We start from the raw sequence: 288,358 nt of genomic DNA on the forward strand, positions 1-288,358 counted from the left end.
CACACACTAATGGGAATTTGGGTCTTGCTAAGAAATAAAGAGTAGGAACAGGACTACACTGATGGTAATAATGGTGTTTTCCATAGTTGGAGTTGACTTGTAATTTAAAAGCCAAATTTAAAATATGTTTTCTTTTCTTTCTTTTGAATTACAGGATTTTCTTAGTTTATCCTCCCTTCCCATGGGTGGTCAATCGGTAGGCACACTACAATGACTACATATGCAGACAAACGTCTCTCGGCTTGTCATTAAGGTACTGGCTCAGAAAAATTTCCAAGGTATTAATTATGGGGAAACAACACAAAAATCATAATTTTTTGAATTCTCTAAATTTTATTTTGTATCAAGTTTATCCTGAATAAAACCAATTTGAGTGTTGTGTTGCCCTTTTTAGATATTAAAAACAAAGGTTGCACAAATGAAGTGTGTATCAGGAGAAATTTTTTTTTCTCAAATTTCACAGTATGACATTTTCCTCACTACTTGTATCCCCCTCTTCACAGAAACCCAAGGGGGAAATTCTCCATTTCCCTTCAGTAAGGCAACATTTTTCCTTTCTGTCTTATGCATTCTATGAAATGGTTTTTAATATTTTTCAGGTTACTGACAAAGTCTTTTATTTCACCTGAATTTTTCATGTTTTACATTGACACCAAGCTCAAGAATAACATTGTGAGAAAGGTCCTTCCAGATCACTTGTAAAAAGCACTACATCCACCCTCTTGGACCTATAATCTCTTACCTTTTTATCCTTTTGCATTCCTTTTAGCAGTCTTCCAATGCACCAGTCCTTAACTATGTAAGTATTTTATTGTCTTTCTTCTACCTTTTTTTGTTTGTTTGGAGACAGGAGGTACAGTATCCACATAATTAAGGACTTTTTCAAATTGTTCATCTTTTTTTAATCTAATGATAAGCAGATCTCCTTGGAATTCATAAAAACATATTGAGTATATGAATGTGGAAACTGCTACTGTAACTATTTATGCCCTGATATAATCCTTCATTCAGCTGGGACTCCTCTTGCTGATGTACCATTGCCTTTTATCACAGAAGCTTTTATCTTCCTCTTCTGATGCTCAAAAGAAGAGACTATCCATAAATATATTAGAATTGTATAAAATCTTATAGTCAGATCTGATCCTGTGCTTTGTAGTTTTGCATATAAGTTTATTAAGGAATTTGCATTAAAGAGAAAAATATTCTTAACCAGAAAGAACTGAAAATCATTTATTTTTTATTCCAGTCATCATCACTCAGAGTTGTTTTTTTTTTTTCCTGCCTATTTCCAATCCTTTTTTCCCCCCATCTCCCATGAATATATGCTATGAAACTCTTTACAGTGCTTCTGGGTCAGTCATATGGGCTTTAGCTAGAATTTGTCTCATCAACACATTTATATTCTAAATTTTACCAGAAATTGAGACATAATTATGAAATTGTTTGTCCACATGGATGAACCCAATGTTTACATCAACTCAACTCCTGTCTATTTACACTCATATGAATATTTTGTGTTTTGCTTTTGTTTGAGTTTTTCAAGACAGGTTTTCTCTGTATGCCCCTGACTATCCTACAACTCGCTCTGTAGACCAGACTGGCCTTAAGCTCAGAGATCCTCCTGCCTCGGCCTCCCATGTGCCACCACCACCACCTAGCTTCTTACTTTTTAAGACTATAGCAATCGAAACCATTATATCTTGTCATCATTGTTTATGAGAGCATTTCAGCTGGGATCATGTTCTCCACCCTTGCTGGACAGTACAGTATTTGTTTTTGATTTTTTTTTGCTTGATTTCTATGATTTTAAAATGTTTTTGTTGTCTTTTTTTGTATTATAAACTATAAAGAATCAGAAACATCAATCACAAATCTTTACTCAGTGATTCCAATGTTCTGTATGAAGAAGCTATATTATAACAGAATAGAGATAAAAGACAAACTACCTACACTTAGAAATGAATTCCTATATTGCTTCAGTATTATAAAGGCTCTTCCTTAGAACACTAAATTTTCTTCTTGAATACTGTTTGAACCCACGTTTATCATCTAGTTTCATATTTAAGTAGTGACATATATGGAACTTTGATGTGGAAGTCACCTCTGTGTGCTGTGATTACCATTAATGAATAAAGAAGCTGCCTTGACCTGTTGATAGGGCAGAACTTAGGTAGGCAGGGAGGACTGGACTGAATGTTGGCAGAGTCTGAGAGAAACCATGGAGCCACCAGAGTCAGACATGCTGAATCTTTGCCGGTAAACCATTGCCACATGATGATATACAGACTAATATAAATGGGTTATATTAATATAAGAGTTAACCAATAAGAAGCTAGAGCTAATGGGCCAGGCTGTGTTTTAATTAATATAGTTTCTGTGTGGTTATTTTGGTTCTGGATGGCCAGAATGAACAAGCAGCCTTCCTCCTACAGCTTCAGTATTATAAACCTTTCCTCAAAATATTAAGTTCCCTTCTTGACTACTGTTTAATCCCACATTTATCATATAGCTTGGTATTGAAGTAGTGACATATATAGAATTTTTCTGGTCTAGGATTATAAACTGAGGCTTTCTGAGGCCTCACTGAGGCCCATATATATGGAGTTTTAAGAAGTGCTTAGCATTTTAAAAAGTGCTCCTCAACAGTAAAGAATTATAATATGAAATAAAGACAAATCCAGATGAGTTATAGGCTTGACAAATGTACATAGGCTTGGGAAAGAGAAGAAAAAGAGTATAGAGACTGAAAAAAGAAGTAAATCATTTTAAAAGAAAAGTCTTTAAAGAAGAAGAGTACAATCATACCTTAAAAAGAATAAAGAAAAATAAGTCACGTAAAGATGGACTATACAGAGAGGGTCTGGATTATGTATATTATTGTATTTTCTTTGAATTTTTGACTGTAAAGGAGCTAAGTATAAAGAGACTTTTCATTGAATGTGCTGCTAAGCTAAACCAGCATGCATATTATAAAGTTATCATGACTTCCAAATTTGGGTCTAAGGATATGTTGCTTTGCAAAAGAAGTACTTCTCTTTTTACCACAGAGGATGAGAACCTGTGGATTACTTCAGACTGGTATGGTTTGATAAAAAAAAAAAAAGTCCCCCTGAAAGGTCACCATGAACACTCCCAGAAAATGAAAGACCTGATTAACAGTGCCCCCCAAAAGCAGCAAGCATTTTGGAGAAACTATGGCCTAATTCTCAAATATTGTCCATAAATGTTTGTTTACATTTAAAGGAGAATATGCTATAGAGATTTGCACAAGTATGAATCTTGGTTTATTGATACAAATTTAAGCTCAATTTTGTTATACTGTATATATGTATTTTTGATCTTGTTTAAGGTATGTGTTTGTTCAATTCACTTAAAAATGTAATGTATAATTAAGATATATAAGTTAATAGATGATCATCTATAATAGTCAAGCTTGTAGTCATGTTAGATTTTCTAGATGTATAGAGATATATTTCAGTTAGGTATTCTTCAAATCTTTCAGAGACCTTAAGAATATGACATTTAAAATGTATAAAAACTTAAGACTTTCCATGACAATGAGAAGCATCTGCTCCTGGCAGCACAAGCTACTTCAAGAGAAAGATGGCATCAAAGAGGCTCCTTATAGAGTTGGTTAGCCATTTGGGCAAGAAACTGTTCTTGCATGGACTGCTGAACTGCATGCAGGACCCACAGAGAAATGATTGCTAAACTTGTCAAAGGGGAGGTGGTCCTTCAGGGTTTCTGCTGCATGAAAGAGTCTGCTAGACATTCTGCTGGACACAGAAAAAAATGGGATGGACAAACTACCAGTATAGGTGGAACTATCTTTAAAATTTCCTGCTTCGTGGAAAAGTCTGCTGGATACTATGGGCCTGTAGACTGAAGATGAATGCCCCAATGGCAGAGAAGAACTATGGGTGACTGTCACGGCAGCTAGATGTCTCTGTCAATTCTAGAGTTTTGAAAGTTGCTTACACTGTACTTCCTGTTTTGTTAAGTAATATTATAAATTTCTAAAGCATTTAATGGAGCTGAAGAAAAGATACATAATTACAGCTATATTTGGGTCTTTCCTTAGTTATGATAAAAGTTAAAGTAAATAGAAATATTATAACTGTAATTCTTGCTTGATACCTGTTTTGTTATATGTAATTTTACTATGTTAAAGTTAAAAGCTTCCTTTTTTATTTAAATAGAAAAGGGGAAATAGTATGGGAGATCCTTCTGTCTATGTGTTTCTTTTATTGGTTAATGAATAAAGAAACTGCCTTGGCCTGTTTATTGGGTAGAACTTAGGTAGGCAGTGAAAACTGGACTGAATGCTGGGAGAAAGAAGGCAGAGAAGGGAGAAACAATACTACCAGAAATAGACATACTGAAACTTTGCTGGTAGGCCACAAACTCATGGTGATGCACAGATTAATGGAGATGGGTTAAATTAAGATGTAAGGGTTAGCCACTGAGAAACTAGAGCTAATGAGCCAAACAATGTTTTAAATAATATAGTTTATGTGTGATTATTTCGGGTCTAAGCAAGCCAGCAACCAACAAGAGACCTTTCTTACTACAGAAAACTAATCAAACAATATTGCAAAGGGAAACACAGGGTAGCTAAAGAACATCATACACGAAATGCATAGCAGTCTTGAGACTGAAAACTATAGCTGCTTACAAAGGGAAAAGTTAGGTATACAAGATCAGAAGCCACAGCTCTCTCAAAGCTCTAGTCCCAGGCTATTACTGGCTTTGTCAAGTTTTTTTCTGGTTTTGAGAATGAACACAGTTCATTTTGTGCCATTGCTAGGGGGAAATACAGCAGTACCTTCTTACCCTGCCCAGTCCAGCATGGTAGAGCTGCTCATGCCTCTGAGCTGCATGCCCTGCCCCATTCTCATGCACACAGCCAGTCCATGACACCATCAAGTAAGCTGTAGCCTAATGCTTACAAAACCCAGTCAAATGTTCTGTAGCTGGTCATCCTGCCTGAAAGAGTCAGAGTTTGAGTTGACAAGATGGCCCAGAAAGCCAGCATTTCAAAATGGCACAGCTTTTTTCCTGCTACTGCTGAATCAGGGAAAACCTTTCTTAAAGGAGCTGCAACAAGCCACCAGCCAAAAATAAATGTGTCTAAACTTTGTAGTTTTTTGTGTCTAGAGTTCCTTTACAAGCTCTCTCAGGTATTACATGGATTTATCCATCACATTGGTGTGACAAATATACTAAGTAGGTTGCTTCTTTGGTTCCTGGCTACCTGGCTAGCTTAGACCCAAAATAATCACAAAGAAACTATATTATTTATAACACTGCTTGGTCCATTAGCTCTAGCTTCTTATTGGCTAACTCTTACATATTAATTTAACACATATCCATTGATCTCTGAATCACCACAGAGGTAACAAAACCTAAAGTAGTGGTATCTTTATGGCCTGTAGAATGTAGGAAATTTATAGAGACTTGCTACTATAGTCCTAATTTGGTGTCTATAATCAAAATACTTGTAAGAAGAACATTTAATGGAGTAATTAATATTTTATACCAAATTGATAAAATAGTTGATAAATTTAAGGTATAGTTTTGATACTTATTTGGTAGATGATCAAATTAAAAAGAGACAGATCCAGGCAGTGTTGGTACAAGTCTATAATCCCAGAACTTGGGAGGTAGATGCAGGAGAATCTCTGTGAGTTTAAGGCCAGCTTGATCTACAGAGCAAGTTCTAGGACAGCCAGGACTGTTACACAGAGAAAACCAATCTTGGAAAATTAAAAATAAGAAAAGAAAGAGACATAAAGAAAAAATGACATTTAAGATAGTTTAAGGAGACAATCTTTTATTGAGCTTAACTAGTGACTAAGATAAATAAGAGCCGTAAGGTATAGGAAAAATGATAAGAAAAGCAAAAGATAAAAATAGAAAACAGTGGACACTTAGTGTGTGTCTATAAACACAACATAGAAATTGAAAATGATAAAATTCTACTCTTTACATATTTTTGTTTGCTTGGGATCCCAAAGATCTTTCATTCTGTATATTTTGTAAGGATACTTTCCTTCATTTTGGGTACTAATAGTTTGTCTCCACTAACAACATGCATTTAAAGACTTGTGTCTATTTTCTCTATGTTAAGCATCAAATGGTTTGGAATAAAGAAGTTGTCTTTGTTGTAAAATTACACTAACTACACTACAGAACTGATGTCAAGACTGTGTTCTCTTGATTACAAAGGGTAAATGTGATGATTTCTACAGGAAAAAGAAAAATTGAATATTGATTCAAGAATATTAGAAACTGCTACAAAAAGTATTATTATAAAACTTATGTAAGGCAAAAATGTTTACTTTGTTAAATGATTACTCATTTATAATATGCACATTTTATCATTTTAAATAGGTGCATGTGATTGATTTAGTGATTCAGTTTTTGGGTGACCTAGGAATCCTTTGGAACAAGGTAGGAATTCAAGCTTCAGGAAAGACAAGCTTAATATTCACTCTCCATCCATACTCTACATTGTTTGCTTTCTTTGAATTGTCAGCATCAGCATTATTATCACTATGAATTTCCCTTAGTCCAATTATTGCTGACTAAATCTAAATGGATCTGGAGCTATCTTTTCAGACTTGACCATCCTACAAGTAACTATATTCCTAAATAAAACCTTTTTTTTTTTTTTTTTTTTTTTTTTTTTTTTTTTTTACCTCTAGCAGCCATTAGCTGTTAATGGTTCCTAGACAAAGAATGGTGATTTGGGAGCCCTCCCTATGAATACTGAAATGTATTCAAGCTTAGTATCAATTTTACAGTTTCTGGTAGGTGATTTTTGGATCAGCATGAAACATGGCATTTCACAGCTCTCCTCCCTTCTCCTCTGGTCCAACTGGCACTCGGAATCTTTTAGTCCTCTTTCACAATGTTCCCTGAGTCTTGGATGGGGTAAGGATAACTTTGTTTTTTATCTTTTTTTTTACAAAGTCATGTGACTATGTTGAGTGTCATGTGAACCCCAACAGTGCCTTTTGGTAAGCCAACTCTCTACTGTTTATATATTATAACATTTAAAGTCCAAACTTCTTTATTATTTAATTTTTTCATAATACTTTCACCAAGAAGATCTTATTCAATTCATAATGGATTCCCTGTTGTAAAAAAAAAAGATCAATGGTAGTCTTTCATACATTGTTTTACAGATTATGAGGGCAAGCAAATACATAATTCATTTTGGAATCATAAATTAAACCATTTGAAAGAAGTAAAGTTTGGAGAAGTTTAGTCAATTATCTATCTAAAACTTTATTAAGCTACAGCATAACACACAGAAACACTTCATTAAAATGTATAATTTATATTTTAATATAAATAATTATAATTTAAATATCATGTGACATGCAAAATCAACCATTTTATAGATTATATTGATGAGTAACCATTTGGTAATATAATTTAGAGAAAAACCTTATTCTTATTTGAAGTTGAAGTCTGTATGAAATATCTGATGAGAGTTAGAAAAGGACACAAAACACAAACAAACCCATTTAGGAGTTTATTAGAAGAGAGGCATGCTCATGGGCCCAAGGTCCATGTGCGAGGTCGGGGGGAGAGAGGGTAAAGATGGCATGTCCAGCTTTTAAAGGCTTCCTAGCACATGTGCACGGGGCAGGGGAAGACGTGCCTACATCAGATGCTGATGACGGGTGACCCTACACTTTGCACATGAGCACAGGGATTTTGCTGAGCACATCAGACACTGATGACTCAGGCTGTGGGTGACCCATGCATGCACACACAGGGGCAACATTGGAAAGTGAGTGTGGCATCTTCTACTAGTGCCATCTGGAGGGAAAGAACTTGGGAAGGGGGCAAGGTTTGTAAGCCTTTGTAAGTTAAGAGGTGGGACAGATTATGGTGGGAGAAGACAGTGGTGGGTGACCCAAAGGTTAGGTTTTTCTTTGTCTCACAAATAAGAAGCTCAGCAGCCACTAAGGCACATATACAGGGTGCCCATCCCTGAGGGGTGAGGTCCATCTTATTTGACAAGTATGCTACAGGTGCAAAAGAAGGTCCCAGTTGATGTCCTAAGACCCTAAGGGAATATCCCTCCTTCTCTTCTGCATAAAGAGAAAAGGGGCTAGTTAAATCTGGGAGATGGAGATCTGGAGCCTGGATAAGGGCTTTTTGGAGTCTCTGGCAGGGTTTAGTAACAGGATGGGGAAGGGGCTCATGAAGAGAGGCGAGAGTGGCCTCATATAAGGGGTGGGTGAGAAGAGAAAAAGAGGGGATCCAGGAACGCAGGAAGTCAGCTACTCCTAAGAATGATAAAAACCTCTTCTTCTGTGGAAGGAACTGCAAGAGACTGAATTAGTTTTTTTTTTTTTCTGTCTAGAGTAATAGCCTTTTGGATTGGGGTTATATTTAATACCAAATAAATGACCTGAAGGGCGGACAGTTGGGCCTTAGAATGTGAGACTCTATAGCCCCTTTTGGACAGGAAATTGAAAGAATGGGAGGTATCAGTTTGGCTGATCTCCAATGATGGGCTGCAAAGTAAAATGTCATTCATATACTGTATGAGCTTAGATTTATAGAGAGACAGTGAGAGCAGGTTAGAAGCTAAAGCCTGGCCAAGCAGGTGTGGGCTTTCCCGGAATCCCTGGGGAAGGACAGTCCATGTGAGCTGTGTGGAGAAGTGAGTGTCAGGATCAGTTCAGGTGAAGGCAAAGATGTTTTGAGATTGAGGGTTGAAAGGAATAGAGAAAAAAAAACATCCTTGAGGTCTATAACTGATAAGTGGGAGGTTCCTGGAGGAACACTGGATAGAAGGGTAAGAGGATTAGGGACTACTGGGTGGAGAGGGGCCACTGCAGAGTTAATGAGCTGGAGGTCTTGAATCAGACGATAGGTTCCATTAGATTTTTTAACAGCAAGTATAGGGGTATTAAAGGGAGAAGAAGTGGGAGGCAAAGTAACTTTTTCCTTAAAAGGTCAGAAATGATAGGCTTAAGTTCCTTAAGGCTCTGGAGAGAGAGGGGGTACTGAGAACAATATACTGCCCAATGACCTTCCCTATGACACCTCGGACAAGCTATCCTAGGACTAAGGTGAGGATTAGGGCATGCTCTGGCCCAGTGACCAGTTTTACCATATTGGAAATACAGACCTGGCAGTTCTCAAGCCCCAGGGGGCAGGGGAGCAGCATGGACAGCGCAGATAGTGTGGTCTGTCACCTCAGCTGGTCAGGAGGCCATAGTTAACACTGACTATGTGTTAACACTGACAGTGATTGCAGGCTTTGTCATTTCTCACATGGTACACCTTAAAAGCCAACTCTAGGACTTCTGCCTGTGGGGTCAAAGGGCCTGTCTTCAAATGTCTGAGCTTAGCCCTAATGTCAAAGTAGCACTGATTAAAAAAAATGGGTCATGAATAACAGTCTACCTTCCATAGTTTCTGGATCTAAGTAATTGTAACAGAGCTTTTGTGAGGCGTTCCAAAATGTGAAAGAATTTTCCTTTGTATCCTGAATGATTTTTGAGAGTTTAGCATAATTTACGAGCTTGAGGGCAGCCTTACAGAAACCTGCCAGGTGGCAAGTCAAAAACTGATCCCTAACTATGATCCCACCCTGAGTATTATAATCCAAGTGTGGCTCTTGCTCTCGGACTGCCTCTACTCCAGGAGGGAGGCAAGAGTTTGGTGAATCTTGTCTGCATGTTGCCTGGCCTGCTCCCAAACCCACCTGTGCTCTTCAAGAAGTAGGTTATTAGATAGGATCATATAGATGTCATGAAAGATGAGACTATAAAATTGGGTAAGATACTGGAATTGTTTTATGAAAGTGGTAGGATTAGACGTATAGGAACCCAGTAATTTTTCTGAGAGAGAAAAAGGAACATGTACCCTAATCAATCAATCCATCTATGCCAGCTACCTCTCGCAACGGGAGAACTGTAGCAGGCTCGGCTTGGTTAGGGTTAGGTTCCATGGCTGCACACAAACCTGTGAGAGAAGGGTTAAGGGTGGGTGCCAGAGCAGGGCAGCTACCAGGGCCAGGCACCGGAGGGAAAAATGATTTAGTGGGGCTGTTGGAGACTGACCAGGTTGGGAAGGGGGAGAGGGAACTGCAGAGCAAGTGGATAGAGGTGGTGAGGCAGCGGAAGGAACTAAAGAGGCGGGGGAGGTGAGAGGGAAGCTGAGGGTACAGGGGTAGCTTCCCATTGAGGCTGAAAAGGCGGAGATTTGTTAGCTGGGTCCAGAGCAGAAGTGGGGGTTTCTTCAGGAGCAGATGGCACAGCTAGAAACATGTGAGCAGGTGAACAGTTTGAAAAGACAGAGGGCTTAGACTTAGAGCTTAAGTAGAAAAAGTCTTGGATATAGAAAATCTCCTTCCATTTGCCTATGCGCTGACAATAATTAGAAAGCTCCCATAAAATATTGGAGTTAAAAGTGCCATTAGGCGGCCATTAGATTTCCCTCTAAATTGTAACAAGTACACTTTTTTGAACAAAGGTGGATAAATGTGGGAATCTGCAGGTAGGGCATTAGGGCCTGAGGTTTTAGGGCCTCTAAAAGGCACCCCAGCAGGGAGGCTGGATTGATAAGCTTGGAATATTTGCTTCCCGTGGTTAAAGCTGTGTGAACCCACAAAAACAGTGACACCTCAAGGCTCCACAGAAGATGTCTCTTTACTCTAGAGTGGAGTGTAAATCAGTGTAACCTTCAAAAGACTTGTGTGGGTGTCCCCTCAAGCAACAAGTGGCCTGGCTGGATCCAGTCAGTGACCCAAACCCAGAGAAGCCAGAGGTTGCTCCAAGCAGCCTCAGAAAAGAAAACAAACAAACAAAAAAAAAAAAACAAAACAAAAAAAAAAAAAGAAAGAAAGAAAAAAAGAGAAGAAAAGAAATGAAAAAAGAGAGAAAGAAGGATCTGAGGGACCTTGGGCCCTCAGTCATGGGTGGGTTGGCCCTGGTCCATCCCAAGCTAAACTAAGGGAAGCAAACCACAGATGAGATGAATGCCAGCTAAGGGAAAAATCGTGGCCTTGAAGACCGTGGTTGGGAGCAGTCCCCCCATCTCTAAAAACTCCAGAGGATTGGCAGGTGCTCAACAATAAATTCCTTTTGTTCAAAGAAATTGTTAAGCTGACCAGAATGGGAACACTCACCATTGGAAGCTAGTGTTGTTCGGAGGGGTCGTGCTCAGGCATATGGAACATTATTTTCAAGAAAATCTCTGGTTGCAATACTGGTCCCAGGATAGGGGCCTGGGGTGGGAGAATCTCACGGCTTTTGGCACCAAATGAAATGTTCTATGCAAGTGAGGACACGAGACACAAACAAACCCACTTAGGAGTTTATTAGAAGAGAGATATGCTCACGGACCTGAGGAAATGGTGTGTGTGTGTGTTTGTGTGTGTGTGTGTGTGTAGAGGGTAAAGATGGCGTATCCAGCTTTTAAAGGCTTCCTACCACATGCACATGGGTGGGGAGAGATGTACCTATGTCAGATGCTGATGACGGGTGACCCTACGTCTTACACATGAACACAGGGGTTTTGTATGAGCACGTCAGACGCTGATTATGCAGATGATTTGCGATCCATGCATGTGCACACAGGGGTTAGTTGAGTCACGGGTGGAGGTAACCACGCATGTGTGTGATGGAGGAAGGTCATTGGTTAAAAAATAAAGAAACTGCTTGGCCCTCATAGGTTAGAACATAGGTGGGTGGAGTAGGCAGAACAGAATGCTGGGAGGAAGAAGAAGTGAGCTCAGATGCAGGGCAGCTCCTCTGAGAGATGAACGCCATGCTCTCCTCTCCAGAGCAGATGCGATGAAGCTCCGAACGTAGGCTAGAATCTTCCCAGTAAGCGCACCTTGGGGTGCTACACACATGAATAGAAATAATCCCAGCACTCGGGAGGCAGAGACAGGCGGATCTCTGTGAGTTCGAGACCAGCCTGGTCTACAAGAGCTAGTTCCAGGACAGGCTCCAAAACCACAGAGAAACCCTGTCTCAAAAAAACCAAAAAAAAAAAAAAAAAAAAAAAAAAAGAATACAATTTGTGTGTTGTTATTTCGAAGCATAAGCTAGCCAGGCAACCAGGAGCTGGGGCGGCAGGAACACAGCCCACAGCTCTCCACTACATGTGTGCACATGGGTCAAGCAGGCCCTTTGTTCCCAAGGGTCCGCCCACACGTGCCTGCCTTAGGACTCAGAAGTGCAGCCTTATGGGTGGCTAAATAATTATACTGTCTTCATTACTATCTGGTTTTCAAACTCTATGAAAGCTTTAGCTCAATTGTGAATCACTTGTAGAAGTCTGGAATGTTTGATTCTTATAAAAGTCTTCTGTTGGGGCATTTAGGAAAGTAATTAAGAACTTGAAATTTGAAGAAATTTCTTGTTTTATGAGTCTCTTTAGTGTTTGCTCCATTCGCACATGGTCATGTAACGTAAATATAGTACTTGAGACTAATTTAACTTTAAGACCATAGTTTTGCTCTCCTGAAGGGATGATGATCTTGAAGTTCTCAATTGTCTGCTAAGAGATGGTTTTAAGAAACAAGAATATACAAAAGCATCAACTAAACAGGGATGTCAAGATGTAAACTTGTATTTGTGCCTCATAACTGCTGTTTTCCTTCCGTGAATTCCTAACACAAAGTTATAAAACTGCTTATTTATGTTGGAAACTGTTGCCTTTGTATAGGAGGCAGATGGCATTTTCTTGGCACAGCAAAGAGTAAATTTGCAGAATTAGCAAAGGGGAAAGGCAATAGAGATATAGACAAATCTGCCTTTTCATGACAGTTCTCTTAGCAACAGCTGCCACAAACTGCAGTTGCCCTGGCATGGCAGAACCTATTTCCAGGTGAAAGAAGTAAGGTTCTGGCGAGACTCCATGAAGGATGGCAAAAGGAGGCATCCGTTCTGACACATTGGTAAACAGTGACAATCAGAGGAAAGTCTCAATGAGATGACAGAGGGCAGTTCTGCCTGCTACCCTGCATTGAAGTAGGAATTTAGCAAGGCAAACTATAGTAGCCATGATATGAAATTCACCTATTTTGTACTTTATTCTCACTGCTTAAAATGCTCTTACCATGCATTTGTCACAGACTAGGCAGACCAAAATTATAGTTGTGGGCTGGATGTGTCCTGTTTGTCTAAATAGAGCTTGAATGATACTCTGCTATAAATGTTGAAAAGTAAGGAAGTTTCATAGAAATATGTCTTGAAACTGAGTCTTCATTGCAATCCAACACCAAAGTAGTGGAACTGAGGAGATGGAATTCAGACACACAGAAGTTCCACAATTGTTTTTCTCATTATTGTGTTCAGAGTACTTTTCTACCTTAAATCAAAATATGTGTGATCAACAATAATCATTTACTTGATGAGGAAAACAACAAAACAAACAAACTTGTGAGATGAGAGTGAAGTCAGCTATGTTTTAGAGTATACTTAGGTTTCCAGACTTCAGTAGGAGATTATGGACATGGTTTGTGTATTTCCTAGATTCAAAAATGACACTACGCATACAGTGACTTATAAAATTTGTCCCACAAAATCTAGGGTATTGACTGGAAAGACTTAAATGTGGCCTTCAGTACCTAAGTTCACAGGAGTTATTATATGGTAATATTATTAACCACCAAAAAATTAGATTCAGGTACTATTTTGAGGCTTTAACTGTCACAATAAAATAAAATAAAAAGAGAAGGCAGTAATGAGGAGAAAAAATGATTAAATATGAACGGGAAAGAGCTAAGAGGAAGTACAACCCAAAGACTTTCTATACAAGTGTGAAATAATCAAATATTTGAATTTAAAGTATTAAAAAATCCTTTTTTTGAAATTGGAACCTTGCAAATCTTTAGCTTCAGATAATAATTATCCAATATTTAGTACCTCTACTCTTTCATAAACATAATTAGTCTTTTTTTCTGTGTCTATGATGGTATGTGAGGCATATTCAAATCTGATTACAAGTTATCATAGGATTTTTTTCATTTTCCTCCCCCCAGCTACTTTTAAAAAACTAGGCGAGCCTGATCAGTAAAGCAATTGATATTTGTTTTTTTTTTTTTTTTTTTTTTTTTTTTTTTTTTTTTTTTTTTTTTTTTTTTTTTTTTTTTTTTTTTTTTTTTTATTCTTTTTTAATTAAAATTTCCACCTGCTCCCCGTTTCCCATTTCCCTCCCTTCCTCCCAAATATTGCCCCCTCCCCCCACTCCCCTCCCCCTATCCCCACTCCTCTTCTCCTCCCCCCACACCATTCCCCCTCCCTCTCGATACTGAAGAGCAGTCCAAATTCTCTGCCCTGCGGGAAGACGAAGGTCTTCTATCTACGTCCAGGAAGGTGAGCTTCTAAACAGGCTAAGCTCCCACAAAGCCAGTTCATGTATTAGGATTGAAACCTAGTGCCATTGTCCTTGGCTTCTCATCAGTCTTCGTTGACCGCCATGCTCAGAGAGTCCGGAATCAACCCATGCTTATTCAGTCCCAGACCAGCTGGCCTTGGTGGGCTCCTAATAAATCAGTTCCACTGTCACAGTGGGTGGGTGCATCCCTCGTGGTCCTGATTTTTTGCTCTTGTTCTCCCTCCTTCTGCTTCTCATTTGGACCTTAAGAGCTCAGACCGTTGCTCCAATTTGAGACTCTGTCTCTACCTTGATCCATCGCCAGATGAAGGTTCTAAGGTGATATGCAAGATATTCATCAGTATAGGATAGGGTCATTTCAGGTTCCCTCTCCTTAGTTGCCCAAGGTACCAGCTGGGGACATATTCCTGGACACCTGCGAACCCTTCTAGAGTCAATGACTTCTCGAATTTTGCGTGCAAATGGATGGAAATAGAAAACACTATCCTGAGTGAGGTATCCCAGACCCAAAAAGAGGAACATGGGATGTACTCACTCATAATCGGTTTCTAGCCATAAGTAAAAGACATTAAGCATATAATGTGCGATCCTATAGAAGTTAAATAAGAAAGTGAACCCAAAGAAAATCATATAGTCATCCGCATGGAGAGGGGGAAGTAGACAAGATTGCAGGGCAAAAAATGGGAACTTGCGGGTGAGGTGGCATGGGGCAAAGGGGAAATGGGATGAGAAATATGAGAAGGGGAGGATGGGAGGAGCTCGGGGGATTGGGATGGTTGGGATATAGGAAGGATGGATACGGGAGCAGCGAAGTATATATCCTATCTAAGGGAGCCATCTTAGGGTTGGCAAGAGCAATTGATATTTGGAAACAGTGTTTTTGTCTCTCTCTCTCTCTCTCTCTCTCTCTCTCTCTCTCTCTCTCTCTCTCTCTCTCCCTCTCTCTCTTTCAATTCAGTCTGACTCTAAGGGGAAACTGAAAGCTCTTTAGAGAGTCACTGGGTCTTCTTTCTACAAGGCTGTTGTGGAGGAATCCTGTATGGGGCTGCTAAAAAGACAAGTCCTGGAGAGTAAGTGGAAACTAAATGAAAACATAGCAGCAGGGCGTCAGGCTTCATTTGTGCTCCTTTGAAACATAAAAGAGACACCCAGAGTAGTTCTGAGTCCCTGAATCCCTGAATGCTGATCACAATGCAGAAAATGAAAGCCGCATCCTCATTCCCCAGGATCTCATTCTCACAGCTCTGCAATCTGAACAATCACTGAAGGCAGAAGGCCTCCCGCATCCTTTCTCCTCTGTCCTCCAGGTTAGTGAAGTTCTCTAAAGTCAACCTTAATTGGCCTGTTTTGGCTTAGTGGGGCCATCTGCTGTGACTTCTCAGACTGTCTCATGGGTCTCCTTTTTTTCTCTCAGCATATCTGGTATTCTTCATTCCACATTTTGTTGCATTATATGCATCCTAAATTTCTATATGTGTATACTCATTTAATTTTATAAATACATTTTCACTAATAGAATGGCTTTCCTAAAATCGAAGCATATATTCTTAAGTTTTCTATCAGTGAAGAACAAAATTACTTTTAAAAAGAAAACCACCACCATCAGGAAAAGCCAAAACCCCAGCAAACAACAAATAACAGAAACTGTCTAAACAAAAGATCTGGATGTTGGTCATTCAGAACTAAAAACTTAGCTCAGAATGTATTTTTTTCTTATTTATTGATTTTATTGAGCCATCCATTTTTATCTGCTTTCCTCCCTTCCTCTCCTCTTCATTCCTTTTCTCATGGTCCCCATGCTTTCAATTTACTCAGAAAATCTTGTCTTTTTCTATTTTCCATGTAGATCAGATCCATGTATATCTCTCTTCGGGTCCTCATTGTTATCTAGGATCTCTGGGATTGTGATTTGTAGGCTGGTTTTCTTTGCTTTATGTCTAAAAGCTATTTATGAATGAGTACATACGATATTTATATTTCTGGGTCTGGGTTACCTCACTCAATATGATGTTTTCTAGATCCATCCACTTTCCTACAAATTTCAAGATGCTATTATTTGTTTCTGCTGTGTATTACTCAATTGTGTAAATGGACCACATTTTTCTTAGCTATTCTTTGGTCTAGGGACATTTAATTGTTTCTAGGTTCTGGCTATAACAAACAATGCTGCTAAAAACATAGTTTAGCACATGTCCTTGTGGTACAATTGAGCATCCTTTGGGTATTTACCCAAAAGTGATATTGCTGAGTCTTGCAGACAGAAGGCTGATCTCAAAATATACAAATAACTCAAAACACTGGTCATTGAAAAATAAATAACCGAATAAAAAAATGGAGTACATACTGAGATAGAGAACTCTCAACAGAGAAATTTAAATGGCTGAAAGACTCTTAAGGAAATGCTCAACATTCTTAGCCATCAGAGAAATGCAAATCAAAACAAATTTGGGATTCCATCTTATACCTGTAAGAATGGCCAAGATCAAAAACATTGATGACAACTTATGCTGGAGAGGATGTGGGGTAAAAGGAACACTCCTGCATTGCTGATGGGAATGCAAATTGGTGCAGCCCCTTTGGATATCAGTATGGTTATTTCTCAGAAAGTTGGGAAACAACCTTCCTCAAGACTATAATTTGTACATCAGGAAACTAGTTTTAGGATGGGTTCCAACCCCCAGCAAACAACAACCTGTAGGTGGCATCCTCCACAACCTTTCCAACCTGTTTCCAACCTGTAAAACCTTCCCCTTTCCAACCCGCAAAAAGTTCATGCAGTCATGCTAGATGCTGACAGTCAGCCCTTCCATTTAGAGAGTGCAGCTCTCCAGTTGTTCAGATAATCAACGAACATCTCTTTTCTGGAGACAACAGTCTGCATTCTTTCATTCCCAGCTCCCTTCCCCCAATCCCAACCATCAGGCTCCTACAATATACAGTGGTATTTTGGAATAATTGATTTAGTGGTATTTTATTTTGACCAAATTACAGTTTCTAATTCTAGCCATACTAGCTGATAGTTATTGTAGAGTGGGCCTGCAAATATTTTCAGGGCCCAAGAGTTATTGTACATAAAGTCTCAGAAGACTGTATGGTATTGTCTCCTCCTAAGAAGATGGACAAACAATTAATTTCTGAGAAAATTAACTCTATGTGGTCTTTAAATAACTTGTCAGACACCTTTTAAATTTTCAGTGTTAATAATAATTAATATATGATATCCATGATTTTATAAATAGATAATTCACAAAATATTTAAAAGCTACTATAATGGCTTTAGATAATTGACCAATGGGATACCCTCTCATTGATATCTAATCAGCTTTTGATTATATAATTACAACATTATCATTACAAGAAATATATAATTATGTTATTTTTTTCCATTTTTACTTCCTAAAACACTTTGAAGTTCCCTAAATATAGGTATTCTTAATATCTAATAGTTAATCTTTGACCCAATTTCCTATTCCTTTGTAAGCTCCGAGTCATGATTCCTTTGTTTCTGCAAGGTCACTTTTTTGTCTACTATATTGGGCACTGGTTGAAGCAAAGTTTATCTATGAATAGAAGTTTAAGATTGTGCTGCATCTAGTATCCTCTAGAAGAAGCAGGAATGCTGAAGGAGTCAATAATCCACTATTTATATGCAGTGAGGTTTGGGTTTAGAGTTCTCAGTTTGTTGAACATGTGCTGTGCTGGGAGAAAGATCTGCGCTATCTCCACAGCAACTGTGGTTCTACTGCACAACACCTTACAGACCTTGCATTCCTTGTCTCTGAGGACTTCTCATTTTACCCTTTGAAATTCCCCCATACCATAGATTAGAAAAAGTAAAGATTTTTGTGGAATCTTTAAGTTGTTTTAGGAAATAATCTTGCAAAGCAGATCATGGGAACCTTTGATTTATAGTTTTAGCAGAAAGAAGCTATGGGCAATATGGGGGCATGCCACTTGTGACTGACATCTGAAGTGGTAGGAGCTTTGGTGAGCTTGAGCCCATATCTTATGAGGCATACACAGATGGAAGTCAGTGACAGAACGAATTAAACTGTAGGATTCCCTGCTTCTGATGGAAGTTTGATTATTGAGATGAAACCATGTACACATATTTTTATATGTTGAGGTGCTAGATGAGACTAATACAAAAAGAAAGCATTTTCCCCCTCTTTTATAGTGCTAATTGGTAACAAGGACTCAAATTGTACCTTCAATGTTTGAAAGAGGTAATAGAATAGTCAGGTTGTTTCATTTCATGAATCTAGAGTAGCATATTGAGAACAAGTTTTGTTTTCATGGTAATTTATAAAATGCAGAAATCAAGTTGTGGGATGTAGCATTAAGAAGATAGCTTGAAGCTGAGTATATTGAGGCTTTCTTCATTACTTTTATTTTTCTAAGAGAAAGTTGGTAAGCAATGCTTGTGTTTGATGCTAAACAATATCTACAGGGGTTTTCCCTGTAGCTTTGAAATTTATACTCTTCCAAAAGGAGAAAATAGCTCATTATATTCCACCTGTTCAGCCATATGCTAATATAATGTGTGAAAAAATGTTTGTGTTGATTTGATACTCTTCTAAAGAAATGATCATTTAGAGCTAGATGAATTGTTTGTGCTGCACATGGATAGAATCAGAAAACTAGATTCAAAAGTAATGGTTCTTCTTGAACAAGGACGGCTTCTTAGTAAGAGAAGAAACAATGATTGTCTCATTCACCAAAGCAAAGAATGTTAGAGAAGGGGCTAAATTCAAGACTTCAAATCTCTATTTTATCAAGAGTTCCACCAAACATGGCACAGAGTCATTCTCACAAACCCAAGAACTAATTAAGTGAGAATTATTAGTCTAATGAGGGAATGGGAATCTTTTCATTGGTGTTATTTTAATGGGCCTGACAAAATTCTCACTCTTAACAGTTATTTTAAAAGTAATCAAATTTCAGGTGTCCAGATGGATGGTAAAGAGCAATGGGTTCTATTTACTTTGTCTGTTGGAGATAGACATATGGAAATAATAGTAGTACAAAAGTAATTTGGAGAAATCCATCCCAGTGAAATTTAAAAATGGAAATTAAATGCTTTTCCATTAAAATTTACCACTGAATCTTCCATTTTATTTTTTATGAGATTAATTTAACTCACAGCAAAATTTTGTTCTTCATGGGACCATTGCTTATTTGCAGTTATTATTTATCATTTTTATCTGTGTAAGTATATTTAAAGAACTATTTCAAAAATGAGGGCTTTTACAATAATAAATTTGCTTCTGTACTAGATTGTGACTTTCTATTTGTTAACAACAAAATATTTTAAAGCCTATCTTAGAAGTACTTACTTAATTGGATAATTATTTTAAATCATTAATCAAATGCTACCTCATTCTTTAGTAGTTTATTAAATGTTTGCTCGTAAACAAAGGCTATAATGTATGACATCCCACAGACAAAGATGCAAACATGAGACTCTGTATTTATCATTTATTTTATTCTTACTTATTAGAAACAGCTCTTGAATTTATAACATTTTAAGAATATTAACTAATTTAAATTCTATTAAAAGCATATTATTGAAGTGTCATAGTATTTTCAAATTCTATTGTTAGCTATTTGAAATTATTCTAGATAATAACAAAAACTAAAATCTGTTTGATGGTACACTATTGTGAAATCAATGAAGCAAAATTTATACAGGAATATTTTAGTTACATATACCTGAATACATTTATAATGTAACAACTACAATTTCACAACTTCAAATATATCCATCTTGGGCCTGGAGAGATGGCTCAGTGGTAATAACACTGGATGTACTTTCAGAGACCCCAAGTTTCCTTCTCAGAATCCACATGAAAGTTTCCAAGCTTCTATAACCCTGGTTCCAACATATCTGATACCTTCTTCTGGTTTTGTCAACCACTAAGAACACATGTTGCAGAGATATGCAGTAATACCAAAGACCCATACGTATAAAATAAATGCAAAATTAAAACTTCCTTATGTTCAGTTGTTTAGGTTTTCTGTCTGCTTGGTTCCCACAGTCATTAAGTCCCAAAGAAATCATAAGGAGGTCTACATTAGTTATAAACTTATTGACCCATTAGCTGGTATTAACTCTTACAATGTATATTAGCCCATTATTCTTGTCTATGTTAGCCACATGGCTCAGTACCTTTTTCAGTGAGGCAGTCACATCTTGCTTCTTCTGTGGCTGGTCATGTAGTATGAGCTGCAGGCTGCTTTCCTGCCACCCAGCTTCTGGCCGCCTGGCTAGCTTATGTCCCGAAATAACAACACACAAATTGTATTCATTTAACACTGCTTGGCCCATTAACTCTAGTCTCTTACTGGCTAATTCTCACATCTTGATTACCCATTTCTATTAATGTGTATAGCACCATAAGGTGGTGGCTTACCAGAAAGATTCTAACCTAGATCCATCTTGGGCTGGAGCTCCATCGTGACTGAACCAGAGAGGAGAGGCATGGCATCTGGCTCACTTCCCTTCTTCCCAGCATTCTGTTCTGTCTACTCCACCCACCTAATTTTCTGACCTATCAGACCAAGAAGTTTTCTTTATGATTAACCAAGGAAACAACAGATTGACAAATGACCTTCCCACATCATGGTAAAGACTGCATCCTCTTTCCAGAATTTTCCTGTTCTCCTTGACCTGCCTCTACTTCCTGTCTGGTTGTCCTGGCTATACTTCCTGCCTGGCTACTGGCCATTCAGTGTTTATTTAAAACATAATTGACAGAATAGACCATGGTCCCATACCATTCAGTTAATGTTAAGTATTTCTAAAATAAATATTTTGGATGAAGGATGCCTTTTTTATAAACAAAGGGCCACGTGTTCTGTAAAAGTTTAAAAAATAATGACATTGATAGTCCCTTCAAATTTGTAACTTTCTCTGTCAAAGTTTATGCACAGTTCATATTGTCATGCTGGATGCTGTATAACTAATACAGTGATGTTTTTTAAATCTAACCAAGAATCTACACACAGGGAGATTTGAGTATTCACATAAAAGATGCCATTAAATGCAACCGGATATTTTTAAAATGAAAGGAATAAAATAGAATGGAAAATCTGAACTAAGAAAGAGGTGATTACAATGTGGCATTTGCATTGCTTTGTACATATCAATTATCATATTGATAAGTAGGTTTCAGGGATATTTAAAGTTAATTTTCAAAATTTGTTTTTTCTTCTCAGTGAAAATGGAGAAATTAAAACTTTATAGGAAGATAATATAATTATCCAAAATTTTCTGAGTACACATATCTTTATATCTATCTATCTGTCTATCTATCTATCTATCTATCTATCTATCTATCTATCTATCTATCATTTATCTATCTATTATCTATCTATCTATCTATCTATCTATCTATCTATCTATCTATCTATCATCATCATCTATCTATTATCTATCTACCTATCTATCTATCATCTATCTACCTACTTACCTATTATCTATCTATGTATCTATCACCTATCTATATATCTATTATCTATTAATATGTCATCTATCTCTCTATCTATCATCTGTCTATCTATCAATCATCTATCTCTATCTATCTATCTATCTATCTATCTATCTATCTATCTATCTATCTATCTATCTATCTATCTATCTGGTGTGGGGAGGTCCATGTGCAGCTTTCATTGGTTAAGGAATAAATAAACTGCCATAGCCTGTTGATACCCCACTTAGGTAGGTGGGGAAGATGAAACTGAATTTTGGGAAAAAGAAAGAAGAGTCAGGGACATGCTATGGATCCGCTGCCAGGGTAAGACATGCTGCTGAAACTTAGCCAGTAAGTCACTGCCATGTTGCAATACACAGCTTAATAGGAATGGGCTAAACTAAGATGTAAGAGTTAGCCAATAAGAAGTTAGAGCTAATGGGCCAAGCAGTGATTTAATTAATGCAGTTTCTGTGTGGTTATTTCAGGGCTAAGCTAGCTGGGTGGCTGGGATGAATAAATGGGCCCTACTCCTACATCTATCTACCTATGTAGCTATCATATATCAGTCTAAATAGATAGTTATCTAATAAGCCTAATAATCTGTCCTGTTATAATTCTTTATGATGGTTGACTTACTTAGCATGTTTTGCTACATTTCTGTGATATGGTACCAATGATCCTGATATTTCTTAGAAGATACCATGACTGTCAACATCAAATAAAATTCTTCCTAGCTGCCTTTAAGCCCCAGGCAATTAGTTTGTGTACAAGTATCTTACCTTTTGGGGGTATGTTTGACTTTTAAACTGTTTGACTTTCTAATAAACTAAATTTCTTCCTTTCTTTCTTTCCTTTGTTGCAAATAAATTTCATCATTAAATAAATTCCAACTTTAATGTTGAATTTATAGTATATTCAGTGTTGGTGTGAGATAATTAGCTAGATATAGTTAAGAGTGGATGTATGATATTTGGGCCCCAAAATCAAAAAGAACCAAGAAGAAGGAAATGATTAGAAAGAGAAGAGGGAGGGGAAGACAGAGGAAGAAGCAGAAGGAAACACATGAAGGAGTAGGAGAGAGGCATGTATGTGCTTGCCCCTTTCCTATTCACTGTCATGGCATGTACATATGGAGATCAGAGGGCAATTTTTAGAGACATGAGTTCTCTCCTTCCATAATGTGGTTTACAGGGGTGAAACTCAGAACTCTAGGCTCTAGCGTAAGTGCTTTGATTCACTGATCCATCAAACTTTCCCAGCTTTGTATGTTTCAGAACATTCCCCGCAGGAAGTTTCTCTGTATAGCCTTGATTATCCCAGATTAAGCTCTGTAGACCTGGTTGGCTTCAGACTCACAGAGAGCTACCTGTGTCTGCTTCCCAAATGGTGGTATTAAAGCTGTATACCAGCATACCACAGCCTGGCCAGCTTTATATGTTCTGTACCAGGCTTCCTAGACATCCCTCTTGTGCTTTGGCCAAAGCCCTCCCAGAATCTTTAGGATTTTTGCTTTCAATTTTATTTTATATTCCAACCATATTTATCCCTCTCACCCATTCTCCTGCACTCCACACTTACCCCACAGCCCAATCCCACCCACTCTACCCAAACAGTAAAGATGCCCATGTGGAGTCAACAAAGCCTAGCACATTAAGTTGAAGTAGGACCAATGCCCTTCCCCTTGCAAAATGACTAAACTTAGCATCCCAACATAGAAATGAGTTTTAAAAAGCTAACTCATGCTCTTGGGATACATCCTGGTCCCACTTCTTGGGGCCTCTCAAGTAGAACAAGATATACAGCTGTCTCCAACATGCAGAGGGCCCATTCAGGTTCCACAGTTGTCATGCCAGTCTAGAGGTTGTGAGTCCCACCAGATTGGTTCAGCTGTCTCTATAGATTTTTCCATCATGATCTTGACCTCCCTCATTTATAGAATCCCTCCTTCCTCTCTTCAACTGGATTCCCAGAGCTTGGTCTGGTGTTTGCCTGTAGATCTCCGCAACTCATTCTGTCAGTTAATGGATGAAGGTTCTATGATGACAATTGGGATATTCACCAATTTGATAACAGGGGAAGGCCAGTTCAGGAACCCTCTCCACTATTGCTAGGATATTTAACTGGGGCCATCCTTGTGTATTCCTGGGAATTTCCCTAGCACTAGTTTTCTCCCTAATCCCATAATGGCTCCTTCTATCAAGATCTCTCTTTCATTGATTTCTCACTCCATCCATCCTCCAATTTCACCATCCCATTCCCCCAATGTTCTCATTCCCAAACATATCCCCTCTATTAGCCCCTTTCATCCTCAGTTTGCCTAGGTGATCTCATCTAATTCCTTTTCTCAGGGCCATGCTGCTTCCTTTAGGGTCCTCTTTGTTACCTAGCTTCTCTGGAGCTGAGAATTGCAGTTTGATTATCCTTTGTTTTTAATATAGTATCCACTTATAAGTAAGTACATACTGTATTTGTCTTTCTGAGTCTCAGTTACCTCACTTCAGATTTTTTTCTAGTTTTATCCATTTGCCTACAAATTTCATGATGTCATTGTTTTTTAGAGTACAGTAATATTCCATTGTGTAAATGTACATTTTCTTTATCTACTCTTCTGTTGAGGAAAATTTAGCTTATTTCCAGGTTCTGGGTATTATAAATATAACTGTTATGAACATAGTTGAGTAATTGTCCTTGTGGTATGATTAAGCATCCTTTTGGTATATGGCCAAGAATTGTATCACTGAGTCTTGAAATAGATTGATTCCCAATTATCTGAGAAACTGCCATACTGATTTCCAAAGTGCAAGTACAAGTTTGCACTCCCACCAACAATGGAGGAGTATCTCCCTTATTCCATATGCTCTCCAGCATATCCTGTCCACAGTATTTTTGGTCTAAGCCATTTGGACAGTTGTGAGATGGTGTCTTGGAGTAATTTTGATTTGCATTTCCTTGATGATTCAGGATGTTGAGCAATTCCTGAAGTGTCCTTTGGCAATTTATGATTCTTCTGTTGAGAATTGTGTTTAGAACTATACCCCTTTTTTAAAAAATGAATTATTTGGTATTTTGATGTCTAATTTCTGGAATTCTTTATATATTTTGGAGATTATCCCTCTGCCATATTTGTGGTTGCTGAAAATCTTTTCCCATTCTGCAACTGTTATTTTGTCTTATTTATTTTGTCCTTTGTATTACAGAAGTTTTTCAGTTCCAGAAGATCCCATTTATTGATTGTTGTTCTCAGTGTCTGGGCTACTGTTGTTATATTTAGGAAGTGGTCTCCTGTGTCCAAACATTCAAACCTACTTCCTACTTTCTCTTTTATCAGGAACAGTTTATTTGGATTTATTCTGAGGTTTTTGTTTCACTTAGACTTGAGTTTTTTGCAAAGATATAGATATGGATCTATTTCTAAACTTCTAAATGTTGACACTCAGTTATGCCACTATCATCAATTGGAAATGCTTTATTTTTCCAGTGTACAATTTTGGCTCCTTCATTAAATATCAGATATTCATATGTGAGTGGATTAATGTCAGGATCTTTGATTTGATTCCATTCAACCACGTGTCTGTTTTAGGCCAATCTGTTATATATTACTATAGTTCTATAGTAGAGTTTGAAATCAGGGTTGGTGATACCTCCAGAAGTTCCTTTATTTAACAAGATTGTTTTATTTATTCTGGGTTTTTGGTTTTCCCAAATAAAGTTGATTGCTGTTCTTTCAAGGTCTGTGAAAAATTCTTTTGTATTTTCATGGGATTCTATTGAATCTGTAGATTGCTTTTGGTAAGATTGCCTGCCATTTTTATTATGTTGATCTTACCTATCCAAGAGCATGGGAGACCTTTCCATTTTCTGATATCTTTCTCAATTTCTTATTTCAAAGATTTAAAGTTCTTGACCTAGTGATGATTCAGCTGACCATTTTCTGTTTCATGAGTTTGTAGGCTTTCTGTCATTTCTGTTGCTGTTGAATTCTAACTTAAAGCCATGGTGATCTGATAAGACACAAGGTTTATTTCAATTTTTTTGTATCAGTTGAGATTTGCTTTGTGACAGGGTATATGTTTAATTTTAGAAAAGTTTTCATGAGGTGCTGAAAAGAAGACATTCTTTTGTGTTTGGGTGGAATGTTCTATAGAAGTCCATTTGAGTCATAACATCTGTTATTTCTTTTTAAGTGTCTGTCTGACAAACCTGTCCATTGGTGAGGGTGGGATGTTGAAGTCTCCCACTATTAGTGTGTGTGTGTGTGTTGTTTGATGTACGAGTTAAGTATTAGTAATGTTTTCTTTACATATGTGAAGGTCCTTGTATTTGGGGAAAAATGTTCAGAATTGAAAGTTCATCTTGATAGATTTTTCTTGTGATGAATATGAAATGTCCTTTCTTAGCTCTTTTGATTATCTTTAGTTTGAAGTCCATTTTGTTAGATATTGGGACAACTACATTAACTTGCTTCTTAGATCCATTTGATTGGAAAGTCTTTTCCCAACCATTTACTCTGAGGTAATGTCTGTCTTTGAAGTTGGGTTGTGTTTCTTGTATGCGCAGAAGTATGGATCCTGCCTTCATATCCATTCTGTTAGCCTGTGTCTTTTTTATAGGTGAATCGAGTAGAGTAGTATTAAGGGATATCAATGGCCAATGATTGCTATTTTCTGTTATTTTTGATAGTTGTGAGTTTACTTTCTGTTTTCTGGTTTGCAATTTTCTATTGCCTGTGTTTTCTTGGGTTGAGCTAACTTCCGAGGGTTAGAGTTTTCCTTCTAGTACTTTCTGTATGGATAGATTTATGGATAGGTAGTGTATAAATCTGGTTTTGTCATGGAATATCTTATTTTCTCCACTTATGGTGATTGAAAGTTTTGCTGGATATAGTAGTTTGGACTAGCATCCATCGAGTCTACAAAATTTCTGTTTAGAACATTCTGGTTTTCAGAGTCTCCATTAAGAATTTGGGTGTAATTATGTTAAGTCTGCCTTTATATGTTACTAGGCCTTTTCCCTTTGTAAGTCTTAATATTCTTTATTCTGTATATTTAGTGTTTTGTTTTGATTATTATGTAGTGAGGGCTTTTTTTTTCTGCTCCAGTCTATTTATGTTCAATAAGTTTCTTGTATATTATTAGGAATTTCCTTCTTTAGGTTGGGAAAGTTTTCTTCTATGATATTTTGAATACACTGTCTGTGCCTTTGATCTGGTATTCTTCTTCTATCCCTATTATTCTTAGGTTTGGTCTTTTCATGGTGTTTGAGATTTCCTGGATGTTTTGTGTTTTGACTTTCTTGGCTTTAATTTTTTTTTTGTCCGGCAAATCTATTTCCTCTATTGTGTCTTCAACCCTGAGGTTCTTTTCTGTCTCTTTCATTCTGTTGGTTATCCTTACACCTGTAGTTCCTAATTGTTTACCCAGTTTTAATATTACCCAAGTTCCCTTGTTTGTGTTTACTTTATTGTCTCTATTTCAGTTTTCAAGTCTTGAACTGTTTTCTTCATCTGTTTATTGTTTTTGTTTTCTTAGGCTTTCTTTATAGTTTCTTCCAATTTTTTGTTTCTCTTTTCCTTGACTTCTTTAAAGGAATCTTTCATTTCCTCTTTAAAGGTGTCTATCATCATAAAGCTCATTTTAAGGTTATGTTCTTCTGTGTTAGAATGTTCAGGACTTGCTGTTTTAAACCACTTGTTTATGGTGATACCATATTTCTCCTTAGGTTTTTGAATGTATTCTTGCACTAGTATCTGCCTATCTCTTTCTCCAATCATTGCAGGCAGTTTCTGTGCCTCTTGGTTTAATCAGTAAAGGTGGGGTCTGTATCTCAGGGAGCTACTGAGGCCATGAGGGATGAGTGAGTTTGGGGACATTGTGGAACTTGTAGTTACAGGGTCCAGTGTGGTGGTGTGTTGAAGGAGCTGCCTGGCTAGCTTATGCCCCAAAATAAGAACACACAAATTGTATTCTTTTAAACACTGCCTGGCCCATTATATCTAGCCTCTTCTTGGCTAATTCTCACGTATTAATTTAGCCCATTTCTAATAATCTGTGTAGCACCACGAGGTGCCCTTACCGGGAAAGATTCAGCATGTCTGACCTGGTGGCTGGCTGCATCACGTCCACCTAACTTCCCTTCTTCCTAGCATTCTGTTCTGTTTACTCCACCCACCTATGTTCTAACCTATCAGGGCCAAGGTAGTTTCTTTATTGGCCAAGGCCAATAAAATCACCTGCATCATTTCCCCTTTTTCTGTTTAAACAAAAAAGAAAGGCTTTCACTTTAACATAGTAAAATCACATATAACAAAACAATTATCAAGCTATATTTATAGTTATAATATTTATATCTACTTTATCATTTATCTTTCCATAACAATGGAAAACTATAACTATAACTATCTATCTGTTCTTCAACTCCATCAAAAACTCCAGAAGGATATAATATTACCTAAGTAAATGAGAACTAAGCAACTTACAAAACTCTAGAAGTGACACAGACATCTCGCTGCCTGGACAGTCTCCCAAAGTTCCTCTGTACCATTGGGGCATCCATCTTTGACCTACAGGCCCATAGTTTCCAGCAGACTTTTTCCACGAAGCAGGAAATTTCAAAGGCAGTCACTATCTGCTGTGTCCTGCAGAATGTCTTGCAGACCCTTTCATGAGTCAGGAACCCCAAAAGACCATCTCACCTTTAGGCAAGTTCAGCAGTCCTCTCTCTGTGGGTTCTTTGTGTCCAGTTTATGCAATAGTCCAGGCAAGAGCAGTTTCTTGCCCAAATGGCTATCAAACTCCATAAGGATCCTCTTCGATGCCCATCTTCTTCTTGAAGTAGATTGGTGCTGCCAGGAGCAGACGTGTCTCATTGTCATGAAAAACCCTAAGCTATTAAAACATTAAATGTCCTATTCTTTAGTCTTTGAAAGACATGAAGAATGTCTATCTAAAATATATCTATGTGCATCTAGAAAATCTAACTAACATGACAACAAGCTTGATTATTATTAATGATTATCCATTAAAAACCTATATATATATTACGTTTTTAAATGAACTACACAATCACAATACCCTAATCAATATCAGAAATATATATACACATATATACATATAACAAAATTGACCTTAAATTTATGTCAACAAAGCAAAACTTATACCAATGTAAATTATCCATATCTATATCATATCCCCCTTTAAATGTAAAAGAACATTTATAAACAATATTTGGGAATATGGGCATAGTTATTTCTCTCCAAACTGCTTCCTGATGTATGGGGGCGCTGTTATTTAGGTCTTTCATGGTATAACTTGTGTGCTAGATTCATCTCAGTCGGCATTGAGTGAAGTAATTTTTTGAGGGTGTTCACAGCAACCCTTCAGGACAGCGTGGTCCATCATACCATATTGGGATAGAAGCAATCCACAGGATCTCATCCTCTGTGAAAACAAAAGAAGAAACTCCTTTCCAAAGCATCATGTCCTTAGATCCAAGTTTTAAAATCAAGGTATTTTCAAAATATCTATGTTGGATTAGTTCAGCAGCATTAATAAATAAATATCTTTTAGCAGCTGTTGTTCTTTCCTCAGCATTCAAACAATTCAAAGAGAGCATAATAGAATACAGTATCAATATTCTCTGTGTATTTTCCATCTTTGTCCAGCTTTATTTTAACTCTATTTCATTTATTTTTACTTTTACTTTTCGAGACAGGTTCTCTGTATATCTTTGTCCTGGAATAACTCTGTAGACCAGGCTGTCCTTGAACTCTCAGAGATCCTTCTGTCTCTGCCTCATCAATGCTGGAATTAAAGGTGTATGCTACCACACCTTGAACTCACAGAGATCTGTCTGTCTCTGCCTCCCAGGCATTGGGATTAAAGGCCTGTGCTACCACACCTTGAAGTCACAGAGGTCAATTTACCTCTGCCTCCTACGTGTTGGGATTAAAGATGTGTACTACCACACCCAACTACTTTCTTTCTTTCTTTCTTTCTTTCTTTCTTTCTTTCTTTCTTTCTTTTTTCTTTCTTTCCTTTCTTCTTTCTTTCTTTTTTTTAACTTTAAAAACTTTAACTTTTAGCCTGCATATATTTTTAACAAACTGTAAATCATTTAAAGGTTTTCTTTGTTTTTGAATCTCTCTTTTACTGTATATGTCTCCTTTGTGACCACATGAGTCTTTAATTTATCAAGCAATATCAGTAGAACTAAAGCCGTGGCTTTGATGGCTAGATCCAGCCCATTCCTTAGCTTTCCAGCCTCATGGCAGAGGTACTGCTGGAGCCATTTTTTGCCACAACTCTGTGGCGTTTCAAGGTCCCTGCCAGCAAGCAAGCTTCAGCAGCATGTACTTGCAAACCACACAAACCGCTTGCATGAAAGAGTCAGAGTTTGCCCTGGCAGGACAGACCAAAACTCCAGCATTTTAAAACAGCACAACTTTTTTCCTGCTATGGCTGAAAACAAACAAGCATTCAGTCAGTTTATCAACACCATTTAAGTGTTTCATGGCAGGACCTCTTAAGAGCTGCAGGGTTTTGCAGCTAAAGCTGAGTCAGGAAGCCTCTCTTAAATGAGAGCTCTTGCTTGCCTCTAGCAAGCAGAGTAGACCCGAGAAATTGTTGCTACCAAGAAAGCATGCTTTACTCTATTCTTTCCAAAGCTTTCTCAGGCTTTCTGTGGATTCAGTTGTCCACATGTTGGGCAGCCATTCTGTTAAAGGAGCTGCGGGCTGTGTTCCTGCCACCCAGCTCCCGGCCACCTGGCTAGCTTATGTCCCAAAATAACAACACACAAATTGTATTCTTTAAAACACTGCCTGGCCCATTATATCTAGCTCTTCTTGGCTAATTCTCACATATTAATTTAGCCCATTTCTAATAATCTGTGTAGCACCACGAGGTGCCCTTACCGGGAAAGATTCAGCATGTCTGACCTGGTGACTGGCTGCATCGCGTCTGCCTAACTTCCCTTTTTCCTAGCATTCTGTTCTGTTTACTCCACCCACCTATGTTCTAACCTATCAGGGCTAAGGCATTTTCTTTATTAACCAATGAAATCACCTACATCAGTGGTGGTGAGTAACCTGCCCACAAGGGGCTTTCCTGCTCACCATACAATATAGTTACAATTGGTGGGGAGGGGCAATGGTTGTATTCCTGGAATAGGGCATAGAGAATTATTAGTCAAACTGCTGGGAGGCCAGTCACTCACCTCTTGGTCTGATCAATGCAAGTAGTTATGTGTGTCTCGGGGTGCTGCTGAGGTTGCAGGAGATAGGTGGATTTGAGGGTTGAGTAGGACTTGTAGATTACAGGGTCAATCGGGGTGTGGAGCAGTCTACCAACCAGAGCCTTGCCTGCTTAAGAACTAGCTGGGCTGATATGGGTAAGGCAGGAGTCTGAGGTTTGTCCTGGATTTAGAGCCTAGGGACTGGTCTGTCTAGCTGGGAGGCTAGTTACTCTCCTCTTGGTTTGATCTGTACAGGTGGTATTTGTCTTTGGGTATTTTTAGGAGCTAAAGTTAAGGTGTACATCATATAGCTGTTAATAATCATATTATTGTTTTTAATTGATATTTTCCTATTATTACAATTTTGCTTTTTTGTATTTTCAATGTGAAATGTTTCCTACAGGCCTATATGTTCAATAATATAATCCCTGAACTCTTGGTACTGTATAGTAAAGTTCTAGAGCCTTTAAGAGGTAGAATCTTGCTAGAAGAGTGAGTTTTTGGTGATAGATTGATAAATCGTGAATGTTTTAAAACTTGTCCCCACTCCATGTTGCCTCTGCTTCCCAATTAGAGCCATGATAGCATAGTGTGAACAACTGCCTCATGCCCTTACCTCCTTTCCTCCCTGTGCAAATGGATTGCACACCTTCCTAAGCTATGGCTGTCAACCATTTTCCCTCTAAGTTGTTTGTTATCATCTATTTGATTATGGCAACAAGGAAGTGGTACAGGCTTCTATAGCTTTCAGTCTAAGTATCTATGTGTATTTCTTACATATTTTATTACTTTTTCATATTGCATATAGAATGCTTATTTCTATTTTCTTCTGATTTAGATATTCAATATGCATGATTGCTACTCTATCTGCCACCTCTAATAGATGTTTTTACAGAAAATTTGATATTTTATTCTGACTTTCCTAATTAGATTATTAGATAATCTTAAAATAATGGTATACTTTGTCCTCTAAAACTATTCCTTCTTTAATATATGCATAATGGGCCCAAAGTTTCAGAATAATACTGAATGGCATTGTTGACACATTTTTGCTTTGTTTCTTACCTGGAATGAACACGATGTTTTAGCCCAAATACACATATATGCCATTAAATACATAAATAAAATTTCCTCGATGTGTAAAAATGGTACTTCTATGTATATTTTCAGGACTGACCAGTTGGAAGAACACACTGATTAGTTATCTAATTAATACATTGTTATGTGTGATTGTGCATATATATTTTTTCATAGAATTTAGTCATTCAGCTGCTATTAAATGTTACTCTTATTTGATAATATATTATATTTTATAGCACACAAGTGCTATAAATTTCTACATTCTTATCTTTTCAAATACAGGGGACAAACTTACTATATCTAATAGTTTTTCAATTCATTTCTAAAGCTTTGTCACCAAAAAATATCTTACAAGTGATGCTGTTTTGTAACATTATTTTTATGGCTTACTTAGTTACCTGTCACTATTTCTGTGTATTTATAATTAAATGTAAATCCTTCTAATGATATAATGATTAAGTAGCATTATATTATTTGTTCATTATGTTAATTATCTTATCTTTTAATATCCTTTCTAACTTATAAAATTAATATCACAATGTCCATTCAGTTGCTCTAATAATTTCTTTAAACTTTATTCTCAATATTCTATCATAATTTTGTTCCCAACATAGAATATTTTAATAATTAAATTAAAGTAGAAAAAATAAATAAAATAAAATTAATGATTTGTGTTGCTCTTGAAAAGTTCTGGCCTTCCATTTTTTGAAGTCTTCATGTAATATTTAGGGTAAAACTCCCTAGAGAGCTTCAGTATTTACAAATTTGAATTTAAAGCTTTTTGGATGCTTTAAAACATATTTCAAATGTAATTTAAAAGCCAGTGAGCTATGTTCCATCATTGTTAAAAAAAAGTACAAAACAAAACAAACGTTTGTTCATAGGGAAGGGAAGCAGGGAAATCAAATTTAAGCTATAATTCTTTTTATTTTACCTTCAGGTTTATTTTCCTGAAGATTAATTCTACTGTACCTTCTACTTAAAATTAACAATATTTTCATTTACTTTAACAGTATCATCTGTTGATTATCATACACTTTTGACAAATTCAAAGTCAAGACTCCACTTTTTATGAGTGAATTCTTGCTTGAGTTTATACCTATTGAAGATTTAGATGTAATGGGTTGATGGCCATTATATTTAAATAATATAGAAAACATTTGCCTTTACATGGGACTCACTTGTACAGCATACAATTTTTCTTTTTCTTTCCTTTTTATCCAGATTGAGACTCTTGCTTATAAAAATTTAAAATTAATTTTAAAAGCTGTCAATTGATTATAAAGTTCCATTTCAAGTTGACAGTGTAATATAACCCAGACATAAATTAAATTGTACTATTTTGCTTTGTTACTGAAGATGGCATGCCCTAAATCTTTCTGTTTGACCTTTGTACAATAATAAAATATTCCGTCTCCCTGGCACTTTTGATTTTATAGTTTTATCCTTTTTATGCTCCTTGGGACACTCTTCCAGACCACTTTAAGTTTTCAAATAGAATTGTCTGATTTGGGCATAATAGGATCTGACAGACATAGAGGAACAGTCTTTTCTGAGGAATTTATGGATTTTTCAAAATGTTATCTGGGAGGCCACCTCTGCACATATCACTGATGCATGAGTTCTTTGGCAAGACAGCCACAGAATTACTTTTCTACAGAGAACTGATAACTTCTTGGGGAAGAAGAGGGTCAACTTGCCACTATATGAATACCATGCAGTTTAAGCCCCAAATGCTATAAAACTGTAAAAAGTCAGCATGTATTTTAGAAAATGAGATTCTTGCTGCTTGCATTCCATCAGCCAGCAATTTTCTCTCTGATTACCTGACTCCACTTCACCTGTCTCTCCACATTCCCCTGCCTGGACCTTATCACTTTTTTCTCTAAAGGAGATTGGTTGTCATGTCAACTTCCCTATTGTTTCCAGAACTGTTTTGTCTGCATAGCATCTGAAAGTAAACACCAAAGAAAAGAATCTGAGGAGTACAAACTGCTCAAATTATGTTTGCCTCTGCCAAATTTCCTGAGGTGTAAACTCTTTCACCAGATGGTGATATTATTGCAGACTGAAGTCTCTGTTGTCTTCTGAAATGTATTTAAGCTCTTTTAAAGCAATATTTCTTTTTATTTAGAACTTAGGTCCCCAGTAGCAAAATTCTTTCTTCTGTTCTATTTTCACCCTAAGTTTGATTTTTGAAACATGTCCATTCTTTTGGGAGATCTAAACCACATCCAATCCACTCAAAAAGGATTAAAACTTGAAAGACATGACCTGAAACCATAAAACTCCTTGAAGACAACATACAGCAAAAGCCCCTTGACATTGGCCTTGGCTGTGATCTTCTGGCTATCATATCAAAGCCCCAGTCAATGAAAGCAAAACTCAAAAGCAAGATGACAGCAAACTAAAGTAATTTTTTTTTACAGCAAAGCAAAGCAAGTAAAAAAAAAATCAACAACAAAACATTCAATACAAACAGGTAACAAATCAATTTGAAAAAATATTTGCAAATTAGAAATCTCAGCATAGATTCACAAAGCAATATATGATGGGCTCAGATAATTTCACTGTAAAACAAATTAAGTACATAAATAATAATTTAATTGAACATTTTTCTATAGGATATATAAAAATTGGTCATCAGGCACATGGAAAGTAGTGTTATATTGCCAGTCATCATAATAATGCAAATAATAATGAAACATTATTTTCTACCTATTATAACTGTAATAGAAGTAAAAATGGGAGGAGGCTTCCTTCAAAATTAAAAATGATGTTATTAAGCATCTCTCTTATAAAATGTATTAATTATTCTTCATATATAAATGATGACATACTTGTAATGAGAAGCTAATGAGAGGGAAAATCTTTTTGAGTTGGTCTTGTGTATATGTTCACTTGCTATGTATGCATGGTGGCCTTTAAAGACACCTTTTCTGTAGCCATTCCAGCATGATGCAACTACAGGACATTATACCACACTCAACAGGTAAGACTAATTTTGACTTGGGAAGGTTGATTTAATTTTCATTTGATTGAATGTGCTGGCAAAGAACTATATGAGGATAAGAACACATGGAGAAGGAAAATCTTCATGTCATGGTGTTAAGGAAGAGAGGATATAAGGACAGTGCAACATACACGTCCTCTGAAGGCATTTTCTACCCAGCTGATTTCTCCAACTAGACCCATCTTCCATGTCTCCAGATATCTGAAATAATGTAATCAGCTGGAGAATAATCCTTCTAATGTTTTACTTTGTGAAGGGCATTTGCATCTTCAAAGCAGTAGCCACTCTTTGTACATAAAGACTTCTGGACATTTCAAAATGTAAAATGAATTTGATGCAGTTCCTCGAGACTTTAATGTCTTAACAACTTAAATAATTCTCTATAGTCAAAATTAAAAGTTGTCCCTGAGATTCAGGAAACCTCGTAACTATGATTCCCTGGAGAATAAAAACAACTCATTAATATATTTTGTATATAAAATATCACAGAATAAACTTTCCATCCCACCAGAGAAGAGAAGAATGGGAACATAAAAAGGGTGCAAGGATGAGGGAAAGAAAGACCAAACCTAACACTGAAAACATTAAGTCCTATGATTTCATCTCCGAACTTAGCTCAGTAGAGTGTCCTTCAAGAATAATTAAGGTCCTGTGTTTGTCAGCACGACATAATCTCTACAGCAGTTGGCTCTTGCAATCTCATCACATAGGGACTGGGGAAAGGAAGTCTGGAAGTTCAAAGCCAACTTGATCTAAGCAGTCAAAGGCTAGCCTGCACAATAAGAGACACTTTCCCAAAACAAACAATCAAACACAAATGGGGAGAAAAATCTTAAAATTCCAAGTACAGGATTTGGGATATACAATGCCCTGATACGAGCTCCAATTGGCTTGCTTTGATGACATGACTTCCTGTGTTTTATCTTCAAATGCCTGTGGATTTCTTCATCAGATATATCTATTTCTTGACGTCAACAGTACACTCTATATCACAATGCAGCTTCATCCTCTCTCCCAGACAACATCAAATCTCAGGGAATGTGTGTTATTATTTATATCCTGCTACAAATTATCTGGCCTCGAAGACCTTCATGAGAAATCTTGAATGAGGCCTCTTGAGTCCAAAACCTTTACATTCTATATGACTGCAATATAAGTATCACATGGATACTCCACAATCTGTCTTACTTTGTGTAGTACTCTGGCTTCTTGGGATATGACTACAGTGACATCTGAGATTCCAGATGACAATGGACCCACAGTAACCACCAGAGAATTACCACAATTTTGATCAAATTTTTCAAAGGAGTTAAAACTTCTTGCATGTGTTCCTGGACCAGTTTCTTAGATGCTCTGATGATATCTGTGATGGCTAATCCTCAATGGAAACTTCAATGGATTTAGAATCACCTAGAAGTTACATCTCAGGGCAGATCTGGTGCTCCCCTGTCTCTGCTTTCTGATCCTTCAAGATCTGAATAAGCAAAGACAGAATAACATTACTCAACTATGGTACAAAATAAGCCCATGCTCCCTTAAATGTTTTCTTATTAGACTTTGTGTTATCTCAATAAGGAAAGCAATTCTTTCCCAATGTCCTGATTCTGTAATCTACTCATCACTTACACCTTTCTTGAACACAATATTATGGCCTTTTTTCTGAATTAGTTGTGAGTTATACAAACTGTCCATCCTTCAGTTCCTTATATTTTCATTGTAGATTTAGTTAAAATCAGCCAGCACTGCTTATAGCACAGCCTGGATAATGTGCTGCACTGCTATATTTCCTAGTGCATTGATTAGACTGTCAACTTTAAACTCAATCTCATCCATGTTTCTCAAAGTGTGGACCAACAGTGTACAAATTCTTTAGCAGAATGTATTAATAGAGACTCTAATATCCTTCCCAATATGGTCCTTATTCTCCCCTGAAACTTCATTGCATAGACTTTTCTGTCTTTATTCCTATAGGCATTTCGTCTTTGAACTGACAGAATGAATTACTAATAAGCTTTGCATGCACCCTTTTCCAGTAACTGACAGAAGCAGATGCAGAGATCCACAGCTAAACACTGGGCAATGCTCCTGGAGGCCAGCTGTAGTGGTGGAGGAGAAATAATATGAGCGAAGGGGTCAAGATCATGATGGAGAGATTCTATTTCTCTTATACCAATTCATTGTTGTCATTGGATTTTTACATCAAAGTGATAGAATGCCTGCCATGAACTCTTAAAAAGGAAGAAAGATTTACTTTGGTCATAGTTTTATTAACCATGAAAGACAGGGTGTGGTAGAGTAGAGCTACTCAGTTCACCATGGACAAAGCAGCAACAAGAGAATGCTAAAGGATAGAATAACTATCAAGAATCTGTCTCCAATGATGTACTTCCTTCAATTAAGCCCAAACTCCTCAGGCCCTCCCACAATATCACCACAATCTGGGAACAAATGTTTCATGCAAAAACATGAGAATGAACCTGTTTATTCAAATTATTCAGAACATGTTCAAATTACTACATCCATATATATTCTTTAAAAAATGAAATCATTAGTTTAGAAACATGCATTTATTTCTATGTTTACTTTATCATTACTCACATGTCCAAGAGATAGACACAGTTAATGACCTGCTAATGTATGAATAAATAAAATACAGTATGTGCATGCTAACAGTAGAGTACCATTTAACCTCAAAAGAAGGATGCAGTGTTATTTTTAAGAACAAAAATTAATTTGCTAAGAAGTGAGTAATGGTTATTGAGCTGTATATTGAAAGAAAATATGTATAATCTCAATCATAGGCAGAATGTTAAGTAGCAAAATGGGGCTGCCCTTCAATATTCAAGAGTAATCTTTCTCTATACATGCCAAATCCACAGTAATTTAAATGCCATATATAAAATGGTATATTACTTTCATGTAGCTGACACCTGACATTCTGTGTAAAATTATTTCTAGTTTACTTACAATTGCTTGAACAACATAAATGCTGTGCAAAATTGTTGTATCTGAGGTTGGAGAGATGGTTCAGCCGATATGAATGCTTGCTGTTCTGGCAAAGCATTAGAGTTAAATTACCAGCGCCAATGTCACACAGTTCAAGAACACTTATTACACTTATAACTGTAGGTCCATGGGATAGAACTCCCATCTTTGGTCCTCTCTGAGTATACATATGAATGTTCACACACACACACACACACACACACACACACACACACACAGAGAGAGAGAGAGAGAGAGAGAGAGAGAGAGAGAAACACATACTCATGAGAGACATAAAATACATAGTTTAGAAAATTAATATATGTGTTATTTAGGAAATTCTAGCTTTGAAATCCAATGCTATGTGCATATTCTTTACAGTCATTTTATTTCAATTATTTTAGAACTAGGGTTTTTTGAAGACAAATTAGATTTGTATATATGGAGAGATAATTGTTTACATAAGCTCAGTATAGGATATAGTTACTAGACATATATATAGAAATGGAAAGAGATTGTGGGAAATAGATGAGAACTTGTAACCATGAAGATTAAGTATAATTTCCATATTTAAGATAGGCAAGATATTAACAGATAACTCTTCTGTATTAGATATATAAATATCCTAAAAGATACAGGGGACATTATCATATGCAGATAAAATATGTAACTATGCAAAGTAAAATATTTGTTTCCATTCTTAAGTATTCTTGTCATTTTCATGAACATACATATACAAACATCATATTGACAATTAGAAATATGTGAAATTTTATGAAAAATGTAAAGTTTAAAAGAAATTAATTATTGTTGAGGGAGAGAACCAACTTTAGCAGGTATTCATTTGACTTCTACATGTGTTCCATGGCATGTGCTCCTCCCTCATACATAAAACGAACAAAGAAATGTGATGCTTTTGAAAATGAATAAAGCAATTAAGTTGTTCTACTGAGAATAATGGGTTAATAAATAGACTTTCTTGCAAGATAGACTGATACAATAGTAGAACAAAAGTTATGGGTATCAAAATCACTTTTTAATTGAATTTAAGGCATGGCATGGAGCTCATGCATAAAACTGCTAAAGAGGTCAAGAAATTGAGACTAGATCACCCATGGGGCTATGTTGTAAACAGGGGCTGCTTATTCATTTGGCATATTCCTGGCTAACACTTACATTTAAATTAATGTTTCTATTATTCTGTGTATTACCACAAGGCTGTATCCCACCAGTAATGTTCTGGTGTCTGTTTTCTTTCACAGTTACTTGGTGTCTCCCTGACTCTATCTACTCTCTCAATATATCTCTGTTCAGATTTCCAACCTGGCTTTACTCTGCTAAGCCATTGTCTGAAACATCTTTATTCATTATCCAGGAAAAGCAACATATATACAGAAGAACATCTCACATCATCTTCCCGTTTTTGTCTAAATAAAAAGGGAAGCTTTAACTTTAACATAATTAAATTATATATACAAAACAGTTATCAAGCAGGAGTTACAGTTACAATATTTCTTTTTGAGTCTAAAGTTTCATATCTACTTTATTTTTTTTCACAACCAAGAAAAATTATAACTATTTGTCTTCAGCTCCATCAGAGACACTAGAAGCCTATAATATTACCTGGGTAAACAGGAAGTGCATTGTTAGCAACTTACAAAACTATAGTATTGGCAGAAACATTGCACAGCCTTGAGAGTCACCCAAAGTTCTTCTGTAATGTTGGAGCATTCATCTTTAGCCTACAAATCCATAGTATCTGGCAGATTATTTATGGACCAGGAAATCTGAAAGACTGTTTCTTCTATATTGGCAGTTTATCAGTCACTTTCTTTTGTGTCCTGCAGAATGTCTGTCAGACTCTTTCATGAAGCAGGAACACTGAAGAACACCCTGTCCTTTGGAAAATTCAGCAGTCATTTTTCTGTGGGTTCTGCATGTCCAGTTCATACAGCATCCCATCAAGCGGTCCAGGCAAGAACAATTTCTTGCCCAAATGGCTAGCCTTGTCACATTGAAGGCAAATTACATAACGGGTTTCTTCAATGCCCATCAACTTCTTTGAAGTAATTGGTGGTCAGGAGCAGATGTGTCTCACTATCAAGAAAAGTCTAAATTCTTAAAACCTTTAAATACCATATTCTGTAGGTATTTGAAGTGTTGAAGATTATCTATCTAAGTGAAATATACCTCTGTATATCTAGAAAATCTAACTAACATGACTACAAGTTTAACTATTATAAATGACTATCTATTAATCTGTAGTTTTTAATTATATATTGTATTTTTAAATGAGCTGCACAAACACAATACCTTAAACAAGAGCAGAAACACATAAACACAGTGTAACAAAATCAACCTTAAATTTGTATCAGTAGACCAAGATTCATACTAATGTCAAGCATTCATCTCTATATCATATCCCCACTTAAAGGAAAACAAACATTTATAAGCAATCATTTTGGAAAATTGAGTGTTGTTTTCTCCAATGTGCTTCCTGCTGTTTGTTGAGCAAAGTATTTTTAGGGTTCATGAAGACTTTTTTATCAAACAACATTAGTCTGAAAGGAATCCACAGGTTCTCACATTCTACAGAAATAAAAGTAGAAACTCTTTTCCAAAGTAACATTTCCTTAGACTTAAATTTTGAAATCAAGATACCTTTAAAATATGTTAGTTTAGCTTCAAGGCTTGTATAATGATATGTCTCTCTGCAATTAGCTTATTAATAGTCAAAAATTCAAAGAAACACAATAATATATATATATATATATAATACAGACTATGTATATTCCATCTTTATGTGACTTAACTCAATTGTTTTTAATAGTTATTTTCTTATCTTTACTCCTTTAATCTATGACTATCTGTACTCTTTTATATTACTTTTGCTGTCCTATAACTGTCTATATGCTTTTCCTTTCTGTCCCAAGCCTATGTATGTTTTTTTAAAACACTGTGTCTCATCTAGAGGTTTTTGGAGAAAAAGCTTCCATTATTATTTTATTAAAGAAACAAAGTGATAAAGTGACTCCTAATAATATATTACTATCACCAGAGGGCAGAAAATTGCTTAGTCCATATAAAAGATGATTCTTCTTGCAGAATATGCTAATTAATAAAGAGCAAAGCTGGACAATGGGCAGAGAGTGTGAAACTTTCAAAACTCAGTCCTAAGTAGGATGTCCTTATCAAATTTCTCTATTTGGAGCGCATGAATCTCTTTTGAAAAGGTAGTAGAAAGGTTGCTAACAGCCAGAGGTGGTGAATGGCTCCCAGGAAATAGATCTTCAAGGTATAATAAGACTGATACACACATGAACTTATAGAGACTATGATAACATTATCAAGACCTACCCATGTTTAAACCGGGTAATATTTTAACATTGAAGTGGGGAAAGTGATCTCAAATACCACCCCATAACCAAGAAGTTATTTGTGACTGAGAGCTGCTAAAATATTGAATATCAGTTTTCTCCAGTGGAGTTATACTGGTTTTATCAAATACACTGCAGGGTGTGATCCATAGCCAGGAGTAGTTGGCAAACAGAAAAGGGATTTACTTTGTGTATGGGGTGTGTGTGTGTGGGGGGGGGCTTTTGTTTTTGTATTTTTTTTTATTTTCTTCTTTTAAAGTTTGGCAATTTTCATTTTTGGTTTTTGGTACAGTGTTCACGGATTATTTTTTGAGAGAAGGAGAGATGAAGATCATGAAGCTGAGTGAATTTTGGGTGGGGAGCATCTTAGAGAATTGATGGGGAAAAATATAATCAAAATGCATTGTATGAAAAACTTTCCCTTTTATTAAACATAGATTTTTTTCATACAACACAATCTTAAAACAGTTTCTCCACCCTCTACTCCTGAAAAATAATTTTTACATGTAGAAGTTTATGATTTTTCTTCTATTTTAAAGGCAGAAAATAGTAAGTTTTGAGGAGTAGACTTGTTATTGAAAAACACCAATAGGCAGAGGTTAATATCAGGAAATCAAACAAAATTAGTACGCTCACAAGGTTATTCCCCAAAACAAAAAACAGGTGGCTACACAAATATTCAAAGAAATATAAAAGCTTGCTTATATGTTCTATTCTCAGGAGAAAACAGGGCTAATATTGACAACTTAGGAGCAGAGGAATGATTTGGGTGAGTGATAAATTGACTGCAAGAATAGATAGTGAAGCCGGGTGGTGGTGGCACACGCCTTTAATCCCAGCACTCGGGAGGCAGAGACAGGCGGATCTCTGTGAGTTCGAGACCAGCCTGGTCTACAAGAGCTAGTTCCAGGACAGGCTCCAAAACCACAGAGAAACCCTGTCTCAAAAAACCAAAAAAAAAAAAAAAAAAAAAAAAGAATAGATAGTGACCTATGAAAAAGATCTTGAGGAGTCCTTCCATTCTCTAGGTCCCTTCTTGTGATCTGATATCATCACTGGCCAATGTGATTTTTGAGAAGAGACTTCCTGACATTTAGATTCCATTTGTAGAATTTATCTTTTAGGAGACAATGGAAAATCAGCACAAAATCCAAACTACAAAAGTCTCCCCAGTTTCCAACAGTTTGAAATACTGAGCAGAGAAAAGTGGTATACTTTGAGATGATATTGTTTTTGAACTTTAGATAAAAATAGAACAGATCAGCTAGCCAAGAAATCAATAATTATAAACACAGGGTGGATACCACAAAAGGAGGATCCCTAGGACTTTGTAACCCAGAGGCAAATAATCGACAGCTGCTAAGAATACATACTCTTAGGTCCCACTCTGCATACATTGAGTTGCAGTACATCTTGTCCGATGCCTCAATTGTCTCTTAGATGTCTCTAACACACATTAATTCATTGCTATCGGCTCTTGGTTTTGGATATGATGTCACCAGCTGTTTTAACTTTGCACTGCCTCAGACAGTTTTGCAATGATGGTCTGTAACCTGAATTGTGAGTGAAAAATGATCTTCTCTTTAAAAAGATAATCCTCTGTAACTGAGTGTTTAAAAGGTTTGAGAAGTGCTGTTTCAGAAACATTGAACTTCAATAATTAAGTTTAAATACAATCCACGGAATAAAATTTACATTTAAATAAGCAGTATTAATCTAAATGTAAAGATAAGGAAATCCAGCTCAGAAAATTTAAACACCCTTTTCGCATTCTTACCCTAAATACATTTTTGGTGTAAGTTGTGAAATAATGCAAGATTTATGTAAATCATTTTTGTCTGAACCTAAACTTGTACAAAAGCCTGCCCATATTCTGATCCAGAAACTGAAACTTGTACAAAAGCCTGCCCATATTCTGATCCAGAAACTGTGTGAGTTCTCAGATTTTTGAATGCTTTAAAATATTGAATCTGGTGGTTCTATAACATATCTGAAAAAATAGATGAAATTTATGCTTCTTCCATTAGCCAAAACATTGATAAGTGTCAGTACCACTAAAACTAGTACTGTTTCTACAGAATTTATGACATTTATACTCTGTAACTTTCACTGTATAGATGTAAACAGGATTTGATGATTTTATGGTGTGCTATATTAAAAAAAGTACAATGGAAGATATTTTCTAAAATGCCATAGTAAGATCTATGATAGAAGAAATAAGGACTTCAATAGACTAATAAATAAGATAATGAGTAAAAGTGTTAAAGGATTAATATTGAGCAAACACATCTTTTATTTCTTTATAAAGAGTATAAATAATGATCCGACCATTTAGGGGTGTCAGAAACTTGATAAACTCTTTAAAAGGGACAAAATAATATAGCTTATATATTAAATACATATATTATATATATATATTATATATATATAAATTACTTAGACAAGAAAAATTATTTGCATGCCAATGTGCCTTATTGTTATGGCAGAAAGGCAAATGCATACACTGCAGGTGCCAGTCAACTCAAAATCCATTTATAAATGTAGGAGCTACATAGAAAAATGAAATGTCAGAGGTGGATTGACAAAGATTTTAGCAGAAGGAATAAGAAAAAAAAGTGTACTTTGAATGTAAAAGTGTTTTAATTTGCAAGACATTTTGGGGTAATTTGCTAGAGTAACAAAATAACTCTAAAATATAAGAGTCCTTATTTCCTCTACCTATAAATTATGCCTCATGAAAATGCCCTAGGCCTAGCTGTAAAGGTTGTGCATAAATAATAAGATAAGACACATCAGTACTGAGACAATTTTTATCTTCTTATACAAAGAAAAAAAGGGATGGATCTTCTCTTTTCGACAATTGTCTTTGAAACTGTTTGTATACAAAATTGAGCCAATGTTTTCAACCTTCATAAAATAGAAGAATGTTTTAATTTAAAATGCTATATAAAAATAAAAAGTTTTCATCTCCTTTCTTCTGATGATAAATGAAAGCTTTTCTTCTGATGAGCTGTTTTTATCACTGACTTCTGCTCCAAAATCATTTAAAAGAATTGACTGGAAGTTTTAAGGCATGTCTCTGAGAAGCTATCTTGAGTGCCATTAATGATATATGATTGCCACATAAACACTGGGATGAAACTCTTTTGATTACACAGTTAAGATGAAAATTGAGGTAATAAGCACAGGTAAGAATCAATAGCTTTTTATTTTAGAGAAGTGTTTGGTGATAAACACAGGACTTGCCATAAGATTGGCTTTCTGAACTTTTCTGTTATTATTCAGAAACAGTGAGACTGGGATGTCACTAAAGGTGAGCGAGAATTATGTTGAAAATTTATTGGGAGAATTATTGGTCTGTCATAATAGAGAGAGGAATAGTGTCTATCTTAATCTCAGGAAATTCTCATATGTTATTGGTAGTATTGAGAAGTAGAAAGTATCTAAAAATGGCATAGAAAGTCTCAAAGAGTTTGAAGCTCTTCAAGAAATGTCTTCTTTATACTGTCTTTTACTCCCAATAAAACTACCAATAAAATTGTAGTTTTGCAAAGGCCCTTTATGTTCATGCTGAACTCAGGTATTATTAGCTGAGCAAAGATGAGTGTTCATGCATGCACAGATTTCCATGTATGCATGTTGAATTTTAGAAAGTGCTAAAGGCAGATAACTGATTGAGACTCCACTTGTGTATCTACTGACAAAAGTGCTGAAATGTAAGTGCCTTCTGCCTGCAATGGACCTCAGGAAAACGGGAAAGATGTCAATAATTAAATAAGTAATTTTGCTTTTTCAATTCTCATCACTGCGTAGTAGCCAGCACCACCCTCTCATCTTCAGGTCTCTGACAATAGAAGAAATCATAGACTTTCTGTTCACAGTCCAGCAGAAGGATGCCAAATCTTTCAAGATGAAGAAGTGCAAAGGTAATGTGAAGCTAAAGGATTAGTAGTAAGGGAGCTGAAATGAGAGTTTTACTAAATAACCTGAAAAGTCAAAAAAACAAAAACATAAAAGACTTTCTAGTCTTTTTTTTTTTTTTTTGGCTGCAGGCCTTAAATTTAAAGAATATAAATTAAAATCAGCATGAATAATTATAACAGTAGATTCAAATTATATATTTTCCTGAGAGTTTGTTGACTTCCTTTTTAAACAGCCATTTATATAGAGTTTTTAGTGTAACTGGCAGTTAACTGATTATTTTATGAATGTTGGATTAATGGTTAATAATCCAAATAACATGTCAAAATCAAATTCCAAGGGAATTTTCCGGCATATGTCTCTCATTGTAATTTCCTGAAAATAAATCAGAATAAAAGATTATATTCAACACACATGCATGAAGAAGTATGAATGTTCACACCTTTGGTCAGCTAAATAATACCCGAATTCAGCAGGAACAAAAAGAGCCCTTCCAAGGCCACAACTTTATTTAGTTTGGAGTTAAAAACAATTTAGTGACAACTTATGAAAGTGTAAGTTATGAAAGGCATTGTGGTGCCTTTAATCCCACCTCTCAGGAAGCAGATGCAGGTGGATTTCTGAGTTAGAGGCCAGTCTGGTCTACAGGGAGTTCCAGGACAGCCAGAGCTATACAGAGAAATCTTGTCTAAAAATAAAAACCATGCAAACAAAAGAATATATAAATTATGACTGATATTCACATCTGTAAATAATCAGAAAATGCAATTAGCAATTTGTCAAAGATAAAATTATACTGGACACTCATTAGACTTCTGTAAAGAGCTTTCTAATATGCTAATCGATTCTATACATGGTTGATAACTGGTAAAATGTCAACAAATCTATACTTTTCACACTAAGATGATCTTCCTTGGGAAGAGCTTGTTTAAATTTATCAAAATCTGAATTCATTTGTCAAATTATATAACTTCTGAAAACAGCTTCAATCTAGGAGCTTGGCTGAAAATTCACTTTAAAAAGTGAATTAGAGATATGACCCCTTCTCCACTCACAAGGAAGTATGTACATCTAATGGTTCATTTCTGACAGTTGAACTTAGGTTCATTCACATCGCAAGATGTATAACAAAGCTTTCAATGAGATTTATCCAGGCAACATTGTTATGCACAATTTCTTTAAAATTATAATGAAGTAAACTTTTACAAATCATAAGGTATAATGACATAACAGATTATATGTGCATGTAGTTCACAATTTGGTTAGATCATATATGCAGCAAATAAACATATATAACTTAATTGAAATCATTTTTAACAGTGTGCAACCAAGATAATGAAGATATCTAGATTTGGTTAAGATTTTATTTTGTCATTTTATTAATTCTTCTCCATGTGTTCCTAAGTACAACATGCAGAGGAAGCTGAGCTTGCCTTGTGTCCTCTGGGAAATGTTTTTTGTTACTACTGATCAGACGGTTTGCTGTAGTTGTTGTTATTGCCTTACAATTTAATATAGATAGATTCACAAAATGGGCCTTATTCTCAGGCTGCTTTACCTCAGCATAAATTTTATTGTTTGAGATTCAGACATGCATTTACATTAACTAGAGGTTCATAGTTTCTTGTAACCAAATGATGTTCTGCACACTAAATTTGGTAACACCAAAGTTGTATTTTTGTTTTTCAGAAGGACTGCTTTGTTATTCAATGTCAGTTTTTTACACCAAAGGTTGACAGTAGCATTTACAAGCTTGGAGTTACATGAATATATGCACTTATTTTCCTTGTACAAATAACTAGAAGTTGGATATCTAGATAATACATTCAGTGCTTGTTTGGTTTTTAATTTTAAAACTTACAGAAGGTGAATTTTGTTGCTTGTTTTCCTGAACTCAGATGCTGAATTTTCTGGCATTGCATAGAATTGCTTGATTTTTATATCTCAGTTAATTTCTAACAGACAGACAATGATAGTTTGAAGAATTCAGACTTTATAGCATTTTTTCCTTAGTAGATATTATTTTTACTGCTTTTTAATCTTTCTATTTGCCAGGTTCTCTGGTAGAAAGAGCAACAGCAGAGATGGACTGCTGGACTTTCCCTGGGGCTGAAAGGGATAGTGAGTGTCAGATTACCCAGACCTCCGCACTGACCACCGGGAAGAAACAACCGCACTGAGTCGGGAGTCTGTCAAAGCAGGATCTCGTTTAATTGCTTCAGGTAGGAACGTATATGGGCTGAGACAGGGAGTGAGAATGCTAGGATGGGTTAAGATGAAACAAGGAACAAGGGCCAATAATTTTCTGCCACATGAGTGGTGGCTGAGCAAAGGAGGGCCCAGGTTGGGTAGCCAGAGACATTTCTCCAAACTCGAGCTAAGCTCAAGAAGTTACACTTGGCCTCACCAAATTCAAGTTAGGCTTAGGAAGTTACACTGGGCCTCATGCCCAGGTCTCATGAGACCCAACACTGTTGAAATTGCTTCTACAGATGTACCACCTTATTCTTCAGTTACAGGGCAATTAGTTTGTTTCCATCACTTGTTTTTTATTAATAAAACTACTCTGAATGTTTGTGAATACAATATCTACGTAACCTAGAAATAACTCTAGAAAATGTATTAAATTCATGGCAAAAAAAATCTTATATGTTTTTTTAAAATTTATTTCTTCTGTACTTTTAGTTATCTTTAATAAAATCATTATAAAATTATATTTTTAAATGAGAAAGTGATAATAGAAGGTATTTAATGCCCATTATTAACACGATGATAAAGTTGGCAATATCAACATAAACCATATCATTAAAATAATAAAACAGTGTGGTTCATCAGTAAGGAATAGCAATCTAGGATCTTCTCACCCAGTTATGATGACCCTTCACAGGGCCAACATTACACAGACCCATCACTACTCTGAGTTCAAGACTACGAGAGCTGTGTCGTGTCCAGAAAATAACGTCCTACGATCATCTCTTACACTTTCCCTTTGTGCATAATGCTGACCAAACCATACGGCTGAACATTCAATCATTTCTTTTCAGCATGTTAAACAGCTACGGGTATTTGAAATTACTGCCTGTGTCAGCAAAGAGAGTCTTTCTGATTCAGTCTGACACTGGACTCTGTCTAGAAAGGTATATACACAAACATTTAGTAGGTAGTTTAATATTACATCAACTTGACTAAATAACAGTAGTAATTTCTTGCCAATGCCCTATGAATTCCCCAGTCATGCATTTTTTCACCAGATTTACAGTACCAGGTATGTAGTCACTTCTGTGAAGCAGGCTTATATCTTAGGATGGTGGCTCTGAGCCCTCCCTGGCCAAATACTCCTACTGAGGCATCCTATAACAAGAACTAGAATTTCCATTTTGTTATCCACAGCTTTTAGGACCCACAATATCCAGCAATGAGGCTATGTCCCTTTTAAATCATTTTTGCAAAAATTCTATTTAACTGAATTACAAGATATAATATTTCACCATGACTTTGTTCATATACCATTCATTTTCATTAATAGTCCCCTTCTCCATCTCATTGTCTCATTGTTTCCATTCCCTCCTTATTTGTCATTTTTGTTCCTTGAATTTTCCTTACTAATTTAGTTTTACATGTATTCTACTTTACTCCTCCCTTGGCCCCTATGCAATGTCTTAGCTCACACAGATACTCCAGTAAAATATACAAGATGAAAGAATGGAAGCTAAAATCTATATATGAGGCAGAACGTTCAATATTTGTCTCCTAGGCTTGTATTACTTTTTTTTGAGTCTGGGTTCCCTCATATCTTATAGTTTTTCCTAGTCCTTTTCCATTTTTCATTAAAGTTGTATAAATTTCATTGTTTATAAGCACAACCGTTTTATTATTCATTCATATGTAACGTTAATCCATAAGAATTCACCATTTATTTTATAAAGCACCAAGAGAGTGAAGTTCAAATCTCCTAAGCACAAAAACACAATAAGTGTTTGAAGAAAGGAGAATGCTAAACAGAGCTTTTCATTGCACATTGTACACAGGAATTAAAGTGATGAGACCAGGTGATGGGAAGTGATGAAGTATAGCAAGGATACCCATGAATGGCTTCTAGATATTTCTTGCTGGTGGCAGGAGTTGCCAGAAATAGCTCTCTTTCCTGTTTCCTTGTTATAACCTAAATGATCACCTCTGGGACAGCTGAATCCACAAGTTTATCCTTTTCCCTAAGCCTCATCTGCCATAAGTTATTTTTAAAAAACCTAGAATAATATGTCATTGGTACCCTATTTCCTGTGTTCTCTTCTACAATATAAGTCTTTTTATTTTCTCTCTCCTTTCTCATCCTCCTATCCCTCTTAAGGTTCCACCTAAAATCTATGCTAAATTTCTTCTTAAATCGCACCCTCTGTCATTCATGAATTTTCTTCTTTAACTGATTGTGGTAACTCTAATGTCACCAGTTTGGGCAAACCTAGTTGCCTGAATTTTCTAGGCCCCTAGTACCTAATGGTAAAATAAATGAGAGACCTACACACATATAACTGTATATTATACCTACTATAAACAAAAGCATTAAAACACTTTAAATCACACAGTACAATGGGGTTTGTTTCAAGTTTCTGATACAACTATTAGTTAGGTCTTTAGCAACAATAGCAATTATATTAATATTTAAACTTCATAATGTCACAATTATTTCAGATATGCATATTCTCACACATATGCTAAAGAAATGAAATAAACCTCTGAATTTAATGCACAATGCTTTGATTTTATATATCATTTATTCTTTTTGTATAATCACTTAAGTTTATCTGGATGTGCACATTTGATATGTATGAAATTTTTTTATTTTGTGAAGTTAAAATAAGAGAATCTTTTTTCTGGCATTAAATCTTTTCAAGTCTCTAACAAATTTCAAATTCTGAAATTGAATATTCATTATAAATTGCTTGCAGAAAATCAAAAACCTTTTGCTTCTATTTGGAATATATTCAAAATAATGTCTTTTCAACAAAAAATCCTGTTCATATATTTTGTAAAATGTATTTTCCTAACATTTTTAAAGTTAAATTACAGTTCAAGAAAAAAAATAGGAACAGATAATTTATATGCATTTTATTTTTCTTAAAATGTTTCTCATTTGCTCAAGTTATAGAATTCAAGAGTTCAAGGGTTCCATAAGTATGTTTAATTCAATCCATTGACTTTACTGATCATAACAAAGATGTTCAGACATGGTAATTGACTAGATGACTGTAAACCCACCTGTGTCTAGCCTCATTCTTTAATGATGAAGGATCTACTGCTGGGTGCCTATAATATCAAGTCTCTCAATGAGGATGAGTAATAAGAATCAACTGATCCTGGGAATCTCTGTCCAGCCTGCGCAATGAAGCCGGTCATTGTCAAAGCAAAAGCAAAAGCAACAAAAAGCTCCACACAAGCAATGGGAAAGAAACAAGGAACTATCTTTCCTAAAGAACTAGGTACTGTCAATGTCCCTAGAAGATAAGTCCCTTTGTTTGTGGCATGTTATGTATTCACTGAATTTTTCTTAACAACAGCATCCAGGAACATTAATAAACTCAGCTACTTGGGATAGATCACATTTCCTAGTGAGTCTACCTTGTCTAGTATGGTCTGACACCAACAGTTACAATTCTCTGAAAATTTCTTCTTAAAGAGATCCATTCCTTTTCCATGCTAGTTGCTGGAGTCTTAACAAGGTAGATAAAGATGGAACATTCTAGACAGTATAGTTAAAAAACAATCTCAAGGTGAGATACATATACAGATAAAAGTCTATATAGCAAATGACCTTGAAGAACAATCATGGACCTTTGGTCTGCCTAACTCATCAAAACCATTCTCCAAAGATCAAACAGTACTGAAGAAGATAAGCCCTTTGATAACATAAGAGTTTATGTAACATCCTATAGTAAAGTTCTTTGCAGGCTAGTTGAATATATTTTAGCAATAATTGGGAGCATAGATTCTCAAGTGTATTAGTTAAAGTATTGATGAAAGATATACCCATTCCTTATATTACCTTAGGACACCATATGCAACATGAACACATATGCACACACACACACACACACACAAGAGAGAGAGAGAGAGAGAGAGAGAGCCCATTCACAAATAAATTCATATGAATGTTCATGCAAACCACACCACAAAACACACATTAGGGTAACATGTTATTCATTGTCTATTCCATGTTATTAAAATATATAGCCAAATTGTGCATTATATAGTCAGAATCTGTTATAAACTATTTGTTTCAAATGATGCCTCTTAATGAAGTAATGATAGACTCCCAGATAGTTAGAGGAGTTGTCCAAAGCCACATGTCTATTTGTGACTTTTTTTTAGAATCCAAACTCTCCTACCTTCAAACTTTCATCTAATACAATCTCCTTTTTTTTAAAAAAATGACATATTTGACTACAAAGATGGGAAATCACATAATATTTCAGGAAGACTAACAGTTTTTGAGTTATTGTGGTAGGCACATCTCCAAGAAATGATATAGTAAAAGTAATTTGAATGATGGGACATGCAGATTTAGATAGGTGATAAAAGGCATATGAATGATGAAAGAGGTAAAAATTAGCTTGAAAAATGGCCACAATTAACTTTTATCACCAGCAATAAACTAAGGTACATCCATAAACTGGAATAATATGCAACCATTAAAATGAATGATGTTGATATCATGTAACTACAAAACACATACCCTAAGAAAGATGATTAAATGGAAAAGAACTGTATACTTTCAGTCCATAATCACTTCCTGGCAATTCTGAAATACACAAAATTTCATATATCTTACCTATGTATGAAATTTTTTTGGCAAAAAATGTAGATTTGAAATGACATGAATTGATTTAGATTCATCATTCTTTTAATATTTTCAAACCTCTTTGTAGACTGCTAATAAAATATTGGACAATGGGCAATATCCAAGTTTATATGATACTTCATCAAGTAGAGTATCTTACAACTTATCTTTCAAAGACCTTGAGGATCTCAATTTACAACTATATTTGAACTCAAAGACTTTATATAAATATTAAGGAATTGTTTAATAGTGAATATATATTATGAGTAAAAAATTACTAGCAAAACCCCTTTGAGTAGAGGAATTTTTTAATGTCTGATGCATAAATACTACATTAATTATGCATTGACTTTAAAAGCAATAAATTTGAAAGTCAAAAAGAACAAATGGTTTGGAATATGTACATACTTCTAGTTAAATTCTAGGGTTGGGCATGATATTTTGTACCTTTCACTTATAGCACTCTCTTTTAAAAAACAGACTTCCATAAGGGACAGGATATGTCTTTACAATGCATGTGTAACAGATATAAATCACTCTAGAACTGAGAACGTCTGGTATAGGATTTTTGTTCTGCCTGTACCTGCCTCTTTACAAATGTATGATAGAGACAGATTTTACTAAGAAAACTGTTCTCATTTCACCCATTAGACAGGGAAAATGGACTTATATGTCTAATAGAGTAAAACTAAGATATTTTGGGTTTACCTGAATCCAGTGTCTACCAGCTGTAGTGCTCATTCTAACCATTGTCACATTTTTTCTTAAGGTATTATTTTTCCACTTGATACTTAATTCATGTGTGTAAATGAATGCTAATGATGTCTGAGCCATTACCTCTCTTTCATACCCACATAGACCACACTTGCTTCTATAAAGTATGTTTCAAATTCCAAGATGGCAGTAGATGAAACAAATGAGAGTTGAAATCAAGCCTTGGTTATTTTCCTTTCTTTAAGTCTCTCAAAGAACTAATATCATTCAGAAACAATCCTTTCAACTTGTTTAAGTGGGATTATCTAGACTTAGTTAGCCTCTGGGCATGACTTTGAGGGGTTTTGTAGATTAAGTTAATAAAATTAAGGAAATATCATCTTATGAGTTGAAATTCTGAACTGAATGAAAGAAGACAGTTGCCTAAAGGACCAGAATTCATCTCTCTGTTTCACGACTGGGGCTGCAGTGTAACTACCTGCTGAATTTTCTGCCTCCTGTTTTCCCCACATTGAAGACTGCAATCAAAGTCAACCCTTCTTTTCTTAAATTGCCTCTGTTATTTGTTGTATCATTACAGGTGTATACAGCAATTTTGCAGATAAAAGACTTTGAATATTTATTAGTTACCTGAACATGTTCTTAGAATCAATACTTTTAGAGCAGCTAACACTTCACATTTTCACAAAATATAGTCATGTGATATGAATAGTATTGACTTATTTTATATAATATCATATCATTAGAAATGATGAAAATTTCAGTAAAGTGAAAGTAACCTGTTTTATACTTTCATTGCTTAAATAATTTAAATAATTTAAAATTAAATATTTTTTCCTTCATTTGTTTCTTTGTTCATTTCTTCCTTTCTTCTTTCTTTCCTTTCTTTATTTCTTAAATAACATAATAAAATATAGTAAGATAAAACTATAAAAAACTATCACATCAAAATTAAATAGCCTAAACTTAGGTACTGGCAATTCTGTCCTGAATGACCATTCTTTCCAAAACCTGATTGACCATTCTCTAGAACAATATCATTAATTCTGGTTTCTGTTACATAACTCAGTGTTAGAAGGTAATGTAATGTCCACATTTTCCTATTCCTTAAGAAATGCTACAGGTAAATATAAAACAATGGTCTTAGTCATTGTCATATTCAAACAAAAGAAAAAGTCATTAAATAACAATAAAAAATACAAATAAATTTTAGTGAGAGAGGACAAGGGAGGTTTGACCTATCAGAATAAAATTTAGTGAGAACTATCTATATTCTGGAGGGCTAAACAGATAGCTACTCTTAAAACAAGAAAGAATGATGCCTGCGATGTTTGGCCGATGTGCAAATGGAGCTGGGGTGTGATTGTGAGCAGAGAGGATGAGAGATAAAAGTTACTGTGAAAGAAATAAAATTTTAGTACAACATAAAGTGAATTATAAATTATATGTAAAAGCGGAATGAAATATGGATTCTAGTGTTTGGAAAGATTATTTATTCATCAAAGTTTCTTAGGTAAGGCACAATTAAATTTTTTCAGCACATGAACACACATTAATGACTCAGCTTTCCAAGTTCCCTCCATATCAGGTTCCATCTTCATCAGGGGGTCAAAATCTATGTGACCTACACTATTGCTGACCAAAAGAATGAGTTGACAGAGGCTTCATAGATTATTAACAAGGGATATTAAAATGACTTTGGGGTACATTTAAAGTACATGCTACATGAAAATGACTCAGAATTTGTAGTGTGAAGTCAAATTAGGTAAATACTAAAAGCAATATTTTTCTCAGTTTTCACTTTCTCTGTCCACTGTTAGGCACTATTAACATTTTTGACTATTTTATGTTTATTACCTATAAGTACTATTTTATAGTAATAAGCCATAATTCTTTTAATCAAGATTAGAAAGATTTTCCTAGTTGTCTCATGCTTGTGTTGCATAAAACCTCTAATAAATCAACAAAAAGTTGCAAGATTATTTTGTATAAGCATTCTGATTCAAGTAGTAATGTTCAATGTTTACTGATCAATATGTTCTTTGGTGTAGGAGGGTCTTCTGTCTATGTGTTTCTTTCATTGGTTAAATAAATAGACTGCCTTGGCTTTTTGAAAGGGCAGAAAATTAGGTGGGCAGAGTAGACAGAACAGAATTCAGAGAAAGAAAGCAGAATCAGAAAGAGCCGCCATGGAGCCAGCCACAAGGTCAGACATGCTGAATCTTTCCCCATAAGCCATGGCATTGTGAGGTCCCTGGCCAGCAAGTGGCCCTTATCCTCTACCAGGAGATCCATGCAGAGGGATAAGTGTGTGCCCGGCCAGCCGGCTGAATGCCCTGGAAATGGAGCACAGGCACCGTCCAATCCCCTAAACTTTCTGGCAATTAAGCAAAGCTTCTTCCTGAATATTGTCTTTCCCTATTTATCCCATCCCAGCTTGCCCCCCCCAAAGCATTTCTTTCCATCTGCAGGGCCCTTAGATCGACCACCACAGCCTACTTCAGGATAGAGAGGATCTGAGAGCCAACTCCAGTACTGAGGGGACCTAAGAGAGGGCAGACCAAGAAAACCCCCCAAGTACACAGCCACAGCAAAGATCGAACCAAGCCACCAAGTCTCTCCTAATAGCATTTGAAGGAAGAGATGGGCAGGCGCCAATGCAAGTGTTGAGAGGAGCTGCGGGCTGTGTTCCTGCCGCCCCAGCTCCTAGTCGCCTAGCTAGCTTATGCCCCAAAATAACAACACACAAACTGTATTCTTTTAAACACTGCTTGGCCCATTAGCTCTAGCCCTTACTGGCTAATTCTCATATCCTGATCAACCCATCTCTAATAATCTGTGTAGCATCAGTCTTACCAGGAAAGATTCAGCATGTCCGACCTGGCAGCTTGCTTCATTGCATTTGCTCTGGAGAGGAGCGGCATCGCGTCTGCCCCAGAGAGGAGAGGAAATGGCATCTGAGCTCACTTCCTCTTCCTCCTCGCATTCTGTTCTGTTTTTTTCCACCCACCTATGTTCTAACCTATGAGGGCCAAGCAGTTTCTTTATTATTTAACCAATGACCTTCCTCCATCATGCAAGAATTTCTTCAACAATTTGAAAAACAACATGATAATACCAGAATTCAATGAACATACAACAGGAAGACTTGAACACCCTAATCCAGAAGCAGTAGAAGGAATATACTTTAAACATAACATTATGAAAGTGTTAGAGACCATTAAAAGGATGTGAAAAACTCCTTTAAAGAAATGAATGAGAAGACTAACAAAAAATTAGAAGAAATGAATAAATCCCTCAAAGATACCCAAGAAAAACAAGAAAAAGCAGTCAAACAGGTAATAGAAAAAGTTCAATACTTGAAAACTGAAATGGAGGCAATGAAGAAAACACAAACTGAGAGATGGCAGGATATGGAAAATCTGGGTAAATGAACAGAAACTACAGAGACAAGTATAACCAACTGAATACAAGAGATAGAAGAAACAATCTCAGATACTGAAGATACTATACAGGAAATAAATGCACTGGTCAAAGAAAATAGCAAATCCAACATATCCTAGTGAATGGGAGAAGATCCTCACCAACCCCGCATCAGACAAAGATCTGATCTCCAAAATATATAAAGAACTCAAGAAACTAGACATTCAAACTCTAATTAACCCAATTTAAAAATGGGGTACTTAACTGAACAGAGAATTCTCAGCAGAAGTTCAAATGGCCAAAAGATACTTAAGGTCATGTTCAACTTCCTTAGTGATCAGGGAAATGCAAATCAAAACAAACATTGAGATACCATCTTACATCTGTCAGAATGGCTAAAATCAAAAACACCAATGATAGCCTTTGCTGGAGAGGATGTGGAATAAGGGGAACACTCATCCATTGCTGGTGGGAATGCAAACTTGTGCAACCATTTTGGACATCAATGTGGCAGTTTCTTAGGAAATTGGAAATCAACTTACCTCAGGATCCAGCAACACCATTCTTGGGAATATACCCAAGAGATGCCCATTCATACTACAAAAGCATTTGTTCAACTATGTTCATAGCAGCATTATTTGTAATAGCCAGAACCTGGAAACAAACTACATGCCTCTCAATAGAAGAATGGATAATGAAAGTGTGGAATATATAGACATTAGAGTACTACTCAGCGGTAAAAAACAATGACATCTTAAAGTTTGCATGCAAATGGATGGAAATAGAAAACACCATCATGAGTGAGATAACCCAGACCCCAAAAGATGAATATGGTATGTACTCACTCATTAGTGGACTCTTGCCATAAACAAAGGACATTAAGCCTATATATAGTTCACAAGCCTAGAGAAAACAAATAACAAGGTGAACCCAAAGAAAAACATATATAGATCCTCCTGGAAATTGGAAGAAATCAAGATCACTGGGCAAAAGTTGGGAGCATGAGGTTAGGATAGGAGTGGAGGTGGGGTTGGGTGAAGGGGAGAGGGGGAGAGAGAAGGGAGAAAGGAAAGACTGGAGAGAGATTGGGGGAGTGGGAGGGTGGAGATGGAGGAAGAGTGGATATAGGAGCAGGGAAGAAGATATCTTCATTAAGGGAGATATTCTAGGGTGGCAAGAGACTTGGCTCTAGAGGGGATCCCAGGTGTCCATGGGGATGTCCCCAGCTAGGTCCTTGGGCAGCAGAGGAGTGGGTGCCTGAACTGGCCTTTCCCCTCTATCACACTGATGACTATCTCAAATATCACCACAGAATCTTCATCCAGTGATGGATGGAGATAGAGGCAGAGACCTTCATCAGAACAATGGACTGAGCTCCCAAGGTCCAGTTGAAAAGCAGGAGGAAGAAGATGAGCAAGGATGTCAGAACCCTGAGCCTGGACTGGACCTGGAATGAGCATGTGATCAAACCGGACTCTCTGAATGTGACTGTCAATGGGGGCAGACTGAGAAGCCATTGATAATGGCACTGGGACCTGTTTCTACTGCATGTACTGGCTTTTTGGAACCCTAGTCTATTTGGATGCACACCTTCCTAGACCTTAATGGAGGGCGGAGGTCTTTGGACTTCCCACAGGGCAGGGTACCCTGACTCCCTTAAGGAAGGAGTGGGAGGGAAGAGGGAGAGTGGGGGAGCTGGAGGGAAATAGGAGGAGAGGAGGAAGTGTAAATTTTAAAATGGAAAAAATAACAATAACAACACAACAGCAAAAGTATAATGTAAAAAATCAGATATGTAGATTTTGTCTTTTTTTTTAAATAAAAGCAGTCTGGGTATAAAACAAAAGGAGGTATAGAGAAATGGGAGGGGGAGTGATGTCATAACAGAATGGAGTAGGGCCTACTAGATAAGAAGAAAGGTATTAGGGTGAATGGGAAAGACGTGTATAATATGATATGGAAATAAAGAATATAACATGATTTATGCATAGACAAAAATAAATTTCATTTTTGTTAAAAGTTAAAAAATAAACCGTGTAAGACTTTATTGGTAAGAACTACACTGTAGATAACAGAAAAATAGGGTAGAATAATTTATTCAGTGTTCCACCCTGCGGGAACACCTTGATATATTCTTTAGACCAATATAGAAATAATCTATCTTAATTTCTTGGCGATTTTCATAGAGTTCCTAACTGTTATTCATGTTGGTGTATACAATAATTATTTTAATTCTTATATGAAAAAAATGTATTGTCTTTAACTTGCTCAAGACATTGCAACTAATACAAAAAAAACCTATGTTTTTTATTAACTGCACAGATCAAACAAGAAAAAGTCTAGTTTTCAAAAATGAATACAATATATAATATTGGGAGTGAAAATTCTGATAAATAAAATTCTTAAAAGTAGAATTGAAACACTTTTAGAGCCATAGAAGAAGAAATAGAAATAATGATTAGTATGTCCTGGTATCTTATAAGCAGCAGCTTAAATTCAAAATGCTTCACACATCTCTGATCATCTTCATGATATTTTCATGAGGAAATGATGTCAGAAAGACATATTGAGTACCATGAGACAGTTATTGTACTAACTGCTTCATGTGTTATGAATAATTCTCACTGTATTAGTAAGATTTATTTTGCTGTCATAAACTACCATAAACAAAGAAAAAATTAAAAGAAAATATTTACTTAGGCTTAAAATTAGAGCATTAGAGACTACAATGGTGGAGGAAAGACATAGTAGCAGGAACAAAAGAGAGCTCAGCTCTTGAATGGCAAGCTCACTTGAAATGGCAGTGGCATTTTGAAACTTCAAAGTCAGCCCTCAGTGACACACTTTCTCCTACAGACCATACCTCCTAATCCTTTCCAAATAATTCTCCTAAATGGGAACCAAGTATTCAAATATATGAGAGTCTATTCAAAGTAGCACACCTATATTAATATCTTTGGTAATTGAACTGGTGTTCTGATCGGTATTATGAGGAAACCAAGGCAAATACAAATTTAGAAGTATATTTACTTGTATGTATCAAGTAATATTGGACAGTATAGAAAATAGCTAGAATGTAATCTCAATTCAAGTTCTTCATCACCCATTTCAAGAACTACCTGGAATTTGAAAATAATTTTATTTCCATTTCACTCATTTAAAGTTATTTTAACAAGTTATAGTGTAATCTACCACATGAGATGTTTAACTTTTGTTTTACCCAATGTTTTAATGTGTAGTTATCCAATGATATAACTGTATTATCAGTGTATTTTCAAATAAAATGTAGAAAGGATTTATAATTTTACTGTTGTTTTGATAAGACTCAGTAGTGGTACCATCAGATCAGAACCATAGGCACTCAAACCATGTATTGCTGATTCATAGGAAGGTCTCCTCTGAAAATATTTATGTCCTTTCTGTTGCTATGACTGATATATTGCCTGTCAAAGTCAGCACTTCTATGGATTCTACTTAGTATTTACCCTATCCAATCATTTTTCTTTATTCCTTTTTATGTATGTCATAAAAAGTTAGCTTGATCAGATGACTGCACAGCTATCTGACTTTTGCTAAGAATGACCCAGGGTTGAATGGATGGATCACAATCCAGTTTTTCTGTCCTGTGGTCTGATGTTTCTGTATGATCTGGGTATCAATTTTTACTTGTTTGTTTTAAGACCATAAATCCTATCTAGTTTACAACACTTAAAGATGGTGAAAGTAGTGTCAAATGTCAATACATTATACTAAGCCAGGGAAATCTATCTAATCTCTTGAAAAGTTACCATAGATGAGAGCCCTGTGATATTGCTATTGGTCCTTCACAGGGGTCCTTTAAGAACTGTATTTTTCCTTGTGTCTGGTCAATGTAAGGGTTTATTCATGTAGTTTAATGTTACTCCAGGGCAGAAATGTTGAGGCCCAAATTTTGTATTTAGAACTGCTCTTCTTGTTTTGACTAAAGTAACCTCTACAGAGTTTTCTGCTTATGGTCAATTGAATAAAGTATTTGATCTTTTTTATTATACAATAATGTTGTAGGGCTATTAACGATGGCCTAACAAGTTGAGGTTGGGATACTGATGATGTTCCAATGTACTACAAATTTCCAGACAGTACATTTGACACCATTGGAAAATGGATTTTTGTTCTCAGTTTCCTGAATTATCTAGGTGAAAAGTGTTTGTGTTCAGTAACTATTTATCACTATAACAAACCCTGAGGGCATTATCAGAGATTGCAATTCAGAAACAAATGATGTAGGTAATGAGAATTACATGCTTTTTCCAGAAAATGATTCGTATTGTATCTTACCTATGAGTAGAGTTATCCAGGAAGTGCCAATATGTGATCGCTGGGACATAAACACCATTTTCACCTGCCTGATGGTGACTTCATCTGTAAATATCTGGAAACAGAGGCAACAGCTGTCTTTATGCTCTACTCTGTGCTATATGAGCAAAGGAATTTTGAAAGCTGGAGAAATGGACTTCCCCAGGGAAGGGCACATCAGTTGGTTTTTATTTTTCACTTCATAACAAACAGATTTGTGGGAAATAAATGTATGTTTTTTAAGACATCAATTCTTGAGGCTAGTCTTGGTTTAATACTGATTTCATCAATAAAATTTTAGAGTCATAGTAGTTCAGATGATCTGTCATGGGTCTAAAACACTGGGTTTCCTGTACAGAATCTCAACTCTTTTATTTGTGAACTTCATAAATGCTTAAAATCTTTCTGAATCTTTTTTTTACCATTATGATGAGGAATACATTACATTCTTCCTAAGTCTTCAATGACAGTCAAGTGAGATCTAACATGGAATAGTTCTGCAAACTTTTAGAGCACTTCACAGACTATGATGCTGCCATTACTATCACTTGAAGCTCCCTTGAGGCACCCACAGTTTTCTGAAGGAAGTTTATGCTCATTACATTCATATTCTGTTAGTCAGCTTCTAGAAAAAAAACTGTAATATTCTCTATGTTGGATTTTTTTAAGCAGCAAATAATTTTGCAAAATAAGAATGCAGCAACCTCATTAACTCCTGTGTTAGTAACTTGTTGTCTTTTAGTCTTGCATAATATAGTCACATACATAAGTTCAAAATAATTAACAAAATCTTAAAAGTTGAGAGCAAGTTAATAGTTAAAAATATTTTAATATTGATGTGAAATTTTTAGCAAAAATCAATTATAAACTGCTACTCTCTTCAATCTTAGAAAAAGTTTGAAAATTCCCTTGAAAAAAGAAATACGCTTTTAAATATTCAATTCTGTACACACCAAAATATTCTGTGATTGTCTTTAAAAATGATAATATCTGTAATTCAGAGAAAATTAATGTTACATAGAATGATGTCTGATTCTGCTTTTGAATTTATTATCTCAATGAATTTTTATAGTAACTCTTCAAAATCAACATTTTGATTCTGATTTCAGTAATTAACCAGCAGAAGGAAAAAAATTACAAGACATTTTCAAGCTTATGGTACCATTAATATTACATATTTCATACCCAGTATTTATTTGAAAAGCAGCATTGCTTGGTTTATCAAGTTAATCTTTTGTAGAATACTGTTATAACATAGATAAATAATTTAAAAGCAGCTTGTTTTCCTTTTTTATATTTAACATGACTTCTTTATTGAATCGTTTGGAATTTCACATCTGTACCTCAGTTCTGTTGACCTCCCAGTCCTTCCATATTCTGCCATCCCAACTGTAGCAGCCTCCAAAGTGAAAATTAAATAAATAAATAAACAAACTGAACCAAAACAAGGAAACAACCAAAATGAAATAAAACAAAGAACCAAAAAAAGACAAAAAAATCAGAATGTCAGCACTACGTGACTATAATGATTAAAATTGCATAACTATTGAGAGAGCAGAAGATTTTGCTCTTGTACAGCCTTGGAAAATTGAAAAGAGGGGTACGGTGATGATTTAGAAAACTTATTTTTTCTTAGATTCAAGGTGTACAACTAGTTTTCACTTATGGTCACAATGTTTTAAATTCCATATGCTAAATTAAGTAAACAAAATATCCTAATTTTGATCTAACATAATAGCTAATTTATATCCACTATGTTAGTAATTCCCCACAAAAATAACCATACATTTTAAAACCCATGGAACAGAGAGACTCCAAGAAGATATAAGATATGTTATGTGTGCAAAATACAGCAAGTGGACTGTGAGCTTAGAAGGAAAACTAATCAGCTAATCAGCTACAGAATGTAAGGTTTAACCTTTGCATATGCTTCAAGAGGATATATAGTTAGGTGAGGCATCTTCCCACCACTGCTGTGGCAAGGGAGAAGAAGAGAGTAAGAGGGAGAGAGGAGAGGAGAGGAGGGGAGTGGAGAGGAGAGGAGGGGGGGAGAGAGAACAAGAGAACAACAACAACAAAAAAAAAAAAAAACAGGAGGTAATGAAGGATGGAGAGGTCTTTCCCAAGAAGGGAATGCCTTGTGAGCTTCAGCAGCAAAGGCTCTGTGGAGAGAGTAAGAGGACATTGAAGGTGAATTAGTGCTGTGTTTCTACAGTAGAAAAATGAGGAGGAGAAAACAGTGCTGAGGGTGGATCAAATATGCAACCTTGACCCTCCTGAGCATCTAGTGAGCCTGAAGTGCACCATATCTGAAGGGCTAATTCAAATCTCTGTCCTGTTAGATTTGACCACTTAGGACTATTGTGATAGCATGAGAGCAAGGGAGCTGCCAGCTAGAGGAGCCAAGGTGAAGGGGTCTTTTGAGGCAATGTGAGAAATGCTGATGAATCCGTTTGATGGAGGAAGGTCATTGGTTAAAAAATAAAGAAACTTCTTGGTCCTCATAGGTTAGAACATAGGTGGGTAGAGTAAACAGAACAGAATGCTGGGAGGAAAAGGAAGTGAGCTCAGACTCAATAGCTCCTCTCAGAGGCAGATGCAATGAAGCTCTGACCCAGGATGGACATAGGCTAGAATCTTCCCGGTAAATGCACCTTGGGGTGCTATACATATTATTAGAAATGGGCTAGTCCAGGTGCGAGAGTTAGCCGAAAAGAGGCTAGATATAATGGGCCAAGCAGTGTTTAAAATAATACAGTTTGTGTGTTGTTATTTGGGGACATAAGCTAGCCAGGAGACCAGAAGCTGGGGCAGCAGGAACACAGCCCGCAGCTCCCTACTACAAAATGGCACCCGATGTGGTAGCAGCAATTTCTTGGGTCTGCTCTGCTTGCTAAAGGCAAGCAAGTGCTCTCATCTAAGAGAGGCTTCCTGACTCAGCTTTAGCTGCTAAGCTTGCAGCTCTTTTAAGAGGACCTGCCACGAAACACTTAAATGGTGTTGATAAACTGACTGAATGCTTGTTTGTTTTCAGCCGTAGCAGGAAAAAAGTTGTGTTGTTTTAAAAATGTCGGCTTTCTGGTCTATCCTGCCAGGGCAAACTCTGACTGTTTGAGGCAGGAGGGCCGACTACAGAGAGAGGACTTGAGTGTTGTCTGTGGATATAGTGTTGCAGCTTGCTTGCTGGCAGGGACCTTGAAATGCCGTAGAGTTGTGGCAATAAAAATGGCTACAGCCTGTACCTCAGTCATGAGGCTGGAAAGCTAAGGAATGGGCTGGATTCAGCCGTCAAAGCCACGGCTTTAGTCCTACTGAGATTGCTTGGTAAATTAAAGACTCATATGGTCAGAAAAACAGAGAGAGATACAGTAAAGAGAGCGTCAAAACAAAGAAAGCTTCTAAATGATTTACAGTGTGTTAAAAATATATGCAGGCTAAAAGTTAAAGTTCTTAAAGTAAAAAAAAAAACCAAAAATAAGGAAGAAAGAGAGTAGTTGGGTGTGGTAGTAAACACCTTTAATACCAACACTTGGGAGGCAGAGGGAGATTGACCTCTGTGACTTCAAGGTGTGGTAGCACACGCCTTTAATCCCAGTGCCTAAAAGGCAGAGACAAACAGATCTCTGTGAGTTCAAGGTATAGTAGAATACACCTTTAATCCCAATGCCTGGGTGGCAGAGACAGGTGGATCTCTAAGAGGTCAAGGACAGCCTGGTCTACAGAGTTATTCCAGGTCAAAGATACAGAGAACCTGTTTCAAAAACAAAACCTAAAAGTAAAAATAAACGAAATAGAGGTTAAAATAAAGCACACAAAGATGGAAAATACACAGAGAATTTTGATATTGTATGTTATTATGCTCTGTTTGAATTGTTTGAATGCTGAGGAAGGAGCAACATCTGCTAAAAGATATTTGTTTATAAATGCTACTGAACTAATCCAACATAGATATTTTGAAAATACTTTGACTTCAGAATTTGGATCTAAGGATATGATACTTTGGAAAAGAGATTCTTCTTTTGTTTTCACAGAATCCCTGCGGATTGCTTCCATCCCAATATGGTATGATAGACCACACCCTCCTGAAAGGTTGCGTGAACACCTTCAAAGATGATCCCAGCACACAGGTTATACCCTGAAATATCTGATAAACAATGCCCCCATTCAGCAGGAAGCAGTTTGGAGAGAAATAACTACGTCCATATTCCCAAATATTGTTTATAAATGTTCTTTTTCATTTAAAGGGGGATATGATATAGGTATGAATAATTTGCATTGATATGGATTTTGCTTTAGTGATTTAAATTTAAGGTCAATTTTGTTATATGTATATGTATTTCTGATATTGATTAAGGTATTGTGATTGCGTAGCTCATGTAAAAATGTTATGTATATAAGTTGTTAATGAATAGTTATCTATAATAGTCAAGTTTGTAGTCATGTTAGATTTTCTAGATGTACATAGATATATTTTAGATAGACATTCCTCATATCTTTCAAAGACTACAGAATATGATATTTAATGTTTTAATAACTTAGGACTTTTCATGACAATTAGACACTCTGCTCCTGGCAGCACCAATCTACTTCAAGAAGAAGATGGGCATCGAAGAGGATCCTTATGGAATTTGATAGCCATTTGGGCAAGAAACTGCTCTTGCCTGGACTGTTGCATAAACTGGACACAAAGAACCCGCAGAGAGAGGACTACTGAAATTGCCTAAAGGTGAGATGATCTTTCGGGGTTCCTGATTCAGGAAAGAGTCTGCGAGACATTCTGCAGGACACAGCAGATAGTGACTGAACTGACTTTGAAATTTCCTGCTTCATGGAAATGTCTGCTGGAAACTATGAGCCTGTAGGCCGAAGATGGATGCCCCAACGGCTGTCAAGGCAGCGAGATGTCTCTGTCATTTCTAGAGTTTGAAAGTTGTTTATTTCTTGTTTTCTTAGGTAATATTGTATCTTTCTGGAAACTTTGATGGAGTTGAAGAATAGTTAGTTATAGTTTTCTTTAGTTATGATAAAGATAAAATAGATGTAAATATTGTAGTTTTTACTTGAGTTCTGTTTTGTTATATAATTTTGCTATGTTAAAGTTAAAGCCTTCCCCCCCCTTTTTTTTTTGGTTTAAACAGAAAAAGGGGAAATGATGGAAGAAGGTCATTGGTTAAAAAATAAAGAAATTGCTTGGCCCTCATAGGTTATAACATAGGTGGGTGGAGTAAACAGAACAGAATGCTGGGAGGAAAAGGAAGTGAGCTCAGACTCGATAGCTCCTCTTAGAGGCAGATGCGATGAAGCTCCAACCCAGAATGGAAGTAGGCTAGAATCTTTCCGGTATGGGCACCTTGGGGTGCTACACATATTATTAGAAATGGGCTAGTCCAGGTGCGAGAGTTAGCTGAGAAGAGGCTAGATATAATGGGCCAAGCAGTGTTTAAAAGAATACAGTTTGCGTGTTGTTATTTTGAGGCATAAACTAGCCACACGATTAGGAGCTGGGGCAGCAGGAACACAGCCCATTGTTCCCTACTACATCTGTTGGCCTCCTTCTCTTTAGGTCAGTATTGACTATTTTTGTTTGCTTATTCTGCCATATATAACTACTTGACTGTTGTCTTATTTAGGGTCACTATTGGAATGATAAACCCCATGACCTAAAACAACTTAGGGAGGAAAGGGTTTGTTTCACCTGATAGCTTACATCATGAAGGAAAGTCAGAGGATGAACTCAAGCCAGTATCCCAGAGGCAGAAGCTGAATTAGAGATGATGGAGGAGCCATGAACCATGCTTCCCAGCTTGCTCTCTTTTTTCCTCAACGTTCTTTCCTATAGCACTGCAGACACCTACTTAGGGAGGGCACTGCTCACAGTACCCTGGTCTTCTCACATCAACCATCACTCAAGAAAAATCTCACAGATTTACCTACAGGCCAATCTAAAAGATACTTTTTTTATTTGCTCAATGGAAATTCTCTCTTCCCAGATGATACTAGTTTGCATCGAGTTGACAAAAACACCAACCACAGCAGCTGCCAAGGCTAAATCTTGTTCTAACTCTTACACAGTCTTTTCCCTATAACTACCTTTCCCAGCAGAGTCTCCTTGAAGACCTGACCTTGGCTTTTGAAGCTACTGAGGCTGCAAAAAAAAAAAAAAGAAAGAAAAAAGAAATCTGGACCAAGTGCAACTCTGCCTCCTCCTGCTCCAGGTCCATGTATTCAGCAATTTGATGGGTTCTCTTTCTGCCTGCTTATGCATCTGACCTACTTCTCCACATACACACCCGAAACTGTACCCCTCACACCACCCCTCCAGTGTGATACAGCCCAAGGTCTGGCATCGCCATCCTTCCAAATGTGCTTCTATCTCTCCCTTTAATTCTCTGAGCTCTTAAGCTTCAGAAAATGAGTCCTACCTGGTAGGTGTCTCTGTGTCCACAGACCTTTCACTGGCTCACTGCTTCCCTTTTCCTGCTCTGAAGGAGAGGTCCATAGAACCTGATCAGTAACCCACACAATTGATGAATAATTTCCCCTAGATGCTATGTACTGTATTTTTATTTTATCTACGTGCAGGTGTGTGCATGCAACATGGGTGGAGGTGCCCATGGAGAACAGAAGAGCATGGTAGCTGCCCTGGTGCCTGAGTCAGGTGGTGGTGAGACACTCAATGTGGAACCAAACTCTGTTTCTCCAGAAGTGGAGCAAATCCTCTTACCTGCAACCCATCTCTCTTGCTCTGCGTTTTGTATATATCATCATCAAGTTTAAGTATTGTTTCTGATTTCTAAGTCAACTCAGTAGAACCAACCATATTGGTTAAGTTGGACACGAGAATGGAGCAAATAACCACCAATGGACTTAATATGAGCACTTCTCTCTGTTTCAAACTTGAACCTTCCTTTCATTTTTCTTTTTCTCCTTGGCTTTAAAATGTTACAAAAAAACCATAACAAACCATTTTAATCTGAAAGCGAATAAAATTGTGTCAAAAACAAGAGCACATCCTGAATATTTAATCCCAGGAACTAAACAGGGTGAATACCATGGAAAAGCTGTTATCATGAAAGATCTGCTAATATTTGGATTAATGTCAAAGCATAATGGTGAATATTTAAGTAAACAATTTTAATGTTTTACTTCATGAAACACCATCTTCCTGATTCATTGACTCAATTAGACAGTATTAATCAATTTTGGTCTAATTATCATGCCAGGTTAGTATTTTTTTAGTGAGACACATTAGAAAGGACCATTTGGTAAGAAGTTAGGCACTCTGCAATACTAATGTTATCCCGTCATTACAATCCATAAATAGGAGTTGTAGAGATGGCTTGGTGGTTAAGATCACTGCTGCACTTCCAAAGGACCTGGGTTTGGTGCTCAGCACCCACACACTGACTCACAACCACCTATAATTCCAGTTCCAGGTGATCCAAAGCCCTCTTCTGGCCTCCACAGGTACTGCACACATGTTGCACACACATACACACACACACACAGGCAAAACATCCAGGCACATAAAACAAAAATAAATTCTAAAAGATACACAAAAAAGAACCAAAACAAAACAAAACAAAATAACAACAATAACAAATATTTCTTCGATCTTCCATTCTTTCCAGGTCTCCAATGCCTCTACATTAATCCTGGTGGCATTGAGAGTCAACGTATGTCACACAATATAACCTATTTTCTAATCAGCTTTACTCTCAAATATTCATTGCAATGAGTCACTGGTCTGGTTCAAGGGCTCTGGTTTCTGGTACACCCTCATCAATAGATCATTACCAGAACTTTTCTTGGCTTTCCCAAGGATACTCTGAGACATGGAGATTCTATCTATTCCCTAGGAATAGGTCCTTCACAAACTCCAGCAGGTCCTAGATGGGGTAGATGGCAGAGTAGAACAAACCCAGGCCCACAGCTGGTCCTGGGTGGTAGTTGAGCTGGTCAGACCAGGCAACTAGGGCTGCCCCCTTTAGGCAAGGGGAGAAGACAATATCCCTATACCCATGCCATCAGGGTCAGCTATCCAACACCATTGTGGTGAGGGGTGGGGCCATCTATCCCAACTGAGAGGAGGGGCAGCTCTCCCATGAGAGGTCAGCTTTCTTGCTGTAGCATTCAATTGCAGGCAGGGTCTGTAACATGTCTTTCTCTGTCCTGCCAGTCAGTTATTAAATAACAACACATAGACTTACTAATTATGATGACTTGGCCTTAGCTTAGGCTTGATTCTAATTAGCTTTTATAACAAATTAATCAGTTTCTATTAATCTACATGCTGCCAGGTGGCCTGTGACTTTTATCTCTCCTCCTGCATGTCCTGCTTTCCCCGCATCAGGCTGGTGACTTCCCCTTTCTTCTTCCTAGAGCTCTCTCTGTCAAGAAGTCCCAGCTAACTCAGTGACACTTGACTGATAGCATGGGGAGGGGGGCATACATAGGACCAAACTAGGCTGATTGAATATGGGGAAGAGTTGTGAGGCTTGAACAGTCTGTGAGACCACTGGAAGTGGGACCAGGATTTATTCCTAGTGCTTAAACTGGTGTCTTGGAGCACATTCTATTTGGAGGGATACCTTGCTCAACCCAGATATAAGGGAGAGTGCCTTGGTCTTACCTGGAAATAAAGTGGATAAGGGTGGTGTGGGGATAAGGGTGGGGCTGAGAAGCGGAGGGATTGGATAGCTATAGAAAATGAGAATAGACTGTAATAAAATTCATAATAAAAACAATTAAAAATAAAATTAAAATTAAAAAGAAAGAAGTCCCAACTATACCTCCTGTGTAGCTATTGGTCATTTAGCTTTTCATTAATCCAATCACAGTGACATATCTTTACACAGTATAATTAAATACCTCACAACAAGGACTCAGCTAAGGATAGGGCCAGAAAGGGCAGGGTCAGCTCAGCATGGCCCTCTGATTCTATCATTCATGGTTCCCATGGTTCACTGAGGTGACAGGGACCACAGACATCAACCCAGACCCCAACTGCAGCAAGATCACAGACACTGACATGGCCCTCATAACATTCTGGCTTTGACTGGAAGCACAGGCTGTTCAGATCAGAATGTCTCTTGTGATAGCTCTATCCCCAGACACCAACAAGGCCACAGGCTTCAACCCCAACCAGGCTTCCATGTAACTATCACTTGAAGTTCCCTTGAAGCACCCACATTTTTCTGAAGGAATTTTATATCCATTACATTCATATTCTGTTAGTCATCTTATAGAAAAAAAAACTATGATATTCTCTATGTTGGAATTTTTTAAGCAGCAAATAATTTTGCAAAATAAGACAGCAACCTCATTTACTCCTGTGTTAGTAACTTGTTGTCTTTTAGCCTAGAGTAATGTTTTGCATAATATAGCCCATGATCTAGAGTCATACTAGTGGTCAAGGGTCATGCTGCCATTGGAGTTATGCCTATCTGAGTGGCCTGCACAACCACTAATGACAACCAGTCCCAGCTGCTGCTAAGGACCATGTCTTGGTCTATAGTACCGCAGCAGCCACGGTCTGGTGTTACCATGAGCCCTGATGGCTGCACATGCCAGCCATACTGGCATGACCCTGGTGGGAGCACAGTACTCACACACCAACATGGCTCCAGGTGGTGACCCAGACCATCTCCACTCCTGGGAATCTGCAAGGCCCTTGTGGCAAAAGGAGCCACAGACATCAATCCAAGTCCTGGCTTCTCTATAATGGCAGAACCAGACATGGCCCTTGGCAGCGTCCTAGACACAGATGACACCATGGCCATGGGCAGTAGCAAAAGCCACTCTGATATATACGGCCCCAGTTGCAATTTGGCCTCTAGACTCCAATAAGGACACAGGCTGTTTCCTAGACCCTGGGCCTCCACACATCTACTGGTGGCCACATGGACGATGAACTTCAACAGAACTTGGCTGTGGGAGGATTATGGACTCAGATATGGTCCCCAGTTATATCCCTGGCCTGCATGTCACCATGTCACCAGGTAGCAGTATATGCCACTTAGATCTCTATGGTTATGGAGGCATCATGACCCCTGGGAGCCAACAAGTTCCAGATGGCCTATCAGACCCTGGACAACCACATGGCCCCCAGTTGCAGCAAGAGACATAGTCATTGACTCACACCCTGGGTGCTATAGTGCCACAGACACAGAGATAGTCCCTAGCAGCAGCTCGGGTCTAGATGACAGCATGGCCCCAGGTGCAAGATCAGCATGACTGTAGCGGCAGCATGGCTTTTGGACACTTACATGACCACAGAAGGTAGTCCAAGACACTGGGCATCCTTTTGGCCTTTGGTAGCGACATGAGCCATAGATGGCTAACACAGATCCTGACTAAGGTAGGACCACAGACATTGGCATGGCCTTTGACAGCAGCCCAGGCCCTGGACATCACCATGGCCCCAGGTCGCAAAATGATCTCCCATCTCAATCTACCCCTCATTTCCCTCACTTCTTCTATCCTGTTTCTTTCCACAACACATGAAACATTCTGATTCTTTTTCTCTGCAATTTCTCCACCACATAGTTGCGCATCATAATGGCACACACCCAACCAGCTCTGCAAAACACTATGCAGGCCCTTGTATATATTCTGGTTATACCCAGGCTGGTTTTAGGTGACTTGCAAACCCTTATGTTGGATGGCATCAGATGGACTATGGATGTCTTCCTAACAGTGTTGGCAGAGGTCACTAGTTCATTTCTCGACCACCCTGACTCGAAATAATCACACAAAAATCTGTTTTATATACAACACTGCTTTGCCAATGACTCTAGCATACTACTAGAAAGCTATTACATCTTAAATTAACCCATTCCTATTATTTTACCCTACCGGCAAATTTTTAGTGTGCTCCAGTAGATGTCTCTGTCTCTTGTGGGTGGCTACATGGCATCTCACTGACTCTACCTATTCTCTCTATATATCTGTTTCAGTCTGCCTATATTGTTAATATCATTGACCAAAAACAGCTTCTTTATTAACCAAAGGCAATAAAACATATTCATAGCATACATTACCTCCCTTATCATAACCCCTTTTCTGTCTAAATAAAAAAAAAGATTTTAATTTTAACATTGCAATATTATATATAACAAAACAGGTATCAAGCAAGAATTACAGTTACAATATTTATATCAACTTTTTCTTTTATCATAAATAAGGAAAATTATAACTATAGCTATCTATTCTTCAACTCCACCAAAGACCCCAGAAGGATATACTATTAGCTATGTAAACAGGAAGTGCATTGTAAGCAACTTCCAAAACTCTAGAATTGACAGAGACATCTCACTTCCTGGAGAGTCACACAAAGTTCTTCTGTAATGTTGTGGGTACCCATCTTCAGCCTACTGCTCCATGGTATCTGGCAGACTTTTCCATGGATCATGAAATTTCAAAGACAGTTCTGCCTATATTGGCAGTTTGTCAATCACTTTCTTCTGTATACTGCAGAGTGTCTGGAAGACTCTTTCATGAAGCAGGAACCCTGAAGTATTGTCTCACATTATTTAGACAGCTTTCAGCAGTCATTTTTCTGTGGGTTCCGCAAGTTCAGTCAAGCAGTTCAGGCAAGAACAGTTTCTTGCCCAGATGGCTAACAAACTCCATGAGGTGCCTCTTCGATGCCCATCATCCTCTTGAAGTACACTGGTGCCACCAGGAGTAGATGTGTCTCATTGTCACAAAAAGTCCTAAGTTCTTAAAACATTTTAAATGACATATTCTGTAGTCTTTGAAAGATCTGAAAAATATCTATTCATCTGAAATATATATTTGTATATTTAGAAAACCTAATAAACATGACTACATGCTTGACTATTATAGATTAGTATCTATTAACCTGTATTTCTTAATTATACATACAGTTTTAAGTGATCTGCAAAAATATAATACCTTAATCAAGATTAGAAATGTATATATAACAAAATTGATCTTAAATTTGTATCAATAAACCAAGATCCATACCAATGCAAATCTCTATAGCATATACCCCCTTAAATGTAAACAAACATTTATAAACAATATTTGGGAATTTGGGTATAGTTTTCCCCAAACCTCTTCCTGCTTTTTGTTGGGCAAAATAACATTTGAAGGTGTTCACAGCAACCTTTCAGGGGATTTTGGTCCATCAAACAACATTAGTCTGGAAGGAATCCACAGGTTCTCATCTGCTGTGGAAATAAAAGAAGAACTTCTTTTCCAAAGCAGCAAATCCTTAGACCCAAATTTTGAAGTGACAATAAGTTTGAAATATATATGCTGGTTTATCCTTGCAGCCCATACAATAAAATGTCTCTCTGTACTTAGCTCCTTCACAGTCAAATAATTTTAAGAAAACATGTACTACAATTAATCCAGACTCTCTGTCTATAATCCATATTTATGTGGCTTATTTTTTCATACCCTTAATCTATGACTGTCTGTACTGTCTCTTTAAAGACTTTGTTTTATTTTTTTAAAACCATTTACTTTCTCTTATAACTGTCTATATTTTTTCTTTTCTCTCCCAAAGTCTACATACATTTTTGCAATACTGTGAACCATTTAGAGGTTTTTTTAAATCTGATTCTGTCTTTATTGTGTATCTGTAATTATTTTCTGACCAAAAGTGCCCTTTTCTAATCTGAAACAGGTGTGGCTAAAACCAACTTGGCCTTGCCTGTTGGCTTCACCTAATCCAATATGGCAGAGGCATGTTCCCTGCCTCTGAGACTGCTGTCTGGGAACCATCCTCACCACCTCAACTCTGAGGAGCACCATGCAGCATATAAACCCTTTTTATCTGAGGAAAATCTATGTCTGCCATGAAGCACACTGCTTGGCCTGGAATATCTCTGTGTATGGCAGTGGAATCTGCCATACTCTCCTTCCTGTGCACTCCTAGCAGACCTGATTCTGCCACCTGGCAAGCCAGGGAGTTCTGAGCCACGAGTATAGTCTCAACTACTTTTCTCCTGACCATGAGTGTGCACCAAAGCATCCAGACTCTAAGTGGGTGGCAGGCATCAACCCGAACCATATTAGACCACATTTTTGTGCCAAACTGTTTGTTCCTTCCCGCATGCCCCAACCATAACATAACTGCTCAGAAATTAAATTATTTGCAATACTTTTTGGCAAATTCTGACAAACTTTTACATCCTAAACTAACATCTCCACTAATCTGTGCATCACCATGAGGTCATGGCCTACTGACCAACATCCCAGCTGGCAGCTCGTGTCTTTCTTCTCTGGCAGCTATATGGCTTCTCACTGACTCTGCCCACTCTCTTTCTATTTATCTTTTCCAGCTTGGCTATATTCTATTTAGCCATTGGCTGAATGCAGATTCTTTATTAAGCAATGGTAATAAAACATATTCACAGCATACATCACCTCCCACTTCATACCTTCCTGGGGCTTGGGAACCCAGACAAACCTTTTAATGACTTGCAGATACCTGTGATGGATGGCATCAGATGGACAGGACCATGGATGTCTTCCTGCCAGTATGGGTGTTGAGGATCCAGACTGACTTTTGGGTGGTTTGTACCTGCCTCATCAGAATGGCATCAGAAAGGCATTTGTTATCTTTCCATTAATATCTTCTTGATGACACAGGATTCCTTTTCTTAAAAATAGATTTTTTTAAATATAATATGTCCTTATTAGTTTCCCTTCCCTCTGCTCCTCATAGCCTCCTTCTTGGATTCACCCTTTCTGTCTCTCAATAGAAAGCAAACAGATACCTAAGGAATAATAATAATTAAAAGATAAGGTATAACTAACTAATATATTATAGTAGGATAAAGCAAACATACAGAAAGAAAAGTACCCAAAAAAAGGCACATGAAAGAGAGACTCACTGTTTATACACATAGGAATACAATAAAAACAGTAAACTGGAAGTGATAATAGACATACAAAGGGCCCATAGGGTAAAAGTCAAGAAGAAAAATGTATTCATAAAATAATATAATTAAAAATATAAACAATAACATACAATTTAAAAAAGACCCAATACAGTACCTTGAGACAAGGAACCTCCAAAAATGACACTGAGTTTATTTTCTATTGGCTGTCTACTTCTGGGTATGTAACCTAATCTAAAGAGTACTTTATTTCCCTGATGAGAATATTTTGGAGGAAAATAATTTTAATTTTCAAGTGATTATTAATTAGAAGTTGCTTTGGATTTAAGGATGAGGACAAATGTGCACTTTCTTTTTCAGCTCTTGGATACCATTTGATCAAGATCTGTTGCAAGGGATGGAGCTGCTTGTTTGTCGCAGCTGCTCAGCCCTGAAATAATCACACAGGAACTGTATTAATTAAATTACTGCTTTGCCTGTTAGTTCTAACTTCTTATTGACTAACTCTTACAAATTAATTTAGCTCATTTCTATTAATATGTGTATCACCACATTGCAGTGGCTTACTGGCTAAGTTTCAGCAGTATGTCTTACTCTGGTGGTGGATCCATGACATCTCTCCAACTCTGCTTTTTTCCTCCCAGAATTCAGTTCCATCTTCCCTGCCTACCTAAGTTCTGCCAAGTATCAGGCCAAGGCAGTTTCTTCATTCATTAAGCAATATAAGCAACACATAGAAAGAAAGACCTCCTACACCACAGATCAGTGTAGGCCCTGCAAATGTTGCCTCTGTCTCTGTGAGTTCATATGTATGTATTTTACTGATTAAGAACACCTTGTTTTCTCACTGTCCTCCACCCCTTTTGGATCTCTTACACTCTTTCTGCATCTTTTAATTTTACCAATAAAGACTCAGGAGCCAGATGCTGGGGTGAAAGTCTGCTAGCTCAGAGAGGCAGAGAAAGGATCTAACTAAACTTCCTCCTCAACAGACAACCCATAAGTCTCTCTCCTTTTCTTACAGCATCTCAAATCAAACTCCCTAAACTCACAGTCTTTCCCTTTTTCTTTACTCCCTGTTCCTTTAACTATGTTTTTTCCTTAATAATTCTATGTTTACTCCCTGTCAACTGGTTGCTTGCTCCACCTCATAACCTATGGCTGACTTTATTATTCTGTTTACAATATTTAAGCAGAAAGCTCTTGGATTAAAGATGTGTGCTAGAACTGAGCCACACCACAGTAGAAACAGATTTTTTTCTGGCAATCAGTACAATGTTGGGGTCACAGTATATTCAAATATCCAGCAACACCGTGGCTAACTAAAAAGGAAAGGCTTTATGTCTAGCACAGTAAAACAATTTACATTAGTGGAGCTATTTCTGACAAGTTTATATAATGTCCAGATTGGTTGTATTTGACAGTATTAGGAATAAGTATTTTGAGTACTACATTCTGTAAAACATTCATGTCAGTTTCATGAACTCAGCAATTTCAATGTCGTGAGCAGTTTGTAGTCTGAAGCTGATCTTTGGGTGATATTTGTCAGCCAAGCTTAGTGGCAAACTTGACTAGGAAGAACACAGCTGTCAACCCACATATGTTCACTGTTTTCTCAGAACTGGCTGAAGAGGCACAGGGCAGTTTCATCTAGTGGTTAGTGTTACTACAATCCAGGTGGATGGGTTGTTAGAGGGCCCAATCATCCTCTTGCAGACCTCAAGTAATATTGTTAAGAATGGACATGGTTTACTGTAGAAAACTTAAGCATTTTTCAATGCCATATTCAGCAGATCTCCAAAAGGTTTGAAGACCACGATATATTAAGTACATCCTAGGTATACAAACTTAGATCTGCTTACTTACTTCAGACTCAAACCTGAAAATACATACAAGAAACCAGATGAAGTTTATCTCTAGAATTAGTACCTAGGGAATTCTATTCTGTGATTATATTTGGAAATGTGCTCACTGAAACTAAAGATATGTTTATGTGATGTGTGTAAGTACTGAAGATGCCATGCCTTGGGAATTCTATTCTATAGTCAACATTACAGTATTTATTACATGAAGGGATTGGAAACTGTGCTCTGTGAAATATTGATCAGACAAATGCTCTCTACCATTGTTAGCAGAGTTTTATGTCCCACCTGGTCCTGCAATAAACACACAGGAACTATATTATTTGTAATATGTTTGACCAATATTTTAAGTGCATTTCTGACTAACTCTCATATCTTAAATTAACGCATTTCTATTAATCTGTGTATTGTCATGTGGCTGTGGCTTACCAACAAGTTTCCAGTGTGTCTGTCTTCAGCAGGTAGCTGGCTGCATGGCTTCTTGATTCTGACTACTCTCTCCTCCTCTATCTGATTGGAAATCCCTCATTGCCCTATTCTTAAGCCACTGGCCAAAACATTTTTATTATTAGCTAATGGTTTACAGAGGGGAATCCATATTATACCATATGCTGTCTCCAATTAGGTCCCTGTCTCAATCTTCCTATCATCATTCCCCTGAAGGAATTCATACTGCAGATAGAGTGATATCCTTGAACCTTGGTTCTTGCTTTTGTCTTTTTACATCCTTTTGCCAATCTGAGTTTATAAATTTGGTACAAACAAGTGAATATTTTAAAACAATAATATCAGCTATCCTGACCTTTTGACTTCATTTAATAAATCCTCTGTTTCAAAGATATAATGGAAGTATATATAGCAGATGTATCCTGAATAAGCATAATCAACAATTCCAGGATCAATTAAGTATCTGATATGTTGTTGTTTGAATACACTATTAAGTTATAGATATGGGCAATAGGAGTTGACTTGTATTGTTTTCCTCTGTGTCCACACAGTTTGACATTTGCTACCAATAATGTATTATTCATTTTATACACACACACACATATATATATACATATTTATATGTATATATACAATATATTCATTATATTTAATCCTCTTCAATTTAATGATAAATTCATCAATTTGATTATCAACATTCACAAAATACTTCAAATTAATTGAGTATTATTTAGTAATTACTATTAACAATAAATTTGTCTTACACATAAACTCAGTTCTGAGAATTCAATGTTAATGCTTATTTCAAGAACCAAGTACTTTGAGTATTTTAGTTAACATAAGTTGAAGCATTTTCTTTCTTACATAAATCATTTTGAATGATGCTACTGTTGTTTGATATAAGTATAAAGGATATATGTATATACTTCAATATTAACTATAAAGTGAAATGAAATACTCTACAAGAAATATAAAAAGTATATCTAAAAAAATGATTCCAAGGTGGTTGACATTAAGAGAGGTCATTAAATAATCATAGAATTTTGAACACTGGAAGGTAGGAAAGAGTATATATCAATTAGAAAAAATTAAAGTCTCAGTTCAAAATATACAACATAGCATAGGAAACCAACTGATTTGATTAAATTATATGAGCTTATGATGGACAAAAGCAAAATACAAGTATATTACTTATGATCAAAGTCTTGAAAGCTCTCAAATGTAGTTTTATTTTATATTGTATATATATATTCAATATATATATTGAATATAAATTGTAGTTTTATTTTTTATTGAAGGATTTCTGCCTTGTGGGTGACACAGGAATGTAGCCCTCCATACTTAGACAGTTGAGGCAGGATGATCTTAAGTTCAAGTCCTACCTTCAAAAAATGCAGCAAAAATATTAAAAGCCACCTGGGATTGTAGATCAATGGTCAAACTGTTGCTTATGACATGTAAAACTCAAGCTCCAATCTTTAGTAATGCAAAACAGTAATGATTTCAAAGTGTTTTTTAATAATAAGTCACAAGAGTGACTTGTTGACTGTCTGAAAAACATTATTCATTTGCTAGAATTCACTGAAAGGTAAAAACAAATATAGGTGAGGGTTGGGAGTTTTAAGAAATGCTTTGCTTGCCTGTTAATTCATAGAATGTTAGATACAGAGTAGATACTTAAATATTTTGGTTACTGTGTTATTAGAAGTTATTAAGCATTGTAAAAGACAGATTTTTTTTTTTTTTTTTTGATTTTCGAGACAGGGTTTCTCCGTAGCTTTTTGGTTCCTGTCCTGGAACTAGCTCTTGTAGACCAGGCTGGCCTCAAACTCACAGAGATCCACCTGCCTCTGACTCCCGAGTGCTGGGATTAAAGGAGTGCACCACCACCGCCCGGCTTGTAAAAGACAGTTGAACAAGCTGAAAATATAGTAAAATTCAAAAGGGATGAAATTTTCTACTACATATTACAATGCTGGGTAGCTGAACAAATAACACATATGGAAAGCTAGGTTTAGTTACATGCTATGAGAAACTTCTACTTTGTAATTTCAGGTTTTGTAATGTAAGAAAAAAATGTATGGTCAAAATTGCTAAGGATAATCCAGTGTGACAGAAGTGATTTTTCTCCTCAGATGAATTGTGTTTTCTTTATATAGATAATGATTTCTTCTTTTGTGGCCAAATTTGAAATTTTTCTGGAACAAAGTAGTTATATTTTTTTCATTCTAAATAACTATAAAATTATTATGAGGGATTCATTTTTTTTTTGAGTTGCTCTAGTTGGGGATATTGCATAAATTCTGTAATAATGTAAGCTGGAAATATTTTAAGATGTTAAACTAAATGTTTCAGAATGCCATGTTCTGCTGTAGCTTTGATTAACAGCCTAATAATGGAAGATTTGTATCAGAAAACCAAGCAATTGTGCTTCCTTATTTTAAGATTTATTTTTATTTATGTGTATGATTCTGTGTGGATATTTGCCCTTTAGTGTGCATACCCAAGGAAGCCAGAAGACAGTGTCATATGCCCTAGAGTCGGAGTGACAGGTGTGTTACCTGATGCGTGTGCTATGAATTAAACACATGTTCTGTGTAAAAGCAGCAAACACTCTCATCTACCTCCATGCAGGTCTCCTTTGAAGCAATAAAAGTATACTTTCTGTGAACCAAATGACATTATAGCTCCTACAGTTGGCATAAAAACAGAGGGTTTGAAGATTGTACAATAATTATCAAGCCAATAGACAGTGTTTTATTCTGTAACAAGGCAGCAGATAGTGTTTCATTCCCCATAAAGCCAGTAGGCAGTGTTTCATTCTCTGTCTGACATTTACAGAGTGCCTTTGTTTTAATCCTTAAACAGAAAACAAATCTACTTTATGACATTTATTCTTCCTTTAAATGTATGTGCAAAGTATATCATATTATCTGCAATATGGAGTGTACTAATTCAGGGACGTCTAAACACCCTCTTCTGTATATGATAATCAACATTCATTGAGATATGATATCATCAATATTCTGGGAATTTACTTTAAAATACATAAGCAGAGTTATAGTAGGAATTTTAAATGCTAATTTCCTACCTATTAAATTTTGATTTTTAGACATATAGAAATATCAGATAAAATACTAAGTACTATACTAATATTTCTATTAGTGATAGTCCATATAGTAGTATTATATGCAGACATATTGTGTAGTGTATTTATATATAGATGATATATATATATATAAATATAAATATATAAATCACTTTTCTGAGCACAGAAACCTATCTTATAAGTTTCTCCTTGTAATCTTTATTGAGTGTTCTATACTAGAAACTGAAAATCACTTTTTAGGATGATTCCTTTTTATCTGAATTAGGATCTCTTGATCTATGAGCCAGAAAATCACATTAGTAATAATTAATCCGATCACTTACATCTAAACAAATGTTACTTGGTTAATTGCAAGTACTTTTTAGTAGTTTTAAAGAACGAGAAACAATGGAGGAACATTGAAACCACTACACTTCAAAGAAAGGAGCATGACAGCAGACTTTTGATTCCAAGAAAGACTGCTCTCACCACTTTTTGGTGTAGGAGATCCTTCTGTATTTGTGTTGCTTTCATTGGTTGAATAAAGAAATTGCCTTGGTCTTTTGATAGGGAAGAGCTTAAAAAGGCATGGAAAAGAGAAATGAATTCTGGGAGGAAGAAGGCAGTGTGGCAGATGCCATGGTTCTCCTGCCTGAGACGGACACTGGCTAGACTAATGCCAGTAAGCCACAGTAAAATGGTGATACACATTAATGGATTAATGGATTAATGGGTGAAACTAATATGTGAGTGTTAGCCAATAAGAGGCTAGACATAATGGGCCAGGCAGTGATTTAATTAATATAATTTCTGTGTGGTTATTTCAGGTCTAAACTGGTTGGGCAGGACAGAACAAGGGTCCCACTCCCTTCAACAAATTTTAATATTACATTTTATTTTATATTGATTTTATTGAACTGTTCATCTTTTCTCTTCTTCCCTCTCTTCATCTCCACTCCCCTTCCACCCTCTCCCATGCTACCCATGCTCTCAATTTACTCAGTAGTTCTTATCTTTTACTACCTCCCATGTATATTAGATCTGTGTATGTCTCTCTTAGTGTCCTCATTGTTTTCTAGGTTCTATGGAATTGTGAATTTCAGGCTGGTTTTCTTTGCTTTAAGTATAAAAGCCACTTATGTGTGAGTAAATATGATATTTGTCTTTCTGGGTCTGGGTTACCTCACTCAATATGATGTTTTCTAGATCCATCCATTTTCCTGCAAATTTCAAGATGTCATTAATTTTTCCTGCTGTGTAGTAATCCATTGTGTAAATGTACCACATTTTCCTTAACCATTCCTAAGTGTCAAGAGACATTTAGGTTGTTCCCAGGTTCTGGCTATGACAAACAATGATGCTATGGAGAGAAACTCACAGCAATCCCACTCTTTGTACTCTGTTAGCACCACATGAATCATAGGATTCAGTAGCAGATTCTGGTACACTGGGAGATGTATGGTCCCTTGATATCCCAGACGTGTTTCCTACATAGTAAGTCATTGCTGGGGAGTTTTGCTCAAGAGTCAGCTTGACCCTGTTTGGGCTTCCAGAACTTTTAACTATCACTGCTTCTCTACCACTAGCTCTTTTTTGTTGACCTGAATGAATGAATGAGAACATAGCTACTAGAGTAATGGGTAACAAGTGAATTGTTACTTATGTCAGCTGGGAGAAGGAAACTCCACTAGCTTTTATTTATTTATTTATTTATTTATTTATTTATTTATTATTTTTTTGTGTGTGTTTTCTTTTATCTGGTTACAGTTTTGGTGGGGTTGTTTGTTTTTTCTGTTTTTTGTTTTCTTCTTTTGTGATTTGTATTTTGTTTTCTTGGTTTTGGGGAGTTGCTGTTTTATTGGTTATTGTTTTGAGAAAGAACAAATTTGAGTGGGATAAGAAGTGAAAAGATCTGGAAGATTTTGGGGGATGGGAAGAATATATTTAAAAAATATTTGAAAGAACAAAAATATTTTTAGGAAGAAGAGAAAAATATAAACAATAGTAAGCCACCTATGCTTCAATAGAGCTAAGAGTATAAGATTAACACCCATTTCTATCAGTAACGGATCACTGATAAATATGAAACTTTGTCTTAAAACAAATGAGACAAAGTATTTTTTGCCTTTAAAAGGCTTGCTCAGAAATGAAGGGTGTCTCCTAAGAAGTATTTGGCTCAGAAATGAAGGGTGTCTCCTAGGAAGTTTGTAATGGCAATCTTTGAAATGCTGAAATAAAGTTTCCAGAATTTATTTTATTTCCTTTTTTAGCATATTCTCAATTTTATAGGCATATCTCTTCAGATAAATTCCCAAATGAACTAGCAATAAAAGGAAAAGGAAAAATTCATCTTCTTGAAACAAGAATGGGTTATTTTACATCTACTTTAAGTCATATTATTTACTATTCTGAAATGCATCTTACCTTTTCATATACCTAATCAGATTGTTAAGAGAAAGCCAGAAGAACAAAGGATAAGATGGTACATTTGTGGATAGAAGTCAACATAAATTTAAGATAAATAGAGAGCTTCTTAACTAAATTTTCTGGATGTATCTTGGGAATACTCTCAGGAGATAAAAGGGCCTTTGAAGAATGCTGTATTCAGAGTGAAATGCAGTTTTGTGGCAGAAGACAATTGGCACAGGAAAAAACCAAATTCCCATGACTTATGCAGAAAATGGAAGATTGACAAGTCAAAGATTCATACAGAAAACACTTATTGGAAGATGAACTGATGTTTATCTTCTGAGTTGGGTTTTGAAATATACTTATGTTAATTTAGAACAATAGCATGTAGATGAAATTATACTACATCATGACTAAGAAGATTTTACCTTTTCCAGTTGATTCATCCATTATTTACTCAATTAATTTCAAGTATTCAAATATGTTAATCAGCATTAAGTGAATGAAAAACAAGATGAATAAAATTAAACTAATTTTTATCCATAATGTACCTGCATTTAAAAGTTATAGAGTTAGTAAATGCATGAAGAGAGCCTGTATACAATTATAAAAAGGAAAACTTTCCCAGAAAACAATCATCTAATTATCTGTCAGGTACTTTTCTGAGTATGCATTCAATTAAGTTGAAAATATAACAGTAGAGAAAACACACATATTTATGCCTTATTGGTTTTGCTCATGATTTCCAAAAGCTAAAAACTGGTAAAATAACATTTATAAATGAATGGACAGTGTGTGATGGCCAGCATCAAAAGAAAACTTGGCAGAGCAACAATATCATTTTGTCATTCATAATTCTAACAAAGATTGTTTCATAAATGAATCATTAAACAGACTCTGATCCAGAACATGGATAATCAATGTATCTTCCAGAGGCTTCCACAGAAACCATATGGTATTTCTGGAGAATAAGGAAATTGATACCAAAATATATGTAGATTCTAAGTTTGGTGCTTTCCTGAGGCTTCAATCTGACAGAATCTATGGATATTTTGAACATATCCATCTTCAAAATCATATGAGCTTATTCTTTAAGTACTAACTTCTCTAATTTTAGCTGCATCTATATTCTTCTGTCTTCCCTTTTTCTGGCAATTTGTCCTCTCCCAACCAAAATTCATGCCTTATTGGTTCTGTTAGTCTAAAATAAATTCATTCACATTGATGTATTCAGATATCAAATATTATTCACGATAAACAAGTGATAAATCTACAGTAAAACACAAACAATAAGAATAGAAAGTTGAAAATGTATGAAATACACATAGTATATGATTCTACCTAGATGGTTTTGCTGTAAGAAATGCAGAAATATGAAGGCAGTGAATGGTTAATATGTTTAGGTACTCTAGGAGAGAGAAGGCACAGGATTAGAAAAGCGTGGAATTTTATTGTAGTGAACACAGAATCTATTAACATATATAATAGTGCATAAGAAAGATTGCACATGTGCAAAAAATCACAGGCCCTCAAGAATTAACCTTAATGTGAACAGTGATATACTATACTAATACAACATGCCAATAACAAAGGAACATATCTTCGGGGTGGAAGTGAAGTTGTTACATAATAACTCCTTGTACCTTATTTCCTACAAATAGAAACCATAAAAAGAAAAGTTATTAAACTTAGCTGGCAGATGCATACCATGATCAAGAGGGCACGTTTTTCCAGGTGAGGCTTCTATATTTTACTTGGGATATTATAGATTTGTACAAATTCTAAAAATGCAGTAAAATTAACTCCATAATTTGTTGGCAGGATGGGAAGAAGATAAAAGAATAACAGATTGAGAAAAGAAGCCAGGATGTGGATTAATGAAAAAGTTCAGGGGAAGAAGACATTTTTATGTCATTGAGGTAAATTATGAAGTATTTTACCAAGAATAAATTCAGTCCTCAATGAGAACTATAGAATTCTGTGCAATTTGCATTTCTACCTGTAGCTAGTTCTCCAACAGAAAAGTGGGCAAACTCTAATATCAGAATTATAAATGAAGTGCTGGTTGCAAAACTGAATTCTTCTTACCTCTACTGTCTGGTCATGCTTCTTACAAAGTTGTTTATTTTCATGATCTTCAGTGTATTCATTTCTAAGATAAAGATATAAGTGTTTCCTTCCTTAGTCAGAATGATATTATATAATATAATTTTGTCAATATCTTTTAGAATTCCACATAATATTAGAATAATTATGTATCAAATCTTAGGGTTATCAGCCTTGATATTTTAAATTTCCTAATGTTACTCTCCTAATATCTGAATTTCAAATAAGTTCATGGCATTGAGAATAATGACTTATAACTAGAAGAAACCTACCAACTTGATTTGTCATTTTTCCTGTATCATAAAATTAGATCCTTTGTTTTACATAGCTATTTGGTACAGAAGAAAATAATACAGTGATCATGATGTGGCTAAGGCCCAAATCTAATTATGCTGAATATATTTGTTGCCGTGGACTGACTCTCTTGGAGATCGAAGACCGAGGGAGAACATGGGTGAAGGCTTAGGAGAACCCAAGATTCGACGAATGACAGACAGACACAACTCTAATGAGATTTGAATCTGCTGCAACTTTGCTAAAATTCAAGCATCACTTTTAAGAGATTACAGAAGGAAATTGGCAGACATAAAAGTTTCCATAGAAAAATGATTACAAACAATTAATTATTCTCAGCAAGTCTTGTGGTCAGGGCCAGGTGGGCAGAGCTTTTCTTTGAAATTCGTCTCACACCACTAACTAACTGTGCTTTCTCATGGCCCTAAATCATATCTGCCCTCAAGGTAACCAAGGTAACTCAAACACCATTCTTCAACTGTGCTTCCTCATGGCCCTAAATCATATCTGCCCTCAAGGTAACTGAGGTAACCCAAACACCATTCTTCAGGATTCCACCCACAGGGTTTGTTCCAATATTGAATGACTGACTTCATGTTATCAAGAATAGCCTGCCTTTCTTTCCTATCTAAAATGCACCAGGGGTTTCTCATTCTGGCTAGCCTCTCCATAAATGGTAACTCATGCCATTCCATACATTTTCCTTCATAATTTACCCATTTTCTACCAAATATCCTATCATGAGCTCTTTCTGTTCTAGGGTATCTATAAATTCACCCAGAGAGAGAGCTGGAGTTTTAATCATAACATTAATGGCCTGAATCAAGGGAGGGAACTGACACATCAGTTCCACCGTATTCAAGGAGCTGTTGGAAATGCTTCCTGGTTCCTTGAACAGATTAAGTTTTTGTCAAGAGAAAAATAGAACAGAAGCAGAGTCAATGCAAGAAACCATCGCCAGGAACAAAGTGAACGTGATCGTTGAGGCTAATCAGGCACCTCAACTCAAGCAGACTGCCAGGGAACCACCAGGGGCAAAGCTCCGGGAAGCACGAGCCCCTCATTTTGAGATGGCCACCACCTGAGAGGCATTTTGTCACACAGGCGGAACAGCCGTGGATGTGGCAATTTGTATTCATCACAAGTATTGGGACAATTGACTAAATTGCAGTGAATTTTCTGTATGCAATGAGTTAACAACTTTGATTAATGTTTGGCTCATGGATCACTTCAGAACTGGAGGCAGCATGGCATGGATGTGCAAGTTTAGAAACTATCATCCAGTTTGTAGTTTAGATGTGATCTGACCCATTCTGGCTCCATAGATCCAGATAATTGTTTACCAGCCTATAAATCTAACTTGCCTCATTTATACATAAGTGGCAGCCCCTAACTTAGTTGCTGTGATATTAGCATGAACAAACACAGATGAGACAGTTAGCTCAAACATGAGCACATAGAAAATGTTCACTGGACATTATTGCAATAATCATAATTGTTATCCTTAATAATGAAGCCACTAAAGACTATTTGTCATTCCCCCAACACACAGCTTAAAGTGGAAATGTTACAAAAATACAATATTGGATTATATGCACCTCATAAAACTTTACAGAGCTGATTTCTTCAGCCTACAGTTACTGAATTCAAGGTGGTAACTATTTATGAATCATTTGCCAGAGTTGGACTTTACCCTGGACTTTGTTGAGTGCAAATAGAGGAGAGAAAAGATAAAATTCTCCTTTCTTTGTGTTACAAAGAAGCCATTCTATTGTTAGAATATGCCCCATCCCCTTTATCTCTTCTCCTATTAACTTTATTGCACCATCATCACCCTGAGTCTACTCTCCACTCATCTGGTAAACAGATATTAAAAAGCTAATTAGATGACCATCTCATTAATGTCCAAAACCAGCTTCATTAGCTCAATAATGGTTTGAATTATCAATTAGCTGCAGGACTTATAGTTTTAAAAGTATGGTGCAGGGCAACATGTCAAAATGTAATTACAGCACAGGCTATAAAAAGCCTTTAGAAAATGCTTCATGGCTAAATTATAATAAAATATCTTGAAAATGTAACTACTAAGAAGTCTTTAGCTTTAACTTTTAATAAAGCCTCCACAGCAGAATTGCTAACAGTAGATACATTGATCTAATTGATACTACATAGTCTCCCAGACTTGCAATAATAATTAATTCTGTCAAAATTGTTTAGCATTTTTGTGTTGCTTTTTAAAGACACAAACAGAAAATAGCCAAACAAATATCAATTCTTTCTGAAGTGTTCTGAGCTACTATTATACCTCAAAGCCCTCCACAAGATGTTTAATTTAACTTGGAAAAATATTTCTAACAATTAAAGAAAAACCTGCATTTCAGAAAGCAAGGGCTTGGTCTCTGCATTGATATGCCAATTAACAAGATTTATTGTTACAGCAGGATGGTGTGATCACTTCATGTCACCTGACCTGGAAGAAATGAGGTATCTTGGCTATTAATTACTACAAAGAGTTGTGAGATCTATGTACACAAAGCAGGAGATAGAGCTGGGGCTCTAGTTAAACCTACTGACCTCTTTGAATGTCCTGGGGGGCTAACATAGGGAAAGTAGTTTGAGCATAACTCGGCACTGTCTGTTTGCCTGATCAAGGAATTTTATTGCAAATGGGCATGTATATTTTGATGCCAGTACTAGGAAAAGCTGGTGTGGATTATCCTCTTATAATTCTTATCAAGTGACAGTTAGCAACACACTTGTAAGCAATTTCTCCTCAGCCAATAATCTTAAAAATTATAGAATGCCAAATGCAATTTTCACGAATAAGGCATTTCATCAGTCTGCCTGAGAGGTGTAGGTGGTAAATAACCATTTTCTCCTAGAGGAGATACATAACAAACCTGAAGATCTCCCTTGTATCATTCATTCTTTGACTTTTTAAAAATGCATCAAAATAAAATATAATAAGACAAAATAAAAACTATCACATCAAAGTTGGATGAAATAAACCAAGAAAAAGAAAGTTTCCAAGAGAAGCACAAGTACAAGAGACTCACTCATTGGCACACAGAAAAACTCAGGGAAACAACATCTTTCCCAATAACCTCAAAAAATAGAAAATATTTTGGGATTTATATAACCAAGCAGACAAAATTCTTGTATGATAAAAATTCTGAGTCACTAAAGAAAGAAATTGAAAAAGATATTAGAAGATGGAAAGATCTGTCATGATCATGGATCAGAAGAATCAACAGAGTAAAAATGATGATCCAACAAAAAGCCATCTAGTTATTCAGTGAATCCCATCAAAATCTCAACACAAGTCCTCAAAAATCTTAAAAGGACAATTTTCAGTTTCATATATAAACACAAAGACCCACATAAGCAAAAACAATCATGAATAATTTGAAAAATTCTCAAGGTGTTACCATCCTCAATTCAAGTTATATTATAATATTAATGTATATCAGAGCATGATATAAAAACATAAATGTTGATCAATGAAATTGAGCTGAAAATCCAATATTAAATGTACAAACCTATGCACTTCTGATTTTTGATAAAGAAGCCAGAATTACACACTGGAAATAAGACAGCTTCTTCAAAAAGCATTCCTGATCAAACTAGATGGTTGCATGTTAAAGAGTTCAAAATAATCAATAGCTATTACCCTATACTAAACTTATCTACAAATGGGTCAAACATTTTCACCTTAGCCAGATACACTGAACATGATAGAATTATAGGAAGGATTACCAAGACACGAACAAAAATAATAAAACGCAGAAACACATAGGACAGTACCGGGAGGGAATTTCAGTGAGTACTGAATATTCATCCCATTTTTAATTTCTAACAGCTTTGATTTCAAAAGGTAGGAGTAGAACAAAGGACTGCATTAACATACAAATTGAAAGTCTTGGAGAACATTCACACTCATGCCCTAGACCAAATACTCTGTAGACAAACCACTCCCCAGGTGGGATCCCACGTTATTTCCATAAGGGAAACAAGAACCTAGTTGGTTCCTTAAACTTTTGTTTTAGGAAGGAACCAACTACTTCCCTATTTCTGGAGCACCAAGGCAACTAGCCACACCTGATAACAGTAGACTTGAGAGAGCAGAACTCTGGTTTACAACTAGGTGAGACCTTTGAGTTAGAAGCAAAATAATCTCGAACAAGTCCCAAAACTCTCTGACCTTTGGCCTCTTTGGGCCTCCACAAAAAGGGGGACATAAAAACAGACATGAAAGAAATCCAGAGAATCATTAGGTCATATTTTGAAAACCTATACTCCACAAAATGGAAAACTTAAAGAAAATGGACAACTTTCTGGATAAATATCACTTACCAAAATTAAATCAAGACCAGATAAGCAAATTAAATAGACTGATAACTGCTAAAGAAGTAGAAATAGTCATCAAAAGTCTTCTGACCAAAAGGAAAAAATTCCAGGACCAGATGGTTTCAGTGCAAAATTCTACAAGGTTTTGAAAAAACTAATACCAATACTACTCAAATTGTTTCACACAACAGAAACAGAAGGAACATTGCCGAACTCCTTTTATGAGACTACAATTACCCTGATACACAAAACACATAAAGACATTACAAAGAAAGTAAATTATAAACCTATTTCACTCATGAACTTTTATGTAAAAATATTCAATAAAATACCGGCGAATTGAATCTAAGAACACATCAGAAAAATCATCCACCATGAACAAGTCAGATTCATCCCAGAAATGCAGGGATTTCATATGGTTCAACATAAGAAAATGTGTGAATGTCATTGTAATCGACCATATAAACAAACTGAAAAAAACCACATAAATATCTCATTAAATGCTGAAAAAGTCTTTGACAAAATACAAAATACCTTCATGATAAAGGTCTTGGAGAGAGCAGGAATACAATGAACATACCTAAACTTTATAAAGGCAAGCCAACAGCCAACATCAAGCTAAACGGAAAGAAACCCAGAGCAATCCCACTGAAATAAGGAACAAGACAAGTTTTGTCCACTCTCTCCATATTTATTTATTTATTTATTTATTTATTTATTTATTTAATATATTTTTTATTTTATTTTTTTTCTTTTTATTGTTTATTTATTTGTTAAAGATTTCTGCCTTCTCCCCACCACCACCTCCCATTTCCCTCCCCCTCCCCCATCAAGTCCCCCTCCCTCATCATCCCTAAGAGTAATCCGGGTTCCCTGCCCTGTGGGAAGTCCAAGGACCACCCACCTCTATCCAGGTTTAGTAAGGTGAGCATCCAAGCTGCCTAGGCTCCCACAAAGCCAGTACATGCAGTAGGATCAAAAACCCATTGCAGGGCGGTGGTGGCGCACGCCTTTAATCCCAGGCCTTGGGAGGTAGAGGCAGGCGGATCTCTGTGAGTTCAAGACCAGCCTGGTCTACAAGAGCTAGTTCCAGGACAGGCTCCAAAACCACAGGGAAACCCTGTCTCGAGAAACCAAACCAAACAAAACAAAACAAAAAAAAAAACCCATTGCCATTGTTCTTGAGTTCTCAGTAGTCCTCATTGTCCATTATGTTCAGCAAGTCCGGTTTTATCCCATGCTTTTTCAGACCCAGGCCAGCTGGCCTTGGTGATTTCCTGATAGAACATCCATTTTGCAGGCAAATGGACGGAAATAGAAAACACTATCCTGAGTGAGGTGAGCCAGACCCAAAAAGAGGAACATGGGATGTACTCACTCATATTTGGTTTCTAGCCATGAATAGGGGACATTGAGCCTATTATGCGTGGTCCTAGAGAAGCTAATTAAGAAGGTGAACCCAAAGAAAAACATTTAGGCGATGAAAGGAGACAGAGACAAAGACCCACATTGGAGCACCGGACTGAAATCTCAAGGTCCAAATCATGAGCAGGAGACAGAGCACGAGCAAGGAACTTAGGACCATGAGGGGTGCACCCACACACTGAGACAATGGGGATGTTCTATTTATTTATTTATTTATTTATTAAAGATTTCTGCCTTCTCCCCACCACCACCTCCCATTTCCCTCCCCCTCCCCCATCAAGTCTCCCTCCCTCATCATCCCTAAGAGTAATCCGGGTTCCCTGCCCTGTGGGAAGTCCAAGGGCCACCCAGCTCCATCCAGGTCTAGTAAGGTGAGCATCCAAACTGCCTAGGCTCCCACAAAGCCAGTACGTGCAGTAGGATCAAAAACCCATTGCCATTGTACAGGAGAACACTTCCTACGTACAACCCCAGCAGCACAGACATTAAGGGCATCATTGAATAAATGGGACCTCCTGAGACTGAGAAGCTTCTGTAAAGCAAAGGACACTGTCACTAAGACAAAAAGGCAACCCACTCACTGGGAGAAGATCTTCACCAACCCCGCAACAGACAGAGGTCTGATCTCCAAAATATATAGAGAACTCAAGAAAGTAGACTGTAAAGGGCTAATCAACCCAATTAAAAAATGGGGCACTGCGCTGAACAGAGAATTCTCAACAGAAGAAGTTCAAATGGCCAAAAGACATTTAAGGTCATGCTCAACTTCCTTAGCGATCAGGGAAATGCAAATCAAGACAACTTTAAGATACCATCTTACACCTGTCAGAATGGCTAAAATAAAAAATCTCCATATTTATTCAAACTAGTTCTTGAGTTCCTATTTAGAGCAATAAGACAACAAAAGGATATCAAGGGGATACAGTCGGAAAAGAAGAAGTCAAACTCTCACTATTTGCTGATGATATGATAGTTTACATAAGCAACCCCAAAAACTCTACCAAGGAACTTCTACAACTTATAAACACCTTCAGTAATGTAGCAGGATAAAAGATTAACTCAAAACAATCAGTAGCTCTCCTTTACACAGATGATAAATGGGCTGAGAAAGAAATTAGAGAAACAGAATCTTTCACAGTAGCCACAAATGTCTCAGAGTAACTCTAACCTAACAAGTGAAAGACCCCTATGACAAGAACTATAAATCTTTGAGGAAAGAAATTGAAGAAGACATCAGAAAATGGAAAGATCTCTCATGCTCTTGGATAGGTAGATTTAACACAGTAAAGATGGCAATCATACCAAAATTAATCTACAGATTCAATGCAATGTCCATCAAAATCCCAGCAAAATTCTTCACATACCTCAAAGGAACAATACTCAACTTCATATGGAAAAGCAAAAAAACTCAGGATAGCCAAAACAATACTATACAATAAAGGAACTTCTAGAGCTATCACAATCCCTGACTTCAAACTCTACAATAGAGCTACAGTACTAAAAACAGCTTAGTATTGGCATAAAAACACATAGGATAACCAATGGCACTGAGTCAGAGACCCAAATATCAATCCACATACCTACAAACACCTGATTTTTGACAAGTTAAAAATATAAAATGGAAAAACAGAAAGCATATTCAACAAATGGTACTGGCATCTAGATATCAACATGAAGAAGAATAAAAATAGATCCATATCTATCACCATGCACAAAACTCAAAACCAAATGGATCAAAAACCTCACCATAAAGTAAACACACCGAACCTCATAAGAAAGAAAGTGGGAAATATACTTGAATGTATTGGCACAGGAGACCACTTACTGAATTAAACCCCAGTAACACAGACACTGAGAAATAATTGATATTGGGGTTCTCCTGAATCTGAGAAACTTCTGTAAAGCAAAGGACATGGTCAACAAGTCAAAACAGCAACCTACAAAATGGAAAAATATCTTCACCAACCCCAGATCAGAAAGAGTGTGGATCTCCCAAATATATAAACAATTCAAAAAATTGGTCATCAAAAGAACAAATAATTCAATAAAAATGGGGTAAAGACCTAAACAGAGAACTCTCAACCGAGGAATCTAAAATGGCTTAGGAAATGCTTATCATCCTTAACCATCAGAGAAATGCAAATCACAACAACTCTGAGTTTCCATCTTATACCTGTAAGAGTGGCCAAGATAAAAAACATTGATGTCAACTTATGCTGGACAGGTTGTGGGGAAAAGGGAACACTCTTGCATTGCTGGTGAGAGTGCAAACTGGTACACCCCCTTTGAATATCAGTATGGTGATTTCTCAGAAAATTAGGAAACAACCTACCTCAAGACCGAGCAATAGCACTTTTGGGTATATACCCAAAGGATGCTCAATAGTACTAAAAGGACATATGTTCAACTTTGTTCATAGCAGAATTATTTGTCATAGTCAGAACCTGGAAACAACCTAAATGCTACTCAACCAGAAAATGGGTAAGAAAATGTGGTACATTTACTCAATGAAGTACTGCCCAGAAGAAAAAAGTAATGACATCTTGAAATTTGTGGCAAATGGATAGATCTAAAAAATATCAAATTTAGTGTGGTAACATAGACCCAGAAAGACAAATATCATATGTACTCACTCATAAGTGGCTTTTGGACATAAATCAAAGAAAACAAACCTACAGTTCACAATCCCAAAAAACCTAGACAACAATGAAGACTATAAGAGAGAGACATACATGGATCCAAACTACATGAGAAGTAGAAAAAGGTAAGACCGCCTGAGGCCTGGGGCCCATGGGAGAGGGTAGAAGGATGGGGAGAGGTAGGGAGCAAAGCAGAGAAAAATATATAGCTCAATAAAAATTGAAATAAAAATTTAAAAAGAATATCTCACTAAAAGTGGAAGGGGTAGTGTAGTGAGGATTTTCTTTGGGAAGCTTAAAAGCTGTATTCCTAAGACAAGGCATAACTGATTAATAAGAAAATTTCCACCAATTCAATATCCGCAAATAGTAAATATTAAAAATTCCACAAGTCTGCAACTAGTGGAGATCAAAACCAAAACTGGCATGGTGGCTATTATATGGTTCCATTTTGCTGGATCTTTGTCAAGCAGCTGTGCTGGCTTTATTACTTTTACCATTCCTATTGGATATGGCTGTACCAGTTTGTACGTTCCTGATATGCTGTACATGAAGGTATTAATTTTTTTTCAAAAATATATTTACTTATTTATTATATATTTATTTATTAAAAATTTCCATCTCTTCCCCTCCTCCCATTTCCCTCCCACTCCCTCCACCCCATCTCCCCATCCCTCTCCAGGCCTAAGAGCAGTCAGAGTTTCCTGCCCTGTGGGAAGTCCAAGGTCCTCCCCCTTCATACAGGTCTAGAAAGGTGAGCATCCAAACAGACTAGTCTTCCACAAGGCCAGTCCACAAAATAGAATCAAAACTCAGTGTCATTGTCCTTGGCTTCTCAGTCATTTCTCATTGTCAGTCACATTCAGAGAGTCCGGTTTGATCACATGCTCCATCAGCCCCAGTCCAAATGGCCTTGGTGAGCTCCCATTAGATCAGTACCATTGTCTCAGTGGGTGGACGCACCCCTTGGGTCCTGACTTCCTTGTTCATGTTCTCCATCCTTCTGCTCCTCATTTGGACCTTGGCAGCTCAGTCCAATGCTCTAATGTGGGTCTCTGTCTCTGTCTCTATCTCCATCCATTGCCGGAAGAAGGTTCTATGGTGATATGCAAGATATTCATCAGTGTGGCTATAGGATAATGCCAGTACAGGCACCCTCTCCTCTACTGCCCATGGAACTAGTTGGGGAAATCCCCTTGGACACCTGGGAACCCCTCTAGAGTCAAGACTCTAGCCAACACTAAAATGGCTCCCTTGGTTAGGATAACTTCTTCCCTGCTCCCATATCCACCCTTCCTCCACCTCAATTATCCTATTCCCCAAGCTCTCCCCAATCCTCCCCTTCTCCCTTCTCTCTCCCCATCTCCCCTTCCCCCCAATCCACCCCTCCCTTTCCTGCTCCCAACTTTTGCCCAACAATCTTGTCAACTTCCAATATCCAGGAGGATAAATATATGTTTTTATTTGGGTTCAACTTCTTATTTAGCTTCTTTAGGATCAGGAGCTATAGGCTCAATGTCCTTTGTTTATGTCTAGAATCTGCTTATGAGTGAGTACATACCATATTCCTCTTTTTGAGTCTGGGTTATCTAACTCAGTAAAGTGTTTTCTATTTCCATCCATTTGCATGCAAAATTCAAGATGTTATTGTTTCTTATCGCTGAGTAGAACTCTAAAGTGTATATTGCCACACCTTCTTTATCCATTCTTCTATTGAGGGGCACCTAGGTTGTTTCTAGGTTCTGGCTATTACAAATAGTGCTGCTATGAACATAGTTGAACAAATGCTTTTGAAGTATGATTGGGCATCTCTTGGGTATATTCCCAAGAGTGGAACTGCTGGATCCTGAGGTAGGTTGACTCCCAGTTTTCTGAGAAAGTGCCACACTGATTCCCAAAGTGGTTGCACAAGTTTGCATTCCCAACAAAAATGGATGAGTGTTCCCCTTTCTCCACAACCTCTCCAGCATAGGCTATCATTGGTGTTTTTGACAGGTGTAAGATGATATCTCAAAGTTGTTTTGATTTGCATTTGCCTTATCACTAAGGAGGCTGAGCATGACCTTAAGTGTCTTTTGGCCATTGGCATAAAAACAGAGATGTTGACCAATGGAATCTAATCAAAGACCCGGATATTAATCCACAAACCTATGAACACCTGATTTTCGACAAAGGAGCTAAAATTATACAATGGAAGAAAGAAAGCATCTTTAACAAATGGTGCTGGCATACCTTTATGTCAACCTGTAGAAGAATGAAAATAGATCCATATCTATTACCATGCACAAAACTCAAGTCCAAATGGATTAAAGACCTCAATATAAATTTGAACACACTGAACCTGACAGAAGAGAAAGTGGGAAGTAGTCTTCAACACATGGGCACAGGAGACCAATTCCTACATATAACCCCAGTAGCACAGAAAATAAGAACAACAATGAATAAATGGGGCCTCCTGAAACTGAGAAGTTTCTGTAATGCAAAGGACACTGTCATTAAGACAAAAAGGCAACCTACTGAATGGGAGAAGATCTTCACCAACCCCACATCAGATTAATTTTTCTCTGAATTCTTATGGTCTGGACAATCTTATATCTATGTCCATGGAATTTATGCATAGGTTTACACTACAACTGATCAGATCAAATGAGTTGTTGATATACACATATCCTCTTTTTCCATATTTAGATATTTGAGAAAATGGGCTCTAACAACAAAGAACTACAATAATAAAAACTTTGTAATTTGCTACATTTAGAGCTTATCATAAAAATATTAATAAGAGTAAATAGTAGTGGTAGAAGTAGACATGTGCTATATGAAGAACTTGAGGAACTCATGGCTGAATGGACAAATGATTTTTTGTAGTATATTAAAATGAGTGTGGCCAGAAAAAGTGGAAAAATGGTTAAATCTTGCATTAAATAGCTTCAACACATTGGAAAAGCTCAAGATCTTTTTGCTCCTATAGTTTCCCATTTATTTCTCATAACTATCAGTTGTTTTCTTATAATATCTCTGAGAGTTTACTCTCTTTATTGTACATATAAGACTTCTTCTATAGCATCATATTCCTATACACGTTTTGATTTAATGACTGTATCTTTGGATGATTAATAGTCATTAGACCAGGTGGAAAATTTAAAAGTTAAATTTTAGCATAGTCATTACAGATGAAACCTGAACAAAGAATTCCATGCAAGTTATCAGCAAAGACGATGCAAGTGAGTGTTAATCAAGCTCTGTTTCTATTTTAAACACCTGGAACCTTTAAATAGCTTATGCCCAGATGCATAGCATAGTAATTAAATCCGAAGTTCAGGGGTGTGACTCAGTCATCACTATTTTAATATGCACCCAAGATTAAGAACCACTCACAGAAATAACAAAATGAAAGATCATAAGATAATAGCCAAATATAAGTGTCTAAAGAGCCATAGAAAGGGAACAAGTAACAAAGGTGATTGAACTAATTCATGGGGATGGGACTTTCAGTCTTGCAGAAGGGAGAATTAAAGTCTTTACTTTGTCATCCCTTCATTCAAACACAGGGGAAAAAAATCAGGCAGGATGGCACATTTTAGTCTTCATATATGTATGTCTTATATTGCCAGACTTCCACATTTACAGATCCAACCAATAACAGCATCAAATTACTTTTAAAAATGAGTCTAACTGAATATGTAAAGACTTTTTCTTGTGATCTTTCCTTAAATAATGTACTGCAAAAACTCTTTACATAGAATTTACATGACAAAGTGTTGCAAATAGCCTAGACATAATTTAAAGTTTAAAGGATGTGGGTAAGTTTAATCTCATACCATACCATTTTATATAAGGAAATAGAATTCTCAGATTTTGGCAACAAGACTGGGGAATCCTTGAACTACTTTCCATGAACACATATTATTTGGGATTCTCACAAATTGGACAGAATGATTACATACAATAAAATTGCATTGTTACTTTGGCTTACACAGTTGTGGCTGAGCAACTGAACAATAGCTGTATGCATGCTAAAGAAGCTGAGAACTTTGTAGTTATTCCTTTTACAAGACTGTATACCTCAGAAGCCCCAGTGTTGAGTATAAGGACTGAAGGGTACCTGGTGTGCTGTTGGTCTTCATCCCATGGTGCAAGGCCAAAGAAGCTGAGTTTTGACGGCAATGAAGGATGACAGTAGTACCAATAACATCAGGATAGAGTCACTAGCAAGAAGGGGGTAGGAAATCAGAACTGCTCTGCTTGAACCACTGACAGAAATTGTTACCCATTCACAGAGAGGCTTCCCCTATCAGTTTATCCTTCATAAACTCATCCTTACATTCCTTTCTCCAAAAAATTTCTCAGTAATACTGAGATCCAGACAAGTTACAAGATCAAACATCTCAGCTTCTATAAAATGACTCTGTGTTTTTATAAGGGTCAAGTAAGAATACTGAGTATCTGTGGAAGTGAAGAGTCTAATAACATCCTTTACAAACAACCAAATGAAGCATCCGTAATATCTCTCCTGGAGTTGCTGTCATTGTAGAAATAAAAATGACACCCAACATCTTAACATTTAGTGAATGAAGTCCTGAGAGCTGTGCTGAGAATGTAAGCATATCTCAATATAAAATGCTTTTAGTGATTTTTTTCGTCCACTCACATTATCCATTTACTTTTTAAAATAGGGAAATATCGTGAATAGATGAATATTTTCTGGGTCCAAAAATATGAAAAATTTAAAATTTGGATGCGACTTCATTTTCTACTACTCTGAGCAAGCTATGGCTTAAGTCTCAGATACTATGATTCACTAGGCTTGAAATCTTTGAGCCTCAGATAATAATCTGCTTCTTGCATTCACAGTTGTCTTACAGGAGAACTTCATGCAGAATTCTCTCCCTAGATTCTTATTCTTCATTCATTAATGAGTAAGGTAGTTTTGATTTACTCTTTCAGAAAGGTTAAATAAGTAAGAAGTTTATAATTTATAAATGTCTATTTATCCCAAGTGAGGACAGAGTCATCATTCTACTAAGCATCACTTCTTAGTTTCCTCCTGATGCCTCTTGAAATATCAGTTTGTAAGAGAACAATCTACAGAAACTGTACTCACAATTGTATGTCAAGAATTAAATATGGTGCGCTACTTATGCTTAACCTTTTCTGGAGGGGTTGCCTTTGTCGTCTGTCTCAGACTGTTCAGGCCAATAAAGCAAACCATTATCCATCAGGAAGATCATTACAACAGAAATTTATCCCTCAGTACTGGGGACCCAAGAGTCAAAGAACATCAAGATACAACCAAATTTTGTACCTGATAAAACTGGCTGCATGGCTCAAAGAAAGCATGGCAATCAATTTCCTCAGGTGTGTGTGATAAAGGGGACTCATGAACTCTCTGGTTTCTCTTTTACAGTGTCATTTCACCCTGTATGTTGGCAGAATCTCAATCTTGTCACCCTGCCAAGTGTGCATTTTGCACACTCACCACAAATTTTCTTCATATTGTCAATCTAAATTCATAATTTTTATTACCATTTCTTCCAGATTGTCACATTCTGCTTGAACTCTGTTAGCTCCGTTAGGCCCCATTCCTTTCTGGTTGCTGAGATCCTTGGTGTTTCCTAAGCTGAATAATCAAGACTTAATTTAACTTAACCAGCACTGATCAGAGGTAGATCCCTGGGAGGATTATTGATGCCCTTTGAGGAAGTTTAAGTAAATGGCTAGTCAATTATCTGGTCTTCAGAAATGAAAGAAATGATTAAATTCAGCCTCAGAGAAAACTAATGTTAAATTCAAAGAGAGAAGGGATCCATCTTTCTATTTCCTTCTGTGAGTGAGATGTCAAACGGATTAATCATAAATTATTAATTCCAGTGAGACTGAAGTATATTCCATCTCTTTTTATTGAAATATGACTCCCAGACCTTCTGTGGTGGGTGTGACTGATAAGTTACATCATTTGCATAAATATGCTGGCACCTTTTTCCAGCTTCTTACTGTGGTGTGGACAGAGTGACATTTGATATATTTCCACTTGGGTTAATCTTGATGGTCCAATCAGCATCTTTGTTTAGGAAACATATAAATAGTTTATAAGAAGTGATTTTTCATTTGATTAATGAATATGTTTAAGGACAGTTTGAAGGAATAGTAATCCATCTTTGTTTAGGTGAAAATAAAGTCTAAATGAAGCCTGCTAAAAGATGGAAAGAGAATGAAATATGGCATTTCCTAAAAATGGAAGTTTTTCTAAATAACCTGGGAATTCACTGAAAGTGACTCTTTTTAATTCTAATAAACACCTTCATTTTTTCCAATAAACATCTTCTGTAAATAAAATGAGTACTACAGAATACTTAGACACAATTCTATGTTTAATACATGCAAAGGTAATCACTAAGTCGATAAGGAATATAAATGAATAGAAAAAGGTCAGGCTTTCTCTGGGTCAAAGCAGCCAAGAAATTCTAGGGCAAAAGAATATTTGCCTTTCCTTGGTATTTGAGGGTTATTGTGACATAACATAACCTGAACATTTAAGGTTGGCTTGTTAATGGGCTGTAGACTTAAGTGAACTCTCTAAAGGTCTATTGATATTAATGTTCTAAAGATCTACAAGTAATAATGGAAGTAAACTGAGAGATTTAATATCTTACTTCACTGTTAGAATACTAATTTTGTGACATATATCTGAAGTGGTTTATTTGAACCCATTATTTGTATTAAGAAATTGAATTTCAAAATGATTGTGATTGGTTGTTGCTGGACTTTTCTTGAGTTATTTTGGTTAGGATTTTGTTAAGATTTGATCCAACTTAAACCTTTTTCTTTCATTTAACTAAAATGGCATCATATAAGTTTCTTTATCTAAGGGTTTAATTTTTTATAAAATTTAAGTAACAACATTTTGTATTTTTGCTTTTATTTATTTTTTGCTTCTCAAACTATGCAGGTAGAATCATATTTTTACTTTACAAGATTTACATTATTTAGGATTGAAACTGATACTCGTCAAGTGTTCAATAACTAATTCTTAAAGCAAATGCAAAATAAATAAATAAATGGATAATGAAATAGCATATCACTAAATGAATGTTCTTCCAATGTATTTTACCAATCATCTTCATAAAGACATCATTCTTTGCCATAATAATAATAATCCCAAATTATTATTGCCTAATTATTTAAAGCTTATAAAATACATACTTTGAATATATTAATTAACAAATCCTCATATTAGAGCCTTTTATTATAGCTGTCTCTTTTTCGCTTAGAGCTCAGCTTGAATGTTATCTTCTCAGGAAAATATTCCTTGGCTATATTTTGTGAAGTATGTGTTTCAACATTATAATATCTTTCTCAGCCATGTTGAAATTTGAATTTTCTTTTTCATATTATCATTTACCCAAATTCCATACCCTTTTCTCTTTTTCTGGCCCCGTCTCTTATCCCTAAAGTCTTGAATTTGGGTTGTCTTAATCACAACTTGTTATTCAGTGTGTCATTAACTCAGGATATGGTGGTAGATTTAGAAAATTTACATATGAAACAGTTTAATGAACAGGCTCTCAACAAATAAGTGCATCAGTGAAAGTCATAATAACCTGAGTAAGATTATAAGTTCTACAGTTGAGAAAATGCTTAAACTGTTGCAAATTAATTTAGATTACTCATTTCAGTTCTTTTTAGAAAAAATACAGTGGGAAACCATATTTATAAAAATGTTTTATGATTGATACAAGTATAATAACAAGCTGGAATAATGGCTTACTGTCTAGATATGGGAAAGCAGATACAAAATTACTTAATACAAAAACTTTTAAAAAGTTCTTAAATGTTCCTTGTAACCTTTGACAATAACATAAGCATCTAGACTGCCCAGGATAGCAACAACTGAAGAACTACCACAAACAGACTGTTCATGCATGCTTAAGCATTGCTGGGGCATAAATGATGATGATGATGATGTAATCTATTACCATAAGTTATCTAAGTGTAACCCTATATACATGGAGTTGCATAGCCCATTAAAAATTATTCAAGGAACATATCAATTGACTTATCCTTCTCTATCTTATCACTAGGATTTCATAATGTAGAGATATTGTCTCTGTTTAATGGGTGCTTTAAAACTTGTTTCCTGATGCAAAATGTCAGGTATTGTGGTACTCAGGCTTCAATATTTGGATCACAAGGTATTAGAAATATTCATGGCTGTGCTTGAACTCCTGTGGTTCTGAAGCTTAGGAAAAGACCTTCTGCAGAATTAGAAGATTCCCATAGTCAACCTATGGGAAGATTATCTGGATATTTTGTCAGGCAAAGTTGGTTATTTTTTACATGAAGAGAGAGAGATTTGTGCTGGAAGGAAAGGGAAGGAGCAGAAGGCAGGCAGAGAGGAATGAGTGAAGTAAGTATGGATCTGGTTCCCCTCCTCGCAGAGGCACAAGAGGGGTAGTCTTCAAGTGTCTATCTAGAGAAGGGGTTGGGTGTTTGCAGCAGTGTTGGGTAGAGTGGGAGAGGTTGAATAGAGCAGAGAGACAGAGTTGAATTTCCAGGACAGTTTAGCAGAGTTAGGGAATTAACAAAGAAAGAATTACAGATACCATGAAGTCCAACTTGAAGCACTAATAACTTTTATTTGAATTATTTATAGAAATATAAGTGAAAATAGTTATTTATAAGAGCAAAAGTGACTCAAAGACAGCCTCATCACCAAAATCCCAGTAAAGTATGGAAAATTCCTTCGAGAAGTTGGAAAATAAGGAAACTGAAGTTACTGCACAACTTTCAAGCAGCTCAATGGGTTAAAAAGTATTCTTTCTGGGTATCTGAGTTGATTTTCTTGGCAACTTGCCTGATCTCTGCTTTTTCAAGGATGTTTGACTGATGTGGGATTCCCCTCTGCATGCTATGAATATGTTTCATTATCATTGGTTAATAAAGAAGCAACTTCAGCTTATGGCAGGGCACAATATAGCCAGGCAGGAAATATGAGCAGAGATATATAGAGAGGAGGTGGAGTTAAAGAGAAACCATGTAGCTGCCAAAGGATAAAGACACAGGCTGACAGCCAGAACCTTAATGGTAGGTCACAACTTTGTGATGATTTACAGATTAGTAAAAATTAGTTAATTTAAGGTGTAAGAGCTAGCTAAGAACACAATAAAGTCATTGGCCTAACAGTGTTTTAATTAATATAGTTTCTATGTGATTATTAAGGTCTGGGCAGCTGGGAAATAACAGAGTATCAGCCCACAAAATGGTGCCCAAATGACTGGGGCTGACATGCATGGTCTGCTACCCACTTGTACACCCGCTAATGGTTAGGAGGAAAGTAGTTGAGAGCATGCAGGCAGTTCAGCACTTTACCTGGGAAACCAGCTAGATCCAGTCTACTAGGTGTGCACAGGCAGGACAGAATGGCAGATTCCTTTTGCCATACACAGAGATATTTCCAGGTTGTGGAGTGTGCTGCATGTTAGACTTAGCTTTTACTCAGATGAAAAGGTTTTATGTGTTGCATGTTGCTTCCTAGAGTTGAAGTGGTGACTGTGGTTCCTACCCAGAGGTCCCAGATTTGTTGGTAAAGGTATCTCTGCCATACTGAAAGGCTGAGAGAGGCAGAAACAACATCCAGGGCTACTGTGAACACAATGCTTACATTTTAAAATGCTCCTATTTTAAAAAGGACTTCAGATATTCAATAATGACAGATTCAGACAAAAATAAACCTCTGAATGGGTCACAATATGTTTTAAAAATGTATGTAGGCTTGGGAGAAATAGGAAAAATAGTATAGACAATTATAAAAATAACTGTATATCAACATGTAGAAAAATGAAAATAGACCCATATCTATCACCATGCACAAAACTCAGGTCCAAATGAATCAAAGAACTCAACAAAAAGCCAGCCACATTGAACCATATAGAAGAGAAAGTGGGAAGTACAATTGAACACATTGGCACAGGAAACCACTTCCTAAATATAACCCCAGCAGGCCAGACACTGAGAGAAACGATTAATAAATGGGACCTCTTAAAACTGAAAAGCTTCTGTAAAGCAAAGGCTATGACCAACAAGACAAAATGATAGCCTACAGAATAGGTAAAGATCTTCATTAGCCCTACATCAGACAGAGGTCTGATCTCCAAAATATACAAAGAACTCAAGAAATTGGTCCTCAAAAGAACAAATAATCCAATAAAAAATGGAGTACAGACATACACAGAGAACTCTCAACAAAGGAATCTAAAATGGCTGAGAGACACTTAAGGAAATGTTCACTATCCTTAGTCATCAAAGAAATGCAAATCAAAACAACTCTGAGATTTCATCTTACACCTGTAAGAATGGCCAAGATCAAAAACACTGATGACAACTTATGCTGGAGAGGTTGTAGGGTAAAGCAAATACTCTTGCATTGTTGGTGGGAATGCAAGCTGGTACAGCCCTTTGGGTGTCATGTGACAATTTTTCAGAAAATTAGGAAACAACATTTCTCAAGACCACTTTTGGCTATTTATCCAAAGGATGTTCAATCGTGTCACAAAGACGTGCTCAACTGTGCTCATAGCAGCACTGTTTGTCATAGCCAACAACTGGAAACAACCTAAATACCCCTCGACCAAATAATGGATAAGGAAAATGTGGTACATTTACACAATGGAGTACTAGACAGCAGAAAAAAATAACATCTTAAATTTTGCAGGCAGGCAAATGGATGGAGCTAGAAATCATCATTTTCAGTGAGGTAATCCAAACCCATAAAGAGAAATATCACATGTACTCACTCATATGTGGTTTTTAAGCATAAATCAAAGGAAACCAGCCCACAAATTACAATCCCAGAAAACCTAGACATCAATGAGGACACTAAGAGAGACATACATGGATCTAATCTACCTGGGAATTAGAAAAAGACAAGATCTCCTGAGTAAATTGGGAGAATGGGGACCTTTGGAGAGGGTTGAAAGTGGCGGGGGGGGGACGGGAGGTGAGCAGAGAAAAATGTAGAGCTCAATAAAAATAATTTAAAAAATGACAAAAAACAAAGTATTTAAAGAAACAGTAAAGGTAATATAAAAGAGTGCTGACAGTCACAGATTAAAGGAGTAGAGAAAAATAAGACATGGAAAATACACATAGAGTATAGATTATTATATTATTGTGTTTTCTTTAAATTTTTTGACTGCAGAGAGATGTTTGATTCTGGGACCTGCTAAGCTAAATATATATAAAATTTTAAAGTTAACTAGACTTCAAAATTTGAGTTATGTTACTATGGAAAAGATGTTCTGCTTTTGTTTTCACAGAAGAGGTAAATCTGTCGATTCCTTCCAGACTAATGTTGTTTGACAAAACAAGACTCCCTGAAAGGTCTCCATTAACCCCAATACTTAGCCCAAAAAAGTAGCAGGAAGCAGTCCAAATTCGAAAATATTATTTTTGAATGTTTATTTTTCTTTAAAGGGTGATATGATATAGAGATGAATACTTTGTATTGTTATCGATCGTGGTTTATTAATACTAATTTAAGATCAATTTTGTAATATGTACATTTCTGCTCTTGATTATATATCCCAAAGAATAAGGTCACACGAATAGATAAAGAGACTCATCTTATTTACCTCATATGTGTGGTTTAAATTTTATTCATAAAATTTCATTTGTATATCTATGTTTTCTATTTATATGTCAAATATATTTTATGTATAATCTATCAATCCATCATCATCATCAACATAAAATATCTGTTTATATTGTGAATTTAAGGAATTATTAATTCTTCAAATTATGAATAATAAAATGATTGTAACTGGGCATGTGGACATCTTCAAAAAAATTAAAAAGTCACCTGTATTTGTTAAACAAACTAAGAGGGATAGGCCAGGTAATGTGCTGACCAAATGAGATTTTAAATGTCCCAAAACAATATCACTCTAATAGAAGTTTTGAAGTTCAAGGTAAGTTAAATTAGATGGAAATGTGACTCAGTAGGAAGCCATTTGAATGATATACATGAGAGATAATTTTAGCTTTCAGAAATGTAGGAATTGTACTATTAGCAAAGTGTAATCAGAAACTGTTATATGTTTGAAAATAGAATATAAATTTATTATTAACTACAAAATAATTAAAATAGAAAGAGAAGAAAATAAAAAAATTAGCTGAACAATTGAAAGGAAAGAAAGTACAACTTCAAGTTAGAAGAACTGACTTATCCAAGAACCCTGCATTATGATGTAGTATATATAGGATAAAACATTTTTAGTTTTATATAATTGCTATATTTCTTCCTTTATGAATGACATTCATAAACAAAAACAATTCCCAATAATTCCTTTACTATGAACAACTCCTTTCAGGTATTATTGTCATTAAAACAGATTTATAGGGGACTGGAGAGACACCTGTTGACCATGAACATCGTCTATTGAATTGGAAAATCCAGGTATGATTCTCAGCACCCCTTTGGCAGTTTACCACAGTGTGTAACCTCAGTACCAGTTGATATGATGCTTTCTCAAATACCAGTTATGCAAATGGTACAAAGACATACCTGCTGACCAATAACCTACACACACAAAATATGCTTTTAAAAGACAGATGAATGCAGAAACTAAATTAGAATTGAATGGTTTCTAAGGAAAAGAATAAATTCCTGCATATACAATCTTCAACAATAATTTAGACTTTTCAGTTTCATTTTCATTCCTAATTCCTTATTATTCTTGTTGTATATGTGAAAGTTGAATAATTGAAGAACTTCTTGTAACAGCATATTGAATTGTTAAGAAAATTCACTTTAAAGGTTAATTGGTGATCAATTTTCTCAGTCTATTTTTATTCTTCTTATCTCAAAATTTCTCAATACTATGATAAATCTGTATCCTTATGTTTATATGTATGGACTAAAAGTGTTTGGAGTAGTATATTCTTCTGGAGATTTCAGAGTGAGAATAATGATTCTCATAACACAGCATACACTGCAAGAGTAAGAGGGCTTTCTAATGTTCAAGTTACTAACCTTTCTCCGTAGAGTGTACAGTTTGCTAAGTATGTGTTTGTTTGTGTGTGTATGTGTCTGTTATGTGTATGTGCATATTTGTGTTAAAATATGTATAAAGGTGTATTTGTAGCTGAAGGGCTCAGATGTGTCTTGTACAGCTTTGCAAATTTCATATGAGACAAGGTCTCTGATTGTCTTGGGAGTTCTCTGAGAAGCTAGACTAGCAAGTTAGCAAACATTAAGGCTTCAGCCTATATTTGTCTCCCATCTCTTCATGATTAGAAGGTTGAGACAGGGGAATCAGATGTTCAATGACATCCTTCAGTACATGAGGATTTTTAAGGTCAGCATGACCAACATAAGGCCTTGTCTAAGCTCAGAAAAAAGAATACTTACTATAAACTACAAATGAGCAAAATACCATACACTTTTATGATAGAATTAAAAATTGTGGAAAAACTGGGTTTTCAAATTAACATTAAAAACAGATGAATTATCAAGAAAAAAAGGTAAAAATAAGAGAAACTTCACATAAATATAAAAAGTACATTCAACTTAATAATCAGATAAGTGCAAATTAAAAGTCATGAGATATTTTTATAATCACTGTGTTTACAAAATGCCAAAGAATATTGGTAGAAAAAAACTTGTTTATTAGGGTATCTCTTGACAAATGATGAATACCCATGAATTTTAAGTCAATTAACTCCTCAGTTAGTTTTAAAAATTGATAGGAATAGGACTATTCATACTGAATCAAAAAAATGAGAGAATAAATGACCTAAAAACTAACTTAAATAAATCCAGTTATAAGGACAGACATGTAAGTGAACAGGCTTAAAAATCTTTGAAAATACAAGTAAAATTATTGAAATATATACCATCTAAAGATAATTTATTTTATTGATAACAAAATATAAATCAGTGCCATAAATGATTGAATCAAATGCATCAATTTGAATAATGTATCTTCAATATATACTGTTTTATAGATTAGGGTATGGAGTCACTTGCCTAGCAAGTGTGAGCACATGTTAGACAGAGAGAAAGATGAAAACAGAGAGAGAGAGATGAAAATGTTATAATATAATTTACAGTTTACTGCTATCTGAAGTTTGTAGGCAATACAAATCCAGTATTTTTGTTCCAATGATAGGTTTACAAATAGTATAAAGAAAAGAAAAGCATTTTTAATAAAATAAGTTAGTTATACTGTGAGACAAGAATAATAGATTTAATCTAGGAAGAGTACTTAGGCTTTGCTTAAAGAAATTGTGAACAAAGAGACTTTCAATTATATATTATTTAGTATTTCATTTATATATATTCTATTGGGTTTTAAAATTATATTAAAGTGATATAGTTTTACATTCAGTAACTGATATTAATATTTCTCATTTTAATATTCTACAATAGAACTCAAGCCATGGGTTTCCATACACAATGGCCAAGAATTATAAGAGATGTATTTCCTATTATTGTTGAGCCTGCAGATAAAAAAAGTATGCTCAGTTGACCGGGTCCTTTGCTTTAGAGAAGCTTTCCAGTTTCAGGAGGTCCCATTTACTGATCATTTCTCTCAGTATCTGTGCTACCTATTTGGAAAGTGGTCTCCTGTGCCAATGATTTCAAGTGTACTTCCCACTTTCTCTTCTTTAAAGTTCAGTGTGGCTGGCATTATGTTGAGGTCTTTGATCCATTCGTGCTTGAGATTTGTTCATGGTTATAGATATGGATCTATTTTCATTCTTCTACATCTTGATATCCAGTTATGCCAGCATTATTTGTTAAATATGCTTTTTTTCTATTTGATATTTTTTGCTTCTTCATCAAAAATTAGGTGTTTGAAGGTGTGTGGATTAATATTTAGGTCTTCAATTTGGTTCCATTGGTCTCCTGTCTGTTTTTATGCCAATACCAGGTTGTTTTAGTACTGTAGGCTTGTAGTAGAGTTTTAAGACAGGGATTGTGATGCCTCCAGAAGTTCTTTTGTTGTACAGAATTATTTTGGCTATCTTGGGCATTTTGCATTTCCATATAAAATTTAGTACTGCTCTTTCACGATTTTTAAAGAATTTTGCTGAGAATTTGATTGGCATTGCATTGAATCTGTAGATATCTTGTGGTAAGAAAAGCTTCTATAAAGCAAAGGACATGGTCAACAAGAAAAAATGCCAGCCTACAAATAGGAGAAGATCTTCACTAACCCCACATTATACAGGGGTCTGATCTCCAAAATATACAAAGGACTTAAAAATATTGGTCATCAAAAGAACAAATAATCAAGTAAAAAATGGAGTACAGACCTACACAGAGAACTCTCAAAAGAGGAATCTAAAATGACTGAAAGACACTTAAGGAAATGTTCAACATCCTTAGTCATCAGAGAAATGCAAATCAAAACTCTGAGATTCCATCTTATGCCTGTAAGAATGGCCAAGATCAAAAACACTGATGAAAACTTATGCTGGAGATGTTGTGGGATAAAGGGAACATTCCTGCATTGCTGGTGGGAATGCAAGCTGGTACAGCCCCTTTACATGCCATGTGGCAGTTTTTCAGAAAATTAGGAAACAAGACCCTCAAGACCTCATGAACCAGTAATATCACTTTTGCGTATATATTCAAAGGATGCTCAATCGTTTCACAAGTTCATGTGTTCATCTATGTTCATAGCAGCATTGTTTGTCATAGCAGAACCTGGAAACAGCCAAAATGGCCCTCAACCAATGATTGGATAAGGAAAATGTGGTACATTTACACAATGGAGTACTACACTGCAGAAAAAATAGTGACATCTTGAATTTTGCAAGCAAATGGATAGAGCTAGAAAACATCATTTTGAGTGCAGTAACCCAGACCCAGAAAGACAATTATCCCATTCACTCACTCATAAGTGGTTTTTAAACATAAAGCAAAGAAAACCAGCTCACAAGTCACAATCTCAGAGAAGCTAGGCAACAATGAGAACCCTAAGAGAGACATACATAGATCTAATCTACATGGGTAGTAGAAAAAGACAAGATCTCTTGAATAAATTGGGAGCATGGGGATGTTGGGAGAGGGTTGAAAGGGAGGGGAGCAGCAGAGAAAAATGTAGAACTCAACAGAAATCAATTTTAAAAAGTATGCCCTGATGTTTCATTACCTGGGTTACATTTTATGCATGTTACGTGATTTTGCTTTGTTGCTCATTTCAAGTTTTCAATTTTCTTATGCACATATTATTAAAGGCAAAACCCTATGGATATACTTTATACAAAAGTCCAATATTTTGTGCTTGCCTGATTCTTATTTCATTTTAAAAATATACATTTTTTACTTTCTTAGAAATTTGTTCATATAGGTCAATATCCTCTGGAATCAATAAAGATACAACTATTGTTTCCAGAAATATTTTAAGAAATTTTAATTCCCAGCATTCAGGGAGGCAAAGGCAGGTGGATCTCTCTGAATCTGAGGTCACCCTGGTCTACAAGAACTAATTCCAAGACAGGTACCACAGCTACACAGAGAAAACCCTATCTCAAAAACAAACAAACAAACAAAAACAAGAAGGTAATTGGGATTTCCTGCATTATAGGAGTTGTCTGGATCAACAATAACAGTTTCATATCTCAAATGAAAAATTTTAAGCTCATGACAACTCTACTGGAGACTGACCATTTAAGTTTTAAATTCTTGAAGTTAAAGTTTTTTTCTGGATATTTTCTGAAACCTAAATGCCTACTCACAAGAAATACACACACACATACACAGGTGAGCACAGATGAGAATATATTCATATAAAAAAACAGAGTGGGTATTTATAAAAGGCAATAAAATAATGCCTATCACATTGTGTATGTGCTGTGAGTACTTGCTCAATAAATAAATATTTATATGGGAAAGATACAACCAATGATGTAAACTGCAAAGATCATCGAGTACAGTACGTCGACAGCTTGTACTTCAAAGAGAATAAAACTTTGAGAAGCTATATAGCTTGCTTTTACCATTGCTTTTTGCTCACAGTCAGAAAACACGAAGGTTAATATTTTACTGCTTTACAATAAACCAAGGCAAAAGAAAACAAGACAAATGACTAAAGCAAGAATAAACAGAGCACTTGTATAATAAATTGTCAGACTATTGCATAGAGATATGTTTAAGTTTAGTGAAAACTTCTTATGGCATAACTAATTTAATGCACGAAACAATCCCACACCAGCTTAGATTCAAAAGGGATATTTATTTTAGGGGTAAGACTTACAGAACACTGTCAGTCAGGAGAGGAGTCTAGTTGCTGTAGCAAGAGCTGGAACCAAGAGATCGAGCAGAGGGTTGCTGCTCTTTTTAAAAGAGAAATAAACCACATCCCAGTGGGCTGGTATTTCAGAGGCTATTGGCTGAAGGAGCAGAAGGCGCTCCGCAGCACTAATTACTCCAACAGCATTTAACATTATGAAATATCTGGTAAGGACTGCGTGTGCCAAATTGCAGGCTTTGTTTTATAAAGATTAGTGAAATTACATGTGATATCCATCAAGGTTCTCATAAAAATGAGAAAGTTCGGGTTCAATCCAAATCTTCCATGCCTTGCATATCCTCACCATTGACTTTCATTGCCAAAAGAAACACAAATAAAGGATGCATACATTTAGGCTAGTTATAGGTATTGGATATCTGCTTCAAAAACAGATCATTGTTTGGAAAATAAACATGACTAAATGAATCCAGCACTTGACTCTTATTACTAAATTACCAAATGAGACTAAAGCCTCAATTAATGCTGTGTTCTGGTGTGGACACTTTAGATATGTTAAATTGTATCTTTCTTAAATGCATATAACTGAAAAATAATATATGTAATAACAAATGAAAATATATATTTAATTCTGGTATTGTCAAATTATAGTAACTCATTTTGGAAATCATTTATTATTTACATTTCACAATGCTAAAGTTGCTATGCTTGACACTGGATTAGAAAAATGACCAGTAGTCTTACAATGAAATGCAGTCTGTGAGTTAGAATAAATACCAGCATAACAAAATACACCACTGATGCAAAGGTAGCACGAAAATCACAGGGGTGAAAACTCACCTTCAGATTTGATCTAAGGCCTTCCTGGATGAGATGAAATCTAAACCCTGCAACTCCTAAAGTGCCAAACATCTGTATAAAAAAAATTATAGGCCCCAGAGGAGAATCTGCTACTATTATTCTTTAAAATGGAACATATTTAACCAACTCCTAATGCCTTATCACCATATCTTTAGATTTAGACATCTCTCTACCCTTTTTAGAAATGGTTCTATCTGTAGTAGATAGCTATTAATATAGAGACATACAACTGACAAAAGTGTGGAGAATAAGAGATTTCAACCTAAGAGTGCTCATCCATAAATGGAGCATCTGTATCACTACCCTTACTCCCATGTCTTTAGAATGAGTGGTAGCAGAAAGAATTAAAGAGTCAAAAGCATCAGATGAGTTCAAAGACAGTTCTCGTAAGTCAACCACACTCCAGTGGAATACCACACATCAAGAAAATTGGGTTGCTTGTATCTGTTGTAAAGAGAAGTTTCCTTGTTGAGGATTGAGGACTACCCTTATTTAAGAATATAAGGACAGATATTTAGAACATAATGAGGGATTTGGTGGTTTAGTAGAGTAGTATTTAGATGTTATTTTCCAAGATCCTTGGCTATACTGACCCTGGTCTGCTGTCTAGGTTTCCAAACCAGCATGATTTCCCTCTTCTTAAGCTGCCTCATATCTAACTAGAGAGCACAGGTCATATGTACCACTACTGAACCTGTGGGGTTAACTTGTGATGCTGGTTATTATTGTGGTTTATAGACACCATAGATGAGAATTTAAAAAGGAAAAGGAAGGACTGAAATTTGGGTAAGTGGAAATGGTGGATCTTGGAAGATTTGGAGGAAGGAGAAAAAGTGATCTTAATAGATTGGATAAAATATTCAAAGAATTAAAAGACATATATTGTTTTTTAGCTGACATATGATAAAATATCCTTAAAGCACATTAAATATTTTGTTTAAAAAGGGAATTAAAGTCACTTGTGTAGGATAGAGATATGGTTCACCAATTTAAAGCACTGGCTGTTCCTCCAAGTTATCAGTATTTTATTCCCAGAAGTCACAAAGTTGTTAACAAGAGTGTATAAATCTAGCTACAGGTGATCCTCTGACCCTTCTGACATGCACATACATTGTACACTTGTGGGACACAGACACACATAGAGATAAGACATAAAAAAGTTTTGATATTAGAAACAACAAAAGAACACTCATAGTTGTTGATATATGAATATATGAATAGCATCAAAATAATTCAAAGTTAAGCTGAAAGCTACAATGGTTTAAATGAATGCCACAGGAGTTTTGGTACTTCCTCTTTTCCCAGAGGTATAGTTCAATACAAGTCTCTGGCAAATAAAAACAAATGAAAAATACATTTACATGGTGAAAACTGATAAATATAGTTTCTGGTTTTAGTCATGGTTAACACTATGGAATCATCTTGATGTTACTTAGCCCTTTGAGCTCAGCATCAGGTAAGATTTATTACTTGTACAGAACACTTCCTTATCTCTCAAATCCCTAATGTACTTCTGACTACAGAAAGAAATAATTTTATATTGAGAAATACTCTGTGAAGCCCAACCACCATCCTGCAAAGTATCTATATGCAAAATGTTACTGACTGAAAGAAAATAAGGAGTTCTGAGGATGATCCATCAGATTATGGTCATTCTAGCATAAATAAATTGATATCACAATAAAAAACTTATAAAAGTAGAATTAATTTTATTAATTTATTTATTATTAATTTAGTAATAAGTTTTTTGGTAAAAATTTTTAGTTCTAAGATAATTATATAAGAAAATAATTTAGGGGGTAAATTATTTAAGAGTATGTCAGACATTCTTATTAAATATTCTAAAATCTAAATTAGAATATTATAAAACCATTATTTCTTCCAAATAATCAAAACTACAATATGGGAATTCCTTTATCTGAAAGTAAGAACTACATACCGAGAAATGATGTGCTCATATCTATTAAAGTTCTCAAAAAAAAAGAAGAAGAAGAAGAAGAAGAAGAAGAAGAAGAAGAAGAAGAAGAAGAAGAAGAAGAAGAAGAAGAAGAAGAAGAAGAGAGGCTAGAGATAATGGGCCAATCAGCTTATAATTTATGGAGACCTATGTGTGATTTTCTTTGGGGCTAAACAGCTGGGGGTACCAGGCAGGACAGAAAACCCCAACAACAACACGCTGCCCCCTCCATGTTACAGATTGGTGCCCAACGTGGATAACTGCATCCACAGAAAGCCTGAGAAAGCTTGGAAAAGACTAGAGTAAAACTTTTTGGTTTTCAGCCATAGCAGAAAAAACAAAACAAAACAAAACAAAAACAAAACAAAACTGTATTGTTTTAAAATGCAGGCTTTCTGGGCCATCCTGCCAGGGAAACCTCTGACTCTTTCAAGCAGGTGGTGCAGACTATGGAGCTATAGACACAATGTTGCAGCTTGCTTCCTGACAAGGACCTTGAAATGCCATAGGAGCTTTTCATTGTTGTTTACAAGCTGTTGCAACTTGCTTCCTGGCAAGGACCTTGAAAGGCCATAGAGTTGTGGCAAAAAATTTCTCCATATTCCTTAGCAAATTAAAGACCCATGTGGTCAAAATAAGAGAGAGATATACAGTAATGAGATATTCAAAGACAAAGAAAACCTCTAAATGATTTACAATGTGTTAAAAATATTTACAGGCTAAAGGTTAAAGTTCTCAGAGTAAACAAAAGAAAAAAAGAAAAAAAAAAGAGAGTAGCCTGTTCAAAAATAGCCTGGTTTACAGAGGAAGTTACAGGACAAAGATATACAGAGAACCTGTCTCAAAAAGCCAATAGTTAAAAGTAAAAATAAAAAGAAATAAAGGTTAAAATAAAGCCACATAAAGATGGAAAATACACAGAGAATCTTGATATTATATGCTCTTATGCTCTCTTTAAATTGTTTAAGTGCTGAGGAAGGAGCAACAGCTGCCAAAAGATATTTGCTTATATATGCTACAGAATTAATCCAGGTATTTTGAAAATACCTTGGCTTCACAGTTGAAGTCAAAAGGTATGTTCCTATGGAGAAGAGATTTTGCTTTTGTTTCCACAGAAACTGAGAGGCTGGGGATTTATTCAGGGTTAAGAAAAATCCAGTTTGTTCAAGGAAGACCACCTGAGAAATCTACGAGAGAAATAGATGGCCCAGATGTCTGAGTTCTTCATCCAGAACAAGTTCAAGACTGCTGCCTGAGATGATCAAGACTCACAGGATACTTCAGTCAGGACTTGATCATAACTCTAAATTTTCTTTAGGTCCCCATAAGATTATCAGCGCCCCCAAGCAGCTGGAAGTAGCCTGGAATATTACACCCACATTCCCAAAAAAAGGACTATGGATATTTTCCCTTTTTTTTTAAAAAAAAAAAAAGAGGGGGAAGTGGTGTTGGAGAATTGTCTGTAGTCTGTCAATCATGTTATAAATAAACGCTGATTGGCCAGGCAGGAAATGTAGGTGGGAAAACCAGACAGGAAATAGAAATGATGTAATAAGATCAGGAGAATTCTGGGAAGGAGGAAGTTGATTCTTCCCTCTCCTGCCCAGATCACCAAAGCAGCAGGATGTGTTCTGCCCCACTGAAAAAAGGTACTGAGCCACATGGCTAACATAGATCAGAAAAATGTGTTAATCAAGATGTGAGAGCCAGTGAGAGGCTAGAGCTAATGGGTCAATCAGCTTATAATTTATGGAGACCTATGTGTGATTTTCTTTGGGGCTAAACAGTTGTGGGATACTGGGCAGGAGAGGAAACCCAAACAAGCATACCGTTCATGTTACATTGAGTAAATGAGTGTATGGGGGGTGTTTATCTATGATAGGTTTCATTTCTTTTCCCTAAACTTTGCCTCTTCTAGATTTCTTTCTCATTATTACTTTAAAATTCCATTCCTTAATCTTGTTGTTTAAGTGGAGTTCCTAAGAGCAGTAAGATCCTGTGGTTAAGTCATTAGAGACATGGCCATATGACCACACCTCTCAACACTACCCCAAGAACCAACCTGGTGAGATATCTGTCCACTGAAACTTCTGCTTGGAGCTGTTTCCTTCAAAGACAATATTTTACAGTTTATAAGAAAACACTGTAGGTGTCATGAAGAAAGACAAAGTGAGAAATTTACCTAGTGTTACTTTATGTTGGATAACTTGTATTTTTCCTTCACTCTGTGCTTGAATGCTTTAGTTGCATTATCTAAATAAGTTTCTTTTTAGCTTAAATCATACTACTACAGTTTCGTGACTCAGTCAATTCAATATATTAATACTTACTTATTAAATAAAATTAATATAAATACATATTCTCAAGATAGTTATGGTTGTTTGACCAAAAGGGGAATAGTACCCTAGGTTCAAAGAATTTGAGAACATAGGTATATAGATTTTACCTTAATAAATACTCTTAAATGATATGTGTTATCATAATAACAAACAACATACACCTGATTACATCATACTTTGAGATTTAGAAATCTGTATTTTTTTATTATTATGTGTTTTATGTCTGTAAATGTGTCAATAGCATATTGTGTAAGTGCAAATATATGTGTCAGTGAATATATCCATAAGCAGTAGCTAAACAATCAATCACATCTATTACTCTACTTCATTTTGATACTCTAATTTTCTTCCCATTCAGAAGAATGCTTTCAGTTTTAACCTTTCCAAATGATGACCTTTTAAAAGTTAGCTAAATTTCAATGAGGAACATAAAAATATGTTTACGAATGAACCTGTTTCAAGTTCTTCTTACTACATGAACAGCCACACAAATTAAATGCATGCATGTATTGGCTGTTGTGGGTATTATAAATTGTACTACTACTAGTATGTGAATATTTACATTATGAATAAATTGCACGGTATTAAATAAAAAATCCATTATTTGCCTGTAATTCAAATGCCTTATATGATCATCACCCAACACATTTGTTAAGCCAGGTAAATATTCTGTAATGTAGAAAGTTCTGCAATAAAAATATATGTTAGGGTGACAAAAAAGGATAGGAGGAGAAAAACTATCTTCAAAGATAAAAATATAATAAAAATAATTCTTTTATAATAAATGATGCCACAATGACAGAAAATGAATTTAATCATGTAGGAGCCTCTCCAAAGTTAATTTCCTTTATACTTCCCCCATAAAATATGGAGTTGAGAAGAGTTGCCCTCCAGGGAATTATTATCTAATCATCAAATTCTGATAAAATCTGTGCTGTGAATATCACATTCATTGTCCACTGAAGGTCATTTCTCTGTCTTATTCATTTGCAAATAATATGTATTAGCTAATGATTAAATTTTATAGTTGTCAAATATTAAATTATTTCTTTGGTGTTACCTTGCTCCAGTTTGCTTCTAGTTATGGCAGAAATATCTTTGTATTCTGATGACAACATTGTCTCCTTGTTAATAATGGCTGATCATGTTTGTTTCCTAGAAAACCCATTTATTTCATCAGGGCTTGAAAAGACTTTCTCAGTATTAACCTAACCTGCTGTTTAGCCTCATTTTACCCCTCCTGTTCTTAATTTCAGTTTCTTTATATATTCCTCTAGCAACATCAACATTCTTTACCTTGCACTGAATTTGTTCAACTCCTTAATAACTTCCAGAACTGGATTTTTTCTCCTCTTCACCCATGATATTTTCTTTATATCTAGATGTAGCTTCAGTATCCCACTTTTTTCCTATTCCTTGGATCTAGGAATTACTTTTCATCATGGTACTAAGATTGTTACACACCTCAAAAGAAAACGAGATGCTATTCACCTAAACACTTTAATGTGCCTCCCTGCATCTTTTCATAGATTTTGAGTCTTTAGAGGATGGGTATCACATATCATACAAAAATCTCCCTTGTTCACAACACGTACAGCACAGAAGTAATTTAACTTGTACTCACTAACTTTTAACAAATAAAGACTTGTTTCTTCAAATGGGATAGTTTATTATTTTAACTTGAGTATTTTACATAAAATGAAACTTTTCCTGAACAGCTAAATTTATACTCCCAATGGATATTAGATAGCTAACAAATTGAAACCAGGTTTGATTATTATTAAATATTCAATAAAGATTATGCCTCACTAATTCTAAATATGATAATGTTAAAAAATAAGAAGGTAATTTCCAGTGTATCAAAGGTAATGAAACGGAAGAGAGATATTGGGTTGGATTTTGATGAAGGTATCCAAAATTTTTAGTATAAGAGTTAAAATACTGCTGGTGCTTTTTCATTTCCATGGTTTGCATAAAAGGGTGATCATAGGAAGAAAAGTGCTTGAACATAGACTAATGAAGGAATGGGTATATTATTGATGTGTCAGTATTAGTATTTTTCAAGTCATTCATTGTGAAACCATTTTCAGGCTAAGCTTTTAAATCATTAACTCAACAATGCTGTCAGCATTCAAATGCACCGTTTTTCCGAAACCAAAAATGTTATTTAAAAGGTCAGAAAAAAAGGAATAAATAACAGTAGGCCATCATTCATGGCTATATACTTTAGTAAGACAGGTATACATTTAAATAATCACTACAATTACCTGGAAGTATTAATATAAAGACTGCAATAATAAAAGACTTCATCAAAGAATACTGGGAGTTCATGTGAGTCACATTTTCTTCAATGAGAAACTCAGATTAAAGAATGAGCACTGTTATCTTTTCAGTCTAAAAGACTGGAAAGTGTTATAGTTTTTAATCAAATGTTACTCTATCAAACATGCCCTAAAAGGGACCATTAAAAAAGGAAATTGAATTTTCATAGCTATTAGATTTCAAACTTTCTCAAACTATTCTCCATTTTGATGAAACTTCCTATAAAAGATGAACCATGTTTTTTAAACAGAGAAAACATACAGAATTCCTCATCAAAATTTTATAAGTGAATGCTAAAATTTATAAACTAGGCATTATGACACAAACCTAAAATGCCAGCATTTGAACAAGCAAGATGATTGATGATTCCAGGTCATTCTGAGAGATACAAGCAAGACGATTGATGATTCCAGGTCATTCTATACTACATAATGAGAAACTGTTTCAAAGCACTAAAATAACTGCAATATGTAAACAAACAAGCACACTTACGAACTGCTTAAATAATAAAAGCTCAAAGCAATTTTGTGATGTCAGAGAAATAAATGATATTCTTGTAGTGTACCTACTAATAAGTGCCATTTAAGAGGCACAGATTAGGACATAGGGTTTTGGTCTATTTTCTTCTGCAACTGTAGTGAACTCTTTCTATAATAAAATGAGTTTATCTTTCAAGTCATAGGAGATTTCTCTACTTATAATTTCTGAGGATGAAGAGAAGTCATAATTCATACTTGATCCATGAGTTGAACTTGTAATTCATCACTGAAGATGTCTAATGATGCTGTTAATTAATTCTTTTTAGAATGTTTTGATTTGATGTGTATGTGTCCTGTGTAGGCTATAGGTAGGTATGGACTACTATTTTTTTTTTTACTCCAGTCAGTCTAAAGTTTCAGTTTCCATTTTAGTTTACCAGCCCTGGGGCATGTAGCAAGTCACATTCAGTATCTTTCACTTCAGTTGTCTTATTGGTAGATAAATTAATTTTTAAATTTTGGGAAGATATAAATGACATGATAAATACACATATGTTCAACATCAGAAACTACTCTTATTTCTGATTAGATTTATATTACAAACATAAACTCTGGGTCCTTAAAATCGCAGTCACCAGCAATGAGGTTAAACATATAAGTCAAAATTTAGTATCAGTTCAATGTAGACATAAATAGAAAATCAATTCCCAAATTTTCATAGCAAATACTTAAAAGTTCATTCCCTGGAGATTTTCCAAAATTGCATCCAGTTTTTCTAACTACATAGCTACAAACTTCCGAATCCTGTATATAACTGGTATTCATTTTCAAATTAAATAGCTTTTTGTGTTTGATTCTTCAAAATACACATATAAACAAACACCATTATTTTTATCTTTATAATACAATATTGTGGAATTTAAAAGGAATGGAAATTAATAGATTCAGAAGTAAGGAAATATTAATAACTTCTGTACATTTTATTGTTGGCATCCTCCAATACTTATTAGTTCTAAACCAGCTAAATTTTAGCTCAAGTTGGCATAATATTTTTACATGGTTTGTGTAGTCAATTTTCACAGCTAATCTCTTATAACATGTGGTGGATAAAAACAAACAAAATACAAGGACTCATCGCTTTTCAAGATGCCTCATTTAGCTCAGCATTTTCATCAAAAAGCTCTTTTCTGTGTATCAAATATATTGAAGAATGATGAAAAAGCACATGACAATATTTTTATTCAAGTAGAATTCACTTACTTATATTTTTATAGTCTAATTTTGTATAAAACACATAAGAGAAAGGACAAAACATCCTGGGGTCACCTTGAAATTAAAAAAAGCCATAAATCACATAGATATATACATTATAAGATTTGTTGTAAATTATTTCAATAATTATATTAAAGATAAAATGTGCCTTTAATTTCCCTTCCATATTTTATAGAACGGAATTCAGTTCAATGAGTAAGAAAGTCTAAACTGAAATCTGTACCATTTGTATGATGTTCTGAATATCACACTGCCTGAAATTTTTAGTTGAACTAATTCATAATACCTCTAATTTTCATAGCAAATACGTGTTTTCTCCTTCTAACTCTTGGGGATATGGAGAAACATTTATTGTATACTTACAATGTTATAGTCATTTCTCTTTTTCTCCATAATTAGCCTATCAGGAAAACACTATTTTGTATCATTTAATTTAAAATAAAATCAAACCTTCCAAAGGTCATATTAAAAAAGTGGCGTGTATAATGCTATTTCTAGCAAAAATGAGAGAGTTCCAGCATAGTACAGAAGAGCTAACCGCAGAGGAATCTAGGGTTATCTAAAGCAACAATCATCTTGATTTCCTAAGTGTGAGCTGAACGAGGTCAACAATTAATATCCCAGAAAGGATAAGGGGAAGATCATGAGACACTGCACAAAGAACTACAGGCAACTAAGGGATGCTGAGGGTAGGAGAAATAGTCTTCCCAAGAGAGTAACACATGAATTAGTTATTTAATATCAAATGGTCAATCCAAAAAACATACATACAGGAGGCACTATCCAGACCGTGCAGGTTATGTAACAGCAGTTAATGAAAACAGAGGTCATGAACAGGAAGTGCTGGCAAACACCATTAATCCCAGCACCAGGGAGGAAGATCTCTGTGAGTATGAGTCCTACCTGGTCTACAAAGTAAATTTCAGGACAGGTAACAAACCTGTAGAGACACCTTTTCTCAAAACAAACAAATAAATAGAAAGCAGAGGCATGAATTAAAGAGAGCAAGGAAGAGTATATGGTATGGTTTGTGAGGAAAGAGAGAAAATGAAGTAATAATATTAGATTCTCAAAAATAAAATGAAAATCTTTTTCTAAACTGCAGCCCACTCATGAAGTAACAGTCTTTTTTTTTTTTTTTTTTTTGGTTTTTCGAGACAGGGTTTCTCTGTAGCTTTGGTGCCCGTCCTGGAACTAGCTCTTGTAGACGAGGCTGGCCTCGAACTCCCAGAGATTCACCTGCCTCTGCCCTCGAGTGCTGGGATTAAAGGCGTGCGCCACCATCGCCCAGCATGAAGTAACAGTCTTTACAAACAAGATTGCACACAGGGGGCACTTGTAGGATCATTGAGACACCCAGAAAGTCAATTATCCTATATTGAATATACTTAGTTATAACTAGGTTACAACTGTAATTACATAGGCCACTTCAATTTTCACTCATTTATCCAACTTGTGATTTGCCATAAACAGAAACTGGTATGGGGATCAAAGGAAATATAGTTCAGTCATGAAGATTTACTATTTCTTTTTCCCCAACAGGTTTCTATACTTAAGAAGGAACAAATAATTAATGTTTTAATATTGAGTTGGTTAATCAAATAAAGAATATAATTTTGTTTTAGACTGAGATTCATTTTAATTATTTAATGACAATAAGATGTTGTAAGATTCATTTGGGTATAGAAATAAGCTTTATGCCATCCTCAGAGAAGCTACATCTTGAAGAAGAGGGCAGTGAGTAAAGAGAACCCACACCTTGTAAATGTGAAGAGAAACAGAATTATAAGTGCTCAGTGGTGAATAGAACAACTGTATCACATCCATTTGCCAGGGTTCTAAGATCTTCATGAGAGATGAGGAAAAAAAAACATTGATTTGGGAGTGAGATGACTGCAAGAACACATGCCCCCCCAGAATACAGCAGTGCAGTAAAATGTATGAACTAATGGTGGTTGTGACAGCATGCAAGACCTACAGAAATTCTAGAAAGCTAAAATATCTTATTGAGATGGTGATTTTGGTGGTGTGTCCCACTCTAAGCTGAAGAACTATTGACATTTGATAGTTTTTGAAATAGGGAGAATCACTTCTCTTAAAGGTATGGGATCATAGGTAAGTTAACCAGGGTCCCGGAAAGGCCTCATACCCTAAACAAATTGGACTATTTTATTTAAGAGTAACATGAAATAGAAAGGTAAGGAGGTAATAGTGAATCTGAGAGGGGTTGGAGGAGGGTGGACAAAGATGACAAGAATACATTTTATAAAATTCAAAAATTAATAAATTAGAATTTTATCTAGAGAATTAAAATAAAATAAGAATAGTTTTTAAAAGGAATTTAATTGATTTATAATATTGAGTAAGTATATATACCTTTAAGCGTGTGAGCCTGAATACAGATGCACTTTGAAGTCAGAGGCATTTGATCACTCTGGAGTTGGAGTTAATGTAGTTACAGAAGAGCCAAGGACAGATAGTCTTTGGCTGTTTATCTAGCTGGACTATGTGAGCTCTAAGTTCGGAAGGAGACCTTCTCTTAAAGGAACTAAGTGGGAAGTAGAAGAAAATAGGACTCTATACTTTCCCTTAGCCTCTGTGTACCAAACAGGTGCACACAACAAACAAGAATTAGAGAGATGCAAATCAAATAAGAATGTGATTTGTAGCACGCCATGGCGCTCTGTGTGCCACGGCGCTGTCATATTCTCAGGGTCTGGCTCTAAGCCCATTGCCGCCATTTGCTAGTTGTCCCTACTTAGTATACAATTTCTGCGCACGCTCGCCTCTGGCCCAAGAGTGGCTTGAATTCCACCTATCAATTGCTCACACGTCTTGCTCACGCAATCGCCTCAGTGTGGGCCGAGCCAATCAAGCAATGACACATCATAGGCGGACCAGGCGCTGTATATATTCTCCACGCACGGTTGGGCTTGGGGTCTTTTCGCCTCCATCTTATCTTCAGTCCTCTGCGCTCCAATAAAGTTCGTTCCAAGAAGAATCCTGTTGTGGTAGTCTTCTCTGCTGGAGGAGTTGCACGCCACAGTGATTTGTATAGATATTAAATTTAAATGAACTTTGTCTGAAGAGGAGATGTCTGAGTGGGTATTACCACAAAGTTTTACAAACTGTCCTCTGTGTCATGTTCTTAAGTTCCACTCTTATTTTTCATGAACAAGTACAAGTACTTGCCTAACATAAAATTGTAGTCCCACACTAGCTCAGAATTGAATATAATAAGGGGTCCTTTATTTAGGGATAGACTCACAGATCATCAGTCCTCTATAAGAGTAGGGTACTGGAACCAAATCCAGCAGCTGAGAGAGAGCTCACAAGCTTTACATCTGCATTTATAGTATAAGAGACCATTCCCAGATTATTCCCAAGTGGGCTGGTATATTAAAAGCTATTGGATGAAGGAGTTCCAACAGCACCTCCCCCTTTTGTCTAAATAAGGAAATATAAGCCTGATTCAAAGCTATATACAATAAAAACAAATATCAAGTATAAAAAATCAAGTTACACTAGCATAAACAATTATCAAGCAAGAAACATATGCTAAATGTTTCAATAATTATTCTATCCTAAAGAGTCTAAGTCTTGTATTAGAAATGACTTGACTAAGTAATGAGAGGAAAGTAACTATGACTAGCTAGTCTTCAACTCCACTGCAGACCTGAGAAGGAAAATAATACTACTTGAGTAAACAGAAAGAACAATCAAGCAATTCCAAAATGTCCAATAAATGACAGAGACAACTGGCTATGTGGTCAATCACCCAAAGTCTCATTTGCAACGTTGGAGTTGAAACAACCAACTTGGCTAAGGACTAGAGTAATGGACCATTTTTAAAGGAAAATTTCCAAAACCATCTTACTCTGTCTTGGCAAGATGTGGTGTTTTTTTTTTATTGTTGTTGTTTTGTTTTGTTTTGTTTGTTTGTTGTTTTTTCCTGCTTGTCCTGTCCATGCAATGTGCATTTTGTCAGTGGTCGAGTAAAGATCAGTTCTTTGCCCAAAGGCCAGTTCTGTCAAGAAGAAAAGAAGATCCATTTTCTGGTGTCCTCATCGATTTCTTTCTTCAAAGACTTAAAGTTCTTGTCAAATAGATCTTTCATTTCCTTGGTTAGAGTTACCCCATGATATTTTATGCTATTTGTGGCTATCGTGAAAGGTGATGCTTCTCTGATTTCCCTCTCTGCTTCCTTATCATTTGTGTATAGGAAGGCAACTGATTTTTTGGAGTTGATCTTGTATCCTGACACATTCCCAAAGGTGTTTATCAGCTGTAGGAGTTCTTTGGTAGAATTTTTTGGGTCGCTTATGAATACTATCATATCATCTGCAAATAACGAAAGCTTAACTTCTTCCTTTCCAATACAAATCCCCTTGATCCCCTTATGTTGCCTTATCGCTATTGCTAGAACTTCAAGCACTATATTGAAGAGGTATGGAGAGAGTGGACATCCTTGTCGTGTTCCTGATTTTAGTGGGATGGCTTTGAGTTTTTCTCCATTTAATTTAATGTTGGCTGTCGGCTTGCTGTAAATAGCTTTTATTATATTTAGGTATGATCCTTTTATCCCTAATCTCTCCAAGACCTTCATCATAAAGGGGTGTTGAATTTTGTCGAATGCTTTTTCAGCATCTAATAAAATGATCATATGGTTTTTTTCTTTCAGTTTATTTATATGGTGGATTACATATAGATTTGCGTATGTTGAACCAGCCCTGCATCTCTGGGATGAAGCCTACTTGATCATAATGGATAATTTTTCTGATGTGTTCTTGGATTCGGTTTGCCAGTATTTTATTGAAGATTTTTGCATCAATGTTCATGAGTGAGATAGGCCTGTAATTCTCTTTCTTGGTTGGGTCTTTGTGTGGTTTTGGTATCAGGGTAACTGTAGCTTCATAAAAGGAATTTGGCAATGACTCTTCTGTTTCTATATTGTGAAATACATTAAGAAGTATAGGTATTAGCCCTTCTTGGAAGGTCTGGTAGAATTCTGCATTGAAACCATCTGGTCCTGGGCTTTTTTTGGAAGGGAGATTTTTGATAACCATTTCTAATTCTTCGTGACTAACCGGTCTATTTAGATCGTTCACCTGTTCTTGGTTTAGCTTTGGTATATGGTACTTATCTAAAAAAAAAATGTTCATTTCTTTTGCATTTTCCAGTTTTGTGGCATACAGGCTTTTGTAGTAAGATCTAATGATTCTCTGAATTTCCTCTGTGTCTGTGGTTATGTCCCCCTTTTCATTTCTGATCTTATTTATTTGCGTGTTCTCTCTCTGTCATTTAATTAGTTTGGATAGGGGTTTGTCGATTTTGTTGATTTTCTCTAAGAACCAACTTTTTGTTTCATTGATCAAGTGGAGCATCTGCAGTGCCCAGCATTCTTTTTTGAAGAGATCAGTGCTGCCAAACACAATCATGTATCATGTCAACAGAATGCTAAGTTATTTAAATGCCATATTCTACAGTTTTGTGGAATGGTAGAAAATTACTTATTTATTAGGAATACAATGTAATGAACCTGATTAGTCTAACTATAAATATGACAAATATGTATGACTATTGACCTGTAATTCTTAATACCTATATAGCTTAAAGAGTAAGGCCTTATATTAGATTATTAAACAATCTTTAAACAACTGTATAGGACAGTGACCTCAAAATGTCAACAATGTATAATTATCTTGATCAGAGCTAGAAATGTATAGTGTATATGATACATATGATAAAATTATATCAATATACAAAATGTCTTACAAAGAGACAGAAATATGCACGCATAAAATATGACAAAATAACTGCATAGGTGTACAGAAATTGTAAACAAAAATAGGAACATATTTAATATAATAAATATAATTTGAATTTGTATCAATATACAAGAATCTATACTAATGTAAATTGTTTATAAATAGTAGCTCACAAGTATTTATTCTAGTACTCATTATTAGTGTGAGTAAGCTCACACTAATCTACCTATTATCTCATTCAATTTCCTTTTTTTGCCAAAGGAGATCCCCTAGCCTACAAAATTTCTGCGCCAACTCCCAACCCTATACGAGTTATAATTAATCCCTAATTGGTGTTCCTAACCCTAAAGATAAACTTTCTTGGAAGAAGAGACATCATTTTTTTTTAATTACTTCTGTATGTCATAGGGGTGATGTTCTTTCTATGGGATCCTATAAAACTAAAATGATGTTTAAGTTTCAAGATTACTGTCTGGTATAATTGCAAATAGTCTCTGAGTTTATAGGGTTTTTCTGAAGTTTCTATTTAAAGTTCTGGCAAGAATATTGTAAGAAAATAGAACATTTCAGAGAACCAAGTTGTAGTATGTTGAGCAGCTAGTACCCAAAACTGACCTTAAGGTAACGCTATCAGCATCATGACATCATGTCAACAAGGTGAAGTTGTTATTGTGAGGCTCCATATTCTTTCTGGAAACTTCAAAGATTAATGCTGAAAAATTTGTTGTTCATCATGGAAATCTTAAACATTATTAATATAGACATGTATTCAATGAATGATACAATAGAGACAAAAATGGGTATGGAGAAAAGTAAAATTTTTCTATTTTCTTTTTTCTTTTTTTCACACACAGGATGGATCATGATAAGAGACAGAAACTCTGAATTTTTCTTTTTACGACATGCTTGGATTTAGAGAAGAATAGTCATTTTCCAACTCAAAAGCCAACTTTGATTTTTAAGTGATTTTTGCCTTTGCTATATTGAGAAGTATAGAAACACACACACATATTCAGGCAATAAAATTTTACTCTATAGAAGATATGGCAACATAAGTCAGATTTCTCTTTACTTGGTGATTTTTTTTTCTTGTTAGCTATCTTTTCTTCTTTAAGTTTTTAAAATATCCAAGTTCTTTGACTCTGTCTCAAGAGGTTTCTCTTTTTCAAACTGAATCTTTATTAATTTCAATGGTATTCATCTCTTTTCTTATCCTGTGGAAACAAGAGTGAAACATTTTCCCCAACAAAGCACATCTACTGGTTTCTATTCTGATGCCAACATATCCTTGAAATACACCGACTGGAATAATTCAGTTTTTTTTATTACCGATGTCTCTCTACTGCTGTTGTTCATTTCTCATTAGCATTAAGAGAATTCAAATTTAGTAAAGCATTGCGGAGTCTCTTTCCAGGGGTATTTCCCATCCTTTTCTGTTTGTTTAACATATTGTTTATAGTTTGATTTGGTCTTTCTATAACTGCCTGACCTGTAGGATTGTTTAATATACCTGTAATAGGATTTATATTATAATAAGCAAAACATAGTTTTATTTTCTTAGAGACATTTGCTGGGCTATATCTGTCTTTATTTGTACAGTTATACTCATGATGGCCATAACTTCAAATAACGTGTGATTACTGAATTAGCCTTTTCTCAGTTCAAAGCAGTTGCCCGTGGATAATGTGAATAAATTTCAATGGTGTGGTATATGTATTTTAAATTTCCAAATTCTGTAAAATGGAACTCACCCATCTGTCAGATTTCATTTCTTTGTGTGCCCTTTGGCTTACTTCCTGCTGGTAGCAGTGTTTGGTTATAGATAGAGCAGGTAGGATATCTCCTTATAATCTCCTCAGCTTGCTGCCATGGAATAGAAAACTCTTTAAACCTTTGCTATTGACATGATATTTTTTAAAAAATCTGAGGCCTTCATCACATTTCCAATCAATAATCAAACATTTTCTGTATTACCTTTTTCAAGGAACCTGACAGACACAAGAATGTAATTGGATGTGTGTCATGTATATGGGACAAAGCCTATTCCTGATTATATCTTGAATAATGAACTCAATTCTGTATCATCTGGAATGAACTCATCAATTTCAATATGTAAAACAACTCTTTTTGCATATTGCAAATCAGTAACTATATTGATTCTTTAAAATCCCTTAGTACCATGAAAATTGCTTATTATTCTCATTTTTGGACAGAATTATAAGGGCTTTGTTCCATTTTACTAATCTTCTGATTTGTAACCTGCCTTTCCTGGCTCGTTTGCATCCTTATAGAATATATGGATTCCAGTTATTGGTGTTTCATTTACATGTGAAATTTACATGGTGTTTCATTTACATTGGTGTTTCATTTACATTTTTCTGGGCAAAAATGAGAACTTAATTACTACTGTGTAGCTACTTTCTGATGGTCATGTAATAGTTTGTGGACCACTGGAAGTACTGGACTAAATAAATTATCAGAATTTCATTACACACTCTTACACATACTTTTCTTTAAATTCTTTTGATTTCTTTACTCAATCTACTGTCTCTTCCTAAATTTGCAATGGGGAGAGATGACTAGAATTGGAGGGCAATGTGTGTCAATGTTTTTTTTTTGGTGATGTATAAACTTAGTGCATTAGAAACTCCCAGGATTCTACATGGTGACCCTAGTTAGTACCCCCTAGTAATGGAGAATTTTCACCCTGAGCTGGCCATCGTCTGTAGCCAGATAAGGTTTCCAGTGGTGGACTTGGGATACCAACCCAGTCATAAATCCTTCAACCTATAGTCTATATACCTTGAGAGATAAGCTGGAGAAATGCTGAAACAAAACTTATTCAAGTGACCAACCAATGATGAGTTTAACTTGAGGCCATCAAAAGGAGAGGGAAACCACAGTCTACATTGCCCAGAGGCCGGATAGCCCAGAGACATATGATAGAAAAAAAGAAGCAATAATGCGGTATTTTGAATGTATTTGTCCTCATAAGCTCATAGGGAGTTCACAGCTAGGTTGTGTGGCTTTGCTGGAGTAGGTATGGCTTTATTGGAGGAAGTGTGTTTGTGTGGAGGTGAGCTTTTAGGTTTGATATATGCTCAAGAGCCCCAGTGTCTTTGTTCACTTCCTCTTGCCTTTAAAAAAAGATACAGGGGCTGGAGAGATGGCTCAGTGGTTAAGAGCATTGCCTGCTCTTCCAAAGGTCCTGAGTTCAATTCCCGGTAACCACATGATGGCTCACAACCATCTGTAATGAGGTCTGGTGCTCTCTTCTGGCCTGACCTACACATAAACAGAATATTGTATACATAATAAATAAATAAATAAATAAATAAATAATTTTTTAAAAGAAATGAAAAAAATAAAAGAAGATACAGAATTCTCAGATTCTTCTCCAGCACCATGTAGACATGCATGCAGCCATGTCCCACCATAATAAAAATGGACTAAACATATAAACTATAAACCACCTCAATTAAATATTTTTCTTTATAAGAATTGCCATGGTCATGGTGTCTCTTCACAGCAATAGAAACCCAAACTAAGACAAAGAAAATTATTTCTAATAGTATTCTTATATACTAATAGATCAGTGCCTAGCCCAATCATCACCAGAAGAACCTCTGACAGCAGCTGATGGGAGTGTATACAAAGACCTCCAGCCAACCCTGAGACAGAGAAAGCCCAAATTGGAGTTCTCCACCATGTCCCTCCCCTTGGAGCTCAGGAACCCTGAAGAAGAGGGGCAGGGATAATTGTGAAAGATAGAGGGAATGAGGACTGCAGGTCATGGCCCACAGACATTAGCTCAGTAGGACTCACAGGGACTCACAGAGACCAAAAGAGGCAGCAATCACTGAGTCTACATTGGTCTGATCTAAGTCTTGTGCATATGTGTTGTTTGTTAGCTTGGTGTTTCTATGGTACTCCTAACAGAGTGTGGGTTTCTCTGACTGTTTCTTCTACTCTTGGGGCCCTTTTCCTCCTACAAGGTTACCTTGCTCAGCACTGATATAAGGATTTGTGCCTAGTGTTATTGTATCTTTCTTTTTTTTGCCATGTTCACTTGATATCCCTGAAAGATGTGTGCTGTGTGAGCTCCTTCCACTCCTTCAGCCAATAGCCTTTAAGATACCAGCCCACTTGGGTGTGGTCTCTTTGGCTTGGAAAAATAGCAGTAGCTGTGCACACACTCTCTCTCTTGCTTCAGACTCCACTTCCAACTACCAGACTCTTTTCCTGGTCGTGCAGAGGGCTGTTGTCTAGGACAGTGATCTGTAAGTTTTTCCCTTAAATAAATAATTCTTTTATTAATCATAATTCCAAACTGGTGTGGGATTGTTTTGTGACTTACTCCATTAGACATGGTTTTTTTTGTTTGTTTGTTTTTGTTTTTTTTTCTGAAGGGAAATGGAGAATGAGCAGATCTGTGAAAGGGAAGAGGTGGAGGTGGTGGTGGGAGGAGTGTGGGGGGGACTGTGAATGTGGGAGGCATGGGAAATTACCATTGGGATGTATTGAAAGCAAACAAACAAAACCAAACAAAACACAACAAAAACATTTAAGAGAAATGAAAAAGCAGTAGATCTGATGAAGAGGGAAAATGGGAGAAGATTGGAAGAAGTGGAGGGAGGGAAGACTATATTCGGGCGGAATTCTATGAGAAAGAATAAAACAAATAAACCAAAAGAAAGAAAGCTGATATTAAAGACTTTATACACTAAAATATTTTTATTCATTTTTTTACTTTTAAAGAGATGTTCATGTGATAAATCCATAAAATATCTAGCATAGTTCATTATTATAGCTTATTTCTCCTGCATAATGGAAAAGATGTGCTAGTTGCCCAATTTTTTCAATCTTCAATCTTTTTCATATTTACACTTTCTTTCGTAAAAATGACATATCTGTCTTTGAAATTGAGAATAATATCATCTCTGCCAGTTTTCATTAAAGTTCCTGAATCACCAGTCCAATCAACTAAATGTTTAGTATTAATATTCAGGTAGACTTAATAGATAGACATATTTTATTCTCAAATAGACAGCTCTTCCATCATGGCACACAGTAATTGACCGCAAATGCTGGGAGGAAGTTAGAGTTTACAAAATCTAAAAGACTACTTTTAAACTACTTTTATTTGTTTAGTGATGATTATTTATTTCATGGTTAACCATTCCTAAAATTTTTAAAAAATAAATCTGTTCCCCCTGTCCTTCCACCTTCCTGGCTTCTAACACCTAACTATACCAAAATTTTAAGTTTGTCAGATAACACAGGTTTCTAAAAATCTTTTATTCGTCTGTCTGTCAGAATGATGTGGTCACAATAAGTCTGCATAACTTTATAAATGTTTCTGTGTGCATGTGTGCTCATTTTAAGGTTCTTTGATTTGTTAAAATATTCCTTTTAATCTTCTTACATCTACTAGCATTGATAAACTGTAACTAATCTGATAAAATTCAAAGCTAAATTTAGCTTATATGCCGAGTTTAAATAATAGGTAATGGTACCTAGTTCTCAAGGGCCTTTACAGATCTGAGCTTATAGCATTTTAGCAACAAGAACATCTAACAAAGACATGCAGCTTCCGCAGCACCCTTTAGCTCCTCCAAGAAGACAGAAGACCTTCTGCCTCCAGGCCTTGCCTCTGGGTTTAGCAAAACAACCGTTTCCCTTACCTGTTTGATTACTTTTTCTTGTTTCTCTTGGTTTTCTTGGGTATCTTTGAGAGATTTATTCATTTCCTCTACCTTTTTGTTTGTAAGCTCTAATTGATTATGGCAGTTTTTCACCTCCTGTTTAAGGTCCTCTATTATTTTCATATAATTCACTTTTGAGTCGAATTCTTCTAATTCTTCTGGATTAGGGTGTACACTTCTTATTTCGGGATTCCTGGGTTCTGGTGATGTCACGTTGCCTTTCAAGTTGTTGGGGGAATTCTTGCATTGGCGCCTGCCCATCTCTTCCTTCAAATGGAGCCAGGAGAGGCCTGGTGTCTTGGACCAGTCTTTGCTGTGACTAACTCTCTGGGTGTATCTCCTCAGTGTAGGGGCAGGAATCGTTCCCTTCCAGATGAACTCCTCAACACCAACACAGGGACGCCTGGTATTCCAATGACCCGCGGAAAGAAGGGCGAATGCAAGGGGTGGGGGGGGTCGAGTAGAATACAGGCGACACTGCAGTACAAGCTGGAGGTGCCTCTGCTCCCTTTCGGGGGTTGCTGAGGCCTGCCCGCTAGGCAGGCACTCACTGCTCTGGTTGGGTAGCCTTAGTGTAGGGGGGTTTGTGCTCTCTACCGGGACAGTCCGCCCCAGGATAGCACACACTCACCCGTCCAGATGGAACTTCTCAGCACCTACACAGGGACTCCTGGTAGCCCCAATGAGCCAGGGACCCAGGAGATGTCCCCAGCTGGTACCTTGGGCAACTGAGGAGAGGGAACCTGAAATGACCCTATCCTATACTGATGAATATCTTACCTATCACCTTAGAACCTTCATCTGGTGATGGATCGAGGTAGAGACAGAGACTCAATTTGGAGCAATGGTCTGAGCTCTTAAGGTCCAAATGAGGAGCAGAAGGAGGGAGAACATAAGCAAGGAAATCAGGACCACGAGGGATGCACCCACCCACTGTGACAGTGGAACTGATTTATTGGGAGCCCACCAAGGCCAGCTGGTCTGGGACTGAATAAGCATGGGTTGATTCCGGACTCTCTGAGCATGGCGGTCAATGAAGGCTGATGAGAAGCCAAGGACAATGGCACTAGGTTTTGATCCTAATACATGAACTGGCTTTGAGGGAGCTTAGCCTGTTTAGAAGCTCACCTTCCTGGACGTAGATAGAAGACCTTTGTCTTCCCGCAGGGCAGAGATATGGACTGCTCTTCAGTATCGAGAGGGAGGGGGAATGGTGTGGGGGGAGGAGAAGAGGAGTGGGGATAGGGGGAGGGGAGTGAGGGGAGGGGGCAATATTTGGGAGGAGGGGAGGGAAATGGGAAGCGGGGAGCAGGTGGAAATATTAATTAAAAAAGAATAAACAAAAAAAAATAGAAAAAAAAAAAAAACAGCCTACACAGCAAAAAGTGTCCTTCACCTCTTCAGCTTCCTCAGTGCTTCTTCACCTGGGGAATTGTCTCATCCTGCCAAGACAGGTAGACTAAAATCTCCCACACCCCTGCACACACACAGGAAAATTATTTGGGCCTCTTGTACTCAGCAGCTAATGGCAAGCACTGCTTCAAAGACTGGTATTCTCTACGGACTAAAAAGAGGATTTGGGATTGCCTGTGTAGCTAAAAGCTGTCTCAGTTTTGCTCTTTTATCCATTCCAGATCTGTCTAATGGCATTTGACAACCTAAGGTACTGTTAACTTATTACTTTATTTGCGACACTAAAATGCAGACAGGCATGCCCTTTTCACAGGCTTCACAGTTCAGGACTGACAGGTTTCAGGTATGTCTTCAGAGGGTCAGAGTTCCCAATTTCCTTTACCTTTTAACATAAAGCAATAGCTTTTTGCTATGACACCAAGATATAAATCTGTTCCAGTTCTCTTACAGGTTCCTGAAAAATTCTACTGTTGTATCAAAATCAGTTCTGGTAAAAAACTAACAATCTCTAGATCCTTTTGCTAACTCCAATCAGTTTCAAGCATATTTTATAGGTTACTCCTGCTGCCTGCGCCAAAACCAACCTACAAATTGCTCCCCAAACAATGCCAAAAAACCTACACTAGCTCCTGAGTCTTCACCATTGGTAACAACTCTCCTGGATTAAGAACACCTGCCAACTAAAGTCTGGTTTTAAAAAGTCAGGGTTTTCTGCTATTGTGTCCCATCTCCATGGCTAGCCCCATTTCACAGGGCCAATAATCACAATATTTTTACCATCTGTTTGGTTTAATCTTAAGAAAGGCCACTTAACCAACACAAAGAACTCCAATCAAACCAGATTATGCCAAATTAAAATGCGCAAGTTTAATAAATGTGGCATTCTCAGGTAGACTAAGACAGCATGGCAGGGAGAGGAACAAACAATCCAATAAGAAAATGGGACATAAACCTCAACAGAGAACTTAAAACAAACGAATCTCAATGGCTGAAAGACACTAAGGAAAATGCTCAACATTTTTAGCCATCAGAAAAATGCAAATCAAAACACCTCTGAGATTCCATCGTACACCTGTCAGAAAGGCAAAGCTCAAAACACTGATGACGGCTTATGTTGGAGAGGATGTGGGGTAAGGGGAACACTCCTGCATTGCTTATGGAAATCAGTATGGAGATTTCTCAGAAAATTAGTAATCAATACTTTTAAAATGTCATTATTTGTACCCACTCCTATCATTCTTACCATTTCATTACAATACTAAAACAGAACAAAAGACACAGTTAAGTGAAATAACTTTCTTATAATGAAATATAAAAGAGCAGAAACCTTCAGTAATTGACAGCACATTTTACTTACTGTCCATACCCACATTCACACAGACAGAGTCAATTTGTGTTATTTGAGGTTATGTTCCATTAAATTGCTGTCAACAGTGAATTGGCAAATATTGAACTATTTCTCCTAGGAGAAATACAGGGTTAGGTAGCAATGAGCCTCCAGTTACAGTGGTTCCATAAACCAATCAATAGAAGGTTGTAGTTCCTGTTTCTCTTTAAAGACACTAAAAATACATCAATTTGCTACATAGGGGCATTTTTCATTGTCTGAGAAAACCAGATATCAGTCTCATAAGCTACTTGACCACACTATTGTTGTAACTGTCTTGACATATGTGAGTACATTATGAAGTTTGCAGAGAAAAAAAAATGCCTAATGAAGCCTTTCTCAGGCCTTCTCTTCCATTGTTAAGTAAAACACAATAATGCATAAGTGATTCAATAACAGTCAACTCCCAGACAATGTGGGCATAACCAAACTGGAGTGAAGTTCATGCTAACGAATATTCACAGGAGGATATACCACATCTTAATGCACTGAAGTGAAGAGCACCAAGAATTGGTTTTCTTCCCTGCTCTCGAAAACACAAAAGTTCAGAAAACCTGGTGACAAAAGCACACTTTCATATTGTATCACAATTCTACTTAAAGTCTGCTGAGAATATATATAGAAATATGTATAGAGTATGTACAGAAAAACACATTTTTTCACATATACATGTGCACATGTTTAAAGTGGCTTCAAGTCAACTTTGACATTGACTTTTGAAGAAATAACACTTGTTTTAGCATATAAACAAATTCAGAAATGAAGAATTCATGTATACTGAGCATTAAAATATGTATAATTTTATTCTGATGAGTTTTAATATACATATAACTCATAATTTTGTAAAAATTTATGCTAATTCCCCCACAAACAAGTATGAAATGGGAGTCGAGGGAAGAAAGGCTTTGTTGAAAAGTGCCTTCTCTACAGGCATGGGAATATGAATTTTGACTACCAGCCCCCCCAAATAAAAAGGCTGGCAAGGGCATGCGTGTGTGTCTGTAACTCCAGAGCTGGAGAGGTGGGGATAAATGGATTCCACAAGCTTATTAGTTAGCCAACTGATATGGGGTCCAGGTTCAGTGAGTAATACTTTTTCCTGCAGTAAGGTAGAGAATAATCAGGGAATTGACCTGAGATCAACTTCTGTCCTGACTGTGAATATGCATCTATTCAATCCCAACTCTCTCTGTCAGTCTCTCTGTCTCTGTCTCTGTCTGTCTGTCTGTCTGTCTGTCTGTCTGTCTCTCTCTCTCTCTCTCACAGACACACACATACTCATGCACACACACACTTTAAAGATAAAATATATAAGGTCTGGAAATGTACCTCCAGCTAATAACACTTTTTGTTTTCAAGAGGATATAGGTTCTTTTCCCAGCAACCATATAATAGCAAACAAACCTCTGCAGCTCCAGTTCCACAGCATGCACTGCCTCTGGGGACACTACACTCACACAGTGAACTGACAAACATGTAAGCAAAACACATATATACTGAAATTATGTATTTATAAAAATAAAATAATTAAATGATTATATAAGTAAACATGATTCAAATATATACGTTAATTATTTTTTGAGAATTTCATACAGAAATAGTGCATTTTTCCAATTTGCCTTCTCACTTTAATCCCTCTCAAACTCATGGCATATTACACACACTTACACCCACACACACACACATACACATACAAGCACACACATGTACAACCAGGCACTTACACTGAATCCTTATGAATGCTTGAAAAAGACATAAAGTTATTATTTTACAAGCTTACTTAAAATTTAACACACACACACACACACATCATTTTATAGAAAAACTATGTTGAAAATAGCTTTCTTTGTTTCTGAAGGAATGAGAAATTAGTTATACTCTATATGGACATTGACTTTTAGTTGTCATGTTTTTTTTAATCCATATTACTAATTTGAGACACCTTGAAAATCCTGAAGAAGCCATGCTGTGAGCTACAATATACTGCCTCTGCTTTAAAAGAAAAGCTGCACAGCTACTGTTTCCCAGAATCTCTCCAAACAGATGACCTATCGTGTTGAATCTTAACTTAACCATTACCTGAAATAAAACTTGCAGTGAACATATCCAACTGCTTTGCTAAGACATCCTCAAAATCCTTGAAATCAGTATGTTGCCTTCAACCTTTTCATTCCCACAGTTAAATATGTTCCTGTGGCAATTTCCTGTCCTTGGAAATTAAAGTCTCTAAACTAGTTTACTTAGAAGAAAAGAAAAAGAATAGGAATAGTACCTTTGTACAGTGGTCTTGCAGGCTCAGTCACTCCATTTTTCCTGATGTTTTTTTTCATGCAAGAGCTGGACTTGGTGTTTTAGAATGTGAAGGTTGTGATTTTTTTTAATACTTTAACATGGAAATGAATTTCTGACTTGGGGAAATGCTGTCAGCTTTTTAATTTATTTAGCTTCTTCCACATATATTCCTGTGACTCCTTCATATTACAGTGTAGTCTCTTGTGGAAATATATTATTTATATTGAACAAGAAGTTGACACTCTCCTGCAACTTTTCTTCCAAATCATTTAATTTTAAAAGATGGGGTTGAGGAAAGAGACATGTTTACTTGAAAGATCTGTCTTTTAAATTAAGCATTTGCTTTTCTCCTGTGTATTTTTTTCTTTCCTCGGGTTTCTGAAGCAAGATGGGAAAAATGAAACAAAATGCTATTATTTAGACCAACTATTTATAACAGTTAAAAATGAAAGGATGAACAAATTCAAGCCCCTCTGAGGAGACACCATGAAGTACTTAATGTAGTGAACTTTCAGAAAAGGAGAACTGTTTGAATGGCCATGTATTAAAATTCTCATTTTCCTACAGATTGCTCCAAAGAATAAGTTAACATGTTAATATTTATTCCACCATTTCCTGGGTAAAAATTTATGATCAATTATAAAAATAAAATGGATGGCTATAAAGTGAATATTGATGCAAAAATCTTCAGCAATACTGCTCACATGATCTCATGTTCCCATATCTATCTGAAACTATCAATCTTTATAAAAACAGAAATAGAAAATTTAATTAACAAAATTTCTCCACTCTGGAAATTTGACTTTGCTCAACCAGATTTGCTTTTCTTTCTAGGGCTTCCTCAACAATTTATAACATAAATATCCTTTTTATTTCACCTTCAAAACATTAATATTAAATATAAAGTGCTCATAAAGAATTGCACATTTAAGAAGTATTTCTTTTTGGAAATGTTCATCAATATTCTGGGTGATACATTACTTATAACTTTATTTTTGATTTTTTTGTATAACAAATTTCTGAATTGAAATTTTGAAAAATCTCCAAAATATGAGAGTTGAATTCTAAGGAAAAAACTGCCATCAAATTAGTAAAAAAGGCAAATTGACTTTTTAACTCTTGAAAGAGTACTACTGAATGCATTTGAGCAGTGATGGTTCTCTGGGGAAAGTAGGTGGTGTAGGCTCTAAGTCTTTATCTCACTCCATGTAGGTTTGACTATGGATCTGACTCTGAATTGGCTCCTAATCAGGCAGTCTTGAAAACAGTTCCTGTCATACGCTATTTTGATAACTAATCAAATTCTCAATGATAACCCGATCCAAGGTTCATGATGATTCATAACAAAACATCTCTATATGTTATTATATGTAATACTATAATCCACTTATCAAGAAGGAGATAATTTTAAGTTATAGAAACATATTCTTTTTAAACTTAATTCAGTATCTCTTTGGAATGATATTTTTTAACATCTCAGAATTCCAGAGGACTGGTAGCTGATTTATTTTGACAAGGCACACTAACTACAGATGTCCGTTTTCCAATGCCAGCCTTTTCTTGGGACAGCTGTTTTAGCTCTGGCTTGGCAGTCAGGAGGAAGACAGGTTGCAGTGCATTGCAGAGTGAATCTTAGGCTAGCATCTTCTTCCACTAAGGAACTGTCTCACTTATGTCATAGAAAACAAAAGAAAATAAACAAAAACCTCACATTTAATGTTCCGGGAATAGTGGAGGCTGACAATATTTCCTGTAATCAAGCAACAAGTTCATAGTAAAAAGACAAAGATAAAGATAGAGATGAGAGAGAGAGAGAGAGAGAGAGGAGAGATTTTGATTTTTAAAAACTGGTGTTTGAAATAAAAGTATCAGAATAGCTCTTATATGACTTCCTGTGTGACCCATAACTTTTGTCTTTCAACATTTTCCTTACAAACCACTTTCTCTAGGAGTTACTTCATTATCCTTTAAGTTTCTCCATTTATCTGTGTCTTCATTGCTCATCTTCTCTAGGCACCTATCACCTATTCTTCCACACAGAACTGTAGGCACTCAGCACAAAAGTGTGTCACTTCTCCTCCGGTGCCATTTTCATTGATTCATTGCTAGTGTAGATCAAAATTCCATAAGATTCCTCCTCACACAGCATTGACTAAGAACTGAGGAGAATTTCTGGGCATTAGTATTATTTCTTTCAATGATTATAAACTGTTTTGTTTCCTTTAAGATTTAGCCGCATGTTAGTCCTCGGCTCCAATGACAACAGTTAAATTATATCACATTTTATCCTTTTTCTTCTTCTTCTTCCTTCTCATGTGTTCTGTTCATTTCTTATGTCTTCTGTGTGAATGTTTATATGTGAAAACTGGCCTGTTGTAGAAAATTTAATATATATATATTAATATATAATTATATATATATTTTATAATTATAATATATATATATAATTTTAAGTAACTCAGAATTTTACACATGCATGTAACTTATTTTAATAAATTATGGTATAAAATAAATAATATTCTATCTTAAAGTTCTTTTATATTTGAGATTATAATTATATCATTTAAAACTTCATGGCTGATTATATAAAGTATATTGGCAGAGGTGTCAGTATTAAATTTTATCTAAATGTCATTTGATTCTCAACACTATAACTACAGTCCAAGAAAGATATTTTCATTGGTTGAGTCTAAATAAAATTAATTATTCTTTTCTGATTCTTCTCCTAATACACCTGTCTTTCCCATTTTTAGCCAGTCCTCCTTTCTCTAACTAGTTATCAAGCTGGAGAATTAATGAATAATTAATAGTTCCTTGAATAAAATAACCAAACTAGGATGTAATGCTCACATAAATCTTTGATTTGGAGAATCTGCACACAAACATTTGCCAACCATTTCCTCTAGTATTGGAAATTAAGCTTATGAAGAATACACCATCATAGTTGTGATACCACCAACTTCTTAAATCCTATGCATATCTATGGTTGTAATACTTCTATTTACTCATGATCTTTTGTTTGACAACATGTTCTTTACCATATTTCTATACATGAGCATGCATTTAACATAGGTGAGAATATGCTCCCATTTAGAATGAAAATTTCTGTTTATTATTTTAGCATTTATTAGTTCTGACTAGACTAGTTTTAGCTTAAATTCTTCATTTCATGGCTTTGTAACAATATTATAGTTTTTCGATTTGAAGTAGACAACTAGGTACTTAAGAATGCAAATTATAGTTGCCCTGTACTTGTTGTAGTTGTATACATAAATTTCACTCTACATAGGCTTTGATCAAATAATTGCCTCAACACAGTCATACTCACACAAACAGTTCTTCCAAAGATTCCAATTTCTTTATACAGAATATATGGAGTAAAAATTATTTAATGGCCTATTCCTTTTTTATTTAGCAAGTGTACCTTTTCTTCTTACTTTCAGGTGTTTCTGCATGACTGAGTACATTTAGTTGGTTATTTGCTTGAAACATGCAGTTAGAAATAAATCAAAACCTATAATTTTCAATTTTGAAATTATCATTCTTTGAAAACTTCTGTGAAGATGTTAAAAAAATCACTCCAATAATGATAATAAAACATTATTGTGGATTCATTTCATGTTTCATAATTCACTAGTTGAATCAGACATTTTATTGTAGGGAAGAGTGTTAATAAGACAGTGTATTTGACTCTATTTGTCTTACAAAATCATGTTCTATACTTCAATTACAAATCTTTCTACTTGAGTCAATTAACTTCATTAATGCCACATGTACAGAAGACTTCAACAGATTCATCTTTATGTGATCAAAAGAGAAACAAAATATGCACACAAACAAAATGGGACACAATGTTGTCATACCTGACAGTATGCACATACACACAAATGGAGAGTATTGCATTAAATGTAGTAAGAAACAGAAAGATGACTACAGTGGGCATTGACAGAAACGTTAGGATGATGATTTCACAGAAGTTGAAAGTGAAGTGGTCGTCACATGACGCTAAGAAAGTAGAGGGGGAATGACAGAGTTTCATCATCTTTTAATTTTGTTTTGACAGAAATATAACATGCTAGCATGTTATTGTAGTTAGGATGAAAACAGGTAGTAACAAAGCATTATTTTCATCAAAAAGGGATATTAAATAGTGAAGAATTAAGGATCTTTCAACATATTTAAGAATAGTGCAATGATTTCCTTGTTCTGTATGGGTAGTAGTATATGACTGACAGAAAATGCAGCCCCACCTTGCCACCTTGAGTGAAGTGTCCTAGATCATGGTGAGTCTGGTTTGGGAGTTTGACTTCATAAGAAAGATTTGGGATACCATCCCTGTGATACTGAAAGTTACAAGTCCTACTCTGCCACAAACCCTCCTTGCCTACCTGAAACCTCAGTGGAACTCTGAAGCACAGTCTAATACTACACAGAGAGGACCAAGAGAGGAATGGTGAAGCACAAGTTGCAGCTACACGTGTTGTCATTCCCAGTCACTCAAACCTGAAAAAGTCACACAAAAACTGTATTATTATAACTCTGCTTGGACAATCATTTAGGCATATAACTCTATATAGCTCTTATAGCTAAAATAAACCAGTTTCTATTAATATGTGTATTGCCATGTGGTTGTGGCCTACCAGTAAGGTTCCATCCAGGGTATATCTCCTGTGGTGGCTACATTGCATCTCCTTGATTCTGCTTACTCTCACCTCCTCTATCTGCTTGGACTTCCTATCTTGCCCTATTCTGTGCTGCAATAGGCCCAAAGCAGATTACTCATTAACCATACAGAGGGGAAACCCAAATCATATACAAAAAGGACTGAGAGAGGGCCGAGAGAGAAGCAAGAGAGGAACTCTGAATAACAAGTTGTGAATGCACAGAGTGGACCAAGAGAGTTACCCAAGAGAGCAGACCAAGAGAGCACTCTAACGGAAAGGGCCAAGAGAGAACTCAGCATCTCCCTGAGACACAGTCAGTGACAGTACAGAGAAGACCAAGACAAAGACAGCTACTTCAAGGATTGGACCAAGAGGTAAAGACACAGCCAGCACCAAGTGAATAAAGACATGGGTAGGTGCCAATGCAAGAATTCATCCAACAACCTAAAATGTAACATGACAACACCACAACTCAGTGGTCATAGAACAGGAAGACTTTATTATCATAACCCAGAGGAAAAATGATTTTAAATGTAACTTTATGCAAAAGATGGAGACATTTAAAGAGGAAATGAAAAATTACCTTAAAGAAACAGAAGAAAAGACAAGCAAAAATTTGGAAGAAATCAATAAATCTCTCAATGAAACCCAAGAAAACCAAGAAAAAACAATCAAATAAGTAAAACAAATAGCTCAAAGAGTTCAAGACTTGAAGAGTAAAATAGAGGCAATAAAAAAAAAGAAAGAGAACCTGAGAAAATTCTGGATGTGGATATTTAAAATCTGGGTAAACAAAAGGAAACTACAGAGGTAAGCGTAACCAACAGAATACAAGCGATGGAAGAGAGAATCTCAGGTGTTGAAGATACTATAGATGAAATAGATTAGTAGGTCAAAGAAGACATTAAACCCAACAAATTCTCAAAACAAAACATCCAGGAAATCTGGGACACCATGAATAAAACAAACCTAAGAATAATAGGGATAGAAGAAGAGGAAGAAGAAGATCTTCAGTTCAAAGGCACAGAAAATATATTCAACAAAATCATAGAAGATAATTTTACCAACCTAAAGAAGGATATTCCTAAGAAGGTACAAGGAGGTTTCAGATCAACAAATAGATTGGACAAAAAATAAGTCTTCTCACCATATACTAATAAAATACAAAACATACAGAATAAAGACAGAATATTAAGAGTTGCAAAGGAAAAAGGTCACGTAATGTGTAAAAGCAAACCAATCAGAACTATATCCAACTTCTCAATGGAAGTCATGAAAGTCAGAAGGTTCTAGATATATGTGCTGCAGACACTAAGAGACCAGGGTTGCAAGCTCAGACAAAGATACCCAGCAAAGCTTTCAATCACCATCAATAGAAAAAACAAGATATTCTATGACAAAATCAGATTTATACAATACCTATCCACACATCCAGCAATACAGAAAATACTAGAAGGAAAATTCCAACTCAAGGAAGCTAACTGCACCCACAAAATCACAGGCAACAGATAACCTCAAACCAGCAAACCCCAAAGAAGAGAAACACAGAAACACTACTACCAAAAAAATAGGAATTAACAATCATTACTCATTAATATCATAATATCAATGGACTAAATTTACCTATAAAAAGACACAGGCTAGGAGAATGGATATGACAGCAGAATTCATCCTTCTACTGTGTACAAGAAACATACCTCAATATCAAAAACAGATATTACCTTTGAGTAAGGGATTGGGAAAAGATTTCCCAATCAAATGGACCTAAGAAACAAACGGGTGTAGTTATCCTAATATCTAACAAAATAAACTTTAAACTAAAATCAATCAGAATAGATGGAGAATGACACTTTATACTCATCATAAGAATAATTTAACAAGATGAAGTCTTAATTTTGAACATCTATGCTCCAATTACAAAAGCATCCGCACATGTAAAAGAAACATTACTAAAGCTTAAATTTTACATCAAACCCCACACAATAATAGAAGGAGACTTCAACACCCCACTCTCCCTAATGGATTGGTCAACCATACAGAAACTTAACAGAAAAATAAGAGAAGTAACAGATGTCCTGACTCAAATGAACTTAACAAACATATACAGAACTTTCCACTCAAACAAAAAAGATTGTACCTTCTTCTCAGCATTTTATGGAACCTTTTGTAAAATTGACCACATACTCAGTAACAAAGCAAACCTCAACAGATAAAAAAAAAATTGGAATAGCCTGCTGTGTCTTATTGGGTCACCATGGTTTAAAGTTAGAATTCAACAACACTAATTGTAGAAAGCCTACGAACACATGGAAATTAAACAGTGCTCAATTGAATCACCTTGGGTCAAGGCAGAAATGAAGAGAGAAATTAAAGACTTCCTAGAATTCAACGAAAATGTAGGCACATTGTACCCAATCCTGTGGGACACTAAGAAAACTGTGCTAAGAGGAAAATTCATATCACTAAGTGCCTACATAAAGAAAGTAAAGAAAGCTCACATTAGTGACTTACTTAACAGCACACCTAAATGCTCTAGAAGAGAAAAAAAGCAGACTCACACAAGAGGATTAGATGGCAGGGAATAATCAAATTTAGGGTGGAAATCAGTAAAATAGAAACAAACAAAACAATACAAAGAATCAAGAAAACAAAAGAGCTGGACCTTTGAGAAAATCAACAAGATAGACAAACTCATATTCACACTCATCAAAAGGCAGCGAGAGAATATCCAAATTAACAAAATCAAAAATGAAAAGGAAATAATAAACACTGAAGAAATCCAGAGAATCATTAGGTCATACTATAAAAACCTGTACTCCACAAAATTGGCAAATATAAAAAAAGTGGATGATTTTCTGGTTAGGTACCACATAACAAAATTAAGTCAAGATCAGGTGAATAATTTAAATAGACCTATAATCTGTAAGGAATTAGAAGCAGTTATCAAAAGCCTTCTGATCAAAAAAAGCCCAGGGCCAGATGGTTTGAGCTCAGAATTCTACCAGAACTTCAAAGAAGACCTAATGCCTATACGCCTCAAAGTGTTCCACACAATAGAAACTAAGGAACATTTCCACACTCTTTTTATGAATCCACAGTTACCCTGATACTGAACCCAAACAAAATTCAACTATGAAAGAGGAATTGCAAACCAATCTCACTCATGAACATAGACACAAAAATACTCAATAAAATACTGGTATATCGAATAAAATAACACATCAAAAAAATCATCCACCATAATCAAGTTGGCTTCATCTCAGAGATGCAGGGATAGTTCAACAATGAAAAAAATCACACTGTAATCCACCATATAAATAAACTGAAAAAAAAACATGTGAAAATGCACTTGATACAGCCCCAAACCCCTTATGATAGAGGTCTTGGAGAGACCAGGGATGCAAGGAACATATCTAAACATAATAAAAGCAATATACAGCAAGCCAACAGCCAATATCAAATTTAATGGAGAGAACCTCAAAGTTGTTTCACTAAAATCAGGAACAAGACTAGGCTCTTCACTCTCCAACTCTATTCAACATAGTTCTGGAAGTTCTGGCTATAGCAATAAGGTAACAATAATAAATCAAGGGGATTCAAATTGTAAAGGAAGAAGTCAAACTTTTGTTATTCACCGATGATTTAATATTATAAATCAGTGGCCCACAAAACTCTACTAGGGAACTCCTACAGCTGATAAATACTTTCAGTATATGGCAGGATACAAGATCAACTAAAAAAAATCAATAGCCCTCCTATATATAAATGATAAAGAAGCTGAGAATGAAATCATAGAAACATCACCCTTCACAATAGCCAGAAATTACGTAAAACATCTTGGATAGCACTAACCAAAGATGTGAAATACCTGTTTGACAGAAACTTTAAGTGTTTGAAGAAAGAAATTTAAAAAAGATACCAGAAAATGGAAAGATCTCAATACTCTTAGATAAGTATGATCAACATAATAAAAATGACAATCCTACCAAAAAGGAATCTAGAGATTCAATGCAATCCCCATCAAAATCCCAACACAATTCTTTACAGACCTTGAAAGAACAATAATTAACTTCATATGGAAAAAACAAAAATTCAGGATAGTCCCAAACAATTCTATACAATAAAGGGACTTCTGGGGTCATCACCATCCCTGACTTCAAGCTCTATTATAGATATACAGTAATAAAAACAGCTTCGTATTGACATAAAAACAGACAGGTTTACCAATGTAATCAAATCTAAGACACAGATATTAATCCACACACCAATGAACAGCTGATTTTTGATGAAGAATATTAAATTATACAATGGAAAAAAGAAAGCATCTTCAACAAATGGTGCTGGCATAACTGGATGTCAACATGTAGAAGACTGAAAATAGATTTATATCTATCCCCATGCACAAAACTCAAATCCAAATGTATTGAAGACCTTATTATAAATCGGACTACCCTGAACCTGATAGAAGAGAAAGAAGTGGGAAGTAGCCTTCAATGTGTGGGCACAGGAGACTATTTCCTTTATATAGTTCCAGTAGCACAGACACTGAGAGCAACAATAAATATGTGGGACCTCCTGAAACTGATAAGCTTCTGTAAAGCAAAGGACACAGTCAATAAATCAAAAAGTCAGCCTACTGAATGGGAAAAAATCTTCACCATCCCCTCATCAGACAAAGGACTGATCTCCAAAATATATAAAGAACTCAAAAAATTAGACATCAAAATTCTAAATAACCCAATTAAAAATGAGGTACTGACCTAAACAGAGAAATCACAACAGAACAATCTCAAATGGCAAAAAAATACTTAAGGAAACAGAGAAATCACAACAGAACAATCTCAAATGGCCAAAAAATACTTAAGGAAATGCTCAACATCCTTAGCCATCAGGGAAATACAAATCAAAACAACTCTGAGGTACCTTCTTACACTGTCAGAAAGGCTAAGGTCAAAACACCAATGATAGCTTATGCTGGAGAGGATGTGAAGTAAGGGCAATACTCATCCGTTGCTGGTGGGAATGCAAACATGTATACCACTTTGCAAGTCAGTATGGAAGTTTCTCAGAAAATTGGATATCAATCTATTTCAGGGTCCAGCAATACCATTCTTGGGCATTTATCCAACAGATGCTCAATCATACTACAAAAGCATTTGTTCAGCTGTGTTCATAGCAGCATTATTCGTATTAGCCAGAGTGAGGAAACAACCTAGATGTCCCTCAACCAAAAAACGGCTAACGAAAATGTGGCACATTTGCACATTAGAGTACTACTCAGAGGGGAAAAAAATGCCAACTTGAAATTTGCATGCAAATGGATGGAACTAAAAAATGAAAACATCCTTAGTGAGGTAACCTAGACCCAGAAAGATGAACATGTTATGTATGTACTTATTAGTGGATATTAGCTGTAAGGCAATGGATATTGAGCCTATAATTCATGATCCTAGAGACACTAAGTAATAAGGTGAACTCTAAGAAAAACACCTTGAAGGGGAAAATAGACAAGATAACCTGATAAAATAGAGAAAGTGAGTGGTGGGGGTAATACAGAGGGTGGAAGGGGAAGCGGAGGGGAAAAGGGACAGGGGAAGGGGAGAAGAGAACTTGAGGGAGGGAACGAGATAGTCAAGATGGAGGAAAGACAGAGAAGAGCACAAGGAAAGATATATTTTGTTTGAGGTAGAAAGGTGACACTTGAATGTTTGTCTATTGATCACAAACCTGCTGGTGTCCAGATAGTCTGTAGTTCCTTTCTCAAGCAGTAACCCTACCCAGATGTGGCCCAATGAGTGCAGGCAGGACATAAAGTCCAGAAGGAATGTCTTCTGGTACAAAACATGGCTAAAATGGAAGAGAAATTCAAAAAGAAGCATTAAAATAAGAGGTAGAGGATGATTATAGGGAGTTTGAAGGGAAGAATTAAGATGATTGGGCCAAAGATATACTTTGCTTAAGCACTGCTTATAGTGTTTATCTCTAGTAGCTAACTAAGCAGTATGCCAGCAATGGTCAGAAAAATACTACTTATTTTTTTCTGCTTCAGTAACTTTTATTAGATTGTGTTTAATTACAATATAATGTTTTAACATGAAAAACTATAGTGTCAAATTATTTGAGATATAAAGAAATGCACAAAAGTACTGTTAGCCATATTTAACAGTAGAATTATCAATTGAAGGTGGAAAATATGAAATCACAGTTACAGCAATATACACATTCCTGAAAATTGAGCTGAAATCAACACATGCATTGGATGCTGTGTTGGTTACTTTTCTATGTCTATGGTAAAACATCACAACCAAGGCAACTTATAGAAGAAAGGGTTTACTTGGGACCTACAGTTCCAGAAGGGTGGGAGTCTGTCACTGTCATGGTGGGGAGCACAGCAGCGGAAAGATAGGCTTGACGATGAGGATATTGCATCAACATCTGAGTGTTCACTGGAGATGCTGAAAGGTTTTTTTTTTATATATTGAAAATTTCCACCTCTCCCCTCCTCCCACTTCCCTCCCCTTTCTTCACTCCCCTTCCCCTCCCCTCTCCAGTCCAAAGAGCAGTCAGGGTTCTCTACCCTATGGGAAGTCCAAGGTCCTCCCTGCTCCCCCGAGGTCCAGGAAGGTGAGCATCCAAACAGACTAGGCTCCCACTAAGCCTGTCCATGCAGTAGAATCAATACCCAGTGCCATTGTCCTTGGCTTCTCAGTCAGCCTCCACATTTTTGAAGCAAACCCAGAGTCTTGTATCTCTGTCTACCATTACTTTCTCTTTTAGGTCTTTATAGTTCTTCACTGTTGTGCTGGTTGCTGCACACGCGAGTATGACAAGCCTTTCTGAAAGCTTCCACTGAAACCCAGATCGCATGGCCAGCCAATGGCACATGACTTTAAAGCAATTTTAAATCAAGTGCAATGGAAATGGGTACTATGACAAACAAGACCTTTCCAGAGTCTCATTCTGGTAGCGTTTTCAAAATGAGACATTTTATTTCATGTATAATAATAACATACAAATTAAATTGCATTAGCATCTAAGAAAGTTTTAAAATTTATACAGGTTTCTTTTGGTTCACTGGAGTATTGTCAATATTTCCTAAGTGTCTTTTCTGCTTATGCTTATGGAAAAACCCAAGAGGGGTGATTTATTTTTAAATTTGCCATCCTGGATGAACTAATCACCCTACAGTTTGAAAGAGAACTGAAATGAGCCCCTGTACGCCAGTATTTCACATTTCCATCTTATGAATAGGATAAAATACATGAAATTGCATATCATTTTTAGTTTAGCTTATAGATTTTAGCACTAACGTTTTAAAAGTGAGAAATATAGATTGTGTTTCTCATAATATTGGGGACTAGTTAATCTACTATTGAGACTGAAAAACAAACACATAAAACAACAGAAAATCCCATGATGTATACAAACAAAACAGCAACTAATGGGGAAACAGAAGCAAATTTTCTTCTGCCCTGTCTTTTTAACTGGGTTTTTATCAGAAAGTGCCTCCTGTGTTTCATGTGAGACTTACTGCTTCGAATAATCTGATAAATTCACACACCAGTTGACTTCAGATACAACAACATTGACATCCGAGATTAGCCATCACAGCTAGGGAGAATAGTTAGGACACAGAAGAATATCTAACACACAGATTGGATAAGTGATTATTTTCCTCTGCAGCTAGCTACTCTAAAACCATAACATACTCCAGTTCTTTTCTTTCATTTTAACTTCACGATATAACTGAAAACATGAAGTCAAGATTTGAACATCTTGATTTGGCAAATATTCTTTTCCTCGCTTATGACAGTGTCTGCTTCAGCAGTTAGCTAGTTATACTTGGCAACCATTTTGTTTTCTTGCTTATTGTTTTGTTTGTTTGGCTTTTTATTTTGTGTTTGTTTTGGTTTTGTTTTTGTTCTTGTTGTTTTGAGACAAGATTTCACCATGGGCGTTGACTATCCTAAAATTATCTATGTAGACCAGGCTGGGCTTAGGCATGCCTGTCTCCTACTGAGTGTTTGGATTAAACAAGTACACACATCACAACACTTAACACTTAACACAAATCCCTCCACGTCTTCTCCATTCTGCTTTTGAGTTCATTGTTGAGTTCATTTCACTTTCTGAACATTTTCCCCTGCTAAATTGCATTTTATAAAACTTTCGTTCTGAGAATTTCTATCTCATTGTTGAGGCACTCTGTTATTTTCTAATTTGATTTAAGTATAGTTCAGATTTGTGGAAACGTTATCATCTTAGCTTCTTTCAAATTTTACCAAATGAGTATAAAATTATCATCTTATTGAAACAATATGCCCTTTCTTCCTTTCATTGTTACATGGAAAGTCAAGTGGACATATGGCTATGGTACTGACTTGTATTTCTAGGCAGAAATAAGGCAGAATCCTTGCCTCCCTACGTGAGTGAGAGTCAGAAATCTCATGTAAAGACGTAAATGAATACAAACAGATTATAAAAATATATACAGCTTTAATGAGGAAATAGACTTACAGGACCACAGGTTCCCGCGGAGAACAGGAAAGCAGAGAAAAACGGCTACTGGGATCACGCCTGGCAGATTTATCAGTAAACATTAGCCCGAGGCGAACACGCCCCCAATGGGTGGGGCTTATCCCTACAATCTTATGTCTCCCCGAAGTACAGAGAAGATCTTTCCTTCATCAGTGTGTCCCAGCTGGGTAGTTGCCTTCCACATACACTGGAAATTGAGGCATCAGTCCTAATTTACTGCTACATGCTTATCAAGGGAATCTGGCTAAAAGCTACAGGTTTAAATAACCCCCAAATACTTCCTACCCCAGTGCTTTAATGGACATTTAGTAGAGGGCCAAAACAAACGTGGGGAGAAAAAGGTTTACTTCAGCTTACAGTTGTAGTCCATCATGTATTCAAGGCAGGAACCCGGAGGTAGAACTGCAGCAGCTGACATTGAGAAACACTATTTAATGACTTGTGCTTTGCGTTTTGCTCACTTGGTTTCATATGCAATGCCCAACTACCTCTCCAGGGATCGCACCTCCACACATGGGGGTTGGGTCCACTCACATCAATCATGTCATGAAAGTGCACTACAGGGTTGTTTATAGTGAATGTTATAGAAGTGTATTATTAATTTAGGTCACTCTTCTCAGACAACTCTAATTTGTGTCAAATTAACAACAATGACAGAAAAGAAGGCCTATCTAATAATTTAATATTTAATGAGAAAAACTTTCTATTTCTGAAAATATTTTATTAGTCTGTTTTCATTTTCTTTTTTCTCCAAATTACATAAAAAATTCTGTTTTGTTATCTTCAAAACATAAAGGCAGAATGCATTTCAGTTAAATGCAATGTAACAAACACAGTCAACCACAGTTCCTTCTATTTCATTCATCAGATAAGATTGATACACACATAATAAAAGGGACGGTAACATGTATGTACTGAGTGACTTATATAGATCCTGGTCACTGAAGTAATGAAAATCCTCAAAATCACTGCTTTTTTCACATCCATAGAAACACATAGATACCAATACCCATTGGGTATATGTCACTATTACTATGCACAATGGTTTTCTTTTAAACGATATGAAAGTGGAAAGGAAGGATAATCTTTCAAAGTTGGTAAAGCAGAGACAACCCAGAGAACTGGTTGACTCTTGGAACTATACCCTGCATTTCTTGTAATTTCTTTAGAGAATTCTATCAAACTCTTAACTACTGCCCCACTCTAACTCCAGCATGTGCAGTTTTCTTATAGAGTTTGCTGAAGTATGAGCCTATAAGTACTTCATAAAATTCTGAACCATAGATAGTATAAGACTGAGATGATTAAATAAGTCTCAACTGAAACACTGATAGAAACACAGCCAAAAAACCCTATGTTTATATAATATGACCCAGTACATAGGCAGTGTTTTTGTCAGTATCTTAGAGCTAATTCCTGACCCCCCTACTCTGGAACCCTTTGCTAGTAACCTCTTGATAAGATCAACAACAGCTTTCATTTTAGGAACAGTATCCATTTAAGATTTCAAAATGCTTTCAAATGTAGACGCCAAAGAGGAAATGACAAAGAGGCAGGATTTTTAGTTATTAATACTTTGGAAGCTTACATACCAAACCTAAATTAGAGATTTGAGTATAGTAATTTAGGTTAATAGAAGACTACTTCACAAAATATATCAAGACAAATAGTAAGAAATAAAAATTGAAAAACTATCAAAAATGAACCCAAAGACAAAACTAATCATAAAATATGAACCTACAAAGAAATAAGGTTGTTAATTATAACTATTGTCTTAGTATATGATTTATATGTAGATTTAACTATGTACATTCATTCAAGTTCACAGTATACAAATATAATATATACTCACCATTCATAATACAATGTATAAAATAATATATTTACCATATTTTGTAATACAGTTATAACACTATATGCATATGCATTTTTACTTCTAATATATAAAATAAACATGTTTTATTGCATTTTAATGCATTATAATATAGGGGATATATAATTTAAACCATAAATATCTTCTATATAAAAACTCTGAAATCCTTTTATGTTTTTAATATCTACAATTATATATGGTACATAAATGCATGAATACCAATTATATACTTGAAATATTTTTTCAGAAAAAGCATAATGCAAATATATGTGTATATGCTATGTGATATGAAATGTATAATAAACTACTCCTCACCTTCCATGCTTCTCTATTTTTATCTTTATCTACATTGCTTATGTCCTTTGTTGTTATATTCAGATTTAAATTTAAATATCTCATCCTGACATGATTTAATTCATAGAGTTCTAGGAAATGAGTTAAAACAAAGTCAACTGAAAATATTATTTTTACTACTTTACATATCCTCAATTTTAAAAGCACTGAAATTCAACAGAGTTCCAAATAATTTCGAAAGTGCATTTAAGAAGTAGTATTTGGAAATCTCTTGACAGCTTGACATCATTCTATTATAGAGATGATAAATATAGTAATGAATATATCTAGGCCTAGGACTAGCACTTTTTTCTGTGTCTCTACTAACGTAGCTCTCAGCCGATACAGACACAGCCAACCCATCATTGTTTTAGTGCATGTGTCTGGTCTGTGGCTGAGTTTCTTTTTGAAGTTGACATAAGAACAAACAAAATCTAAATCAAATCTGACAGAAGCAATTTTAGGGAAGGTTTTGGCTCGTAATTCAAAGATACATGCTCGTTGTGGGTAGGTCTTGACAAGGAGCTTGATATGTCTGGTTACATTGCATCCACATTCAGGAATTGGGTAACAGTGAATGTGTGTGCTCATCTTACTTTGTTGTTTTTATGCTGTCTCGTTTCCAGGCACAGAAAATAAATGGTGCCACTGACAGTTATAGTGAGGGAGGGCAATGCCTTTCCACTTCAATTAATATAATCAGGATAATCTCGACTGGCATCCTTAGAGGCCATTTTACCCATGATGACAACTCCCAGATGTTCCTGGAGTTGTGACTTCTAGGCGATTCAAGATCCAATCTAGTTAACAATCAACACTCACCATCAAAATCTACTTTAAAATTTCTTTAAAATGTTCACAGAAAACAGGTATTTTTAAAAGTATCATCTCATTTATCCAAGGGAGAAATTAAAGTTAGTTTCAACTTTCTTCTCAGCAGAGATTTATGCATTTATGTATGTTATTTATTTATGTGTTTATTTATTTATTGCAATTTGCTCTTTAGGTATTAGTCATAGGTTTTATACACTCCATCAAGGTAGAAAGTCTAAAGAAAAAAATGAAAGAAGTCTTGCTACAGTTCCAATCAACGTAGATCACTTCATTCTAATTCATTAAAGTAAAAGTTCTTTAATTATAAAAGCTAAAGCAGGAAGAAGTATTTGGTTAAGTAGAGAAGCATTATCTGATATTTCTTTTACATAACAACATACTTAGATAGCCTTGGTATAAAAGTCATTTCAAATAATATGTGATTTTTAAGTAAACTGTCAAGAATGTGTTTTGAGAAATAAAGTAAAAGCAATTTTTTCAGAATAAAAAGTAATGCAGCTTCTTAAAGTTTATATTTGTTGTCTCTAACCAATATTACTGTATACCACAAAAATAAATATGTTAGAACAAAATTTGTAATATCTGTGCATTATTATCCACTAATTTTATTTTACTTTCTAATAAATTGTTAAAAATGTTGAAAGTATTAAAAATTAAAAATCTGTACTATGAACAAGTTGGTTCTCAAGTTATGAGATACCACCTTTAATGAATGGTAAGCGCACTGGATTCTAATTCATTTTAAGTGATTCTCATTTACTATAATTGTCTGAATTATTGGCAGTAGCCTGAGCTACTTGTCTCATTCCATTTCCTTTGTACCTCAATATTATTACAATAACATCACACTTACTACCTGGCAAGCATCTTTTATTGTGTAAGATATCAATTATAGTGGTTTATTGTTAGCCTTTGTCAGATAAACAGTCTAGAGTAACAAAAGGAAAATGCATGCTCCAACAAAAGCAATTGTGAAATTGATATTCTTTTAACTTGAGAAGAATCCCTTGCTTTCAAATCAGACTTTAACTTTGAAAGTCAGCAGGCTCTTATTACCTTGCCAGAGGTTGTAAGTTATTTCCTACTTCTATAGTTAGATATTCCATTGGTAGCACATTTTAATAGCACTAAATAGATGAATTATTTAACATGGTAATTCAGTGTGCTAGGTTTTTTTTATGATTGACTTAATTCTACATTTAAAATAAACAAAATTGCCGGGCGGTGGTGGCGCACGCCTTTAATCCCAGCACTCGGGAGGCAGAGGCAGGCGGATCTCTGTGAGTTCGAGACCAGCCTGGTCTACAAGAGCTAGTTCCAGGACAGGCTCCAAAACCACAGAGAAACCCTGTCTCGAAAAACCAAAAAAAAAAAAAATAAATAAATAAAATAAAATAAAATAAACAAAATTGATGCTACCTAGTTATAAATGGAAAGAAAAATCTGCATGGTGAAATCTTCACAAAGAGTTTATCAATGGAATGAGAGGGTAAAAATAGATAAAAAGCAAAGAAAAACAAAAGTAAAAGAAATATCCAGCCACCTATTCCTTTATGAACAATTCCAGAATTTCACTTTTTATAGTGGCTGTGGAAATCAGTGTTTCCTTTTAATCTTAAGCTCCTTAACATCAATCAGAATCAGACATATGTTGAGAAAGTTGCAGTGCTTAGAAAGTTCATAGATTCCCAGTGATAAGCACAGATATGGTTGCTGCTTAAGTGGTTTCTTCTTCTTCTTCTTCTTCTTCTTCTTCTTCTTCTTCTTCTTCTTCTTCTTCTTCTTCTTCTTCTTCTTCTTCTTCTTCTTCTTTCTGTTTCTCTGTCTCTCCTCTCTCTCTTTCTCTCTCTGTCTCTGTCTGTCTCTCTTTCTTCCTTTTTCCATTCTTTATACTAAGCTTGTCTGTCTGTCTTCTTTCCTTCTCACCTTCCTCCCTCCCTCCATCCCTTCCATCCTTCCTTTCTTTCTTTCCTTCATTCCTTTTGTTTTTTGCATATTTCTCTTTTTCTGAATCCCCCAAATTTCTTATATCATACAATTAAGGACCTAGAATCTGGGTAATAATGCCTTAGAGTCACAAAACATGGTAAGTCCTTTTTTTGTAGTTCCAGAAATTTATGAGAACCATGAAGCCTATTTAATACACCACCAATCATTCCTGGTCTCTTCTATAATCTGAAGGATTTATTTGTTTATCAAAAAATATTTTTGAGGAATGAATGTTTAAAAAGGTATTTTTATACTTCTGTCAAATCACACATTATATTGAATAAAACTGAAGGTTTCTGACAACCATAAAATTAATGTCTACCACTATATGTGACACTGAACTTTCAACTGAATCTATGTCATTCTGTGCATCCAAGTAATTCACTGGAGTGTGTTGGAAATTGAGGAGATTTACAAAATTGTTGTATTTACAAAAATCACTGATGTTGAAGGGGGCTCTTTCAAAAACATTACCGTATATTAGCACAATGGTAATAACTGAATAAATAATTTTCAAAGAAATGAATTCTATAATATAAGTGAATAATATTCTATGTGCTTAATAATTAGAATATTAACATGACAAAAATGTTACCAGAGGCATAAAAGTATATCTGCTAGTTCATATTTACAAATAAAACTTAGCTTTTGTCTTCTCAGATAAACAATAAGAAAAGAAGTGATGGCAACGTAGCCCATTAGGCTCAATGTTTTTTTCATATGTACACAGCCCTTTGTTTGATCCCTAACACCACACACACACACACACACACACATGTATATATAGTCATTTTATGATACATTCCTGTCATTCTATCTATGCAATTTGAGTCAGGTATATTAAAATTGAAGGTTATCCTTAGCTATAGAAAAAGGATAATGCCAGCTGGAGATACATTAAACTCTGTCTCAAAGAAAAGAAAAGAAATAAGAGCTCCCAAGGTCCAAATGAGGAGCAGAAGAGGAAGAACATGAGCAAGGAAGTCAGGACCGCGAGGGGTGCACCCACCCACTGAGACAGTGGGTCTGATCTATTGGGAGCTCACCAAGGCCAGCTAGACTGAGACTGAAAAAGCATGGATAAAACCGGACTCTCTGAACATGGTGGACAATGAGGGCTGATGAGAAGCCAAAGACAGTGGCACTGGCTTTTGATCCTACTGCATGTACTGGCTTTGTGGGAGCCTAGCCAGTTTGGATGCTCACCTTCCTAGACCCGGATGGAGGGTGGAGGACCTTGGACTTCCCACAAGGCAGGGAACCCTGACTGCTCTTCAGACTGGAGAGGGGGGGAAGAGGAGTGGGGGGGAGGGGAGAAGAGTGAGGGGAGGGGGAGGGAAATGGGAGGCTGGGAGGAGGCAGAAATTTTTTTTCAAAAAAAAAAGAAAAGAAATAAGAAACCTGACCAATCTACTCAATATAAGAAGATCAACAAATTGATCTTTATAGAACAATAAATAACCTCATCTTATCCTGAGCTCATTTTAAGCTTCTCCACATATCATATAACACTGAGGTTGTATCTTCATCAATCAAAATACATGATCATATATTGCATTTATGTTTTCATTTTGACTTGACATTTCTCCAGTCTACCATTATGAGTTTCAGAATGAAAAGCACGTGCCTTGTGAAATGACTAGAATAAATATGTTTATGAATGAAGGTTTATATCTAAGCCTTGGCCACCGAGGTAAGTGATAAAGGCAAGTGTATTAACGGTTCTAAGCCTTTTAAAACTAATTTCAAATAAAAATATGCAATTATTAATGTACATAGGTGCTAATTAATTTAAACATATTCATAAGCAAAAATTATGAAACATCATGGACTCTCATAAATGTCTAGTAGAGTTTCTACATCTGTTACTTATTAGTAAGTCTGTCATTTCTATACATAATTTCTTTACATAATCTACCTTATTAAAAACTGAAATGTCTACAGGAACGTTAAAAATTTTATATAAATTTAATTTATTTAATTAGGTAACATTAAGACCATATCTAACTCAACCCTTTAAATCAACAACATCAATAAAAGCAAATTTTAGAAAGATGGTAAAATTTTAGAAATAATTTCATTATGTAGAGGTAGAAAATAGTTACACCTTTATTTGAGACATGAAAATCAGATGTGCAAGCCTGCCTCTAGTTCTGTCTGTTTGCTTTTCTTTTTTTAACTTCCGGAGGTTTCCTCCAGATTAACACAGCTGAGAGATGAAAATGGAAGATGTAAGAAGGGCATTTTCTCATGCAGTTCTTATAATTTTCTGTTTGTTAGAAGAGTTGAAAGAGGTAAGATTTTAGAATTGCAGAAAGAGAGAAAGTAAACCGAAGACAAATCTATATATACAGAGTAGCAAGGCAGATGACTTGTACATCCTCTGGGCTCAGATGTAGTCCTACTTTGTGGTGTCTCTACTTATCCTCATCACTTGGAAACTCACTGTCTTATCATGAAGCTGTAAACGTGCCACACAAAATATGTAGCATTGTTTTCAAGTCTGTTCGAACATTTTGGTCATTATTAAATTACTGAAGCATTTAAACCACAAAGGACCCCATGTACAACTATTTAAAAATTATTACAAGGTCTGAAGAGAATTAAGAGTCAATAAGACTGCTTGTGGGACAATCATGAAAATTCAAGTCTATATGTGTGCACTCATGGAATAATCTTGGTTCCTTGCAAATACCTCTAACTCAAACTCCAAGGAATCAAATGGTGTCTTTTGATACATTTAATCATACAGATGTGTGAATCTGTGCCTATATATGTATATACATAAAAAATTCAATGTAACCCCCCCAAGCCTGTCCTGCTATCTGCTAGGTACTTTGCTCAAGAACAGTTTCCCTCTCCTACACTAAGGCTACCCACCCAGAGCAGTGAGTGACTGCCTACAGGGCAGGCCTCAAGGTCCCCAGCAAGGGAGCACAGGCACCTCCAGCTTGTGCTGCAGGGTCTCCTGTATTCTACTTGACTGCGCCTACCCCCAAGTTGGCCCTTTTGTCCGTGGGTCATTGGGCTTGCAGGCATTCCTGTTTTGGTGCTGAGGAGTTCCATCTGGATGGGAACTGTTCCTGCTTCTACACCGAGGAGATCCACCCAGAGAGTCAGTCACAGCAAAGACTGGACAAAGACTCAAGGCCTCTGCTGGCTCAATTTGAAGGAAGAGATGGGCAGGAGCCAATGCAAGAATTCCTCCAACAACCTGAAAGGAAACGTGACATCACCAGAATCTAGGGATCCTGAAACAAGAAGAATTGAACACCCTACTCCAGAAGAAATAGAATAAATTGACTCAAAAGTGAAATTATTATATGAATATAATTATTATATGAAAATAATAGAGGACCTTAAACAGGAGGTGAAAAACTGCCATAAACAATTAGAGATTACAAACAAAAAGGTAGAGGAAATGAATAAATCTCTCAAAGATACCCAAGAAAACCAAGAGAAACAAGAAAAAGCAATCAAACAGGTAAGGGAAACGGTGCAAAACTTGAAGAATGAAATGAAAGTAATGAAGAAAACACAAACCAAGGGAAGGCTGGAGATGGAAAAGCTGGGCAAACAAACAGGAATTACAGAGACAAGTATTACCAACAGATTACAAGAGATAGAAGAAAGAATCTTAGACACTGAAGATACCATAGAGAAAATAAACACACTGATTAAAGAAAACAGCAAAAACAACAAATTCTCATCACAAAACATTCAGGAAATCTGGGACACAATAAAAAGACCAAACTTAAGAATAATAAGGGTATAAGAAGGAGAAGAAGTACGGCTCAATGGTCCAGAAAATATATTTAATAAAATTATAGAAGAAAACTTTCCCAACTCAAAGAAAGATATTCCTTTGAAGGTTCAAGAAGCATACAGAACACCGAATAGACTGGATCAAAAAAAATCTCCTCGTCATATAATAATCAAAACACAAAACATACAAAATAAAGAATATTAAGAGCTGCAAAGGAAAAAGGTCAAGTTACTTATAAAGGTAAACCTATCAGACTTACACCTGACTTCTCTATGGAAACCATGAAAGCCAGAAGGACCTGGATAGATGTACTGCAGAAACTAAGAGACTGTGGATGCAAGCCCAGACTACTATACCCAGCCAAGCTTTCATTCACTATAAATGTAGAAAACAAAATTTTCCAGGATAAAAACAAATTTAAACAATACGTAGCCACAAATCCAGCCTTACAGAAGGTAACTGAAGGAAAATCACAACCCAAGGAGTCCAACAGTGCCCACAAAAACTCAGACATCTAATGACCCTTCACCAGCACAACTCGAAGAAGGGAAACACACAAATTCTACTACCAAAAAAAACAAAAAAACAAAAAAATGACCAGAGTTAACAACCACTGGTCATTAATATTACTTAATATCAATGGACTCAACTCACCGATAAAAAGGCACAGGCTAAGAGATCGGATAAGAAAACAGGATCCAACATTCTGCTGTTTACAAGAAACACACCTCAAACACAAAGACAGACATCTACTCAGAGTAAAGGGATGGGAAAAGGTTTTTCAAGCAAATAGTCCTAAGAAACAAGCAGGTATGGCCATACTAATTTCTAACAAAGTTGACTTCAAACTAAAATCAATCAGAAGAGATGGAGAGGGGCATTTTATACTCATAAGAGGAACAATTCATCAGGATGAAGTTTCAGTCCTGAGTATCTATGCCCCTAACATAAAAGCACCCACTTATGTAAAAGAAATATTACTAGAACTCAAGGCAGTCATCAAACCACACACACTAATAGTAGGAGATTTCAACACTCCTCTCTCACCAATGGACAGGTCAATCAGACAGAAACCTAACAGAGAAATAAGAGGATTAAGGGAGATAATGAGTCAAATGGACTTAACAGACATCTATAGAACATTCCACCCAAATAGGAAAGAATATATCATCTTCTCTGCAGCTCATGGAACCTTCTCGAAAATTGACCACATACTCGATAACAAAGCAAACTTCCACAGTTACAAAAAAATATTAGTAACTACCTGTGTCTTATCGGATCACCATGGATTAAAGTTAAAATTCAACAACAATGCTATTCCCAGAAAGCCTACAAACTCATGGAAACTGGACAATCAACTACTGAACCACACCTGGATCAAGGAAGAAATAAAGAAAGAAATTAAAGTCTTTCTTGAATTCAATGAAAATAAAGACTCAACATACTCAAACCTATGGGACACGATGAAAGCAGTGCTAAGAGGAAACTTCATAACACTGAGTGCCTACTTAAAGAAAACGGAGAATGCACACATTGGAGACTTAACAGTCCACCTGAAAGCTCTAGAAAAAAAAGAAGCAGACTCACCTAGGAGTAGTAGAAGACTGAAAATAATCAAACTGAGGGCTGAAATCAACAAAATAGAAACACAGAAAACAATCCAAAGAATCAATGAAGCAAAAAGCTGGTTCTTGGAGAAAATCAACAAGATTGATAAACCCCTATCCAAACTATTCAAATGGCGGAGAGAAAATATGCAAATTAACAAGATCAGAAATGAAAAGGGGGACATAACCACAGACACAGAGGAAATTCAGAGAATCATTACATATTACTACAATAGTTTTATGCCACAAAATTGGAAAATGTAAAAGAAACGGACACTGTTTTAGATAGGTACCATATACCAATGTTAAACCAGGACCAGGTGAACAATCTAAATAGAGCTGTTAGCAGCGAAGAATTAGAAGTTGTTATCAAAAACCTCCCTACCAAAAAAGTCCAGGTCCAGATAGTTTCAATGCAGAATTCTACCACAACTTCCAAGAAGACCTAATACCTATACTCCTTAATGTATTTCACAATATAGAAACAGAACAGTCATGGCCAAATTCCTTTTATGAAGCTACAGTTACTCTGATACCAAAGCTACACAAAGACTCAACTAAGAAAGAGAATTACAGGTCAATCTCACTCATGAACATCAATGCTAAAATCCTCAATAAAATACTGGCAAACCAAATTCAAGAACACATTAGAAAAATTATCCATTATGATCAAGTAGGCTTCATCCCAGGGATGTAGGGCTTGTTCAACATACACAAATCTATCAATGTAATCTATCATATAAATAAACTGAAAGAAAAAACCATATGATGATTTCATTAGATGCTGAAAAAGCATTTGACAAAATTCAACATGCCTTTATGATAAAGGTCTTGGAGAGAGTAGGGATACAAGGGTCATATCTAAATATAATAAAAGCTATTTATAGCAAGCCGACAGCTAACATCAAATTAAACGGAGAGAAATTTGAAGCTATCCCACTAAAATCAGGAACATGACAAGGCTGTCCACTCTATCTATATCTCTTCAATATAGAGATTGAAATTATAACAATAGCAATAAGACAACATAAGGGGATCAAAGCGATTCGAATTGGAAAGGAAAAAGTAAAACTTTCATTATTTGCAGATGATATGATAGTGTACATAAGCAACCCCAAAAACTCCAGCAAAGAACTCCTACAGCTGATAAACACCTTTAGTAGCGTGGCAGGATCAAGATCAACTCCAAAAAATCAGTTTCTCTCCTATACACCAAGGATAAGGAAGCAGAGAGGGAAATCAGAGAAGCATCACCTTTCACGATAGCCACAAATAGCATAAAATATCTTGGGGTAACCCTAACCAAGGAAGTGAAAGATCTGTTTGACCAGAACTTTAAGTCTTTGAAGAAAGAAATTGAGGAGGATACCAGAAAATGGAAGGATCTCCCTTGCTCTTGGATTGGGAGGATCAACATAATAAAAATGACAATTCTACCAAAGACAATTTATAGATTCAATGCAATCCCCATCAAGGTCCCATCAAAATTCTTCACAGATCTTGAGAGGACAATGTAAAAACAAAAAACCCAGGATAGCCAAAACAATCTTCTGCAATAAAGGAACTCCTGGAGGCATTACCATCCCTGACTTCAAACTCTATTACAGAGCTACAGTATTGAAAATAGCTTGGTATTGGCATAAACACAGAGAAGTCGACCAAAGGAATCAAATAGAAGACCCGGATTTGAACCCTCAATCCTATGAACACTTGATTTTCGATAAAGGAGCTAAAAGCTTACAATGTAAGAAAGAAATCATCTTCAACAGATGGTGCTGGCATAACTGGATGTCAACCTGTAGAAAAATGAAAATAGATCCATATCTATCACCATGCACAAAACTCAAGTTCAAATGGATCAAAGACCTCAATATCAATCTGAACACACTGAACCTGATGAAAGAGAAAGTGGGAAGTACTCTACAACATGTAGGCACAGGAGATCACTTCCTATGTATAACTCCAGCAGCACAGACATTAAGGGCATCATTGAATAAATGGGACCTACTGAAACTGAGAAGCTTCTGTAAAGCAAAAGACACTGTCACTAAGACAGAAAGGCAACCCACTGACTGGGAGAAGATCTTCACCAACCCTGCAACAGACAAAGGTCTGATCTCCAAGGTATATAAAGAACTTAAGAAACTAGACTTTAAAATGCTAATTAACCCAATTAAAAAATGGGGCACTGAACTGAACAAAGATTTCTCAACAGAAGAAATTCAAATGGCCAAAAGACACTTAAGGTCATGCTCAACCTCCTTAGTAATCATGGAAATGCAAATTAAAACAACTTTGATATACCATCTTTCACCTGTCAGAATGGCTAAAATCAAAAACACCAATGATAGCCTTTGCTGGAGAGGTTGTGGAGTAAGGGGCACACTCATCCATTGCTGGTGGGAATACAAACTTGTGCAACCACTTTGGAAATCAGTGTGGCGATTTCTCAGGAAATTCAGCATCAACCTACTCTAAGACCCAGTAATACCACTCTTGGGAATAAACCCAAGAGATGCCCTATCATATTACAAAAGCATTTGTTCAACTATGTTCATGGCAGCATTATTTGTAATAGCCAGAACCTGGAAACAACCTAGATGCCCTTCAATGGAAGAATGGATGAAGAAAGTGTGGAATATATACATATTAGAGTACTACTCAGCAGTAAAAATCAATGACATCATGAATTTTACAATCAAATGGATGGAAATGGAAAACATTATCCTGAGTGAGGTAACCCAGACCCAAAAAGATGAACATGGGATGTACTCACTCATAATTGGTTTCTAGCCATAAATAAAGGACATTGAACCTATAATTTGTGATCCTAGAGAAGCTAAATAAGAAGGTGAACCCAAAGAAATTCATATAGTCATCTGCCTGGATATGGGAAGTAGACAAAAACTGGGCAAAAACTGGGAACTTGGGGGTCAGTTGGGATGGGGATAAGGGGAAAAGGGATGAGAAAAGTGAGAAGGGGCAGATGGGGGATCTTGGGGAAATAGGATGGTTGGAAGAAAGGAAGGGTAGATAAGGGAGCAGGGAAGTATATACCCTAATTAAGGGAGCCATCTTAGGGTTGGCAAGAGACTTGACTCTAGAGGGGTTCGCAGGTGTCCAGGGAGATGTCCCCAGCTAGTACCTTGGGCAACTGAGGAGAGGGAACCTGAAATGACCCTATCCTATAGCCATACTGATAAATATCTTGCATATCACCTTAGAACCTTCATCTGGGGATGGATGGAGATAGATACAGAGACCCACATTGGAACACCAGACTGAACCTCCAAGGTCCATACGAGGAACAGAAGGAGGGAGAACATGAGCAAGGAAGTCAGGACTGAGAGGGGTGCACCTACCCACTGTGACAGTGGGGCTGATCTATTGGGAGCTCACCAAGGCCAGCTGGACTGGGACTGAATAAGCATGGGATAAAACCAGACTCTCTGAACTTGGCGGACAATGAATGCTGGTGAGAAGCCAAGGACAATGGCACTAGGTTTTGATCCTACTGCATGAACTGGATTTGTGGGAGCCTAGCCTGTTTGGATGCTCACCTTCCTGGACCTGTATGGAGGGGAGGACCTTGGACTTCTCACAGGGCAGGGAATCTCTACTGTCCTTCAGACTCGAGAGGGTGGGGGAATGGAGTGGGGGGAGGGGGATAGGAGTGATGAGATGGGGAGAGGAGTGGGGGAGGAGGAAAGAGTGGGAGGAGTGGGAGGGAAATGGGAGGCATGGAGGAGGCAGAAATTTTTTCAACAACAACAAAAAAATAAAATAAAATTCAATGTATATTGGCACAGATATGAAAATAAATTATGCAGAAACAAAATAGAATTTATATGAATCATGACTAATGTCTATTGAGAAGTATTCTATTCCATTGGATCAAATCCTAGAAATATTTTTTCTACTTTGCAAATAAATTTCTGAGATTTTACATTATACATTTCCTGATATATAACTTTTTGTCTTTTCCAGGGAAAGTATTTTAAAAACCTTATTTTGTAATACTATTTTACATTTATGGATACGAAATACTGTTGTTTTCATAGTTAAACTATTTTTTTTGAGATAGATGCATTCACATCCCTACCTGTATGTACCCATTTAAAACATTACATTCATACAAAACTTTCTCCATATTGGGAAGCACATTTTCCCATGAGTACTATGAAAAGAGAAATGATATCTAGTTGTCAAGGTATCTATTCTTATCTATCATACTTATAAGTGTATGCACTTGTAGGCAATTTTGGTTTCCTTGGTTTTCAACAGGTTCTTTCTGTTTAGGGTTTTCCAGCTAAAGCTTCAGGCAGAACAAAAAGAGCCAAAGTTGAGTTTTGTATGAACTCAACTCAGTTATGTATGAATTCTGAATTTTGATATAGTCATGTACAACAAAGCAATATTTATACAAATTTAGAATTTATAGCATTGGTGCACAGTGGGCAGAACAGAAACAGTCTCCATATAAGAAGTTACTTGACACAATTTAAACAAATTGGTCCTTCTCAACAGTCTCTTGTATGGATTTTCAGTGGGATACTTTTATGAAAAAATAGTCACAAAAATATTTTGAGCATGTTTTTCTGCTTTCCAAACTCATCACAGATCCTCCACTACATTCCTTCCCACTAAACTTCATGTTCCCCCACAACACAGAAAAATAAACCCCTTTAATTGTGGATAATATACTCAAGTAATAACTCATTTGGGGAAACTAAGTTTTCTTTGCCAAAGGGTATTGATTATCTATAGATTTTTGGTTAGGGGTGAAAACACATGTACTCTTTGTTTTGTCATTGTTGGAACCTATCTTACTTGAACTTGTGTAGGCTGTGTCTTCTACTACAGTCACTGTAAATTCATGTATGCCTCAGAAGTGTTGTGTCTGAAAAACAGTGTTTCTTTAGAGTAATCTATCACCTCTTGCTCTGATAATTCTCTCTTCCCTCTTCCACATAGATTCCCTGATATCTGAAAGGAGAGCGCTGTAGAAGAATTCTATTTGAGACTGAGTACTCTGAAGTCTCTCACTCTCTGAACAAAAGCAGTAAAGAAAAGTTTCCTGGTAATATCTGAGTGAGGCAGTGATCTATGGATCTAGAAAAATGCTGGTTAAGTAATTTTATTACTATGTTCATTTAGAAGAATAGTGGTATTTGGTTTTCCCCTAGAATCTGGTCTATCTCATAATAGGTTCTTGATGACTTCATTCTTGCAAGGTATTGGTTCTGTCCCAAAAATCCATTAAGAAGGGTGTTGATTACCCACATAACATGTTGCCACTATTGCGCTAGTATATCTTTCAGATAGGTAACTATTGTATGTCTTATAGTTTATAGTTAGGATGATAATTATCTACCTCTCCTGGGAATCCAGAGTATCTTCCACTATTGTATTCACCAGTCATTGGGGATTAAGCTTATAGTTTACCACCTGCTTAACTTCTCCATGTAAGTATCTCAATAAGCTGTGTAAGTGTTATCTTCAGCAATGGGCCCTTGCCATCAGTTTATGGAGAATATCCAATAACCTTAGCAATAGAGCGTTATTTTTAGGGATATACCATTATTTGGGCAATGACTCAGTAAAACATAACTAATTTCTGGCTTGGAGTCTTCAATTGGTGTAAATCAGAAGGACAAATTTTACGGAAAGATAATTTTGATATTCACAAATCTGGGAAAAACTTAAATATAAAATATTGCTCATGTGTATTTTATGTAACTTGAAAAAGATAGGGGGAAGGGGGTTTGAGAAAAATTATCCATTATGATCAAGTAGGCTTCATCCCAGAGATGCAGGGCTGGTTCAACATACGAAAATCTATCAATGTAATCCATCATATAAATAAACTGAAAGAAAAAACCATATGATCATTTCATTAGATGCTGAAAAAGCATTTGACAAAATTCAACATCCCTTTATGATAAAGGTCTTAGAGAGATTAGAGATAAAAGGATCGTACCTAAGTATAATAAAAGCTATTTATAGCAAGCCGACAGCTAACATCAAATCAAATGAAGAGAAACTCAAAGCTATTCCACTAAAATCAGGAACACGACAAGGCTGTCCACTCTCTCCATACCTCTTTAATATAGTGCTTGAAATTCTAGCGATAGCAATAAGACAACGTAAGGGGATCAAAGGGATTCAAATTGGAAAGGAAAAAGTTAAACTTTCATTATTTGTAGACGATACGATAGTGTACATAAGCGACCCCAAAAACTCCAGCAAAGAACTCCTACAGCTGATAAACACCTTTAGTAGCGTGGCAGGATACAAGATCAATTCCAAAAAATCATTTGCCCTCCTATACACAAAGGATAAGGAAGCAGAGAGGGAAATCAGAGAAGCATAACCCTTCATGATAGCCACAAATAGCATAAAATATCTTGGGGTAACCCTAACCAAGGAAGTGAAGGATCTATTTGACAAGAACTTTAAGACTTTGAAGAAAGAAATTGAGGAGGATACCAGAAAATGGAAGGATCTCCCTTGCTCTTGGATTGGGAGGATCAACATAGTAAAAATGGCAATTCTACCAAGGGCAATGTATAGATTCAATGCAATCCCCATTAAAATCCCATCAAAATTACTCACAGATCTTGAGAGGACATTAATCAACTTTATATGGAAAAACAAAAAACACAGGATAGCCAAAACAATCTTATATAATAAAGGATCGTCTGGAGGCATTACCATCCCTGACTTCAAACTCTATTACAGAGCTTCAGTATTGAAAACAGCTTGGTATTGGCATAAAAACAGAGAAGTCGATCAATGGAACCGAGTAGAAGACCCTGATTTTTAACTCACAAACATATGAACACCTGATTTTTGATAAAGGAGCTAAAAGTATTCAATGGAAAGAGAGAGCATCTTCAACAAATGGTGCTGGCAGAACTGGTTGTCAACCTGGAGATCACTTCCTACGTTTATCCCCAGCAGCACAGACATTAAGGACAACATTGAATAAATGGGACCTCCTGAAAATGAGTAGCTTCTGTAAAGCAAAGGACATTGTCACTAAGACAAAAAGGCAACACACTGACTGGGAGAAGATCTTCACCAACCCTGCAACAGACAAAGGTCTGATCTCCAAAATACATAAAGAACTCAAGAAACTAGACTTTAAAATGCTAATTAACCCAATTAAAAAATGGGGCACTGAACTGAACAGAGAATTCTCAACAGAAGAAATTCAAATGGCCAAAAGACACTTGAGGTCATGCTCAACCTACTTAGCGATAAGGGAAATGCAAATTAAAACAACTTTGAGATACCATCTTTCACCTGTCAGAATGGCTAAAATCAAAAACACCAATGATAGCCTTTGCTGGAGAGGTTGTGGAGGAAGGGGCACACTCATCCATTGCTGGTGGGAATGCAAACTTGTGCAACCACTTTGGAAATTAGTGTGGCGATTTCTCAGGAAATTTGGGATCAACCTACCCCAAGATCCAGTAATACCACCTTTGGTAATATACCCAAGAGACACCCTATCATATTACAAAAGTATCTGTTCAACTATGTTCATAGGAGCATTGTTTGTAATAGCCAGAACCTGGAAACAACCTAGATGCACTTCAGTGGAGGAATGGATGAAGAAAGTGTGGAATATATACATATTAGAGTACTATTCAGCCGTAAAAACAATGACGTCTCGAATTTTGCATGCAAATGGATGGAAATAGAAAATACTATCCTGAGTGAGGTATCCCAGACCCAAAGAGAGGAACTTGGGATGTACTCACTCATAATTGGTTTCTAGCCATAAATAAAGGACATTGAGCATATAATTTGTGATCCTAGAGAAGCTAAATAAGAAAGTGAACCCAAAGAAAATCGTGTAGTCACCCTCCTGGAAAGGGGAAGTAGACAAGATTGCCGGGCAAAAACTGGGAACTAGCGGGTGAGGTGGCTTGGGGCTAAGGGGAAATGGGATGAGAAATGTGAGAAGGGGAGGATGGGAGGTGCTTGTGGGATTGGGATAGTTAGGATATAGGAAGGATGTATACGGGAGCAGCGAAGTATATATCCTAACTAAGGGAGCCATCTTAGGGTTGGCAAGAGACTTGACTCTAGAGGGGCTTGCAGGTGTCCAGGGAGATTTCCCCAGCTGGTACCTTGGGCAACTGAGGAGAGGGAACCTGAAATGATCCTATCCTATACTGATGAATATCTTACATATCACCTTAGAACCTTCATCTGGCGATGGATCGAGATAGAGACAGAGACTCAATTTGGAGCAACGGTCTGAGCTCTTAAGGTCCAAATGAGGAGCAGAAGGAGGGAGAACATGAGCAAGGAAGTCAGGACTGAGAGGGGTGCACCCACCCACTGTGACATTGGAACTGATTTATTGGGAGCCCACCAAGGCCAGCTGGACTGGGACTGAATAAGCATGGGTGGAAACTGGACTCTCTGAACATGGCGGACAATGAAGGCTGATGAGAAGCCAAGGACAATGGCACTAGGTTTCGATCCTAATACATGAACTGGCTATGTGGGAGCTTAGTCTGTTTGGACTATCACCTTCCTGGACCTAGATAGAAGTGGGAGGACCTTGGTCTTCCCGCAGGGCAGGGAATTTGTACTGCTCTTCAGTACCTAGAGGGAGGGTGAATGGAGTGGGGGGAGGAGAAGTGGAGTGGGGATAGGGAAAGGGGAGTGGGGCGAGGGGCAATATTTGGGAGGAGGGGGAGGGAAATGGGAAATGGGGACAGGTGGAAATTTTAATTAAAAAAGAATAAAACTAATAATAAAAAAATGGGGCACTGAACTGAACAGAGAATTCTCAACAGAAGAAATTCAAATAACCAAAGGACACTTAAGGTCATGCTCTACCTCCTTAGATGCAAATTAAAACAACTTTGAGATGCCGTCATACACTTGTCAGAATGGCTAAAATCAAAAACCCAATGATAACCTTTGCTGGAGAGGTTGTGGAGGAAGGGGCACACTCATCCATTGTTGGTGGGAATGCAAACTTGTGCGACCACTTTGGAAATCAGTATGGCGATTTCTCAGGAAATTTGGGATCAACTTACCCCAAGATCCAGTAATACCACTCTTGGGAATATACCCAAGAGATGCCCTATCATATGACAAAAGCATTTGTTCAACTATGTTCATAGGAGCATTGTTTGTAATAGCCACAACCTGGAAACAACCTAGATGCCCTTCAATGAAAGAATTGATGAAGAAAGTATGGAATATATACATATTAGAGTACTACTCAGCAGTAAAAACAATGACATCGTGAATTTTGCATGCAAATGGATGGAAATAGAAAACACTATCCTGAGTGAGGTATCCCTGAACCAAAAAGAGGAACATGGGATGTACTCACTCATAATTGGTTTCTAGCCATAAATAAAGGACATTGAGCATATAATTTGTGATCCTAGAGAAGCTAAATAAGAAGGTGAACCCAAAGAAACATGTATTGTCATCTGCCTGGATAGGGGAAGTAGACAAGATTGCTGGGAAAAACTGGGAACTTGCGGGTGAGGTGGCATGGGGCCAAGGGGAAATGGGGTGAAAAACGTGAGAAGGGGAGGATGGGGGTAGCTTGGGTGATTAGGATGTTTGGGATATAGGAAGGGTGGATACAGGAGAAGAGGAATATATATCCTAATTAAAGGAGCCATTTTAGGGTTAGCAAGAGACTTGACTCTAGAGGGGCTTGCAGGTGTCCAGGGAGATGTCCTCAGCTAGTACCTTGGGCAACTGAGGAAAGGGAACCTGAAATGACCCTATCCTATAGCCATACTGATAAATATCTTGCATATCACCTTAGAACCTTCATCTGGCAATGGATCGAGATAGAGACAGAGACCGAATTTGGAGCAATGGACTGAGCTCTTAAGGTCCAAATGAGGAGCAGAAGGAGGGAGAACATAAACAAGGAAGTCAGGACTATGAGGGGTGCACCCACCCACTGTGACAGTGGAACTGATCTATTCGGAGCTCACCAAGGCCAGTTGGACTGGGACTAAATAAGCAAGGGATGAAACCAGACTCTCTGAACATGGTGGACAATGAAGGCTGATGAGAAGCCAAGGACAATGGCACTAGGTTTGGATCCTAATACATGAACTGGCTTTGTGGGAGCCTAGCCTGTTTGAATGCTCACCTTCCTTGACTTAGATAGAAGTGGGAGATTCTTGGACTTCCTGCAGGGCAGGGAATTTGGACTGCTCTTCAGTACCTAGAGGGAGGGACAATGGAGTGGGGGTAGGGGGGAGGAGTGGGGAGAGAGGGAGGGGAGTGGTGGGAGGGGGTGATATGTGGGAGGAGGGGGAGGGAAATGGGAAACAGGGAGGAGGCGGAAATTTTAAGTAAAAGAGAATAAAATAAAGAAAAAAATGGGAAAAAAGAGAAAAAGATAGGGATATTTTAAATAGTGATAAAAGCTTTCACAGCCAATTTACTGCATCTTTTTCTATTATTGGGGTGTGGGGAAAGAACAGGGATGCAAGGGATAAAGGATAAAACAAAAATGTCAGTTGTACCAAGTGATTATTTTTTTAATTGTTTAACTTAAATGAAAGAGAATCACAACAACTCCCCATGGTCATGATAATGACAAGATAATGTTCATTATCATAATGCCAAACAACCACATTTTTATATGTGTTATGCTATTCGATCTTTAATTTTGACTTGGGATATTTTAATTTTGTGACAAAATGGCTAGCACCTAAAAACAAACAAAACTTGCTAATAATGATGCAATAATACTGACATTATTATAGTGTTCTTTGCATGACATTTTACTTCAAATATATGTTCTCTCTTTCTTAAAACTCTGCATTAATTCTTTGTGGATTTCACACTACACATCCCAATCTTTCTCATTTCCCATACCCTCGCTTCTGCCCTCTGTCCTTGCAACTTACCCCCAAAATCAAAATCTAACTGTAAAACCAAATAAACCCCAAATGGCAGAAGCTAAAACAACAAACTAACTAAGAAAATATTCATCATGGAAGCTGTAGTGTGATCTAGTGAGTCAAACAGTATACACTTTAGTCCATATATTTTTACTCATAAGTGAATGCCACTGCCACAAAATATGCTGTCTTTTTCCAAGAAATGTACACTACATGACAGACTACTATCTTTAACTTTTCCTGTTCATGCACAATTTGTGTGTATGTCTGTGTTTGCATGTGTTTGTATTTATAAATCATCCATGTAAAATAACTCCATTCCCATTTTTATATAAAAAAGAAATTACTGATCAGACCACATCTCCAGGAAAAATAAAACTGTCAAATGAATGAATACATATTTATCTAACTATTGATGAGGTGGTATTTTTTATCCCTATCTATTTAAATGTAGGTAAATTCTGACCATGTATCTTCACTAAACTTGTTTCTTGTATTTTCTAAGAAAAGAGTGTTTTGATTAGTCTTTCCAGGGTATCTGTCCAGAGTGAATTTTTTGACAGACTAGATTGTGGTCTGCTGATAACTAAGATTCATGTGTACAGGGTGAGCAATGCTTCCATTTGCCAGTAGGAGACAAGGCTAATGATGCTCACAGCTGTGTTACTCATAGGGTCATTCTTGCCATGATCTAACTGTTTCAGAACCTTTACTTCAGCTCTCTACAGTGAAGATGAAGTTCTCTAGTCTCCGACACTTCAGCTCCTGCTGACTTCACTCATTAACTGATTCCAGCTGTTCTTCCATGGCAACAGACAATTTTACATCTGCTGGGCCATTCAGATCTCACATGTGTACGGCAAAGAACTGCTTGACTGTTTTAGAATTTCAGGTTGTAGTTAGAATTGGAGCCAATTAAAATAAAATGTTTTGATTAACTTATATTGTGACAAGATATTTAATTTCAAAAGGTTTATGCTGTGTAAACTCTGCAGTTAGAATTTTATGTTAGAATAAGTGAAGATGACACACAGAGACAAGTAGCTGAAAAGGGCTAAAAACAAAAACCAAACCAGGATCTGTCATTAACTTTGGATGAAAAATAAAAATAATGGATTTCTGTTGTCTGAATTTCAGTCCTTCCTGGTTTCTGTCCTCCCACCAGGTCCTACAGCCATTTAGCCCCAAAGAAATCACACAGTGGTCTATATTAATGATAAACTGATTGGTCCATTAGCTCAAGCTTCTTATTAACTCTTATAACTTATATTAACCCATTATTATTATTTATGTTAGCCACATGACTCAGTACCTTTTGCTGCGGGGGGGGGGGAGAAATGGGCTTCCTCCTTCCCAGAATTCTCCTGTTCTTATTGACCCGCCTCTACTTCCTGCCTGGTTACTGGTCAATCAACATTTATTTAAAACATAATTGACAGAATATAGGCAATTGCCCTGCACTACTTCTCTCTCTCTCTCTTTTAAAACAAAACAACAACAACAAAATCCAAGAACATCCATTGTCCATTTTTTTTTGTGAATGTGGGCATAGTTTTCCAGGCTACTTCCTGCTGATTGGGGGAACAGATAATCTTATAAGGACCTACAAATTTTTTTTATGAGGACCTAAAGAAAATTTAGGATTATAATTAAGCCCTGACTGGAGTATCCTGTGAGTCTTGATCATCTCAGGCAGCAGTCTTGAATCTGTTCTGGATATAGAACTCAGACATCTGGGTCATCTGTTTGTACTAGAGATTTCTCATGTGGTCTTCCTTGATAAAACCTAATTTTTTTCAAACTAAGAATGAATCCACAGCCTTTCATTTTCTGTAAAAACAAAAGTATAATCTCTTTTCCAAGCAACATACCTTTTGACTTCAATTTTGAAGTCAAGGTACTTTCAAAACACCTATCTTGAATTAATTTAGCAGCATTTATAAATAAATATCTTTTAGCAGCTGTTGCTCCTTCCTCAGCATTCAAACAATTCAAAGAGAGCACAATAACATACAGTATCCAGATTCCTTGTGTATTTGCCATCTTTATGTGGCTTTACTTTAACCTCTATTTCTTTTATTTTTACTTTTACTTTTTGAGACAGTTTCTCTTTATATCTTTGGCTGTCCTGGAACTCCCTCTGTAGATCGGGCTATCTTTGAACTCATAAAGATCCACCTGTCTCTGCCTCCCAAGTGCTGGGATTAAAGATATGTGCCACCACACCTTGAATTCACAGAGATCTGTCTGCCTCTACCTCCCAAGCTTTGGTATTAAAGGCATGTGCCACCATGCCTTGAAGTCACAGAGGTCTGCCTGTCTCTGTCTACCAAATGTTGGGATTAAAGTTGTGTACGACCACACCCAACTACTCTCTTTCTTTCTTTTTTATTTTAAGGACTTTAACCTATAGCCTGCATATGTTTTAACACACTGTAAGCCATTTAGAGGTTTTCTTCATCTTTGAATCTCTTTTTACTGTATATCTCTCTTTTTCTAACCACATGAGTCTTTAATTTGCTAAGCAGTATTGGTAGGATTAATGCCGTGGCTTTGACGACTAGATCCAGCCCATTTCTTAGCTTCCTGAGATTCCAGCCTCATGGCGGAGGTACAGGCCGACCAGAGTCATGTTTATTGCCACAACTCTGTGGCATTTCAAGGTCCTTGCCAGCAACCAAGCTGCAACAGTGTGCCCACAAACAACACTCAAATGCTCTCTCTGTAGCTGGACCTCCAGCCTGAAAGAGTCAGAGTTTTCAAAAAGCACAGCTTTTATCCTGCTATGACTGAAAACCAAAAACCATGCAGGTTTTAAAATCATCAACAGGATTTAATTGTTTCATGGCAGGACCTCTTAAAGGAGCTGCAAAGCTTTGCAGCCAAAGCTGAGTCAGGAAGCCTCTCTTAAATGAGAATGCTTGCCTCTAGCAAGCAGAGCAGATCCGAGAAATTGCTGCTATCAAGAATCCATGCTTTACTCTATTCCTTTCTGCCTAGAATTACTTCCCAAGCTCTCTCAGATTTTATGTGAATTCAGTTGTCCACGTGAGCACCATTTGTTGTTGGTTGACTGAGTTTTCTGTATAGCCCAGTTCTTGTTCTGCCTGGTTCCTACAGTCCTTATGTCCTAAAGAATTAATTATAAACTGATTGGCCCATTAGCTCAAGCTTCTTATTAACTCTTATAACTTATATTAATCCATTATTCTTATTTATGTTAGCCACATGGTTCAGTACCTTTTTCAGCAGGGTAATCACATCTTCCTTCTTCTGTGGTTGAGACAAGACTGGGAAGAAATGAGCTTCCTCTTCCCAGAATTCTCCTGTTTTCATTTGTAGTAATGAAGTGGTGGGCTGTGATCCCGCCACCCACCTAGCTTTATCAGAAATAATTACGTGGAAACTGTATTCATTTAAAACATTGCCTGGTCCATTATCTTTAGCCTATTCTTCACTAACTCTCACATCTTAATTATCCCATTTTTAATAAATATGTGTATCACCACATGACTGTGGCTTACTGGCAAGAAGCCATGGCATCTGCCTCACTGCCTTCTACCCAGCATCCTTTTCTGTCTACTCCACCTACCTAATTTTCTGTCCTATCAAAGGTCAAGGCAGTTTCTTTATTTAACCAGTGAAATAACAGAAAACAAAAGACCCTCCAACATCACTCATTGACCTGCCTCTACTTCCTGTCTGCTACTGGCCAATCAGTGTTTATTTAAAACATAATTGACAGAATATAGACAATTTTCCTGCAGATTTCTACTAATGAACAATATGAGCCTAACTAGTTAGCATTCCATTTTTAAAATTGATAAAATAAGGTAAAATTAGATGATCTATAGTCATATTTTGGTCAATAATTTTATAATATTGTAAATTCATTATATAGGAATTAGAAATGTCAACAGTCATTATTATATGAGAAAAGAGGGTTTTTTCAGGACAGTGTTTTGTAAATGAAAATGATAGGCATATAAAAAATAGATGCCTATGCTTTATGTATATCATGACAAACCACAGTGAACAAATGATACTTGGGAAGAAAAACTTAGGCATAATGACAACAAATTGTGATATTTATGACAATTATTTTACAAGACATGAATGAACATCAAATCTAATGATGTAAGGAAATATAAGATTGGTTTGGCAGAAAAAAAAATTCTGTTCAGTTCTCATCAATCTCTACCTGAAATGTCGGACACATTACAGCAGTTTTTTTTTCCTAAGCTAATGGACTTTTTTTCGGATCATTTCCTTCATCAACCTGTAAAACCATAAAGAAAAGCCTTTCAAATTCTTTTGGTGAGAAAGAGTTTTGCAAAGTTGGTAGTATTTCTTGAGGGGAAAAAAATCATATACTGTCTTTGTGCTCTTTAGGTATAAGTAATCCAGGCTGCAGAATAGCATCTTCCTTTCTCTTCCCTCTTTCTCCTCTTTCCCCCTTCCTTCCTATGTACCTTCCCTCCCTTCTTCCTTGTCCTGTAGTAATCACAATTAGTGCATTTGTTTAGAGAAAACATATTTTAATATTTTATGTTATATTTTGAGACATTTGGGATATTTAATTACAAATTTAAATGCATTAGTTATCTTGCTAAGTAACCCATTTATACACCAATACCTAGCACCAGAATTTCTGATTTGAGAACACAATGTACAGAGTATTTTATCATGTTTCTGATGTGACATTCCAGTTTGTATGCTGTAAAAACCATTGGTTAATAAAGAAACTGATTTGAGGCTATTACAGAGCATGGCATAATAGAGCTAAGTAGGGAAAACAAAACTGAATGCTGGGCAAAAGGAGGCAGAGTTGAGAAAAGCCATGTTACCCTAACAGAGACAGATGCTCTGGATGTAGCCTTACCCAGGAAGCCACAGCCATGTGGCAATATACAGATTAATGGAGTTGTGTTAGTTTAGGGTATAAAAGTTAGCCAGAAATATGCTTAAGCTATTTGCCAAACAGTACTTCTTTTTTAAAAATGTATTTATTTATTAAAAATTTCCACCTCCTCACCTACTTCCGTTTCCCTCCAACTTCCCCCACTCTCTCTTCCCCCTCCCACTGCAGTCCTAAGAGAAGTTAGGGGGCCTGCACTGTGGGAAATCCAAGGCCCTTCCACCACCATACAGGTATAGGAAGGTGTGCATCCAAATAGATTAGGCTCCCTAAAAGCTAGTACATGCAGTAGAATCAAAACCCAGTGCCATTATCATTGGCTTCTCAGTCAGCCCTCATTGTCAGCCACATTGAGAGTCCAGTTTGATCACATGCTCATTCAGGCACAGTCCAGCTGGCCTTGGTGAGCTCCCATTAGATCATTCCCACTGTCTCCGTGGGTGGACGCACCCCTCATGGTACTGACTTCCTTGCTCATGTTCTCCCTCCTTCTGCTCTTCATTTGGACCTTGGGAGCTCAATCCAGTGCTCCAATGTGGGTCTCTCTGTCTATCTCCATCCATCGCCAGATGAAGGTTCTATGATGACATGTGAGATATTCATCAGTGTGGCTATGGGAGAAGGCCAGTTCAGGCACCCTCTCCTCTGCTGCTTAAGAACCTAGCTGGGGATATCTCCTTGGACACCTGGGAACCCCTCTAGAGCCAAGTCTCTTGCCAACCCTAAAATGGCTCCCTTAATTAGGATATCTTTTTCCCTGCTCCCATATCCACCCTTCCTCCAACTCAACCATCCCATTCCCACAAACTCTCCCCAACTTTCCTTTCTCCCTTCTCTCTCCCCATCTCCCCTTCCCCCCCACCCCACCCCACCCCCATCCTTCCAACTTTTGCCTGGTGATCTTGTCTACTTCCAATATCCAGGAGGATAAATATATGTTTATCTTTAGGTACATATTCTTATTTAGCGTCTCTAGGATCACAAATTATAGGAATGGAAGACAGCATCTTTAACAAATGGTGCTGGCATAACTGGATATCAACCTGTAGAAGAATTAAAATAGATCCATCTCTATCACCATGCTCAAAACTTAAGTCCAGATGGATTAAAAACCTCAATATAAATCTGACCACACTGAACCTGATAGAAGAGAAGTGGGAAATAGTCTGCAACATATGGGCACAGGAGACCTCTTCCTACATATAACCCTGGTAGCACAGACAATAAGAGCAACAATGAACAAATGGGACCTCCTGAAACTGAGAAGCTTCTGTAATGCAAAGGACACTGTCACTAAGACAAAAAGGCAACCTACTGAATGGGAGAAGGCCTTCACCCAATCTGCATCAAACAAAGATCTGATCTCCAAAATTTATAAAGAACTCAAGAAACTAGACATTAATACTCTAATTAACCCAATTAAAAATGGGTTACTGAACTGAACAGAGAATTCTCAACAGAAGAAGTTCAAATGGCCAAAAGACATATAAGGTCATGCTCAACCTCCTTAGTGCTCAGGGAAATGCAAATCAAACAACTTTGAGGTACCATCTTACACCTGTCAGAATGGCTAAAATCAAAAACACCAATGATAGCGTATGCTGGAGAGGATGCGGAGTAAGGGGAACACTCAACCATTGCTGGTGGGAATGCAAATTTGTGCAACTACTTTGGATATTAGTGTGGCGGTTTCTCATGAAACTGGGAGTCAACTTACCTCAGGATCCCACAATTCCACTCTTGGGAATATACCCAAAAGATTCCCAGTTATACTACAAAATCATTTGTTCAACTATGTTCATAGCATCACTATTTGTAATAGCCAGAACTTGGAAACAACCTAGGTGGCCCTCAATAGAAAAATGGATAAAGAAGGTTTGGCACATATACACTTTAGAGTTCTACTCAGTGGTAAAAACAATGACATCTAGAATTTTGCATGCGAATGGATGGAAATAGAAAACACTTTACTGAGTGAGATAACCTAGACCCCAAAAGATGAATATGGTATGTACTCATTCATAAGTGGATTCTAGACAAACAGTATTTCAAATAATATGGTTCTGTATGATTATCAATTGCAGACAGAAATTCTGTTCTATTCTCTAGAAGTGTCAAAAGTGTCATATCCATTAAATTGATGTTTATCCAATTTTCTTAGTCTTGAGAATATATATCAAATTAGGGAATATTGGAAACATGTGAAAGATTTTTTTGAAAGATGTGTGATATATGCATGGAACAATTGTTTTTCTACATGTTTCAAACTGTCTTCTAAACAAGTTTCTCCTAAGCATTAAAAGAATTTTGAAAGTAAACTACTCTTTGTATGATTTTTTTTTGTATTTGGAAAGAAAATGAGATCTTTTTTTGAGTATCAAAAAGAAAACACATAAATACAAACACGTACATATATATATATATATAATATGAAACTAGACTTGTAATTTTTAACTGAACATCTATAATCAATTTCAAGATTTTTGTATTCTATAAGAAAGAGAAGAAATAGAATAAGAAAACTTCATGAACCTGTAATTTTCTTTCCTTTGATTTTCTTCTCAAAATAGCAGATGCATGCAAAAGAAAAAAATGAAATTGTAGGCACATTTGTTAAACAACGTTGAGGAACTATGTAAGGCACTATATATATATATATATATATATATATACACACACACACACACATATATATAGAATTCTAGTTTTAGATGGTCTGTAAAGATAAGCAGCATAAGTGAATTATGAAATCACAATAAAAAAATGAAGATCTATTTACACTTATGATTTTAAAAAATTCTTTATTTACCTTATAAATTAAGGAAACTCCATCAACTCTAATCAATAATTGTGCCCAGAATATAGATGTTAATTTATATCACTAAAGGCAATACACTCAGAAAGAATTATACAGAGAAGCCTGGTTTTAAAAATATCTCATCAAAATGACATTTTTTATATTTCCTTTTTGTATTAGGAATTGGAGGTTGTACCATTAAGGGTATTAATCAAAACCACAATTAAAGCCTCATCAATTACAACTGTAGTGTTATCCAAGGTATGCAGGATTTTATTGTGAGCTGTGATAATGTGTTTTGTTATAAATTCAATCTGGAAATGCTTTCTAAATTCAGGCTTTTAGTCTTGATTCCTAGTAGTGGTACAAGTTTGAAAGCTCTGGGTCTTTATGAGATCTAACAGATGGAAATAGTCACTAGGGTGAGGTTGTTTTTAAAGTATTAAAATCACTTCTCTGTAACAAATTTACAAGTAAGCACATCATGCATCTAGAGGCATTAAGAAAGCCAGTCTCACAAACTCATGTCTAGTCCCAAACTGCATACATCTGAAAAAACTTCTATACAGTTTTAATGACCATCCTGAAACTTAGTGTTTTAAGTTTCATAATCAACTACATTCTAATGCACTTATCCCCTATAAAAAGGAGAAAGAGAAACAATTAAGGAAATAGAGAGAGAACATGATAGAATTAAAATTGAAAACTAATTAACTCTGTGTCTTCTTTCAGAACTCATGTACCTTTTGTTCTGTATTCTGCCCTCCAATATCAACTATTACTACCCTTTTATACTCTCCTTTGTAGATGTTAAACTATATTCATAATACAGTTACTTATATTTCTACCTATATACATTACAGGTTAGGTTTTGCATATGAGGAAGAAGATGGGTTTTCTTTCTTTTGATATTTATGACCTTCCTGAAAATTATATAGTCCAAGCCCATTCAATTCTTTCCAATTTTGTTGTTTTATTTTTTTCTCTAAGCTGAACAGTATTACATTTTATGTCCCTGTAACACTTTAATTATTTTTTTCACCAGCTGTTGGATATCTATGTTGCCTCAACTTCATTGTTTTATTAAATGGAAGAGTAAAAATGTGGATGTGCAAATATTTCTATGGATAAACATGAAGTTTTCTGAGTATTCACACAAGTGGAACATCTGGAATAAGAACCTGAGAAACTCCTTTTTTCTCAAATGAGGAACACAAATTGTCAGTAACTGCATTAAATGTTTGGTATCCATTGTCATTGGAAAATGTAAATTCATCTACATTGAGATGTCATATCACACAGTCAGAATGAATGCCATCAATATGTCTGACAAGAAGTTTGGGAGATGCTGTAGGAAGAAAAGGACCATTATTCACTCTTGGTGGGAATACAAATGATAAAATGATTTAAAAAGTCAGTTTGAAATTTACGGTAAACATAAAAAAAGCAAGACTTCCTTTTTTAAATTGTTATTGTTATAATTATAATCCAGAAAATGAAACTATCCTGGGGTGGACTTTTGGAGATGTCTCTGACTGTTTATGGTCTAAACCCTTCTGATTAGTGATTTGTTACCATATGAATATACCACTGGTTCATAGTTCCTTCACTAAGAAGAGATAGAACACTCTGCCCTGCCTTCTCTGCAATGATGAACGGAAGTCACCAACTCATAAGCCCATATAAACCTTTCTTCTCTTTGCTGCTTTTGTCTGTTTTTTTTTTTTTTCTTTCACAGTAGTAAAAACTTGGTGATATAAGACTGGTCACATGTCTCCTGAATACTACATTCTACTCTACATAGCAAAAAGAATGAATGTCAACAGATCTATATACTAAATAGAAAAGAAGAAAATGTTTTCCTTAATTTTATAAGTTTCCAGTATCATAAAAATTCTGATAAAAATTCTTTCATCTTAATAATATGTTTTCTATTTCAAACATCTTCTTTCAAATGAAGATTCTATGGTGATATTGGAGATAATAATCAGTGTGATAGTAGGGCAAGGCCAGTTTTGGCACCCTCTCCTCTGCTGCCCAAGGACCTAGCTAGGTACATTTCCTTGGACACGTGGGAACCCCTCTAGAGCCAAGTCTCTTTCCAACCCTAAAATGGCTCCCTTAATGTAGATATCTTCTTCCCTGCTCCTATATCCACCCTTCCTCCATCTCCACCCTCCCACTCCCCCAAGCTCTTTCCAGTCTTTCTTTTTCCCTTCTCTCCCCTTCCCACAACCCCACCCCATCCCTACCCCCACTCACATGCTCCCAACTTTTGCACATTTTTCTATTCTTTATCCAAACAGGACCTTAGGTACTGGTTGCCATCCGTATTCAATTTTGTTGCTTCATTTTGTTTTGTTTTTTGTTTTTGCTTTTTTGATAATAAGTTTCTCTCTGTAGCCTTGGCTATTCTGGAAATTACTCTGTAGACAAGGTTGTTATTGAATTGACAGAGATCCTGCTATTTCTGCCTCTCTAGTGCTGGAATTAAGGGCATGTGCCTCCACTGCTGGGTTGGTTACATACATATTCTTATTAGTATTCCTAAATTGAAAATAAATGCTTAACAAGGAAAAACTATTGTCTTTAAACTTATATTTGTAACATTTTTTTAAAAAAATAGAAATTGTTTTTTTTCTCTCATATAGTACATCCCAAACCAATTTCTCCTCCTTCTATTCCTCCTAGTTCCTCACCATTTCCATTTCCCAGAGATATAATCCCTATGTCTCCCTTCAGAAAAGAATGGGCCTCAAAAAGACAATAACCAAATACAACAAAACAAAATACAATTTGAATAAACAAAAGTCCTTACTTTGAATCTGGACAAGGTTATCCAATAGGAGGAAAAGAGTCTTAGCAGCAACCAAGAGAGTCAGGGACACACACCTGATCCTAACATTAGAAGTCCTACAAAATGCCAAACTAAAGACACAAGAACATATATATAGAGGACATAATGCAGACCTCCACAAGTCCTGTGTCTGCTGGTTTAGTCTCTATGAGTCCATATGATCCCTGCTTAGTTGACTGATTCAGTGGACCATATTCTCCTCGTGTCCTACAACCCCTCTGACTCCTACAAATTTACCCCTCTTCTTCTACGGGGATCTCAGAGTTCCTAGCAGAGGGACCCAATGGACAATTTAGATTTTATGCATAATGTCTTGCTCTGGGTCCCTGCCTCTGTTCTTATCTGCTGCTAGAGGAAAGCTCTCTGATGACGGCTAGACATGGTATCCATCTATAAGAGTAATAGTATATCATTTAGAATAATTTAATTTTTTTTCATTCATGTTTGATTTTACCCTAGGTCTCTGGGGTGTCTACTTTTAGATCCTGGTCATGCAACTAGTGTAGGTTATGGAATATCTCCTGTGTTTTGGATCACAAATTAAATCAGATATTCGTTGAACATTCCCCCAAGTTCTTTGCTGGCATTGTCCCCAATACATCTTGCAGGGCAGAATTTGACCAGAACGTTTTATCAATGTTCCCTTGAAAATTTTACTTGGCCAATTGCATAATTAATTATTGTGTATTATGATGATAATATAATGATTACTTCACTTATATACATTGGTTATGGCTTAATTCCTTCTTTAATCTACAAATTTATTTTACTTATATAAAAATTAAATTTGTAATATCTAATAATGTGTATATCTATGATTATTGACTAATGGCATTTTTTCACAATCTTACAATGTCTTACAATCAATTTCTCTTGATTTTACATAACTGGTATTATGTAAATGAAATAAAATAATAAAACAGTATTATAGAATCAGAAATATCATTTACTTTCCCTTGCAATTATAGCAGTCTAGTGAAAAATATGATTATCCATGCAAACCCATCATTTGATGGGTTATTGTTACAAAACTTATTGCATTGGAAGCAACAGAGGTAGAGCCAGAATGGTTCTTGCCAGATTTATGCTCCCTTTCTAAATGAATGTTACCGAACATTGGTGCATTCAGTCTTTCTCAGAATTCTATAACTTTTTTCCATTCTATAAATTCTTTCTTGGCAATGTAGATAATAGTGAATTTGACATTGTTCAATAATGAACACATTTAGCTATTAGGTTATGAATATTCACAGTATACCCCAAAGAAAGTGCTTTCCGAGTTACTGTGCAAGATAGGTGCTCAGAGGTGATGATTAGGAGTATCTAATGTAAACTTATGCATTCATTCCATAGAGAATAATTCACACAATTTTAGTACCTGATAACTCTATTTACATATCATCTCAGCTAGAATTTTCCCTTAGTTTATATTGTTCTAAAATATTATAGTAATTTTTTGTATATTTAGTACAAGTTACTTTGTTACTTTTAAAACATCTACTGAAGTTGCTCAAACATTTCATAATCCCATAATCCCTCGATCTCAACCTCTTTTTTTTTTTTTTTTTTTAGATTTTTCGAGACAGGGTTTCTCCGTAGCTTTTTTTGGTTCCTGTCCTGGAGCTAGCTCTTGTAGACAAGGCTGGCCTCGAACTCACAGAGATCCGCCTGCCTCTGCCTCCCGAGTGCTGGGATTAAAGGCGTGCGCCACCACTGCCCGGCCTCAACCTCTTTTTAAGCATGACAGTATCAACTAACATAATGGTTTCTTTTACAAGCAATTTTCATCTATCAGTGGGTTTAACAAATACCTCCTAACCCTTTTCTTGGAAATGTTGCCTTTTCTATGAAATGTTGCACTTCTGATGTGAAAAACTGACTACAGGAACAGATGTTGCCAGGTGAACACATCCCAATGGTTTTAACGACTCTCCTTGAAGTGATCACCAGAACTGAGGGCAGCAATAGAAGCCCCCAGTTAATGAAATCCCTTGCATGTGATCTTCCCCCAAAGAAAATTTTGTTTAATGTTATTTACACTCTAGTGCCCTTGATATGGGCAGCTTGATATAATAATGAGAGTTGAACTTGTCTATTTCAACGAAGTCACATGACAAATTTGGTAACATAGGGGTGGGCGAAGAAAGAAGGATAAAAACGGAAGAGGATCAGTGTGTTCAGACTAATATTGAGGTCTTTAATACATTTGGACTTGAGTTTAGTGCATGGTGATAGATATGGATCTATTTTCATTCTTCTACACGTTGACAACCAGTTCTGCCAGCACCATTTGTTGAAGATGCTCTCTTTTTTCCATTGAATACTTTTAGCTCCTTTATCAAAAATTAGGTGTTCATAAGTTTGTGGGCTAAAATCAGAGTCTTCTACTCGGTTCCATTGATCGACTTCTCTGTTTTTATGCCAATACCAAGCTGTTTTTAATACTGAGGCTCTGTAATAGAGTTTGAAGTCAGGGATGGTAATGCCTCCAGACGATCCTTTATTATATAAGATTGTTTTGGCTATCCTGGGTTTTTTGTTTCTCCATATAAAGTTGATTATTGTCCTCTCAAGATCTGTGAAGAATTTTGATGGGATTTTAATGGGGATTGCATTGAATCTATAAATTGCCCTTGGTAGAATTGCCATTTTTACTATGTTGATCCTCCCTATCCAAGAGCAAGGGAGATCCTTCCATTTTCTGGTATCCTCCTCAATTTCTTTCTTCATTGACTTAAAGTTCTTGTCAAATAGATCCTTTACTTCCTTGGTTAGGGTTACCCCAAGATATTTTATGCTATTTGTGGCTATCGTGAAGGGTGATGCTTCTCTGATTTCCATCTCTGCTTCCTTATCCTTTGTGTATAGGAGGGCAACTGATTTTTTGGAATTGATCTTGTATCCTGCAACGCTACTAAAGGTGTTTATCAGCTGAAGGAGTTCTTTGCTGGAGTTTTTGGGGTCGCTTATGTACACTATCATATTGTCTGCAAATAATGAAAGTTTAACTTCTTCCTTTCCGATTTGAATCCCTTTGATCCCCTTATGTTGTCTTATTGCCATTGCTAGAATTTCAAGCACTATATTAAAGAGGTATGGAGAGAGTGGACAACCTTGTCGTGTTCCTGATTTTAGTGGAATAGCTTTGAGTTTCTCTCCATTTAATTTGATGTTAGCTGACGGCTTGCTATAAATAGCTTTTATTATACTTAGGAACCTGATAGAAGAAAAAGTTGGAAGTACTCTACAACATATGGGTACAGGAGATCACTTCCTATGTTTATCCCCAGCAGCACAGACATTAAGGACAACATTGAATAAATGGGACCTCCTGAAACTGAGTAGCTTCTGTAAAGCAAAGGACACTGTCACTAAGACAAAAAGGCAACCCACTGACTGGGAGAAGATCTTCACCAACCCTGCAACAGACAAAGGTCTGATCACCAAAATATATAAAGAACTCAAGAAACTAAACTTTAAAATGCTAATGAACCCAATAAAAAAATGGGGCACTGATCTGAACAGAGAATTCTCAACAGAAGAAATTCAAATGGCCAAAGGACACTTAAGGTCATGCTCAACCTCCTTAGCGATAAGGGAAATGCAAATTAAAACAACTTTGAGATACCATCTTACACCTGTCAGAATGGCTAAAATCAAAAACACCAATGATAGCCTTTGCTGGAGAGGTTGTGGAGAAAGAGGCACACTCATTCATTGCTGGTGGGAATGCAAACTTGTGCAACCACTTTGGAAATCAGTGTGGCGATTTCTCAGAAAATTTGGGATAAACCTACCCCAAGATCCAGTAATACCACTATTGGGAATATACCCAAGAGATGCCACATCAAATGACAAAAGTATCTGTTCAACTATGTTCATAGCAGCATTGTTTGTTATAGCCAAAACCTGGAAACAACCTAGATGCCCTTCAATGGAGGAATGGATGAAGAAAGTGTGGAATATATACATATTAGAGTACTACTCAGCAGTAAAAAACAATGACGTCTCGAATTTTGCATGCAAATGGATGGAAATAGAAAACACTATCCTGAGTGAGGTATCCCAGACCCAAAAAGAGGAACATGGGATGTACTCACTCATAATCGGTTTCTAGCCATAAATAAAAGACATTAAGCATATAATGTGTGATCCTATAGAAGTTAAATAAGAAAGTGAACCCAAAGAAAATCATATAGTCATCCGCATGGAGAGGGGGAAATAGACAAGATTGCAGGGCAAAAACTGGGAACTTGCGGGTGAGGTGGCATGGGGCAAAGGGGAAATGGGATGAGAAACATGAGAAGGGGAGGATGGGAGGAGCTCGGTGGATTGGGATGGTTGGGATATAGGAAGGATGGATACAGGAGCAGCGAAGTATATATCCTATCTAAGGGAGCCATCTTAGGGTTGGCAAGAGACTTGACTCTTGAGGGGTTCGCAGGTGTCCAGGAATATGTCCCCAGCTGGTACCTTCGGCAACTAAGGAGAGGGAACCTGAAATGACCCTATCCTATACTGATGAATATCTTGCATATCACCTTAGAACCTTCATCTGGCGATGGATCGAGGTAGAGACAGAGTCTCAATTTGGAGCAACGGTCTGAGCTCTTAAGGTCCAAATGAGGAGCAGATGGAGGGAGAACATGAGCAAAAAATCAGGACCACGAGGGATGCACCCACCCACTGTGACAGTGGAACTGATTTATTGGGAGCCCACCAAGGCCAGCTGGTCTGGGACTGAATAAGCATGGGTTGATTCCGGACTCTCTGAGCATGGCGGTCAATGAAGGCTGATGAGAAGCCAAGGACAATGGCACTAGGTTTCGATCCTAATACATGAACTGGCTTTATGGGAGCTTAGCCTGTTTGGACGCTCACCTTTCTGTACGTAGATAGAAGGACCTTGGTCTTCCCGCAGGGCAGAGAATTTGGACTGCTCTTCAGTATCGAGAGGGAGGGGGAATGGAGTGGGGGGAGGAGAAGAAGAGTGGGGATAGGGAGAGGGAAGTGGGGGGAGGGGGCAATATTTGGGAGGAGGGGAGGGAAATGGGAAACGGGGAGCAGGTGGAAATTTTAATTAAAAAAGAATAAAAAAAAGAAAAAAGGGAAGAGGAGGAGAGAAGGGGAGGGGTGGGGATAACTTGAGGGAATGGGATAATCGAGACGGAGGAAGGACAGAAGTGAGAGCAAGGAAAGAGATCTCTTGATTAAGGGAGCCATTATGAGGTTAGCAAGAAACTTGTTTCTAGAGAAATTCCCAGGAATTCACAAGGATGATCCCAGCTAAGACTGTAGCAATAGAGGAGAGTGTGCTCAAACTGGTCTTGCCCTGTAGTCAGACTGATGACTATCTTAAATATCACCATAGAACATTCATCAAGCAACTGATGGAAACAGAGGAAGAGACTCATATTGGAGAACTGGACTGAGCTCCCAGTACATTTGAAGAGTGGGAGGAGTGAGAATATGAGCAAAGTGCTCTAGACCATGATGGGGACACCCACTGAAACAGTCTACCTAAGGTAATGGGACCTCACCATCACCAGCTGTACTGAGAAGGAGCAAGCATAAGACAAAACTAGTGCCTTTGAATGTGGTTGACAGATGCATGGCTGGGGCAGCCTGAGTGGTCATTGTAATTGGCATCAGTATTTATCCCTACTGCTTGTCCTGGCATTTTGGGAACCTATTTTCTTTGGGTGGATAGCTTGCTCAGCGTGGTAGTAGTAGGGGGAGCCTTGGACCTTCCCCAAAGCAATGTGCCTTACCCTCTCTGAGTAGTGGATAGAGGGTGGGGTGGGAAGATAAGTGGAGGGGATGGGAGGAGGGAAGGGAGTTGGAACTTGGATTGGGTATGTATAATGAAAAAAAGACAGTTGTTTTCTTTTTAAAAAATAAAAATAAAATGAAATGTTTTATGAGCTAAAAATTTAATAGGATTTGAAGCTTAAAGATCATGAAAAGAAGTTAAATAGTCGTAAAGATGCACGGAAATATGCAAGATGAAGTTGAGAAAGAAAGAAACCTAAGGGGAGAAAATGGGATGAAAATTCACAGAGAAACAGAGATGTCATTAGAGAAAGGGCATGGAGATAAGAAAGGACAAGAAGAGTTCCTATTAATCTCAATTCTCAGTGACTTCAAATACTTTGAATATGAATTCATACAGCAATTACTCTGCTCACTGCTTAAAGTACTCTGAAAATTATCTCTGTTCCTATCAACAGGTAAGTAATTAAGACAGCACTGCGAATATTACAGAAATGTTTTACTTGTACCATTTTATTCTTTCTATGGAGGTTAGTTAGAGATGTAAAATACAACCAGTCAAGAGCAAGCATTAAAACGTTTCTCCTTTTTTTTGCCATTCATGCTCTAATGATAGATATTAACTGAAATCTGTGAGGATTAATATTTTAATGCAAGAGATGAGTTAACTCTTTCCTTTCAAGTCGTTTGGACAATGTCAAGCTAGCTTATAGATTTATAGCTAGTTCATGTGTGTGTGTTTGTGTGTGCGCACACGTGTGTGTGTGTTTGTGTGTGTGCACATGTACATATAGGCATATATGTGTGTGTAAAAGCATGTGTGCCTGTGGGTGGATACATGTGGCAGTGATGGAACCTCCCCTGATGCTGTTCCTAAGGAGTCAACAACCTTTATTTTGGGATAAGGTCTTTCATTAGGATATGGGAGTCTAAGTAGACTAAGGTGAGTGACCAACATACCCAGGTACCTGTTTCTCTCTGAATCCCTAGTGGGTCAATAATTTTAATCAATAATTAAATAAAATATCATTTTTTGAACATAACAATTATTAGGAAACCATTATTGAAATATTTGAACTCTGCTTTGTGGCTTATTTGCTAAATTCATTCATATATTAAATTTCTGTATTTGAATGCTTTTGTTAACTTTTTATTTAATTTATAAAATAATGTTTTTCATTGTGACATTGTCCTTTGTTGATAAAATTCTACAATCCTGGTTACTATCCTTATCATGCTTCATTCCCATCTCTCGCTGCATACTTTCCTGACTAATAATAGCTAGTCCACCTTTTGTCTCATGTTATACACACACATACAAACACACACTCACTCATTCCCCCACACAAACTCATATATATATATATGTATGTATATATACATATATACACACACATATATATATGAGAAGATGTGTAATATTTAATATATCTACCAGTCTCATCACCCCTGGTTCTCCTTCTTTCACTTTAGACCATCTCCTTCACTCTCATAAATACATATTTGACTTGAGTTGAGAAAGAGAACCTGGGAGAAAGTCTCTGAATTTAATTATCATAACCTAACCTCCACCTAGAAAGACTTTCCAGATTATGTTTATGCTGCTTAAAATCACCACTCCTTTCAAGGAGAAGTTGACAAATCGCTACAGTAGAAACAAAGACAGAGCCAAGGGTGGTAGTTCATGTCTTTTATCCCAGCCCATGGGAGGCAGGTGGTCTCTGATCTACAATTGGAGTTCCAGGACAACCATGACTATGCGGACTCAGGGAAAGGAAAGAAACGAAAACCAAAACTGGAGCCATTTATCTTATGAGAACTACACAGAGCTGCAACATGATGAAAAATGAACAATTTTATGTTGGTCATTCACAGAGCACATTGGCATAGGGAGATACTTTCTTTTTATCCTAAAAGCAAGGAATGGGTTAAAAAAATTGACAACACCAAGAAAACTAAAAGATGTTAACAAAAATCTCTGAACCATAGAAGATCAATCAACTCTCAAAGTGCTGTTTCACTTTCTGATGAAGAAAAATATGCTATGCATTTTCTGAATTGTACATTATATAACTTAATTACAAATGAATTTTCTAGTTTAGAGAAACTAGTACTTCCTGAGCAATGCAGAAGTTTAAAAGTAATATTTTTAATTACTACATACAGCTTCCATATTATTGGGGGTGAAGAGAGACTAAGCAATAATTATTCAGAGCGATTTTAATTTGCATTTTTAAACCACGTTTTACCTGGCCAGTTGTTATCAGTTGGGTGATATTATAAATGAGTTTCCATGGATTTGTCACATTTGTTTCCATTTCAGAAGTCCCATTATCCCCCCCCCCAAAAAATTGAAGATGCTAGTTTCACTTTTCCATCAGTGAAGATGAAAATTTTGTTGCTCCTGGCAACAAAATTGGGTCAAAGGTTCTTTTCTAGTTTCAAAAGAAGAGAATTATCCAAGATAATGGAATAATAATATTTTCTTACAGCACTTGTGATGTGTGTTCCTACAAAAATGAATTAAAAGGTTTTTCAAAGTATTTGAAAGTTAATTGATGTCATTTCAGCACTCGAAGTTAATCTGGTTTACTAGACAGTGTGAGCAGCAAGGAAACTGATGGCTACAGATGTCAAGGTCTATAGACAGGAAGCTGTTATCTAAGCCCCCATCTGCAGGCTCAGAAATGTTTTTACACATACAGAATTGACCTTCAATGAAGCAAGACTAACTAGGTTTCTGTCATATGCAAAGGAGTAAATGATAAACAAATCATAAAAATAAAACTACAATACTTTGTTTAAACACTGAGCTTATTTATAAAGAGGTACACATTCTAGAAAGTCTTTCACCATATAAATACTAAATTTAAAATTACTCTGATGTTTCACTCCATTCCTTTTTGCATAATAGATAATTTGTTAGACTAATATAAATACCTTATTTTTCTTCCCAAATCCTCTCTCATATCATTCTCCACCCTTTTTCTCTCTTTCTAATCCATGGACTCTCTTTCTTTAATTGATACACACCCCCACAACACACTGTTTTTCCTTTGATTTATGCAATCTTTATGCCCCTTCTTATGTAATAACACCTGATCTTGATGTGAGGAGTTGTACTGTGTATATAGCGATAGAAACTGAGCAACTAATCGCTGAATTTAGACCAGTTTTGGTTTACTGTAATGGGCTTCATCTGTTGCAATGATAAGGTTCTTTGATGAGAGGTGAGAACTATACTGATCCATCTCTAGACCCTAGAGAACCTTAATTTTTTTGAACCTTTATTTTGTGTGTATGACTGTTTTATGTGCCATGTATTTTTGTTCACAATGGGAATGAAATACTCTTGGAGACCAGAGTGGGGATCAGATACCCTGGAACTGGTGGTGGTCTTCCATTAAAGTCCTGGAAACAGAACTTGACTACCTCTAGAAGAGCTGACAGTGCTCTGAACTTTTGAGCCATCTCTACTGCCCCTTCACTCTGTTCTTATTCTCTCCTGTATTTGAAAACGCTGTGCTTTAAAAACTTAGAATACAAAATTAGCAAATTGTCTCAAAAATCAAGGGTCTGTCTCTTTCTCCATTTTCTTATAGGAAATAACATTTCAATTATTTTATTATTTTTAATAAAGTCAATCTGAGTCAATTAGCATTTTAAAGTCTACTTTCTTGAGTTCTTTACATATTTTGGAGATCAGACCTTTGTCTGTTGCGGGGTTGGTGAAGATCTTGTCCCAGTCAGTAGGTTGTCTTTTTGTCTTAGTGACAGTGTCCTTTGCTTTACAGAAGCTTCTCAGTTTCAGGAGGTCCCATTTATTCAATGTTGCCCTTAACGTCTGTGCTGCTGGGGTTATACATAGGAAGCGATCTCCTGTGCCCATATGTTGTAGAGTACCTCCCACTTTCTCTTCTATCAGGTTCAGTGTGTTTGGACTGATATTGAGGTCTTTGATCCATTTGAACTTGAGTTTTGTGCATGATGATAGATATGGATCTATTTTCATTCTTCTACAGGTTGACATCCAGTTGTGCCAGCACCATTTGTTGAAGATGCTTTCTTTCTTACATTGTAAAATTTTAGCTCCTTTATCAAAAATCAGGTGTTCATAGGATTGAGGGTTAAAATCCAGGTCTTCTATTCAATTCCATTGGTCGACTTCTCTGTTTTTGTGCCAATACCAAGCTGCTTTCAATACTGTGGCTCTGTAATAGAGTTTTGAAGTCAGGGACGGTAATGCCTCCGGAAGTTCCTTTATTGTAGAAGATTGTTTTGGCTATCCTAAGTTTTTTGTTTTTCCATATAAAGTTGATTATTGTCCTCTCAAGATCTGTGAAGAATTTTGATGGGACCTTGATGGAGATTGCATTAAATCTATAAATTGCCTTTGGTAGAATTGCCATTTTTACTATGTTGATTCTCTCAATCCAAGAGCAAGGGAGATCCTTCCATTTTCTGGTATCCGCTTCAATTTCTTTCTTCAAAGACTTAAAGTTCTTGTCAAATAGATCCTTCACTTCCTTGGTTAGAGTTACCCCAAGATATTTTATGCTATTTGTGGCTATCGTGAAAGGTGATGCTTCTCTGATTTCCCTCTCTGCTTCCTTATCCTTTGTGTATAGGAAGGCAACTGATTTTTTGGAGTTGATCTTGTATCCTGCCACGCTACTAAAGGTGTTTATCAGCTGTAGGAGGTATTTGGTGGAGTTTTTGGGGTCACTTATGTACACTATTATATCATCTGCAAATAATGGAAGTTTAACTTCTTCCTTTCCAATGCGAATCTCCTTGATCCCCTTATGTTGTGTTATTGCTATTGCTAGAACTTCATGTGCTATATTGAAGAGCTATGGAGAGAGTGGACAGCTTGAACTGAACAGAGAATTCTCAACAGAAGAAGTTCAAATGGCCAAAAGGCATTTAAGATCATGCTCAATCTCCTTAGTGATCAGGGAAATGCAAATTAAAACAACTTTGAGATACCATCTTACATCTGTCAGAATGGCTAAAATCAAAAACACCAATGATAGCTTTTGCTGGAGAGGTTGTGGAGTAAGAGGTGCACTCATCCATTGCTGGTGGGAATGCAAACTTGTGCAACCACTTTGGAAGTCAGTGTGGTGGTTTCTCAGGAAATTTAGGATCAAACTACCCCAGGACCCAGCAATACCACTCTTGGGAATATACCCAAGAGATGCCCTATCATATTACAAAGCATTTGTTCAACTATGTTCATAGCAGCATTATTTGTAATAGCCAGAACCTGGAAACAACCTAGATGCCCCTCAATGGAAGAATGGATGAAGAAGGTGTGGAATATATACATATTAGACTACTACTCAGCAGTAATAAACAATGTCATCTTGAATTTTGAATGCAAATGGATGGAAATAGAAAACACTATCCTGAGTGAGGTAACCCAGACCCCAAAAGATGAACATGGGATGTACTCACTCATAATTGGTTTCTAGCCATAAATAAAGAACATTGAGCCTATAATTTGTGATCCTAGAGAAGCTAAATAAGAAGGTAAACCCAAAGAAAAACTTATAGTCATCCTCCTGGATATTGGAAGTAGACAAGATGGCTGGGCAAAAATTGGGAACTTGGGGGTGGGTTGGGATGGGGGTAAGGGGAAATGGGTAGAGAAAAGGGAGAAGGGGAAGATGGGGAGAGGTTGAGGGAATGGGATGATCGGAATAAAGGAAGGGTGGATATGGGAGCAGGGAAGCATATATCCTAATTAAGGGAGCCATCTTAGGGTCAGCAAGAGACTTGACTCTAGAGGGTCTCACAGGTGTCCAGGGATATGTTTCCAGTTAGTTCCTTGGGCAGCTGAGGAGAGGGAACCTGAAATAGCCCTATCCTATAGCCATACTGATGAATATCTTGCATATCACCATAGAACCTTCATCTGGCGATGGATGGAGATAGAGGCAGAGACCCACATTGGAGCACCAGACTAAGCTCTCAAGGTCCAAATAAGGAGCAGAAGGAGGGAGAACATGAGCATGGAATTCAGGACCGTAAGGGGTGCACCCACCCACTGAGACTGTGGAGCTTATCTATTGGGAGCTCACCAAGGCCAGCTGGACTGGGACTGAAAAATCATGGGATAAAACTGGACTCTCTGAACATGGCAGACAATGAGGGCTGATGAGAAACCAAAGACAATGGCACTGTGTTTTGATCCTACTTCATGAACTGGCTTTGTAGGAACCTAGCCTGTTTGGATGCTCACCTTCCTAGACCTGGATGGAGGAGGGAGGACCCTGGACTTCCCACAGGGCAGGGAACCCTGACTGCTCTTTGGACTGGAGAGGGAGGGGGAAAGTAATGGGGGGAGGGAGAGAGGAGTTGGCAGAGGTTGGAGGGGAGGGAAATGGGAGACGGGGAGAATGTGGAAATATTTTATATAAAATAAAAAAAATAAAGCCAATCTGATTGGGGATCTTTTAATTGGAGCATATTTCTTTTTCTCATGTAATTCAGGCTTGAAACTAGCTAGGTGTTTCCTCTGCTTTTAATTCCGCATTTTTGACTATTTAACTTAAACATCAGATAGGATATATTCCTATACTTATCCTTTGAAATAATATGTATCATATAGACACCAGACTCACTCACTCTCAAATATAAGTGTAAATTCACACATCATTTCAATACAAACAAGTGCTAGGAGAGGTTTAAGTGTTTTCATACTCTAAAAATTCCTACATTAAGTATTTTGCTGTTGAACTTTGTGTTTATTTTTGATTTTCCATAGAAACATTTTACCTGATATATCGTTATAAATATTTTCTTGCATTTTATAGGCTATTCTCTTCATTCTTTCAAATGCCTACTTAGTAGAATAGTCACTTTTGGATTTTAAACAATCCTATTGTCCATTTTTATTTCATGTGCTATACATGGGCATCTTAAACAAACAAACAAAAAACAGAAAACAAACAAATAAAAAAAATTACAAAACAAATGAAAAATATATACTTCTCTGTTCTGAAAACCAGGAGTATTTTTTTTCCAGGTGTTATCAAGTGTGTAATTAATATTATAGAGATATTTTCTTTGACATTGCTACAAGGTTTTAGTTTTGGTTACAGCAAATTAGTATACAGTGATACTACTTTAAGCAAATCCATTTCTATCTGATTGAAGAATGCTAATTTAAAATAAAATCAAATTAACATAATTATGCATATAAAAATAAAATATAAAGATGAAATATATGCTATAAATATTCTATGCATTTTTGTATTGCTCACAGCAGTTAGAATTTTTGATATCTCCATGTCAAAACTTTTTGTATCATTTTTTGTGTTATTCAGCTTTTCTTAGCACTTCTCTGTATGTCTTGTTCTTGATTTTTCTAAATAAAGGCTTTGTTTTTGTTAGGGTTTCTATTGTTGTGAAAAGACACCTTGACCGCAGAAACTCAAATAAAATAAAACATTTTTTTGAGGGCTGGCTTATAGTTTCTAATGCTTAGTCCTTTATCTTCATGGCAGCATGCAGACAGACATGCTTCGAATTCTACATCCTGATCCATGGGCAACAAGAAATGATGTGCGTTCATTTTGGGCTTAGTTTGAGCCTTTGAGACTATAAGCCTGCAACCACAGTGACATACTTCTTTTAACAAAGTCATATCTACTGCAAGTGGGTCCTATCTCCTCATAGCGACTCTTGCTATAGGCTAAGCATTCAAACACATGAGACCATGGGGGCCATACTTTTCAAATCACAATATATATAAATGTAGTTTGATTGGTCTATTCAAAAAAGAGACATCTCTTCCCATACTTCTGCATTTATTAGAGGAGCTGAAAGCATGGCTTTAGCAAGTATGTGGTAACTCTTAGACACCAATGTCTTACTAAATAATTCAATGTCATAAAATCTACATTGTTCTATCTCTTCCTCTTTCCAAAAACAGCTCCCTCCATTATTGTCCCTAAATATTATGTCAGAAATGCGACACTTATGTTGTCAATACTGTATTTCAATAAAAAGGTAACATGTCTGAGACTGTAAAGGTGATTGGAAAGGAAGAGGGAGATGCATCATGAGGTTAGCCACAGTGGCACATATCTGAAAATGCTTCTACTCAGCAGACTAAGACAAACACAATTGCCTTGGTATATCATAATATTAGTTACTCTTTCAGTTTGCCTTATGTGATATTAAACTGAATCATACTTTCTTGTGTGCTTTCCCATGCAATAGTTAGATGGCCCTTGTAGAAGACCTATGAGATCTCCTCCACTAAACTTATTTTACCATATGTTAAACATACACTAAAAATAAATGGGAAGGAAATTCTTGCTATTGTATTGCTGGAAAATTCTGTTTGGTTATCTTGTTAATTCCTAGACCTTCCCCTGTATTAAATTATTGCTATTTCATACAGAATACAGAAAGTTAAAAGCATTCACATTTTACTCCATCATAGAGTGAAAATGACACATTTTAGGAAGTTCTTGGTGATTTGTACAGCTAAGTTTTCAAATTATGATATTTCTTAATTGTTAGTGTTATATCTTAATTGGATTATATTGCCATTATTTGAGAATTTTTTATCTACTTATTTAAAACTACATTAGGAAATAAATTTTTAATGCAAGAAATTTCAAGTGGCATTCTTAGTGGAGATAATAGCAGGCTTCCCACTCAGTAATTTCTTTTTCTGAATATTTAATATAAAAGGCTTTGAGCAGTAATTTTGTCAGTGTGCCTTTTACAGTAAGTAGACTGTGGCAAACACATGCTAAAAGTTCTGTTATGGGAATCATAGCCACACTTGCTTCATCCATCTTAAGATTTCAGTTGACAGCTCCGATTGCTGAATACCAAGGAATGGCATTAATGTTATTGACATTTATCTATGATAGTGTGTGAGTATCAGAGATACAGGACAGCTACTATTTAATAATGCTCTAGAATATTAAATGCCACACATTTGTGTATGTTAACTCAATTCTTAAGCCAAGAAGAGGCACATTTCTCTTAATTTTAAGGAGAAGAGGAAACTGAGACTTATTGAACTTACACATTGAGCATATTTCTTGACATGAATTAGGTAAGATGAATTTCAAATTATCTGTTATAAATATGTTCAAAATCTACAGTAGACTATGTTTAAATAAATGAAGTGATATGACTAGTCAAACTATCCATATATAAATAGATATTGAATAATTTAAACTATTTATTCATATATTTACTTTTATGTGTGTGTTTGTTTATGAGGTGTATGCACATGTATATGTATGCGTAAACACAAAGTCCAGAAAAAGGCAGTGGTATGGACTGTTTTCTATTCCCTGCTGCCTGTTCCTCAGATGCAGGTTCTCTACCTCTACCAAGGGCTTAGCATTTCTCAGTGAGGATGGAACCACTGAGCCATCTGTATATCTCTCAAATAGTTAATTCAAAAGTATCAAAATGTAAACTTTACATTGGAATAACAATCAATGAAGCTATACTTTAGCTAGAGGACTTAGAAGCAGGCTTGAGTTACCACTGCTCTCCCTGCTGTTTTATAGTTATGATCTGTGCAGAATTGGTAATGTTATAATTTCTATCTTTCTCTTCCTTTGAATGTAAAATGTATCTACTAACAGTCTGCACTGGTCTTGCTCCACTATCTACATTTTGGGTGAAATGTCCAGACTAATCTTACTTAACACAATTATTTCTGTAAGTAGATTTCTTTTTCTTCTTTTATGTTACATTTTTAAATTTTATTTATCTTACTTTTTAAAGGTAATATTTACATAACAATCCCAGTTCTCCATCACCCCCTTCTTCCAGTGCCCACCCCTTCCTTTTCCCCACATAACCTTGCATCCACTTCTCCCAAAGGAAAGGCCTTCCATTGTGTATCAACAAAATCTCCTTGAGGCAGGATCAAGGTCCTCCCCCGATATCTAGACTGAGCAAGGTATCCCTCCATAGGGAATGTATTCCAAATTAGATTTGCTGCCATTCTTTTATCTTTTTTCTATGATGGTCTTAGACTATTTTGTCAAAAAATATTTTTCTACCTACTCTTCTAATATCTAGAAATATTTACTGATTCATCATAAGCTATTTTTTGGGTTTTTTTGAGACAGGGTTTCTCTGTGGTTTTGGAGCCTGTCCTGGAACTAGCTCTTGTAGACCAGGCTGGTCTCGAACTCACAGAGATCTGCCTGCCTCTGCCTCCCGAGTGCTGAGATTAAAGGCATGCGCCACGACCGCCCAGCTATCATTAAGCTATTTTATGTTAGTAATGTGCTAAATATTGTAATAAAGGGAAACTTTGTCCCATTATAAGTAAATTGATTTCTTCATTGTTCACATCCCTATGTTTATTTGTAACACACTTTTTCTAAAATTATAAATTTATAAAATTATAAAAAATATAAATGAATTAAGGACCACAGCATAAGACCAGAAACAAAGAATCTGATAGAAGATAAATGAGAACTAGGTTTGAACTCATTGACACAGGATAAGACTTTCTGAACAAGACAGTGGGAGCACAGGTATTAAGACCAATAATTAGTAAATTAGACCTCATGAAGCTAGAATGCTTCTATACAGCAAAGTACACCATAATTCTAGCAAAGAAATAGCCCACAGAATGAGAAAAACTATGCCAATTATACAACTGATAGAGAGTTAATAAAGAACTAAAAAAAAACTTTAGAGAAAAAGGACAAGTAGCACAACTAAAATGGGGTACAATCTACACCCGCTAAGTGGTTAGTAAGGAAACAAAATGGAAGTTTCAATTCAGTATGTCTTTACTTTTTATACTTTTATGAGATAAATTTTCTATTTGGAAGCCAAAGAAACATAGAATTCACTGTGAAACCCTGGCTGACCGTAAGGCCCTAACAATCCTCACTTCTTATCCTTTATTATTGAGGTTACAAGTATGAGCCAACACAACAGAACACAGGCTTTTATTTCAGCTTTTCTTGTTTTGAAAAGGACAAAATATTCAAAGTAGAACTTGTAGATCATAAGAATATTTGTATACATATATGAAGATATACACACATAAATGAATGAATGTACACACACATATGTGCATACATGTTACCATATATTGTATATCATATATATTCAGGAACACACACATATAGTCGATCAAGGATTTAACATGGTTATATATGCACATTTCTGTGCACTGTCCACAAATATTTAAGGGAGGTTCAACCAAAACAACCTCAATATTAGAATGGAGTTAAAATACTACATATCTAATAATCTTAATAAATTTTTGGAATAACAATAGACAATTTAGTAAGGCTCTATCTATAGTCAAGGCATAATTAAGTTATTTCTTATAGTAAGAAACTAAACAAAGTTTTGTAGAATGCCTTGTCTAGTAAGACAGGGTAGTTCATATAAAGAAACTAGAATTGATATTTTGAGAGGTCAGGTAATCTTAAGAATTTTAAGGGTATCTGGGCAGTGGTGGTGAATGTCTTTAATCCTAGCACTCGGGAGGCAAAGGCAAGCAGATCTCTGTGAGTTTGAGGCCAGCCTTGTTTCCAAGAGCTAGTTCCAGGACAGACTCTAAAACTACAGTGAAACCCTGTCTCAAAAAAAAAAAGTATTTTGAGGGTGCACAGTATTGTTTTAGATTGATAAAGTATGAAGAGAACTTCATGGATGAAATGGAATATATAAATAAATGATATAAAGTTAGGCTTTCAGTTTATTACAAAAACCAAGGAAGCTAAAAACTTTTAAGAATAAAATACTCAAAATACATAGATACTCAAAAGAGAATTATTCCCATAACATGAATTATGTTTACAACAATTACTCTATGGATGTGCTGATCCAAAGCTTCACAGGGAACACAAAGTTATGCTATTAAAGGCACATGTCTCTTTTTCTTTCAGTATTGTCACTAATTTACAAAGATTAAAGTTGTATAATAATAAATGGTTAAAATTGTGTATTATTTCTGCTATAATTTCCTGTTGTGCATTTCTAAGTAGAATTGTAAGGGAGAAGATGATTTGGGTTTTTATAAGATCCATGGAAAGGAAAATAAATTTAAAGACATATGCAATTTAAATTTTAATTGTGAATGTGCACATTTCTGTCTTTTTCTTTCACTCTACCTTTCTTTGTTTGTATATCATTGACTAAAATTTTATTATCCTGTCTTCCAGTACCTATATATTCCCACTATGTGCATGGTGAGATTTAATTGATACAGCTTCATGACCTCTGACAGAACGTTAGGTGCATTGTTTTATCACAAAATAAAAAAGAAAATAAATGGATGAAAGGAAAGAAAGAAGATCATCCTGTAAGTCAATTCAAGAATAAAGATAGAAAGACCTGGTCTTTCTAAAAAGTACACAATAAAATCTTTGTCAAACAAAAACAGACAGAATATATGATCAATTAATGTGTTTATGGAGTTTTCTATAAAATTGTTTATCTTAAAAGATTATTGTTTTATTACTTATTATTTATAATGATTTTTGCTTATTATTTTATTTCCTATTGACTTGCTTATTCTAAACCATTAATGACTGACTTTATATTTATGTATTTCACAGCAGTTTAGGACAATGCCAAATAGTGTGTTTGTCACCAAAGATGGCTTTACTCTATGCTTGTTTGCTTATTTGTTTTATGGTGGGTCAGGTTGTTGGGAATGGAACCCAACTCTTCATATATGGTGAACAATGCTCTATCACTAAGCCACACCCCCTTCTTCAATTGACTAAACTAAATCTAAGCTTTGTGCTAGTCTTTGTTTACTCATTTGTTTGTTTTCTTATCAAACAAATATAATGAAGTATATAACATAATCAGAATTCTGTCAAGTTTTAATTAAAACGATGGCTACAAACTCAAAAAGTTAACAGAACAACTAATAAAATATTAATTAACCTTCTGTTGAACAAATGTTTCCAACATGAGTTTAAATTTGAACAAGAACTATGTGGAGAATAAATTATGCTGCCCTTTCTCATAGTGCTACAATGTAAAACATTGTAAAAAAAATTCTCTTTAAGTCAGTTTTGCTATTGAATTAGATTATTAAGATAATAGAGATAAAAAGTGGCTTGAAAAGATCTGAATTCATTTTTGATAACCACCTTGATATCCTCATCATTATAATTTAACTCTTAATATTGTTCAGGTTAAGAAATCCTACCTTGCTGGGCGGTGGTGGCGCACACCTTTAATCCCAGCACTCGGGAAGCAGAGGCAGGCGGATCTCTGTGAGTTCAAGGCCAGCCTGGTCTACAAAGGGAGTTCCAGGACAGGCTTCAAAGCTACAGAGAAAACATGTCTCGAAAAACCAAAAAAAAAAAAAAAAAAAAAAAAAAGAAATCCTACCTTATAGACACTCAACCTTATAAAAATATATCAGTAAACTAATCATGCATTCTTCCAAAGAACTAATTTCTGGATTTAAAAAGTATGGGTTTCTTCATGCAATAATTGTAAAGCAACAACAACAACAACAACAACAACAACCAAACAAGTACCCCCACCCAGAAAGAAACTACGTCGTATTATCAGTCAGAATTTTTTAATTAATTAATTAAATTATTTTTTTAAAAAGCTCTCTTTTCTCATTTTTTCATACCATTCCCAATCCCCATCCCCTCCCCTCCCCTTCTCTTGTCCCTCTACTTTTCCTCCCACTCTGCCCCCTCAGAGAGGGTAAGGCTTCCCATGGGGAGTCAATAAACAGTAGCCCATTGCTTTGAGGAAGGACCAAGACCCTCCCCACTATTTCTAGGCTGAGCCAGGTATTCCTCAAAGAGAATGGATTCGAAAAAAGCAGAAAAAGCAGTAGGGATAAATACTTGTCTCACTTTCAGTAGCCGAAAATCTGCCTCCCTCATACAACTGTCACTCACATTCAGAGGGCCTAGTTTAGTTCTATTCCAAGTCCTTCACTGTTATGCAGAGTTGGTAGGCTCCCATTTAATGTGGGAGTGTCATATCAATCTGTTGATTTCATTGGTTAATTAATAAAGAAACTGCTTGGCCTGATAGGTTAGAACATAGGTGAGTGGAGTAAACAGAACAGAATGCTGGGAGGAAGAGGAAGTGAGGCAGACGCCATGCTGCTCATCTCTGGGGCAGACGTGATGAAGCAAACTGCCAGGTCAGACATGCTGAATCTTTCCCGGTAAGACTGGTGCTGCACAGATTACTAAATATGGGTTAGCCAAGATGTAAGAATTAGCCTTTAAGAGTCTAGAACTAATGGGCCAAGCAGTGTTTAAAAGAATGCAGTTTCCGTGTAATTATTTTGGGGCATAAGCTAGCCAGGCGGCCGGGAGCCAAGTGGCAGGAATGCAGCCTGCAGCTCCTTCAACAGAATGGTGCCCAGACATGGATGACTGAACTCCACATAAAGCCTGAGAAAGCTTGTGAAAGAATAGAGTAAAGCATGTTTACTTGGTAGTAGCAATTTCTCAGGTCTGCTCTGCCTGCTAGAGGCAAGCAAGTGCTCTCATCTAAGAGAGGCTTACTGACTTAGCTTTAGCTGCAAAACCCTGCAGCTCTTAAGAGGTCCTGCCATGAAACACTTATATGGTGTTGATAAAAGCCAACTGAATGCTTGTTTGTTTTCAGCTGTAGCAGGAAAAAAGTTGTGCTGTTTTAAAATGCCAGCTTTCTGGGCTGTTCTGCCACTGCAAACTCTGACTCTTTGAGGCAGAAAGGCTGGTTACAGAGAGAGGACTTGAGTGTTGTCTGTTGCAGCTTGCTTGCTGGCAGGGACCTTGAAACACCATAGAGTTGTGGCAATAAACATGGCTACAGCTTGTATCTCTGCCATGAGGCTGGAAAGTTAAGGAATGGGCTGCATCCAGCCATCAAAGCTACAGCTTTAATCCTACTGATATTGCTTGGTAAATTAAAGACTTATGTGGTTAGAAAAAGAAAGATATACTGTAAAGAGAGATTCAAAGACAAAGAAAATTTCTAAATGATTTACTGTATGTTAAAAATATATGCAGGCTAAAAGTTAAATTTCTTAAAGTAAAAAAAAGGAAGAAAGAGAGTAGTTGGGAGTGGTAGTACACACCTTTAATCCCAACACTTGGGAGGCAGAGGGAGATTGACCTCTGTGACTTCAAGTTGTGGTAGCACACGCCTTTAATCTAAATGCCTGGGAGGCAGAGACAGGTGGATGTGTGAGAGTTCAAGGACAGCCTGGTCCACAGAGTTAGTCCAGGTCAAAGATATACAGAGAACCTGTCTCAAAAAGCAAAAAGTTAAAAGTAAAAATAAACAAAATAGAGGTTAAAACAAAGCTACACAAAGATGGCAAATACACAGAGAATCTTGATCCTGTATGCTATTATGCTCTCTTTGAATTGTTTGAATGCTGAGGAAGGAGCAACAGATGCTAAAAGATATTTGTTTATAAATGCTGCTGAACTAATCCAACATAGATATTTTGAAAATACCTTGACTTCAGAATTTGGATCTAAGGATATCATGCTTTGGAAAAGAGTTTCTTTTGTTTTCACTGAGGAGGAGACCCTGTGGATTGCTTCTATCCCAATATGGTATGATGGACCACGCCCTCCTGAAAAGTTGCTGTGGACACCTTCAGAAAATTAGTTCACTAAATTGCCAACTGAGATGAACCTAGCACACAGGTTATACCATGAAAGGCCTAAATTACAACGCTCTCATTCAGCAGGAAGCAGTTTGGAGAGAAATAACTGTGCCCATGTTCCCATATATTATTTATAAATGTTCTTTTACATTTAAAGGGGGAGATGATATAGATGTGAATAATTTGAATTGATATGAATCTTGGTTTACTGATATTAATTTAAGGTCAATTTTGTTATATGTATATGTATTTCTGTTATTGATTAAGGTATTGTGATTGTGTAGTTCATTTTAAAATGCAGTCTATACAGGTTGTTAATGGATAGTCAATAATAATCAAGCTTGTAGTCATGTTAGTTAGATTTTCTAAATGTGCATAGATATATTTTAGATAGAAATTCTTCATATATCTCAAAGACTACAGAATATGACATTTAATGTTTTAATAACTTAGGGCTTTTCATGACAATGAGACATGTCTGTTCCTGGCAGCACCATCTACTTCAAAAGGAAGATGGGCATCGAAGAGGCTCCTTATTGAGTATGATAGCCATTTGGGCAAGAAACTGTTCTTGCCTGGACTGTTGCATAAACTGGACACAGAGAACCCTCAGAGACAGGACTGCTGTACTTGCCTAAAGGTGAGATGATCTTTCGGGGTTCCTGATTCATGAAAGAGTCTGTGAGACATTCTGCAGGACACAGCAGATAGTGACTGAACTGCCTTTGAAATTTCCTGCTTCATGGAAATGTCTGCTGGAAACTATGGGCCTGTAGGCCGAAGATGGATGCCCCAACAGTACAGAGGAACTTTGGGTGACTGTCCAGGCAGTGAGATGTCCCTGTGGTTTCTAGAGTTTTGGAAGTTTCTTACTTCTTATTTACTTAGGTAATATTATATCCTTCTGGAGTCTTTGATGGAGTTGAAGAATGGCTAGTTATAGTAATAGTTTTCCTTTGTTATGGTAAAAGATAAAATAGATATAAATATTGTAACTGTAATTCTTACTTGATAACTGTTTTGTTATATGTAATTTTGCTATGTTAAAGTTAAAGTCTTTTTTGTGTTTAAACAGAAAAAGGGAAAATGATGTGGGAGTGTCATATCAATCTGTTGATTTCATTGGTTAATTAATAAAGAAACCTCTTGGCCTGATAGGTTAGAACATAGGTGGGTGGAGTAAACAGAACAGAATGCTGGGAGGAAGAGGAAGTGAGGCAGACACCATGCCACTCATCTCTGGGGCAGACGTGATGAAGCAAGTCGCCAGGTCAGACATGCTGAATCTTTCCCAGTAAGACTGGTGCTACACACGTTGCTAAGTATGGGTTAGCCAAGATATGAGAATTAGCCATTAAGATTCTAAAACTAATGGGCCAAGCAGTGTTTAAAAGAATACAGTTTCCATGTAATTATTTTAGGGCATAAGCTAGCCAGGCGGCTGGGAGCCAGGTGACAGGAATGCAGCCCACAGCTCCTTCAACACCCATTAACTTGGGTAAGCTGTCTCTGAGTATTCTCATCATGATCTTGACCTCTTTGTTCATATTTCACTCTTCATTTTGGGAGCTCAGCCCAGGGCTCTGCTGTGGATCTCTGCCTCTGTTTCTATCAGTTGCTGTATGAAGGTACAGTGGTAATTTTTAAGGTAGTCATCAATCTGACTACAGGGAATGGCCACTTTGGGAACCCTCTCCACTATGGCTTAGGGTCTTAGCTGGAGTCATCCTTGTGGATTCCTGGGAATTTCTCTAGTGCCAGGTTTCCTGCTAGCCCCATAGTGGCTCCCTCAATCAAAAGAATCTTTTCTTGCTTTCTGTCACTGTCCTTCACCAATCTCAACCATCCAGTTCCCTCAAATTCTCCTCTCCCCTCTCCTTCTCCTCCCCTTCCTCTCTCCCTTTTCTCCTACCCCTATGCTTCCAATTTTGTCAGAAGATTTTGTCTTCTTCCCCTTCTCATGGTGATCTATTTATGTTTCTCTTAGGGTTCTCCTTGTTACATGGTTTCTTTTGGGCCAAGAACAATAGGCTCATTTTACTTTGCTTTACAACTAGAGTTCACATATGAGTGACATACTGGATCTGAGTTACCTCACTCAGGATGATTTTTTTCTAGCTCCATCCATATGCATGCAAATTTCAAGATCTCACTTTTTATTGATGAGTAGTAATCCATTGTGTAAATGTACCACATTGTCTTTATCCATTATTCTGTCGAGGGGCATCTACGATGTTTCCTAGATTCTAGCTATTACAAATAATGCTGTTATGAGCATAGTTGTGTAAATGTCACTGTATTATGATTGAGCTTTCTTTTTTTATTTATTTTATTCTCTTTTAATTAAAATTTCCACCTCCTCCCTGTTTCCCATTTCCCTCCCCCTCCTCCCATGCATTGCCCCCTCCTCCACTCCACTCCCCCTCTCCCCAGTCCTTTCCCCCTTCCCCCACTCCATTATCCCTTCCTCTAGATACTGAAGAGCAGTCCAAATTCCCTGCCCTGTGGGAAGTCCAAGGTCCTCCCACTTCTATCTAGGTCCAGGAAGGTGAGCATCCAAACAGGCTAGGCTCCCACAAAGCTAGTTCATGTATTAGGATCAAAACCTAGTGCCATTGTCCTTGGCTTCTCATCAGCCTTCCTTGTCCGCCATGTTCAGAGAGTCCGGTTTCATCCCATGCTTATTCAGTCCCAGTCCATCTGGCTTGGTGAGCTCCGAATAGATCAATTGAGCTTTCTTTAGATAAATGCCCCAAAATGATATTGCTAGGTCTTGAGGTAGGTTGATTTCCACCTTTCTGAGAAACCACTATACTGATTTCCAAAGTGGTTGTAGAAGTTTGTATTCCCACCAGCAATAGAGGAGCATTCCCCTTACTTCTCATCATTTCCCACATAAGGTATCATTGGTGTTCTTGATTTTAGCCATTCTGACTTGTTTTATATGGCATCCCAGAGTCATTTTGATTTGCATTTCCCTGATGGCTAAGGTTGTTCAACATTTCCTTAAGTGTCTTTTGGCAGGTTGTATTGAATTTTAATATAACAATTTATTTGAATTTTGGTCATATTTAGTTCATACTTCAAAATTCCTCACAGATTCATCCCTGCCTTCTCTAACTCCTCCCAATTTATAAATGTTTATTTATTTATTTACTTTTCTGTTTTAAATAACATCAAGTCTTAGATATTACTGTAGTAGAGAATATAGAAATATTGAAGAGACAGATATTAGAGAAAACTGAAGTGAAAGTTTTTTTCTGGACATTGCCACAGCAAAGTAGTCACCTGCAAAAAACCTGCAGGAGATCAAGTCAATTGAGATTCTAGTTTGCAAGGGAAAGAGATCATCAGATTTTACTCATGGTTGAGGTATTGTTGACAGATGATGGCTTTTGAATCAAGGAGATTTAGACTTTTAAGGTTCTAGCATCTAATTGGTAGACAGTGGTCTAGAAGATGCCTCCAAACCTTTGAGTATATATGCAAAATATCTTGGGCACACTGAGTTATTTAAAATAAAACAAGTGTTTTAATTGTATTTCTCATACTTTTAGTGTTAAAATATATATATATATAGATTATGTATTGTTATGTCTTTGTTATATTAAGCTAGCATGTAAGAGTTTGCTATCAATCAAAATTTATAAGTGCTTATAATAAGCCTATTTTGAAATTATGTTTTGAATATTTCTCTTTTTGATGTTTTACTTTGAAAGAGTAACATTTCTGTAATGTAGAAAAATTTCTATGAGAATGATATGATGAAATGACACAGAATGCTATTGAGTGATACCTAAACATTTCTGTACACCTACATCAATCTACTGATGGAAAAGTAGAAAGAAAATTTTGTTGAGATTCAAGAACACTTATACATAGCTCTTTGAATGTTTGAAAACTAAAAGTTGCTTATGTTTGAGTGTGATCCTGACTAATAATGCATCTTTCTATAAATGATTTAAGAAGAGATCAGGATAGTAAAGGTATCAACAGATTCTGCTGACAATAGAAACCAAGTTTGTGCTTTTTGTTGTTTTGTTTTGTTGTTGCAGTTTTCCTTGCAGTACAGGCTATAGTGGCATGGATATGATAGGAAAATATAGCTATAAGTAAATCTAATTTACTATAGGATTACTAATTAAAACATGAACATAACCGGGCAGTGGTGGCTCACGTCTTTAACTCCAGCACTCAGGAGGCAAAGACAGGCAGATCATAATGAGTTCAAGGCCAGTATGTTCTGCAAGAGCTAGTTCCAGGACAATCTTTAAAGCTACAGAATTCTCAAAGCATATCTTGAGAAAAAAAATAAGTAAATAAATAAAACATGGCCATATGCATAAATGTTCATATAGATGTTTGCACACATATTTGAAAGTATTCATATGGCAATTTCAAATAATAAATGACTGATGAGATGGATCAACAGGTAGTTATATTTTCTGCCAAGGCTGAGGACATAAATTCAATCATCGGGACTCACATGTGGTAATATGATATGTTCAGATTAGTAGGTGATTAAAATTTTGAAGTTAATCAGAAAAAAATTAAAGTGAGATATCATTAATATAAAACTTCTCTCTGTGTATCAGTTAAATTTTATCAAATAAATTTTCATTCATCACAAATTCATTTCATCACAATAAATCAAATATAAATTAGCAAGAACATGCAGCTTTGTCTTTTTGACTTTGAGTCAATTTGTTTAATATACATTCTATATATTTTTTCCTGTAATTTCATAATGTCATTTTTCCTTATAATGATGAAAATTCCATTCTTTCTATGTAGTACATTTTCATTATCCATTTGTCTGTTGATGGGCATTAAAGTAATTTTCATTTCTTTGTCATCTCAAATAGAGCAACAGTTTACATGGATGTACAAATATCTCTGTAACAGAACAAATATCTCATGTTCTCACAATTTTTAGTGTATGTATGCATGAATGAATTTATGTATGATTGTATAGTAATGTGTTTAAACAAGTATGAAGCTTGTAAACCTAGAAAAGAAAATAGGAGCGTGTAAAATGAAGTTCTAGAAAAGATAGAGGAATGACATAATAAAGAATTGAGAACATTGAAAATTGCAGAGGAATAAGGAGAAAGAGAAGATGACTGGAAAAGATAATTAACTAACACATATTTTTAAACAAATGACCTCATTCATTTTAAAAGAGGACTGTAAATTATTGTGCTTGTATATAAATAGTTTAAACAAATTCATTAACAACTCTCTTCAATATAGAGTCCTATTGATTTGCAAGAACTCTTTGATTTTGTAACAGATGTGTTTAAAAATCATTAAGGCAATCATAATGTTTCAGAATTCACCATTCTTATTAGCTAATGTAGCTTCACATAATACAAACTTGGTGAAGTTTTGACTATGAAAGTTTTCTAAAATGAACAGGTGTCGTTCAGATTTGTGTAGATATTGGCTTTGGATCCTTGGTGCATAGAATGATTATAAAGAATATTTACATTATACTTCAAGAGCACAGGGAATCAGAAGGGGATTAAGTCAGGTTCCTGGAATGCACATCACAGAAGAAATGAAAGCATTTGCCTGAGAAATCAGAGGAGCACAATTGTCAGGAAGGGAGGACTGACTGTAGGAAAAATGCTTGCCACTTGTGACAATGTATTTCATTCACCACTACTGAGGAATCAGAACATGATATTAAGAGTAGAATTATCCAAGTTGGTTTACACATGACCCACTAAGCTGGAAAATGAGTAGAGAGAAAATATCATCTGAGATGATAAATGAGGAGCAGGGAGACAGTGCATTCATATTTGCTGTATGGGCTCACAATGAAGTACATAAGTAACTAAATCTCCCATATAGAATTTTTTCATTAAAAAAGTAAAGTACATTGCTTTAAAGTCCTGAGAATATAGGCTCTTATTAAAAAGTTAAAATATAAATAGTAGAGAAATATAAACCTGTCAATTTCATGGCTTAAAGGCAACATCAAATTTAAGGAATTGTATGAAAGTTTCAAACTAAAATAAGTGCTTAAAAATTTTTAATGTTATTTAAAATTCCAGTCATTATTAATATCTTCAATAGAAAGATGACTAAAAAAGTGATTGGAAAATCATAGTGTTTTTTCTCATTCATTATTTTTATGTTTGATTTATATCTGTGTAGTGTATATATGAGTGTATATTCATATATGTGTTCACATGCATGATGGTCTCATAAATGTGTGTATCTGTGTATGCAAAGGCTAAAGGTCAAAGCCAGTTGCCATCTTCTCTCATTCTCCACATTGCTTTTTAAGATATCTTCTTGTTTGGAGTTCTCTAATAAACTAGAAGAATAAGCTTCAAGTATTCACCTCTCTCTGTCCATCCTAACAGTACTGGGGTTATAGGCATGTTCCACCTTGCTAGGCTATAGACCTGAGTATTGAGTTGGAGTTCAGAGTCCTGTGCTTGTGTAGCAAATATTTCATCCTTTCTTTGTTATCTTTCTTTTTCCTTCTGTCACTCTTCTTCTCTTATTCTTTCTATTTGATTATTTAATATGTACTGAACACTTTCTATATATTAGTGATTACTTTATATAGAATGTAGAATTAGAGAGTAGAATGAATAGTTGGATAGAATGATGGAAAGTCATTTTTCTTTTCTTTATTTAATACCCATCTTTTGAAATCATCTTTCAAAATGCATTGCTATATTTACTTGTATTCACAATCATAATTGAAATATAATTTATTACCACACCGAACAATCTTAAGCTTTACTTAGTTATGCAGCTATTTTCATAATCCTGAAGATTTTCATAACATAATTTTAATGCATAATTTTATCTGTTCAGTACCTATCCTTGCCATCAAATAGCTACAAATTCACAATGTTCCTTTTTTTTAGGAGTATAATGAGGTTACCTTAGTTTTTAATAATGTATGTTGGACAATAGAACAAATAATATTATTCTTCAGTATCTGTTCTCATATGTGTTTTATATATAATTTGCTTACCACAAGAAAGGAAATACTTGTAATCACATAATACAATATGAAGAGAATTCTGTAAGAATTAAAATCATGTAATCTTTTATATGAACTAAACCAACACTTTCCATTAGTGGATGGATGGAAACTGTGTGTGTGAGTGTGTTATTAAATCCCCCAAATGAAGGTAGTTCTGTTACTTAAAACCATAAGAGATGAACTAGGTACCATTACACTTAGTGAATTAATCCAAATAACAAATATTATTACCCTTATCCCCTTGTCAACATGTGACAAAAAGTTAAATTATGAAATAGAAAAAATATTGATATTTAATGAGCTAGTGATGTAGAACAGAGTTGGGGAGAGCTGAAGGATGCAAGATTCCTGTTTGTCAGTACAAATATATTTAAAACACATATTCTTCACATTGTCTATAATTAGCAATAGTACATAGTGTACTTGGAAATTAGTAAAGGTGTAGATAAATATTCTCAAAACAAAAGAGTAATTAAGTGCAAAAAGGTATGCTTTATCTAGCTTTATTAGCATTCCTTTATGTGTATGTTTTAAATGTTATGTCCCTTGGTTACATATACTTTGTTACTATTAAAGTGTTTAGAAATCATAGACTTATTAACACATAGATCTACACCTGTTCCTTAGTTCTTGTTTTGATTGTACAAAGCTATGAATCTACTAGTGTCTGTGAGTTTCTGTGTTGATGATACTCAGAGAACCAGAAACAGTACATTTCTTAGTTGTTGCCCTTATCGATTGCTTTTTAACATTTTAGTCCTCATCTAATAATGTGCTTCTAAGATGATTTCATTGGCATCTAGCAACCAAGACTTTACTTTTAATCCTCCCCCGCAGCTCCTCTTAGCTCCACCACACCTCCCTTATCTTCCCAGTGCACTCCTATGTTTCCCTTCAGAAAAGAGAAGGCCTCTAAGAGACAGCAACAAAACATGATAAAACAAGATACAATACAACAAAGCAAAAGCTCTAATTTTAATATAATTTAATTCTTTTTGATTTTTTGAAGCTTCAAATTAAATAATTTATTATAAAATTAGTCATAGGGAAATTTCTGTAGAATTTACAATTTATATGTAATGGCAACAACATTAATGCATATATTTACTGGATTAATTATACATATGCATAGCCATTTATAATTTGCTCATGTAATTATCTCAGTTTGGTAAAACACAATGTATGGAATTACTACAAGAAGGAATTTTTGAAGCTTTCATTTGACTGAAATAACTACTATCATATGACAAAGGAAGAAAAGTTAATGCTGAACATAGGTGTGATATCCAAGTCAGGTAGATTAAAATGAGAATAACAATCACATTATTCTTAATATTATTAATAATCTAATTAGATTCTTGTGATCAATTTGAGATGCTCATGCCCATAAAACTGACGAAATTCCAGAAAGAACAGGAAGGAGACATGAAAATCCATAAAGAACATGACATTCATTGAGAGGTGATAAACACTTACATTACTTCATGTGAATATGAGAAAGCCCAATGTATATGAAAAGCTGTTTCAAGCTGGAGACCAGCTTCCTTCAATTTCAGTGGAATTTCTAATAAGTAAACATATCTTATATATATATTTATGGTGACATTTACTTTAGAATTCAAAATGGAAGTTTCCAGGTAACTATGAAAAGCTAACAAAATCCGTCCATACTAAGACAGATAATAGAAAGGCAATGATACAGCAGGTCACCCCGCCTAGGAAAGCAGGAATGAACTGAGTGACCTTATAAAGAACATTGTAGAAAAATTAAAAATAAACAAATCATAAAAAATTCAATTTTTTATTCCTGGACATGAATATCTCTACCCCTGTTTTATTGCAATACTAAAATGGATACCACATAAAACTTTTCAGATCTTACTAAACCACTTATGCATATGCTTGCCAGTTTTAAAGAATAAAACACTCATCAACACACTCCCTCTTGTGTGTGAAAATAATTCAGTGTGTCCAAGTGATTAGTAGCTGAGGAGTTCTTCCTTCTGTTGTGGGACAATGGTCTGTACCCTGTCAATTTTATTTTAAATAAGTAGCCAGGCAGGAAGTATAGATGGGATGAACAAGTAGAGGCAGGGCGACAAGAATTCTGGGAAGAGAAAAGAGTCAGTCTACAACCATCACCCAGACAGAGAGGAATCAAGATGTGACTGCCTTTCTGAAAAAAGGTATCAAGCCATGTGGCTAACACAGACAAGAATTATGGGCTAATATAAGTTATAAGAGTTAGAAGAATCTGAGCTAATAGGCCAAGAAGTTTATAATTAATGTAATAGACCTATGTATTTCTTTGGGACTGAATGGTTGCAGGACCAGGTGTGACAGAAACCTCAGTCAACAAATGGTGCTCAACATGTGGACAACTGTCGAAGGAGCAGCAGGCTGTGTTCCTGTCACCCAGCTCCTGGCCACCTGGCTAGCTTATACCCAGAAATAATAACATGGAAACTGTATTCGTTTAAACACTGCCTGGCCCATTATCTCTAGCCTCTTACTGGCTAACTCTCACATCTTGATTTACCTATTTCTAATAATCTGTGTAGCACCATAAGGTGATGGCTTACCGGGAAAGATTCAGCATGTCTGACCTGGCGGCTGGCTCCATTGCGTCTGACCCCACTTCCTTTCTTCCCAGCATTCTATTCTGTCTACTCCACCCACCTATGTTCTGACTTATCAGACCAAGCAGTTTTTTTTATTAATTAACCAATGAAACCAACAGATAGAATATGACCTTCCCATATCATTTTGATAGATATATGACCTCCCCACATCAGACAACTGCATCCACAGAAATCCTGAGAGAGCTTGGGCTCGGTAGCAGCAATTTCTCATGTTTGCTCTGCTTGCTAAAGCCAACTGCTCTTATTTAAGAGAGGTTTCCTGATTCAGCATTAGCTGCAAAACTTTGCAGCTCTTTTAAGAGTTCCTGCCATGAAACACTTAAATGGTGTTAATGAATATCTGACCGCATGCTTTTTGGTGGTGGCAGGGACCTTGAAATGCCATAGAGTTGTGGCAATAAACATGACCCTGGCCAGTACCTTTGCCATGAGGCTAGAATCTCAGAAACCTAAGGAATGGACTGGATCTAGCCTTTTAAGCCACAGCTTTAATCCTAGCCATATCACTTAAGAAATTAAAGATTCATGTGGTCAAAAAAAGAGAGATACAGTAAAGATAGTTTCAGACAAAAGAAGTCTTTAAACAATTTACAATGTATTTAAAAATATATTTAGACTTAGAAAAAAGGATAAATTCCTTAAAAGAAAAAAAGAGAGTAATTGGATGTGGTGGCACATACCTTTAATACCAACACTTGGGAGGCAGAGGAAGGCAGATCTCTGTGAGTTCAAGGACAGCCTGGTCTACAGAGTGAGTTGCAGGATGGAGATATACAGAGAAACCCTATATCAAAAAGCCAAAAATAAAAAATAAAATAAAATAAATAGAGTTTAAAATAAAGCCATGTAAATATGAAAAACATACACAGAATCTGGATACTGTATGTTATTATGTACTCTTTGAATTGTTTGAATGCTGAGGAAGGAGCAATACCGAAGAAAACTTGTGTTTCCTTGTTTTGAATCCGTTAGGTTTTTAGTAATTTTTCTTTTTAGTGAAAGCACAGATGTGTTATCTGTGATATCTGTAGATATGTGTCATTGTGCTTTGCTTTTAATAGGCACCTTCCCTCTCTCTTGTTCCTCTGTTCCCTCCTCTGTCTTTTTCCCTCATCACCTGGGTCTTTTCCTATTTCTAAATAATCCCATTTTTCTTTTCTGTAATATATTTTACACATATGGGAAGACACACATATTTTCATGCATAAATTCTGATTATGAAAATAAAATATAGATTTTAATATAAAAGACAGCATGTGATGCTTTGTCTTTAGTCCTCCCCTGTGACAATGGAACATCCTGATCCTATCCTTTACTTCTAAGAGATGGAACTTTTTCTGAACCTCAAGGCAAAGTTAATAATATATTTTGATGTCACTTAAGACTTAAGATGACTAGCCTAGCATGTAATCATGAACATAAACTGTTTGTTTAATCCATCTTTAAAAGAACAATGTAGCAACCAACCTTATTTACCTTGAATTTCCTACATAATCAGTGTTTAAAACCTAAGATATATTTACTTGTAATCTAAAATTATGTACTTTTACTTGCTTCTGACCTATAAATTATGTGTGTATCATTTGCTGAAAGCAGCAAATATAGAAGTTGGTAGTAGCTTCCTAAAATCTACTATAAACATTGAAAGCAACTATATATGGATAAGGGATGATAAACAATGATATTTTATATCTGAGCCAGCTGGGATCATTTTGAGCCAGTGATTTAATCCCTTGTAAACCCTGTAAAGTTGTCTGCAATGTGTTCTCTTCCTTTATCATGTGATTCTTTCTGTGCTGTCCAATAAAGACAGAGAGAAATGCCTTGCTAGGGAAAAACACTTAGCTACAGATACATTTCATAGAAACACTACACACAGAAATAACAGACATACACAGACACATGAACAGACACAGGGACAAGCCAATTCACTATACAACCTTCAGGCTGGCACAGATTCAGACTTCTACAACAGACAGAAGGAGGATGGAAAACATGGAAATAATGAAATAGAGAATTCTAATCTGTACTCATTCTTGCTTAAACAGCTTAAAGGCAGAAATACTTCATTAATTAAATTTATTAATTTATTTTATATCCTGACAGCAGTTTACCCTCACTCATTTCTTCCCACCCTACTCCTCTCTATACTCCTTTCATCAATTCATTCATTGATTCTGTTCAGAGAGGGGCAGGCCTCCCATTGGTATCAATGAAGCAGTAAGACTAAGCACCTGCCCTTGTATTCAAATTGGGCAAGGCAATCCAGTATGATGTAAGGTTCCCAAGAGTAACCCAAACATTAGGGGCAGCCCTGATCCCATAGTAAGGAGTCTCACAAATAGACCAAGCTGTACTACTGTTACATATGTGTAGAGGACTTAGTTTTTTCCCATACAGACTCCTTGGCTATTGTTCCAGACTCTGTGAGCTCCTTTGAGTCTAAGTTAGTTTTTTTTTTTTTTTTTTTTTCATAAACATGAGTATTTAATGAACCTTTTATGCTAAACATGAAGGTAAGCTTAGGATATTTTGATAACATGTCAGGGTGACATTTTTAAGCGAGGAAGCATTCATTAATGCCTACCTACATTACAAAGAACAGTACATTTACTTGATCCAATTAATGTTCCCACAAAACACATGACACATTGATGATTACAGATCACTTTTTAAAAAGTATTAACCAGCATATTATTATACAACAAATGAATGGAATAACCTCTATAATGTCACTGTTCATTATTAGTTCAGTTAATAAAATATGTGTCATAAAAACCATTTGGTAATTCACTTCTCTTGGTGTTATCAAATGCTAAGTTAGTTTTTAAAATGATTCTCTTGTGATGCCATTGACCCACCTGGCTGCTACAATTCTTCCTCCCTCTCTTCAGCAGGATTCACTGAGTTTTTCCCAATGCTTTGCTGTGGGTCTCTGCATCTCTTTTCATCAGTTACTGTCAAAAATACACCTGACTTGGGGCTGGAGAGATGGCTCAGAGGTTAAGAGCTCTGGCTGTTCTTCCAGAGGTCCTGAGTTCAATTCCCAGCAACCACATGGTGGCTCACAACCATCTGTACTGAGATCTGGCGCCCTGCTCTGATGTGCGGGCATACATCGAGGCAGAACGTTGTATACATAATAAATAAAAAAAAATACACCTGACTTTTCATTGGAGGCAATGAAAGCCAGAAGGTCATGGTGAAGCATTATGCAGACATTAAGAGACCATTGATGCCAGCCCAGACTACTATAACCAACAAAACTTTCAATCACCATAGAAGAACAAAACAAGATATTCCATGACAAAAACCAGATTTAACCAATACCTAGCAACAAACCCAGTCATACACAAAATACTAGAAGGAAAACTTCAACCCAAGGAAGTTGACTACACCAACAAAAACAGAGACAATTGATGGTCTCATAGCAGCAAATACCAAAGAAGGGAAAAACTCACAAATGAACATCACCAACAATGAAAACAAAATTAACAGGTGATAGCAATCACTGGCCATTTATATCCCTTAATAAAAATGGACTCTACTCACCTATAAAAAGGCACAAATTAACAGATTAGATATGAAAACAGAATCCATCCTTCTTCTACATTAAAGAAACACACCTCAACCTCAAACACAGACATTGTCTCAGAGTAAAGTGTTGAGAAAAAATATTCCAAACAAGTGTACCTAAAAAACATGCTGGTGTAACTATCCCAACAAAATAGACTTCAAACAAAAATCAATCAAAAGAGACAAAGAAGGATATTTCATGTTAGTCACAGGAAAAATCCATCAAGAAAAAAATCTCAATACTGAACATATTTGCCCCAAATATGTAAAAGAAAGACTTCTAAAGCTTAAATCATACCGTAAACCCCACACACTAATAGTGGAAGACTGCAACACTTCACTCTGGCCACTAGAGAGGTCAATTAGACAAAAAAATGAACAGAGAAATAAGGGAACTAACAAATGTTATGACTCAAATGGACTTAACAGACATCTATAGAATATTCCATCCAAACAGAAAAGAATATACCTTTTTCTCAGTCCCTCATGGAACCTTCTCAAAAATTGACCACATACTTGGTAACAAAACAAAGCTCAACAAATACAAAAAAATGGAATAACCCCATGTATATTATCAGAGCACCATGGTTTAAAACTAGAAGTCAACAATAATACTAATTCCAGAAAGCACACATACACATGGAAATTAAACAATGCTCACCTGAATCATCAATGGGCCAAGGAAGAAATAAAGGGAAAAAAATTAAAGACTTCCTAAAATTCAATGAAAATGACCACATTACATACCCAAATTTATGGGACACAATGTAAGCAATGTTAAGAGAAAAGTTCTAGAAATTTCCTACACTAGTGAGTTAAGAGAACATTTGAAAACTTTAGAACAAAAAGAAGCAAACTCATCCAAGAGAACTAGGTGGCAGGAAATAATCAAATTGAGAGCTGAAATCAACAAAATAGAAACAAAGAAAACAATATAAAGAATCAATGAGACAAAGAGTTGGTTCTTTGAGAAAATCAACAAAATAGACAAACCTTTATCAAAACTAACCAAAAGGCAGAGAGAAAATATCCAAATCAACAAAATCAGAAATGAAAAGGGAAACATAATAAGACACATGAAGGAAATACAGAGAATCATCAAGTCATATTTCAAAAACCTGAAATATTGAAAACTCAAAGGAAATGGACAACTTTCTGGATAAATATCACTTGCCAAAATTAAATCAAGACCAGATAAGCAAATTAAACAGACCTATAAGTGCTGAAGAAAAGGAAACAGTCATCAAGTCCCCCCCCCCCAAAAAAAAAGTACAGGACCAGATGGTTTTAACTCAGAATTCTACAAGACTTTCAAGGAAGAGCTAATACCAATATTCTTCAAATAATTCCAGACAATAGAAAAAGAAGGAACATTGCCAAACTCTTTTATGAGGCTTCAATTACCCTGATACCCAAACCACAGAAAGACATTACTAAGAAAAAGAATTACAGACAAATCTCACTCATGAACATTAATGCAAAAATACTAAATAAAATACTGGCAATTTGAATCCAAGAACACATCAGAATCATCATTGACCATAATCAAGTTGGCGTCATCCCAGAGATGCAGGGATCGTTCAACATATGAAAATCTGTCAACGTGGTCCACATTATAAACAACCTGAAAAATAAAACCACATGATCATCTCATTAGATGCAAAATATCTTTCAACAAAATACAAATTTTCTTTATGATAAAGGTCATGGAGAGAACAGGCATACAAAGAACATACCTAAACACTCACAATTTGCTGATGATATGATAGTTTACATAAGCAATCCCCAAAATTATACCAAGGAACTTCTACAACTCATAAACACTTTAAGTAATGTAGCAGGATACAAGATTAACTCAAAAAAGTTAGTAGCTCTCCTGTACACACATGATAAAAGGGCTGGGAAAGAAATCAGAGAAACATATCCCTTCACAATAGCCACAAATAGCATAAAATATCTCGTAGTAATACTAACCAAACAATGGAAGACTTATATGACAAGTACTTTAAATCTTTGAAGAGAAAAACTGAAGAAGACAACAGAAAGTGGAAAGATCTTCTATGTTCTTTGGTAGGCAGAATTAATATAGTAAAAATGGCAATCTTACCAAAAGCAATCTACAGATTCAATGCAATGCCCACCAAAATTCCAGCGAAATTCTTCACAGACCTCAAAAGAATAATACTCAACTTAATATGGAAAAGCAAAAAAACCCAGGAGAGCCAAAACAATCCTGTACAATAAAAGAACTTCTGGAGGCATCACAATTCCTGACTTCAAACACTACTACAGAGCTAACATAAAGAAAACAGCCAGGTATTGGCAGGAGAACAGATAGGAGGACCAATGAAACCAAATCGATTACCTGGATATTAATCCACACACCTTCGAATACCTGAATTTTGACAAAAAGCAAAACTTATCAAATGAAACATAGAAAGCATATTTAAAATACGGTGCTGGCATAACTGAATATTAACATGTGGAAGAATGAAAATAGACCCATACTATCACCATGCACAAAACTCAAGACCAAATGGATCAAATACCTCAACATAAAGTAAGCCACACAGAACCTTATAGAAGGAAAAGTTGTAAGTACCTTGTATGCATTGAAGCAGGAGACCACTTCTTAAATATAACCCCAGCAGCACAGACACTGAGAGAAACAATTAATAAATGGGACCTCCTAAACTGAAGAGCTTCTGTAAAGCAAAGGACACAATAAACAAGACAAAATGACAACTGACAGAATGGGAAAAGATCTTCACTAACCCCACATTAGACAGAGTTCTGATCTCCAAAATATACAAAGAACTCAAGAAATTGGTCATCAAAGGAACAAATAATCCAGTAAAAAAAATAGAGTATAGACCTAAACAGAGAACTCTCAACAGAGGAATCTAAAATGACTGAAAGACACTTAAGGAAATGTTCAACATCCTTTGCCATCAGAGAAATGCAATTCAAAACAACTCTGAGATTCCATTTTACACCTGTAAGAATGGCCAAGATAAAAAACACTGTTGACAACTTATGCTGGAGAGGTTTAGGGGGAAAGGGAACATTCTGCATTGCTGGTGAGAATGTAAGCTGGTACAGCCCCTTTAGATGTCAGTGTGGTGATTCCTCGGAAAATTAGGAACCAACCTTCCTCAAGACCCAGTAATACCACTTTTGGGTATATACCCAGAGGATGCTCAATTGTGCCACAGAAAATGTGCTCAGTTATGTTCATAGCAGCATTGTTTGTTTTAGCCAGAACCTGGCAACAACCTAAATGCTCTTTGACTGAAGAATAGATAAGGAAAATGTGGTGCATTTACACAATGAATTATTACACAACAGGAAAAATTAAGACATCTTGAATTTTGCAGGAAAATGATTGGAGCTAGGAAACATCATTTTGAGTGAGGTAACCCAGACCCAGAAAGACAGTTATCACATGTACTCACTCATAAGTAGTTTTTAAACATAAAAGAAAATCAGCCCACAAATCACAATCCCAGAGAATTTAGACAACAATGAAAACCCTAAGAGAGACATACATAGATCCAATCTACATGGGAAGTGAAAAAGGCAGAATCTCCTGAGTAAATTGGGAGCATGGGGACCTTGGGGGTGGGTTGAAGGGGAAGAGAGAGGCAGGAAGGGGAGCAGAGGAAAATGTAGAGATCAATAAAAAAAGAAAAGAAAAGAAAAAAAGAGCTAGTTCCAGGAAAGGTCCAAAATCTCCAGAAAAACCCTGTCTGGAAAAACTAAAAAAATAGTAGAAGATATAGAATAAACTAATAGCATCCAACAAAACCAACAATATAAAATGATCTAAGCCAGGCAGTGGTGCTGCACACCTTTAATCCCAGCACTTGGGAGACAGAGGCAGGTGGATCTCTGTGATTTCAAGGCCAGTTTTGTCTACAAGAGCTAGTTCCAGGACAGGTTCCAAAGCTACAGAGAAACCTTGTCTCAAAAAACCATCCTTCCTTTATCCCAACCATCCCATTCCCCCAAGCTTTCCCCATCCTCCCCTTCTCACTTTTCTCTCCCCATCTTTCCTTACTCCCATCCCACCCCACCCCCAAGATCCCAATTTTTTGCCTGGGAATCTTGTCTACTTCCAATATGCAGGAGGATAACTAAATGTTTTTCTTTGGGTACACCTTATTTAGCTTCTCTAGGATAGCGAATTATAGGCTCAATGTCCTTTATTTATGTCTAAAAACCAATTATGAGTGAGTACATCCCATGTTCATCTTTTTGGGTCTGGGTTACCTCACTCAGGAAAGTGTTTTCTATTTCCATCCATTTGCATGCAAAATTCAAGAAGTCATTGTTTATTACCGCAGAGTAGTACTCTAATATGTATATATTCCACACTTTCTTCATCCATTCTTCCATTGAGGGGCATCTAGGTTGTTTCCAGGTTCTGGCTATTACAAATAATGCTGCTATGAACATAGTTGAACAAATACTTTTGTAGTATGATAGGGCATCTCTTGGGTATATTCCCAAGAGTGGTATTGCTGGGTCCTGGGGTTGGTTGATCCCAAATTTCCTGAGAAACTGCCACACTGCTTTCCAAAGTGGTTGCACAAGTTTGCATTCCCACCAGCAATGAATGAGTGGTCCAGAGAGATGTCCCCAACTAGGTCCTTGGACAGCTGAGGAGAGAGAGCCTGAAATGGCCCGATCCTATAGCCATACTAATGAATATCTTGTATATCACCATAGAACCTTCATCTGGCAATGGATGCAGATAGAGACAGAGACTCACATTGGAGCACTGTACTGAGCTCCCAAGGTCCAAATGAGGAACAGAAGGAGGGAGAACATGAGCAAGGAAGTCAAGACCTTGAGGGGGCACCCACCCACTGAGACAGTGGGGCTGATCTAATGGGAGCTCACCAAGGACTGAAAAAGCCTGGGATAAAACCGGACTCTCTGAACATGGTGGACAAGGAGGGCTGCTAGAAGCCAAGGACGATGGCATTGGGTTTTGATCCTACTGCATGTATTGGCTTTGTGGGAGCCTAGCCTGTTTGGATGCTCGCCTTCCTAGACCTGGATGGAAGGGGGAGGACCGTGGACTGCCCACAGGGCAGGGAACCCTGGCTGCTCTTTGGACTGGAGAGGGAGGAGGAGGGGAGTGGTACGTGGAGAGTGGGGGGAGAGGGAGGGAAAAGGGAGGCGGGGAGGAGGCAGAAATTTTTAATAAAAAAAATAAATTAAAAAATTCAAAAAAAATAATGTGAGTTTTAGAAAGATGTACAATAAAGTAGAAGCCTAGTGATCTGATTAATGTGTAGTCTATAGATGCCTTTGCACTGTATATCCATGACGCCTTTGCACTGTGCCAACATGGCTCTAGATAAGACAAGGGAGCTTTCTCAATCTTGATTAAATACTCTATAGAATGGGATCAATATATAATAAAGAATTTTTACACACATGTTCTGATGGAAATGATTTCATTAACTTGACTTATGGAAGTTATTTCATGATAAAATTTCAAATAACTAGTATTTATAAGATCACTTATGTTATTATTGTCTTTATTTTCAGGAAAAAACTAATATATTTTACAAAATAACAGTCCCCAGAAATTAAGTAGGGAAATACTGAAAGTTTATAAGATGGAAAGTCAAGAATAAGAGGAAATAGAGAGAGAGATAATTTGGGGGAGAAAAAGAAAGCTATGGATGGTAGATAGTATTATTTCACTTTTAAATTTTAAACTTTACTATAGTTACAATGTTAAAATTTTCACATTCTTTTCCATTTTAATCTTAATATATGGAATAATGGCATTCAATAATATCTTGGGATAGATGACTTACAAGTCACCTAGCTATTCATCTGAAAATGCTATAACATTAGATATTTGGAAAACAAAACCATATAAATAATAAATTAAAGGTCAAATTTGAATGTGCGTATCTCCTCTCTCTCTCTCTCTCTCTCTCTCTCTGTGTGTGTGTGTGTGTATGTGTATGTGTTTAAAAGAATAAGGTGTGTATGTTCTTATGTGTATGAAAGAGAGTAGTGTGTCTTACTGTCTTACTGTGTTATTTTTTTCTTATAACAAAATTTTTTACACCACTGAGATCGGTGCTAAGAAATAGATTAAGGAAAAAATGGTAGAAGTCAAATATTTCACAAAAATATAAAACACAACTGAAATGTTGTATGATGTGTAATAGAAAAATTTACAGAGAACAGTTTTTGTTTCAGTTTAATAAATGTTTGTATAATTTAAAATAAAATTGTGGTCACTGAGATTTTCATCTTCATGTCTCATGAAACCTTGATTTTTTTTTCCAAATTTAAACTCATCACAAATCTAGCAGGCATCAATTTCTTCATGTATATTTAATGCCATGAGAAATGTGAAATAAGTTTTGGAAATAATTTACAAATATATGGAGCAGATATACTGTTGTATTTATTGTGTTTTTAGATAGGGGCTCTTCAACAATGTTTTCCTCTACAGATATGAAAAACTTTAGGTTTTTACTTTTTTCAGCTATATTCAAGATTTTAGATATCTTGAAATAACTTTATCTGTCCTGAGATTTAAATGTTTATTCTTCTTAAAAGTATTATTTAAAAATATATAAGTTTAATGTAGAAACAGAAAACACAAGATTAGAGAAATCTATTCATGGAAATATCCCTGTGTCTACTTTTTTACCTCCTCCCCCACAAAAGGAATCTATATAGCTACAGTCATTTTCACCCTATCAATAATGAACACTTCATGTGAGGGAGAATAGACTCAGTTGAAACCTGTATAGCAACCCAACTGGGAGCTCCATAGTACAGAACAAACCTCATATATATTCCAGGGCAATACTCTGGTCTTCATTGTAGCTTCAGTTCACCACAGGGTCAGTTATTAAGGTGGCATCTGAGAGTAATATGAATAGCCACTTATGTGCCAGATAACCACACTGGAGACTAATGTGTGAGGTTTGAAAGTCAGTTAGTAATAAGAGGGAGGCAATGGGCTGATTTTGAGAAGTTCTTGCACTGAACCATTATTCTCTTGAAAGTTAACACAGCCAGGCAGTGGTGGCGCACGCCTTTAATCCCAGCACTCGGGAGGCAGAGGCAGGGAAATCTCTGTGAGTTCAAGGCCAACCTGGTCTACACGAGCTAGTTCCAGGACAGGCTCCAAAGCTACAGAGAAACCCAGTTTCGAAAAACAAAAAAAAAAAAAACAAAAAAAAAAAAACAAAAAAGAAAGTTAACATAGCTCAATCAGCTCAATATACCTTGTTTATTGTTTACTTTTGCTGGTTTATCTTCTAAATAATTTGAAAAAAAAGATGAAGAGATCCACAAAGAAGCGTGAGGCTGAGCTCTGGGAATCCAATAGATGTGAGGGAGGAGGGAATATATGAAGAAGTGAGGTCAAGATCATGAGGGAGAAATCTACAGACACAGCTGAATCAAGCTTGTGGAAACTCAGGAACTCTAGTCTGAAAACTATGGAGCCTCCATGTGACAAAACTAGGTCCTCTATATGTGGGAGACAGGGGTGAAGCTTGGACTATCTATGAGGATGTACCCCTGCTGCATGAAGTAGCATATTGGAACTCGTTTCCTATGGTGGGAGTCCATGCTCAGCCTCAATGCAGGGGTGGGGAGGGCTTGTTCCTACCTCAACTTAATATAACAGACTTTGTTGATTTCCCATGGCAGCCCTTACCTGTTAGGAGGAGTGGATGGGGGATGGGCTGGGGGAAGGCAGGAGAGCAGGGAGGGCAAAGAAGGGATGGGTAGGGGAAACTGCAGATGGAATATAAAATGAAATTAAGAAAATAAATTAAAAGAAAAATTATGAATATTAGGAATTAAGTACTTACACTACTAAGAATAGAAAGATTGTTTAATAAAAATAAAAGCAGATGCTTTAGTTTACACTTATGTGGTGACAATTAATAAGACATGTTTTCTGCTTTGTACTCCCTTCGGCGTTTTCAAATTGTTCCTCTCTATTTTAAAATGATTGCATGCAAATTTTATTGTTGACATTGCAATTATTTCCTCATATCTTAATAGATTTGTAATTAATAAATGTACTCTCATGAAACCTTGACTTTTTGTCCTATAGTCATAGCAGGTTTTGATCCACAACAATGCTAAAAGTCTTGGTCACAGAGGAAATTGGGAGACCCAAATATATGTAGTAGCTTCGTTGAGACCAAATATGTCCTTCCATTTTACTTATTCTTTGTCAGTATTCTGCTGCCGTTAGTTAGACCAGTCATCATGGTGTAAAAAAAAATCAAAATAAAATGCTCCAAGTGCTAAAATTATTAATTTAGAGGAGATACATCCTTTTATTCAAGACTGTCTACTCAGGAAAAAAAAACTTTCCTAATAATAGACAGGGAGGGTGAGGGGGTAATTGAGTACTGATGAGTTTATTGTCATTAGAACCATAAAAAATCAAAGTAAATATTTAGAATGTAAATGTTGCATAGGCAAGAATAATAAATTCTGCAGGCAAAAATGTTGACTGTTTGAGTGGCACCTGAATGCAGAGGAAGAGAAATGAAGTAAACAACTGTCCTCTCATGAAGTTGTCACCAAGAAGACATCATTTTTCTGCTTTATAGACCCTGTAGCATTTTCAAAGTGTTTAAGACTATTTTAAAATGTTTGCAAACTAATTTTAATTTTTAAGGGTTTATTATTTATTATCTTATCACATATATCTACATTAGATATGCAAGTTATATTTGGACATACAGTTTTCCCAGTCAGTTACTGATTACCAATTTTTGTAAGGAAAGAAGAATAGGAGGAGTAATTTAGTTTCTAGTTTTCAGTTGTGGACCTGAGACCTAATCCTTAGAAGACACAACCAAGTTTTAACATAGTAAACAATTCATTGTTTTAAATCAATATCAAGGATTTTTACTCTTAGCTTACAAAATCTGGCTGTCAGCAAGATTCATCCATGCTCATGAATGCAGATGTGCAGCAGCATTAGTATCTCAGTAAATCAGCATTGTTTTAAACCTTATCTTTTGTTTTTCTTACTTTTTTAATTATTATTAAATTTTTTTAATTAAAAATTTCCGCCTTCTCCCCGCCTCCCTTTTCCGTCCTCCTCCCCCCACTCTCCACGCCCCACTCCTCTCCCCCTTCCTCTCCAGTCCAATAGAGCATTCAGGGTTCCCTGCCCTGTGGGAAGTCCAAGGTCCTCCCCCCTCCATCCAGGTCTGGGAAGGCGAGCATCCAAACCGGCTAGGCTCCCACAAAGCCAGTACATGCAGTAGGGTCAAAACTCAGTGCCATTGCCCTTGGCTTCTCAGCAGCCCTCATTGTCCACCATATTCAGTGAGTCCGGTTTTATTCCATGCATTTTCAGTCCCAGTCCAGCTGGCCTTGGTGATCTCCTAATAGATCAGCCCCACCGTCTCAGTGGGTGGGTGCCCCCCTTGCGGTCTTGACTTCTTTGCTCATGTTCTCCCTCCTTCTGTTCCTCATTTGGACCTTGGGAGCTCAGTCCGATGCTCCAAAGTGGGTCTTGTCTCTATCTGCATCCATTGCCAGATGAAGGTTCTATGGTGATATGCAAGATATTCGTTAGCATGGCTATAGAATCAGGCCATTTCAGGCTCTCTCTCCTCAGGTGCCCAAGGACCTAGATAGCCTTGGCTGGAGAGGATGTGGAGTAAGGGGTACACTCATCCATTGCTGGTGGGAATGCAAACTTGTGCAACCACTATGGAAAGCAGTGTGGCGGTTTCTCAGGAAATTTGTGATCAACCTACCCCAGGACCCAGCAATACCACTCTTGGGAATATACCCAAGAGATGCCCTATCATACTACAAAAGTATTTGTTCAACTATGTTCATAGCAGCATTATTTGTAAAAGCCAGAACCTGGAAACAACCTAGATGCCCCTCAATGGAAGAATGGATGAAGAAAGTGTGGAATATATACACATTAGAGTATTACTCAGCAGTAAAAAACAATGACTTCTTGAATTTTGCATGCAAATGGATGGAAATAGCAAACACTAGCCTGAGTGAGGTAACCCAGACCCAAAATGATGAACATGGGATGTACTCACTCATAATTGGTTTTTAGACATAAATAAAGGACGGTGAGCCTATAATTCGAGATCCTAGAGAAGCTAAATAAGAAGGTGAACCCAAAGAAAAACATATAGTTATCCCACTGGATATTGGAAGTAGTCAAGATTGCTGAACAAAAATTTGGGAACTGGGGTTGGGGTGGCATGTGGGAAAGGGGAGATGGGGAGAGAAAAGTGAGAAGGGGAGGATAGGAAGAACTTGGGAGAATGGGATGGTTGGGATAATGGAAGGTTGGATATGGGAGCAGGGAAGTGTATATCTTAATTAAGGGAACCATTTTAGGGTTGGCAAGAGCCTTGACTCTAGAGAGGTTCCCAGGGGTTCAGAGGGATGTACTAAACCTTATCTTTTTAGGAAAGGGAAGGAATTATATGACCTCTGTCTCTGACCTCAGCCAAAATGGAGCTTGCACACATGTGGTAAGTCAGGTATTGGCAGATCATGTGGTATTTCCATAACAGTTTTAATCTGGAATTACTAGTTTTACATATTTTAAATCAAGCATATGCACAAACCCAGGCATAAGCAAGCAAACTGACTATGTCATTCACACATATATTTTAATAGGCAGATGAACAAAACTTTCCCCAGGAAACAGTGTCAGCTGACCAATTTAAAAATCCTAGAGTAGGCTGCAAGAGCCAGTTGAGCACAGAGGTGTCCCATTGAGGGCCAGGTCAGCAGATGCTGTAGGGGAGAACAGAAACACAACAACAGAATGCCTATACAGCTCAGAATGGGAGGAATGGGGGAACAGATCTGTTGCAGGGTGAATCCGAGCATGACCAGATCATATGCCAGAAATGAGAGAGAGACAGTAGTACGTAGATGCAGACAAATGGCAAATTGCAAGAGAAGAATGGGGGCAGGAGTGAAAAGTGTAGAGAGTGACCAGGAGGTGGGTTGCAGCATAGAAGGATAGGTAGAGGCTATATATAGCAAGGGGAGGAGAGGAAGGTGGGTAATAAGGAGCAAGTTGATTCTTGACTTTTGGGGAGAAGGGGCACGGGCATGGATAGGGAGAGAAATGAGGGCAATGTTGATCACTGAGTGGAACATGTGGCCCTGTAGGAGGGCGTTGAGAAACAGAGGTGGGGGTACTGGGAGAGAGGCCAGCATCTCTGGCAGCATGGTCAGGGGAGAACTTTTAGGGTCCCAATTCCCAGATAGGCAGGAATTTGTAGATGCCCTGACCCTAGTCATCAAGACCAGTGTTGTGAGACACTGGTTACCGAGGGAAGGGCAGGGCCACAGTAACCAGAAACAATTGTCTCATGGAGTTCTGTCCTTTGTCCCCATGCCAGCAAAAATTTTCAAGGTCACAGAGGATAGAAAATTCAAAAGTTACCTCTGGTGGCCATGTTGAAAAGTTTCTGCACCCCTATAAGCCTCTTTACCTACACAGCAATCCAAATAGGACCAAATAAAACTGAATTAGAAAAAGTCCAGGTTTCATGGATGAAAATGCTCTTGGATGATTTTACAGCCACCTCACCCCGCCCCCCTCCTGCCCTGGAGAGGAGATGGGAAAGTAACACTGGAAAATCACATGTCTGTTTTTTGGGGAGCAGTTTAAATGTCCTGTGGGAGTTGTTTTTAGCATCTCTGGGTGTGGGCTCATCAGTTCTTAGACTTTCTGAGATGTGGCAGTGTTTGGAGAGATATGGGGGTGAAATTCTACCAGAATAAAAGGCATATAAAGGCTTTGAGTTTGTAAGAAGAAATTATCAGTCTCACAAAATGTAAAAAAATATATAATTTAGGATTATTTTATTTTTATGTATAAAATTTTATTATACTCTTAACATAATTTTTACATAATGAGCAGGGTTATTATGCAAAGACTATTATTAAAAAACACATAATTTTATCTACTTATTTATTTTTTTATTCATTTCACATTCCAACCACAGTTCTCCCTCTCACCTCTCCTCCCCAAACTCTGCCTCCTCCCCAGTGGACCTTCCATCCACTCCTCCCAAATGGTAAGGCCTCTCATGAGGAGTCGACAAAGCCCAGCACATTAAGTTGAGGCAGTACCAAGACCCTCCCCATAGCTCTCTGGAGCTGTGGATTGTGGTCTAGTTATCCTCTGCTTTACATCTGATATTCAGTTTTGAGGAAGAGCTCATACCATGTTTATTTTTCTGAGTCTGACTTGTCTCATTCAGGAATTTTTTTTTTCTATTTCCATCCATATTCCTGCAATTTAATGATGTTGCTTTTTACAGCTGAGTAATACTCCATTGTGTAAATAAACTGCATTTTTTTTATCCATTCTTCAGTTGAGGGGTACCTAGGTTGTTTCCAGGTTCTGGCTATAATAAATAATGCTGCTATGAAGATAGTTGAACAAGTGTCCTCAAAGACCTCAAGATAAATCTAGTTATACTGAATCTGATAGGAAAGAAAGTGGGAAGTATCCTTGAACTCATTAGCACAAGAGCCCAAGAAACTAGACATCATACATACCAAATTATCCAATTAAAAATGGGACACAGACTTAAAAAGATAACTTTCAACAGAAGAATCTAAAATGATTGAAAAACATTGAAGGATATGCTCAATATCCTGAATCATCAGGGAAATGCAAATCAAAATGACTCTGAGCTACCAACTTACACCTGTCAGAAAGGCTAAGATCACAAACTGGGGACAACTTAAGCTGGGGAGGATGTGGAGTAAGGGCAGCACTCCTCCACTACTAGTGGGGGTACAAATGTGTACAATCACTTCAGAAATTGGTATAGTAACTACTCAGAAAATTGGGAATCAAACTACCTTGAGACCCAGTGATACTTCTCTTGGGCATATACCGAAAGGATGCTCAAACTTAATTGACCTAGATTACCTTTGAAAACATGGTACAGAATTATAATATTCGCTGAACAAGGATTATTTGTTCATACAGAGAAAGTTTTAGTTATATAAATAGTAAAGTGCAATTTTCAAATAGCCGCAGAACTAGGATGATTCAAAAACTGAAGAAAATATGAATTATCCATCATATGAAGAGCTTGACCCAATATTTCATTAAATTTGTTTACATGAACAAGATATGTGAACCTCATATTGTATATATTCTACCATCTAATTTTGGAGATCTTTACAGTAATCTCAGGTATTAGAGTTTCCTCTCTTTATCCCCTTTATATAAAGAATAATGAGTACAGTAATGAGCAATGGTGATGGCCCCTCTTACCATTAATTAAATATATTGTCAGAGTTGCTTCTAGTCCTGTGTGACTCACGTGGTAAGATTTTTCTTATATTCTCTTGGACTGTCTTTGTTCTCTGACTGCCAGTTACTTTAAACTATTACAAATACCTGAAATTTGCACTCTTATTTAAAGACAAATATGCCAAGATAATCATAATGCATAAAGTTCTTGGTAATTTTGTAGATCAGAATTTAGCTCAATCAAAAGGAAGGAATGAGGAAACTTGATAGTCTGCAATGAACCATGAAGAGAAGAGGGATGAAGGATGTCCCAGGTATAGGACAATGTTTACCATTTTGGGACAAGGGCCATGCAATATGTGCATTTACATTTTATATAGTTTAACTTTGTCTTTCAGAAAAATATAGTTGATGCAGAATAAAATGTCTATGAAGGGGAAGGATGTATGACTCAGCAATCAAGAAAACTTGCTGCTTTTCAAGGGGATTTGTGTTCAGTTCTCAGCAGTAAGTCTAGTTTCAGGTGCTCCAATGTCTTTTTCTGATGTTTATGGGTACTGTAATTAAATGGTGTAAACATGTGTATATATAATGAATATATTAATGTGAGTAAAATGAAAATTTTCAGAAACTTTAAAGGTAAGAAGTTTATATGTATATACTAATATTTATAAAATTTATGTGCGTGTATGTTTATAAAGAACCTACAAAAAACAATCTCAAGCATCTGTCTGAGTTGTCCTTAATTTCTGCTTCTTGAGTAATTCTAATAGACTCATTTAGGCACTGTACCAATAAATTACCATAATGAAGCTATGACCTTTCCAATTTTAAAGAGACATATTTAATGGGTTTGCCATGCCCACAAATTTGTTTTAGAACTAAAATCAAATGAAAGTTTCTTAAAATAACACCCTTTTTAAAACAACAATAGTATTAGATTGTAGATAAATATAGCATAACAAAGTGCAAATTCATGGCAAAGACACTGAATTAACATGAGCTTTATAACTTCTAATGTTTATCTCCCACAGATTCACTGGGTATAGTTCCTTGTATTTGCTCTGATAATATTCAATTAAACATCACTGAGTTCACCATGGAGCTGGGAGGGAAGTTTGCTGAATCCTAGTTATGCTGAGTTCCAAATTGGGAAAGTGGCTGAGTCAGTGTTTAACTATTATTGACATAGAATGACATTAGATATATTAAAATGTAGTGATTGGCAATGAGACTAGGAAGAATTGATGATGGACTTCCAGCCTTCTCTTAAGTCCAAATATCTTGAGTCGAAAATGGTATGTCATTTTCCTTAAAATTCAATTCTCAAATTGTTTTAGAATGACAATAACAATAATGCCTTGATGTGTTTCTATTTTTTTTAATCACCCATATTTACGTCTGTGTTTTTTAATACTCCAGTGAGTCAAAGTTTCAGGAATTTGTGTTTATTCAGTGATAAGATTGTATTATTCAAGGTGAGTCTTTAGGAGAGAAGGCTCAAAGTATGGACCTATCATAAATATCCCCCAGAGCACTAAAGAATTGAGGTCTTTGAAATACTGTGATGCAATTAGGAACTGAATTAAGTTGAAAACTGAATTATCATGTCTATGTGCATCATCAGGTTTGCACATTAAAGTACTGGTAACTTCTAAGCTGACAATGATACCATATCTATCATCACATATTGCTTTCAGGAAGCTGATAGCCACATAGGATATAAGAACTTCATAACCAGAGTATTTTTCCAATCCTGTATTCTACTCTAGAAATTTCTTCTTCCTATTGAAACTGATTAGTATCTATTCTCTGGGAAAACTATATCATAATTATAAAACCTTTGTAAATGTTCTAACTTATTTTAATGAACTCCCCAAAAGAAGGACATTATACATTTATAGTTAACTAATCTAAATGGGAACGAATTTGGGATTCATCAATTACAGCTATATTTGATGTCTTATCAACATAACTATAAATTGTGTCATTAATCTTGTATTTGTCCAACTGTACCAGTGTCATTAACTCAAGACCCAACAGATACTCCAAGTAATTCATTTATGAACAAGACTATATTTTCACGCTAGTCAGCCAGCAATCATGTGATCCATACTTTGTGGTTTTTGCTAACTTATAAAAATTAATACCTGCATATCATTAATTAAGAATTAGGGTTCATATTTAGGACCAGAAGAGGATGGCAGAAGGAAGTCATGTTGTATAACTTCTCAAGGGTTGTGTTTTTAATCACCTGATTGGTGGACAGCCAGATGTCTTTGAGTGGAGTTGCATAAATAGTCTTACAGAGAGGCTTACAAGATCAAGCAGTTATAGCTGTGGACCAAAAGCCAATGTTACTTTGATAAAACCTTCATACTGAAGCAAGATTGGCTGGAAAACCTTTTAGTCCTCTCAGGCTTCAGAGGATTATGGGTCAAGTGAATTCTGATGACAATCACAAAAGAGACCTGAGCATGAATTTTCCAGCTGGACCTTGTCTGAATTTATAACCCACAAACTCTATGAGATTAACAAATGAATATTTTATGAATACTTTCAGTGGTAATTTGTAAGACAGCATTATTTAAACAATGTAATACTTTCTATACTTCAGCTTATCTAATTTGAACATGAGTCTTTTGGACTGTTATTTTTAACAATAATTTATCGGATAGCACCAAAAACCTCTGTTGACACATAATAACCCTGCTTCTACTTTGTCTACATGCTCAGTTATATTCAGAGTCCTTTTTCTCTTTCCTCCCTAGGCTTACCATGTATCTTCTAGACTTCATGCTCTTGTAACATGCTTAATTTTTTAGGGATTCTCTTCTTCTGTCTGAGTTCTGATTTCAAATATCTTCTTATGTCTTTCATCAATATTTATATGGTCATATTGTATAATTTCATGAATCTAATTATGATGTTTTCACTTTATGAATTTTATTCCTGCACACTTTCTCATAGTTCCAAAATCATACATTCAAATATCCAACTTAATATAATTGGTTTTCCTAATCTATTTGGTAAATATAAAAGAACTTATTAATAACTTCTTGCTCCAAGGGAACTTTGCCCTTTTTAGTATTACTTATTTTGGCCGATAGCACAACTAACCTCATAGCTTTTATTGTTAAATTCATCATCAAAATCAGCCTTAAATAATCATTTTTATCACAACACATATTTAGTCTATCAGAAAATTTTTTTTGACTTTTCTCTAAATATTTTCAATACATTTAATGATTGGTTTTAATGCTGACTTCATAGAACCAAGGAGCCAGCCAGTGTCTCTCACTGACACTAATACAACAAGTAAATAATTATATATTCTTTCTTCATTCATATAATATACCCATTTATTTTTATTCTTTATATATTTTTAGACTCTTTATTCCACATTAGCTTGCAACACAGCCTAGACTAACCTCAAACTCACTATAATCTTTTGACTAAGATTCTGTGTGCTGGAATTATAAATGCATGCTATTTCATGTGATACAACTTTTACTTTTATATTCATGGAGAAATCATATGTGTGTGTATGATATATACTTACCATGTATATATAAAACATATGTATATATGCACTTTACAGCCTAAATATATGTGTTTGCAGTATATATTCATTATAGAATAGCTAAATCTATTTACTTATAGTACAAATTTCCTCATAATAATCACATTTTGTGGTAAGAACTGGGAACATACATTTATGCTTCCCTGGCTTCCATCCTCTTTCGAGTTTAGCCCATTCTCATACGATAGTCAAAAGAATGCTTATCCGACCATATCATTGGCATTATACCACCTTAAGTCATTCTTATTTTTTCCCTACAACTTATGGGAAATCTCACAATTCACAATTCATTATGTTCAATTGCACAAAGCCCATTGCAGTTGGTCTCAAGTATCAATATTTAATCTCCCTTATATTTTATTGTGATCCCATTGACTTTAAAGGCTTTATCACACGTGGCAAAGTCATTTTCACTTTAAGATGCCATAGTTTTTTTTAATATCCTTTTTTATTTTAACAGGAAAGTTTATTTTTTATCTCTAGATTTTGCTCTAGATTTATGTTGCCCAATGTTTTGCATAGCTTGGCTACAACTAAGACTATCTGGAGGGAATAAAGCCTTTGATTTTGTCAGTCACAATTTGTTTTCTGTCAGATTTTGTCTACTACTTTTTAAAAGACTTGCAGTCTCTCAATGAGTGTTTCTTGTCCACTTGTTCTTGATCATGCACCTTCTTTTTTTTATTTTATTAGATTTTTAAAAATAATACCAATCCATGTTTTCACTCCCTCCTCTCTTCGCATTACCTCCACACATCCTCCCACCCCACCCCCATCTCATCCTAAGAGAGGGTAAGGCACATTGCCTTGTAAGGTCCAAGGTCTTCCCTACTATATCTAACTGAGCAAGGTATACATCAAAGAGAATAGGATCCCAAAAAATAGTATATGCAGTAGGGATAAATCCTGGTGCCACTGCCAGTCTGCCCCAGCCATGTAACTGCCAACCATATTCAGAGGAACTAGATTGGTCCTATGATTGTTCCTTCCCAATCCAGCTGGAGGTGGTAAGCTTCCATTAGCTCAGCCAAACTATTTCAGTGGGTGAACCCATCATGGTCTTGACCACCTTGCTCATATTCTCATTACTTTCACTCTTCAACTTGACTTTGGGATCTCAGTCCAGTCCTCTAATATGGGTCTCTCCCTCTGCCTCTATCAATTGCTGGATGAAGGCTCTATGGTGATATTTAAGATAATCATCAATCTGATTATAGGCAAGTCAAGATCAGGCCCCCTCTTTTCTATTGCCCAGGGTCCAATGTAGGCTCATCCTTTTGGATTCCTAGGAATTTCTCTAGAGCCAGGTTTCTGCTAACTCTGTAATTTATCTCTCAATCAGGATATCTCTCTCCTTGCTTTCATCTCTGTCCTTCCTCCATCTCGATCATCACATTCCCTCAAGTTCTCCTCTCCCCTCCTCTTCTCCTCCTACCCTCCCTTCTCCCTCCACCTTCATGCTCCCAACCCTGCCACTAAATCCTGCCCATTTCCAATTTCCAGGTGGGTCTATATATATTTTTCTTTGGGTTCGCCTTATTACTGAGCTTCTCTAGGATTATGAACTATAAGCTCAATGTCCATTGTTTATAGCTAGTATCCGCTTATAAGTGAGTACATACCATATTCATCTTTTAAGGTCTGGGTTATCTCACTCAGTCAGCCCTATTTGTCCGCCACATTCAGAGAGTCCGGTTTTATCTCGTGCTTTTTCAGTCCCAGTCCAGCTGGCCTTGGTGAGCTCCCAATCGATCAGCCCCACCGTCTCAGTGCACCCCTCACGGTCCTGACTTCCTTGCTCATGTCCTCCCTCCTTCTGCTCCTCATTTGGACCTTAGGAGCTCAGTCCAGTGCTCCAATGTGAGTCTCTGTCTCTATCTCCATCCATCGCCAGATGAAGGTTCTATGGTGATATGCAAGATATTCATCAGTGTGGCTATAGGATAGGGCCAGTTCAGGCGCCCTCTCCTCTGCTGCTCAAGGAACAAGCTGGGGACATCTCCTTGGAAACTTGGGAACCCCTCTAGAGTCCAGTTTCTTGCCAACCCAAATATGGCTTTCTTAATTTAGATATATACTTCCCTGCTCCCATATCCACTCTTCCTCCATCCCAACCGCCCCATTCCCCCAAGCTCTCCCCATCCTCTCCTTCTCAGTTCTCTTTCCCCATCTTCCACCTCACCCACACCCCCGAGCATTTTTTCTTCATTCAAATTCTGTACATTAATGTTAAAGTAAAAGTACTTTCTTCCTATTATTTGTTTGTTTGGTTTCTACAGACCAAGTTGTTGCTTGATCATCAAGGAGACTGATTATGGTCCATCTTGCAGTGAGCTGTAATACTCATAGGTTTTTAAAAATCTTTTAACAGATGGTATATTTCTTTTTGGCATCAGCAAACCCCAATTGATTTTAGCTGTAAATTAAATGCCCTGATCGCAATAATATGGTGATTTATCACCCAAGTCAGCTGTGCTTTTGCTTTGTAATGGATTTAAACAAATAGCTGAGAGAAAAGACAGTGGACAAGTACAATTTTCTATTGTGCACACATATATTTCATTGATGTACTGAGAAGGACAAAAATAAATGCTCAGTTTGACTATGGAGGGTATTAGAAGAAACTTAATTATTAAAAGCAAAGCCTAGAAACCACATGTTATAACAGTTAGTTTTGAAGTTTTGTATTCCTTTGCTGTTTTTTCTTGAGATGATCACGGGGAAATGCTATTGTTAATTTTCCCAGACGATATTTTGCTTTGTTCTTGAGATATAAAGTAATTTATTTCACATTTTCTCAAGCAGTGGAAGTATGGGTAATTAGGAAAACAAATCAGACATTTTCATTACAATGCCAACAGAATGTTCTCTTCAAATGATTTACAAAAAGAATCCCGTGACTTCCATTCTGAATACTACAACTCAACCACTGATACATTATGCTGGCTATTTAAATGTCAACTTGACCCAAACTATAGTCTTCTGTGCAAGGGAACTTCAAATGTGAATATGCTCCATAATATCATGCTGCAGACAAGCCTGGAGGACATTTTATTAGTTAGTGATTGATGGGTGAAGACTCACCCCTTTGTGGGTTCATGCAGCTCTTGGCTTCTTTAAGTCTTGGGTTCTCTAAAAAAAAAATCAGGATGAACAATTTATCTAGAGCAGGCCAGTAAGTAGCACTCATTCATGGCCTCTGAATCAGGTCCTGCCTCCAGTCTCTTGCTCTGTTTGAGTGCCAGTCCTGTCGTCCTTTGATGATAAAGCTTTCTAAGCCATCTTTATCACTGACAAAATGATTGATATATCATTTCAATATTGGTGAGAAAAATATCTTTTATTTTAATAATCATCTGTCTTAAAAGTGATAGATGTTTCACTTGAGAGCAAGAAACATCTGTATGTAGCAGAATTTTTATTTTTATTTCTTGCATTGGTTTGCTATGATTTTCACAACATATACCATAAGCTGGGTTGCCTAGACAACAGAAATTTATTGTCCTACATTTCCAAGTTTCAAAATCAATGCATCAGCAGAGTTTCTTTTTACTGAAGCCTGTGAAGAAAACATCAGCTGCAGGTCTAACTTTCCTCTGTTCCAACCACCCACCTTTGCATGTGTATGTCCCAATTTTCTTTCTTATATAAAGTCTCCAATAAAACTAAATTAGGGGTTCACCCATATGTCCTCATTGTAACCTGATTTCTGTAAGAAGTATATCTTCAGTATGGACACAATCTTATGTATTTGGTGTTAGGTATTTAACATATAAGTATACAGGGAAACTGTATAGCTATAACATCACTTTTCTCCATTAAATTAGAAGAAGGTGAATATGAGAGAAAGGTGGTGATGCCTCTCCACCAGGAATATCTGGTGTGAATGGTATTTTCTAACATTTTTTGTCTAAAGGACTATTTCTGAATTTTGTTTTATTAATAGTTGTCTGTGAGTGTGTTTGTGGGTGTGCATGTCTGTGTTGTGTGTTTGTGTGTGTGTGTGTACATGTTCACATATGCCACAGGGAGCATGTGGAAGACAAGAAAAAATCTCTAGGAAACCCTTCTCTCCTTCCATCACATTTTCTCTATAGTTGGAATACAGGTAGTGAGGATTGGTGGGCATGTGTCTTTACCCACTTAGCTATCATACTGTCCCTTCAAACAATTCTAAGATTTTTTGGTCTAATATTTACATTAGAAATATTCCAAATCAAAAGTTGGCTATAGTAGAAATAAATAAGGATGTGCTAAAAATGCCCAATAACAGAAATGCAAGTGCTGTGTAGATTATGGGCAGAAATAAGTAATAGTTATTCACTATTTTAGTTTATATATCATGGATACAAAATCTAATACATGGGTTTTAGTGAGAGAAATAGAATAGCTTACCAAAATCTTAAAATTTTTATAATTACATTCTATAAACTAAATTATTAATGTGATTAAAATATGAAGAACATGTTTTATTCTTTTGTACACTTTAGACTCAAATGTAGTAATTTGGGGAGATGTATTTTATTTAAATGTAAATCTAATTAGATAAGTTAGAGAAAGGGTGTAAAAAAAAGTTGGAGGCCAGCCTGGTCTACAGAGGGAGTTCCAGGATAGGCTCCAAAGCTACAGAGAAACCCTGTCTCAAAAAACAAAACAAAACAAAACAAAAAACAAAAAAAAAGAGAAAAAGTTGGTGGACAGAGACTGTCTTTGATAACCTCTGAGGAATAATAACCTTCCAAGAGTTGGGAGTAGCTACTTTGAAAGGCAAATAATTGTGCACACAGTATTGTTTAATGCAGCAAAGAAAGAAAACTAACTTTAGAAATAACACACCGATAGTACCCAGATTCTGTGCCAGATGCTTCAGGAAGGAGTGGGCACAACTATGGATAATGACTTAATACAGAGATTCTCAAGAAATTTGAACTGTAGGTTTAGTATCTGTTAAGTTTAGAATAATAAGAGGGAGGGAGGGAAGGAGAGATGGAGGGAATGAAGGAGGGAGAGAAAGAGAGAGAGAGAGAGAGAGAGAGAGAGAGAGAGAACAATTTGATATTTTGTATGGCTTGTGCCTTATGCAGAGGGTTGTGTAGATATCAGAAGGGGTTGGAGCTGAAGAGAATGATGGATCAAGAATTACAACACTGGTTGTTGTATCAAAGGACCATATTTCCATTCCCAGAACCCCAGAATACTAAATGAATAAGTCAATAAATAACAATCAGACTAGAAACCACAATCTATTCTGAATGCTTCACTGAACTTGTTTTCTAATGATAGCCTAAGAATCGAGCTCTTCAAAGCCACCTCCAGAGCTCAAGAAAGAAGTCCACAATGAAGCAAAACTTAACCTTATCTTTTGTCTGTCTGAGAGCTAAAGGCTCACATACAGGATCCAAGGGTCATGCTCTTTATTGTTCTGAAGTTCTACTTCTACATCTACAGCTTCTAGTTTTCCTTTTTATCAATTATCTGTTCCAAATTACTCCTTGCTACCTTGTACACTTGGTTTAAATACTTTATTTTTCAGGAGGTTTAGGCAATAAAAAAAAAGTTGCAAGAATTATATCTGATTGGTCATAGCACATTCCTTGGGTAAATGATAAAGAGATGAGTTAATTCCATAGCAATGTAAGGTTTCAAGTGTAATATTGTGATCAGAGGTTGAAGGCACAGTGCCCAGATGAGACAAGTTCCAGAGAAATCTGAACAGAGAATCAGATCTTACGAACCAGATTTGGCAAGCTAAGGAAGAACTGGCCTATTTTTTTAGGTTGCTTTGTGTTTGTAACCTTGGTTAGGAATTTGAAACTCTTTCATTGTGCATATCGGTAATGTTTTTAACTTATTATCCATTTACAGAAACATTTAGTCTACTCTAAACTTATTCTGAGGTGAACATGAGGTAATTGTGTGTAGTTTGAGTAAAAGGAACAAAGCAGATTTTTAATTGTGTTATAGTCCTTTTGGGAAAATAGATCTAGTCATGAAGCAAATCTTAGTTTCTTTTCTATTTATAAAAATGATTCAGCTTAATGAGAAGTCACCTCCCTGACCACTATGGATATAATTCTTTTTAAGATTGCGATGCAATCATTAGATTACACATACATACCATATGAAATTACACATTAAAGTACAGGTAATAGAGAAAAACTATGGCTGCTTTAGCAAATGTGAAATTACAGAGAGGAGCAACAGTTTCCAGAGTCAGTGATCTCATAGGCCCTGCCTGGATGGCATACTCCTCTATCAGAGAATCATTCCTCTGCTGGGTTGACATCTGCTTGTTATCATTTGCATATACTTCCATGGCCCTCGACAGTTTCAGTCCAACTAGATGAGCACAGTGGGAATTCCAGTATATGTGGGTGTCAGGACAGTCCTCTTGTTGAGGGTCTCCCAGATCAATAATAAGAAGCCAACTATAGAGACACTATGCTGAATAGAAAGGTAGATGTGAACAAGGCATTTTGAGGATTTGATATCACAATATTTAGCAAAATAATAGTAGTAGGTTCTTCCACGGAATATATTATCTTCCTTCTAAAAATTATGTAAGAAATTTGTAAACTTGTCAGGATAAACCTTCAATGAATATCATACATTAAATTTGATATTTGTTCAATTCAATGTCTGTGTATGTAAATATTTTGCTGCAGCAGTAATTATTTATCTATTAATTAAGCATAATATGCAAATTGGACAGACTATATACTTATGATTAGGAAAAGAGCTTAGCCCTGCTGTAGTAAATTATCTGCTATATAAGACGTAATATAGATGGTAAATGCTTTCACAGGTTATCACAGATGGATATGTGATATAGTGAGACCTAACTATGAATATTGCTATCCTGAATGCTATGGAGCTTACTCTTTTGGCCTTTTCTGCCTGACCCCTTTTCCATTTTGTTTGTGCTTCTTCAGTAATAGCAAGCCACTCTGCTTTGACAAACACATCATTGTACTGAGAAAGAAGATATTCATTTATGGTTCTTACAGATTACAGTTGTTCTCAGACTCAAGATACACCAAGTAAATTAAGGGGTCATGACCACAGAATCTCATCCATAACTGAACTATTGACCACTGACAGTTTATGGGAGTGAGAATATCAGTATTCTTCAAGGGTAGGCCCTGTATAGCTTGACCATAATCTAATGGAAATGTTACACACCTAAAACTACATGATCAATATAAATTGGACTTAGCAGGAGAGAGAGATATACAGAGAGACATTCAGAAAAAGATAGATAGATGATAGATAGATAGATAGATAGATAGATAGATGATAGATAGATAGATAGATAGATAGATAGATAGATAGATAGATAGATAAGGCAATATTAGAAAGAGGTGGAAATTAAAGTATATCTTGAAGGAGTTGAGGACAGAGGGTAACTGTGACGAAAATACATCATGTGAAGTTCTTCAAGAACTTAAAATGTTACAGAGAAATAAATACTCTCAATTTTGATAGTGTCCAGGTCAATGGAAGATTATTGTTCATATGAACTTATATTTATTAATTATAAAACAAAAAATATCCATTAAATCTGGATAGCTATGAAACTAAAATTCAGATTTCAGTTGCCCGGTGTGATGTGACCTGTGCTTATAATTCCATCATGTATGAAGCTAAGACAGGAGGTAATCCATCAGTTGAGGGTACAATAGACTATTCTATGATTTTTCAGGACAGTCTGGGCTACAATATGAAACCCAATATCAAAAAACCAATCAACGAACCATTAGAGAAAACTCTGTTTTATTCTATGTGTGAATGTATTGATGGGCTTTCTCTCTTCTTTTTTTTAGCATTCAGCTTCCTCACTGCATGGTAGTGTTCTCGTATATGAGACTAAATACCAGACAAGAAGAAAATAAACAAGAAAATATTTATTTTGGCTTATGATATATTTAATAAAATCCAAGCTGAGAAAAGCATGGCAAAAGGATTGCATGAGTAGAACTCCTCCCAACATGAAAATTATGGTAACTCAGAGGGATAAATTCAGGGACTCATCTTGCTTTCTTCTTTTTTCCTTTATATTTAATCTTGATCCTAGCTCATAGATGCTGTCATTAACATTGAGAACAGATTCACTTCTCAGTTAAATATCTGTGAAAACACAAAAAAGACATCCTGATTTTTGTGCTCTATCGTGTTGACAATGGAGATAAACTATGACACTCACTAATTCCAGAAAAGGTAAGATTCATCCAGAGGTAATGAACCTTTCCTGATATGATCCTAATAATTTCAATATTTATTATGCATTTGGGTTTTCTACAACAGGTTCTATGTCTGTCTTCCAGGATAGTTTTGAGTTCATCATGTAGTCCTGATAGGACATGAACTAATCACACTGCCCCATCCTCAGTCTTCCTCTGACTGTTATGTTTACAGACTTCTATCACCTTACCTGAAAGCTTTTTATTCTCATTCTATGCCATTTTCAAAATGCAATATGATTTTATTTTTGCCTGACTGATTAACATCAAGATTCTTGGAATGTTAACAAAAGATTATTGGGGTCTGACTTCAGCATCCACTTAAAGGTTTGCTAGCTATACACAGTGAGAAACATAATCATACAGCAATTTTCTTGACTTCTTTTCTTAGCCTATACTCTACATATTTCAGGCTCAAGTTACCATCAGTTTTCATCAGATAATCCTATAATAAATAAATGTAAGTTATTCTTTCATATTTCATATTTCAATTCCTTATAAATCCCTCGATACTATGAAGTTTTATGTACTGCATTTGTATGGGTTAATTTTATTTACCAAAATTTATTTTAATACCTATATCATCATGAATGTTTCCACTCTTCAAGTCTTCAGCATACTTTTGGGTTGTTTTTATGCTAGGTTACATAAGAAATATTATATACCATTATTTTGAGAAAATATGCCATGTATAATTCTAGTTATTTGATCAGAAGTCATTAAAGTGAGTCTCTTTACAAATGTAGTCTTAGTGTTTACAAATTTGCTTATATGTTAAAAAAGTCAGCTTATACTTTATGGACATTTGTTTATAAGCATAAATTTATCCTGTTTTCAAACTGTCAGAAAATCTTCTTTATTCACTGGACAATCATTAATACAGTGATTAAACTGGTGAAAATGCTGAGAACAAATGTCTAGTAGACCTCATTTATGGCTGGCACATATATAACTACTCCCTTCTCCAGACAGCTCAGGAAATACTGTGAAACAGAGAACCAAAAGAATCTAAGGACTGGAAGATTTGAGGGAATGCTATGAAATGCTATTTTTTTGTGCAGGACATTGCTGTTACCACATAACACAACTGCTGTAGTTACTTGCACAAGGTCAAGCAGATCAAAATTTCAGTATGAATAGGGATGAGTCTCAAAAGTTCACATGCCTAGCTGGGAAATCTTTGGAGGATGATGGATTTGCATTTATGGAGAGTCACTTTTCTTTTGAGTTTGGACAATGATAGGCTGTCCATGTCCTGTGGTTGGTTCATAACCAAATGCCTAGAACTAGCACTAATGACACACAGTAGAATAGGTTTAGAAATAATGAAAATAAAAGATATAAATTTGGATGTAAGAAATGTTGAGGGACTAGAAGCATTTTGGAGGGGGAAAGTGAGGAATGAATATGATCAAGATACTTTGCGTATATTATAAATTTCAAGAATAAATATAAGATATTAAAATAAATTTATAACAAATGCAAGTATGATAAAGTCATATATCCTAAAAATACATAATGTATTAAGTTGCATAATTTCTGACTACTAAGAAAGCATTTCCTTTACATAAATTTTATTCACTGGTATGTACTCAATGAAGTTGAAAATTTTATTATATTTTTAGACAGTGTTTGAATCCATAAACTCAAACCAGGCTGGCACTCACTATAAAGCTTAAGTTAGACTCATTTTCATTGATATTCTCCTTTCTTAGCCTTGCATGTACTGCAAAATGTTGACCTGAAGCCAAGTGGTGGTGGCACAAATCTTTAATACCAGCACTCGGGAGGCAGAGACAGGTGTATCTCTGTGAGTTCAAGACCAGCATGGTCTACAAGAGCTAGTTCCAGGACAGGCTCCAAAGCTACAGAGAAATCCTGTCTCAAAAACAAAAACAAAAACAAATAAACAAAACACACAAAAAGTTAACCTGAGACAGCAATATTGACTCTAGCTGGAAACTTTTCTCCACACAGACACATTGCATGCTGTTATTTTAGTTCCTTTATTCATAGTGTCCAATACTTAGAAGCAACAAATATGCCTTTCAGTAGATTAATAGATAAATAGATAAATAAATGCTGACAATCAAGTATTAATCAGGGACTTTAAAACCACAGATTGGCAATTGGCAGGCAGAAGATACTTAAATGCATAATACTAAACAATCCATCTACAAAAGTACACCACTGTTCATCCAACCATATAACACTTTGGAAGGGGTAAAGTATCATAACATTAAAAATATTAGTGGTAGAATAGAGAGATTGTTCAGTAGTTAAGAGTACATGCTGTTCTTGCAGAATATACAAGTTCAATTTCTGGCACTCACATCAATTTACTTATAATCTCTTTACTATCCTGGGGTCCAAGAAACTCTTATCGCCTCCTCTGGTACCTGTGCACAAATGGAATATGTTTGTACATTCAGACACATACACATACAATAAATAGTTCTTTTTTAAAAATAGAATGCTACTGATTATCAATGGAAAATGAAGAGAACATGTTGGATAACTAGAGAAAATCTTTAGATCAGTGGATTCTTTTTATATAATACTTCAATAGTGGATACATGTTCATAAAAATCTCTCAAACTCATATGCTGTGCAGTACCAATTAAGCTTCAGTGGAGTTTGGATAGCTCTATGTATTTAATGGCAAATGAATCATAACAAAAATTTGACTCTTGTAACTGAGAAGCCCTGGGATAAATATTGCATGCCTGAGTAGCCAAGAGTATCATATACCTTTCCATATTGTGAACCCAAAACTTAGCTTTAAAAGTGGCTCATTGGTGTCCATTCTCTTTGGAGGAAAACCTTTCTCTACCTAGATATAGGGGAGAGGATCTTGATCCTGCCTTGAAGAGAGGTGCCAGACATTGTTGACTCCCCATGTGAAGCCTTACCCTCTCTGAGGCCTATGTGGTGGTTTGGTGGAAAGTGGGAAGGAGAAGAAGGAAGAGAGTGGGAACTGGGACTGATATGTATAATAAGAAAAGATTGTATCTTCTAAAAAATATAAAGGTGTAAAACATCATTGGTTGAAAATCCAGACTTATTGATATATAATGTATTTAATTATTACTGTAAATACTATCCTATTCCAGAAATCATGTTGTTGATGTGAGACATGGTGTTATTACCCCGGGATAATTATGAACTCCAGACCTTCCTTTCTGTTTTTATATATCAAGTGATAGAATGAAAAGCACCTAACAACGTATCTCATTGCGCAATTATTTTTCATAAAAGGAAAATGTAAACTTCAATAAATTGATGCTGATTATTCTGTATAAAATTAAAGAATTTTTTGAGTGAAAAATAAAAGGCAGTGTGAAGACAGCAGTAACAAAAGAATTCCATAAAATTCAAGGTCAACTTGGACTTGAGAGTGCTAGGCTAGTTTCGGCTACAAGTAAAATTATCTCTCAAACAAACAAACAAACAAAAAAAAAACCAGTCAAACAAATGCACATTGATCATGAACAGAAAAATGAAAACAACTGAATATTACTGGATATTTTTATTATAATTGTTTAAGTTTTTAGTTACCATAATATTAAAAAGGTCTCCAAAGTGTACCATAAAATTATGAAGTTGGCAGACTCTCTTGAGACATTAAAAAATGTCTAGTATGAAAATATTCACTGTTTTGCATGGTGAAAGTTCATATTAGTTCTTTATTTAGTAAGAATGAAGGTTGAATAAGTTCACAATAAAGATAAATTACCTTCAAAGTATTGCTCTCAGGTGTATGAAACTCAATATTAAATGAAATAATCATAAAATAGTTTAATCATATTTGGGATTTTGTTGTATTTCTTTGCAATTTTTATCTTGTGATCATTACAAATTAGATGGTTATACCATTTTTTGTTAAGGCCATTTTTCATATTTCATCCAGTATAAAATATACAACAGAGAATGCAGCTGGGAAGGGTAAGTGGAGTACAGAATGAGAGGATAGCATAGAGGAGGGAAATTGGGGAGGGATAACTAACATTAAAGATATTTGAAAATTTCATAAAGAATTTTAAGGGAATTACACTATATGCAGAATAATGATTCACCCAGATATCACAGACTATCAAACAAGAGACTAATACCAGTTGTGGGTTATTTCCTTCAAAATTTAAGTCAGTGGAATTTGTAGTACCCTAAAATAATGTAGATTATTTCCACTGATCTTGGTTATTCCAGAACATGATGACATGGCCCCATTGCTGAAGATGTCATATACTTGTGTCAGAAAACAAGAAAAAACTCATCAAACATGAACTGACATTTAAGCTTCGTGCTTACTGGCTGTCTCTCACAGTACCAGAAGTTTCTCTGCATGCTACTAGGAGAGAAAAGTTATGGGTAATCTTATTCAGATGTGTAGCAGGTGAACAACAATAACAACTGGCCTGTAAAAATATGCTCATTGGTACAATAGTAGCATCAATATTTTGGGAGTAATCATCTGCATTCAGAATGGGATAGGGGTCAGCTCTGCAGACCAAACTCATGCCTGGCATGGTTAACTGAAACCAGAACTATTTTCTGGGTATATCATAGAATACTGTGGAGAACTTTCTAATATTATTAGCCAAATGGCCATAGAACTAAACTGTACCCCAAATATGCATATCCACAACCATAGATTGGAGCATCTCTCAACCCTCATCAAAGACAAACCTTTTTGTGATAAATTTAGATTACTACAGAGATTCACAACAGGTTAATGTGCAGTGAATAACAGACCATGAAGTCCTTCGTTACACAAAGGACATCTATATCACAGTCCCATCCCACAAGAATAAAGGATGTTTGAGGGATTTTAAAAGTCAGTGCTAGAGAACTGCTGGGAAGCAGTGCTTTTCCATAATGAGAGTGATGCTGCACACATGAATGCAAAGCAGTTATGACTGCATGTTCAAGGCCGGAAAAGGTTAAGCCAGTCAAAACTGCAGGAAGTATAGAGAAGAAACCATGAAATTCTATTCCTAGATGATGTCTATTGACAACTGGTAGTTACTGAGTGTGAGGAGAACTTTTGTCTTGACATGCCTCAGATAAGCTGATTATGTTCCCATGGAATCTCTACACTTATTCTGTGAGCTTTCTGAGAGGGGTTAAAAACCTATATGAAGTTACAAGGGAATAGAGAACAGAGGTATGGGTAAAGATGGAGGGTAATGAATGGGAAGTGACTTTAATCGGAATACATTATATTCATTAATTAAGCTTCCAGTGAAATGGTAACCCCCCAAATTAAAACAAAATTTAAAAAGAAAAACAAACCAAACCAAACCAAATGAAAAAAAGAAGAATCTTGTCATAGATGCTGTAGTGTGTGGCCCAGTCAGTCACACTGTTTGCTCTTTAGTTCAATCATCTTTACTTGCAAGTATTCATTGTCACAAGTTATTGGCCAGGCTTAAAATTTTGCTACACCTATAGATGGCTCTCACTGAGATACCTCTTAGATATGAGACAGATACAAGGAGACAAGGAGATAAGTAAAATCAGAGTACATGATGTGAAATCATCAAAGAATCAATAAAAGTAAATAAAACAATTGTAAACCTTGGACAACTGTATGCATAATGAAATTTAATTATTTGGAAATGAAATGAGGAAAATGAAGTAACTATTCATATCTATATGTCCATTTCTATAAACTTTAAAATTTAATCATAATGAAATATATAATGAGTGTATAAAAGGGAAATGATTTAAAAATATTTTAGTAGATTGCTACAGCTTAGAGATCTTATCAAATATTCAGAATCAAGTATTTTAGGATGATAATAAATATTCCCCATCCTGTATTTCTAAATATGTGTGTTTGTTTTGATTATATGTGCCAACTTATATGTATGGGTCACATCCTTAGTGATAAATTACATCTTTTTACTCATATGTAAATAATTTTATTTGCATTTATGGGGTCAGATACAGTAGTGGATATATGTCTTGATGGAGACCAAAAGAGGGCATCAGATCCCCTGTACCTTGAGTAACTGTCAGTTAGAAGTTAATAAATGTACAGAGGTGCTTGAAATAGAGTTAGATCCTCTTCAATATGGTGCATTCTCTTAACCCTGAGCCAACTCTCCAGGACCTCTTTTCTTCTGTAGCTCTATATTTTTCAACTTTTGTCGACATATGGATTTCTGAGATATTCCTAATAGTATTATGTACATGTTTTCTTCTATATGAAAAAGTATTTTTGGAGTTTATATTTTTATAATTCTAAGTTTTGCATCGCTTCTATGTGATATTACAGGATAAAAACTGAAATGGAGCTCAGAAAACCCGACAACTCACCTCACTTTTGACATTAGCAATCACAGTGACATTGGTTAAGTCAAACATTTCTGTTATTGAGTTTGTCATCTGATAAGTGATAGGGAGAAGGAAGTGAGAGGAGCTGTAGCCCAGCCAGAATAATAGCTTTTGGAAGTTGCAACCTACTATTCCCCTTTTTATCATAATTGTTTCAAAATTGTCATCCCTTTAAGTCAGAAACAATTATTTTGTTGATTGTTTTTATTATATCTTCTATTCATGTCCACCTATGTGTTTTTAAAGTTAATTATTGATGTATTGGTACTTTGGGTGAGGAAATCATATCTATTCAAAACATCTTGCTGAAATATTTTAATTTATCTTTGCCATCCTAAGCCTGAAGGTTGTTATTTTATGGTTTGTATTATGTTATTTGAAATGTTGAAAATTGCTCCTAGGTAAGCTTTATATATCTTACATAGTTCAATGAACTCAGCTTTAAAATGTGTGTCTAAAATTCCATCTAACTCTAACAGAGTACAATTTTTGCTTTTATGTCTATAAAATAGTGTGTGCATTCATTTTACACATTATAGCTATCATCTATGTGTGTAGTAGGAGAGGTCGTTTGTTGGTTCCTGGCTGCATGACTAGCTTAGACCCGAAATAATCACACAGAAACTGTATTAATGAAATCACTGCTTGGGCCATTAGCTCTAGCTTCTTATTGGCTAACTCTTACATTAATTTAGCCCATTTCTTTTAATTTTTATATCACCATGTAGCTGTGACTTACCGGGGTAAAGTTCCCAGTGTTTATCTCCAGTGGCTCCATGGTTTCTCTCTGACTCTGCCCTTTTTTCTCTCAGCATTCAGCTTAGTTTTCCCTGCCTAGCTAAGTTCTGCCCTGCTATAGATCCAAAGCAGTTTCTTTATTCATTAATAGTAATCACAGCATACAGAGGGAAATTCCACATCATATGTGTTTATTTATCTACATATCATCTATTTATCTTTCATATAAATGTATATGTATATACATTCATATATACATATATACACATATATATTGATCCAAGGATCTATCAATCCACTTACATATACTTCATCAACCAACATATGGCACATCATGCTATGAATATGTCAATATTAATAGTTCAGTGTACCACAATTACAACTAAGAGCATTTATAGAAACAACAGATTCGAACTTCAGGTAGACATCATGCACAAATAACATTTCAATGAATATAGCAACATACCTTGAACTTTTGTAAGATTTCCTTCAATGACCCAAAGAAAATCATATAGTCATCCGCCTGGAGAAGGGAAGTAGACAAGATTGCAGGGCAAAAACTGGGAACTTGCGGGTGAGGTGGCATGGGGCAAAGGGGAAATGGGATGAAAAACATGAGAAGGGGAGGATGGGAGGAGCTCGGGGGATTGGGATGGTTGGGATATAGGAAGGGTAGATACGGGAGCAGCGAAGTATATATCCTAACTAAGGGAGCCACCTTAGGGTTGGCAAGAGACTTGACTCTAGAGGGGTTCGCAGGTGTCCAGGGAGATGTCCCCAGCTGGTACCTTGGGCAACTGAGGAGAGGGAACCTGAAATGACCCTATCCTATACTGATGAATATCTTACATATCACCTTAGAACCTTCATCTGGCGATGGATCGAGGTAGAGACAGAGACTCAATTTGGAGCAACGGTCTGAGCTCTTAAGGTCCAAATGAGGAGCAGAAGGAGGGAGAACATGAGCAAGGAAATCAGGACCACGAGCGATGCACCCACCCACTGTGACAGTGGAACTGATTTATTGGGAGCCCATCAAGGCCAGCTGGACTGGGACTGAATAAGCATGGGTTGAAATTGGACTCTCTGAGCATGGCGGACAATGAAGGCTGATGAGAAGCCAAGGACAATGGCACTAAGTTTCGATCCTAATACATGAACTGGCATTGTGGGAGCTTAGCCTGTTTAGATGCTCACCTTCCTGGACGTAGATAGAAGACCTTGGTCTTCCCGCAGGGCAGAGAATTTGGACTGTTCTTCAGTATCGAGAGGGAGGGGGAATGGTGTGGGGGGAGGACAAGAGGAGTGGGGATAGGGGGAGGGGAGTGGGGGGAGGGAGCAATATTTGGGAGGAGGGGAGGGAAATGGGAAACGGGGAGCAGGTGGAAATATTAATTAAAAAAGAATAAAAAAATAAAAAAAAGATTTCCTTCAATGTATAGAACACATGAATTTTACTAAAATGTGCTCATTTTATTTAGTTCTGGACAAAGAGACCAGAATTCATCTGCAGATGTCTGAAAATGATTGATTATTGTATTGCACAAAATAAGACAGGTTCTGAGAAGAATATTTCAAAGCATCTGTACAAGAGAAAGGAATTACTCTCTAAATATTTGACAAACATCCAAGCACGGATATAGACTGAAACACCCATTGTATTTTTAGTTATTTTATTCTAACTCTAGTGGAAAAGTATGCATAGAAATAATTTACTTTCTTATTCTAGTCTAAGACATTTCCATCAGACAACAGTGTCTGACCTTCAAATAATTTCAATTTATGATTGGCATCCTTGTAAGTAAATATCTATAATCACCTATAGAGGTAGGATCCAACTCTTTTGTTTTAAGCTTATATGTGCATAGTAAATGGATATTAATTTATGACTCAACATATGACACACCTTCTAATAGTAGATATAATAATAATCATTGCAGAATAGCACACCAAATCTAAGTATTATCTAAGTAGATAATACTCACCCTTTTCTTTGCTAATCTGTAAAGAATACAAACTAAGTATAGGTCTGAAACAAACATCAGAAAATAGGATCATGCACAGATATCTTATATATCATATATTCATGATTAATGACAATTGATAATTAAAATAATAAATATGTTATCATAAAGGATACAGTTATTTAATACTACACTAAAATAACTGTAAGTATTAGTCATAAACTTTCCTGTTATATAGAAAATTTCAAATGCAAATAATTAGCATAGACTTATTCTTAAGTTTAACAATAAATATCATCAGTGATCAGCAGTTGTATTTCTACTATTTTCTTTCTTATATCCTATTTGCTTCCACATTTCCTGACCATCTTCTTTTGCATTTAAAAGAAATTGAATTATGTGCTTTTTGGAAACTCTGCCATTAATTGAGACATCAATTATAATTACTTTGATAACTATAGATGGCATGTTTTGCTTCTGATAGAGGTTATATGATGGAAAAAATTCAGTGGCCATCAGTCATTTGTGTTCATTACTAAGGTAGACATTTATTTATTAAAGAAAAAAATAACATTTTCTGAGTACTCAGCAACTTTCTGCCATACTTATAATAGAAAAAAACTATGGACTATACAACCTGCACATCATTAATAGGATGCTAGGGTCTGCAGTAATGTTTTATTGATTATAAATTACAGGGTCTTAGTATTTATCTCCTCTCACCCCAGTATTCTTTCAAAGCAGGTCTTAAGTATACTTAAAGAAAGTGAGTGAACATTTCTCAAAATAAAAATTTCTGGTCGAAGACAAATATAACAAAAGCAAAAAATAAGGACTCTCTCTCTCTCTCTCTCTCTCACACACACACACACACACACAAACACACACTTGTTAAGGCAGTGTCTTTCTGCTCTGGTTGGTCATTGCATATCTAGTATTATGTACAACTTATGTAAATAATGGAGGATTGCTTCCTAATTCTTTCCTGTATGAGTGAGGAAATTCTCTTAGAGAAGATATGAAAGACTATATACAAAACATGTGACTTATTTTAGAGATAGTTCCATAATTGAGGAGAATATGAGTTTGGTATCTGTTGGATGTAGTATTCTGTTATTACTTCTTCTTTAAATAAAGATTTATTATAAAAATTGTAAACAATTTTGCTTTCCTTCCTTCCTTTTTCCCTCCTTTCTTCCTCCTTTTTTCTTTCTTTCTGTCTTTTTTTTGAGACAGGGTTGTAACCAACATTATAAACAAAGGAAAATATTCATAGTCAATATTCAATATTTGTGAGAAGGTAGGCATAATTTTCAAGGCTACTTTCTGCTAGTTGGGGGCACTGATAATCTTATGGGGACCTAAAGAATATTTAAAATTATGATCAAGTCCTGACTGGAGTATCATGTGAGGCTTTGTGGTGGCGCAAATGAATGCAGACAGATTATATAGATATATACAGCTTTAATAAGGAAATAGACTTACAGGACCACAGGTTCCCGCGGAGCACTGGAAAAGCAGAGCAAAAGAAAAAGGCTGCTGGACTCATGCCCGGCAGATTTATCCGTAAACATTAGCCCAAGGCGAACACACCCCCAATGGGTGGGGCTATGTCCCTACATCTCATCCTTTTGGCTAAATAAGATAGAACCAAACCAAATACAACTATATACAATAATAACAAATAATAAATATAACAAACAATATTGAGAACAAAACTTTTGCTAAACATTCTATCTCAAGGAGTCTAAATAACATAGAGAGTAACTACAGTTATATAATCTTCAACTCCGTCAAAGATCTGAGAAGGGAATAAATATTACTTAACAATCGAGAGATATCCAAAATGTGCAACAATTGACAGAGACAACTGACTACCTGGGCAATCACCCAAAGTCTCGTTTGCAATGTTGAGTCAACCAACTTTGGCTAAGGCCTAACATAACTGGCATACCATTATTAAAGGCAAGGAACTTTCTTAGGACTATCCTACCCTGTCTTGGCAAGATAAGACAATCCTGTTTCATCCACTTAGGGATATTCTGTATCTTTGTCCGAAGTTGAAGTATGGGCTTTTCTTAACCCAAAGGCCAGTTCTGCCAAGAAGACAAGATCCCAGTGGAGTGTCTTTGGTGCTCAACGTTCTCTCGGGAGTAGAGTGGTGTTGCCAGGAGTAATTGTGTCTCTTTGGCACAGAAATTGTAGGTTAGATTAAAGGCCATTTTCTACAGCTCTTCGAAGAGGCTGAAGATCATACTATCTATACAAAATATAATCTCTATGTAACTAAAAGACCTGATAAACTTAAAAATAAATATGACAAACATATAATTCTCAATACCAATCTAACTTTGAAGACTAAAAGAATAAACAACTGTGCAATATATGAAGACAATGATCTTCAACTGTAAACAATGTCATAGTATCAGAGGTAGAAATGTACAATGTAATATGGTAGATGTATCAATACAATATAGACAAAGTTATAAGCATACTCATACAAAAATAGAGGTAGGAACACTCATATTCAATATTCAACATATCAATATACAAGAAACAGTACCAGTACAATTTTCTATAAACAGTAATTCACAAATACCAATCATCCCCCAAATCCAGTTACCCCCTTCTTCTTCCTCTTCTTCTTCTTTTTTTTCTTTTTTTTTTTCCAAAAAAAAAATATCACCCCATCCCCTCAACCCTAAACCAACCATTAAAAGATGTCCCCAACCCTGAGGGCAAACTCTGTTGGGAGAGGGGATGCCATCCTCTAAGATTGCTTCTAGCTGACATGGGGGCAACGTTCTTCTTAGGGGGTCCTGTGAAAGCAAATGATGGTAAAATTCCCAAATTAACCTTTGACCTAAGAAAATTGTAACTAGTCTCAGAGCGTTTTGAGAAGGTCCGACCAGAGAGTTGTCAAAAATGTGCACCATTCGAAATTGTCTCTTGTAGTTGGTACCAAAAAACAGGTCTAATATTAGCGCTTTAAAAAAAAATTCATGACGTCATAAAAACCAGATGGAGTTGATGTTGTGGGGCCCCATCTTTATCCTGGAAACTTCAAAGATTACTGTAGGAAAATTTGTTGCTTGTTATGGGAAATTTAAACATTAACAACAAGGATATATACTGACATATAAAGAAAGACACAGATATGAGGAAAAGCAAAGAAAGTTTAAGACACACACACACACACACACACACACACACACACACACATATATATATATATATATATATATATATATATTAATACTTACAGAACAAGTCCCTCCATCAGTAATTTAATATTAGGGGTACCTTAAATTCTTTGAAGATGGGTATTTTCCTGTGGAGATAAGAAGAGAACCCTGCCCCCAACCTATCTGTATTACTTACCATCAGTATGATTGCCATCCATGTGATTGAATTGTTATTTATCTTTCCCAACTGGCTTCTCTTCATCAAAACGAACCTTTATCAATTTTGATGGAATCCACAATTTTTCCTCACCTGTGGAGACAAGAGCAAATCCCCTTCCCCAACGCAGCACATCTCCTGGCTTCCATTGTGAGGTCAGCACATCCTTGAAATAAACTGGTTGATTTAGTTCAGTAGACTTTTCCATTATCCAATGTCTTTCTGCAGCCGATGTTCCCTTCTCATTAGCGTTGAGGAAATTCAAGGTTAACAAAGCATTATGTAACCTATTTCTGGGGGTGTTTTCCACCCCTTTCTGTTTGTTCAACATATCCTTTATAGTTTGATTTGATCTTTCTATGACTGCTTGACCTGTAGGGTTGTATGGTATACCTGTAACATGCTTGATATTGTAATAATCAAAAAACCGTTTCATTTTCCTAGAGACATAAGCAGGACCATTATCTGTCTTTATTTGTGTAGGTATACCCATGATAGCCATGACTTCTAATAAATGAGTGATAACTGAATCAGCTTTTTCTGAACTTAAAGCCATTGCCCACTGAAAGCCTGAATATGTGTCAATGGTGTGATGAACATATTTTAATTTGCCAAATTCTGAAAAGTGGAACACATCCATCTGCCAGATTTCATTCCTTTGGGTGCCCTTTGGATTAGCCCCTGCAGGCAGTGGCGTTTGGTTATAGAAAGAGCAAGTAGGGCATTTCTTTACAATCTCCCTAGCTTGTTGCCATGTAATAGAAAACTCTTTCTTCAAACCTTTGCTATTAACATGATGTTTTTTATGAAATTCAGAGGCTTGTAGCACATTACCAATCAATAATTGATCAATTTCTGCATTACCTTGTGCTAGAGGACCTGGCAGACCCGTATGGGATCGGATGTGTGTTATGTACATAGGGCAAAGCCTGTTCCTAATCAAATGTTGCACCTGGATAAACAAAGAGGTTAGTTCTGTATCATCAGGTATAAATTCAGCAGTTTCAATATGTAAAATAACTCTTTCTGCATATTGTGAATCAGTAACTATATTAATAGGTTCTTTAAAATCCCTTAGCACCCTAAGAATGGCATATAATTCTGCCTTCTGGACAGAATCATAAGGACTTTGTTCCACCTTACCCAAGTCTTCTGATTTGTAACCTGCCTTCCCTGATTTATTGGCATCAGTATAGAACGTACGGGCTCCAGTTATTGGAGTATCACGGACGATTCGAGGAAGGATCCAAGAAGTTCTCTTTATGAAGTTAAGCCTCTTGCTTTTTGGATAGTTGTTATTAATGTCTCCCAAGAAATTAGCACAAGCTCTTTGCCATGGTTCATTATCTTCCCATAATTTCTTTAGTTCATCAGCAGTGAAAGGCACTATAATTTCTGCTGGGTCTATGCCTGCTAGTTGACGAAGTCTCAACTTGACTTTTATAATTAACTCAGAGACATTTTCTACATAAGTTTTCAGTTTCTTACTTGGTTTATGTGGTAAAAAGATCCATTCCAAGATAATATCATCTCTCTGCATTAAAATTCCTGTAGGGGAAATTTTTGATGGTAGTATGACGAGAATACAGTCGAGCTCTGGATTTACCCTATCCACATGTGCCTGTTGTAATTTTTCCTCAATCATCGTCAGTTCCTTTTCTGCTTCAGCTGTTAATTCTCTGGGACTGTTTAAATCTTTGTCACCATCCAAGGTTTTGTTCAAATGAATTATTAGATCAGGTGTTATCCCAATAGCTGGCCATAGACTGGAAATGTCCCCTAATAGTCTTTGAAAGTCATTAAGAGTCCGTAGGCGATCTCTCCGAATTCGTGCCTTTTGTGTCTTAATTTTTTGTAAACCTATTTTATAACCTAAATAATTAACAGAATCTCCCTTCTGAATATTTTCAGGAGCAATTTGCAATCCCCATTTTGGTAAAAGTATTTTTATTTCTTCAAACAGTCTGTTCAAGGTATCCATGTTTGAATCAGATAACAAAATGTCGTCCATGTAATGATATACTATCGATTTGGGAAATTTCTTGCGTATTATTTGCAATGGTTGATTCACAAAATATTGGCACAGGGAGGGGCTATTTAACATACCCTGGGGGAAGACGGCCCAGTGGTACCTCCTCGAAGGTTGAGAATTATTATAAGTAGGCACTGTGAAGGCAAATTTTTCTCTATCTTCTTTTTGTAAAGGTATAGTGAAAAAACAATCCTTTAAATCAATAACTATGAGAGGCCATCCTTTTGGCAATAAAGAGGGCAAAGGAATTCCAGATTGCAGAGGGCCCATAGGTTGAATAACCTTGTTGATAGCCCTGAGATCTGTCACCATTCTCCATTTACCTGATTTTTTCTTAACCACAAATACAGGAGAATTCCAAGGGCTGGTAGATTCTTCTATATGTCCAGCATCTAATTGCTCTTGTACCAACTGTTCTAAAGCCTGTAACTTTTCCTCAGCTAAAGGCCATTGCTTTGTCCATATTGGTTTCTCAGTCAACCATTTTAAAGGCAAGGCTGTTGGTATCTCTGAAGGGACATCAATTGCTTGTTCTTGTACAGCCCGAATGGCTGGTTTTCTCCGTTTGTAATATCTTTTAATATTATCCCCAGAAATATAGGCTCTAGAAGTAGCAGGAATGTTAATTTGGGTATTCCATTGTTGTAATAGGTCACGACCCCATAAATTCATTGCAATATTGGCTACATATGGCCTTAATTTTCCTATTTGTCCCTCTAGTCCTATACATTCAACCCATCTCGTGCTCTGCCTTACTCAAGATAGGGTTCCAATTCCCAGGAGCTGAACATTTACATTCTGAAGAGGCCAATATGGATGCCAAGATTCTGGGGTAATGATACTTACATCCGCACCTGTGTCCAGCAGGCCAGTAATAAAAATGCCATTTACACACACTCTCAGCTTTGGTCTTTGGTCATTTATAGAAGTTTGCCAAAACACACGGAACTCATCTTTCTGATCATTATTGCTTGTAACAGTAGGCATGGGGCTTTCTAATTGTCCTGACGAGTCACGTTCTCTGTAGTAACTGGAAATGACTGAACCATGTTTGCCATGGGGGCCTGTGAGGCCCCCCCTCTCACGTTTCCTGTCTGTATCAGGTTGCCTTGTCTATCTCTTGTAGACCTGCACTCATTCGTCCAGTGTCTGCCCTTTCCACATCTTCTACATAAACCTGAAGGCTGAGTCCTCCTATTTCTGTTATTTCTAGAAGATGCATTATTATTATTTCTGAAAATCTGTTGTCTACAATTCCTTTTCATATGACCCATTTTGCCACAATTAAAACATTTGGTATTCTGATGTCTCCTTTTACCATTGGAAATTGCTTCTTCTACCCATGCTTCAGTGCCATAGTCAAATGTATCAACATCTAGTGTATGCAAGACCCATTCTTCTAATGGCGTTGATCTGAGCTTTAAAGGTCCCAAAATCCTTTTGCATTCCACATTTGCATTTTCATAAGCCAAAGTCTCGATCATTATACGTCTTGCTTCTGGGTCAGATATCCCTATTTGTACAGCTTTAGTTATTCTTTGTAAAAAGTCACTAAAGGGTTCTCTCTGACCCTGTTTAACTCTGACAAATGATTCCATCCTCTGTCCTGGGTCTTGCACCCTGTCCCAAGCCCTTAAAGCTGCTGTAGTACACACAGAGAGTATGTTTTCATCCAAATTAGCTTGTTCCTGAGGCTCAGAAAATAGCCCCTCTCCCAAAATTTGATCTATGGAAATCTCAATTCCCTTTGCTCTTTCTTGCTGTTCTAAAAGTCTAGCCTCTTGCCTGAATAAGCATTTCCATTTCAATTGCGTTCCACTCTCAAGGACAGCAGAGCTCAGTTGAAACCAGTCAGAGGGTGTGACTTTATTCGTGGTGGCCCAAGATCTTAGCATCTCTTTAACAAAAGAGGCATTCATTCCAAAAGTCATTACAGCCTGTTTAATTTCTTTGAGATCATTCATACGGACAGGTTCCCATGTATCTTCCTTGATGACCCTAGGGTTTCTGGAACCAACTACTTTCTCTGTTGTTACAACTGGAAAGGCAGGTAGAACTGTAGGTAGAGCTTTGTGGGAATTGTCCCGGAGGGATTTACCCACAGATTTAGTTAAAATATGCCTTTCTACCTCTTGCTCTTCTTCCTCAGAATTTAGAAATTCCTCAATCTTTTCAATTCTATTCACCATTGCCTTCTTTAATGTCTGAATCTCCTGTCCAAAATTATGTTCTAAAGCCTTCATTGAGGATTCTAAAGTATGAAGTTTGTCCATTAGAGATAACGTCTCATCTTTGGACATAATTTTTATAGCATATACCGTGCCTTCTTGTATAGATAATCTTTCTGTCAATCTGTCATAAGCTTTAGACAAAATCCGATTGTCACATTCAGCAGTTTTGATTCTCTCAGTTAATGTTTCAGTTCCTACTGAAAGGGACTGAAGCTTACGATCCAAATCAGCTGTTCCCTCTTCCATAGTAATGAATTTCTCCTTAACATCAGCCTGTACCTCTTCTTAATTTTTTTCAGTTTGTCGAGTTGTGTTAAACAAAGATCTGTTCTCTGCCTGGAGAACTTCAAACTGATTTTTGAGAAGATTGTTGTCATTCTCAATTGTTTTTAAGCGTTCAACCTCGTCTCGTAAAGACTTTATCATATTTCTATTATCAAACCATACAGTACCAAGGAAAACTATGAATCCCAGAAAGGTCCATATCTGTGGGCTGACAGACACTTCTTGTAAAATCTCCCACATGGTACAACTGAAAAGGCTGTTAAAGCCTTGAATGGTAATGTTTTCAGACATTTTTCTTATTTATAAAAGAAAATTATGTACCTGTAATGAAGTTTTCCTGCCAGTGGTGGCTAAAGAAATGCACCTGAGTCCACGTGGTCTAAGCCAGAGCCGGTCTGAAACAATTAACTCAAAACAAAAATTATTGTACTGCCTGTTAAGGGAAGGGGTTGGCGGCTTTTGCTTCAAAACCGCAGGTGCTTCCCTTAAATCAGACAGTGAGGGTTTGGAAGAAGCAGGGAGCTATTAACTGCTCTGTGGGGGGTCGCTGCTCTGCGACTGTAGTGGCCTGGGGTGGGGGAAGGGAAAGCGAGCAGGGAGCGCGCTATAAATCGCCTTCCTGAGCTCAGGCAACTAGCCGGGAAAGGTGGAGCTTGCGCCCCCCCTGTGCCGGGTCGGGGGCAAAATAGCCCGACCTTGGGACGCCAAATGTGGTGGCGCAAATGAATGCAGACAGATTATATAGATATATACAGCTTTAATAAGGAAATAGACTTACAGGACCACAGGTTCCCGTGGAGCACTGGAAAAGCGGAGCAAAAGAAAAAGGCTGCTGGGCTCACAACCGGCAGATTTATCCGTAAACATTAGCCCAAGGCGAACACGCCCCCAATGGGTGGGGCTATGTCCCTACAAGGCTTGATCATCGCAGGCAGCACCAAAATCTCTTCTGGATACAGAACTCAGACATCTGGGCCATCTAAACATACCGAAGATTTCTCAGGTGGTCTTCCTTGATCAAACCTGATTTTTCTTAACTCAGAATAAATTCACAGCTTCTCATTTTCTGTGGAAACAAAAGCAAAACCTCTTCTCCAAAGTAACATATCTTTTGACTTCAATTTTGAACTCAAGGAATTTTCAAAATACCTATCTTGGATTAATTCAGCAGCATTTATAAACAAATATCTTTTAGCAGCTGTTGCTCCTTCCTCAGAATTTGAACAATCCAAAGAGGCATAAAAACATACAATGTCTAGACTCTCTGTGTATTTTTCATATTTATGTGGCTTTATTTTAACGTCTATTTTTTATTTTTACTTTTGATTTTTGGCTTTTTGAGACAGGGTTTCTCTGTATCTTTGGCTGTCCTGGAACTCATTCTGTAAATCAGGCTGTTCTTGAACTCACAGAGATCTACCTGCCTCTGCCTCCCAAGTGTTGGGATTAAAGGTGTATGCCACCATACCCAACTATTCTCTTTCTTTCTTTTTTATTTTAAGGACTTTAACATTTTTCTTTTCTCTCCCAAGCCTACATATATTTTTAACACATTGTAAACCATTTAGAAATTTTCTTCATCTTTGAATCTCTCTTTACTGTATTTCTTTTTTTTCTGACTACTCGAGTCTTTAATTTAGTAGGCATTATGGCTAGAATTAAAGCCATGGCTTTTACGGCTGGATCAAGCCCATTTTTTAGGTTTCTGAAATTTCAGCCTTATGGTGGATGTACTGGCTAAAGCCATGTTTATTGTCACAACTGTATGGCATTTCAAGGTCCCTGCCAGCAAGTAAGGTGCAGAAGACTGCTCACAAACCACACTCAAATGCTCTGTAGCCAGTCCTCCTGCCTGAAAGAGTCAGTTTGTGCTGGCTGGATGGCCCAGAAAGCCAGCATTTTAAAACAGCATGGCTTTTTTTCCTGCTACAGGTGAAAACCAAAAAGTATGTGGTCAGCTTTTCATCAACATCATTTAAGTGTTTTGTGGCAGGGCCTTTTAAAAGAGCTGCAAAGTTTTACAGGTAAAGTTGAATCAGGAAGCCTCTCTTAAATGAGACACCTTTGCTTCGAGCAAACAGAGCTCACCTGAGAAAATGCTGCTATCGATAAGTTGTGCTTACCTCTATCCTTTTTTTGTCTAGAATTACTTCCCAAGCTCTCTCAGGCTTTATGTGGATGCAGTTGTCCACGTGGGCACCATGTGTGGCATGGACATTTTAAAAGAAATCCCAATCTAGCTCAGAATTGAGAAATAGATTGTATTTATTTAGGAGTAAACTCACAAATCTAATCCAACAATCCAGCAATCTGAAAGAACAGCAGGCAAAAAGGAGGAAGGGGCAGACTACATCTTTCTTTGGGGCAAATAGTATAAATTAGTATGAGTTTTTAAATTAATGAATTTAATATTGAGGATAAGTTATCTTTAGATATGTTCATATTCATATATATATATATACATATATGATTCTAAAGGCCTTTTATTCTATTGCTACTGACTCTTTAAATGCAAACAAATGAACAAACTTATTTTTGCTTTTTAATGAATATAATTTTATACAGTGTATTCTGATTGTATTATTCCTTCTCCCATCTCCCTCATTTTCTCCCAAGCTCCCAACAATCTATTTCATGGCTTCTTTCTCTATTTAGAAAAGAAAACAATCAAACAATGAGCTAAAATGACAAAAACTTAACCAAAATGAGAGAGAAGAAAGAAAAAAGCATAAGAAACATATATACACATATAAACACATTCCTTATACAAACAAAATCCATAAAAACACAAAATGGAAAACATGATATACAACCAAAATCCCAGTAGAATAGAAGTCATTTAAACAGAAAATGTGAGACAAGTATTCTACAAAAATATCTTCTGAGCTTTTTTTTTGTGGGACATTTACTACTTGTCATGGGCATTTCCCTTAAGTAAGGTTATATACCCAGTGAGATTGCATAAGTTAAACTAATTATTTCCCATGCCAGCAGAGTTCAATTTGAGATATCTTCTTGGTTAGGAATAGGAGATCCACTTCCCCCTCTTAGTGTGAGAACCCTTTCTGACTTGAATCTGTTCAGGCCCAGTGAATATTTCCATTGTTTTTGTATGTTTGTATCATTACTGTTCTGTTTGGAAGATATTGTTTTTTGGTGTCCTCTACACCTTCATCTTTATAATCTTTCCCCATACTCTTGTTTACAGCTCCCTAAACCATAATGGGTTTGATGAAGTCATCTATTTCTAAGTGACTGTAACAAAGTCATTCTCTGGAGGTTTAGTTTGGAGGCAAGAAACTTTTACTTGGGTCTTCATTTCCCACGTGTATGGGGACTCAATCTGTATGCATATATGCTAGCTATTAGGCCTTGATGAATAGTCAACTATATATATATATATAAACACAGAGGTTAGATAGAAAATAAGAGACTAGGAGAGGAGGGGAGGTCAATTAAGAATTTATCCCTTTCTGGTTTCCCCCACTGTTTCTCCATAATTATATATTCTATTTCTCATTCTTTCATTGATCTTTACCTTCATCCCTAGTCCCATACTTTATATCTAAATTCTGTGTCTATGTGTATTGTAGAATATTTACCAAAGAAACCCACATATACAAAAACACCATATTTGTCCTTTACAGTATGGGTTATTTCACTCAGGGTGTTTTTTGTATTTCTATGAATTTACCTGCAAAGTACCTGAGCCTTTAAAAGCTTAATAATATTCCATTGTGTAAATATACCACATTTTCATTATTTATTATCTCTTGACAGGTATTTAGATTGTCCCCATTATGGATTGAGCAAAAATAAACACGGATTAGTAATTGTCTGTGTAATAGTATATAGATGTCTTTGGGTATATGCTCAAGAATGTTATAGAAGTATTTTGAGATATAATTTTTAAGAGACTTATTTTAGACCGGCATATGTAAGAGAAAATCTGAAATACTCTTAAATTCTAGTTTTTAAATCCTATTTTGAGGCTTACATTGATATCTCTGTGATATATACTTGGATAATATTGCACATTTTTTTCTTTTTTCATTGACTTTTATTGAGCTCTACATTTTTAATTGCTCCCCTCCCTGTCTCTCCCCTTGCTTTCTACCCTCTCCCAAGGTCCCCATGGTTCCAATTGACTCAGGAGATCTTTTCTTTTTCTATTTCCCATGTAGATTAGATCTTTTTAGCTAAAATAGTAATAATAAGGTCATGGTTTCCTAAGTGTATCTTTTATGGACAAGACATCCTACCCTTTTTGTGCTTCATAAACATAAATAAAATAATTGGTATTTTAACAACGAAAGAAATTTCAAGGCATTTGTTATTATTTAACAAATATTTAAAGTTTGTTAAGAAATCAAAAAAGTTATTGTACTTTACTCGTATTTATGAACATTATATATCTAAGATACCATGTTTTGTTACAGCCAGATGAGCTCTCATTGGAAATTTCATCATTAAAATTAGTTTTCTACATTTTGTAATAGCAATAGTATTATTAATAGAACTGTACATTGTAAAATAACTGTTTAAATGAATATTTTTGTACATAAGATTAAAAATATTAAATAAAAATTCAGAGGTGAAATTAATACTTGATTTTCTACAATATTTTATTATGCATTTAATCTTAGCACTGCTTTGCTAAATGCAAATTTAAAACCTATGATTACATTTTAGTTTTTTTTCAAAAATCTTTTCCTATTTTCATTCTTCTACATGTATATGCTTTCTTTTTTCCATTTGATATTTTTGATTCTTTGTCAAAAATCAAGTGTATGAAGGTGTGCGGATTAATATCCAGTTCTTTGATTTGGTTCCATTGGTTCTCCATATCTATCACCATACACAAAACTAAAGTCCAAATGATTCAAGGACCTAAACATAAAGATAGCCACACTACACCTTATAGAAGAGAACGTTGTAAGTACACTTGAATGCATTGACACAGGAGACCACTTCCTAAATATAACCCCAGCAGCACAGACAATGAGAGACACAATTAATAAATGAGACCTCCTGAAACTGAAAAGCTTCTGTAAAGCAAAGGACACGGACAACAAGATAAATCGACAGCCTACAGAATGGGAAAAGATCTTCATTAACCCCACATCAGACAGAGTTCTGATCTCCAAAATATACAAAGAACTCAAGAAAACAAATAATCCAATTGAGTACAGACCTAAACAGAGAACTCTCAACAGAGGAATCTAAAATGGCTGAAAACACTTAAGGAAATGTTCAACATCCTTAGTCATCAGAGAAATGCAAATCAATACAATCTGAAATTCCATCTTACACCTGTAAGAATGGCCAAGATCAAAAACACTGATGACAACTTATGCTGGAGAAGTTGTGGGGTAAAGGGAACATTCCTGCATTGCAGGTGGGAATGCAGAACAAATAACGACATCTCGAATTTTGCAGGAAAATGGGATGGAGCTAGAAAACATTATTTTGAGTGAGGTAACACAGACACTGAAAGACAATTATCACGTGTACTCAGTCATAGATAGTTTTTAAACATAAAGCAAAGAAAACCATCCCACAAATCACAATCCCAGAGAACTTAGACAACAATGCGGACCCCAAGAGAGACATACATAGATCTAATCTACATGGAAAGTAGAAAAAGAAAAGATCTCCTGAGTCAATTGGAACCATGGGGACCTTGGGAGAGGGTTTGAAAGCAAGGGGAGAGGCAGGGAGGGGAGTAATTAAAAATGTAGAGCTCAATAAAAGTCAATAAAAAAAGAAAAAATCTTTTCTATTGGTCAAGTCTGCTTTATGGATAGCCATTCATTGTTTTAACCAAGAAACAAAATTCTCTTTATAGAGTGATGCCTACTATCACTTTAGTGGGAATATCTACTAACTTACACAGTGATTTTAAAACTTCCATTAATAGAGAGTTGTCTAAATCTATTTAGTAATTGTGTTCTATTAGATAAGCAAACAATGCATAGTATTTTAAAAGGCTCAAATATGACAACTAATATTCAAACTTAGTTGCAGAGTTTTCCTCCAAGGATAAAGAACTAAATAATTTCATCAACAAAGGTGTAATAGAGACAGCTCATGAAAGACTTTATTCTGTCTAAAATGTTGGCATTGCATCTAGCTGCATCTTACTCAGTCCCTGACTAGGAGATGGTGCATTTTCTCAGGTTATCAGAAAGCATACTCATAGGGACTTTGAAAATGTTAGTTAATAATCATATTCGATGCCACTAAAAATTGAATACCAAGAAAAACTGAACATTATTCTCTCTTTTTATTTTATTTATTTTATCTTTTCTTTTTTCATTATTATTATTATTTGGTTTTTTTCGAGACAGAGTTTCTCTGTGGAATTATCTGGCTGTTCTGGGCTTGCAAGGTAGACCAGGACGGCCTCAAACTCAATGTGATACACCTGCCTCTGCCTCCACAGTGTTGGGATTAAAGACATATACCACCATCACCTAGCTTATTCTCTCACTTTTTATGCTTCTTATATAATTAGACTTTAAAACTTTTTCATGTATTTATTATTCCACAAGGTATATTTCTATTTGATAAATTAATACTAATATTAGTTTGAATGAGGCTATAAACAAAACATATGTCCTTTCATCTGATCATGTCTGTTTTTGTGATGGTTTCCTTATCCTAAACCCTTTGATTAATCAAAATTAATGTTTAAAAGATAGTTTTTCATTGTTTTTATATATGCATATGTATATAGAGACACATATAAAATACACACACAAACACACATGTATATTTCCCATTATATTGTGAATAAACTAAAACTTCTATTTATTTTGTCTACAAATATACTAAAATTTGGGTCATCTCTTTTATGTATATTATATGAAATACAACAATGTATAACATTCATGATGTTTTATAACTGAAGTAGTATTTTCCTTGATTTAATTAGTGTCAAAAATCTTCCATAATAAAATTAGCTGAGGTTAAAGGTCAATTAAATAATATGTGTATTTCACAATTTAAAAAAAACCTTTTTCTACCAATTAAATAAAAGATAATTCATAGAGTTCAAAATAACTGAAAATACAGGGGAAATATATAGATAATCTAGTAAAAATATATAAAGTTTTGTTGTTTAAAATAATCTTTCCTTTGATCTATTGCCCTTATTCCATTGGATCAAAATGAGTTCTTTTTTTTTTAAATATTAGTAATTCTATACCTCAAGTAGTTGGTATGTCAGATACAGAGAGGGTAAAAAAATAGAAATTTATATCTGTATTACATTGGATAATAGTTCTTATAGGCTTCAGATTGTTTTCTTAGTGGCCTTTACCCATTCTTATGGCTCTTTTTTTCAGACTGCTGTTCTGCCACTACTCAATCACAGAAACATCAGATCCTAGAAATGAATATCTTGGCTATGAGGGAAATTATAAAATTTAATAAATAATGCATAATTCCTACGTACAAAACATTTGATGATTCCTAGTTAGAAGCTCTGTCTACAGAGAGTGATTGACAAATTAGAACTGCAATGCTGTGGAACTAATAGAATGCTGTAGGCATTAATAATAATAATGTGTAGGCAGAGAAGCTGATTGACTTGTCTTGGCTGCCTTTAGCCATCCAGAACAGCCAATCCTTGTCTACATTCATGTCTGAATTAACATCTATAGACTAATAGGTAAAATTCTTTTAGAATCTATAGATTTATCAAACCACTTGCTTATACCAAACCAAAAATTAAGAATGTTATCTTATAACCTCTTTAGTATATAGAAATGTTCCCCATTATGATGTAACTGCCTCGTCCATTATCCTTCAGTGTATCCATATATGCCTTTATTTATGACACTCTTTGTTCTGTAAAACTTTAAAACTTCATGAAACTGCTTCCATTTTGTAACATGAATTTTGGGTAATAATAATTTCTGTCATGGTCACAGTCACAAAATAGCTCCATAATAAACTCTTATTTTTACAAAAATTATTATATGCATGAAAATATTCTTTATAAAAATAAAATGACACAAGAGAAAATACTGCAATAAGGTGGTGATGGTACCAGTAAGATAACTAGTAGAAGAGGGTTCAAGAAAGAGAAGGTTTCAACAGAGTTCAATATATTATGCAGTAGAATGCTAAGAGAAAGTCTTAAGTGCTTATATATGCTAATGATACATTAATGATAGGGAATGTAGTAGAAAATATGAGATTGAGGAAAGTAAGACTTGTACATGGAGAAAGAAGACTCTTTACCAAAATATGAAATTGATCAAATAGGCAAAGTAGAATTTTTAAGAATAAATTTACCATCTAAATGCATTAGCAGATCTAGAAATTGGTATAAGTGTTCACAATGAGTGGAACTCAATCATAGAAAATAATATTACCCTACTATGAGAAGCAAAAGGGGTAGAATGAGAGAATATTATGTTAGGAGAACTTTCAGACACTGAAAGATGAAGTCTGTGTGTTCTCTCAAATGTGTATTTTAAAAAATGTTGTACAGACTGAAAGGAACAATTATTTGGAGCTCATAAGAAGGTTGAATAACACGTACTGCCGAACAATTGCATAGAACAAATAGGTTCTAAATCTTCTGCTTCCCCAGCTCTAAGATAGCAACTGAATGGCAGCACATCTAAATCTCTGTGTGTGTGAGGTCACACCCAGACCCTAAGGTGTGGAAAGCAAGTGCTTTGCTGATTGAACTACCACAATTCTCTTACTTATCCATCACTTGGTGGTCATCTAAGGTGATTCCATGCTTTATAAAAGTCCAATATTGCCACCTGGCTATGAAGATATCTCTATTTTATGGTGTCTTTGGTGCTTTTTGGAAACACACACACACAAAATAAATGTCGCTGATAATATAGTAGTTCTATTTTTCATTTTCTACAGAAAAGTTTTACTAAAATACATTTTAATAATTATATTTAGAGAAATCAAGAAAATGTTGTAAATTTTTTTCTTAAATAATTATGCAGTTTGATGTTTTTCATGCATATTGCAACATGTTGAGAAACGTTAAGTATTGGGAAGATACTGAATTTGAAGAGACCACAACATATGAATACTCACTTCTCTGGACTTTAGTTTATACATGGCAACATCACTGGATGTTCTAGGAAGATGTACTTTATGTATGCATTAGAATTTTTGGTAAAATCTTAAACATGTCTCTCCTAAAAAGCAGATCATTCTGTCAAGCAGCACATCCAATCTCTCCCAGCTCTTCAGGGCACCATTCAGCTAGCAATTAATTCAGCCTGAGGTAAAAAGCAACATCCCCTACTCTTCAAGCTGCATTGATAAGAGAAGATATTAAGCCTTGCAGATGATAGAAAATGTTTCTCCTTACCAAGAAAAAGATTTTATATTTTATGTTAAATAAAAGTAATTAAAAAATCTTTATCTCAACACAAATTAAAGAAGATAAGAAAATTCAAACCATCTCTAACAAATAACACCAAAAAATATATGGTTACACTAAGATCCCAAGTAAGTTACAGCTAACCGGAATGCAGCCTTGCTCATAGAAGCACACTTTTCTAGCCTCTGCAAGATAATTCAATAGGATAGAAAATTTCATGTGCTAAATACAGTGACATAAAAATACAAATGTCAGATTATGTTACTATACTTCCATATTTGATGGCCACTGACAGACATGTTTTATTAATTCGAAGGCAGACTTGGTGAGGTCATTCTTATTACTTCATGATCAGGAGAAGGAAACAGACATCCAGTAAAAGGGAAGAGTAGTGTTCAGTGTCATGCAAAACCTGTATCTTGAGAAAGATGAGAGTAGTTTTTCTTAATTTGGTACATTAGGAAGTCTGTCTCTAAAGTAATTTGCAAGTAATAGCAGTATTGAAAGCAAAATTAGTGCTGATTGATCTAGCACACAAGATTATAGAGCCACCTTCTATAGAAAGGAAAAAAAAGAAGAAGAGATTACACAAAATGGCAATAATTAAGGAGAGGTTGAACAAAAATTTTGTTATATCTTTAAAATATTAGAAATTATTTTTCCTACCAAAATAATACAATCACAGTGACAACATACTCATAGAGATCATCTGCTGTATTCTCAAGTGTATCGAAGAAAATACAGTAAAGAGACTAAGGAATTAGTTTCCAGGTTACTTGACCTTTTGCCTCATATAAATGAGCAGGAAATTATATTATTTTATCAAAATTATTGTTTACATATAAACATTTAACATTTAGCACAAATTTCTTTTGCTTTAAAAGGCATAGAGTGTTTATATCTTGCATTTATTTAGTGTATTATTTGTGAATAAATTAGTTTTGTTTAAGTAATAGTTTAAGTGTTTTTATTTTATTTATTATGTATATATCTATGTGTGCAGTTTATGTATGGGTGTCTGTGTAAATAGGAGGCCAGAGAAGCATGTCAATTATCCTGATATACTATTGATTTACATTTTTCAGATAGGCTCTCTCATTAAACGTGGGGTTAGCTAGAAAGACAGAAAACAACAGTAATCCTACTGTCTTTGCCCCATCTCATTGTTGGGGTGACAGGTATGCATGATGATGCCTTGCTCTTCACAAGGACACTAGAGATTTATACTTACCAGCAAGTGCTCTTTGTTCCAAGTCATTTTCTCACACCATATATCATGATTTTCAAACTCTAGTTCTATATAATCATTGTACTGAGACCTCTGCAGTTAATCAAGTGTTTTGTCTTTGCTCAAGTGTATTACTCTTGCTCATTAGTCTTATGCAATGAAACCATTATCTAGGCATGATGATATAACTTTCCACTCTTCTGACAAGTACAGTCCATATGTTTGGAATGACTGAGGTAATAACTCAGGTATTGTTATTCTGACATAATCACAGGATTGTTATTATTTTTGACTTAAAAAAAACATAAACGAATGAAACTAAAGGCATGCCATTGGTCAGACTGTAGTAAAAAGGGCACATACTTCTGTAACTGTGTCAAGTCTAAGAAGGAGTTTGTGTTCCCTGTGATTTTTAACAGACTTAAAGAGCTTCATTTCATTTACTCCATAATTCTCTTTCAAAGAAATTTTTTTTGTCAACAACTTCAATTAGACACTGAATTAAGAGAAAAGGTGGAATAACTTTGGAGAATAAATGATGTATAGAATACAGTTATCAATCATGGATATAAAAATATTAGTCATAATAAATATAGTTACTTGGATACCTCACAGTAACCTCTGTAAGCATGCAAAATACTTCATTAGTGTAAAAGTGGTTAAGAATTCAAATAATGTATTTAAATTATAAAATCAATTTAAACTGGTAAATACAGTTTCCTGTGATTATTAGAAATAAACACAAAGACCACACAGAAGTAATTAGCAATCAGGAGAGGACAGAAGAATCCACCTTTTAATTTTTATTTATTTATTTATTTATTTATTTATTTAATTATTAAAGATTTCTGCCTCTTCCCCGCCACCACCTCCCATTCCCTCCCCCTCCCCCAATCAAGTCTTCCTCCCTCCTCAGCCCAAAGAGCAAGCAGGTTTCTCTGCCCTGTGGGAGGTCCAAGGACCACCCACCTCCATCCAGGTCTATTAAGGTGAGCATCCAAACTACCTGGGCTCCCACAAAGCCATTACGTGCAATAGGATCAAGAACCCATTGCCATTGTTCTTCAGTTCTCAGTAGTCCTCATTGTCCGTTATGTTCAGCGAGACCGGTTTTGTCCCATGCTTTTTCAGACCCCAGCCAGCTGGCCTTGGTGAGTTCCCGATAGAACATCCCCTTTGCTTCAGTGTGTGGGTGCACCCCTCGCGGTCCTGAGTTCCTTGCTCGTGCTCACTCTCCTTCTGCTCCTCCTTTGGATCGTGAGACTTCAGTCTAGTGCTCCAATGTTGTATATGGACACCATGAACTAGGACTTAACATGAGATATAGAATTATTATTATTATTATTATTATTATTTTTTTGGTTTTTTCGAGACAGGGTTTCTCTGTGGTTTTGGAGCCTGTCCTGGAACTAACTCATGTAGACCGGGCTGGTCTCGAACTCACAGAGATCCGCCTGCCTCTGCCTCCCGAGTGCTGGGATTAAAGGCGTGCGCCACCACCGCCCGGCGAGATATAGAATTATTAATGAATGCAGAAGAAAACTGCATTGAACTTTGCCAATGCCTAATATGGCGATTATCTTAGTTAACTCTGAAATTTCCAAGCACAGAGTGATTCTTAGTGGGTAGTAATTCATCATACACATGTAACACATTTTTGTTATCTACTCAAAAGGTTGATTCCCTTTCCCAATGAATTTTAATTAAGTTATTTATTTTCTTAAAATTTGGAGTTTTCAGCTATTTGTTTATTCTAGATACTAAACCTTGTCAAAAAGAATAGCTGGCAACTATTTCTTTGCCGATTTTGTATGCTAGTCATTCCTCTTAGTTTCCTTTCTGTTCAGAAGAAATGAGCTTACTCAGAGCTATTTGTTGGTTTTCGGTGTTATTTCCTGTAACACATGCATTTTATTCACAAAGTCCTCACTTGTGCATTTAAGATGATATATGTTCCTTCTGTTATTTTTTTCTAGCAGTTTCAGAGTACCATGCCTTATGTTGATGACCCTTGATCCATTTGTAACTAAGCTCAACTCATTGATAAGCGTTCAGTGACAGAGACTTCAATATCTCCCTATCATAAATAAATCAGTCTTCTGGATGAAAAGTAAACAGCACAATGCTGAATTAAAAATGACACTATAAATCAAAGGGACTATAACTAATTTTGTGAAACATTAGACTTGAACATTAAAACTACACATTCTTTTAGCTATCTATTAAACTTTTGTTAAAACTGATCACATACTAGAATATAAACCTAACTTCAACACACGCAGAGAAATGAAAAGAACAATCACTGTTGTATCTGACCACAATTAAATAAATCCAGATAACAACAACAAAAACCACAGAAAATACAAGAACTGACGGATATTAAACAACACTTTCAAAATGATGTATTGACAAAAAAGAAAAGAAATTTTCAAATTATTCTTCAGAATATCTTAGTTACTATTCTATTGTTGTGGAGAGACAGTATTATCAAGATAATTTATAAAAAATAAGCACATGGTTACAGTTTTAGAGGCTTAGTTGATGAATATCATAGCATGAAGCAGAGAGACATGGTGATGGAGCAGATGATAGTTTTATACCCTGATACATAAGCAGTAGACAGAGAAAGAGAGAGAATGGTCCTATCATGGGCTTTTGAAATCTCAAACTCTACCCCTAGAGACCCTCTTCCTCCAGCAAAGTAGGATCAAAACCCAGTGCCATTGTCCTTGGCTTCTCAGTCAGCCCTCATTGTCTGCCATGTTCAGAGAGTCCAGTTTTATCCCGTGCTTTTTCAGTCCCAGTCTAGCTGGCCTTGGTGAGCTCCCAATAGATCAGGCCCACCGTCTCAGTGCAGCCCTCGCGGTCCTGACTTCCGTGCTCATGTCCTCCCTCCTTCTGCTCCTCATTTGGACCTTGGGAGCTCAGTCTAGTGCTCCAATGTGGGTCTCTATCTCTATCTCCATCCATCGCCAGATGAAGGTTCTATGGTGATGTGCAAGATATTTATTAGCATGGCTTCCCAACCCTAAAATGGCTTCATTAATTAAGATATATACTTCCCTGCTCCCATATCCACCCTTCCATTATTCCAACCATCCCCATTCCCCCAAGCTCTCCCCATCCTCCCCTTCTCACTTTTTTTAGCCTCCTGATTTTAGCCATTCTGACAAGTGTAAGATGGTATCTCAAAGTTGTTTTGATTTGCGTTTCCCTGATCGCTAAGGAGGTTGAGCATGACCTTAAGTGTCTTTTGGCCATTTGAACTTCTTCTGTTGAGAATTCTCTGTTCGGTTCAGTGCCCCATTTTTTAATTGGGTTAATTAGCATTTTAAAGTCTAGTTTCTTGAGTTCTTTATATATTTTGGAGATTAGACCTTTGTCTGTTGTGGGGTAAGCTGAAACTATTTCAACGAGACCACACATATAATCTTTCCCAAGCAGTTCTGCTAATTGAGGACAAAACATTCAAACCTAAAAACCTATGGATGTCTTTTCTCAATCCAGCTGACCTGGAACTCCTTCTGTAGTTCATGTTAGCCTGAAACTCACAGAGATTACCTGGCTCTGTCTTCTGAGTACTGGGTTTAAAAGTTTGTGTTGCCATTACCAGACTTAAATTCTATTGCTTTAAATATTTAAGCGTTCACATGAAAAGTTATCCTACATGCCTAAAGAAAAGATGAAAAATGTAACAAATTGGTACTCTACTTTAGGATTTGTTTCCTGAATAAATTTTTCTGATAATGTGCTGGGTAACTTGATATTCATACTTCTTTAAAACTTAAGGTATATTTTTGGTTTTTGTTTGTGTTTTGTTGTGTATGTTTTGCCTTTGGCATGTTGTGAAATAAATAGCAATAATTCTCTTACACCTATTATTTACTTCTTTTTTAATTCCTATTTTATTGTTTTGCTTTAGCTCATTTCAAATAAACTATGTGTTTATTAAGGAAAACCTAATGTATAGTCTTCAATCAAAATACAAATTATTATTTCTATCAACTGTTCCTTTTCAAAATTAAAAGAAATATGAACTTGAAAAATATCTCAAGTTTGTCAAGTGTATGATAGATGAATTATAGTATCACATAAGAATGGGAAGAAAAAGTCAGGTGGTGGTAGTGCATGACTTAAATTTCAGCACTTGGTAGGCAGAGGCAGGCAAATCTCTGTGAGTTGGAGGCCAGGCTAGTTACAGGAGCTAGTTGCAGGAAAACATAAACCAAAGCTGCTTAGATAAAGCCTGTCTTGAAAAACCAAAAAAAAAAAAAAAAAAAGGGAAGAAAACCTTCACCATTCATATTGCATAATTACTATATCAGTAACTAAGTGTTCTAAATCTAGAACACTTCAATTATATGTGGCTAGAATCTTCTAAGAGTATTATTTCATTTGTGATAAATCACTGTCTCGACAATATTAATTTCTAATAACACTCAAATAATAACTGTAATATCATTTACACAATGGTATAACTCACATATATGTTTCCTATTATGTCAGCAGCAATGATTTCCACATTTTCTGAAAGATGAATGATGAGTGCATTTTTGCAACAATAATATTAGACAGTAGATTTTAAATGTCCTTTGAAATTATCATTCCAAATATTGAAAAATGTAAAAATATATGAACTACACTGCTAATATTCTTCTTAGAGGACAGATAAAAATTGTGCAAGAAGATATGGTCAGAACCTTTACAACATAGTGTTCCTCAACTAACTGTTTTAAAAATTAAGGCTATAGAGATTTCTAATGGTTTATCATGTATATTTTTCTAACCAAGGTCAAACCAGAAGAATACAAAATATTGATGCAATACTGCTTTTCTGTGTTATTGTAGAAATAGTTATGGCAGGAAAAGAGTTATTTCTATTGCAAGAGGAGAGTTCATAAAATAAAATATATTAGAAGCAGTTAAAATATGGAAATGAACTGGAAGAATTATCACATTAAAGAGTAGATTTTAATTTAGCCTTGCTGCTTCTGGAAGCACTCTGTGATTATATGTTAAATGAGAAGTTAATTTAAAATTTAAATGGTAACTTAACAATGAAGCTTGGATATTTGTGATAGTAATCATCAACACTTATTTATAGATTACACATGAAGTTGAACTGCTGCATCTTAGACTTACAAAGGAAAAAACAATAAAGAAAACAATCTCTTGGTTTTAAAGTGGGGATAATAGAGAATTTCTGTATTATTGCACTAAATTTCCTTATAAGTATTAAAAAATGAATAATAAATTGTTCGAAATAAGATAAACCTTATTCATTAGAAATAGACCTAATGTTGGGAATAGGTCTGCTTGAGGAACATTAAGAACAAGGTTAATTTGCAAATGAAAATTTTAGTTTTCTCCAATGGAATCCCACTATGGAAAGAAACTACTCTTAAGGGTAGACTGCATGTCCAGCAATAGATGGTCAATAGAAGGTGAACTCAAAGGCATCTTTGAAGGTTCCTTGTCTCATAACATTGAGTTAGGGAACTCTTTTTTTTTTAGTTTATCTTACTATTTATTTTATTTTTTAATAGATAGTATATTTTATTGATATATAATATATACATATATAACTTTTCTTTTCTCTTTTTATCTTTTGTGAATATATTGCAGATTTCAATTCAGTGTCTTTGTGAGATTCCTGAGTGTATGAATGGGTGGATCTCTGATTTTTGTGTTAGAGTCATCTTAAAATAATATAATAGTTTCAAACCTTTCATTATTTATATTTTACTTCCAAGCCAACTTTTCTGTAATCATTGGCACACTATTGCTTTTATTTCCACCATCTTTTTACTCACCTGATTTTTTTTGGAAGTTTACCCTGCTTTAGTTTTCAAGGGTGAAAATTCATTTAAACCCCAACTTACTTTTAGTCCAGGAAACTTAATTGTGTGTATGCATGTTTAGATATGTGTATGCCTGGGGTTATTGCATCTTTACACAGTGTTCATAACTGGAATAGACAGCAGGCCTAATGGAGCTAATGTGTGCCATAATGTCAAGGACCAGTCCTTGCACTTCCTGCATATGGTAGTTTATGATGTTTCTGAGGGAAGGTTGGCTGATTCTCAGACTTTCTTGTAAACAACCATTATTATTCCTCCTCAGTTCTTTAACTTAAGTTGTTTCTCTTAAAAATGTAGATTAACCATGCAATTTCTGTTTATTGAAATGTTTTGAATAATTTGAAGCAAGACTCTCAACTATAAGTACTAATAGACCCAAGTGAACATATCTGAAAAAGGAAGCAAGGAGAGATTTAATGTCTAGATTAATAGCATGTCTGCAGTGATGATTTGTGAAACTGGGATGATAATTTTATTCAGATGCCAGAATCATAAAGAATATAGCATGTTTTACAGGCACTAATGAGATGTGGTTTTGCCAAGTTGTCTTGAAGTAGTCAATGTAGTAAACTAATGCAGATAAGCAGTAGGCAACAAGACAGTATTTAAAAAACAGTTCCAAATTATAATGTAGACCATGGAACCTATTTATAAAGATGGAAACCATAAAGTTTTGAACAAACCAGTAACTTAAATCTTGAGATAAAAACATGTTTATAATTCAATTCTATTTAATTACTTTACCTATGGGCTTTTCAAGGATAGTGGTAGCTCAAACTAATATCTTTCCTCTTATCAGACACATAGCTCATAGAAAACCCTTAATTTGAATTTTGTGTTTTTTATTCTATGGCATTTTATTTAAGATCATAGCATTTAGGTTAAGTTTGAAGTATGGGATCTACTATGTGTGTAGGCAGTTTTACAAGATAAAGTGAATTCTCTCTGCGTATTGTAAAGCTTTGCTGCAATCAGAACAACTCTTTTGTTTATCTGTTGCTTTCTTCATTCATTAACTGTTTATTCATTATGAATTTTCCCACTTTGTATGATTGTGTTCAATGTACTGTGACAACCTTTTCTATATTCACACAAAATATATAGATACTATATGATTTTATATTTAAAGCTTTGAACAAAGGGCAACTAATTTTAGAGTACTTTTTACTCTGAATTTGAAGAATAACATATCCCATCTTTCCATTTTGCATAGTTTTTGATTTAGGATTGCTGAAATGAATAAACTGTTTAGATAATAGAAATTCAGACGGCTTCCTAGCAAAGAAATCTAACACCAATTTTTGAGTTTCTGAATTTTATTTCTATGAGATGTATGTAAATTAACAAAACCATTATGCTGGGCTGGGGAGAAGGTTCACCTAACACAGCTCTTGTTGTGTAAACTGTGGGGATTGGACATCAGATTCCCACAATTCACTTTAAAGCTGGGTAGGCATAGCAACCATCCTGTAATCCATTAAAATGAACTAGAAAGAGGGAATTCTCCTTGGTTAACTAGAGCAGACCAACTCAGTGAACATCTGGTGCCAGAGAGACTCCACCGCAATAAGTAAGGAAACATGCGATGGAGGAAAACAGATCATCCCAATCATGGAGCTTCCATTACAAATAGATACATACAAAACATATACGAGATATATACATATTGAATTTGTGGTACCTTTATCTTATACGTGAATTCTACTTCTTGCATAAAATTGGATTTTACCAGAAAAGTAAGCACGAAAAACTTCATGTTTTACTATTTTATTTCTTTTTGTTCTTTTTTACAGGACTGTCTGCCCTTCAAAGAGTATAATATTTATTCTAGATATGGGATGCCAACCATATTTCCTTTATGAGCTCCATGTATTTTAGTTATTTTATGTATACATAATAAAATAAAAATATGAATAATAAAGCCAGAACACATAAAATGTATTTTGAATAAACTTTAGGAAATTATACTAAACATATGCTTACTGGGGGTATACTTAGGACAGGTTAGCTTTTTATACTAAAGTGAGGGAGAGAAATAACCAATGCAGTATATAATCATTTATTCAAATTAATTAGACACTGTATGAGAACAGAAGCAAAGTCAGAGTTAAAAGTTAACAACCAACATTTTATACAATGATTAATACAGTATAAAGAATTTGACACATTATCTCCTGGTTCTAGGCATTCTGTGTTTTGCCCATTTGTTTCTTAGAAATATTTATATGAAGTCATAACATTTTGTTCTCTTCTTGGTGCTAAGAATTTATACATAACAGACAAAATAGATGCTTTGTTAATATTTTAAGAGCAAAACGTACATTTTTGTAATGTGTGATGATGCAACTTTCCTCACCAAGTACTATTCAAATGTCAGAAAATGAAACTGTACCTAAGAATCAATTAGGTAATGGCAAAGCACTTGCCAAGTTGAAGACACTGTGGGGGATGAACTTCTCTTCGCATTATCTTTATTAGCGCAATTCTCTAATACACCACTTTCCTGAATACGGGTCTGTCTGAGGTCCATAGAAACACTGCCCTTCTCACATGAAGAAGGTTGAATCATCCTTCATGTTTCTCTCCCTCTGAATGTTAATTGACTATTACAACGCCCAAGAGTACGTTTCTCTTGATTTAGATTTTATTACTCAAGAATAGTGCAAAGGGTAAGAAGTAGGTCTTGCAACATCCAGCTGTCAGAGTAATCAGCCAGCTGTGATTGATTAATGGAAGAAAGCCTCTGATTGTGCAATGTGGAACCAGACTGCAGTTGTTTAATATGATTCTGTCAGCAAAACCCCCTTTGCTGACAATCTTTATGAAACAGCCATCTGTTTCTGAGGATCACAAATACTTTATCACAATATTTATGGCATGTTTCCTCTGAAAGATGATATCTTATCCTTTTCAATTGATTAATGCCTTGAGGGTAACAACAAAGCTAAGCAAGAGGAAAACTTAACTTTAAAATTTATCTCAGTCAAAAACAACTGCATTCCCTTTTCTTCCTACTCTCATGAGCTTACTAAATTAATATCAACCTGCATTGGTTCGAATTTTATTCACAAATTTGAAGTATGGATGAATTAAGAAGTAGTTTGCATTTAAATTTCAATGTTCAGATCCATTAGCTTCCATGTTATCAATATGGATGCCTATATAAAATATATAAATTTGATGTTTAATTAATATTGTTGCAGGAGGTCCTTCCGCTCCTCCAGCCAATAGCCGCTGAGATACCAGCCCATTGGAGCGTGGTCTCTCTCCCTTTAAAAAAGCAGCCACTTCCCTCCTTGCGGGCTCTTACTTCCTGCTCCGCTTCCAGCCACTAGACTCCCTTCCTGATTGCGCAGAGGGCTGTTGTCTGGGATGGTGATCTGTAAGTTTTTTCCCCTTTAAATAAATAACCATTATATTAATCATAATTCCAAACTAGCGTGTGATTGTTTGTGACTTACTCCTTTGCCTTCAATAAATGATAATATAGAAATTAGACAATATATTTCAAATGTGTATGGAATGTGTTAGCTGACATGGAATTATTTTTCTGTTTCACTGAGCTTCTAAAAGAGATTTATTTAATTTATAAGGTAATATAGTTTAAGAGAAATCAACTGTTTTTCAACCTACCTTTTACTTAAGTGTAGATTATATAGCTACTTTTTCATCATGAAAAGAGTAAAGAAATAATATTTTGATGGTAATAACAAAAATAAGAAACTTTTCTTAGGGTTTTTCCAAAAACCTTATGCCAAGTAAGCTTCTAAATACAGCAATACTATTTTTTGTATCTCGATAAAAACTTTTAATTGAGAATTTTATTAGAGTATAATTCCTTTCTTAACATATTACTAGCCTTTAAAAAGACATGGATCATTCTTGCTTTGTAATTACATTAAAAAAATTTAGAAACCGACTGTAGATTAAAAAGCAGCATCATTTTTTTGTGAGTCAAATTTGTGCCCAATCAATCGCAAGTAAATTTTAGTTAGATTTTTGTTGTTTTATTTGTTTGAATGCAAAACGCTGACTTGTTCTCTTCTCATTATTTAAAATGATTGCAGAGATTAAAACAGTAGAATTTTTAAAAATTGTAGAAGTATAATTAGGATTTATTATTGCAATACATGGAACCACAGTTAGAATGCAGAGAACACTCTGTAGATACTTAAAGTTTTTTTAAGGAAATGTATTTAAGAAGTATGTGAATATATCTCAGTGTGATTTGACTTTCCTAGGCTGTGAACATCCCTGAGTTTAGTGATCACCAATTCCACATGTAAGGATGTTCTTCAAAAAGCAAATATTTAGTGGTGGTGCACACCTTTAATTCCAGCAGAGGCAGGAGGCAGAGGCAGGTGGTTCTCTGTGAGTTCAAGGCCAACCTGGTCTACAAGAGCTAGTTCCAGAACAGGCTTGGACAGGCTCCAAAGCTACAGAAACCCAGTCTCACAAAACAAAAACAAAAAATAAACAAATAAATAAATAAAAGAAGAAAGAGAAGCAAATATTTGACTTTGGGGGTGAAGTTAAACTTTAAATAGACAATTAAAAACAGCATCAATTCAATGACAGATTTAGATAAATTTGCTTTTGATAGTGGCACCATTATAATTTTACTGCAAGTTGGAAATGTCCCTCTCTTTGGTTGGCTTTTCATATTATCTAAAAAAGATTAACATCCATTTAAAGTGCTGATTTTGAAATTTAAGAATGAAATGTAGATAACTCAAACAATAAAACGAGTAGACTGTAAATAGAATGACCAACAGTATAACTTTTATATTTTCCTAGAACAAGAAAGCTCAGTCTTTGTGTTGCAGGGGATGGCGATCCCATCAGTATTATTAAAACACTGCTACCAAAGAAGTATAGAAAAAATGGGTGAAGAAAGTTTAATTGAATTGTAAAATTCTAGACTTTTGCAAAAACGTATGCATTATAATATTAATATGTACATTTACGGCAGTACCATCTTGTTGAAGATGCTTGCTTTTTTCCATTGTACCACTTTGACTTTTTTGTCAAAAATCAAGATTTCATAGGTGAGTGGATTAACTTCAGGAACTTAGATTCAAATTCATTGGTCCATGTCTCTGATTCTGCTGTGTACAGAATTTTTTTTATATAAAAGTGGAAATCATCATAATAAGGAAAATCAAAATAAGCCAGACCAAGAAACACACATAGTGCAGCTCTCATCTGTAGATCCCTAAGTACATATGCATACATGATTAAATGGTTATGGATATAGACATAGGTATATGTTCCCAAGGTATATATTTTACTGTATAAGAAATGATATCAAATAACAATATCCAGTTGTAATATTTGATAGCTTTAAAGTATCAAATTTCCAAAATTACAAAATTCCAGAGGTTAGGACTTTTAGTTTTACTTTCATCATTTTAGTTTCACTTGTGAGTGTACACTCTCTTCAATATATTTTTTCAATTTATTTTTAAATTATTGATATCATTGGGATTGTTTTATCTACTTACTAGATGCCTTAAATTTTATTAATTTTCTGTTGTTGTACTTTATATGTGATGTTGTTTCCTGTGGTTGTGTGGTGCTTTTACTATGGATTCATATTTTCTGAAATTCCTAAGCTTCAACAATTAGGATATGATGATGAAGGGAACTTCTAATAATTGAGTTTCTGGGGAAAATGAATATTTAATTTTCCTTATTATATCTCACACATCTTTATTATGTTAATTCTTTTCCTCATGAACAAAATACTTTGTTCAAAAGGTCTCTCTGTGTTTATGATCTAAATAAAATCTATTAGTTATGTTAAAAGGGTCCAAGGGATATATATATGCACTGTCCAACTGCCTGAAAAAATATCAATATAGACACATGGGGGAAAGCTCAGGGGACCTCAACCCTAACAAAACACTACCATCAGCTACAAAATGTTTGGAGCAGATGTACTCCTCCCCAGGGAAACATGTCAAGGTTTGGGGAGAAATGATATAATTGTATTACAATCTCAAAAAAATTAAAAAGAGACTGATATCACAAATCCTCAGAAACACAATGATACACAATTTTAATTTATTTTTAAATTTCATTTTGTATTATATCCATAGATCTTGTCCTCACCCCTCCTCCTACACCCATACCTCCCCCAGCCCACCCCCCATTCACTTCTCCCAGTGGGTAAAGGCTCGATGAGAAGTCAACAAAGTCTTGGCCATTAATTTGGGGGCAGGACCAAATCCCTCCTCCCTGCATTAATGCTAAGCATGACTTCATTTGGAAAACAACCCAGAATAGCAAAAGCAAGTCCATACAGTAAAGGAACTTCTGGAGCCATCACCATCCCTGACACACATGGACCAATGAAATTGAATTGAAAATCCTGATATTAATCTCCACAAGAAAGAGCAATTGATTTTGACACAGAAACCAAAATAGTACAATGGAAAAAGGAAATTTTCTTTAATAAATAGTGCTGTATAACTGGATGTCAATATTTTAGGTCTTAAAGAAGTAAGAAAGTAAATGGACTAAATAAAACCACTCTTAGTTGTGCTTGAGATGTGTTAATTCATTATACATTTTGATGTTACAGTATAAATGTATACGACTGTCTCACCAATAAACCATATGCTTTATTGAATTGCTTATAGACATATCTAAAACAAATCAGTTTGTGAAGAGATCTTGTTGTTTTTTAATTAAATCTGTAACACTGACTTGGCATGCCACACTAATGTTAAAAATAATGGAAATGCTTTCTTGAGTTCTTCCACTATCTCAAAGGGCAAAGAGCAAAATAGAAAAGATTCAGATGCTTCAACCCACAGTTTACACAGAAGTTAACATAAAGACTCCGGTCTATCCTGGTCTACCCACAGAAATTGTGCACTAACCTACTTACTCAGTCTAAAACAAACACAACTCCTCTTATACTAGCTGTGTTGACAGTCCTTTTTATATTTCTGTTACCTTATGCCATGACTTATTTCATCCTATGTTTTAAGAAGCTTGGTCACTGTCAGGATGATGCTTCCTGTGGTCCTTATACAAATAGTTGTCTGATTTGTCATTACTCAACAATGTGTAATCAAGAAAATATGATATTGTACAACTGTTCTTTATTTTGCTTCTATACATTAACAACTTCAGTTTTATGATATTTGTACAACCATCTCCATAAAAAAAAATTATTGTGCTTCCCAGAAGCTGTTCTAGAATTCTTGATGTTTTTACAACGAAAGGTAACTTTAAACCATCAAATGTTTGTGAAAAACTTCCCAAAGGCAATTTCTATTTTCAGCTGTTTCTCAAACTAATTCATCTATTCTTTTCACGTTTTATTTTCAATAAATCCTATAAAAATTAATATAATTAGTTTAACATACATATTTGTATTGATCATTTCATAAAAGAACTGATTATTTATTTACTGAATTTTTGAATATGCAAAATTTGTTAGTCTAAAACTGAACTGTATTTATTGGAATCTCAGCTACTCTGTCATTATGTCAGAATAAATATGTACGCATATGTCTGTATGTGTGTGCACAAAGAGATGTTGCAGGTGTCTTTAAAATAATGTGTAATATTAAATAAAATCAATTAATGGTCATAAAAATCTCAAATAAATGTCATAGATATTAATATAGAAATCTAATTTTAATGATTTTGGCTGTTTTTTGATGTGGTTTTTTTTTTTATTTTTGAGATAGGGTTTCTCTGTGTAGCTTTGGTGCCTGTCCTGAAACTAGCTCCTGTAGACCAGGTTGGCCTAGAAACCACAGAGATCCACCTGCCTCTGCCTCCCATGTGCTTGGATTAAAAGCATGTACTACCACTTCCCCAGCTGATTTTGGCTGTTTTACTTATTTCTTATTAGAGAATCATATAGATTATAAATCATATGACTTACATACTTATGGTATTAATTTACTTTATTTAAAATTTGGTCTTATCCCTAGTGTTTTAACCAGTCACAAGCTACAGCCTCCCTTTCTCCAAGTCAAATTCTCCTGTTGTTCCCACAAACCATTCCCTCCTTAACTCTTGTCCTCAACTTGTCTCTGTATCCTAATCTCTAATACCAGCAAGCCTTCCCTGTGAACACAAAAAGCGAACAAGCCAGTAATAGAGGAAACACACAGCTATCATACTCTCTGAAAATCGATATAGGAAACAGAAACCAAAGAACAAATCAGCTACCTGAAAAAAAAAAAAAAAACTGAAATCAGCCCAAAGACCTATAATCACCCCAAACTCAGGTGCCTGGATACAATGGTAAGAATACGATCAACAACATCTGGGGAAATATGACAGCACCAGAGACCAGCTGTGCTACTACAGCAAGTCCTGAATATTCCAACATATCTAAAGTACAAGAAAAAGACCTTAAAACCAGCTATATGAAGATGATAGAAGTCCTTATAAAGAAATTGAATAAATCCCTTAAAGAAAACCAAGAATGTATAAACATTTGAATGACTAATAAAACTATTAAAAACCTAAAATGAAAATAAAAACAATAAAGAAAATACAAAATGAGTGAATTCTGGAGATGAAAATTTTATAAATGCTTACAGGAAGTACAGACACAAGTTTTATCAATGGAATAGAAGAGATGGAAGAGTTATTCTCAGGAAGTAAAAAAATGATAGAAGAAATGAATAAATTGATGAAAGAACATGTTAAATCTAAAAATATCTTGATTAAAAAACACCCAGGAAATCTGGGACAGGATGAAAAGACCAAACCTAAGAATAATAGGAATAGAGAGAGGATAATAATTATATCTTAAAGGCCTGAGGAGAATTTTCAACAAAATCATAAAAGAAAATTTTCCTAACCTCAATAAGAAGATGCCTATAAAAGTATAAGAGGCTGTCAGAACACCAAAGAGATCAGACTAGAAAACCAAGAACCCCATGTAATAATCAAAACAACAAAAAGAACAAGAATGAATATTACAAGCCTTGAGGGGGAAGGACCAAGTAATATATAAAGGTAGACCTGTTAGTATTATACCTGACTTTTTAATAAAGACTCTACAAGCCAGAGGGTCTTGTACAAATATGATACAGACTCTAAGAAAGCACAGATGCCAGCCCAGATTATTATAGCAAGAAAAAATTTCAATTATAATATATAGAAAAAGATATCCTTCGGTAATGAGAGATTTAAACAATATCTAGCTATAAATTAAGACCTTCAGAAAGAAAATTAGAAGAAAATCTTAAATTTAAGGTTAACTATACCTTTTAAAACACAGAAAATTTTCTCACATCAGCAAAATCAAAAAAAAGGAACCATAAACACACACAAACATACATCAACAATCACACCAACAACAACCACAACAAAACTATAGGAATCAAGATACATTGGTCATTGATTGCTCTCAATATCAATATTCTCAATCCTCATTAAAAATAAACAGGCTAGTAGAATAAATGAAAAAACAGAATTTATCCTACTGCTATATCCAAAAACCACATTTCAATATCAAGGATAGATATACCTCAAGTTAAAAGGTTGGAAAAAAAAATTTCATCAAATTGATCTAAGAATCTAGCTGTTGTACTCTAATATGTATATATTCCATACTTTCTTCATCCATTCTTCCATTGAAGGGCATCTAGGTTGTTTCCAGGTTCTGGCTATTACAAACAATGCTGCTATGAACATAGTTGAACAGATACTTTTATTGTATGTTAGGGCATCTCTTGGGTATATTCCCAATAGTGGTATTGCTGGGTCGAGAGGTAGGTTGAACCCGACTTTCCTGAGAAACCGTCACACTGCTTTCCAAAGTGGTAGCACAAGTTTGCATTCCCACCAGCAATGGATGAGTGTGCCCCTTTCTCCACAACCTCTCCAGCAGAGGCTATCATTGGTGTTTTTGATTTTAGCCATTCTGACAGGTGTAAGATGGTATCTTAATGTTGTCTTGATTTGCATTTCCCTGATTGCTAAGGAAGTTGAGCACGATCCTAAGTGTTTTTTGGCCATTTGAACTTCTTCTGTTGAAAAGTCTCTGTTCAGCTCAGTTCCCCATTTTATAATTGGATTGATTAACCTTTTATGGTCTAATTTCTTGAGTTCTTTATATATTTTGGAGATCAGACCTTTGTCAGTTGCGGGGTTGGTGAAGATCTTCTCCCAGTCAGTGGGTTGCCTTTCTGTCTTAGTGACAGTGTCCTTTGCTTTACAGAAGCTTCTCAGTCTCAGGAGGTCCCATTTATTCAATGATGTCCTTAGTGTTTGTGCTGCTGGGTTTATACGTAGGAAGTGTTCTCCTGTGCCCATGTATTGTAGAGGACTTCCCACTTTCTCTTCTATCAGGTTCAGTGTGTTTGGACTGATATTGAGGTCTTTAATCCATTTGGACTTGAGTTTTGTGCATGGTGATACATATTAGAGTACTACTCAGCAGTAAAAAACAATGACTTCTTGAATTTTGCATACAAATGGACGGAAATTGAAAACACTATCCTGAGTGAGTTAAGCCAGACCCAAAAAGAGGAACATGGGATGTACTCACTCATATTTGGTTTCTAGCCATAAATAAAGGACATTGAGACTATAATTCGTGATTCTAGAGAAGCTAAATAAGAAGGTGAACCCAAAGAAAAACATATAAGCATCCTCCTGAATATTAACCTTCATCAGGCGATGAAAGAAGACAGAGACAGAGACCAACATTGGAGCACTGGACTGAAGTATCACGATCCAAAGGAGGAGCGGAAGGAGAGAGAGCACGAGCAAGGAACTCAGGAACGTGAGGGGTGCACCCACACACTGAGGCAATGGGGATGTTCTATCGGGAACTCACCAAGGCCAACTGGCCGGGGTCTGAAAAATCATGGGACAAAACCGGTCTCGCTGAACATAACGGACAATGAGGACTACTGAGAACTGAAGAACAATGGCAATGGGTTCTTGATCCTATTACACATAATGGCTTTGTGGGAGCCTAGGTAGTTTGGATGCTCACCTTAATAGATCTGGATGGGGGTGGGTGGTCCTTGGACCTCCCACAGGGCAGGGAAACCTGCTTGCTCTTTGGGCTCAGGAGGGAGTAAGACTTGATTCGGGGAGGGGGGGGGAATGGGAGGTGGTGGCGGGGAAGAGGCAGAAATCTTTAATAATTAAGTAAATTAATTAATAAAAAAAAGAATCTAGCTGTTGTAGCCATTTTAATTTAATATCTACCAAAATAGATTTCAAACCAAAGCTAATAAAAAGAGGTGGTGAGGGATACTACATTTTCCTCACAGGAAAAATCTATTCAGATCTTCTTCAATTGTTTACATGCATTCTCCAAACAGAAGAGACATAATTTGTATAAGTGAGACTACTACAGCTTAAATAACATATTGCCCTCACACACTGATATTGAGAGACTTCAGTACCATATTCTCACTAAAAGACAGGTCATCCAAACAAAACCTAAATAGATCAGTGCTGAAGCTAATATTATAAACTAAATGGAACAAGCAGATATCTACAGAACACTTTACTCCAACTCAAAAAATATACCACCTTCTCAGTACCCCATAGAACTTTCTCCAAAATTGACCACGTTCTTGGAAACAAAGTAAGTGTCAAAAGACACAAGAAACCTGAAATAACACTTGCATCCTATCAGACTACCATGGATTAAAGTTGGTTAGCAGCAACAACAAAAGCAACAGAAAGTTTTCAAACTCATGGAAACTAAAGGACTCACTACTGAGTGAAAAAATGAACTATGATAAAAGTAAAGGAAATAAAATTTTCTATAATTACATCAGAATGGTTACAGAACATACACAAACTTATGGAACACAATGAAAGCAATGCTAAGAAAAAAGTTCATAGTACAAAGTGTCTACAATAAATAAATGGAGAGATCTCAAGCTAGCTCCTTAGTAGAACCCTTGAAAGCTCTAGAACAAACTTTAGGCACACCTGAGAGGAACAAGGGCAAAAAGTAATGAAGCTAAGAACTTAAATTAATAAAATACAAACAAAAGAATATTACAAAGGATGGATGAAACATAGAATTTGTTCCTTGTGAACATCAACAAGATAGGCAAGCCCATATCAAAAAGAAAACTAAAAGACACAGAGAGAATACTGAATTAACAAGATCCAAAAAGAAAGGGAGGCATAACAACAGAAATCAAGGAAATACAGAGAATAATAAGAATGTCTATTACAAAGCTGTATTCCACAAAATTGGCAAACCTAAAAGATTAATGCACAAAAATGAGTAAGTGCTTCATATATAAATGACAAATAAACTGAGGACAAAATTGGAGAAATAACACCTTTCATAATAGCCTCAAATAATATAAAGTATGATAGGGGTAATTATAACCAAGCAAGTAATAAAATGTTGTATGTTGAAGATTTCTAGTCTTTGGAGAAAGAAATTGAAAAAAAATTGAATAAATCTTCTATGCTCATGGACCAGTTGCATTACATAGTAAAAACAGCCATCCTACCAAAAGTCATCTACAGATTGAATGCAACCACCATCAATATCTAACATAATTCTTTATAGATATTGAAATGACAATTCTGAATCATATGAAAATCCACGGAAGTTAAATCAATCCTGAAAAATAAAAGAAATGCTGGAAGTGTCACGATCTCTCATTTTAACTTCTACTACAGAGCTATACTAATAAAAAGAAAAGAACATGGTATTGGTATAAAACAAAACATGTTGATCAATAAAATCAATTTGAAGACCCAGACTTAAATTCAAATACTTACAGATATCTGATTTCTGATAAAGAAACAACAAATACACACTGGACAAAAGGAAGGCATCTTAAATAAGTGATGTTGTTCAAACTGGATGTCAACATGTAGAAGCATAAATTATTTACATATTTGTCCCTTTGCATAAAACCCAACTCCAAGTAGATCAAAGAATCAACTTAAAACTAGATACACTGAACCTTTTAGAAAAGAAAGTTGAAAATAACCTTGGATGTATTGGCACAGGCGATCACTTCTGAGCAGAACACAGAAGGCAGAGTTACTAAGATCAAAAATTAGTGAGTGGGACCTCATGAAACTGAAAAGCTTCTGTGAGTTAAAGGACACTCAATTGGACAAAGTGGTAGAAGAATAAAATATTTTTACATGTCTACATCTTAAAAGTGATTATTATCCAATATACATAAACAATTTAGTAAACTAGTTATTAGAACCCAAACAATCCAATTGAAAAATATGGTACAAATGTAAACAGAGAATTTAAGCAGAAGAAATTCAAATGTCTTGGAGACACTGAAAGAAAAGTTCAACACACCCTTAACCATCAGGAAAATGCAAATAAAAACTGTAAGATTTTATGTCTCTGGCTATTTTGCCTGCTCTTGGGATTCTTTTACTCCTGTTGTGCTGTTGTGTACAACTTTGATATGAATGTTTTTCCTAGATCTTATATTTTAGTTTGTCATGCTGTGTTCTCATCTCTTATAAACCTGTTCATTTTTATAGACAGGAAGCAGTGGATCAGGAAGGAGGAAAATTGGAAAGGGACTAGATGAATCAGAAGGAAGAATAATTACACCACAATTCATTACATGAGAAAAGAGTCTATTTTCTATTAAAATACTTACAATTTTATATGACATGAAGGAAGATAATGAAATAAAAGCAGCACTGTTCAGAAATGATTATATTAGTCACTTATTTGCAATGCAGATAGCTTTCTAACTGCCTCTTATCCTTAGCAGATTATATATTTATTGTTTCTATACTCTGCCCTC

The sequence above is a fragment of the Chionomys nivalis genome, chromosome 9 (assembly GCF_950005125.1).
Source record: "Chionomys nivalis chromosome 9, mChiNiv1.1, whole genome shotgun sequence".
Classification (NCBI taxonomy): Eukaryota; Metazoa; Chordata; class Mammalia; order Rodentia; family Cricetidae; genus Chionomys; species Chionomys nivalis.